The sequence below is a fragment of the Paroedura picta genome, chromosome 1, assembly GCF_049243985.1.
Source record: "Paroedura picta isolate Pp20150507F chromosome 1, Ppicta_v3.0, whole genome shotgun sequence".
Lineage (NCBI taxonomy): Eukaryota > Metazoa > Chordata > Lepidosauria > Squamata > Gekkonidae > Paroedura > Paroedura picta.
Genome location: NC_135369.1, coordinates 121,751,607 through 122,011,514, shown reverse-complemented (window position 1 = coordinate 122,011,514; position 259,908 = coordinate 121,751,607). Strand labels below are relative to the sequence as shown.

Genomic DNA, 259,908 nt, shown 5'->3' with positions numbered 1-259,908 from the left:
GTGCCATGAAAAGGGACGGGGCAGGGGTGGGAAGAAGGGGGGGGGAAGGTTCTGTTGGGCAAGAAGCAAGTATCGATGGGTGGGTAAGAATGGGGTGGCTGGCTGGGTGGGAAAGCAGTGGCGGTGGTGAGTGGCAATGGGATGGCTTGGAAGATCGGCCGGGGAAGAAGGGGGAGGGGAAGTGGCAGTGGTGGTGCTGCTTCGCCCGGCTGCTCCAGACAGCCACGGGTGAGGGGTGGGCTGCGCCGCCTTCTCCCAGCCAGCGGAGCGGCCTCGTCGTACACGCCGGCCGGGAGAAGGCTCAAGAAAGCCTCGGGGGGCGGGTGGGCCTGGCCGAATTCTCCCAGCCGGAGGAGCGGCCTCGCCACGTCATACACGCGGCGAGGCCGCTCCACCGGCCGGGAGAAGGCTCAAGAGAGCCTCGGGGGGTGGGTGGGCCTGGCCGCCTTCTCCCGGCTGCGCCACCGGCTGGGAGGAGGCTCCAGAGAGCCTCGGGGGGTGCGTGGGCCTGGCCGCCTTCTCCTAAGCAACTGAGTTGCAGAAGCCTCCATGGCTCAGCTGTTTAGATCAGGTTGAGATGTATCAACCACAGATAAACCTTACAAAAAGGTTGCTGTCTTTCTGCCTGCTGTAGCTGCAAAAAAGTTGTCCTCAGTTATTATCATTTTAGAAGTACCCAATGGCTATCAATATATGAATGATAAAAAAACTCTTGAACCCCATCATTATCCACCTCTCTCTCAGACTGAGGCAATTAGACATTCATAACAGAGAATTATGCAGAGATCTAGGCAACCTTCTCTGTGTGATTATATTTGGCAATCATGGAGTTAATCTTACAAAATTAATTAATGTATGGACCCACAGTTACAGCTGTTTTGTGTTACAGGAGTGGGCCCCAGTATAATGTCTGAGAATGGCAAGGCCACCTTAGAATTCTCTGGTACTTCTGAGGAACAATGCTTGAAGTGTATCTATGCAAAGGAAGTTTCACTGCAGTAACAGCCAGGGTAATCATTCAAATGTCATCATGGTTATATATGCAACAGGAAGTCATAACAATAATAACTTTAATCTTGTTCCACTCAGTCTTGTTCCACTGATGGAGCTAAAACAGTTTTTCAGGGCCAGCAAAAAGGAGTTCTTCCACCAGGCCTTTGGTTGAGACCAGATATAACCAACAACATCTGCAGGGCCCCTGCTCCCTCCCTCCCAGAAATCCATCAATGTGTTCTGCTCCTGGACCTGTTGTACTGTTACCATTGTTACAATTATCAGTTCATAGTATTAATGTTATGTTTATCTATATGTTATGGATTGTTTCTTGTATTGTTTTCTATGTATGCAAACCATGCCCTTCTATGATTTACATTTAATTGTCTAATTTTAATTAATGTAATTTGAAGATGTTGAATATGAACAATTATATTTGCTCTAGATGTGGGGATAGATCCTTAAGTCTATGTAGCAGAGTTTGCTTAGTAAACATTGATCAGATGCTTGTTTCCACAATTAATAATTCAGCCTATAAAAAGATAGATATTTAAAACAACGCTGCATGGATTTAAAATGGTCCTTTGCTTTACATTGTTCCTGGGCAGTATACCTAGCCTAGAAGAATCTCTTATATCTATGGCCTTGTTAGTAAAAGTTGCTAAATTCTAAGATATTACTTGTTTGGTTAAAAGTGGTTAGGGTATCTATTTTCTCATCAATTTTCTGCAATGTATCAGCAATCAAATATGTTATTTTATTTATTATTTATTGTATGCAGTGCGTATAATATAGCCAGGAGATCCAACAATTGTAGGATGATCTGGCAGCCAGAAAAGATGTTTAGAGGTGGTTTGCCATTGCCTACCTCTGCACTATGACCCTAGCTTTCCTTGGAGGTCTTCCATCCAAATACTAACCAGGGCTGACTCTACTTAGCATCCAAATCTGCTGAAATTGGGTTTGCCTAGACTATCCAAGTACAATAATCAAGTATGTCTATGAAGCTAATATATTTAAAATAGAGGTATCCACATTAGCTTCCTGAAAAAGTTCAGCTTGTTCACAAAATCCATCTGAAGGGGGCATATCATTAATGTGGGCCAGAATCCATAGGATTATGGTCTCCTACCAGATAGCTTTCTTCTTGCATAACTAGAGGATCTCCGCTCGCTCCGAGAAAAAAAAAATGGCGATCACTTCACTGGAAGATCAGAGGAGAGAGCCAGGGGGAGGGACTTTGCAGAAACCGCAACAATGGTAATGCACAGAACTTTTCCGCTAGTGTTGCAGATTGGTTGCAAGAGTGTAGCGCTTTCCGGAGGGTGAATCCACGTTTTGGGATTTCCCTGAAAGCGCTACAATGAAGTGCTTTTTGCGGATCGGTTTCAGGAGTGTGGCGGATTGTCTACGACGTTGTGCATAACTGCATTTTTGTAGCGATTTCAATTTGCCACACTCCTGCTACAAAGAATCTATGCGGAATGGCCCTTGGTTCTAGTCTTGCTTTAAATTTTTTAAAGTGAGTTTTTACAATAGATTCTCTGATGCTAATATTTTAAAAAACTATTTGCAAAGCCTGATGATATAGCAGGGAGGGCAAGAAACTATCATGGGATTATCGTTTTCAATTTGGTAATGATGACTTTAATATGTATCTATGCTTTCAGAAACACAAGTTCAATACAGCTAGTGTGGTATAGTGTTTAGAATGTTGCCTTGGGGTCTGGGAGATCCAGGTATGAATTTCCACTCTGTCATTGAAGCTTGCTCGATTACCTGGGTAACTTCACATGCTCTTAGCCTAACTTACTCCAGAAGGTTGTTGTGAGGGTAAAATAGAGAGGAAAATATGTAAGCCACTTTGGGTCCCCATTAGAAATAAAGGTGGGAAATATTATTTACTTCAAATAAATAGAACAAATGTAATAAGAACTTTCTATTTTCGGGGAATTACTTTTTGCGCATGTCTCATGGAAAATCGATGTTTATATGTCTTGATAGAATGTGATTGATGGTAGAATGTGATAGCTTACTATTCTAAGATCTGTGCTCTGATGCTATGTGTATGTGTGGTAACGATATATTTTCCATATCTGAATGCATGGGAAAGCAATAGTATAAAAAAGCAAAGGGAATGACATAATCTATTTGACAAAGCATATTTGTTACTAAACAACAACATAAAAGCAGTTCCCCTCACCTGGGAATAGAGCACAGTAAGGCAATGCAGCTGACAAAACACACTGTCAACACCACCGATAAGAAACCTCTGAGCAGGATGTGCCACACGAAGATGTGCAAAAACATCAAGAATCGTAACACTGTATAGGAAACAAAACAGGAAGCATGTCCTGAATGACCACAAAGCAGGCCCTAGACAGGTTGCCCTGCTGAATTGAGGAAGAAGGGAGCAATCTGCTCAGGGTGAATGTTAAATTTGAATGTTATCAGTGACAAAATTCTGCCCAAGATGGGCCATGGGAGATTTATGTTGACATCCTTCACTATCTGTTACTCATCATACAGGCATGAAGGGTATTGGTAAAAGGACAGAAAGTTCTTCTGTAACTTTTCTGTAGCAAGGGAACACATGTGTTAGACCAAAGATGAGCAATCCTTGGGGTCTCTGGCCTGAAGAACACAGAGGAATTTCAGAGATGATCTCAGAACTTTAGTTAAACTATCGTATACAGTATGTAATGAGTACACCTCACTTTCTCAGTGTGACTGTTCTCTGTTTCGGACTCCAAAATAAACTTTACTAGTCAATTACTGTTAAATCCTGTGTGTTCAGATGACAAAATACTGGGACATTATACTCCTATTTACATAGATGAATACCATGTTGAGAACTGGCCTAGTTTGATAATAGATTTGTTTTTTAAAAGCAATTTTAAGATTACATGTATAGACAGAATAAAATGTGAGTCCAGTGGCACCTTTAAGATCAACAAAGTCTGATTCTGGGTATAAACGTTTGTACGCATGCGTGGATCTGTATGTATCTGAAGAAGTGGGCAGTTACACAAAAGTTTATACCCAGAATGAACTTCATTCGCCTTAAAGGTGCTGCTGGACTCACAGTTTGTTCTATTGCTTCAGACCAACTCAGCTGTCCACGTGAATGTATAGACAGCTATTCCATAACCTTCTGAAGAGGAACCTAGCTCACAAAGATGTTAGACAAATTCATGATGAATAAATATATCAATGACTATTCCTACTGTGGCAGCCTAATGGAATCAGGGATCAAGTACCATTACTATAGACAGAACAAATTTGTAACACATCATGAGTCATGAAAGACACATTTCTACTTCATTTCTGAAATGATATCAGTTAAGTATGCTACGATACTGGGCTCGCAACAATGGCTCCCTGTTCTAATAGTGTAATTGCATCCATCTCTATTCAAGGGCCCTGAATGGAACTTCCATTTAAAGAGACAGCATAGTTCCGAGAGTGCTAAGAGAAAAGCCACAGTGGGGTGACCATCACTATCATGCTTTCCTTATGAACTTCAAGAACATTTATCTATTTTCTGTTTTAGAATGAATAATCAGCTGTTGGAGAAACTGGATCCAGCAAAACAATTTTAACATTATTTACTCTTAGATTCATTGAGCTTTATACTGTAATCTAGATAGTAATCAGCATTTTTCTAGTTTGCTATTCCTTTAGATCTGTGTAATTTGCAATGCAGCAAACTATGATATTACTGACGCTCAAATTTCAGTCTGCTTGGTTATGACTTTCTCTCCATGATGTTCTTATTATTTATTAGCTAATGTACCTTTGCACTGCTGGCCATTATGGCCTAAACGGATCCAAGGCATGCCAAGCAAGGATGCAGAGGGGAATCTCTCCTTAACCCACTATGCACAGAATATAGTGTTTCCAGACTCCCAGTGGCGGTTGGGGTTCCCCACTGCCAGATACCCCTCTCTACCACTAATCAGCGGCTGGTAGCGGGGACTTACCCCCCCCCCCAAAAGGGATGAACACTTGGCATTTTGGTGATGTGCATATGTGACTTTAATGTGACCTTGAAGTGTGGTAGAGATGTCAGGTGATGTTCTGAAATAGTTGATATATGTTTTATGTTTTTTTTTGTTTATATGCAGCTGCTCCTTTAAGACTGAACCATGTGGCAATCTGGAAAAATGGGGATGGTAGTTAAAGATGACAGCAGACTTCAATACTGCAGTGAATTTGTTTCTGAAAGAATTTTAGTTCATGTTTGGTTTGTTTTTAAGAAATTAAAAAACCCACATTTTGTACTCATCCTGCCATTCCCCCTGAGTGGCATGTAATGCAAAAAGCTTTTTCTCATGATGAACTACTAGAGATAAATAGCACATCATAAGGAGGAAGCAATTTAGGTGCATGGCTATTTGCTAATGTACATTCTCTATTTGTCCCGTTTCCCTCAATTACTAGCATATTTCCTTGTAGTCATCTAATTTTTTTCTAATTTGAGCTTTTCTTTATCCATTGGCTTTTGGGAAATTAAAGAATGGAGCATGGCAAAATTACTGTTCAGTAAATCTTCCTGGATCAGGTTATTGCTATAGTTCATTGTTTGTAGTGACATAGCCAAAGTACTTTTGAAAGATCAACCTGCCAGTTCATTGGCTTTATTCTGCTGGAAGATGAGTTTATCTTCTTGGCTTCTGTGCAGTCCCACATGGAACTGTCCTTCTGGAAGCCTACCATAGAGAGGAGTAAGCTTAAACAACTTGAAATCAGCTCCCAAGAGTGTTCCCTCTCCCCACACAGAGAGGGTGAGTTTTCCACCCAAAAGTCATATGATGTGTGAGGGACAAGCACTCTCCCCTCAGTTCTGTTTTTGCTACCACTTGAAGAGAACTACTCAGTCAGCTGGGAGATAAAATTACCTCAGGTACTACATTGTTTCAGAAGATGTCTATTCCCCACCCTGTCTCCTCCCTTTGTCTTGAATACTGTGGATAAATATATTGGCCCACAATGGCCCTCTTCAAAAAAAATGTATGTGGGGCAAAGATGGCCCAGGAGGATGACCATCAGTCCTGCCTGCTTTGCCTGGAAGAAGGCAAAAATACCTCCTCTTGTGTGGCTTGCTACCCGCTGGTGCCTGTTAGAGAAGGAGGGGAAAACATTTAAAAGCAGTCTTCTGGGAGAAGGCCCTGAAGGTCACTGAACCAAGAAAGGCTCTTCCTTCAGAATCCAAGGCCCCATCAGTGAGCTCAGTGCTAGCTTTTGTTAAACCTATAAAACGGGATGATTCCACCTTGGCTAGGACTGCCTTTGAACCATCCACCAAGAAAAGAAAAGACCTGAGCCTTTTGTAATGCACCAACTGCCTCAAAGGCCAGGCAACTTCGAGTCATGGGGCAGAGCAAAACAACATGCACCCTAAACTGTTTCTGGGTGCTCAGGCTGACTAACACCAACATATAAGTCTGACTCCAGAGTTGAATGACTCTTGACTCTAATATTTTTACTAGAGTCATCTTTACTGGTATGATTTCCGCAGTCCATCAAGCTGGAGAAAAGGACAATCCTAAGAACTATCAACACATGAATTTGTTGCAAGTCTTAGGTAAGATATATGCAGCATTTTTGTTTAGTAGACTTACGACTTTGATGGCCAATTCTAAGGGCATTGGCCCAGAACAGGTGGCAGTATCCCACTTGATTACTAAGTATTCCAATTTGAGGAAGGGCTTTTACATGTAAACTTCAGAGACCTTTCCTATGCATTTGATTCCAAATCTAGTAGTCATCTATCAGCTAAACTGAAGCAAACGGCAATGGACAAGAGATTTTAGTGGTTGATTAAAAATCTCAGTACTGATTCTACTGCCCAATAATGAGGGCCACTTAACTACTTCCATTCCCATCACCTGGGGGTTTGACAGAGGTGCCTTTTAGCATCATCTTTATTTACTTTGTATTTGTCTGTTTTGCCAGGATTTTTTTAACTGATCCTTTTTTATATTCGCCATTTATATACTGGACTAGGAAAAGAGCCCATTGTAATCCAAATACAATGGGCGCTAGAATGGGAAGGACAGAGCAGCAGGCAGGAAGGGAGTGAACATTACCGGAGCCGTCGTTGAGGGCGGGCGGAGGCGGCGGCAGGGCATCCTCGGCTGGCTGGCTGGCGGCGGCGGCGGCGGCTGTCTGGCGGGGGCGGCGGGGGCGGTGGCTGGCTGGCAGCGGCGGCAGCGGCTGGCTGGCGGTGGCGGTGGCTGGCTGGCGGCGGAGGCTGGCTGGCGGCGGCCATTTTCGGAGGTCCGTCGGAAGAACGGACGGGAGCCCCCAGCAGCCGCCCAGCGTGCGGCTGCTGGGGACTCAGTAGCCGGCGGCCTGATGTGGCGGGAGGCGCTTTGCACAGCGCGGCTCGCAGTTGCTCCGGCAAGGAATCGGAGGGACCAATCGGCAGGTGCTGCGCACCTGCCAATTGGTCCCTCCGATAGTCTGTCCGGGGGAAGGGGCCAATCGGCACCTTTCCTCATCCCAGACACAGCCCGCCTTCCAAGGGCTTACTGTTTTATTTAGTCCATGGCGCCCGCGGCGCCACGGGCGGTGTACAGATGTTTCAGTCCCTTTTTATTTTATGCAGACAACTCAGCTTTACTTTCCCAACCTTGGGTCAGTCTTCTTTGGGCTTTGAAAAATGTCTATACTTATTGTTTGCATGATGGATACCTATTAAACCTATTAATTTTTCTAAAATGGAAATTATTAAGTTTGCCTCAAAAAACAGACATGGATAGTTAATGGGTGTAAGGTTTAGCAAATTTCCTCTTTCAGATGTCTGGATATTTTATTTCATTCTACCTTGTCCTGGAGATGTTATAACCACAGAGAAGTTTATAGCTACTACAAAGATAATTTTGTAATTCTTTTTTAATGGGCTACATTGTATTCCAGGTGCTATTAGAGTGTTTAACTCAATGATGGTTTCACAACTTTTTAATGATATCCCTATATGGATTTCTGTTGTAGACGATTCTATAAATATAATACAGTCCTCGTTCCTTTGAGCAATCAGAAGGCATCCTTGGTGTATTTCATTGGCAGGCCTTCATTATAAATTTGGTTTTGGTTTTATAGAAGCTTATGCCTGGGTATCTGACTTTAATTTCTGGTTCCATCTATTTTTGAGGCTCCTGAGGATAGTTTGCTAAGTCTAACATTCAGAAACTCTTATAAGGCTCTCTGGCTCCACCTTTTTGAACAGAAATTATATCTTGTAACTCTTAAGATGGAAAATCTTTTTTTTCTCTATAAATCAATGCAGGAACATGTGGCCAAACTGATTTATGCCAGAGATAAGAGCTATACACATTTTGATATTTGGAAGATATATTCTCCACTTGTCTTGGGCCTTTCATCTAAGGATAAACACCCTTATTTCAATTTCTTAGTTAGCTCAAAGTTATGTAAGAGCTTTATGCATTTATGATTCAACTGCCCCTTTTAATGGTATTAGTTATCTGGTAAGCATCCCTTTTTCAGATCACTTATGTCCCTGCCCTCTCCAGTCAGTGGACTTTCTTGTACATATTCTTCTGTAATATCCTTTTGTACTCCAGTTTAGGCTAAAATGCATTATGCCATGCCTTGACAAATAGACTATGCTTCCTCTAGCAACATTAGAGCAAAAGGTTCAATTCCTCTTCACAGATTCTGATTCCCAGTGTACTTATTTTGTTGTTCAATTCTAGAGGCTGCAGAGAAGTGTCAAAGGGAGGTATTTTTCATCATGAGTTTTATTTCAGTGTTGGGTTTTCTTGCTTAAGATCATGATATAAGAATTGGGGGATGGGGAGAAGAAGAAGACAGTCGGTCAGAGTGGACTATATTGACCTTGGAAGACCAATGGTATGACTCAGCATAAGGCAGCTTCATGTGTTTATGTGTTCATAGAACTAGCCACAGCAGCCCTTGCTTAAGAATTCAGTTTTCAGAATTAAGGAAATATATTTTGTTTCCAATAATGTTTTTAGAATTGTATCATTCAGCAATGGATAAGATGATATTACAGGCTACTTGTATGAATAGACATTACCATATTATTTTGATGCTCAAAATAATGGTTGACCCATGGTAAACTAAGGATGTACAAACACCCTCTGCAACTGTAGTGGGGGCAGAGTTGGTGGGAGTGATCTTGGAGTATGTGTGTTCCTGAATAGTAAAAAGTAGCATTTTAAAATTAAAAGAGTAATAACACAAGAAGCTCACTGGATAATAATGGAAGGAGAAGATAGGAAAAAAGGAAGACTCAACATATAGACTCAATAAAGAAGCTATGGCCTTCAGTCTGTAAGATCTGATCAAGGCTGTTAATGATAGGATGTTGTGGAGGTAATTAGTTCATAGGATTGCTACAAGTTAAGTTAGAAGCAACTTGATGGCAGTTAGCACACATATAATAATCCCAAAAGTCTTGGTTAGATTTTTAAATGGAATAGTCTTTTTTTTTACAATTACATTTAGTCTGTCAGATTTGTAAATTAAATTTGATCTTTCACCATTTAATGTGAAAGAATGAATGGATTCCAGGTTGCTTTAAAAATCCAGAATTTTACTTTATCATAAGAGTGACCTCTAGTGTATAGTTCTCAGTGTGTATGCTATAGTATTCATTGTCAGAAATAAAAGGAAATGCTATTGTTTCTTGGGGAAGCTGAAGGTCAACCAAATGGTCTTGCATTTTGAACTTCAACAAGGATAAGTAGAACCAAAATATTCCCTCCAGTTATTTGCTGTTTACATTATAGTAGGCTGCATGTGTTCATATACAAGAAATTGGACTAGAATCCATCAGCAATTTCCCCACTACCTGGTACCTGATTCCTCAGGGTGTATTCTTAAATACTTCCATCATCTCAGAAGGATAGCCATATAGAATCTTATATGTACCTCATGAAATGTCCTGTATCTCTTCGCTGGCAGGTCTTTTATCCTCCTTTAATCATATGTTAATAGGAGGGGGGAAACATAACAGCTTGCAGGCACAGCTGAAAGTTAGCCAGCCAGAAGCCTCAACTGAAGGGCTACACCACCTGCTCACCATTTCTCTTAAGCATCCTGGACTCCAGGAGGAAAACATCCAACTGTTCTCCTTCCCGAACAAACATATTGAGGAGGAATAAGAAAAGGTGTAGTTCTGCAAGCAGGACTACAACTACAGAAGATTTGCAAAGATCACCTATGACTGATCAATATTGAATATGCCAATGAAATTAAAATATTCTTGGTCAGGTAGTCTGGTCATGAAGTTCCCAGCAATCAGTAAGAATGAGGGTAAAGACTCACTGCTGAAGGACTTTTTGCACACATGGCTATGAAGAGTATTTGGGCAGCTGGCTTACTGAAAGCTAGCCATGCACACAGAGGATCTTATTCTACATACTGATCTATAGAAAAAAAATAAGGAGAGAGGGCTTCATTTGGCCAGCTCGCCTCCTTCCAGGCTGTGGGGTGCAGCGTGGCCCTTTGCCCGCCCGCCGCTGAGGCGGCTGCTCCCAAGAACCATGCCTGCCAGCGCCGCCCTGCGGCCTGGCACCCACACGCCACGGAGTCTCCGACTCGATAGAGCCCTTCCTGCCTGTGGAGCCACACCACCCTCTGCCCGCCCGCCCGCGTACCAGGCCCTCGATGCCAGTACCACACTCCCTGGCCGCTCCCTTCCGCACGCACGCCCACGTTCCTGGTGGCCAGGCCACCAACGACCTCCTAGCCGCCAACACTGGTGTCACCTCCAGTACATCCCCCCCACTAGCCCACTCTACCTGCCGCTGCCTGCTAGCGCCCATTGCACTGCTGAATGCAATAGGCTTTTCGGCTAGTGAAGACATATTTTGAACCACCAAGTGATTATGAACTTTGGCAATAGTACTGCACATAATCCTGATGAGATTTGACAGGGTAGATACAGCTGACATAGGCCAGGAATATAAGTGACAGCAATATTGACTAAGAGAACTAGAGACCTGGGGGGGTTATAATTGTAAGCTATGAGGAAAGTTTAATGTAAACTAGAAATAAGAAGATAAATGTATTGACCAAGGATGCTAACGTCAGTGAGGGCAAGAAGATAAACTCTTCCTTACTATTTTAGTCCAAAGGAGGGGTCTGCTTTGCTCTTTCCCCTTGCTTTCCTAAATTTATAACGTTTTATGGATGGACAATTCTGATAAAATCTCTTAAATAATCTTTCCCGCAGATCCAGGATGATCTCTTGCTTGTGGCATATTGCTTATCTTATTACAAAATTGTCTGGTTATCTAGTTTGATATTAGGAAGAAACCATGGCCTCAAAGGGATTGAACTGTAATGGAAGAGATCAAACTGTAAGGTGCATGCACATGATAGCTTATACCCCAACTTTGTTGGTCTTAAGAGGTGCCACTGAACTCAAACTTTGCTCTGTTGACCACATCAAATGCGTCTGACAGATCTAATAACATGAGAAGGGCTGACCCACCTCAGTCCAGCTGGCACTGGAGATCATCTGTCTCCACCCCATGGCCAGGACAGAAGCCAGACATATGGATCCAGGGCTGAAGTTTCCTCCCAAAATGCTAGGAGCTGGTCTGTGGTGGCTCTCAGAAGAGGGCAAACCACTGCCACCTTGAGTTGCTGAGGGAATTCTCCTGATATAAGGGAGAGATTTACAATCTCCCTCAGGGGATCACCTATCTGCAGGTCGCACCCCAGCAATTTGTCCACTTAGGAAGAAGAGAGCTGCCTGAAGCCATCAAACCTAATCCCCCGTAATGGCAACTTCTTGCAGGACAATGTATTTCCTATGAATGGTGTCAAAGTGCACCAAATTTAGATTAGCTTCACAATTAGTATTCTGAATGTTCAAACAGGAGAAGCATCATTATCCAAATTATGTCTTGAAAAGGGCCCTTCACATGGGGGCAAACTGGAAATGAACATTTAAACATTTAAATGGAAAGCAATTTTGTTTTGCTATTTTCTTTATTTCCATGTGTGATGTTGAAGTAAAAGTGTTCCTTGAGCTTTACCCTAATTTTCTTTTCCCTCTTTAATCCAACTGTGAAATCATAAAACTTACTGTTTATGCCAATGCTTTGTCACCATGGAGACAGTAATGATGTCATGCATTTATTCTCCAGAGATGGCCTCCCTTGCTGCAAAACAAACAGGAACGAGGCCTTTTGAATCAGAAATTTCTATTAAAACAGTTTGCCTTTTCATTCTTCATCAGTAGCAGGATCCTTGATGCGAACTCCATTTTGATTATTTAATGTTGTTTTTACGCTTTACCTTTATTTCACTCTTAATACTCATTTGTCCTATTTGATACCCCATCCCTCTTAATAACATATCATTACTGGCAGTCAAACAGCTATGTTCTTGCATATTTTTTCTGACATTATTATGCTAGTTTTATCACATTCTGAAAGCAGCTCATCCTTAGTCTGTGGCTAGAAGGGCCAAAGTCTAAGAGACATTGAAGATCAACAGATCTGATCACCCTTCTCTTTATTTTTCTTTTTTAACAGCAACCCTGGGAGGCATTGCATTACATTAGGATTCTGGAACTGAGCACTATTTTACTGACATATTTACTTCCATGAAATGCTTTTACTTACTCTAGTAAGGAATATATTCCAATTCTGTTTTCATAATAGGGGGCAAATACCATTCTGATTTATATCACAAAATGTAGCTTTCACGTGGTAGTGCAGCATGGGAGTGAAAAGGAGCTCTAGATTTAGAGGGATCATATTCCTGCACATGGTTTCTGATTTCCCTACACCTTTTATACTTTTAAAATATTTTTTCAGAACTTCCCCAATTTATTTATCTCTATGGAACAACAGTGTTCCTTGAGTAATTGCCGTGTTTTTACCTTGGTCCTGCCAAGCACTGACTTCCTTGAGTAATATTCCTATTCACACATTCTACCTCTTTAGGTTGAATGATAGTGACACACTGATCTCCCTGTGTGTTGTTAAGTAACACATTACAGTCAGAGGTATGCTAAACTTTCTTACTTGTGTCCAGTTCAATAAATGGGAGTCTTAAAAAAAAATAGCCCCAAGCTGTAATCCAATACCTCATTTTGTTTTTTTGGACTCCACTTTTTATTATCCAAATAAGAAGAGTTGGTTTTTATACAGTGCTTTTCATTGCCCAAAGGAGTCTTAAAGTGGCTTACAACCGCCTACCCCTTCTTCTTCCCAGTCCACAGACATCGTGTGAGGCAAGTAAGGCTGAGAGAGTTCTGAGAGAACTGTGACTGGCCCAAGGTCACCCAGCTGGCTGCAGGTGAAGGGGTAGGGAATTAAACCCAGTTCTTCAGATTAGAGGCTGCTGCTCTTAACCACTATCCCAAACTGGCTCTCATTTCATGTGGCAGACAAAAAAGCCACTTCTGTTGAAGCATGCATAGCTAGTAAGTTACAGTATATACTTGCATATAAGCCGAGTTTTCCAGCACTGTTTTTAGCACTTAAAAGATCTCCTTGGCTTATACGTGGGTAATTGATTAACAGCCTGCCCCCAGCCAGCCAATCACAGCATTGCACCTGCAACCTGAACTCTTTGCAAGTCAGCTAGTGGCCTCCAGTTAACCTTTGCCCTTCTGCAAAGATCTTTAAAACTAACCTCTTTGCAAGTGAGCTAATTGCTTCCAGCTAACCATTACCTTCTGCAAATATCTTGAAAGCTTACTCTGGCAGCTTGTAGGACATCAATGATTTGACTGAGGGATTCTGATATTTTCTTCCCCTTCTTTTCCTAATCACTTCTTCCAAACTATTATTTTGGTTTCTGGGGTTAGGGTGGGGTGGGTTTTGGTGGTGCTTTGGGATTTTCTGTTTTTTCAGTGTTTCTTCTTTTATCTGAGGGGCAGCATTGTTTGCCTTTTCTTCTTAGGGTTGTGTTTCTTTTAAAAGTTGATTTTTACAGTTCCTTCTTTCAGTGTTTTGTTCTGTGGGGCACTGTAGCCCCCAGATTGGTAGCTGTTTTACTTCTTGTAGTAGGTTGCCAACTTTGGGTACTATTGTTCTGCTCCGGTTTGCTGTCCTGGGAGGCACTATTTGGTTCTTCTGTCAGAGATGTTCTCACAGAGCAGTTCTGTCAGTGCTCTCTCAGGGTGTCTGGCATCAAGAGAGGAAGGGAAGACAATTGTAAGCCACTTTGAGACTCCTTTGGTTAGTGAAAAGTGGGGTACAAAAACCAGCAGCTATTCATCTTCTTGACTTTTCTGTATTTGTTGGGAGGGAGGCTGGATGGGGAAGCCTGTGATGATTGAACATGGATTAAGCTTTTAGGCCACCCTGTACATTTACCAGTAGCCTGCTGCATTTCCCACCCTCGGCTTATATGCGAATCAGTAAGTTTGCCCAGATTTTGTGGTAAAATTAAGCACCTCGGCTTATATGTGGGTCGGCTTATATGCAAGTATATACGGTATTTAATATTTCACACTGTTGTTTTCAGGTGTGGTATATGTAAACTGAAATCTCATAGCTGATCTCATAAACTACCTGGACTTGAGCAATGGCTATTACAGGTTTAAGATTGTTGTCCTATAGCTTTAAAGCTGCATTCTATAGCTAAGAGATTTTGCAAAAAAGAAACCATAGGTGGCAAGCCTGTGCCCAATATGCATGCCTAAGTCCACCTCCTTGCCTTTCCTAATTTTGACAGCTGAAACAGAAAGAAAATGCTTTTATGCCCAGCTTCCAGTCTCCATTTCCATGGAAACAGAGAGCTTGATTATCCATTCACTCACATGGGTGTAAATGAATAGCATTTCCATCATAGTAGTAGACGGATGTGTATCTGTGAAAGACTAAAGCATAAAGAGAACAAGGCTTTCTGTCTTTTATCTTGATTTTAACAGTGAGCACACACATCTCACATAGTTGCAGTGTTCTAATATTTGACACCAGCAGGTGGGCAGAGACAAAGGATGTGGACATTTGTAAATGGAAGGCTAAAATACATATCCAAATATAGCAACTGATGTGCTTTTTGATTAAAGCTTTGGAACAGACTCTCCACTGCATCAGCTGCAAAGGCAATAGGGCTCAGGATAGGGAAAATTGCCCAGTGCAACGATTTCTCTGAAAACGACATGAAAACCTGATGAGCATGTCCAGGGCAAAACTCCTGCAAAACTCCTCCTTTCAGGTATTGGAATCTGGTTGCCTTACAGGAGCATTCCGTCAGAGCTATACAGATGACTATTGAGAAGTGATTTGTTTCCTGCAAGGACACCGTAGTTTCTGTTCAGAGTAAAAACTTATCTCACGTCATTGTTAGGGCTGCCAGATATTGTTTGGAAAAACACTGGGCACACCAAGGCTGGGGTCTTCCTCCCAGCCCCAAAGAGCATGAAGTCACTGTCTGTAAAAAGGGGGAAAGGGCTCAACTGTTGTTATCATCCTGGTGTCTCTATTGTCTCCAAAACATTCAAGGCACCTCTTTTGTTGACAATTGCAACTCTTGGGCAGGTCAACTTGGGATCCTTCTTAATAAGGTCTAGTGAATAAGGTTTTCTCCCTGGAAAATGCTCTTGGTATTGTGTTGCAGGTCAGGATAGTTTTAACTAATTTAGGGCATATGAAGTACAGTAATCGGCTGCTTGCTTGAGCTGCAGTCATAAAGCAACATTACTGCTGTATGAAACACAGGGAGCAAAAGCCTGCCAGGCATTTTATGGTTTGGTTCAGCTTGTAGCTCTTGGCAGAGAGAGGGAGAGAGATATTAGTTCAGCCATATTTTGAAGTGTAGATACTACTCTTTTGATTTGCACTGAAATGGAGAAAAAAAATATATGGAAATGCTGATCTCTTTCAAAGAGTTATTAATAATAGAGTTGGCAATACCAGGCTGGGAAATCCCAGGAGATATGGGGGTCAAGCCTGAGGAGAGTAGGGTTGAAGAGGGGAGGGAGTTCAGCATAGACAGGATGCCACAGAATCCGTTCTCCAGAGCTGCTATCTCTTCCAGGGGAACTGATCTCAATAGAGCTCACTCTCCAATTCCATCCTTTAAAACTGGTTTGGGAGAGTACTTTGGGATTGCTATGTTTCCCAGATCTGACATCTTCCTTTCACTTCCAACTGTGACTTATTTATTTCTGATGCGGTCAGTAGTGCCCCATGGATACCAGCTCTCTCTGAGACCAGCGTACCACCTCATGGATTGCCAGACTGAAATTTGAAAAATGAGGACAATCTGATAAGTGGGTACCTGAACCTTTTCTGAAATAAGGGAGGTGGCTTTACAATAAGAAATCAGGAAGCAACAAACACCCAGCAACCCTAACTTGGAGTGTCAGCCTCAGAAGAAAAATTTGCTTGAAAGATTTTAGGAGGGGCTGGTTCTCTGTGAGGGATTCCAAATGTGAATATGCGTGTCAATGTGAGTGTGCTGAGGAGAGCAGGTTTCCAGAGGAGACAGAAGAGACTTTGTGCACGGTGCTGGCTCTGACACAGCTCTGCCTATTCACTGGCTTTCCGTTGTATCTTCACAGGAATATGCATTGCCTCCTCATCACCACCATCCTTATCATTTTTTATACTCAACAGGTAAGTTTTCTGGAAAGATTTCCTAGCCATGATAAAGGCTGAGGTTTTTATTTCTGCTCAGTTAGTGACATTTTCTCTAGGAAATAGATTGAGAAATAGTATGGAGTTGTAGGAGAAGCTGTATTGCTGCGTTTGCAACTTTAATTCCCTTGACTGAATTCTTACGAAGTGCAGCATTTTATAAACTCTTAGAAACCTTTCCTGGGACGAGGCTTGAAAGATTTCTGTGGAAATCTTTTTGTAAAAAGAGCACACAACGAATTCTCCTCTCACACAAGTAAACATCTTTCCCCCCCCCTCTCTTAGTTTCCTGCTCTGGTGCAGTAGCACAACCTACAAAAGAATTTGGCTTTAGAAAACTGCTTTCAGTTGTGTTTATTAAATCTACTTGGACAATCAAAATGCATCCCATAGCAATGGGCTTATTAAGACAATCTCCACCCTCATTTCAGAATCAATTATTTTTTTCCCTTTCTCGCTATGAACCTTTTAAGGCATATTAAATATTCTACCCCTTTCCTCTAGAAACAACAACAGCATATGTTGCTATTAGCTTACTTCAGAATTATTTTACTTAATATACTATATGCTTGAAATGATTGCTAGACAATGGCTCTATTTTTATGAAATCCCCAGATGAGTATGAGCATTTTGCCAATGTGCCTCGTGATTACCTTTTTCCTTCTATTTTTAATTCTGCACGGAGGAATGACAAGACTGTGGAAGGACTGTGTCATGTGGGTGAATTTTTAAAAAGAGATGAGGAAAGCAAAAATTAGGGGGGGGGACTTGGCTTGTAAACAGATAAGTTGAATACTTCTTTCTGTTGTGAAATGATGGACCTCTAAAGATTTCTAAGGGAAACTAATAAATAGATTAGGTCAAACAACTATGACCTAAGAAATATTTTTAGATTTTTAAAAGCTTACAAACCTAATTCATTCTTTAGCTAGTTTTTCACTGTGCATATTTTAGATTCAAAAACAATGTCTTCCAAACTTTGGCATGATTGAATTAGTATTTATTGCACAATGTTGTGGTATATGTATACAGGTAAGTGATTTAGTCACATAGTCTATGGGCAAAAATTAGATCTCAAGATTCTAGTGGAACACTGGCCAATTTCTTAGATCCTGCTGGCCCTGGGCCCCACCGGGTGCCCTACCTCAGGATATGTTTACTCCTGCCCTGAAGTCAGCAGGAGAAAACAAAGGGGAGGTGAGCACAAGTATGCTGTGATCACGCTTATACAGAAGTGACTCTCCCAACACTCTACCAATCTCTATAGCCTTTACCACAGAGATTAGGGCAGGGGTAGTCAAACTGCGGCCCTCCAGATGTCCATGGACTACAATTCCCAGGAGCCCCTGCCAGCATTCGCTGGCAGGGGCTCCTGGGAATTGTAGTCCATGGACATCTGGAGGGCCGCAGTTTGACTACCCCTGGATTAGGGGGTTCCTAGAATATTGTAGAGAGGGGCTCTCTCTGATGTCACAATGTCTACAACACTTTCCCTTCTTCAGCTCAGAGAAGTGGCAATTTTTCAAAAGCTGCTTTCACAAGGTTTTTTTGCCTTTTCTGCATGGAATTTAATGAGAGCTTCCAGGTAACATCAGGCTCATGGTGAACTCAACACCTCCTGGGTTTCCCCCTTTTGAACCAAATCAAATGGCAACCTCATTTGATTCAGCTCAAACAAGGAACTGAGGAGGGGCTGGGGAGGGGGCGGCAAACATCCTTGGTGACACTCCACCAGCAATTAATATAGGAAAGGGGGAATTGAGCTGAACAGGGTGTGGTGCAAGGGCCAGGTATGTCAATGCTGTTCTTCCCCACTCCCATAGCACTTGCCGCCACCACCTCTGTGACAGGGACATGTTTTCATGTGGAAGCAGCCCAAGTACAGACATGAAGTTGGCTTGAAGTTGCTTCCGTTCATAGAATCAGCTTTTGGTGTGCCAGGAAAGTTTAAACCTACCCCTTTGTGCTGGAAAGCAGGGCCAAGGCATCCCGTTCTGTTCCACTTGCACCACTTCTGCCTTGAAATGGTTTTCACAAAGGAGGAGGCTGATGCCTGGTGTATCCGTGGCTGCCACAGAAATATCAGTTGGAGGCAGAGGACACATCTCCTTGGCTTGGTGGTGGACCTGAATGCCTGAACTTATGACAGGGCTGCAGCTGACAGGATTGGGCTGAAGGAGAAAACACTGTGGATCTGTCACACTTAATCATCTTTGGAGGCTTTGTAGGCAAGAGGGAAATACATTTTAACAATCAAATAACAACAACCTTTTAATATACCCAGTTTCCAGCTGTGTAGTGATGCTAGAGGTGAGATAATTTTTGGAAAAGTTCAAAAATGGTTTTCTGATTGTGGGCCTTCGTTTTTAAACAAAATTTTCAGTCTCAGGACATTTCTTTTTAGAAAGTAATCACTGCAAAAAAAAAAAAGAATGAGAATGGGAAAAATGTTTTGTTGTACTGTACAGTGTTGTAGCCTGTAAGGATCCTTTGCGATGACCTCTTAATAACAATTTAAAAGATCTTTTAAAAAGCCTCTCTGCTTTTGTTTAAGCTTTCCAGCTCTCAGATAAGCCCACCTATATGAAAGCTTTGTTGCAGGTCACCTGGCTCCAGGCAGCAACAAGGAAAGTCTGCAAACAAATCTGCAAGAAACAGTGAGGTTCATCAGCGCAAAGAGATATGCCACTGGCCCTGCAGATGCCCACATGTGCCATCCTGCATCCCTGGGGTGAGCCTGGTGAAGGATGGCTGTGGATGCTGCAAGATGTGTGCCAAGCAGTCAGGAGAGACCTGTAATGAAGCTGAAGTCTGTGACCCACACAAAGGCCTTTATTGCGACTATTCTGCAGATAAGCCTAGGTATGAAGCAGGAGTGTGTGCATGTAAGTCCTTCCTTTTTGCTTTCTGTGTGTGTGTTTAGATCAGAATTAAAGTGCGGTTTGCATAGAGAACAGTGCTATCCCATGAGTTGCATGGCTGAGTCACACTCCTGTTTTCTTCTGACAGAGGCTTAAAAGAAGAAAAAAAACCTCCAGACAAGTTGGATCTCTATCTAGAGTAAAAGAACGACCTTTAAAAACTTTCAAAGCTTATTCTTAGTAGTGTCTGACACCTTGGAAAGTATAGCCTGCTTAAACCCATTGGTTTTCTAACTGTGGGTTGCCAGGTAGGAGACAGGGAGGAGGAAGAGGGACAGCTGGGAGAGGAGACTATGGGAGGATGGACAGCAAATGTGAGGGCCGTTCCGCACATCCTTCTGTAGTGTGTTCTAAATGTTGCTCGGCAGTGCTGTACATTTATAAGCATGAGAAAATGAAATATCAGCTTTTTCACTGTTAACATGTGAGATTCCTGTGGTTTATGTTGTGGGAAGAGTTTCATGGAGTTCCATTACAAGAGGGTCCCAAAATGTACAGTAAGCTTAGAAGAGGATCCTGCTTCTAAACGTTTGACCACAACTCTACAGTGATTGATAACCCAGGCATTTAAAGAGAGATAACACTGTCTTTTTTTTTAAGTAGCCTTTCAGAAAAGAGTAAATAAAATAACCACTAAAATATTTGAGATTGCTAGAATTGTCCCAGCTCAGTACAAAACCATGGCTCACTTCAGTTATGGTAAATAACCAAAAAGGGAACCAAAGACCAACTTGACAGGACAAGTTAGGAACCTAAAGGCTGAAATGCAATTTTTTAAAATTTAAAATTCAAATATTTATTATAATTATGTGCACATAATGAAAGTTAAAAATATTGATAAAATCTCACTTGTATATACTGTGTAGTACAGCAAGAACAGAATTAACATTAACACATGGAACATATAAGCACCAAAAACCAGACATGCGTCACTTCCTCATGGGTCTTCCTCAGTGGTCAAATAAGTTTAAATGCACTTGTACAGTACCGAAAAATATAATGTTAGGGCTTGCTAGGTGTTAAAAAAAATCTAGAAAGTGAAGAATGCTCATGTTTCTGCTTAACACATGAGAATGCACTTTGAATGAAGAGTTGGGCAACACAGAGTGGTGGCTTTTGAACAGTATTTCCCAATGTGGGCTCAATATTAGACATTCTTATATACAATACATATTAATTGGAGCATGATTTTCTGTTTGTGTGTCAATGGTACTATTGGACCTGTATTTGTCCCAAAGTCAGCACCCAAACAATGTGCTGTGCTGCAGGGTAGAAGGAAATCTGGACGTTTGTGCTAAGAGAGCAGAAGGAGTAACAATAAACCAGTTACAGATCAGTGGTAGGTGAACTACTCTGAGTGGCAGCAGCACTCTGGGGATTCAACCAATGCAGTGTTTTTTCCTCAATACCTGCAGGTCTTTAAATGGAGATGCTAGGGGCCAAACCTGCAATGTTCTGCATTGTAAAATAGCAATCCCCAACCTGTGGGCTGCGGACGCCTTCTCCCCCCCCCCGGCCCTTTACAATACACTTTGTGTGTCATTGTCTCCCATCACTCCCAGATGGGACTATCTCGTTGCAGAGAAACAAGCTCAGGGTTCCCATTGATTTGTCATTGTCATGAGTTAAAATTTCCATGAAAATAAAATGTTCCTTCTGTTCATTCTTGTGGCATGTCTGTATCTTATTTTGAAGGGATGTTTAAACATTACCATAGCGATCAGAGAGCGTTAGGACAGTGGTTAAGAGTAGAGGAGTAAACTACCCCCCCCAGGCCTCAGTAAAATTGTCAAGCGTTGAGTGGTCCCCGGTGATAAAAAGGTTGGAGACCCGTGTTGTAAAAGATGTGCTCTTATCACTGAACCACGCCTACTCCTCTTATAGTTGCCATAGCTTTATTTATTTCATTTATTTAAAACATTCTTATGCTGCCTTTCTATGCAATCAGAGTTCCAAGGTGGCAAATATGAAAACATTTGAACAATTTAACATTTAAAATGATAAAACAATGCAATAAAACATATAAAAAACAATACAAGAACCAGGGAAGAGAGCCTGTAATAGTTATTGGAGTTATATTGAACGAAGCAAAAAAAAAAAAAAAGCCTTTATCTGCCAACAGAAGATACTGAGAGAGGGTGACAGACCAATCTCCCTGGGGTGGGGGTGGGAGTTCCAAAGTTTAGGTGTGACAATCTAAAGAGCCCCTTCTTGGATTGTCACCCATTTAGCCCCAGTTGGTGGGGGCAACTGAAGCAGGGCCTCTGAAGATGAAAGGAATACATGGATAAATTCACCTGGAAGAAAGTAGTTCTTAAAGTATGTTAGTTCCAGGCTGTACAGGGTTTTAAAGGTTAATATTAGCACCTTTAATTGAGCCTGGAAGCAAATTGGAAGCCAACATAGATGGAAGTAATACGGCCCCTACAAGCCATTCCCATCAATGCTTTGGCCACGGCATTCTGTAACAACTGTAGCTTCTGGACAGTCTTCACCGGCGGCTTGTACAATCTAGATGCTTATCAGGGCATGCATCATGCTGGCTAGATCTTTTTTTTCCATGAAGAGCTGCAGCTGACTCAGCAACCAAAGCCATCCCTGACCACTGCTGCCGCCCGTTTATCCAACAGGAGGCCAGATCCAGGTGCACCCCAAGCTATAAGCCTGCAGTTTTGGGGGAATGCATCCTATCCAGAACAGGGACAACCCATTTGTTGGGTCAGGCCTTCCTCACTTCTAGCAGCACTTTTGTTTTGTTACTACAATCTAAAAAAAATTGCAAGCAGAGATAATTCTTAATGCTTATCAACACAAAAGATTTAGATGGTCTGCAAACTGAAGAACAAGGATACAACTGTGTTGTCAGACCTGCATCACAGTAGCATTTCCAGACATCCTACAGAAATAACTTTTAATGCCTGTAACTGATGATCTAAATGGGATAGCCTACATATAGTTTTTTAGTGTTTTAATGTTTTTATTGTTTGAGTAATGTAGGCTGAAATCCCAGGGTTATTACTGTTGTAAACAGCTTGTTTTCACTGTTCCAGATATGATTGCAGTGGGCTGTGAGCTCAGTGGTGTGCACTATATCAATGGCCAAGCCTTCCAGCCCACTCCCCTATATAAGTGTCTGTGTGTCAATGGTGCAATTGGATGTACGCCTGTATTCATCCCCAAATCAGCACCCAATGAATGTGCTGTGCTGAAGGGTGGAAAGAAATCTGGACATTCCAAATGTACACCAAGAGAGAAGGAGCAACAATCAACAGGTTACAGATTAATGTCAGGTGTGCAAAACTGATCACCTATTTTATATGTATTTTTTATATATTTTATATGTATATATTTTTTCGGAAGCAGTTCTGTGATTTAAAAGAGAGGAATTAGCATTTTTATGAAAAAGAATCAGAACCTCATTTGGTCAGATGTAATCGACAACAGCTCTTCTCCCAAGTAGATTTTAGTGTATGTAATTACATACATACACTAAGTGCATGCATACATTTCTGGGCAACCATCTGTCAGCACCCCTGGAAAACCTGGCCACATGTCTGGGGGCCATGGCAGATTGGCTTGAGTAGAGTTGGCTGAAGTTGAATCCAGCCAAGATGGAGGTCTTCTGGCTGGCCCAACACATCAAGAAATGGGTGATACAGCTCCCAGTTCTTAATGAGGTACAACTAACACCAGTGCCCACTGTCAGGAGTTTGGGCATGATTTTGGACTCCTCTATCACTGAAGCCCAAATCACGAAAACAGTCTACCTGGCATTTTTCCATCTGCGCCAGGTAAGGCAGCTGGCACCTTATCTCTTGGAGCTGGACCTAGCCAGAGTGATCAATTCTAGATTAGACTTTTACAACTCGCTCTATGCAGGGCTGCCCTTGAGTCTGCTCTGGAAACTCCAACTGGTCAAAATGCAGCAGTACAAGTCCTGACAGGGAAGAGTGTATATAACACCAGTAATCGCTCGGCTGCATTGGTTCCATCTTGGAGACTGAATCAAGTTCAAGGTCCTGGTTTTAACCTTTAAAGCCCTAAACAGTCTGGGGCCAGGGTACTTATGGGACCACCTTCTCACCTATAATCCCCCATGAGCACTACGGTCTTCAGCCCAACATTTGCTCAGAGTCCCCAGCCAAATAGAGGTGAAGTTGGCCTTGACCAGGGCCTTTTTGGCCCTTGTCCCAGCTTAGTGGAATGAGCTCCCAAGAGAGATCAGGGCCCTGCAGAACCTAAATAAGTTCTGCAGGGCCTGCAAGATAGAGATGTTCCACCAGGCTCATGGGCGAGGCCTAAAATAACATCCACCAATAAAGGCTGGCCTCACTGCTGGAGGAGGAGTGAGTTGGAAGATCGGCTCCTTACCAAACCCCTTGTCTGGGGAAATTTTAGCTGGGGTATCAAAAAAATTATAAACTTTAGATTTTTAATTGTATGTTTTAAATGTTGTTACCCACCCTGAGTGATGTATAAGGATGGGAATTAAATTTTATTATTATAGAGTATTATCATACCAATAGTTGGTTTTCTAAAATTACCTTTTACCCTGGCTTTTTCTAATAGACCAGGGTTTATTTTTGTTTTTAGCTTTTAAGCCTCCCAGATTTTCAAACTACATTATTAGTATATCAAAAGAAAATCAAACAAACTTGAAACCCCAAACAGGATGGGCTGCAATGCAGACTGTTTAAGAAAGTAATGGCAGCTTTTGTCAAAGAAACTGGGCAGCCTTTTTGATGTTACTTTGTAAAATAAAACCAAACACCAATACCCTAAAAAAACCCTTGAAGGTTATAAATGGGTAATACTTCAAATAAGACATGTAACAATAGGAAAAGATAAGAAGAGACAGGATTCAATGAAAGTGTAGACTGATTTTACAAAAATGTTGAGAGCTTCCAAAATAAGCAGTTAATTATTCATATGCAATTAATGCATGGTTGACATAATGTATCACAGTGGAGAGTTAAAATTCAGGTTTTTCACACTCTTGCCAAATGCCAGCTTTAATATTTTGCTGCCTTCTTTGCTTTCCTCATGCACTCTTCCTACTTACAACATTCCTATTTTAATGCAGATCTTATTTTATATGCTATTAATATAAAATATATTTTTTAAAAACAACTTTGTAACTTTCCTTTATTTATTTCAGATCTGTGCCAGGCTTTTAAATTTGCTTCCTGCACTGCGATTTTTAAGCTGCTGCTTACTTCCCAGGTACCCTTATGTTTCTGGCCCTGTCCCCTAAGCTGTTTCAAATACAATCAGTCACTTTTTAGAATGTCAGAAGATTTCAAATCCTGTCTGTCATCCTTCTAAACCTTCACCAGGATTTGCTATATGTAGTCTGTAAAAGCAGGATTAAAGAAACCCAAACGTATAGGGAACTAAATCCACAGTACATGTATTCTGGTAATTGCAAGACTAGATGCCCTTAATCCATTTTATACAGGTACTTCAATAGTCTAGCTTGGCTATATTATAAGAAGTCTTCAGGGTTAAGTTTTCTTTTTGTTGCAAAGCTGAGACTGAGTCATGACAACCAAAAACAGCTTTGCCAAATGTAAACTGCTTAGTATTAGGGAAATGCATGGGCAAATTCAACATTTGATAGGATTTGAGCCTGAACAAATCCATTTGCCAGTTTTGCAACAAATCCAGGAAAGCCCAAGAGGAGAACCTGCAATACTTAATTATTATGTACCATGTTTTATTTTTAGTTGGCTTACTATTGAATTATACCTGGGGATAAATTCTGGTACATTAAAACTTAGGGTGAGGTGCCATGTTTCTGTCTCCTAGCTTTCAGAAACCGTCCCCTTGTTCTGAAGAAGAAATGCCTGGTACAGGCTACTCCATGGACACCTTGCTCTCGAACCTGTGGTATTGGTATATCTGATAGAGTGACCAATGAAAACAGCAAATGTGAAATGAGGAAGGAAAAGAGACTGTGCTATATTCAACCGTGCCATACAACATTTCCAAACATACTAAAGGTAAATAGTAGTGCAGGATATCATTTAATTTTCTGACAGAACTTGGGGTTTTCAAGGAACCAGTATATGGATGTGGACACAAAAGTGCTTTGCTATCAGATCATGGGAACATGAACGGGTGGTATTATTACTGCGTTGAAAGGATTGAAGCAGCAGCATTTATTCCAGATTCAGGTGCCATAAACTGAATGGCCAAGTGCCACATCCTCATCCTTGTCTCAAACTAAGGGCCAGCCATTCAGGTATCAGAGGTGCTGGAATGTAACTAGTGTTAGGTCTGAGCTGCAGAAGTATTTCCCATTCTGGTGTGGGGTGTAGCTGGGGGTCACCAGAGTCTTGAAAACAGAAGAATACGGAACAGATTTGTGGAGTTACTTAATCTACTCAAGAGCCAACAAGCTGGAAACAGCAAACTTGTTTACTATAATAGCACCTAAATGTCTCTGCAGTTTAATTATTTAGAGTAATAAAATTTGTATATTAAAACAGAGATTTTATTCCTTTATATTTTAAGATTCCTAAAGGAAAAATATGCCAGCCTACATTTCAACTTCCCAGAGCTGAGAAATTGGTTTTTTCTGGATGCACAAGTAAACAGAGATACAAGCCTACCTTTTGTGGCATGTGCCTGGATAACAGATGTTGCATACCCAGCAGGTCTACAATGATTACCGTGCAGTTTGACTGCTCCAAGGAAGGGTCTTTCAAGTGGAAGATGATGTGGATCACATCTTGTGTTTGTCAGAAGACATGCAAGGACCCAAGAGATGTATTTTCTGATCTCAAGCTTTTATAAAGGTGTAATATGCAAGGGAAGGTAGTCAAACGTTCATTTAAAAGTATCCCTAAAGCACAGTGAATGGCAATGGCTGAAATCACAAGTGCTGAATACACTTCATCTTTATTGCTGCCATTTACAACTTACAAAAGCACACTAGTGGCAAGATCCTATGTTTAAGACAGGACTAATGAGTCCAAACATAAATAATTTATGTACACAGATCCTTAAACAAGAATGCGTGTCAAAGTATTTCTAAAATTTTCAAATGTAAAGGCAAGGTGTGTGTAGAAAAGGGGCAAAGGAATCCCCAGGTAAAAGTGGTAACTGCAAAACAGCACCCCCCCAACAACAAAACCCTATTTCAAACTGTATCTGTGTAACGTGCTAAAGGCTATTGGAACATGGGATTTTGTGCTCTTTTATAGATCCTGGCTTCAATCCAGTTCTAGTTACATGCAAACACAATCCAGGTAAATTGTTTCAACTGTATTCCTAAGAGTGTGTATACAATCAAAATTTCAAAGCAACAAGGTATACAATATATATAATGACTACAATCAGAAACAGAACTATCACCCTATACCATCGATTGCAGAAGAGAGGTGGTTAGAACCTCTCCCTGTGCTCATTTTAGTATTTGCATGAAGTTTTGTGTTATGAGAAAGCACTCAGCTGTGGTATGCATCATTCCACCACCTCTTTTAGCTTCCTAAGTTGATACCACCTGAAAAATAGAACCCCTAAGTCTCCATAACCTTAGTATTATCATTGCAGACAAGTTATGCTATTAAAAAAACCTAATTATTTTATTTGGGGTGTATGATAAAATCCTTCCAGTTTCTAAAGGGCTCCTCCTCATGCTCCCTTCTTCAGCCCAGGGGTGATTGTCTTAAGAAGCAATTCAAATTCAACCCGCTCTCCCCCAAAAAATCCAGGAGCAATGATGACACTATGTGTATACGTACTCAAAAGTAGGTCTTTTGTTACATGAGACTTGCAAAGGACTGAAGACCTGTAGAGAGGTTCCAATGCAGCACGGCTGGCTCACAGCAGGCTTCTGCGATGTTATGAAGCCTCTCTTCACAAGGAACAGTGCTTAGAAGAGGCGAAGGTGGCATGTGAAAGAGCCCCATCTAGTTCCTGGGCTACTATCACGGCGCTATAGAAATCATTATCTAAACAAGTCAAAATACTTGAGTGTACTAAGTGCTAGTATGTGATGATGTGAGAACACGGAGGCACGTTTCAACACACATTGGAAAGTGCATGCCAACGAAAGCGATTCACTGAGAACAGGCTGCATCATCATTTGGTTTATAAATCTTTGGCCAGTGTATATAGTCTGATTTATGCCAGCAGTTTACAGTCCAAGAAGTAAAACGTATACATCAGTTTTTATTCATCCCTTTCATTTCCTCAGCTGAACTGGTGTGATTTATAGAAATAAAAATAAGCACCTGGCCATTTATTAAGATCCGTAAAGCATGACTGTGTATATCAGTGACCAGTGTCATTACTGTAAAGTATTTTGACACCTATGAAACCAGCCATTCATTTACATTTGGCTTGATTCTCACTCTTACCTTGTTCTCTTCAATTAAAGATCGAAGCAGCTTTGTAGCTTTGCAATATGTGATGCACTTTTCCTTTTCTGTAACCCAACAATTTAATGCACAATTTATCACCTGGAGTGCCAACCCTTGATTGGTGTAAAATTTTAAGTAAAAGAAATTTTATAGATACTTGAAGTTGGTTTAATGACATATATTTGAATTTTAGCTATATATATATATAGTGGATATAGTTGCATATAGTTATAACTACTGCTAGTATTATTTGTATCTTGGCAAATTGCAGTTTGTGTTTGAAATAAGTGATGACTGGTTATGTAGGCAACAAGTTTCAGACTGCCAGATTATGTTTTTTCTATATATTTTATTTTGAAAATAGAATTGTAAATAAACATCTGAGAAGTATTTACAACTATAGTGAAAATAACTCAATTAAAAATTGATATATACAGAGGTATCTCTGATGTGATGTCTAAGAAACACATTATAGTACAGTACTTAAAGCACACTGCAAGAGGATTCTACTCTATCCTTCTATTCCCATTAAGTACATCCTCCAGCTGCTGTACAATTGGACAAATAGATCACCCAAACTGAACATTTCAATTGTCCCTTAAGAATGGTATTCTAAGCCACTGTGTGAGGCCATCTGTTACTTTACTTCATCCGGAATGGGCTGTAAGTTCTTAAGTTTCTCCCAATGAAATCAGTGTGTTAACAGTGCTTAACGTTTTGGCTGACACTTGTATAGTTAGCAGATTTCTTAAGTCTTAATGTTCTCCCCCTTCATTGTTACATAGCTATCTTCAGTCTTGGTGGATCAACTGCAGGTCCACAGTTCACAGCATCCAGCTGATTATAGTCTTCTATTAAATCTGACAAAGACGAAAGGGCTTCAGAGAAACAGCTCTGCTCCATTCCATCAATGTGTAGGTAATGGTGAAGATGAGCCTGTAACAATAAATGAATGAAATGAATGCAATGGATCCAGACTAAATTCCCCACCAGCAGAATGGAATTTTTCTGCAGGCTTCCACCCCACAACGCCATAAAATGCAGCTTCTTGGAGATAGAGGATACTGAAAAAGTAAATGAGATGGTCTCCAGTGGGAAGGGAGAAATTGGAAATTCCAAATTAGTCTTAATCCAGCCCATTTTTTTAAAGTATAAATTTATTTATTTATTTATTTCTGTTTCTATACCACCCATTTCTTTGCCGCTCTGGGCAGTTTACATTGAACATTATATAATACAACTTACATGGAACAATATATAGACTGTAACATCAACTTTCAAATAAGGCATCAAAACATTGCAAAACCACATTATAATATAAAATAAGATTAAAAAAAACACTAATCAATTAGTCTTCCAACACTGAGAACCTAACATGGCAAATAACATAGGAAATGTCAATTTTTAAAACTTTCAATCTATCACTCTCATCCATGCAGCTGTGTGCCCTCAAGGGGAGGCCAACAGGGCATAATGGAGCCTTGTTGCCATTCTTCCTCTCTTGTACAGTGTATGCACTCAGCTGACCATTACTCAGAACAGTGCTCTATATAATGTCTTCTGGAGGCAGAGTGAGGAACACTGAGGGGAAGATAGCAGTTGCATTGAGTATTTGGCACTAGTTATTTCCTAATATCTATAATACAAGCACAACAGAATTAATAAAAACACTGCTTAAGATGTCATTACTTTTCATCCTGGGGCATACCTTTTTCTTGTATAGCCTTATGAATCTCTCCTTGAGCTCTATAAAAGTAGGTTTCACACATGTATTATTTGCTAGGGCCAACAACGAGTGAGAATGGCCCACAGGAGGTACTGAACATAAGCCAGTTTTCCAGCCTTCTTGATTCCAGGAGACAAAGTTAAGTGCAGGTTTCAACCTAGAAGCAGCAAATACAGGGTAATAAAATGAGCTTCACACCATACCAATATTGATATTGTATTTGCCTACATATTTACATAATTTCAGCAATGCAAAACCCATTATATTTGTGCACACTTCATTTTTCCAAGTCTAAATTTAACACTTAGTGTTACTCAACCGTCTGCTTGGCTTCAGGGTATTTAACAAAAGAAACATACTTAGGAATTACACATGTATATATTTTTCAGGAGCCTCTTGTGGCGCAGAGTGGAAAGGCAGCCGTCTGAAAGCTTTGCCCATGAGGCTGGGGGTTCAATCCCAGCAGCCGGCTTAAGGTTGACTCAGCCTTCCATCCTTCCGAGGTCGGTAAAATGAGTACCCAGCTTCCTGCTGGGGGGTAAACGGTAATGACTGGGGAAGGCACTGGCAAACCACCCCGTATTGAGTCTGCCATGAAAACGCTGGAGAGCGTCACCCCAAGGGTCAGATATGACTCGGTGCTTGCACAGGGGATACCTTTACCTTTATATTTTTCAGAAGGTCATGGCAGGTACTACGTAGGCATCCAGTAAACCAAGCAATCACATTGAGAGTATGTGGTCAAAGTATCGCAGTATTCATAAACAAGGGGTTTCATGTACACTTGCCTTCTAAAGTTCTTAATTTAAAACATTTCATATAGACTAATTCTCTACCCAGAAAATCCGTAACTAGATTATTTAACTTGCTAGGATTACTTAGGATAATATCCTTAGATATTATCCAGTACAGATGTGTGTGTGTGTATATATGGGAATAGCGACTATGGAAATGCTCAGCATGAGCAGAAATCCCTCCCCTAGTATATATTTTATGCAAACCTTTCTATGTTCCTGCGAAGATCTGAAATATGTACATTTCCTCTGACCAGAAGAGCACAAGCAAGGTACAAGCAGTGCTTTGGGTCAGCTCTTATCAGTTGGTGATCTTTACTAAAAGCATCTGAAAACATTTGGTCCAGCCTAAAAGAAAGAAAAAGTACCATGCTTAACATTTAAAAATAGAACACTATTATGAATATTTGAAAAATTGACAGATGGCAAAGGGCAAAATACTGGTTGTACAATTCATTAAAGCTACCTACCTTCGAGTGGGTATGCTAATGTCAGCCAACGTATACAGAGGAGTTAAACTGGAAACCAGGTAATGAAGTCGAGGAAAGGGGACCAAATTCATGGTGATTTCATTAAGGTCCATGTTAAGTGAACCTTCAAACCTAGCAGAGCTGAAAATGACACACAGGTGAAGACAAGAGTTCTATGTATTGTTTGCTAATGAAGAGTTTTTTATCTTTTGAAAAGGCATACAAGTATACCGTTAGTAACTCATGCAACACTCATTTATGGTAACTGATCTACCACGTTTTGCTGATCATCCAACATCAGTGCAACAGTGGGTCCCTACTTGAAGGCATATCAGAACATTCCTTGTGCTATGAGCTTTGCTTATTCAGTTGAGCGGCAAGCAGAGCTGTTGAGTAACAAGTTTCTATTTTAGCAGGGGAACAAATCAAGCCCCCTCCACCCACAGATTGCCAGTGCCTGTCTAGACACCTGACAATATCTCACAAAGAAAAGGACCTTTTTCAAACAGAATGAGAGCAAATGTACTAAGTCAGGAAAGAGAAGGCTGACTGACTTTTGGAAGCTGGCTCTGCCAAATGGAAGGAATCAAAACACAAACTCAGATGTCTCATGGTGTGCAAATGGTACCCAGGAAGGTATATGGACCATATACTTTGTGACTTAGGCCATCTAGAGATGCAATCAGAAAATGTACTCTCTCAACTATGGAAGCTGATGCCAGACAACTGCACAGTAGCTCTGTTTGGCTTGACACTTCTCTGGGGACAGTTGGAAATGCATTACATAGAAAGATTCATAAATGTTCCAACTGAACCCAAAGTCTATGCCTTCTGCTAAAGACCAGCAGCTGGATACAAGCAGGGAGTGGCTGGGGAACTATTAAGAGTCCAAGGAAGAACCACATATTCCTAGACCTTTCAGCATTTATACCATTTAAATTTTTCCTTCAACATTTAAATCTTGCCTTTCTTCTAAGACTCACGGTAGCTCACACAGGCAACAAGCTGCAATAACCATTTAAAATAACAATTTAGCAGGGTTAAAACAATACTGACAAAAACTATAATAAAGCCTTTACAATACTACCTTCTCAACACTTATTTCATTCTCCTCAAAAAGGGTTCAGAAATAAAATGCCTTTACAGGCACTGTGAACTGGGCATGGAAGCAGAGCAGTTGTTGAAGCACTGAAGTTACAGCACCATGTAAAGCTAGATCAGTACAATCCATGTGGGGAGCCCATTTACAAACAACTTGTAATTGAAAGAAGGTACTTTGAACAACAACACTAGTCTGTTTCTCTGTTAACAAGCGTAGGTCCAAAAGCATACAAGGTTTTTAAAAATCTTAATACTACTAAAGCTACACAAATCTGGGTTTACATTTATTTCAAAAATAGTATTGAAACTATACATTATTGTTTTATTTATTTTGACATAAGGAGGGATCCTGGTTCAATGGTGCACTGCCAGCCTTGGGGGCTGATTCAGCATAAGGCACCATTTGTGTGTATATTCAGCATGTGCCCCGCTCAAATTACATAATTTAAATTTAAAATTCCTATAGCATTTTAAAGTGTCCTTCAGTGCACAACTTTGCAAGCAGTGCTAAGAATACATTTGTGCTTTTGAAGATAAAAGGATGATTAGTGTATCATTTACAACTTATGATTAAAATTCTCAAAAGCTCACCTTGTTAAGTTCAACAGTAAGTTGGCGACAATATTGTTCATAGCATCAAAGGGTTTCTCCTTGGTAGTTTTCACTCTACAAGAAGTTACCAAGCTAGGTTGCTTTATGGTTGATCCTAGCTTTCCACATTTGGTCATTTGGTCGATTTTACTAACTATGTCAAATAAAGACTTTGGAAGAAAACATAAAATAAAAAGTTTATAAGAAATGCAAAATTAGCTTAATTTTTTTGTAATCTGTAGCTTCAGGAAAAACTGAGATAAAACTGAGTACACGAAACGTATGCCTGTGTTACAGTTGCCAGCTAGAATGGAGAAAATATCCCGTCATTTTAACAGAGGCTTAATTTTATTTATTGGGTATTTACCTGCACATCACATCACAAAAAGCTTCAACAGCCCATCACACATTAAATCTCTATTAAATAGACAAAGGATTTTTCTCTGGGCCAGTTGGCAACCCTACCACTTTTGCTCATTTCTTGCAGAGATTTCCTCTAGGCATAACTTATACATGTTCTAATAGAAATACATAGCTTTCCTTGAGGAATCTTGTTCTAGGCAGATACTGATTCTTTGCCAACTAATGTTTGCTTATGGGTACATTTATCAGGTGCAAATGAAAATTAAAATGGAGTATTTTGTGGCCATATCAGTGCATAATGTAGTTTTACTGCGCTAGATTCTTGTAATGTCACAGATGGAGAATTAAATACAGTTCTAAATGGCTAGGCTTCAACAGTCCAATGCTGGAGACATGGGCTCTAGTTTCATTACAAATCCATGTCTTCTGTCCTAAATAAATGCACAAACTTTCAAATTGTCTGTATACAGGCATCATCTAAGACTGCTAGCTCTGGTTAGGGAAATACCTAGAGATTTTGGGAGTGGAACCTGAGGAGGGATCAAAGCAGGGTATAGTGCCATTTTGTCCATCCTCCAAAGCAGCCATTTTCTCCAGGGAAACTGATCTTGATTGTCTGGAAATCAACTGTAATAGTGAGAGGCCTCCAGTCGAGCACCGTCACACTCTCCCTCCCACTCAGTCTAAGACTGTTTGCTTTTGGATATCAGGATCCTGGCTTCAAACAAAATGCAGGCTATTGCTGAAAATGTAACATTAAAACAAAGGAAGTGATGATAGCATCCCCACAGTCCTCTTTCCCATTCACTTTCGATACCGCTAACTTCTGTTGATAAAGTCTGCAGGCCATGTTACTCCACCCCCCCCCCTGCAGAAAATGTTCAGATTAAAAGTGAGGGGATTTCCTCCACGCTTCAATTTAACATGACCAAACAAGGTTTTGTGATGCCACGTTACAAGACCTCAGCCACCGTTTTGAGAATTGCTTAGCAACCCCATAAACATGCAATCCACCACAGCAAAAGGAAGAGGAAACACTGCCACTGGATAAATGAGGCAGACTGAGCAAGACAGGAGGGAATGAAAGAGGATGGAGGCAGTACTAGGAAGGCTGAGAGAGGCACGGCAAGGCAGGTGATTTCAGTAGGGCTTTTGACAAGGTTCCCCATGATGTTCTGATGGGTAAACTGAAAGACTGTAGACTGGATTTTCAGATGGTTAGGTGGATAGGAAACTGGCTAGAAAACCGTACCCAAATAGTGGTTGTCTATAGTATTTTAACAAAATGGAGGAAGGAAGATGAGCAGGAGAGTGCCACAGGGCTCGATACTGGGTCTGGTAAGGTAAAGGTAAAGGTATCCCCTGTGCAAGCACCGAGTCATGTCTGACCCTTGGGGTGACGCCCTCTAGCGTTTTCATGGCAGACTCAATATGGGGTGGTTTGCCAGTGCCTTCCCCAGTCATTACCGTTTACCCTCCAGCAAGCTGGGTACTCATTTTACCGACCTCGGAAGGATGGAAGGCTGAGTCAACCTTGAGCCGGCTGCTGGGATTGAACTCCCAACCTCATGGGCAAAGATTTCAGGCGGCTGCCTTACCACTCTGCGCCACAAGAGGCTCTTACTGGGTCTGGTACTTTTCAACATTTTTATCAATTATCTGGATGAAGGGGTGGGGAGACTCCTCGTTAAATTTGCAAAAGACACGAAATTGGGAGTAGCGAACTCCCCTGAAGATATAAAGTTCAATGAGATCTGAACATGCTGGAAAAGTGGGCAAATGAGAAACATGCATACTAGATGGGAGATACACACTTCTGGGTAGCAGTATGTATTAACGTGATCTTGGGGTACTTGGGGACTGGAAGCTAAATATGAGCAGATAGTGTGATGCAACAGTAAGGAAGGCAAATGTAATCTTGGGCTGTATCAACAGGCATCACATCAACATCACAAGATGTCATAGTCCCACCGTATACACCTGGAGTACTGTGACCAGTTCTGGAGGCCTCACTTCAAAAAGGATGTGGACAACATTGAGAGGGTTCAGAGGAGAGCGACGAGGATCATCTGGAGCCTAGGGGCCAAGCCCTATGAGGAAAGGCTGAGGAACTTGGGAATGTTCAGCCTGGAGATGAAGAGGCTGAGAGGAAACATGATTGCTGTCTTTAAGTTTTTGAAAAGCTGCCAGAGAGCAGGGAATCATAGAATCATAGAATCATAGAGTTGGAAGGGGCCATACAGGCCATCTAGTCCAACCCCCTGCTCAACGCAGGATTAGCCCTAAGCATCCTAAAGCATCCAAGAAAAGTGTGTATCCAACCTTTGTTTGAAGACTTCCAGTGAGGGGGCACTCACCACCTCCTTAGGCAGCCTATTCCACTGCTGAACGACTCTGACTGAGAAAAACTTTTTCCTGATATCTAGCCTATATCGTTGTACTTGAAGTTTAAACCCATTACTGCGTGTCCTTTCCTCTGCAGCCAGCAGAAACAGCATCCTGCCCTCCTCCAAGTGACAACCTTTCAAATACTTAAAGAGGGCTATCATGTCCCCTCTCAACCTCCTTTTCTCCAGGCTGAACATTCCCAAGTCCCTCAACCTATCTTCATAGTGCTTGGTCCCTTGGCCCCAGATCATCTTCGTCGCTCTCCTCTGTACCCTTTCAATTTTATCGATGTCCTTCTTGAAGTGAGGCCTCCAGAACTGCACACAGTACTCCAGGTGTGGTCTGACCAGTGCCGTATACAATGGGACTATGACATCTTGTGATTTTGATGTGATGCCTCTGTTGATACAGCCCAAAATGGCATTTGCCTTTTTTACCGCTGCATCACACTGCCTGCTCATGTTTAGTTTACAATCCACAAGTACCCCAAGGTCTCGTTCACACACAGTGCTACCTAGAAGCGTATCCCCCATCCAGTAGGCATGCTTTTCATTTTTCTGACCCAGATGCAGAACTTTACACTTATCTTTATTAAATTGCATCTTGTTCTCATTTGCCCATTTTTCCATTGTGTTCAGATCTCGTTGAACTCTGTCTCTATCTTCCGGAGTATTTGCCAGTCCTCCCAATTTGGTGTCATCTGCAAACTTGAGTAGTCCCTCCACCCCCTCATCTAGATCATTAATAAATATGTTAAAAAGTACCGGGCCGAGCACCGAATCCTGAGGTACCCCGCTACTCACCTCTCTCCAGTCTGATGAAACACCATTGACAACAACTCTTTGAGTGCGGTTCTCTAACCAATTCCCTATCCACCTAACGATCTGAAAATCCAGATTGCAGTCCTTCAACTTATCCATCAGAACATCATGGGGAACCTTGTCAAAAGCTTTACTAAAATCCAAGTAAATGACATCAACCAAATTTCCCCGATCCAGCAAACCTGTTACTTGGTCAAAAAAGGAAACTAGGTTGGTCTGGCAGGACCTGTTGGAGACAAATCCATGCTGACTTCCTTGGATCACCAAATTGTCCTCCAGATGTTTGCAGATCGCTCCCTTTAATATCTGCTCCATTATCTTCCCCACAACAGAGGTCAGACTCACTGGTCTGTAGTTTCCCGGGTCATCCTTCCTCCCTTTTTTGAAGATCGGAATAACGTTTGCTCTTTTCCAGTCCTCCGGGACATCTCCAGTCCTTAAAGAGGTTCCGAAGATGATGGACAAGGGCTGTGCAAGTTCTCTGGAAAGTTCTTTGAGTACTCTCGGGTGCATTTCATCTGGACCAGGGGATTTGAACTCATCCAGTGCAGCTAAATGCCTCTCGACCACCTCTCTATCCATGTTAACCTGCCACCCAGACACTATCCTTTGGCTACAGCCATCTCTAGATGTGCCTAAACACTTAGACCTGTGGGAAAAAACAGATTTAAAATAGGCACTAAGCCTTTCTGCTTTCTTTGCATCTTTCGTTAGAGTTTGTCCATCCGCACCCAACAGCGGGCCTATTGCCTCCTTTACTTTACGTTTGCTCCTCACGTAACTGAAAAATCTTTTCTTGTTACAATGGGCTTCCCTGGCCAATCTTAGCTCACTCTCAGCTTTGGCCTTTCTGATGATTAATCTACAGTGCCTAGTAACCTGTAGGTACTCTTCTTTAGAGCTCTGTCCTTCCCTCCATTTCCTGAACATTTTCCTTTTCTTTCTTAGTTCCTCTTGAAGTTCTCTGTTCATCCAAATAGGCTTCTTAGAGCTCCTGCAGTGTTTTCGTATTTCTGGAATAGTCATTGATTGAGCATGCAATAGCTCTTGTTTGAGTAGCGCCCACCCTTCACATGCTCCCTTCCCTTCCAGCATTCTCATCCATGGTATGACACTCATCATGTCTCTGAGTTTATTAAAGTTTGCCCTACGAAAATCCAACATCCGCGTCTGGCTACAAGCTTCCTTGGCTCCCCATCTCAAAAGGAATTCTATGAGGACATGGTCACTTCCCCCTAGGGTCCCCACCTCCTTCACCTCATCCACCAACTCTTGCCTGTTGGTCAGTATTAAGTCCAGTATGGCTGAACCTCTTGTGCGTTCATCTACCATTTGATAAATGAAATTGTCAGCCAGGCAGGTCAGAAACTTGCATGACTGAGGACGCTTCGCAGAGTTTGTTTCCCAGCACACATCTGGGAAATTGAAGTCACCCATGATGACAAGGTCCTGCCGTTTGGATATTTTCTCAAGCTGCTCACAAAGTGCAGCATCCACATCCTCTCGTTGGTCAGGCGGTCGGTAGCAGACACCAACCACCACACTGTTTGTTCCTGTTGGCAGCAGGTAATGGGTAATGTGGTAATGGGTTTAAACTATATAGAGAATGATATTGGCTAGACATCAGGAACATTTTTTTTTTCACAGAGTAGTTCAGCCGTGGAATTGACCGCCTAAGGAAGTGGTGAGCTCCCCTCACTGACAGCAGCAGTTGGACAGATACTTATTCTGGATGCTTTAAGCTGATCCTGCATTGAGCAGGGAGTTGGACTAGATGTATGGCCCCTTCTAACTCTATGATTCTATGAATAAGTGAGCCAGGCAAGTGTCAGTAGAGTCAGAAGGGAGGAGATGGGACAGGCAGATGAGCAAGGCTGTGAGGACAGAGGCAGCATGAGAGGAGTATGCTGCTGGGCAGGTGGGTGGGGGCAAGCAAGCAAGATAAGCAGTGGTAGGGGCAGGAAGGGAAGATGCAATGCATGCACATGAAAAAGTTAGGCATAGGCTGTGATAGAGGCAGACAGGAAGGACAGATAGCAGGAGGAGTAGGATGAGATGATGGGAGGGCAAAGGAAAGAAAGAAGCTGCAGGAGAAAGTAGGACCGGCAGGAGGGTGGGTGGGATTTCCCCTCCTCATGGTTTCCTTAAGGGTCCTCTGCCTGTATTTGCTTTGTAACATGCAAATGAAATGTTGAATACAGATTCTTACTTCATTTTCAATAGGCAATACACAGTCTGCATGCTCACTGAGCTCTTTCATAGCCAAGACGCTGTTATAGGGAGAAGTAATGACATCATCCTCTTTTGAAGGATAAACTGAAGTAACAAATCTATATACTTCTGGAAATTCCTCCTCAAGCACACTCAGTAAAAATGTACCGAGACCAGATCCTGTTCCTAGACTCAAAGAAAAACAAAAAGACCCAATGATTTAGTGTAGACCCAAAGACCCAGTGTATTTATGTAATTGTATATTGTAAATAAGGTATATTTATGATTAATTTTTAATCCTGCTTTTCCAGGCATGTTACACTTAATAATAAAAAATAACTACAAGTGTAGACTAGATCTGCCATGGTGGATTTTATAAGGAATCATGAGACTGAAGTGCGTAACAAATTTTTATCAGTGTTCACAATTGGAGCTGCCTGATGCTGTAGTGGAAAGTGCCATCAAATTGCAGCCGACTCACAGCAACCTCATGAGATTTTCAAGGCAAGGGATGTTCAGAGGTAGTTGCCATTGCCTGCCTCTGTGTAGTGACCCTGGACTTCTTCGGTGGTCTCCCATCCAAGTATCAACCTGGGCCCTCCCTGCTTAAATTTTAGTCCAAAGGAATGTAAATAAGATTTGTTTGTAAGTAGGTGGATGGAAGTAGCAATGTAACACAGGTTTTTTTATTTTTTTTTTGTTACAAGCTATTTCTCTGTCTCTCCTTCCTCAGACCACAAAAGCCTGAATGGGAAAGAGCACTGTGTTGGGCAAGAGAAACTTAGCCCTACCTTACACTCCTACATTATGTACAAGCAACTGGGGAAAGACCTTCTGCTGACCTTTGAAGGCACTTGTAAGCAGCAAGACGTAGCTATTCACAGCAGAAGACATGGAAGTAGAACAGGGTCAGTGGGAAACACAATGACTTGCAACCAAGTCTAGTCATGCTGTGTAGAACCCTAAACAGTAAACATTTAGAAAGATATAGCCTAGGGGGTGGTGGATATTGCATAAAGAATGGAAAAAAATAAACAGTTGATTTGTACTAGAAACAGCACTGCTGTGAGTATTCTTTGTAAAGTCTATTAGACATTTCTGGGCTTTAATTTATTCCTTAATCCTTTCTTCATAAGAATATTTTTGATTATACTCAAAATCTTTCTAAGCTTACTTGCTTCATTTCTCCTCTTCTTTTTGCTGGGCTGGATCAATACTTACCTCCTCCCATGGAATGAATGACAAAAAAACATTGCAGACAGTCACAATGCTCTGCAGTCTTCCTCAGCTTTTCTACGATACGCTCTCGGTACTGGCATCCGTATATTTTGTGACCCACAGCCCTAAAAACAAGGTATTTTTAATATACTATTTTTCAGTTTCAGCTCTCACAATCTGAGCCTATGCACAGAAGCTGTAGTGTCCATCAAGTCCCTTTATTCCTTCAGAAGGGCTCTTTTTGCTACTGAAACAACTGCTGTTTAAAAAGCTGTCGGCACTGTCTTGCAGTGTGGGGGTACATTTGTTGCTTTTCAGGAAAAAATTCTCACTGTGAATTAGTTCTGATGGTAAGACTTCCACTGATTAGTTCCATGAATGCATGGGACACTTTCCCCTGCCATACCCAGGAAGGAGGAAGCATTGCATATACACAAAGGGTTAACTTGTTGGCTTGAATGCAACACAATTTAAGTTTTTAAAAGGTGTTTAATTAGGTGTTTACAAGATTAATCAGAGGCATATTGAAAAAGGTTGCATTTTAAAGAACGTAAGGAAAAAAATGCTATTTTTAATTTTTTTAATGCTATCTATCTTCAGTTTGTTGCCATAGTATATATAGTACAAATAGGAACCAGTTTTGGAATGCACACTTATTCCTCCTCTTCCCTTAGGACAATTGCTATACTTTATATTTGAAAGTTAGGAAACATAAAATCTCTTTTAGCTCTCCCTTTCTCGTTCTAATAAAAAATACGGCAACATTTTGATTATTGGACGCTTTGGTACATCTTATGTTGGCTGTCTCTCTTTGTATATATTTGTACATTTTTAAAATAATGGATTTTTGCTTCGTAGCATGAATCATGGCTTTGCACTTACATGAACACGGAAGTAATTATATTAGTTCAAAATAATTATCTCTTTCCTTACGGTAAAAAAGGTAAAGGTATCCCCTGTGCGAGCACTGGGTCATGTCTGACCCTTGGGGTGACGCCCTCTAGCATTTTCATGGCAGACTCAATACGAGGTGGTTTGCCAGTGCTTTCCCCAGTCATTATCATTTACCCCCCAGCAAGCTGGGTACTCATTTTACCAACCTCGGAAGGATGGAAGGCTGAGTCAACCTTGAGCCAGCTGCTGGGATCGAACTCCGAGCCTCATGGTCAGAGCTTCAGACAGCATGTTGCTGCCTTACCACTCTGCGCCAGAAGAGGCTTTCTTGAGCAGGGGGTTGGACTAGATGGCCTGTATGGCCCCTTCCAACTCTATGATTCTATGATTCCTTACGATAGATAACATATAATGTTTAATGCACACCACAGTAAAAGAACTGCATGTAGAACAACTTCAGACTTTTTTTTAATATCTAATTTAGGACTGAATTATGCTTTGTGTGACTATATATGCTGGGAAGGAAAGAGTGGAAACACTCTCCAAAGTGAGAGCAACAACAGGTCCCCACTCAGACATCCTCTCCATGGTCTGAACTAGTCTGTCCTCTTTAAGGGCCTTAGCTAAATTCCGTTCCTATTATATTGTTTAAGAATACTTAAATTGTATCATTTAGATTATTGTTTTTGTTGTATTTATGTTATATATTAATTCATTCCATGTATCCCCCATGTTGTATGTAAACCACCCTGAGCTATATGGAAGGGCGGTATAGAAATAAAATAAATAAAATAAATAAAATAAATAAAATAAATAAAATAAATAAAATAAATAAAATAAATAAAATAAATGTAATTTACCTTTATCCACTAAGCCTTTATTAAGGGGTTAGGACATTTCCCCCAGGCTTGTTGGCAACCTTATTTGTGAAAGTATTTGCCATATTCCAAAGAATGACTCTCCATGCAAACACAGGTTGTGAGAAACCAGATTTATATGTACATGGGGCTTGTGTATAAAGACTGCACTTCCAAATTCTCACACAAGCAAAGGGAAGTAGATGTAATGTGTCCCAGTTAATAACCAGAGGATAATAGTTAGTTGCTGAATTTAATATAACAAAATTACTTCCTCTTGCACGCTTTCTCGAGTTTTGCTGCCTGGAACTGCTTAACTATATTCTTAAAGGGGGGCATTAATTTTGATCTGGTTTAGTTTGAATCTTTCTTTCCTTTGATCATTACACTGAAGAGCATTTGTTAAAACTTGGCCATCTGCTTCTCCTGTTCCATTCAGTCAGCTGTTCATATCCCTAAGATCACCATTCGAAAAAAAAGAAGAACTCCAGGAACAGAAAATTTTTTAAACAGTAACATGATACATGGAATTAGATAACTTTTTATAAATGAAGAGAAATAGTAGATATGACATGATTCTTTGTTTTCAAAGCTTTCCTCATGGTACAAAAACTAAAAGCTGATTTAGAAAGTACAAAAGGCAAAAATGAAAGAGTTCTTTTAACGTACATCTAATTAGTAGAAGAATATTATGTATGAAGATCTTTATAAAACAGAATTCATTCTCACCAGTTGTTTCCTGAGCCAGAAACATCTGTGATCAGCTGCTTGCTATCAAAGACATCTCTCAATGGCCCTTGAAGAATTTCATTTACTACACCCTCTTCCATGTCAATCAGCAGAGCCTTAACACAAAAATAAAAGATAAGTTAGAGTGACCTCCCAACATGCATTTAAAATGTTTGTGTAAAGGTTAACACAGCTGAGAAAGATAAGGGTGTGCTTTAATTTTAACACTGTTTGGCTGCAGTTCTGTAATTACAGTGAATACCTGATCCCACTTAACTCAATGGGCTTATGTGTGTGTGTTCTACGTACACAGAGTTTCACTTTAAAGGTGGGTGCATCTGCACATGCCAAAAGAATGTTCATGCTGAGCTATCCCCTCACTGAAGTGACTGGCAAGATGGTTGGTGATACGTGTTTTAGAGTTTCTGGAATCACTGCCCTTGACCTGGGTCAGGACCTGATTCAATTGTGTGAGCACTCAGTTGTGTGCATTGAGCCCTATTTAAAGTATGGTGTAGTAAAGAAAGTGCAGTATTAGGCCTTGGGATGATACTGACTGGGTGAGCAATGCCCAGACATTCTCTTTCATTGTAACTAACCCAACAGAGCTATTATGGGGCAAAGCAAAGGAGAGAAGAACAATTATGCCACCTTGAGCTCCTTGGAGAAAGACAGGATAAAAATGTAATAAATTAATAATCACATGGATTAGCTTTTCAGCAGAGAGGAAGGAATTAAATCCACTCCATCTACATCCCCCTCCCCCCAACAGATGACTGATGCTATTACTGATTTTCTATGTTGAAAACATACAGTTCTAGCAACCAGATTTAGAACAAACATATATATGCTAGATGGATCAAGGAATTTATCTGCAAAAAATGGCTGATAAACAGTTTTGGACTTTTGTAACTTGATTATCTTTTTTATGGTACCCGCTAATTAAAATATACATCTTTGGACATTGTTGTCTGCTGCTTTCACCATATGTCTCCTAGAACATATGAAAGATGATTTTCTTGACCACAAAAGCAAAGTATATATTAATAAATATCCATTAATTAGCAAAGCACAAAGCCCTGTCTTTAGATATGATGTTATAAATGGTTTTTAATCTTTTCATGTAAATGGATGGGAAAATCAAACTGGAGTATTCACTTGAAACACTCAAAGTGTGTTGTATCAATTCTTATTCTGATGACTCAAATCTACAGAAATTGTATTTATTGCACTGCAAGGTATTGTCCTCTCCCTTTCTGAAGATGGATACAGAGATCAAGCTGGTATTTAAATGTGACACACATAACAGATCCCCAAACATGTGTATTAGATTTCATTCTGATAGCTTAGTGCTGAGCAGGGCAACAACATTACAAGCAAATTGAATATTGAATAGGTGAGCTGAACCAAAGGCCACTTCACTCAGTGAATGGTTTCCCTAAATTAATAGATGGTCTGCAATTAAAATGCACTCCACAGTACAACAGCCTTACATTCTTTTCCCATGAATATAATTTTCAGTTGGAGAATAATTCTAAATATAATATTTGAAAGGCATTTCACAGGTATTAGAAGTATTTTTTAAAAGCAATATAGCCTTACACGTGCTTTTAAGGAACAAATCTTCCCTCTGGAAATATCTGCACCATCACCATCTGATCTAGAAAAATCAGAAATCCAATAAACAAATAAAACCTGCAGAAGGACCACACAGATTTTGCCACAAATCCAGAAATGTTTCACTAATACAACGTACAAAAGAGAAAGAAAGAGCCTGAGGATCCCCCCAAGCTTTCTCCTGTATAGGGTAAATAATGGGTTGGCTACTGCATCTGAAGCATGTCTAAACTGTTCTTTCTTAGTGCATAGAATTTTGGCCAGTGAAATTCTTCTTGGCCTGGAGTTAAATTGATGGGAAAACATCACTCACAAACTGTACACTGTCGTAAGAGTGGGACATTAAAATATGCACCACTATTTGACTTCCAGAGATATTTCAGCTTGACTTTCAGAGATATTTCAGATATTTCAGCTAAGAAAAGCTTAAGTACTGATGGCCCATATAATCTGTTCCACATCTGTTCCACTTAATATTTCTGGGAAAGCCTTGGAGGAGGAGCGTGTCTCATGGCTTTTGCCATTCAGCACTTAACACCCACTCAGGGCAGCTGTCTTACCCCTGAGTGCCTCCTCCTCCAACCGGCTTGCCAGTCTGTCCAGTGGCCAGCCAACCGCCTTCCATCACCCAACCCCCGACTACCCCCTCCTCCTTCCACTTCTGGGGTCTAGAGGCTGCAGATCCCTGCCCTGTGAGAGCTGACCCTGCCGGTGAGTTCCCTAACAAGCTGTTTGCAGCCTTTCCAAGTCCTGGGGGGGGGGGGGAGGCTGTCCACAGAGTTCTTCCACCCCCCCATCTAGCACCCATTGTATTCCTGAAAGCTATGGGCTTGGCCCCTAGTCATGTAATATGGAGCTAAAATGCACAAGGGCTTGAGAATAACTGGTGTTTGTCCAATGCAACATGACAAGTTATGGTACTACACCAAGGCAGTATAATACTTAGGATGTTGTACTAGAGCAGTAATTTAACATGGCACAGCTGTATTGCACAAGGTTCTGCAAAAAGTCAGAGTAGGAACCAGCCACTGGGTGGAAACTGGTGGGAGTCAATGGGTAATATAGTGATGGAGTGATGTCTCACCCCTGTAGAAATCACTGGAAGCTCTATGTTAAAACCATTGCGTTTTTGGAATTTCCTAGATAGGAATGACACCAATCCCATGTTTTCCCGGGAAGTCAGTGATTCTTTCCCCATTGTTTTTCTCCTGTTGGTCAGAGGAGTGGTAGTGGGAAACAGGTGCCAGGTGCACAGGATCCCACACTCCCTTAGGAAACTGGAAGCCCAGTTAAGACTGGAGGATGAATGACAGGTTTGGTGTAGGCCAGTGGCAGCACTCTGTACAAAATTACACAATACAGGTGGACTTGTACAGGCAGAGAAATACTGCAGTGTTAGTCCAACTGGGAATGAAGACCTTGGGTGGGGTAAACAAGGAATCAAACACAGTGCCATCAAGTGACCTTTCTAGCAAATACCTAGGGTTGCCCGTTAACTTGTAATAGCAGGAGACTGCCTGGTGGTGCTCATTGTCCCTTTGCAATTATTCATAGCCTTCCACGTTTTTGTTTAACATTTCTCCATGTACTTTCCTTATCTTCAAATGACTGTATCTTCATTGTTATAAAGGACAGATTTATGTATGTATGTATGTATTATGTATGTACTAGTAATCAAGCCCGCTGTAATTAAAATACAGTGGGCGCTAGGCAAGGGAGCCCCCGGTAGTTGCGTGCAGCGCGCAGCGCGGCTGCCGGGGGCTCCCTTGGCCGGCGGCCTGATGCGGCGGGAAGCGCTTTGCGCCTCCGACGCATCAGGCCGCCGGCAAGGGAGCAACTGTGAGCTGTGCGGAGCGTGGCTCACAGTTGCTTCCTTGTCGGCAGGGCGGGAATCGGCCGGGCCAATCGTCTGTCCGGAGGAAGGGGCCAATTGGCACCCTTCCTCATCCCGGACAGAGCCCGCCCTAACTCCTCCCACTAAGCCTTTACGGCTTTATTTAGTCCGCGGCGCCTTATGTATGTATGTATGTATGTTTAGATTTATTTCCCAATGTTCTAGGCCAAGGCTAGCTCATAGCGGGTTATTGTCAGAATCAAAGAACATAAGTACATTCCAAATAAAATCATAAAACCCCAGATTACAATAAACTTATTGTAATTTGTAGTAGGACAATAGCTCCTTTTGATAGCTGTTATAAAAATAATGTAAGAAGGTTTAATTTATTTTTATTGCACATAATACATAGGACAAATTATCTTTGCTTGTTAATTATGTTTACTATTTTTCATTCAGACTTGTCACTGAAGAAATTTATTTCTGAAAATGTTTATAGAACCGGGGAAAGCTCAGGCAAATCCTCTGTTTGTTTACCAGAATTAAAAGAAAACAAATTCTAATGGTACAGCTTTATGTTCCAGTTTTTTCTTATTAGTGTACATTTTCTACTGCACAGTCTTTGGTTGTGTATCTTTAATTAAAACAGGAAGTGACATCTTGACACTCCATGAATTTTTCTATAGAGATTTTGAAATGCCTGGAGTGTTATGACATCACATTCTGTTTCAAAAATGACTTCCAGAAAATCTCCACCCCCTTCCATGCTCTTGGGGATTGTCAGCCAAGGACTTGCATCCCTAGAAACAGCATACTGCCAGATGTCTGTTTAGCCTGGTACAGTGGACAAAGGTCTACACTAGCCAGTGAAACTCTGAGACTGTGCTGGGTGAAAGCTACTTCAAAGCAATGAACACCAAGCCACAGTCAAGACAGGTTAGACACAAAACTGACAATGCTATTCCATTTACTGATGAGGCAACAGGCTGGAATTGAGATGCACCACAGACACACCATACATTTTCAAACTGCAAGGGGTGGAGTTAGAAAAAAGATAGTAAAAAGGATGCACGATGAACAAAAAAATCAAAATAAGTCCCTATTGGGTGGTCTTTATTTATTTATTTCAATTTCAATTTCAATATCATGCCTTTCCCTTTGGCTCAAGGCAGTTAAAACTAACAATAAAAAATTATATATTAAAATAAAATACCTCCCCCTCCCAAAAGATGTTCATACCCCATCAAATGCTTTATTAAACAAAAAAGCCTTGCAACACCTCCGGAAGATCTCCCGTTAGGTCTTAAATGGCACAGCATAAGACGTCAAGTAGCTGTTCTAGTGCAAAAGCTGGTAAAACAGCAGCATTCCCAATTGTTTTTAAAATAAATTATTTTAAAATTATTTTAAAGTGTTCAGAAGAGTAAACTTACCTGGTGTCCACATTCCTAAAGAAACTGCACAATGCTTCATCGTAAATTCCTTTCTAAAAAAGAAACCTTCTTTAAGTAGAAATTGAATTGCAACAATTCAGAAATTCTTCACACTCATACTTCTAGATGATTAAGTCATTTAACTATTAGATAATATATCCCCTATATATCTCCCAAAGACCATCATTATAACCCAGTGCCGAATATATAATGTAATGTTTTTGAGTGTTGATATTCTTCCATTTTCCCCCATGTGCAGAGCAATTTGTTTCACAGGGTTGCCAGCTTCCTGGGCAACAACCCCAAAAGCCCTGTCCCTTTAATATATTATTTACTTCAACCCAATAGGACGTTATTTAACAGGATGTTATTCACATTTACTCACTAAGCCTTTAAGGGGGCAGGGCATTTTCCTCAGGCTCGCTGGCAACCTGTCGCTGGCAGACAGAGGGTAGCAATAGGAGAGAGATTATCTAGCCGTCACCAGCTCACATGTGGAGTCCCACAAGGAGCAGTGCTCTCTCCTATCCTATTTAATATCTTCATGCGCCCTCTTGCTCAGCAGGTGCGGAGGTTTGGGCTGGGTTGCCACCAATACGCAGATGACACCCAGCTCTTCCTCCTGATGGATGACTGCCCTGACTCCCCCCCAGAATCTTTAGCCAGATGCCTGGAAGCAGTGACAAAATGGATCAAGCAGAGTCGTCTGAAGCTCAATCCTGCAAAGACGGAGGTCCTGTGTTTGGGGGAGGAATGGACCATGGGAGGAAGCGTACCTGCCCATCCTGGATGGTGTGCAGCTCCTAGCGACTCACTCCGCCAGGAACCTGGGCGTGATCCTGGATGCTTCCCTTACAATGGAAGCCCAGGTCACGAAAGTAGCATGGCTGGCATTTTACCACCTCCTAGCCTCAGTGATCCATGCGATGGTCACCTCCAGACTGGACTTCTGCAACTCGCTCTACGCAGGTCTACCCTTATCCTTGATCCGGAAACTACAACTGGTGCAGAATGCCGCGGCCAGGATTCTCACTAAGACATCATGGACATCACATATCCGGCCCGGTACTTCAAGAACTTAGTTGGCTCCCAGTTGAATTCCGGATTAAGCTTAAGGTTTTGGTAATCACCTTTAAGGCCATTCGCGGTCTGGGCCCAGTGTATCTGAGAGATCACCTCCCTGCCTGTACCCCCAGAAGAGCTCTACGCTCCGCCACCTCCAACTGGCTACGGATCCCTGGCCCTAAAGAGGCACGTCAGGCCTCAACAAGGGCCAGAGCCTTCTCGGTCCTAGCCCCCACCTAGTGGAATGAGCTGCCCGAAGAGATCAGGGCCCTACCGGAACTTCCACAATTCCACAGGGCCTGCAAAAAGGAGCTCTTCCACCAGGCATTTGGTGGGGCCAACTGAGCCATAACACCTACAGGTGCCCCCCAGACTGAGGGAACAAACCGACTGAGGGATTGTCAAGTTATTGTTGAAGTGCCGTTCTAATTGTTCCAGTTGATATTTTGTTGTTATTGTTATATTGATTTTTGATATTGATTTTGATAGTGTTCTATGTGAATGTTCAGAAATGTTTTATGTAAACCGCCCAGAGCCGTAGGGAAGGGCGGTATAAAAATAAAAATATAAATAAATAAATAAACCTTATCTGTGAAGGGATCTGCCCTGTTGTTGATAGGGGGGGGGGGTTATGGCTAAAATTAGCTTTATATTTACATGTTCCCCACCCCCTTTGCAGTTCTGGCACTGCCTTGACATAACTCAGTGAATAGTCCTAAATTGGTCAACTCTGAAGCAAGTCCTGTTTTATTTGCTAGAACTCCCAGGAACTTGCTCTTAGGATTGGAATCTGACTGTTTTCAGTTTGCCATCGTAGGTGAACAAGCAACTGTGATTTGTTTGCCCTCTGACTGCAAACCGAGCTGCTAACTGAACATGAAGGAGAGTGGAAGAAAGTCCAGTCTATTTAACAGAGGCCTAATAGGATATTATTCACCAGATGATGTTATTTACTTTGATACAATAAAAGTCTTCATTTCCCTATTTCTACAGTTAGTAAAGTCTCTTTAAAGGGGGAGGGTATTTTTTATTATGGCCTGGTGGCAACCGTAACTGCAATTATTTTCAACCATGCATCACAATCCTGGTTTGGAGGGCAGGCACAAAACAAACCTGGTTTTGGATGCAATGGCAAGCTACGATTTGTGCAAATTAGGAACTGAACTGGAGAAGTGCATTACTACAAGGCATATTTCCATAGTGCCAAATCTATTTTTTTCTGGATGAGTTCATGCTTTGATGTGCAACAGGGATCAAATCCCCATTGAAAACAACAAATCCACCATCACTGAATGGTGTAAAGTTTACATATAACCAAGCAATGGCAATAACTTCATGCACATTAATTTCTATGTCATGCAACAAAACACAATGATGCAAAATAATAGATAAGCTTTGGGCTGGGGGCCCAGTCAACTTTTCCATTCACTGCTAGCCAATTCTCCTTCCACATGGCTTTTGTCCATGCAAATCCCATGACTCCAAACATAAGCTTTTTTGTACAAGCTGTTAGAGCCAATCAGTGTTTCTGCTGGTGAAAAAGGGAGGAAGGACCCTTTGCCCTTTGAGAATTGCTGAGAGATGCTACAGTAAAATCATTTCTTAGCCCCACCGCATCCACAAGTGTCTATATGTAATAGTCCATTTACATTACAAAAAAACCCAGAAACTGACACAAGAGCTGAAATTAGACAACTATTCAAATAGCTAAGGAGAAAATCCAGATTGTTAGAAACAGAAGCTAATTATTTTAATCACATTAGAACACTATTCCAGGGATGCCAGCCTCCAGGCGAGATCTGATGGTCCCCTGGAATGACAGCTCATCTCCACAGGACAGAGAAAACAGATGCTTTGGAGGTTGGACTCTATGGCAGGGGACCCCACAGAACCCCCCCTTCCCCAAGCACCATCCCCAAAACGGGCAGGGGAGAGCAACTCTACTATGGAATAGTATTGTGATAAGGAGAAACTATGACAAACTGGAGCTGGGAAGAGCTGCGAGGCCTCACTGTGGCTACCTAGAAGATTACAGCTATTGCCTACAAGGCAAGGGGGAACAAATCCTTAATTTAAAAAAAATTATAGAAAAAAAGAGTCAAACGTATTGGAAAACATTAATCGGGCTTCGCCAATTCGCAATCTCCAATATTCTCTTATCTAATACAAATCACGAGGCTACTTATTCATGTGGAAACACCAATGGTCTTGAAATTCATCAGAACAAATCCCTTAAAGAGAAACTGTCCGCGTACAGATTCAAATGGGTAGCCGTGTTGGTCTCAAGTAGCACAATCAAATCAGAGTCCAGGAGCACCTTTAAGACCAACAAAGATGTATTCAGCGCGTGAGCTTTCGAGTGCAATAAGAGCTTCGCCCTCTCTTCTGCAAATGGGACCATCCTATTGTAGAACAATAACGGCAGGGAAAGAGAGGGCTATGTTTGGCGCTACACTCAAACCCACGGAGTGTGAGGCAGCCGCTCTCGTTCCCTCCTCGAGGGCAGCAACGCTAAGACCCGCAGGGAAACACCCGCCGCAAACGCCCCCAAAGACACCGACGCCCCTCAAGCGAAAGACACGCGGGGAACAGCGCCCCCCCCCCTCCCGGCCCCGGCGGAGCGCCCTATTGCGCGCGCGCAGGCTGACGTCGCCGAGAAAGGGTGGGGCTCATTACCTTGTTGACGGCCGCATGTTCCCGCAGCGCCAGATCCCAGAAACGGCAGCCGACCTGGTTCCCGCACTGGCCCACTGCAGAGACAGAGAGGGGGAGAGGGCGGTCAAGCAGCCGCAGAGAGGAAGCGGCAAAGGGAAGGGAAGAAGGGCTGGAAGCCTCGCGCGCTCACCCTGCACCACCACCGACTGTGTCATGGCTGCCGCGCTCGGGGCCCGTTGCTAAGGCGGCTCCTGCCGGCAAGGCTGCTGGGAGCGGCGGCCCCGCCTCCGTAGGGCGCGTTCAGCATCACGGCCGGCCGGCTAGCCGGCGGGAGGGGGCGCCTGGGGTTTGCTCCCGACGCGGGTTAAGGCGCGCGTGAAATGCCCCTGCTCCTGCCTAGTGGAGAGGAGCGGCATTTTTGTTCAGAGCGCATGAGGATCTCCGCCGTCTCCGGATCTTCAGCGCTCCCCTTTTCCCTTCCCCTGGCAGGTGGCAGAGAAATTAGGCGCCATCGGTAAATGAAGCAGGATCCCCCTCCAGTAGGCATCACTTTGCACTCATGTTGATCATCGTTTGTCATTTTGTTAGTCATCTCCACTTGAAACAACTCGATCTGCAACTTCATTTCACTTTTCACATTGATTTAGAGTATATATGAGTATGTTAAGCATCACTGGTCCCAGTACCTATCTTTGGGGAGCCCAACTGTTTTCTTCTCTCAAATATGAAAAATGCTAATTTATTCCTACCCTCTGCTGCTTGTTCTTTTTGTAGAATGGTAATGATAGTAGGAATAAACTGGCAGCTTATGAGGTGCAGTAAATACCTGTAAAATTGAGGACACTTAAAACAGTTTGCCAACATTTAGAAAAAGACTTGGTTCTTATATGCTGCTTTTCTCTACCAGAAGGAGTCTCAAAGTGGCTTACAGTTGCCTTTCCTGTGCTGCACGAGCTGGGGACAGGACTCACTGCTGGCCTGCTGCTGTGTCTCAGCATAGCCAGTGTTGCAAGCTTGGAAGGAGGTGCTGTTCCATTTGGCCAGTGTCACAAGCAAACAAAACCACATGAAGCAGGTTGCTGGACTCCCCTCACTGGATATTTACTTGATAAACTCTTGGTTACTGTTGTATAGTGCAGTGGTTCGCAACCTGAAAAAGGCTGGGGGGGAGGGCGATCCGTGCGCCGTGCATATGCGGCAGCCCCTGTGCAAACATGCATGCATGCGCGTTTGCGCCTGGTGGGGCCGCAAATACGCACGTGTGGCAGTTTCATGCGCAGACCTGCCGCACATGCGCATTTGTGCCCCTTGTGGAGCTGCCCTCCTTGCTTGCTGCACTCTCTCTCTAGAATCTGGCCCTTAAAGTGTTACTCACTGGACCTCACATAACCCCTCCTGCTAATTATCTGCCCCCACCTATTGGTACAGGGCTTGTTGGCTTCTTAGTCTGTGGAGTCTGCCCTCTGGCCCCAGTTGGTGTCTTGACATGGGTCTAGCATGGTACCACCTCCCTCAGGAGGTAGTCACTGTCACTGTACTCTGACAAGGTTGTCTAAGATTCATCACAGTAGCTTTAGTTTTTAAAAGATGTGTGATGCACCATTTCTATAATATGGAGCAAATGCAAAGCAATATTCTCATGAACTTGTTTTGACTGTTAAGGGAAAACGCATAAAGTTAATGATATATTGAAGCATTTGGCTTGGATCTGAAGATGGCATATTGTTAACGTTGGAATAGACAACATCCATTGTACAAAGAAGAGAAGAAGACACTTTAGGGGGTAGTAAAAAGACAATTAGGATAGTGAGGTCATTAGCACCTTCTCTCCTTTTAAGTGTCATTCCTTGTCTCCAAACTGGTACTCTTAGAACAATTTCCTCCTTGAAAGTTCCATATTTACTGTCTCAGCTAGATATGTATTTAGGATCTTATTTCTGTTTCTGTTATTATCAGGTATATTAGTTCATTGATAAACCTTTATCTACACTTCAATCCAGTTGTGCACTGTTGTGTTATTTTCTCTGGCTTCACTTGGCACAGCAGCAGTTCTGTCGGATGAAATCATGTTTCTATCTGCAGAGGAGAGGACAGGGAAATTTTTACTAATTTTCTTCTGCTGGAGAATCCCAGTTGACTCCCCCTGCTGTTTCTTTAGATCCACTGATCAATGGGAGCACAACTTTGGGTGGCACAGAAGGCTTCAGTGACGGGAGGATTAGTGCCATTTAGGAACCAGTGCTTTGTATTTCCTGGGTAGAGCTCATGCATTTTGAAGGTTCTGTATTTTGTAATCACCCAATATAATATGAACTTAGTTTATTATACTTCGTTCACGCATGCTCAAGGCGGCCAATGAAATCAAAACAATTACAACGGATCTTTTAAAAAAGTGTGTGTGTGTGTGTGTGTGTGTGTGTGTGTGTGGGCACAGCCATCTTGTATTTTTCAAATTTTGATGTGAGTTGTTATTCTGAGAATGATTTGATATTGATTCCTGCTCACTGCTGTGGTGGGCTTACATTCAACGACCTTTAGCTTTGCAGCAGAATTTCATTTTTTCCTATGTGTGAAGTATGTTGGTTGCTTGGCATACCAATGGGTTAGAAGTGAGGGCAGAGTTGTTCAGTGGCTGCTGATGTTACAAAAACACTGATTCTTTGTATCATCAGCAGGAAAATAGTAATATTTCTTATTTAGTTCCTGGAATGAGAGAATTTGTATAATTCTTATTATAGAAGTGAAAATTTTCAGTTTTACTTGGGAACTTAATTACATGACAAGGTGTTGTCCATACAGTAAATGTCAAGAAATAAATTCTGAATACTTTTGATTAGTTTTGCAGTCTGCAATTAGCTGTAGTGTACAATTACTGAGTAGGGTTGTAAAAAAAAAAACCCAAAACAAAACAATTTTGGGGGGGCTTAGGTGCATTTGACCAGAAAAAGAATTGGTATTTCTCAATATTCCTGAATCCCAATACTGGTATGGTATTGAGATTTGGGATTTTTCAGGATTTCTATTTTTTTACTCCATTATACCCTATTGGGACCATTTTGGGACCATTATACTCAATTGGTTATCTAAGGGATTTGTTTTTTGAGATAAAGGCATCAGATTTGCAGCATAGCTGTTGGTGCCCCTCCTCAGATCTCAAAGTACAGAGGCACAAATCCAAGCTCTGTACAAGAAAATGGGAAGGGAACACAGAGAAACAAGAGTGAAGGAAAAAACCCTCTTGAAACTAGCAAGATTGGGTTGAAAATGGCAAGAGCAGCAGGGAAGTCCACAGAAACCTCCAGACACAGAAACAAAAAGAAGAAAAAATATTCCTGGAAGATCTCAAATATATCTGGGATTTTTTCAGGACACCTCCCCCCCCCCCGATTTTTTTTTTTTTATCCTGTTTCTCCTCGGGATGTTAAAATGTAACTGAAAACTACCAATAAGTTATTGTTTGGGTATATTTGTGGCTTGGTTGTCTCAAAATACACACTCCTATTGCATAGAGCAACATTAATATTTTAACAAAAAACATTAAAATCTGTTCAAAACCAAACAGGATTACATTAACCAAGGAACAGTTATGTAAATGTGCAGTGCTATGGATGAAGCATGGACACCATTGTATTCTTCTTGTACTTACCGTATTTGCCGGCGTATAAGACGACTGGGCGTATAAGACGACCCCCCAACATTTCCACTCAAAATATAGTTTGTTACATTACATTACAGTACTATGGGCCACTATGGGCAGCTATGTCTATCCCAACTGAAGTGCACCCGGCGTATAGGACGACCCCCTCACTTGGAGGCATGTTTTTCAGGGGGGGAAAGTAGTTTTATACGCCAGCAAATACTGTATACTGACCTTGAGCTGCCAGAAGTTGTTTACCTGTTACTATCTTTTCTCTACTTACTTTTAATCCTGAGGGTAGGAAGTGTATAGATGACTGCCAAGCTTACCCCTGTGCTTGCTGGTAACAGCAGAAAGAAAACCTGTCTGTATATAGGAATAGATTCGAAGAGACAACCATAACCTTTCATGCTACAAATAAAGTTTTCAAAGAATGATTAACTCTTTTATGTCTGTATGCAGAAATCTTTGGATTCTGCAGAGTTTTGAGAATTGGAGGTCGTATAAATAGGCGGGTGTGTTCCTAAGTCTCCTAAATGTGAGGCAGAAGTTTAGAAGGTGAAGCAAATTTACAGATTCAGCTGGATTTTTGTTAAAAAAAACAAGACACCATCAAGAGGTTTGTGTTCACAAATATGCTAACATGCATATGGAAGCACATAATAAAAGCTATTGTAATTTTGGGAGTAGAAAACTCTGCTTTATCTTGTTTAAAAAGGCCTGGTGGAGGATTAGTACATGCAGTGTCTGGCCTAATCTTCAGTGGTTGATGAGATGCACATGGCTTGTACAAAGTATCCATTACCTTAGCCTAGGATTCATTCCGCACATCTGCCAATATTGCTGGATGTCCACAGAAGCTCAAACCGCTACAATTTGTAGTGGAATTTTGACATTTCACACAGTGCAAATTGTAGTGCAATATTCATGTACCCATAGTGCTTTTTTGGTAACGCACATGTTTCTGGTCATGCAGGAACTGCAAACAAGGCGCTCTAAATTTGTGGCGCATCTGCCTGCCTCAGCCCATCATTCAAACTGAAGAGCCAATCAAACAAATCACGCTCGTGGCTCCGAAATGCCCCTTTCGCTTTAAATTTTATTTTAAAAAAATCCGAAAACACATGTGGCAACGAATATGTGTTAATTCATTGCTTCTTTGCTTCACACAGAACTGTATTTCATTGTAATTTCCCCCCAAAAATGGCTTTTTACACAAGGCTAAAACGGGGGCTAAAAAAGCACGCTGTAGGAGCTTTCACAGTTCCTCCATCCACGCTAATTAATACAGCCTGTTGGCAGACATGCATGTAATTGTTGACACACATCTCCAAGAAAACAAACATACAATGCATGTTAGTGCAGGCAAGGCAACATTCGGGCACATGGTGAGTAAGGGACTCTGTGACGTTATGATGCTCACAGTGAAAGTTTAAAGTTTAAAACCTGTCGAATGAAAAGTGTGCTCGCTTGTTTGTTGCTTTATATGATTTGTAGGGGGAAAAAGGCATTCCAGTCTCCCGGAAGCTTGCAGGCGGGAGTGGAGGAGGGACCTGATTTGTCAGTTTTTAATTTGTCCATCAGTCATAGACCCTTCTTTCTTGTCATCTCTATCCAACTCAGGTCTTTCTACAACTCTCCCGACATAGATGGAGTGGGCAGGCACTACCCATCTTCCATAGTAATGATAGAGGCAAAAAATGTATCCAGCTTCTCTGCCATTTCCCTGTCATCATCCTTTAATAATCCTTTCACCTCTTGGTCATCCAAGGGTCCTACTGACTCCCAGGATGGTTTTCTGCTTCTAATGTATTTGAAGAAATGTTTATTATTGGTCTTTTTTTTTTTTGCAGTATGTTCCTCATAGTCCCTGTATGATCTCTGACTTGCATTTTATTTGCCAAAGCCTGTACTCCCTTTTACTTATGTTATTTGGACTAGCCTTCCACTACTTAAGGGAATCCTCCTTACCTTTTACTGCATTACTTTATTTGTTAATCATGCGGGCCTTTTAAAATACCTATTTGTACCTTTCCTAACCTGTACTATACATTGTAGTTTCAAAGAAGTTCTAAGTAGTTCCTGACAGAGCAGTTTCTCAATGGAACAGGCTTCCTTGGGAGGTGGCTGGTTCTCCATCTTTGGGAATTTTTAAACAGAGGCTAGATAGCCATCTGACGGAGAGGTTGATTCTGTGAAGGCTCAAGGGGGTGGCAGGTTACAGTGGATGAGCAATAGGGTTGTGAGTGTCCTGCATAGTGCAGGGGGTTGGACTAGATCAGTGGTCCTCAACCCCCAGTCTGGAGACCAGTACCGGTCCATAGATCAGTCGGAACTGGGCCGCGGCTCCTCCTCATCGTCCTCCCTGGCTGCTGCCTCAGGGGCTGCCCTGCCACTCTGCCACCGGCTCACCTTTGCTGCTCTCCAGTGGCCGCCATGGCTGTGGCTCCCCCTCAGCGTGGTACTGCGCAGCTGCTGCTGGCAGCGCCTCTCAGTGGGCAGCAGGAAGTCAGGGGTGCTGGCGGGAAAGCAAGTGGAGCAGCTCAGGGGGCAGCAATGTCCCTCAGCAAAAGACTACCCCCCCGGGCCTTAGTAAAATTGTCAAGCGTTGACCAGTCCCCGGTGATATAAAGGTTGGGGACCACTGGACTAGATGACTCATGAGGTGCCCTCCAACTCTATGATTCTATGAAATAGTTTCCAAGCTTTCTGAAGGAATTTGACACCTCCTTACTTTCCCTTTTAGTTTCTTCTATACAAGTCGCCTTATTTGAGAGAAGTGACCGCTTCTAAAGTTAAATGTATTTGTGTTGGTCTTTTTGAGCAACTTTCTATTTACATAAATGCTCAACTTAATAGCATTATGGTCAGTGTTCCTAACTGGTGTTAGCATGTTTACATCTTTCATCAGGTCTTGAGCATTACTTAGGACCAAGTCCAGGACTGCTTTCTCCCTGGTAAGTTCTACTCCATGGCACAGTCATTGAGAGTACCTAGAAGCCCAATCTCTTTCTTCTGACTTGAACATATATTGACCCAATCATTGTGTGGATCATTGATATCACCTATTATGACACAATTATTTTGTCTAGTTGCTTAATTCTTTTACTGTTTTTAAATCATCCTCTTTTTTCTGATCTAGTGGGTGATAACAAACTCTCAAAGTTAAGGTTCTTTGTGGCCTGCTTTTTACACCATGCTGTAACTTTTTTTTACAAGTCATCATTTTGTTTCTGGCTGTGCTCCATGAGCTGTTGTTTTGTGAATCTGTGAAAGGTAGAGACCCCAGCTGCTGTTGACTTTCTCCTCTAGCCTACTCCTAGGTCCAGCTTGTCACCTGAGCCTGCCAGACCCTGATGTTGCTGCTTGGGCATATCCAGGCAAGGCCTCACCCTTGTTCCCTTCCTTACAGCCTCTGGATGGGCAGTCTGCTTTAGCAGTCTCTAGGTGAGGCTAGTCCCTGCACGTGTCTCTTCTGACACAGACGGAGATTTGGCCTTCATTCCCAACAATCATGTGTTGGATGTAGTGTGTTAAGATAGGTTGTAAAATGTTGAAAATGATTGTCTACTAAAAATACAAATTTTGAAACAGTAGTTTCGGATAAAATTTTATACCTGAACTTCATTTATAATGATAATTTATTTCTCCTGAAGTGAAAAGCTTAGCATCCAGGGTAGAATTTTGTAATTTAAATGGATTGCTAAAACAGTAACATATGCACAAATAATAAGCTTATCTTTGTTTATAACAAGGAACAGTTCATTACACTTGTCAGTTGTGGAAACACATAAGTGGCTCAATCGCTTCAAAAGAAAATAGAATAAAACTAATTCCAATTTCTTTGTGATAACTGCGTTCCATCATCTAAATGAATAAAGAATATAAAAACCAAATAAAGAGACTGCCAAGACAATTGTTTGTGAAGCATGTCAATTATGTAGTTTATTCTGAAAGGTATATTAGCAGATGTATTTGGGACAAATGTTGGACTTGATCTAGTAGCCTTGTGGGCACAGCAAGTGTGCACAAAGGTTTCCAGTACGTCTTAACAGAAACTGATCCCAGTCCTTTCCTCGTGCATCTGGACGCATGCATGCGCTGTGCTGTGAGACATTAAGGAAAATGGGAGGTCTGTTTGAACTCCTACTTGCCAAGTCTTGCAAGCTATTTGGGCTTTAAGTATGAGTGCCGTATATACTCGCATATAAGCTGAGCCGCATATAAGCCGAGGCACCTGATTTTACCACAAAATCTGGGCAAATTTATTGACCCTCATATAAGCCAAGGGTGGGAAGTGGTCCATCACCACAGGCTCTCCCATCCAGCCTCCCCCAGAACAAATACAGAAAAGTCAAGAGGATGAATAGCTGTTGAGTTTTGTACCCCACTTTCACACAAAAGAAACCAAAAGAATTGGAAGAAGTGATTAAGAAGAGGAAGAAGTGAAGGCAAAAGAAAAAAAAAGATAAGAGTCCCTCAGTTAAACCATTGATGTTCTACATACAAGCTGTCAGAGCAACGATTGCCTGGCTGCACCAGGCTTTTATTTCCATTACCGTATATACCTGTGTATAAGCCGAGGAGGGCTTTTTCAATGTGAAAAAAGGTGCTGAAAAACTAGGCTTATATGCGAGTATATAGGGTAATTGGCTTTGGGTATGGAGGGCAGTTGAATGGGGATATTGGGAGCTTCCTTATGCAGATGCTGCACTCCTGGTGCCAGTAGGTTCATGGCCAAGATCTACTGGGAATCTACAGCAGATGGAATTAAAATATTTATGTTAAGCCTTTTTACTTGATTTGTTGGTCACATGTAACCAATCTATCCAAGATTAGTTTGGGAAAGTGACCCATCTTTGAAGTGTAGCTGTTGTGACTCAAGACAAACAAAAGGTACTTGAAGCCTCCCGCTGCTGTTCTAGACAGTCAGAGCCTCAGAGCTCTGCCTTGTGCATATCCTGTTCTGAGGAACATTTTCTTTGGCGCTGATTCCTGAGGTCAGATTCACTCATGACACAACAGCTGCAGTCCTATGTCAAGTTAGGCATATTGATTTCATTGGGTTCAGCACACAACAGTATAGGTAAACATAATCCCTTACAACAGAGAGAGCTTCCACATACCTCAGGAACTTAGTGCAGTGCAGAAAACAACATATATATTTATGGTAGAATACACATTCCCAGTAGTGATTATAAGCATACTGCTTTAGCAAGGACATATACTAAGCAATAAACTTTCATTTTCTTGATATTAAATACATCATCTTCTGCTTCCCCCCTTCAGTGCTGTACAGACCACTGCAGCTCTTCAACTTCTCAGGTGGCAGGACACATGTTGATGCTCACAGCACCACTGACCAAAGCTGCCTTACTGAAGCTCACTGGCCTTTCATCAATCGCAAAGTTACGGATGCATCCAGTGAAGGAATTGCGTGTAGTCAGGCTGAAGGTCAGGAGAGACTCTGCAATAAAGTAAAAAAGAAAGTAGCCATAAATAGTTTAAAAATCAAATAGCTACATGCACCAATGATTATTAAAGATGGTGATACAAAAAAGGGGCAATTGACTGAAACATGATTTTAAAAAAATACAGCTATGTGGCCAGAATTTATTTTACTTTTAACTTCAATAAAATTTCTGAAATCAATTGCTGAATAACTGTTAGAAACATTTCTATTAAACTGAAGTGTTAATGATTATTGACTCATTTTGAATTTAAATATTTTACAACAATGCATAATCCTTTTCATGAACTAGTTTGGTCATATGTATTTAATTCACTGATTAATTCAGTGAGCCACCCTGAGTCCCCAGAGATAGGGTGGCAAATATGGCAACAAGAATAATAAAGAAAATATGAAGTGACACAAAAATTCAAAAAGTCTTGATCCATAAGTCTCCTGCCCCTTTAGGCAGACAGCAGGCTGTGTGGTTCCTTACAGGGCTTCAGTAGAGGTTTCCCCCCCCCCCTTCCTCAGCCATCCAACCTCTGCATTAAATGTCCTGTGATGCAGCTGGCCTTTCTGTACACAACTAAGACTCTCCTGTGTTTCATGTGAAAGCATTCAAAGCGATCCCACCACAGACCTGACACCAAGATTACTTCCAGAATGGACAGGAAGTGCAGCCTTATGGGTACTTCCAGTGATGTGCAGAAGAGCTTATGCTTGCAATGAATGATCTGCATTTTGCTGCTTGCCTACTGTAGCTGCACTGTGGTACAGGTGTGGCTATGGCATGACAAAGATAGGAAAGGTTATGCTGGAACTCTGCTCTGTGTTGTGCTCTCTGCACATAGAGGAAAACGGATCCTTTTTTGTCTTGTATGAACTGGATTATGACAGAAATAAAAGTCAGAAAGGGACGTTATGGCATATGTTGTTTTATATTAATGTGCAACAACAAACCATGTTTCGGGTGTGAAAAGGAATTTTGTATTCAGTATAGTTAACTTACTAACTCAGTGATTACATTTCAAGCATATGAAACTGTTGAACATGAGAAATAAATGTAGTAATTTAGATCCACTGTTTCAGCATGTAAGTAACTATCATACCTACAACCTGCTGCATTGAAAGCCAACCGTGAAGGGTTTCCATGTTTTGTATTCAATGTTTAGAGAATTGTTCCACTGTGAAAGTTTAGCTTCAGTAAAATAATGACAGAATTTTAACTGGAAACCATGCTGAGTGAATGAAGAATTTTTATTTTATAGAAAACATGCATTTAAGAAAATTTACCTGGCACTCCTCCAATGAAAACAGGCTCCCTGTGGTCAACTGCTTTTGGATTTAATGGTCCTACAACATGGTTCACTTCAGAATCTACATCCAACTGGACTACATTAGAATCCTTAATAACTGTCATGCAAAACAAAAGATACAGAGCAAATATGGATTGCTGTTCTTCTTTTTGTTGCACATGAAATATACATTATTTCAGAAATAGACTTGAAAACTCCCCCAAACTGAAAAGATTGGTTCCATCTCCATGACCTGGACCTGCTCTCCCATAGTTGGATAACTGGGCATGTGCCTATACATGCAAGGCCAGAGTTCAAGCATCATTCCAGCCATCCTAACAAACAGCCAGCATTGGATTAGATCAGAGATGGTCAAACTGTGGCTCTCCAGATTACTATGAGCCTCTGTCCATGGCAATTGTAGTTCATAGACATCTGGAGAGCCATAGTTTGACTACCCCTGGGCTAGATAGATAATATAACCATGTGCTGATTTGAAACACATGGTTGTTACCCTCAGAGACATTTAAAGCAGTTCCTTGCTAAGTCTGGAAGGAGAAGTCCCTGATTTTTGTTGTGCTCCTAAATCTTTGACTTGAAAGCTCCAAGTTATTATACCAATCAACAATAAACGGAGATGTCAGATATTTTAGAATTCTTTTATATTTTTAATATATAGCTCATACTGTATCTCCATAGCCACACTTAAAAATTCAATGCTGTGCAGTGGTTGGAGCATCAGACTACGATTGGGGAGATCTGTGTTCAACACCTCACTCACTTGAAAAGCCCAATGGGTGAACTTTGGCCAGTCAACATCCCTTAGCCCTCTTAGGATATCTTTTTCCAGGATAAAATGGGGAATTTGTTTGTGCTATGCAGAAATCCCTGGAGAGTGGACGGGAGCTAGTTTGATGTAGAGGTTAGGAGTGCGGACTTCTAATCTGGTGAGCCAGGTTTGATTCTGCACTCCTCCACATGCAACCAGCTGGGTGACCTTGGGCTCGCCACAGCACTGATAAAGCTGTTCTGACCGAGCAGTAATATCAGGTCTCTCTCAGCCTCACCTACCTCACAGGGTGTTTGTTATGGGGAGAGGAAAGGGAAGGTGACTGTAAGCCGCTTTGAGACTCCTTCGGGTAGAGAAAAGCAGCATATAAGAACCAACTCTTCTTCATAAGAAAGGTCTTTTGTCATTTCCTTTAAATATGCTTTTAATACACGACTAGAGGTAAAGTCCGTTGCTCCCATGAAGGTGATGGGCACTCGCACGCACGCTTGCACTGTGGTCTTCCTGGGTCCTGGCCTTCCTATCCCCGCTCGATCTTGAGATCTAGCATAGTGTAGTGGTTAAAGAGTGCAGAATCTAACTTGAGAACCAGGCTTGATTCCCCACTCCTCCTCATGTACAGCCAACTGGGTTGCCAATCTTCAGGAGATCTTCAGAAATTACTGAGCTTCAAACATCAGTTCTGGTGGAGAAAACAATGGCTTTGGAGGGTGACCGGTCCTGCTTCCCAGTGAGCAAGAGGGGAATGGAACAACCTTGCCGGTGAGTAGGAGGGCTGCTCCAGAGAGTGGTGGCTCAACTGGCGTCATCCACACACTATCTGGGTATTATTGGGGCTAAAGATTATTGCAATATATATTTTAAATTGTCTATAAACTGCTATGGTGAAAAGACGGGGGATAGAAATTACTAAAATGAATACATAAATGAACTAAATCCCATAAAGACATATTAAGAAATGCGCCATGCCAACAGGGATGTTAAGACATTGCTGAATAACTACAAGAACACCAGATATTTTATTCAATGGTGACACAGTATTTAACAAATACGTTGGGATTTTGTTATCTTTTTACATTTTGAACTGGTATACATTTTGACTTGTATAATTTTTCAAGTTTCTTTTTTAATATATTCACCAGAGATTTCAAGCGCCTGGTCGAAAGAACAAGGCAGAATTATAGAATAAACAAAATAAAAGCCCTTAAGATATGTTAATATATTGTCACATGTTAAAATGTACAGTAAATGTAATTAGTTTCCACTTTGTGTCAACTTCAATCTGTATAACTGTCCTTTCTGGTTAAAGTAAAAGTTCTTAATTATATGCAGTGAAGCTTAGCTCTTGTACGAGACTTGTGATCTAGCAGCTTTGCATAGTTAATAAGGCAATGGCATAGATGACAAAACTTAACTGAAGAAATAAATATTTAGGAGTAAGTAATGGTAATAAACCATTGTCAACATATAATATGCCTTCTTTTCATCATGGCAGGCTGCACTCAAGCTGGAGCTAAACTTTACATTAAATAAACATCTGCCTCTGAATATGGCTACTGATTATTTAATTTTCCCTCTTATAACAATAATTATAATTATAATGTGTCTTGGCATCACAGTATTATTTTCTCTCTCCACCCCAAACCTGTCCAAAAATTCAAACAATAACTGTAAGAGCATGGAAATGCACAGTGCTGTGTCATCAAGATATGAAATATAATAAACTCACTGATATGAAATATAATAAACTCATTAAATGTTTTTGGTGAGTTGGTGGGGAATGTCATTTTAAAAGTCAACAGGAGCCCAACTAAGCTTGGAACTGTGACATGGGACAGAATGAGAAGCTCTTGTCTACCTTCCCCCGATTTTCCTCAGCTGAAATGGGCCCAGCAGGGAGTTATTTGTATAACTTTGGAGCTGCCTTCAAAGTTATGAAAATTATTCCCTGCCAGTGCTGTTTAGGAAAAGTGGCATATAAGAACCAACTCTTCTTCTTTTCTTATTATTTTCCTCTTCTTCATTGTTCAAGTAAACACGTACAATCAAAATTAAAAGGTCTAAAATGTAATAAACACCCAAATAATAAAGGAAGGAGACAGTATATGGTGAGGTCAGGAAATGCCATAATTCATTGGGTTTTAATTAACTTACCTGCAATTCTGTGCCATCTACCATCACAGAGATTCTGTTTTGGTGTAACTGAAGTTGAAAAGTCTTTGATTCCATTGTTCAGTTTCACAATTACCTGGCAAACCAATTTACATGTTAATGTTTTAGAAATTAAATTTTGCTTCAAAGCATTTAGCCCACCGTAAAAAGCAAAATGCAACATTAAAAGTTTAAATAGTATTTCCATCATCAAAACGGTTATATTGATGTATATTACTTTACAGTGTATATTACTTTATCACCCTTAATAAAATAATATATGAAGCCTAACCAGACAGAATAGAGTGTTGTTGGTTGATAAAAAATTCAATCAAAATTTGTGGAATCTTATCTGTTTTGTAGTCCACTTTAAGGAAAATAATATGGCTTTTGGGTGCTCTTCATCCTGGAAAACAGATCTCTTTAGCAAGAAGAACTTTTTAACCAGCATTTTCAGAATTTTGTCTGTACACTCCAGTCATGAGAAGGAGCATCAGGGCCCATTTATTTGTTTATTGCTAGTATTCACTTTTAATCATTTATAATTCTGTACATACAGAATAAATGAAAAAATGTATTCCAACAAGAAAGAAAAAGAAAATCATAAAGAATAGAATAATCTGCAAAGATTTATAAATGTATATTATCACTTATTTTTTCATTATAAGGTTTTCTACATGCATCAGTCTTTTGAACATCACTCCTTTGAGTTCTTTGATAATTTGCTGATTTTTGAGTCCAGGAGCACCCTAGAGACCAATGCAGTTTCCAAGAGTATAAAGTTTTGTAAATCAAAGCTTATTTTGTGAGGTGATCTTGTTAATCATGAGGTAATTGTGTTAATTGTGTCAACAAAATAACACACCAGATTTTATTAAACCATTCATTTATAGAAGAGGATTTTGTCTTGCTCCAATTTGCTACTATTACCGTCTTAGTGGCATTGAATAAATTAAAATTTTTTAAAGTAGAACCATATCAGCAGGTTCTACATGGCATTTCAAGTATCCTAGAAAGATTATTTTGGGTTCTAGGAGTATGTACCTAACATTTCACTAACAAACAGCACCATGGTTCTTTAAAACATTTGTATCTTAGAGTGTATAAAGTATTAAATTTATCACCAAGGTCCATTATGCATGGCCGCTGAAACGGCGATTTCGGGTCACATGGAAAACGCGGAGGGGGAAGAAGCAAAGCAAACCGCTTATGAATGGGACGGGACGCAACGGCGGCAAAACCCAGAGTAACCGATTATGCACGCGGCGACCCCAGTGCCGCTTCTGGTTGCGCCCCGGTCACCTGGAAGCTGCGATTTCTTCCACGTTTCGCTAGGAGTTGGAGTGTACGCTACTCCCCTATCCTTTCCTCTTCACCTCTTTGATAATTGGGGGAGGGATGGGATTTTTAGCCGTCATATTAGTAGATTGATGTTTTAATGGGAATTTTAATGGGATTAGTTGTCGTGACCCGCCTTGAGCCTATCGGGAGAGGCGGGAAATAAATCTAATAATAATAATAATAATAATAACGCGGCTTTTTCGGCGGCATGCACTGAATCTGCGGCCGGTTGCAGCCTGCACCATGCGTTATCGGTGATTTTAGTCACCGTCATTCCACCCCGAATGTGCGCTATTCCCCCCGTGCATAATGGGTCCAAATGAGCTATATCTCAAACAATTATCCTGCAAAATACTGTATATAAATGTGATATAGTCACTACTTATTTGAGCACTTATGAAACCCTGATGAAGATTCCAAAGGTGATTTTATTCTCTTAGCCCACCATATTATCTCAACAACATATCTATGAGATGTCTGATCTAAATAACTGCTAGAGTGGGGGAATAGTCCCAGTATTTTCAGAATAAATTTTCATTAGATGGGGCCTTTTAAATAGTGGTATAATTGTGAAGCTATTCACCACAAAAGCTTCCCTAGTTCCAGATTTACAGTCTTTGGGTTGCTAGGTGAACAAGCTTTTTCTCTGAGCTTTTTAAAGAATTCCCCTTCCTTGTGGAATTTTATCTGCAGTCTTGCTTTTATACCACTGCTGCTCTTAAAGATGTTATTTGTTTTATGTGACTTTATTTTTGTGGATTTAGGATCATTATCTTGATTTTAATCTGAAACACATAATTGTTTTTGTCTACAGATTTTTTAATTTTATTATTGTATCTTATTTTATTACTTACTATGTTTTAAGCTGCTTCATAGACATGGATAGGAAAAGGTAGAATATATTAAATAGAAACCTGTCCTTTGTGGAACAGATTGTGCTAATTTTCAGTCCAAAGGAACAAATAAGTGAAATGGACAGTTAGTCTGGTGGGCAGATTCTGCATCTAATATGTGTTTTGTAGGTGTCCACCTTGAGTATTTTCTCTAGCCTATAATGCCCTTTGAAAGTTTTAATAATTTTAAATGCATTTTTAATAAAAAGAAACGTGTTTAGGTTAACCATTACAGTGAAAATGTATAAACCCAGCAAACTGACAACCTTTGTATATAATGTGTAAAGCTAGTTAATGGCTTAGCTCTTGCTGAAACTATCATGGCAATAGGATTTCGGTTCATAGAGAACAGTTTTCTTGCCTCCCCACCTCTTGTTTTAGCTTGAAATGCTGGGGACTCCCAAAAACAGCATGGCAAGGGAACTTTTGTGAGAGGGGAGAATTGGTGCAAAACTTCTTTTGCACATGCAGATCTGTTTGATAGGATCCAAGTAAATGTATATTTAAGTTCAAGGTCTTGGTATTAAACTTTAGGGCCCATCGCGGTCTGGGCCCTAAATACCCGAGGGACCGCATACCCCCCTATGCCCCCTGCAGAGTGCTGTCTCAGTTCCACAGGGCCTGTAAGATGAAGTTCTTCCACCAGGTTTTTGGTCGAGGCTAGGCTTGGAAGATCTCTGGGTTCCCCTCTCACTCCCTTATTGAATGATATTCCATCTCAGATACTTGCATACTCCTATCTACTTGCAGCATGGGGTCTGGTGCCCACCAAGGAAAAAAATGATTAAGGGCCGATTCTCTGCTGCTGTTCCTGCCTTGTTTGTTCTTCTGTACTGTTGGGGTTTTAATTGGGGAATTACAACTATTTTAGAGTATGTTGTATTTTTCCCTGTTAAAATGTAACCTGCAGCAATGGCCTATAAGTCGAAATATAAATAAATTTAAAAAATAAATTGTCTTATACTGAATTGTCTTATACTGAAGAGCCTCTTGTGGCGCAGAGTGGTAAGGCAGCCGTCTGAAAGCTTTGCCCATGAGGCTGGGAGTTCAATCCCAGCAGCCGGCTCAAGGTTGACTCAGCCTTCCATCCTTCCGAGGTCGGTAAAATGAGGACACAGCTTGCTGGGGGGTAAACGGTAATGACTGGGGAAGGCACTGGCAAACCACCCTGTATTGAGTCTGCAATGAAAACGCTAGAGGGCGTCACCCCAAGGGTCAGACATGACCCGGTGCTTGCACAGGGGATACCTTTACCTTTATACTGAATGAATATTGGGGAGGTATCATGCAAACAAACTGTAGTAATATAATTTCAGATCTGTTGAATATGTTAGCATGGACCTCTGTGTAAAAAAAGGTTAATACACTTCGGATGAAACAGCACAGTATCAGAAAAAATATTAGTCTTTTAAGGTGTTACTGGACTCTTGGTCTTTTATAGAAACACAGCAATAATTACTTACAGAGGCTGAGCCACTTAGAGCAGCTCCTGCCCTGTCTCTGCCTGCTTGTGCATGAGAAGTTATTGGCACCGACCCTTCCTTTTCGTAGGACTCCTTCCATGAACAGGAGCTGGACTTGTAGAAGAGCTGTTCAACTTAACATTCAAGCATAAGAAATCTACTGGATTGGCTTCTTAGTTAAACTGCCTCAATGATTCTTGTAAAAGCCCCATAAGCAGATAAGTAGCTCCTTTTCCCATATATGTAATGCAGATGGAGCTGAGGCTGCAAAATATACATTTTCCCTAAAGGCCACACAGGAAGATTTTGGCTAAAGTAGAATTTGAGCTGGGGCAGTCAGATCATACTGTTACCTCCCCTATGCAGTGTTCAGCTCAAATATTTGAAGCACTCTTTTAAAATTAAAAATAGATTAGCAAACTCTAGTATAGTATATAAGAAACTTCTTAGAAAACCTTTCTTTTCTGAGGCCATACACTTCCACTTAAGAAAAAGTTCCCTCATGCTTTTCTGAAACAGGCCTCAATAGACTTCTGATATTTCACATGATAAAAAATGATCAACTTGATCTGTGTGAACAACCCCCCCCCCCCCATATGACCATCTGTCATGGTTACCAATTACTAATGCTTTCATAAGGTAGCAGCATGAAAATGTCAGCATTCTTTGCTTTCATCTCAACATGAAAATGTTATAGAGCTTAGAAATGAAGAACTTTGATGTACAGTCCTGAAACTGAGGAAATGCAATTATTGATATATTTTGCCTTTTGTGATGAAATGGGGCTACTTAAAAGAACATTGATATTAAATGTGAATTTGGTTTGTATACAACATGCTTAAAAGAATGCAGAACTCTTGATTTGGAAGTAAAAGAGATAAGAGTATGAAAGTCCTTTGTCATACCTGCCCTTGCTTCATATGTATGTTCAGAAACTCCCTGTTTACACTGTGTGCATGCATTAGGATTCCTGAACTACTTCGAGGACGAATTTCAAAAACAACTTCAAAGTCCAGTCCCAAGGTGAAAGATTCATCTGTATGGAAGAGAACGTTCTTAATTAAACAATAGTTATGAAGTTAATAACTTGTTCTGAAACAAAAAATTACAGTTTATATTTCTGTCGATTTCATCTTGGAATGTGAGTCTTCAGTTCTAGTCGTCTTACTCAAAGGGTGCCTGTTTCTGTAATAGGGATGGGCATGAACCATGTAATGAGCCAAAATTTGGTCCAGTTCTAACAGGTTTGTGGGAGGAGCCTTCACTGGATATTATCTTGGATTTTTCTCTAGTTTGATTCAGGTTTCCCTCTGTCTTTCAGTTGTTAAACCATTTCAGCCTAACATCTGGGTGCGCTTCTCTGCTCTTGGGTTGAAATGGCCAGTGGCTATTTTAACTGGTCCCTTCCCAGTGGGGGAAGCAAAAGGGCTGGCTAAAATGGCTGTTGGCCATTTCAACCTGGGAACAGAGGAGTGTGTCTGGGTGTTAGGCTGAAATGGTTGCCAGCCATTTCATTGACCTGTTTCATTTCCCTTTAATTCGAAGTGGCAGGGAGCAAAATAATTGCTTAAATGGCTGCCAGTCATTTAATCCTAACATCTTTGCGATTCTGCCCATCACCTGTAAGGTTTATACTGTCTGTTTTGCTCTTATGGCACACCAAGCCCACTGGGGAGGACGCGCCAATGCCTGCCTCCTGCCAGAGCAAATGAGCAGCCAGACCTTCTCTCTGGTTTGCCTGCCATGGCTGGTAGCTCAACTGTTATATGATGAGTTTTGCCTCAAGTTGACTCCTGGGAGCAAGGAAGGAGAAAGAGAGAGAATGGCATTCCTTTTAAGAAAAGAAGCAGAAGGTTCACTTCCCAGCTGAACATGGCTCCACCTCCTGAGGGCATTGTTTTCTTTGTTTTAAAAAATACTCTCACACACATAAGCAACATTTATCAGTATTGGCAGACTTATTCCTCTCCTTCAAAAAACAAAAACAAATAGACAAGATGGGAAACCTAAGCAATTGTGAATCTTGTACACAGATGAAGAGGGGAGAACCACTAACATTTTGCAAAAATCGCTATCAGAGAGTAAATGCAGCATGAAAAATCCCTATTTCCTATTTCAAAAGCACATCCTGTGTGAAACTGACCACTAAGGAGAGACAAACCATGGCACAATTCCTCCAACCCAGTGCTGTGACACTATCCAGTTTTCCTCAGTAGTATGCAGAACAGATACTTTGCAATTACCAAGAGAAAGTCAGAGAAAGAAAAGTGTGGAGTGCAGTCACAGATTTTGAATTAACGCAATACCAATTTCAATTGAATGATACTTGAAAGTAAGCTCTGAGTGTAGTAAGGCCAATATGAAAGAGTATGTACAAAGAAAAAGGAATTCCTAATTTTTTCCACTGTAGCTACTATCACAGGAGAGCCACCATGATTTTGTATATACCTTTCCTCATCAATATTAGGCCAAAATGAGGTTTTATCTGGTTGGAGACACAGTTTGATCATTTGGCCTGTTTGCTAGACAAGATTTTTTTTCCAGCTGCAGCTACACAATCTGCTATTTTTGCTGCTATGGGTAAAAGTAATTTCTAGGATTCTGTTAGCAGTTTAGGATTACAAATGAAATGTGTTCAAAGGAATTACTAAAATAGATTCTTGTTTTGTTTTTCATACTTCCAATCGACAAATAATATCAATATTGGGCATTATTTGCTAAAATGGTCACAGTACACATTACCAAGAATAATATATCCTCCTTCAGAAGAAAAATATGTTCCTTCTTCTGATGGTCCTTCAAAGCAAGGAGTTACACTAAATGTCTGTGAAGGAGACATGACTGGCCTTCCATTGAGCTGTAAACTGCCAAGACAACCACTGAAACTATAGACTGAGTTAATCTGAAAAAACAAAAATAAAATTGAGATTACGTTTCAGGACTGAGAAAGACACAAATCCTTTGGTCCTTCCATGCTCATCAACTTTAAAATTGGTTATAAATAATATGAAAGTATCATACAAGAGCATAAGGACGGTCTAATAATTAAACCAAACAGAGAGAAACAGACCTATCCAATGGCAATACAATAAATATATTCATAAACGAAAGAAAAGTGTCCTTTTTTGTAGTTTTCCTTATTGCTTTATTCTCTAGAACTTCTGTCAAAACAGAATCCAGGTAATATCCGTTTTCAGTGATATTCTTTCACCAGTGACAAGTCCTCTGAGTCTTCAGTATATTTATCAATTTTATAAGTATTGAGAATTTAAACCTTATATATAATAATAGTATAATACTGGCCACAGGCTCACATAGGTATGGGGATACCGGTCTGTACTGACACTGTTGCATAACGCTGTACTTAGTGTCAAAATGCCTAGCTAATAGTCAGTTCAATTTTATGCAAAGTTACACCCTTCGATGTCCATTCACTCCAGTGGTCTTAGAAGGGAATATATCTGCTTAGGAGTTACTTAAAATTATGTTCAGGGGATTCATACTTCTGCCACAGCTTGCAAATAGCAGTCATCCAGAATATATCAATAGATTCAAATGCAGTGTGTATTCTTTCTAGTTGCCAGGGCCTTCTCAGAGATGCAGAGATGCTTTGTAAAATGGCTATAGGTTTGCAAGCTTGAGGAATTAATATTCACTGCATGGCAGAATCCGAAGGTGTTCAAATCCTTTTATTATTTACCTGCTTTCATTCAGTGTTTTGTAAAGGGCCCTAAGCTGGGGTGGTGGGTGGAGGCAAGGTTGTCTGGTAATATCTAGATCTTGTTTAGATCTTGTGAGGTAGTCTCAAAAGTTCTTATTTGTCATTCTCCAAAGTGCACTAAAAAAAAAAAACTGAATTGTCTGCATCTGATTAAATGATTACATTAATTTTTATTACCCCTTAATAAATACTGCACATTTTATCAATTCACCTGGATATTTTTGGCAGCTTTTCCTGGTGCCACACCCCCTACATAAAAGGGTGTAGTGACTTGCCACGCATTGTCAAAAGAAGGAAGATTTTCTTCTAATGTTCGAAGACCATCAATTACCAAACGACCAGTATTTGTTTCCCGAATGAACATCACCTTGCAAGAAAAAAAGCAAAATGCTTAATGTAAAGAGACTAGGAAATTTGTAATTATACAAAAATAAATTTGAATAGAACATTGTGGGATTTATTTGGTAACTCTGAAGTCTTCCTTCTGGGATAACTCTTCCTCCACTTGCTTAAATGCAAAAGGCTCCTGATCAAACATTTCATTTTATATTCTACCCTCAAACAACAGAGTGGAATGTATCTTAGCTTCTTATACATTCATGCAATAGTTTTGGGAAAACTTTCATAGGATGGGAATCTTAGAGTTCAACCCTAAACAGAGTTATACCCTTCTAAGCCCACTGACCTCTGTGTTTAGGATTGCACTGCTGGTCATACTTCTGTTTGCCACATTTGAATTTTCAGGCTTATGCCATTTTTCTTTTGCTCGAGATAATCTTAAATTTTCAACAATGCTATTGCATGAAAAGAAAATCTGTAGTTGCACATTGGATATTTCATAGGTTGAATGTGAAATATCTGGGGAAAGGCAATCTATAACGAGGTCCTATGTGAGTGAAAGAGCACATTTGAATCCCTGATTGGTTGGACACCAGTTCTAAGACTTCCTAGTTCCAGGTTGCAAGATTTCCCTCCCAAGATTTATTTTTTAAAAGGTTTAAATTGACTGTGCTCCAGAATCCACACTTCTCACAGAAGATTTGTCTCATTCTGTGAGAGGCTGCTGCTGGCCCAGCTCCCCCACCCACCCACTCCTTTAGGAAGAGCAGCCTTGTGCTCAAGTGCAGATGCATTTCTGTTTCAAGTGTGTGTAGGGGGGGGGGAGGGAGGGAGCATAAAGACTCATGTTCAAATCAATTTCAGTTCATCAGGATCAACAGCAGGAAAAAAAAAGTCCATGCAGAATTAGCCTAAATCTAATCAGAAAAGACTGCTGGAAGGAAGGAAAGAAGAGGGAAAAAATCAACAGTTCTCGTTCCATCCCATAATTTTGACTTAGGGTAATCCAACAGCCTAACCCTTTTCTTTGTTGGAAAGGCAATTTTCTAAACTATAAGTTTTCTTTTCTAGACTTACATTGTGCCACTGGTCATCATTGTACTTATCTTGGCTCCTAATTCTTAATTTTCGGTGGCCACTATTAAACATAAAAACTAGACGTCCATGGGCAATAAAAAGGGCCATAAAATTTTCCTCTTCTTGATCAGAGACATAGAAAATCATTCCATGAGAGGAGTGAGTCTTCAGACTAATGGAGAACTGAGATCTGTCAAATAAAAATTGCATTTTATTTTAATGAGCACCAATGAATATTTTCATACAAAATAAAACAAAAAATCCATATGGCATAAAAAGAAAAAGACTGATGTAAAAAATTACTCTGTTTAGAAGTGCATTTTCTACCTTATATTTATAAAATGTTGAATATGTTTAAAAGTGTTTTGCACTAGAAGTATTTGCACACTATACCTTTTGCTGAAATCCTTTGGTAAGTAATCAAATTCTTGCCGGCTGTTTGCTGTTCCCCCAAATAAATACACATGTTCTTTTGCCTTTGGTGTATTTGAGAAGCGGCAGTGTGGGTCTGCTTGAGTTCCCAGATCTTGATCTATTTCTTTCATGCCAGCTGGAAACTGTGAGTGTTCTTCATTGTCTTTTCCAACCTTAATACAAAGAAAGCCATAAAGAATGGCTGCAATTTGTGTTGCTGTTAAAATATGGACACAATTCCTCTGCTTTACAGATGATTGGGGCAGAACTGTGGTTAAACATACATGTCAGCAGTCATATCTAGTCTGGACCCCCATCCCCCCACCAAGCAGGTGAAATAAATATCTCAGTCTTCTGGTTTAGCAGCATAGCAAACAAATACAAAGGCAGGAAGTATCCTTTGAAAACAGGGCTGCAGTATAATACAATGCACTCTTATAAAAAAAAACCATCAGGGTAGCCAGCCTCCAGTTGGACCTGGAAAACCCCTGGAATTACAACTGATCCACAGACAACAGAGATCAGTTCTCATGAAGAAATTGGCTACTCTGAACAGTGGACTCTATGGTATTATACCTTGTTGAGATACACCCCTTCACAAACTCTGCCCTCACCAAGGCTTCTCTACAAAATTTCCAAACCCAGGTAACCCTAATAATCTATTATATTCTTTATTTTATGTATTCTTTTGCTCTTACTGCATTTGTTTCAACTTTTTTGATTCTGCTTTTGTTTGCATTGTTCACAACATATATCTGATACTTCTTTTGTATTGTTTCTGATTTTTCTTATCACAGTCACATTGCATTGTTTGTTGGGTGAATCATACTATGTGATTGCATTGCTTTATACTGTGTAATCTGCCTTGAATCTCAATGAGAAAGGTGAGCTAGCAATAAAGTAAATAAATACATGTACCTTTTATAAACTATATATATTAATCAGCCTTCAGTTTTTTTTTACTGAATGCCAATCAGGAAAAGATCAGGTTCCTTAAGGCTTACAAAGAATATCTAAACTTAACATTTGGAGCGCAGGAGGAAGAATTATTCAGGATGGTCATGGAATCTTTAATGAAAATTCATCACACCTGCCTAATTTGATTGGATGTTGATTAGAAATATTGCTTCTTTTCTGTATGGTTTATGGATTGTCTCGGGGGAAATGATACATGCATGATTAATTATTTGTGTAGTTTCAAAACAGCTAACCAGCTATACAGTAAGCAGTCTACCATTTTTGGATGCTATAAGGACTACCCATGAATTCTGCTATACTACAGATATTACTTATCTGATTACATGTGATTATTTTAATGCATTTGATATATTTGACTAACTCTTTTATTGTGGCTTCCTTTGGATTTGTATGAATTTTTTCTTTTCTTGTGTAAAAGGGCAACTGGAGGAGATTCAACAGGACATCCATAAAGGGATACTTGGACCTTCTCAGAGTAACGCTGGAAGTCTTCCACTTCGACATCTCGATCCAATCTGTATTTTTAAAATAGGAACAATACTATTACCAACTGCCAGCTATGATTTGGCAAAGAGAGAGTTTTATTCTTCCTTTAAAAAGAGCACCTTAAAAATTAAAATAAGTCTTATCTATAAGATACGCATGTGCCATATACATACATTACAGGAGAAAATTATGTATGGTAACATGACATCATTGTTTTTCCTTGGCCGACAACAATAAAATATTATTGCAGATACAGTCCACCTCTGCTGGGCCAGGATCTGTGTTATTATGATACAAATTAAGATCCCAATTCTGTTCCAAGGTATAAAGCTGACAAAAAGCTGTGGGCATGATCCTTGATGCCTCCCTCCCAAGCCAAATTACTAGTGACCTATTTGGCACCAGAACATTTATCCACAATGATTCACGTGATGGTCAACTCACTCTCCACAGGCCTACCCTTAACCTTGGTCTGGAAACTACAGCGGGACCAGAATGAAGTGGCCAGGGTCCTCACAGTAACTACATGGAGGTCCCACATTCAGTCCATTCTCTAACAGCTGCACTGGTTACCAGTCTAATTCTGGATCAGGCTTAATGTTCTGGTAACCACCTTTAAGGCCATACATGATCTGGGCCCAGTGAACCTGAGGGACTGCCTCTCTGCCTATACCCCTCAAAGAGCTTTATGGTTCACCCCCTCCAACTGGCTGGTGATCCCTGGCCCCAAGGAAGCTTGCTTGGCCTCAACCAGGGCCAGAGCTTTCTCTGTCCTGGTCCCCACCTGGTGGAATGAGCTCCCGGAAATCAGTGCCCTAAAGGAACTAGAACAATTCTGCAGGCCCTGCAAAGGAGAGCTCTTCTTCCAGGCAACATCCACTGAGTCCCGAAGCCTCCCTCCCATGATTCAAATGCCCTGAACTAACTAACCATGGTTCTGTTGAGGTTATTAACCATGCTGAGGTTATTAATTAATGTTCTTTCGGTTTATTGCTGTTATTATCACTATTACACCTTGTGAGTACATTCATTACATTCTTCAGCCCCATCCCATTCCAAAGGTGGTGATTACCAACAGATTTAAATATACCTATAGAAACAATAACTATCAGGATATCGGCTTGATACTATGACTTTACATGGGGCACACAGAATCATCAAACAATAAAATGTCAAAAGGTGACAGATTTTTAAAAAGTGTATTTGAAGAAGTACTCCAAATTACACAGTTTGAGTACAGCATACTCTTTTGTTAGATTTCCTTAAAACTTTTGCACCATATGCAACACATAATGCCCTTTAAAACATCTGCAAAAAGAGTACCCAGTGGGATGTCAATAACAACACAGAAAGCAAACAGGTTGTTCTTAAAATGCATTTCATTGCTTAGATGTTCACTGATACAACAGTATACCCAGAACTGATGTGCCAGCTGTATCACAGTTACTATTTAAAAAGATATATCAACTTCAATTAAAATCAAAAGACTTTTTTTTTTGCTTATGGGATCAGGTTGTACTTGTGCCATCACTGAAATTAGACCCAGTCCAAGACTGTTGCACTATTATTATTGTGGGCAGATTCCACAAAGGGAAGGGTGGGACTGGTCACCACATATCCTATTGCCAAGCCACTCTCTGATGATGCCAACCTTCAATCACTTCCCATCCCCCTTCCTTCTGTGGTGTTGGTGCATTCCTGCCCTCTTGCACCTTGGAATTCCCCCTTCCCTGTGGAGCAGCATTGTAAAGCTTACCTTGGCCCCTTCCCTGTACTAGATGCGAGCCCACGTGGACACCCCCATAGCCACTCCCACATTTTCCCTAATGAGCTGGACCAAAGGAGATTTTCCTGTCGCTGCTCAAAGGAGAAAATTGAGTCATGCTAATACTCTCTGAAACAGCAGGGGGTCCTGCTGTCCATACAGAGGAAAATCCGTGTGTGAAGCAGCTCATTTTGTTTTCCTTCTTTTCTTGGGTCTTAAATGGCACCTTGCACAGACTGTTAGGTTTCCTGAGTCTCTATGTGAAAGATGAACTCTCACTGCTGACAGGTAGTTCAGTAGGATACTATGCTCAATATTATCAAAGGCCATGAGAGCTCTAGCAGAACTGTTTGCTTATTATTTATTATCAAGATTTTTACTTGGCCTTTTTGGCCTCCAAGGTGACTAACAGCTAAAAATATAATGGATAACTGCTTTAGGTGGAGTGGTGCAAACTTGTCTTTGCAACTGCAGCTGTAATCACTGTTTATTGGTATGCTCATCAGCTAAAACCATGGCAGAAACTCAAACTAGAGGATTTTCTTTTTGAAAAGTCCGGCTAACCAGTTGTTTTGCTCCACTGAAGTGGCTAACGAGACAAAGTACATTTTCAGAAATCAATGAGACGGTGTTTCCATCTCATTAATTCATATTGCATAGTCGGTAGTTTGATCTGACTAACTGAAATGTAAACTGATCTATGTAAATGACAGTGCAATCCTAAACAAATCATTATAAACCCACTGAGATCAATTAGAAGGATACAAATGGAAACCTGCAAGGAGTTACAGGAGGCATCTCATTTTCCCAACCTCCACTATTGCCTCTTTTTCTTCCCTGAAAGCTCTTATAGCTTGTCCCCTTTTCCTGTTTCCTCCTCTCCTTTTAGGGTCACCAGTGCCCAGGCAGGGTGTCGAGATCTGGAATTTCAACAGAACTCCCTACTACAGAAATCAGTTCTCCCATTAGGGCTGCCATCTCCAGTTTGGGAAATTCCTGGAGACTTGGGGTAATGCCTTGGGGCAGTGAAGTTAGGGGAGGAAAGTGACTTCAGCAGGGTATAATGCCATACAGTACACCCTGAAAATCAAGCATTTACTCCAGGGAAACTGAACTGTCATCTGGAGAGCAGTTCTAATTCCAGATGATCTCCAGCTCCCACTTGGAGGTTATCAACCCTAGTTCCCCTGGAGAAAATGCCTGCTTCGGAAGATACCATCTATGGCATTATGCCCCTCAGAAGTCCCTTCCCTCTTCAAATCCCAACCTGCCCAGGCTCTCCCCCTGTCATTCTCTAGGAAATTGCTAAACTGAATTTGGCAACTCTCCTTCCTACCCAACAGCCAAACTATTCTTATCATCCCGTCTAAGCTCTCTTTCTCCCCCACTCAGCAGCCTCCACCTAGGAAAATTGTGGTCCAGGCCCACTTGCATGGTAGGAATCGTCACCGACTGTGGAGGTGGCACCTTACGCCTGTATTCTCCTCCCTCCATTATTTTCTCTTTCCCTCCTCCTGACAACCTTCATATCCTGTTCCCTTTCTTTTCCTCATTCTCTGCTTCTCAGTCATTAAAAAACTTCCTCCCATCTTCAGCTATATTATTTACTAGCTTCAAAGCCCGTTCCTAAGAATGGGCCTTGAAAGGGCCCCCTCCCCTGGCCCCTGGCCAGGCAGCTTAAAGTGGCTTTGGGCTGCAGCTCGCAGCCAGATCAAGTGGGGCAGGCGGGGGCTGGGCAGCTCGTTATCAGGGCTGGGACAGAGCTCCTTAGGAGGCAGTCAGCAGGCCAGGAGGCCCTCATTTGCAAGCCCTCCAGCACGACCCTTTGCCCGGGGCCCTCCCCCCTTACCTGCTGCTGGCTCCAGGTACTGAGGCGTCTGAGAGCAAAGAAGCTAGAGTCCGGGGACAGAGGGCGGGAGCTGCAGGGGCAGGGCCTATCAGGGCAAAGCTGGCTGCACCCTGATTGGCTCTATTCCAACTTGGACAGTCGGACATGTCCCACCCCCAGGCTGTTTCATAAATATATAGAGGAACAACAATGGATAAGGATATACTTCATTTCTCTACAGTGAGGACCAAAACAGATGACATTATTCTCCTCCTTTCCTTTAATCTGCCTATCAACTCTGTGAGGTATATGCCTGGTCCAAAATCACCCCATGAGCTTCCACAGCAAGATGGGGATTTGAACCTGGGTCTCTCAGACTGTACTCTGAAGCTCTAACTGCCACACCACACTGATTTCATAGGATAGCTACTGTTGAACCACAGCAAGCAGCCAGACCTAGTTGAGCTGTGAAAGCTGGATGATATCAAGCTTCCAGAGGTTGCTTCCAGGCCTAGGTGGGTTGCCAACCTCAGGTGGGACCTGGAGATCTCCCAGAATTACAACTGAAATCAAGATGCAGAGATCTGTCCCCCTGGAGAAAATAACTGCTTTGGAATTCTGTGACATAATATCTTGCTGAGGCCTCTCCCTTCCTCAGTCTCCCTCTCCCAAATCTCCAAGAATGACACAATCTGGATCTGGCAACCCTAGCCAGACCTCCCCCCAAGACCAAAATAGGCCCAAGAAGGGCCCTCCCCCTCCCTTTACCTTTTATTCACATGGACCCAATTCAGATATTGTGGTTGCTTAGCATCAGCCACTGAGCAAATCTGTTAAAGCTTCAGGAGTTCTTTTTATTATTTTAGGCTATTTAAACTCCCAGATACATTTTCCTGCAAACTTAGGGCACTTTTCAAGTTTGTAGATAGATCTGTCTTGCTCACTCACAGCTCCAGTAGCCAGATTTAAGTAACCAAAGATTTGGCTTTGCTATTCAAATATAATATACTTCTTTTTAAGATGGCATTGAATCCTGCACCCAGTCAGGAACTAAACTAGCAGCCCAGCCCAGAAAGTTGAGCCTGTTACACCTTGGCTAATGAAAAAGGACACATATGAGTTGAAATGCACATACCTTGTTAAATAGGCATTGCTTATACAGCCAGTAAAGTTAGCAAATTCAGTACTGATGGGAGAACCACCAAAGTAGAACTTCTTGGGGCTCACAGGCTTTTCCTCTGTTTTGTCTTCTGCTGAATTCTGTGTGCTCTGCTTTTTTCCATCAACCAAAAGCTCAAGCCTGCAGGGAAAAAACTATGTTTTTTTTTACAGCCTTAACAGTGTTTCTGCAATGCTGAAGTTTGATGAGCAAGTCACTAGGTGGCACCATTAACAAGGAGTGTCTTCTGAAATAATGCTGTAAGCATATCTGTAAATCCCAGTATCCATCAACCGCATTTTATAGAAGGTACATGAAATGGGAGACATCTTATTGAACTACTATCATATTTCAGGGAGAAAGTAAGAAAGGAAGAGCCCTGCTGGATCAGACCGCTGGTCCATCTATTCCAGTGTTCTGCTCACACAATGACCAACAAGCTGCTTCTAGGAAGTCCACAAGCAGGATGACTGAAACAGCACCCTCCTGCCCGTGCTCCCCAGTAACTGATGCAAAGAGACATACTGCTTCTGGTAGTAGAGTGGGTAGATATTTGTCACGACTAGTAGCCAAGGATAGCCCTGAATTTGTTCACTCCCCTTTTAAAACTTCCAAAGTTGGTGACCATCACCATTACTTATGCCAGCAAATATCAGTGTGTGAAGAAGTGGTACCTTTTTTCTGTCCTGACTCTCCCCCTCTTCACCTTCAATGACTGACACCAGGTTCTAGTATTATTAGGGGAAAACCTTCTCCCTCTCCACTCTCTTCACTCCTTGTATAATTTCTTCACCTTTTGCAGCTCTACAATATACTTTTTCAGGTGTGGTGTCCAGCACTGTACACAATATTCCAAGTGTGGTTTCATTATGGATTTATATCAGGGAAAGTATGATGATGCCAGTTTTAAGGTTTTGGTTCTTACCTTCAAGGCCATATGAGATCTGGGCCCAGTGTACCTGAGAGACCGTCTCTCTGCCTATACCCCGCAAAGAGCATTACGCTGGTTGGTGATCCCTGGCCCCAAAGAAGTGTGTCAGTCCTCAACAAGGGCCAGAGCTTTTTCTGTTCTGGCCCCCACCTGGTGGAACGAGCTCCCTGAAGAGATCAGGGCCCTAGCTGAACTCCCACAATGTTGCAGGGCCTGCAAAAGGGAGCCCTTCCACCAGGCATTCGCCTGACCAAGCCCAATAATATCCACAAGTCCACCTCAGACATCCGCTCCTTGGCCTGAACCAGTCTGACCTCTGTGGGGGCCTTATCTAAGTTGCCATTCTATTATATTGTTGTTGATCAAAACCATTAAAATTGTCTTGGTTTAGAACCACTGTTGGATTATTGTTGATGTTACTTTTGATTATATTATATGTTTAGGTTGTTTCATGTATCATCCCATGACATTATATGTAAACTACCCTGAGCTTTATGGGAGTGCGGTATAAAAATCTAATTAATAAATAATTATGGTTAGTATAAAATGTGCCTTTTTTCATAGCAGCTGTACACTGGGTTAATATTTCTGCAGAGCTATGCACTACCACCCCGAGATCTCTTTCTTGGTATATTGCTGCCAAGTCAGATCTCATCAGTATGTATGTTGAGCCAGGATTTTTGCCCCAATAGGCATTACAGTTGCTCACACTAAATTTCATTTGCCATTTTATTGCCCATCCCCCCAGTTTTGAGACATCCTTTTAGAGTTCTGTGCAATCTGTTTTTGCTTTCACCACCCTATATAATTTGGCCACCTCATTGTTAGGTTGTTGTTAGGTGCGAAGTTGTGTCCGACCCATCGCGACCCCATTGGCCACCTCATTACTCTCCCTTAATTCAGAGCCATTTACAAACAAGTTGAAAAAACACCAATCCGAATAAAAATCCCTAAGGAGTCATATCATGTATTAATATGCCTGGCTGAAAAGGCATGAAGGGGCTGTGTGACGTGTCATCCCACCCTCATATTCATTTGTACACAGCCACTGAGCTGCACCTTTTTTGGTAGGTGGTGGAAGTGGTTGTACCTAATATTTTGACAGGTGTGATGGTATACATTGATGCTGTGATGAAAGGATGGGATTGTTAATGTGCTACGGAAAATCCAAAATTAGCCCTACACGGTGGTCAAGTGTCCTACTAGTTTTTATCTCTCAGAAAATCTGACATGCTGACTTCCTTGAAGTAGAGCTTACTCTGGAAAAAGGAGCACGGCTTTTTGGTTTCCAAGCAACAACTAGAATAATGAACTACAAATGTAATAAGATGTTGGACATAATAAAAAACACTGAACCCATTACCTTTCTGTTGAGACAGATGTAATGACAAAATGGGATTTCCCATCATTATAAGCTCTGTTTGCTGCCTGAACTTTGACTCCCTTTACATTTAAAACAACAGCTCCTTTATCCATGGAAATGGAGAACATGTCTGACTGAAAAACACAGAAAACACAGTATTGGGCCCAAATGGCAGCAAAAGAAAATGCTGTGAAGACTTTTGTAATATTTTTGTTTACTTTAATTAATCAGTGAGCAACATATATTTCCACACAGGTTAGACTTTTTTTTTACTTGCTGTAAAAAGCAGATTATACATTCTTCTTGGAAAACATGTTAGCCATGCAATACAAACTCCTCATATATACCTATGTTTTTCTCTCGATAGTTATTCAGAAAGTTATTCAGAAATCACTATTGTATTAAAAAAATACCCACGGTATGGAGATTAGACACAAGTGCTTTTTGGAAGAGAAAGACTTTCATAGGGCTGAGTCTTCATTGCAGTTTGGCCAGAGCCATGGAATACCCTATCCCAAAGAGGTTTGTAGGTGCTTTTCTTTGTCTGCTTTTCACAATTAATCCAAAATTTATTTTTAAGGCATGTGGCTGCCAATCTGTGAAATGCTGTTCTACATTTATTTTTATTGATGATTAACTATTACAAATGTTTTCCTTTTAACTGTTTTATGTGCTTTGTATGTTGCATTATGCTTCAGAATGCTGGGAAACAGATGCGTTAAATTAATAAAAGGGGATAAGGATCACAGGTATACTAGGGGTATTTCTTCTTTAAAAACTTGTTTCTCCAAAATGCATTTCAAACTCTGAAGCGGGAGGTTGTATGATATACCAGATTTTTGAATGCCAATTGCCCAAACCTATCCAGTCTCTGCTTATCTATTTTTATTCCACCGAAGGATCAAAACTGCTATATTTACTATGTGAGGCATGAAAACAGCCTCATCCAAGGCAGATAGTTCAGTGTGAAAGTATTTTCTATATTTTCATCTGAATGTGTAGATTTTTTTTATCTTGGATCATTACAGGCTTAATCCTTTGAACCATGTTCAGTAACAGTGCTTGCAGAACAATCAAATACCTTTTAAATGGTTATACCTGTTCCCTGTTTGCACCATAGAAATAAAATATAAAACCAATGTGCCCTGAAGACTCTGTTCCAGTTAGCCATACATTGTCCCCTACAATGCTCCTGTAGTGGACACTAGGTTTGCGGTCATCATCTGGGAATTTTTTATCATTTTGTAGGAAAGGGTCACGTTTCTTAAAAGAAGGAATTATTTAGTTGTTTGGGAACACCCAAAGGGAGGCTGAAGAAGAGGTGGGGCCAAATCCAATCCATATAAAGCAGATACTGCAACAGTCTAGAGAAGGTGCAATGTGCCCTGATCCAGGAATTTGATAGGCAGCATCCAGAGGAGAGATAGAAATCAGATGGTATAACCCCATTGTGAAGCTTGGGGAAGTGTGCATGTGCATATAGATGGCCATACAGTTGTGGAAGAACAGGCTTCAGGGTCATCGGGGGCATGTCATGTTGGCTCATCTCATTTTTCTTAGGTATGACCTGAGTAATCAACATTTCCTCCTCTTTAGCACCAAGAATCCCAAACCAGAACTGGATACAATACAGCTTGGTTTTTCAGTACATAGCATTTTCATTGTGTCTTCTTCAGTCAGTAGAAGTTAAATACTGTAGCTCTAGTATATAGGAAGCAGGCTATGCTTAATTCCCACAAATCCATCACACAAGGCAAATGTGACCAAGCCACTTTGGAAGGTCAAAGGCTTTCAGGAATGATTTGGATGTGGTGTGGCAGGTTACAATGGAAAGGGGGGGAGGGGGAAATCAGAAATTGTAGGTTCTCTTTGTGCAAACTGAAATACCTTGTGCTCATGAAAACAGCCTCTTGGAGCCCAACCATTAAAACTTGTTCAACTTATTTTACAATAAATAATTTTTATTAAAAGTAGAAAACTATACTTACTCCTTCAGCACAATAGAATAACAATCCATTGGGCTGTAATGTTCTGAAATTAAATCCTCCTTCAAATGCATGAAAGGGTGAAATTTTTTGACTAGACGAGATATAGCTCTGTCCATTGAAATATGCTTTGCGGGACATCTATATACCAAGTAAACAAGGAAGAGTTACAGGTGTAACAAAATGTTGAATATAACCAAATATTTGTTTGTATCATTCTGGCTGAATTAGTTTTCATGTTCCAAAAGATCCACTACCGGCATGTGATAGTGGTGATGTAAACCTTCCCTCATGGTATACTTCTTGAGAACCTGAAATCCTAATTCCCCAAGCACTGGTGCTGTGCAATAGTTATTCTTTTAACTGAAATACAATATAATACAGAGTAGAACATGCTTGGACCATCTGTGTAATCATATATTAGGAATAAGTCTGGACTTTTTAATCTGCTTTACTTTTTCCTATCAATGTACAAAGTGGCATCTCAGCTAAGAGATACCATGGTCCAAACCACAGGAACCTGGGACACTTTCCCAATGCCATCACACAGCAGAATATTTAAGTATACAGTGACCACATCTGGGCAGAAAAGTGGAGTTGCAGCAGCAGATAGTATCCCCAGCCTATGCCCATTCATCTGTAAGTGCAAAGAGCACCTATGCATGTAAAAGAGCTTACAGCAGCTCATGCTAGAAGATTTTATCATAATTAATCTCAAATGCTCCTTATTTGTTATACTTTTGTATACTGGGAAAGGGGGAACATAAACTCTGCCCTGTGCTATTTCCTCAAACCTGAAATGGCCCTGGCAGGCTGCTTTAAGCCTTGATAGAGGGGAAAGAGGACAATAGCCCTCCCCACCCCCATGGATTTAAATCAGCCCTGAGGACCAATTCTCACTGGGCAAATGCCATGGGGAAGAAGAAGAGAATACTTTCTTTGCATTATAGTCCTAAAAAAGATTCTCCCCATGTTGCTGTTCTTTAAAGGCAAATGGCACATTAGTCACAGCTCTCTGGAGTCACATATGATTTGGCCCAAACTGAATCAGCTGCAGGAGTTTGTGGGGGAAGAAGTAGCTTGGAAGATCAAATGCACCCCAGGGCCTTGCTCTATAATCATATCGCACTGTATTTTTCTATTACTTTTAAATCCCAGCCTTGTGCTTTTTCCACTGTGGCTCCCGTATTGTGGAAAGGCCAGCTCAAGGAGGTCAGGAAAGCTCCCACACTCCCAGCCTTATAGAATCATGGAGTCGGAGGTATCCATAGAGGCCATCTAGTCCAACCCCCTGCTCAATGTAGGATCAGCCTAAAGCATCCAGGATGAGCATCTTTCTGCAAACTTGAAAGAATTGAACTATTCAGGAGGGCTTTTCTGTACAGGTAAGAGAGCTGCACTGCGCAAAATGGTTTTACAAACTTGCTTGGATAAATTATTAAGGACTGTAGTCTATACTGTGTTTAACCTACTGTACATATAAGTTCTATAGTGCTTAATGTGTCATGTGAATACTTATGCTATGGCTTCAGTTCTTTCTGGGGGTTCCAGACCTAAAATCCTAATGCATTGGTTATTGACTATCCCATTTAGTGATTGCACTGCTCACTAGCTTCCTGTGAGAAAGGCAGACTATAAATAACTGATATAAATAACTGAATAAAATGGTGGCTCCACTGCCAACAGTGAGATTTGGCCCCTAGATCCTTAGAAAACATTTTTACTACTGAATTCTGTGAGACTGAAATTATACTATATGGGAAAATTTGGTTCACATACTTATGCTTAGTTTGTAGTTTGCTTTGTGATTTATCTGTTTCTGCCTTAAAATGTTTTGATGCTTGAAACTTAGGGTTTCTGGATTACCACTGGAGGTGGGTAATCTCCTATCCCAATTTCCCCCCATCACTTGGGCAGCTTGCAGGAGAAAAATAACTTAAAAATATCCAGTGGCAATAGCATGATGTCATTTCTGGGGAAAACCCAGAACCGATGGCTCTCTAGGTATCACTGGAAGCCCTATAGTTTACTATAAAGTTTCTAGTGATTCCTAGAGATGCATGACATCACTTCAGTGGGGAGGGTCCCTGGAAGTGAAGTCACAATGTTGTTGATTGTGATCCCCATGTCCACACACTCCTGGACTACTGCCAGTTGCCAGACTATGTCTTGTGATTGTTTTGGGGCTGTCCAATTGCTTGAAAATGCTGAAATGGAAATATCTGCTGTTTGACATCATGCCTTTTGCCTTTCAGACTATTTTACCTGAAGAACACAACAGTGCAAATAAAAGATGGAGAGCAGAAACCTCTTCCATGCCTTAGCTAAAGTATGACCTGTGAAGAGATCAAGCCTGGAAATATTTACTAAACTGTCAGTGAGAACTGTTCTGATGAATGTTTACTGTAGAAGGCTTACCATGTTTCTTTTTAATTCAGACTTTTTACAGTCAGTAACATAACAAGTACAATTTCCTTGTCATTTCCTATTTCTACATCTAAGACACTGAAGTCAGACATAATGGCAAACCTTGGTCTGTCATTACAGGAATGAACTTTGGGAAGCCCTCATTATCACATGATTCACTCCCATTCCCTCCTCCCATCATACACAACTCAGAAATTGAAGACTTCCTCATTCCCTGTAAAACATTTATGGAGTGCATGTACCTGAGAATGTGTGAAGCTGATTCCCTCAGTGATGGACTATGGTTTGTTGTTATGTCTGAATACTATTTAGATAAGAAAACATTTCCTCTCAGAATCTTTCCCCACTCTGTAAAGATCACAAATTGTTGAAAAGAAATTGCTTTGGTCTTGGCTTAAATTGAGAAAAATCTTATGTAGCCCAGAGTAACCTGAAGTCAGGGCTTGAAACCTAAGCAGGGTCAGCCATAGTCAGACCACTAATAGAGTAACTATGCAGAAGAAGGCAATGTCAAACTATGCTCATTTTTTGCCTTGAAAACCAAATGAAGTGACACTCCATGGAATTGCCATAAATCAATTGTGACTTGACAGCACTTTATTATTAAAGGGAGCAATAATCAAAATGTGGGCATTTTGGAATCTGGTTAATAATAATCTTTCTGTGGTGTCTAATATGTCAATGTATTGCTCCTGGGACCTGAGAAAAATACCATTTATATGCTAATAGCAAAATTGGCCAAATCTGAGGATACTTTAATCTGGTGACTGGAGCTCTGCATGAGCAAGGCAGTTCTTTCTACAAACCTGAAACAGCTCCAAGTGTGCAGAACAATGTGAAATTTGGGAAAAAATTCCTTGTGTTTAAAAAAAAATCCAAAAGATAAAAGGAGTGTCTGTAGCTTTAAGAAATGAATTCCCTCAGCGGCTGTCTCTAGGCAACCACAGCATTCCAGGATGAGTTTCTATGAGTAAAAAGGCTGGGGGAGGGGTAAGGTCTTTTCCAGGGCTGTTTTCGTTGCTGGCTCCAGGTTGGGAAATTCCTGGAGTTTTTGGGGTGGAGTCTGGAGAGGGCAGGGCTTGGGAGATGAATGAGGGGCCCCAGCAAGATATGATGCTACCAGGGGCAAAGCCCGATATTTCCAGGAATACAATGGGTGCTAGAGTGTGGGGGTAGTAAAAGTAAGTCAGGAGTTGTTGATTCTGGAAGGGCATGTGGATGCATGAATGTGTCGTTTGGGTTGTGGTTGTGTGGCTGGGCATGAGGGTGTATGATTGCAGAGGGTTGTGGCATGGACTGGCACTCAGGAGAATTTTAGAACAATGGGCTCTAGAGCTTGACAGTGGGAAGAGGAAGGGGAGGGGTTGCCTAGTCTTTAACAGCATGGGGTTAAATGTGTGTGTTGTGGGGTGTGTGTGTGGTGGTATGGTGATAAATGAAGGTGTGCGAGTGGAGAGATGGATATCAAGAAGCTGTGGTTTGGAATGTTCATTGAGTGTGGGAGAAGACTGGCCTTTGGGAATTGTGGCATAGTGGTTACAGATTAGCTTTCCAGAGCCATGTCTTCAGATATGTGAAGGGAAAATCAGACTGGAGACTCTTCTTAGGGGAAGATTACATGGCAGCTAATTCCTTCTCGTTCTGCGTCATTTCCCTTCCTGTGTGAATTAGGCCACAGACACCGAAATGTCCCCCTGCTCTAATACGCATGGGGTAGTCACAGTACACAGGTGTTCACCCTCCTCCTTTTGTCTCCATTTTTTTTACTTTTGATAAAATGTTATGTGCCCACATGCTTTTTTCACTGTTGCACCTAAGAAGAAGAGCAGTATTTTTGTACCCAAATATTTACTACCCAAAGTGGTTTACAAACACCTTTTTCCTTCCTCTCTCCAAAACAGACAACCTGTAAGGGATGTGGGGCTTATGAGAGGTCTAAGAGAACTGGGAATGGTCCACAGTCACCCAGCAGGCCTCAGATATCTCAAAGCAGTTTCCAATTGCCTTCCCTTCCTCTCCCCATAACTGATTCCCTGTGAGGGAGGTGGAGCCAAGAGAACACTAGCTCATGGTTTGGTGTGGGTTTAATGTCTCCCTTTGAAGCTGGCAACACTAAGATGAGGTATCTCTGTGCACAGCAGTCTTGACCCTAGTCATACCTAGGTAGTGTGGAATTCCAGAACATGAACCTATACCAATCTGGCAACCATACCTCCTTTCTGCAATGTTTTCTTGACCTGAAATAAGTCAGGGGTTGCTAGGTGGCTGTAGGGGCATTACACACTTTTGAGGCCCCACTTCCAAACTTCAAGGAATATGTTCAGACCAAGGACAGCCAACCTCCAGATGGGGTCTGGAGATCTCCTGGAATTGCTGCTCATCTCCAGACTATAAAGTTTGGCTTCCCAGGCAAAAAAATGGCTGCTTTGGAGGGGTGACTCTGTAGCATTGTACCCCACTGAGGTTTAGGGATTCCAGTCTTCAGGTGGGGTTTGAGAATCCCCTGGAAGTACAGCTCATTCAGGCAGTTAGGCTGAAGGGAATGCTCTCCCCACTCATATGCTTCCATTCAAAAGGAATGCATGTGGCCTAACTGCTTAGCTAACCCCTTAGATAACAGTCTGTTGCTTGGCTGGTGATGCCTGCCCTTCTGAAGCCTGAGGCCTACTGCTGGTAAAAGCAATTCCTGTTGTCCACAAGGCCAAATCATTGCCTAATAAAAGTGGATCACCTAGTTCCTCCCAAAGCATCACTGTCTAGTTTCCTGTAAAGCTAACTCCACTTGAAATTTTGGGCCTTTGATTTCATAGGACCTTCCTGGCAAATACTGATTTTTATTTACCAGGCCAAGCTTGAAAAAAGTCACTCCAGTTCCCATGTCTCTCCAGCCATTTACTTGTTCCCCATTTACAGTTTTAGGCTGTAAATGTTCTTTATTTAGATCTTCCTGCACTTTCCAGACTCGCAGGACTGATGCTGGTCTGTCTAACTGTCTGTGCCCCAAAATACACAGTTGCTGTCAAGGGCTGGCCAAAGCCCATAGCCCAGGAGGGACACACCCACACCACTCCACCCCAGCCCCAGTTTGTGAGCCTCTGCCTTCGGCTCTAGATCACTGCCCATCTCTAGATTATAATGATCAGTTCTATAGGCAAAATGGCAACTTTGGAGTGTGGACTCTGAGGCATTGTACCATCTTAAGGTCCTCCTCCAAACGTCCAGGAATATTTCCATCCCAGGGGTAGCCAACCTCCAGGTAGATCTTGGAATGCTCCTGGAATTACAACTCATATCCAGATTATAAAGATCAACTTCCCAGGCAAAAATGACTGCTTTGGAGGGCGGACTCTGAGGCATTGTACCATTTTGAAGTCCCACCGCCACACCTCCAGGAATATTTCCATCCCAGGGGTAGCCAATCACTCTGAGAGAACATGGACTGTCCCAAGGTCACCCAGCTGGGAATCAAACCCAGCTCTCCAAGTTAGAGGCCACTGTTCTTTAAATGTTACCATATGATCTGCATGTCTCTACTAGGCTTAGCTGCTTGCTATAGAAAAATATTAAAAGAGAAGACTTTTATGTGGGTTAAGTACTTACAAGTGATTCCTCTGGACAGCCATAGCCAATTCCTAGAGTTCCTTGCTCTTCCAACAAGTTGAAGTCTTTCTTTTGGAACTGGAAACCTTTCATACAACCTCTAAAGCTTGTACTGACAGCCAGGTGTGAACTGACGCCACTGTAAATATATGACATTTGTTCAGAGGTACAAACCAACACCCTTATAACAATACACATCATTAATCCCCTTTAGGATAATAGAGAACTAAGAAGGGAGAGAAAGTGGCAGCTCCTGAACATCTAAATAGTAATGTTCATTATTCAGGTTCCATTGAGATCAGTGGGACTCAAGTACTTTGCACAGAAAGATGAGCTTGTATGGTTTCTAATATAGTACAGCAGGAGTTGGACATTCATATAACAGATTTCCCTGTAGTTTTTCTGCCCCAGTTCCTCTGTAGTAGCCATCCCCTTACCTCTGAGCCACAAGGGTTTTGTCAGTTTTTTTTTTTAAGTGGCAAATGAATATCATTATATCAATAGACTGTTATTAGAAATGTTTTACTAGGACCATTTCTACATGGAAGGGTACAATGTGAGGATTGTAAATCTTGCGTTTGCAGTCCTCCTCACAGGGAGACCCCTCCTGCATTTTTCCTCTGCCCCGTCGCGGCTTTTTGCCTCCTGATGAGGCTGCAAGGGAAAACAACTGAACTTCTCCCTCCGTTCCTTGGCTTGTCATTCACATCAAGCCACCAATCACAGCACAGCCGTTCTCCCCCCCCAGCCCTGAAATTAAATTTTTTTTTTAAAAAGGCATTTCCATGTTGCTGTGTGGTAATGCCACAACACAGATGCATTTTTAATAAAGATCAACACTGCCACATTGCTATGGAGAAACTCCAGAACGATATAGCATTCTCCCTCCCTTTGAGATTCCTGTTCTTTGGGACTTTATTTCTGCCTGAGTGGATTTATGAGATTCTGAACATGGTCCCTGGAGCCCAAAAAGACATTTTGTGTTAATGGTTGGCTTCAGAACAAGGTGCTCAGACCCCTGTATGATTGGGAGAAGGATGCCCCCCCCTTGTAGGAATACTTTGTTTTTTTAAAACATTGTTTTTTTAAAACATGTTTAACGTAGCAGCGTGGATGCCAGCAACTTACTTCAATGTAAAACAGATATTTAACTTGAATGGTTAATTGAATCAGGTTTACAAACCAACCTGGATTTCAGAATCTCTGTAGGAGCTCCTCCAATGTAGACATCAGTAAATGGCATATTTTTCTTCTCATTTTCCATGGTTTTTACATGTCTCCTGTCTACTACCAAAATCATTTTTTTGGAATTATGGTATATGACAGATATCTGAAACAACAATTTTAAAGTAAGAACCATGGTACTGAGCTAAATATAATTGTATTTCATAACTTTTCTTCAGAAATTTGTATAACATGAGAAAAAGCATTTATTTATTGTCCACAGTTTATTGGCATTTATTTTCAGGAATATCTATATATATTCATTTCACCAAGGGTGTCTCCAATGAAATGATTAAAAGTGCTAATATTTTAAAACATTTATAAAATTGATCTGTGTATGTGACACAATGAACTAGTTGTGAAGTCTAATCTTTGCCTATTTCATTTAATTTGGCAATAATTATTAAAAATGCAGAATTGCAAGTTATTACCACACTCAAAACTATGACATACCCTGGACTCAACAAGGACATAAGTTTTTTAACTCACTAAGCATGCTAACCTCATTTAACTCATGCATCCACATTCCTCACAATTTTTTTTATTTGGGACAACGTGACTGTAAGGTGATGGTAGTGACATGTAATGGAATTATGAGTTTAACTCCTTGGTCTTGGGATGAGATAGCTGCCAGCGCAGCAATTCACTTGCAAGAATGTTTCACACTTGTATGGAGACAGATGGGGCCAGAAGCAAATGATGGGGTGGGAGCTGTTGATCACTGACATAGACAGTTTTATTTCTCCTATGTTTTTTGTAAACTACAACTGAATTCGAGGGGACTGATTGGCTGTTTTGGCAAAGAATTATCATATGACTGTATTTGGATGTGTGACACAGTTTACTAATTTAACAGAATTAATTTTTGCTTTATGTTCAGCAGTGGAATAGGCTGCCTAAGGAGGTGGTGAGCTCCCCCTCACTGGGAGTCTTCAAGCAAAGGTTGGATACACACTTTTCTTGGATGCTTTAGGATGCTTAGGGCTAATCCTGCGTTGAGCAGGGGGTTGGACTAGATGGCCTGTATGGCCCCTTCCAACTCTATGATTCTATGATTCTATGATTCTATGATTCCCACAGTCACGATGGTAGTTCATAGTCTGAGGAAGAGTGCTTGTACTCAAAAGCTCATGCCTTGAATAAATCTTTGTTGATCTTAAAGGTGCTACTGGATTCTGATTTATTATTAAAAATGTATTTGGTTGTAAACTTCTTTTTCATTGTAAATCAAAGCTGATCATTTTAGGAGACCTTTAAAGAGAGAAGATTATAAGGATATCTGTGAAAATTTAATTAGAATGGCATGTGGACTTATTGAATTAAATATCTTATTATTACTTCCATTTTTACCTCATGGAATTTTGCGTCATTAATTTGAGCCTTTTTCAAAGTGTCTTCTAGAATCACTGAGCCATTGTTGAAGCCAAAGTCGTACTGTAGATACAGGTATCCATTCTGCATCTCTAGGCTGAAGAACATACTCTGCACAAGATAATAGAAAGATTTTACAACATGGATTTCTTTCATAAATTTTACAAAAGAAAATGTTTGTCAGGATGAACTTATTGGTTGTTTTTTAAATGTCTAGTAGCAACATATCTGTTCTTTGATATAGCTTAAAAAATTGTCCGTGGGAAAGGGAAACATAATTTGCAGAGGACCAGACAACTAAGCAGTGAAGTTTTTCCGAATCCCAAGTTGTGCCCTATGTATGTAGGACTGCTTTGTTTTATATATGAAAAGATTATTTTATATGTACTAGTTGTCATGGAGTGAATCAGAATCACACAGCTGGGAGACCAGAAACAGCCACCCAGTTCAGCCCTCTACCTTGCTGGGGTCTTAAAAATTACACACTCCTTGACAGGTGAGGTAAAGTGAAGACACATCTTGTCCATTTCTAGAAGAGCAGCTGTTGATATGGTATAAAAACTTTCTGATCTCCATGCAGAACTCCCAAACAGAAAAATCTTTAAGTAGCTATCAAAGTAAGCTAGCATATAGTCTGAGAACTCTGGATAGCTCAGGCTAGACTGATTTTGTCAGCTCTTGGAAACCAAGCAGGGTGGGTCCCTGGTTAGTACTTGGATAGGAGACCACCAAGAAAAGGTTGCTATGCAGAGTTGTTTCAGAGCAGATATTCTGTAACTGGAAAATGAACAAGGAGGTTAGGATATCTATTTACTTACTCCATTAACCATCAGGAGGAGAAGTCCATTATCTGTTGGCGTTCGAACTTCTATATCAAAACGAGTTACCAGACTGAATTTTCCTCTTTTCTCAATGTTTTTCACCAAAGCATAGCCAGAACCATCGAAGAAATAGTTTATGGCTCGACTCTGAGTGAAGGCCAACTTATCCCTAGTATGATGAAGAAGAGAGGCAACCAAAATTCAGTTACTGAATCAGAAGGCCTATGTGCTCTGTCCTAGAGAGAGAATTTCTAGAAGCAACACTTAGAAGAAGCAATAATAAAATCAAGAATATATTTTGCCAGAGGAGTAGTCATGTTAGTCTGTTGTAGCAAAACAACAACAGTACCTTAAAAATCCACCCAAAAGGAATATAGAAATTTACTTCCAGTGACATTCACACAGCTTGTGTAATATTACACTTGGTATTATCTGAATGTTATGCTGTATGAATTTGTAAGTATCTGAATTTGGGGAGGCTATAATACTATGATAATTTGTATATTGGTGGTTCCTGGCCCCAAGGAAGTACGTATGGCCTTAACCAGGGCCGGGATGTTCTCAGTCCTTGCCCCCTTTGGTGGAATTAGCTCCCATAGGAGATCTGGGACTTGATGGAGCTGGCTCAATTCTGCAGGGCCTATTTCACGAAATTAGGATACTGATTTGCTGGTTGAGTGATGAGATGAGACATTTCTTAGAAAAGAGTTGAAAGCTGTTTTGATGTGGAAAAATCCACGGGTTTGGCCCCTCAAACAGATGCCCCAGGGAATGCGCCAGTAGATGGAGAACATGGGTGGCCTTGGAGGATGAGCAGCGGCAGCCGCTGGCAAGGCCCAGAGCCAAGCCCTGTTTGCTGTGTTACCACTACTTGTCCTCTGAGGCTGCCCATGCCCTCAGCAGAGTGTGGACAGCCTCAGCGAATGAGCAGCGGCGGCTAACATGGCTCAGCTCTGGGCCTTGCCAGCCGCTGCTGCTGCCCATCCTTTGAGGCCACCTCATCTTCAGGAGAGTGCGGGCAGCCTTGAAGAACAAGGGGCAGTGGTGAATGGGGCTCAGCACTGGGCCTTGCCAGCTGCTGCAACTGCTTATCCTCTGAGGCCACCCCTGACCTCAGGAGAACATGGGCAGCTTTGAAGAACAAGCAACGGTGGCGGTGGCAGGTGAGCCCCAGAACTGAGCCCTATTCACAACACTGCTGCTGCTTGTTCTCCAAGGCTTCCCCTGCCCTCAGGAGAGCACAGGCAGCCTCAAAAAAAAAACAGAGGCATCTGGTGAGCCCCAGAGCTGAGCCCCATTTACCGCACTGCCCCCTGTCTTCCAGGGCCGCCCCTGCCCTCAGGAGAGTGCAGACAGGTGGCAGAGGCAACAACAGGGGCAGCGTAGTGGGTGGAGCCTGGCGCACAGATTCTCCAGCTGCCACTCTGGCCATTATGTGGGATGTTTCCACATGTGGCAGAGAATCCTGTTGCCGACAGTTTTATATTCAAATTCAGGACACTTCACGATAACAAGGCTTGCTAAGAATGCCAAGCCTGGGGCTCATATAGGCATCCTCCCACTTCCAGCAACAATTACTCAGTTTGCCCACCAAAACACTTTCCCACAGAATTTCCCAAAACACTTTCCCACAGGCATTAATCTATAAAGAGAGAATATATCTAACTGCTACCAAGCAATTGAGAACTTTTGGCTCTAGTCATAGTCTACAGATAGTGCGGCAAGGACAGAACTTCACCAAACAATCTGGGAACAGATGGACGGGGGGGAAGATGGTTCTGCAGACCAGAAGCCTTTCCAAGTCATGGAGACTATGCTTTGGGGCTACATGATAGCCTGCAAGACGGAGCTCTTCCATGAAGCTTTTGGTTTGGGCCAGTGAGTTGTTAACATCTAAGGGGCCCCCTACGGAAACACCCCAAATTGAAAGAAGACACAGATCTGAAGAGTGTTCTAGAAGTTTGGTGAAAATTGTCAGATGTAGATGCGCTTTTCAATTAATTATATTTTAATTATTTTTAAATTAGTTACTCTGTTTAATTATTTATTGTTGCATGGAATATGATGTTGTACACTGCCCTGAGCCAGCTTGATGGGAGGGTGCTATATAAATTGAACAATTAAATAAATATTAAGTTTTGTGCAGGAAAATGTGGTAACTAGTGTACAGGGCATTTTGAACGAGTGTGTTAATCATACTATGGACCAGGATTTATGCAGTTTCTCTTCATGTTAATTAAACTTTCTAAGCTCAGAGTAAGGACCAGTGTGAGGGAGGAAGAATTAGGTCATTCCTATCTGTTACCTGTTGGGAAGGCTGTTCTGGCTTAGCATGCATTAAAGATAAGACTGTCAACTAAACAAGCCAATGGCATGGCTATAAACTGCTACTGCAACAAGGGCAACAAGTACTTTCAATGCCTTTCTCCACACAGGTACTAGATCCATTCTTGCTCAACGGTCAGAGTCACATATATGAATGTGAAAAGTCATAATAAACAAGATAAGTCTATTTTATTGCACTTAGCATGATAATACAATCCCTCCTACCTGGCACAAGGTACTGATTTGGTGATATTGTAGATATTTTTGAAATTATACAAACTGATGACATCATCATTTAGCGTGGCAAGCTCCAAGCAGCCAGTGAAGCCTGGAAGATCCAAGCTAGGGGGAAGCTGTGGAGAAAAGGAAGCCAATGAAATGTCATTGTCACTAAAGTCAATGTCACTAAAGTCAAAGTCACAATCTGAGCCACATCTGCAAAACTGGGTTTCCAGGCTAGCCTTGGGATACTCCTTTCCATGCAGCAGCTCCATCTCTGAGCACATAACCATAATAATGTCATTACTTTGTCTGTGATCTCAGTTGCTGATTCTTTCTGCATCATTTGCAAATTCTTTTAAGGCTCACCATAGCTCTGCCCCAAATATGTCTCTTTATCTATTTTTATTCTTCTTGCTTTCTTTACACTACGCACACTTGCTGTTAGTTCCCCTTTCTCATTATATTGCCTTCATGTCTGTGGGACACTTTCCCTCATGCCTGAAACAGTTTCCTTCTCAGTCTGTCATGGTTCTTTCTACCTTCTGTGAATTTCTGCTCATCTGTTTCTTTTATGAAATATTTTCTGAATTCTGTGCTGTCTTTTTGCCAGGTAATTTCCTCAACTCCTCACAATCTGGCTATTCCATTTATTAAATTTTCCTCCATCCTTGTCTTGCTTACAGTTCTTTGAGCCTGGTCTGATCCAGTGAAAGTTACATGCCCAGAGCTGGACTAATTGATGAAGTTTCAGTGCTTGCTAATTCCCTTTCTCTACCTAATGGGTAATCAGCGTTTTGCCAGGGAAACAAAAGGAATTACTTGTTAGGTGGCAATATTGTTGCCAACCGTCAGGTGGATTTCCCAAAATTACTAGTAATCAGACTATGGAGGTAAGTTCCTCTGGAGAAATGGCTCCTTTGGAGAGTATGTTCCATGTCATCAGTGGAACAGGCTTCATCAGGGGTGGTGAGTAGTCCTCCTTTGGAAGTTTTTAAGCAGAGGCTAGATAGTCATCTGACAGAAATGCTGATTTTATGAACATAGGCATATTGTGAGTGGGTGGGCAGGAAGGGATGTGCCAGTGTTTGTCTCTTGTGGCCCTTCCTTGCATAACCAGGGAATTGCTGATCACCATTGTGAGATGGTAGGTGAATTTTCTCCAGGCCAGGCTGGATTCTGGTGATTTTTTTTGGGGGGGAGGGATCATTTGGGCATGAAATTGGGGTCACCGTGGGTGGGCAGGTAGTTGTGAGTTCCTGCATTGTGCAGGGGGTTGGACTAGATGACCCTGGCAGTCCCTTCCAACTGTATGATTCTATGATTCTGTTATACTTCACTGAGTTCTCTCCCCTCCCCAAATCCAATCTTCCCCAGGCTTTGCCCCCAAATGTCCAGCAATTTTCTACCCTGTAAGTAGCAAAGATGAATATTTCCCTAGCAATACAATCAAACCAGCTTTAAATTAGGGGTGGGGGTAGATCTGAGTGAAGACAATTTCCATTGGCTCCAGCATGCATTATCTGGAAGAAGGGAACAAAGCATTATCTTCCAGTAAGGCCCATTGGTATGGAGAAGGATAAAGGAAGGCACAAAAGCTGGACCCCACTCTATCAAGTACTTATCCCAGCATGAAACGGAAGTTTACCCTGGAAGCCTCTGTGACATCAGAGAGGCTTCTGAGGTAAGTCTCTCATTCTTGGTGCAAAAGTATCTGTATCAGGCTGTAGCCTTGGCAGATGCCCCACTGCCCCACCAGTACTTGCTGCTATTCCTGACTAAACCCTTTTATTTATTTATTTAGATTTATATATCACCCTCCCTTATGGTTCAGGGTGGCTTTGCAATTATTGCATGTTATATCAACATACAGAAAACACATTTCTGCATTCCCTTTATCACAGCATTTTTGATCAACCTGAAGTAAGTTTAAACCAATGTAATAGTTGTCTATTATAGTCCTCTTCACAGAGTTCATTTCTAAATATGTTTGGATAATCAAGGCTAGAAAAAAAGAGTTGTCTGTATTAAAGCCAGGGCTACATCAGAACAGTTATTTTCCCTACCTTGAAGTTTGGAGGCACTCCTCCAACATAGAAAACTGTATTTTTTGGCTCCAGATCCAACAATGAGTCATCACCAGGGAACTCTCCTTTTTTAATGAATTTTTCCTCAGCAGTGCTGCTGGGACTTGGGACAGTCAGAAACACTTTCCCATGCTTTCCGATCCTATTGAACGACAGCAGGATTAAAATAAAACAGAACTAATCAGGATCCATGGTCATAACTTCAGCTGAATTACTAAATACAAAAGATTAAAGAAACAATTTCTAAGAGAAAGTAATATTTTAAAGACTTTATCTTACATGCCCCCCCCCCGATAACTCTAGTCTTTGTAAGGAACAACTAAACTATAGAATCAAATAAATGTTCCTTCTCTCTGAAAAGAAAAGCTGTTCCATAGGCTTGATAAATTAGGGCCAAACTGGACATGACAGGTCATTCCACATGTATTTAATCACACATTGGTATTATAAAAGGGAGGATTTTGAATAATTTCATAAAAATAAAGATAGAGGATTTGTGGATACATTTTTAATAAAAATATGATGAATATGATGGGCTACAGCTTGCTCCCCCATATTTGCCTGAGACATTTTTATTCCTGCTGGGTTCACTTCTGGTGTTCAACAGAGACTGGGATAAAAAGGCTGTAAACAACAAAGCACAGAAAGGCAAAGCAAAGAAGAGGGAAGAATAGACCCTTCACTTTGTGTTTTCTATGAGAATGGTTAAACTTGTAAGTACATGAGGATCCTCATATCTTTCATTTGGTTTTTAGGCTACAATAATAACTCTAGAGCTCAGTTCACTGTCTGAGATGTTTTACAACATTCTACAAAAAGGGGAAAAAATCTCATTTCACCATTGTTGTTGTTGTTAGGTGCGAAGTCATGTCCGACCCATCACGACCCCATGGACAATGATCCTCCAGGCCTTCCTGTCCTCTACTATTCCCCAGAGTCCATTTAAGTTTGCACCTACTGCTTCAGTGACTCCATCCAGCCACCTCATTCTCTGTTGTCCCCTTCTTCTTTTGCCCTCGATCGCTCCCAGCATTAGGCTCTTCTCCAGGGAGTCTTTCCTTCTCATGAGGTGGCCAAAGTATTTGAGTTTCATCTTCAGGATCTGGCCTTCTAAGGAGCAGTCAGGGCTGATCTCCTCTAGGACTGACCGGTTTGTTCACCTTGCAGTCCAAGGGACTCGCAAGAGTCTTCTCCAGCACCAGAGTTCAAAAGCCTCAATTCTTTGACGCTCAGCCTTCCTTATGGTCCAACTTTCGCAGCCATACATTGCAACTGGGAAGACCATAGCCTTGACTAAACACACTTTTGTTGGCAGGGTGATGTCTCTGCTTTTTAGGATGCTGTCTAGATTTGCCATAGCTTTCCTCCCCAGGAGCAAGCGTCTTTTAATTTCTTTGCTGCAGTCCCCATCTGCAGTGATCTTGGAACCCAGGAAAATAAAATCTGTCACTATCTCCATTTCTTCCATTTCACCATATGAGGTACCTAACAACACACCAGGTACTCTACTGCATCTGTGCATGTCAAGGGATGATGGGTAGTGGTGAAGAAGCTTTCAAGTAATGGTAGGGTTACTGGGGAGGCAGCTTGAAAATCAATATGATCAGTCCTAGTAACCTCCATTTCAGATTTCTTTTTGCGATGGATTTTAATAACATGTTAACATTTATCAAGTTGCTAACATATGTAGTGATCAGAGAAAGGAACAGACAGTTTTATCCTCATGGGTGATCTCTGACTTAAACCAGATCCCTGCTCCCCTTATATATAAACAGAGTGAATTTCCTGGCTCTTGATGGAATCTAATTAACAACTTTGACTTCTGTCAGGAACCTGAACTTAATTCTGGATTCCCTCCTGTCTGTGGAAGCCTAGATCACAAATGTTGTCCACCAGGCTTTTTACCATCTCTACCAGAGTGGCAGCTGGCATCTGAATTAGCCACTGTGATCCGTGCAATGGCCACCTCTAAACTAGACTTTTGCAACTCACTGTATGGAGAGTTACCCCTGAGGTTACTCCAGAAACTTCGCCTGTTCCAGAATGTGGCTGTCTGGGTCCTCACAGGGACCCCGTGGAAAGCACACATTTGACCTGTGCTCCTCAAGCTGCACTGGATCCAGAAAGTAGACCAGATTATATTCAAGGTGTTTGTTTACCTTTAAAGCCCTAAAAGGTTCTGGCACCTTCATATCTGTAAGACTTCCTCCCCCATTACATCCCCCCATGAAATCAAGATTCCTGAAATGGTCAAGCTGATCTTAACCAGGGCCAGGGCTTTTTCTGCCTCAGCCTGATGGAATGCTTTACTGAATGAGATCAGTTCTTCAGGGCCTGTAGGAAAGAGCTGTTCTGTCAGGCCTACGTTTGAATCCAAGAAATAACATCAAAATTCTGGCCTCCTTCCTTAAAGCTTACTTACTTAAATCTACAATTTAACATCTACTACCAATGATATGAAATCCCTATATGTGCCCTTTTTCACCGCATGTCTGAAACTGTGAAACTTGCTTTTAAAGTTAAAATATTTTAGGATGATTTTATTGATTTTATGTAATTTATAACTTCTCCTCCAGGGAAGGGCAGTATACAAGTGAAAAAATGAATAAATAAAAAATAAAGATAACTAGGGGAAACAATTACCTCACCATTTTGCTTAAAACATTTGATTAACATCTTTAACCACAATGCAATGTCAAAAAAAATATCCATTGTGTCTCCTTCTAACTTTACTTAGCCAATCTGATTTGTAAGAAATGGAGCAAATATTGGGTACATTACCTCTCTATTTTAACATGGCTGAAGTAAGCAGGCCAAGTGCTGACAGGCTTGGAGTCCAAAGGTATCTCAACATCATTACCACCCAAATTGTAAATGTATACCAAGTTATCATTTTTAATCGCAAGGCCCAGATAGTTTTTAGCCTGAAGAGGAAATACACAATAAACAATCTTCAGTGGTTAAATATATTAAAGAAAAAACAATTAAAAGAAACTGAACAGTGAATAATTAACATACGACTTAGATGTAATCCTTAAGCTTTATGGACAGTAAAGAGAAGAAGAAATGGATGAATGGAGAAGTAAAATCTAGATGGAAAGGAAAAGTCAAGAACGGCAGTATCCAATGCCAGCCTGGGAGCTGGCAGCAACCCATGAAAGGACACAAAGGCCCATTCTGCTTGGCGGTGGCCACACTGCTTTGCCAACAGTGTGTAGCTGCAAAGCTAGAAGTTGCATGCAATCCTACCTTCCTGCAAAGTAAAAAAAATTGTCCTCGTCTACCCTGGGGCACATTGCGAAGCATTGCAAAGCTGATGGAGGCATTTTTTTGTCCCTTCGTTTTTTGTCCCCACCGTAGGGCAGGGAGTCCCTGTCCATATGGACTGTCCATACAGCGTGACAGGCCCTGTTGGCCCCTGCAGCAACTAAAGGAATGCAGATTATCCTGTGTTCCCTTAGGCCGGGCCAACTGAGGGCCTGATCTACAGCAGGCCCATGAGGGGGGCATGCCCAGTGGCAGATTATTATCCCTGCTCCCATATGACCATCTTCTTGGCCTTTTCTGCCCATGTGGAATTATTTTTTTTTCACTCGGGGGGAGCGTGGCAACGATGAAACGGCAGCTCAAACACCACCTACTAGCTAGATGGGTCTCCTGCTAGCTAGATTGGTCTCTCCGTTGCAACGAATCAACGCAGATTCGTTGCAATGTGTGTGTGTTTTTTTTAAAAAACCTTCCTTAAAGGGAAAGGGGCTTTTCGGGACCATGATAATGGCCGCCCATTGGCTGCACGTTTGATTGACGGCCAGGGGTGGGACAAAGCTCAGCAATATCGCTTCCTGGCTAGCAATTTTTGCTGAGACCGGAAACCTGTGGGAAATGATAGAAACGCAACTGGATTCCACTACAAAGGCAGGTATGCATAACGACGAATTCCACTATTTAAAATGGTGTTTTTTCGTTCCGAAACCAATTCTCTACATAGATCCTGGTGCGGAATTGCCCCCAGTGTTCCCATTAGAGTCCATAAGCACTAATGTTATTACTGCAGCAGGGCTTTTTTGTGGCATGCATAGCATCTTTTTGCTGAAATCCTGTATTTACAGCATTACCAAAGAGAAACAGCCTTTTGCTCAACTTTTATGAAACAAAGTTGTCAGATTGTAAACAAAAAAAAGTGGCATGATGTTTCCATCTTGTCATTTCTTTTCTGATTGTTGAAACTTTCCATGCCTTTTGCTTTCCCAACTAAGCATCTATTGTACAGCAGATGAAAACACAGACTTCTTCATATATAACTGTGAATGTGCAGTCTATTGCTATATGAAAGATGGTATGGACTGGAGCATAATCATGTATTTACTTTCAGAGATCTAATATTTGCTTTCAGAAAGGGCAATTTCCAATCTCCTTTAATAATCAGTAGAGACTTTTCTTCTCTTCCCCTACTGGGATGATCTAACTTAGCATTTATTCCACAAATCAAATGTTGATAGGGAAAAGCTCTCTTTTAGGGAATAATCAAGGACATTAATTGACTCACTGAATGATAAATACACTTATCTCAGGATCTTTATTCAAATTCCAGGGAGTCCATATCTTTCAAGAGGGGCATGCCTCCATCTTTTAAGAACCACTACCATAGCATAAATTTCTGGGTACTATAGTATATACTATAATATGAAGAACCCACTGAAAACCATGCTATGAACAGTATGCCCTATTAGATATTTCCACACCACCCTTTGCATAAAAATAAATTGTTCAGCAAACAAGTACTTGACATTGTTTTAAATAGAATACATCTAGCTTTAACCTTGACTATTACCTGGAACATGTGGGCTTTAAAATCAGACCCAGGTTAACAGAAAACTGGGAGGAATTCTAAATGAGGAATGTCTGGGTGTACTGTGTCTACTGTTCCTAAGCAAGCAGCTAATGAAAGAAGAAATGTGACACATGTCACATATTTGGAGCTTTTGGGCCCACCCTGGAAACACCTGTACTACATTCACTCTAAACTTACCTTACCACTCCAAGGATAATGATCTCCAGAAAAAAAAATCAGTTTTTCAAGTTTGTACATGATGGTGACTGATGCTAACACTCCCCCATGTCATTAATAAACCACCCTAGAGCAATTTCACACTTAAAATATTTCCTTTTGAATTAATGTGATAAGATGAGATATTAATATTCATGCTGTTTTTTTTTTTTAAATAGAGGCCTTATAAATGCAGGGAGCAAAAAGGAGAAAGACTGATGGCTGATGCAGTATTCAAGTGGTTGAAATGCACAGCTGTCATTTCAGGTGAGACTCACTGATTGAGAGAGTTAGCATCTTTTTATATTACATTGTGCTTCACCAGAAAGGCATCTGATTTTATATTTCTTGACAACCAGTTCCACCTTGTTTTGGAATACGATCCAATAAACAAGTTATATTCTCTTTTAAAGTTTCATTCAGTGATTGTTCTCAAGAATTTCTTGAAAATACAATGAGGCTGTTATAGTCAATATGTAAATAAGCACTCTGAATCTTGAAGATCTTTGAGCTGGAGGTTTTGATATCTACATGGCTAAGAAATCAATGATGATTAAACCTTGAAAGCTAACTCTAGAAATTACTTCATTACATTTAAAGTTGGTGGAGAGGTGATTGGAATTGTGATTATATCAAGGAAGCTCAGCATTGCTGTGCATTGACACAGTTTGGTATTTAAACTGCATATACAGTGGAGAAAACAGTAAAAAAAGAAGGATCAATTATTATTACAGGATATTTGAAACGGGATCATCTCTTCTACAAAACAAACAATTTAGTATGAAATTACCAGTTTTGTTTAGTAAATTGGGTTGAAAAAACCTGCCATTTGTAAAATGACAATTATTTCCAAAAGTGTATTTCTATGAGCACGGTTGCTAGCTCCTAGTTGGGAAATTCCTGGAAATCTGGAGGGTGGAACCTAGGGAGGGTGGTTTGGGGAAGGGAGGAACTTGTGGAATTTAATGCCATGGATTCCATACTCCAAAGCAGCCATTTTCTTCAGGGAACTGATCTGTTACCCAGAGATCAGTTGTAATCCCAATCCCAGGAGATCTCCAGCTACTAACTGGAGGCTGGCAATCCTATCTATGCACAAAATCAAATAAACTATTTTCTTACATTTTTACTTCCCAAATACAGAATAAACATGTCCTGTGGTGCTGTCCGCTCTGGATTGTCGTTTTGAAGCATAATGTATAAACTCAAGGATGTAAAAGCCTTTAAGTCTTCCATATTTGTTTGTGGATTGACTTCAACAGCTGATTGACCTTCAAATGACATTGAAACTTGCACCTGAGGATGACACAGGTAACGCTAGATGTTATGCTCATCTCTGTAGAGAACAATCAGCAGTAATTTGCAGAGAACACAGGCAACAGTTACCCATAGTAATAGCAATGACTGAACTTCTATTGAACATGTTTGGTCATATTCTCCTAGGCCTGTTCAAACTGTGACCCAAGAAGCCAAACACAGCCTGCCCACAATGTATGTTGGGCTGCTAGACACTATTGTTGCCTGTACCAGACTGCAAAATACAAATTATTGTGCTGTGAAATACTGTACAAGGTAGACAAGCTGCTTTTATCTTGATGGGTCATATATTGTTCATGCATGATGTAGTTTGTAAAGGAGATTAATAAAACTGTAATCTAATTTGCACTTCACTTTTATCCAGTTCCTAAGGGATTAAATATGCCAACCACCACCAAAACAAAAGGAAGATGCAAAATCTTTTAAAAATTGAGCATATAATGCTAAGTACCCTGCACCTTTCATTCTTTCTTTCATTTATGCACTCTACTGACTTGTTTGTTCTTTACTCATTTTTATGAATCTCCCTGCTATATGTAAACATTAGCAGAAAATCAGGGTCATTCTGCATTTAAGATGCAGCTGTGTGTCTAGAGTCCAGTTCCTGGGATTCTCCAATTAGAAAGGCACTTCTTAATTTCACCTATTAGAAATATTGCCTAAATGTAGCTATTAAAATGACACGATAACAGTGAAGTTCTAAACAGTTACCCCCTTGGGAATCAACTGAATCCAACAGTGGGATAGCTCTGTTTAGGATAGCACTGTAGGCTACCTGTTACAACCCTGTGAAATTCTCATGTAGCACCTTTACCTTGTTTGCTACACTCCTTGTCTGTGCAATGAGCTCCCTGATCCTCCGAATGCTGGCTGAGATGTTGTTTGCTGGCCACTTCTGCTCCACTGTATGTAGCTTATCCAGGAGTTGTGGGACAACTTCTGTGAGAGTCTTCACTATAATGGAAAAAGAAAGAGGGTGAGTGGGCTGTTTGGCATCAACATTGCAGACAAAATAACAATGATACCATTTTGACACAAGATATCATTTTGATTTCCGAGACATACATTTAAGAGAATATTCTCTGTAATCTTTAGGGAAGAGGCAGGGTTAACTGAGAAGCATTATTAATTGTACAGTTCATTCAAAAATTTAGCCACTCCATTTGTTTATTAGATTTGTTAATGGGTAGGTTAGGTTCTGCCTCTCCCTAAGAGTGACCAGTGGGAGCTGATGGAATGCTAGTGAGAGTCAGTAGAAAACAGTAGTTGGGGAGGTGAGTGTGTGTTTGGCTGAGTAAAGCTGTGGAGGAGAACTACTTAAAGCTAACTGGAATAAGTCAGTTTGTAACAAAAAATCCCAATACTGGAATTGGAAAACAGTTCAAAAGTTGAAAAGAAACATTATAACATCTACATGTCTTTCTAAAGTGCTATGTTCAAATCATAAATAAAAGTTAACTCCTTGTTTGTTTAACTCTGTGGTCTGGTGGTCTTAGGAAAGAAACACACATACACAACCTCTTGGACTATACATATTTTGAGGTTTGAATAGATGTTGGAAGTATGTGAATGGAACAGTGTCTGAGTCTTCAACCCCAATAACACTCTGTGCAGTGTTTGAGTGAGGGAAAACTATTAGAGGGGACTGAGTTATTCTATTGTATACTGTCTCTGAGACAGAGGACCTGAGAGATGGAATGTCTATGGCTCACTCTATATTTTTTAAAAAGCAAGAAGCCTAGCCATGAGTGACAACCATCACCTATGTGTAACCCTGAATCTGAAAGAGAGAGAGGTTGTAAAGGTGAGTATGTGCATGAGAAAAAGGGTGTCAAAATTGTATTAGTAATTTTATCCTACAGCGTCTAGCCATTTAAAAAATGGCTCACTAACTATAAAAAACCTAACAATAAAATGGAGACTATACAAATAATGTAAGTTGCTTAGGGTCTCCATTAGTGAAAAAGCAGATGTTCTTGGGTTAGATAGGTTGCTAGTAGCTTTACCTGGTATAAATGAAAAAACTCCTAGAATGTCTCTATAGAAACCACCATGTACAAGTCACTTTAAGCTTTTTGGAAGAAGATCGCCTTAATGATCTGTGCCTCTATGGGAAGGGAGTCATCGAAGATCATCCCCAAGTTCCGGATGGAGTGTGCTGTCATCCATCAGTTAAAAGAATTAATGACTGACCCTAGGAAGATTGATTCCTATGATTGTGAGACTAAATGGAGGATTGGCCACACGGATCAGGGAGCTGTAGCAAGGAGTGGGAAGGTGCTGAATTTGACTTTCTTGCCTGTTTGGTCTGTGATGTGATAATATTGGAAGAAAGAGTAAGAGCTTTTACTTCTCCAGAGCAGCCCCCCCCCCAGCCCTCCTCCTCTGCTGCCAACAGGATGTTTTAACTATGTGTAGAATGGTACCAGCTAGATATCAGGAAAAAATTTCTCACAGAGCAGTTCAGCAGTGGAATCAACTGCCTAAGGAGGTGGTGAGCTCCCCCTCACTGACAGTCTTCAAGACGTGGCTGGACAGATACTTATCATGGATGATTTAGGCTGATCCTGCACTAAGCAGGGGGCTGAACTAGATAGCCTGTATGGCCCCTTCCATCACTATGATTATGTGATCTTTCCCCCCATTGCAGGCTCCCCACTCAACTATTTCTATTAAAATGGCTGAAAAATCACCAGCAAGATTATAGCAATCTGAATAGAATGGTGAACCGTAGAATATAACAAAGTCAGCAGTTACACTGGAGAATGGTACATCCATTGCAAAACATAATTTTAGTAACATTAGCTGTAACTTTAAAAAAAACGTTTATTGACAGAACTTCCATAAATGTGTGTTGACAAAGCCATATAAAGACTATCAGACTCTGAGCTGACAAGACAGTAAAACTGAATCTTAACTTTTAGATACTCTAAAATTTAAAACAATGGCAGCTAGTGAATCGAGGATAGTGCAAGGCAGAGACTTCACATTTTGCTGAGTCTTTAGGCAGAGTATTGAGAATGGGTGATGGGGGCACAAAAGGGTGCTACAGAGGACAATTACAAAATGGCTGCCATGGGAGCCAATCACAAAACTTTAGACAGTTTGTAAGCTAAGCTTCTTTCTGTGCCGAAGGTAAGATGTTTTTGAATGATATTTCCTGAAGACACAAAAGTAATACCTGTGGGTTCTTCTCAAAAACTTCCTGCTCCAGGGAGTTGGAATAATGAAATGCAGGACAGGATTTATGCTTTGAGAACAAGCAAGCAGGCATTGCAAAACTGTTCGTCAGTAACATTGTGCCGATGAATGTCTTGTTGGTGATCATTTGTGTGGGTAGCCATGTTGGTCTGAAGCTGGGGAAAACTGAGGGCCATTCCGCGCGACTTTAATATAGCACTCGTCTTACATTTTGTTTTCGCCACTAAAACTGCATTCCGCATAACGTCGTGAGCAATCTGCAACACTCCTGCAACACTAGCGCCAAAATCGCTTTGTTGTAGCGATTTTCAGGGAATCGGGAAAAGTGGATTCACCCTCAGAAAATCGCTACACTCTTGCCAACAACCTGCAACACTTCGAAAAAGATATGTGCGTTCTCAATGTAGTGGTTGTAGCAAAGTCCCTCCCCCTGGCTCTCTCCTCCGAACTTCCGGCAAAGCGATCGCCATTTTCCCCCCCTCGGAGTGGGGAAAGCAACGAACCAATGAGGCTTCATTCACCCAGCAAGGCTTTTCTGGCTACAGTCCCTCCACAGAAGTGCTTTAAAGCTCCCCTAAGTCCCCAAGCACAACACAGCCCTCTGTTCAGCACTGCCTGTAATTTCGGCTACAGATCGCGCCCAGGGGGGGGGATTTTTTTTTCTACTTGAGGAGCATGTAAACGATTAATCGCCAGCTCCTACGCCAGCAAAAAGGTCTGTCCAATGCAACAATCGAACACAGATTCATTGCAACGTGTGTGTGTGTTTTCTTTTAAACCTGTGCTTAAGGGGAAAGGGGCTTTTCGGGAGCATGATAACAATCGCCCATTGGCTGTTCCATTTGATTGACGGCCAGGGGCGGGAACAAGAACAGAAAAAAATTGCTTCCTTTCTAGCGATTCCTGCGAGACCGGAAACCTGTGGGGAAGAATGAAACGCTACTGAATTCCACTACAAATGAAGGTATGCGGAACGCCGAGATTCCACTATTTAAAATAGCGTTTCCGCTTTGTGAAAGCAATTGGCAACATTGGTCCTTGTGCGGAATGGCCCTGGGTTTGTTACTGAATAGATGCCCAACAAAGAACCAAATCAAACCCTGGCTCCCTAGTATACATGGTGTGCAAAGACATGTTTATCACAAATATGTACACTAAACCCATCTTGTCCTAAAAAAGCAAATATATGAAGCAACCATGTAAGGGCTAAAAACCTATATATTTATGGTTCATATGACTCATATACTGTCCCTCTACCAGTTGTGGTACTATATCGGTATTGATGCTATTACAGTAGCCTCACAAGACTCTGCATTTCAATGGTTTGGCACTATACTAACACTATTTCAATGATTTGATACTACCAGCACTATACCTGTATCCCTTGTTGTAGTTGTGGCATGTTCATAAGCTGCTGATTCAGGTTCAAAATTATGTAAATCTTGGGACCACTTGGTCACATTCTCAGCCATTGGATTAGTAGTATGGGTTACTACCATAGCAGTATTAAGGGTTTCATCAGTAACAACTTTCAACTGGTTCAAACGTTGCCTTGCATTACCTATAAAAACAATAGAGATGACTTTTAATAAACCAACTGTGGTGAGAGACAAAATTCTCTGTGGTAAGGAAATAATGAAAAATGAAAAATAAAAGCAAACAACGATTTAATTGTATGCTTGGTTACTTGGAAGCAAGCCATGTAAGTTCAGTGGTGCCCATTCCTACACGTGGAGCTGTAGTTCATTAGATATGCATGAGATTAAGTTATAACTGGTTTTTTGAGATGTGGGCTTTTGCAGGAAATATCTTGCCTCATCAAATGCATGAATTGAACTATTAGGATAACTAAATGCAATCTTTATTTGAGGTTCTAGAAAAGCAGACAATTTTTAAAAAGATAAAATCTAATGTCACAGGAATATAAAACCCCCTGTCAAGAAAATGGTTCAATTTGGGCACACACTGGTATCTTCCTGGGTGTACTAATGAGACACATATTGAATATTCAAGTATGATAGAAACTATCCAGAGTTTAAGATGGTAAGGATGTTATAAACCATTTTGTTACTCACTCTGAGCTATCCAGGAAGGAGGGGGGGAATACAAAATAAAGTTTATTATTATTTATACTTATTAAAAAAGTATACTGGAGTGTATTTGATTTGGTCTCTTTCTTTCAATATGCTGATCCTGAAGATATGCTTCAAATAATGACACACAGAATAGCACTGGCCCAGCAGCATTTTGGATCAGGCAAATGGGATAGTTGTAAGCTACTACACAACATGTATGTTCTAGTCCTACCTTGATACTAAATAGTTACATATGGGGGATCCATCAAAATGTGGGATAAATGATTTTCAGTATAGTACATAAGTTATCTGTGGTTTTGCCCCATAATCATCTGTGTACATACACTGCCAAGATCATCATATTACAATATTATTTTTAAAAAATGAAACATAGGAAGAAAATGGAGTAAAATAAAGATAGACATTGAATTCCAATTTAGCAGTAATCAAATAGGATTGAATTTTAATCTTGCTTGGCACAATCACTAAAATCTATTATATACATTTCTTCTTTAATCAGTTTTATAAGATTAAATTTTCTAGCATTTATCTCTTGACCTTGCTCTGACATCTGGACTTTTGTAATGATTTTCAGCAAACGGGTTTTAAAATCATTTTTCCTCGCAAGAGTTCCATTAACACGCCAACCTGCATCTGCAACAGTAAGATAATCTGCAAACCACAGAAAATAAAGTATAAGAATCAATTTTTATCACATGTACTTTAAAGACTGACAATACAGTCCTAAATCATAAATAGATACACATGTCTAAGGGCACTGAGTCAGTGGAAAAAGGAAACCAGGACCACAAAGAATGAGGTGGTTAGACAGTTGAAATAAACACCAGCCAGAACATTATACAACTAAACGAAGTGGTGCAAGATTGGAAATCGTGATGACATTTGAGCCTAATATCACCAAGAGTCAGACTTGACTGAATGGCTAACATCATCATCAAGGCCAGTGAAGTAAATGAGCTCAGATGGGTGTCTCTCCTTAGGATGACACTGTAAATCTAGCAGAGGCATCAGTACTTCTTTTACTATAGTATTTCAACTGGGAGACACTAATTAGGGATGGGCATGTACTTGCAAAATGCAGTTCAGTTCAATTTCTGATGTAACCAATTTGTGAACCATAAATCATCACAAAATTTTAGCAGCCAAATGAACCAGTTTGGTTTGTGATGCAGTAGAATGCCTGCCCTGGCATGCTAGAGATACCAAACTCACAGGGGAATCATACTGCCCTCCAAGTTTGGTAAGAATTGAATTTACAGGGTCCAAGTTATGGCTCTCCAAAGAAGGTGTCTCAGGGAAGTTGCAAAGGACTTCCCCCAGATACTCTTCTATATACCCTCCAAGTTATGTTGCCTTGAAGTTTGGTAAACATTTGGATTGAGTGGAGACTGTCTGCCTGGCAATGTATCCCTTCAAGAACCACCATGAATAGCTCGAAAGTTTGTGCCAGTGAATCTGCCATGAACTTCAATTCACAAACCACAAACCAGCCAAAATTCATCACAAACTTTGGTTCATAAACTGGTTTGTGCCCATCCCTAATGTTTAATGTCATATTAATTACATTTATATTAAATGTAATTTTTCATTTATATTCCACCCTTTCCTTAGCAGTGGTTATATATGTATTAACTGATTTTTTGGAGGTTGAATTTGTACATTGTTTCCTAGCCAGTGATGAAAATTTCCTTCAGTTAAATTTTGCAGAACCTTATTTGTCATATGATGTCTCTTTAAAAAGGTTACTAACTAGTAAACATTGGCAACAGAAGCCAATGCATTTCCATTACATATAAAAACAGCACAGATGTGAAAAAACATGATTAAGTTTTACTTATGACTGGTTAAAAGCAGTAAACCTAACTTTTTATATTTCAGAACACAAAAATACAAACATGGTATAAATCATTAGATAGATAGATAGATAGATAGATAGATAGATAGATACCATATCATAGATAGATGATTTATACCATATGTGTGTGTGTGTGTGTGTGTGTGTGTGTGTGTGTGTGTATATATATATATATATATATATATATATATATATATATAAAGGTAAAGGTAAAGGTATCCCCTGTGCAAGCACCGAGTCATGTCTGACCCTTGGGGTGACGCCCTCCAGCGTTTTCTTGGCAGACTCAATACGGGGTGGTTTGCCAGTGCCTTCCCCAGTCATTACCATTTACCCCCCAGCAAGCTGGGTACTCATTTTACCGACCTCGGAAGGATGGAAGGCTGAGTCAACCTTGAGCCGGCTGCTGGGATTGAACTCCCAACCTTATGGGCAGACAGCTTCAGACAGCATATCGCTGCCTTACCACTCTGCGCCACAAGAGGCTCATATATATATATATATATATATATATATATATATATATATATATATATATATATATATATATATATATATATATATATATATATATATATATATATATATATATATATATATATATATATATATATATATATATATATATATAGGTAAAGGCATCCCCTGTGCAAGCACTGGGTCATGTCTGACCTCCAGCGTTTTCATGGCAGGCTCAATACGGGGTGGTTTGCCAGTGCCTTCCCCAGTCATTACCGTTTACCCCCGGCAAGCTGGGTACTCATTTTACCGACCTCAGAAGGATGGAAGGCTGAGTCGACCTTCAGCCAGCTGCTGGGATTGAACTCCCAGCCTCATGGGCAGAGCTTCAGACTGCATGTCTGCTGCCTTCCACCCTGTGGAACAAGAGGCTCTGTATGTATGTGTGTGTGTGTGTGTGTGTGTATATATGTATATATATATATCAGTAATGATACAAACTTTTGCTTCTTTTGATACCAGAGATGCAAAATAGATAATGTAATATATTTGTATTCAACCAGTTTCCATTGGAGTTGCGATATTCAAACTTTTGAATTACAAAATTCTTGGTGAGAAATAGTGGTTAATTCTGTTGCTTCAATATTTTTCTTCTTCATGTACTGCTATAGTTCCAAAGGAGTGTTTGAAAATGAATTAAGCAGAAAGATTATGTTTACTGGCATATGCTGTCTGTTGCTGTTCTCTGACTTGATTGAGAAGTCTTTTGCTTTCCTCTTTATGGTAAGTGATTTGAGTGTCAATTCCAACCACAGCCTACAAATTCATTTAGGAAAAAGCAAAAATAAGTCTTTATCAAAATAGGTCATTTCTGACATTTGGTTTCTATGAGGCAACCGGCATGATCTAGTGGCCCTTCACTTGTGCAGGAGAACTGACAAGTAGAAACAGGTTTCCTATGTGCAAGTAGCTCCACACATGCATTGCACTGCAAACAGGCTCCAGGAGTAAAATGACTGTATCTATAAAATGCAAAAATGTTCATGGATGGGTGTTCATGGCACTAAGCTCAGTACTTATGAGACACAGGACAGGATTGGCAAAGCTGCAAACATGCCAGAAAACGGGAGGGAGAGTTGTGGGGGCCTACTTAAAGGAGCTTTATTTCCTCCATGCAGCCATTTGCCATGTGCTGCTGACCCACTCCACTTCCTGGGATATATTGTGGGACTAGACAGTTGCTTCAGGATGTTTTTTGGGTGGGAGATTCCTATTAGGCTGTCTGAGGGTGTTTTATGCCTCTTTCACAGTGTCCCTATGGGATGTGTATAAATAAGGCTGGTTACTGACAGGTTAGGCCATAGCTGGAATAGGACAGGTTATTCAGGACAGGCAGGGAGAACTGGCAAACTCCCAGAAAGAGAATTCCTTAATGCTGAGTGGCACCGTCCCAAAGTTGGAAGTGACTTACAGCACATCAAGGGAGGGAGATGAATCTTAGCACCCATTGACATATTCTACATGCAAGTAAGGTTGATGTAATTGCTGGCCAGGTTTGGATTTGCCCAAATAATGGCAGCCAGAGTATTGGTTCCTAGCATAGCCTTTCCCTTCAGATAATAGATTATGATATAAATCAACTATTTCAACAAACTACTTAAACCCATGCTTGTTTGTCTCATACTCTTATTTATGAGCAGGTGCCAGGGACAATGTTGAGGGGGAGGGGAAATCACAAAGAACAATTCACCAGGGAAGGTACATAAAATATATAGCTTCCAGTTCAGTCAATTGAGCAATGATTTGCAGCAGAGTAGTAGTTTCTTGAATGCATGCAGTATGTTATGTGCATAGCTTAATCAAAAGAAATGCAGTGCAGAAAGGGAATTTAACTTGCTTTCAGACATCACAGCTAGATAGTACCTGACAGGGCTGTACAAAGCACTGTTTGAAAGTCAATATGCAAACTCCACTGAAATAAATGAGAGCTGACAGGAACTATGGATTCTGTATTTCCACTGATGGCAGGAGATCTTCCACTACTGCCTGCCACCGCTTAGCTGAGTAGTGAGAGGAAAACAGCTGGTGAAATGGGGTGGGGGGAATGGTTGGTGTCCCTGCTGTGATAATGAAACTTCCCTGGAAGTGTTGTCATTACACCGGGTGATGCTCTAGTATTTGCCCAAAACTCTACAGGTGAATGACAGAACGTTACCTCAGACTAATTATGTTATTGCTTCTGGGTCATGCCAGAAGTGACATCACTGCACAAGGGATGCTGACTCACCCCCCCCCCCCCACACACACACCTTAATGTAAGTTCATCTCCTGCCAGTTGCCAGGTTAACCAGTCTTTGGGCCGATTGTAGGGGATTTTTCACATGGGAGCATTTTTTAAGAAGTGTCACTGGATCCCAAAGAGACACATATCATCACAGATGATTAGAAAGAAGCTACGTATTTTGTGAGACAGATGGACAGACAAGTAGGAGAAGGTGAGCATAAGAAAGTTGTTTTTAAACATCACTTTCCATCAATTGTTTTACCTCTTCTGAGATAAATTCATAAGCAATGCATGGTAGGAATTTTTGGTGCAGAAAAGTATGAGAGGAAAATGCTAAACAGTTTTGCTTCCCCCTCTTTATATTTCAGACCCATGTCAGGAATCAGTACCCCCACTGCAAACTTTGAGATGATAATCTATATGCCAAATGTAGTGTGTGTTCCCCTAATTTAAGATATATAATGGTGTTACTTACATCATTTACTCTCTCAGTTGTGTTTAGGGCCAAAACTGATGCTTCAGTGGCCTTTTTAATATAATTAATGATGTTTTCATGAACACTGGAAGCATTTAATGCTTTTTGTACTAATCCATTTGTATCAACACCATGCAAAGCCCTGTGAGAAAGAAAGAAAGAAACATAATTATTTACATTTAGTAAAAGTACATATTTGCTAGAGTTGAAACAACAACCTACACCAAGTGAGGGGCAGTATAGAAGTTGAATGGATAAAATAAATAAATACATAAATATATTGTAACTGAGATGTTAGGATAATGTAAACCCATGTGATGGGACTTCCTTAATAATTAAAAAAAATAAATACCATGAATCAATTGTACATATCATTACACAGTGATTGTCCTAGCAGCCATGCAAAGAGTTCAGCTCAACTGTAGATAAGATAGTAGCAGAAGTGCAGATCAGATGTAATGATGATAACAAAGTTTAATTGTGCAGCTGATATTCAGCCTGATCATGAGCAGTGCATGATATGAATACATATTAAGTTTACGGACTTCAGACTAGGAGCATACAAGTCCTCATTCCAGGCTTCATTTCCGCTATGAACATAGGCAAGCCAATTCCTAACTCTGCCTTTGTCCCATCTATAGTACTTGGAAAGTAGACATATACAGTTGTAAGAATTACAGATATAATAGATGAGCACTGTACCTAAGCACTAACTCATAATAATTACCGTGATATTTTGCTTGCCTCCTAATCAATCTTAAAATTAGTATTTGATCAAAGTGAAGTTCCTTAAGGTCCCATTGACTTTCTTAATCTTGATTGACTGAGTTCAAAGTAAAGTGTGTGACCTTGCTGGATTTCATCACAGTTTGAGTTAGTTGAAATTACCTCTCCAGTTCATCAGCAAGACTCTGAAGCTTCTGTGCATGCTCCATGGCTGTCTGTACCATGTCATCATCAAACCGTGATAGGTTGGCCAATTTGTCCTGGAGGTGTATTTTAGCTCCATCAATTTCTGCATAGAACCCTGAAGTATTCTGCCCAAGCAAGAAGAGTACAATAATATTAATAACAATAGCATTTTACAAACTATTAGTATTATTTCAGGAGCCTCTTGTGGTGCAGAGTGGTAAGGCAACATACATGTAGTCTGAAGCTCTGCCCATGAGGCTGGGAGTTCAATCCCAGCAGCCGGCTCAAGGTTGACTCAGCCTTCCATCCTTCCGAGGTGGGTAAAATGAGTACCCAGCTTGCTGGGGGGTAAACGGTAATGACTGGGGAAGGCACTGGCAAGCCACCCCGTATTGAGTCTGCCAAGAAAACGCTAGAGAGCGTCACCCCAAGGGTCAGACATGACCCGGTGCTTGCAGAGGGGATACCTTTACCTTTACCTATTTTTAGTATTAGTTCAAAGGGAGGTAGATAAAAGAAAATCATGAAAAATATTCATGTTTAGTTCTCTCTTGTATGGTAAACCTGTGCCTGCCATATTCAAAACCCTTCCTGAATATAGAAAACTAGCATACAATGGAGGAAGTGGGACTGGACGTACTAATTGTCTAAGTAAACGAAATTTTTGTATGGAGAATCATTGAAGCCCATGAACCCCTACAAGCAATGCAAACAACCTAGACAACATGCCAGCAAGGTCCAAATTATATATTTGGAAGGGGGAGTTAGGTTGGGGCTTCCTGGTCTTGCTTTCCCTCCAGCCACACAGCAGCTGATGGGAAAGGAATTTTAAAGTCTCCAGGAACCCAATTCTGCTTAGAACTGTGGAGTGCAGTGGGGGGGGGGGGTTCCCTGGATTCTGTTTCTCAGATGTCCCCAGCAGAGTTTGCATAACTTTTGCAGCTTTACATGCAGTTCCAAATTTATACAAATAACTCCCTAGGAAAGCTGTTCTGGCTTGTGCAGCTGCAGGTGAAATTAGTCAGTTCCAGGGAACCTTAAAATGACTGTCCCCAAAATGTAACATGCAGTTTGGTTCTGAGAACCAGGTCTTACTTGGATGAAATATCAGTTCTCTAAATCAGTGGTCCCCAACCTTTTTATCACCGGGGACCACTCAACGCCTTTTAGTGAGGCCCGGTGAGGGGGGGGGGTAGTTTACTCCTCTACTCTCAACCACTGCCCTAACGCTCTCTGATCGCTATGGTAATGTTTAAACATCCCTTCAAAATAAGATACAGACACGCCACAACAATGAACATAAGGAACATTTTATTTTCATGGAAATTTTAACTCATGACAATGAGAATCAATGGGAACCCTGAGCTTGTTTCTCTGCAACGAGATGTCCCATCTGGGAGTGATGGGAGACAATGACACCCGAAGGGCCAGGGGGGATGAAGTAAAGGGCCGGGGGGGGGGGAGAGAAGGCATCCTTCGGGGCCCACCTCCAATTAGTTGAAGGACCACATGTGGTCCGTGGCCCACAGGTTGGGGATCACTACTCTAAATTCTTTAAGAATGAGCAGAGGGCATATTACTGTTGTTTCCTAGTCATACAACACTTTTTCAGGCAGTGATTGCCCCTTCCACTGCAGACTCCCATTTGAGGCTAGTTCTGTTCCCGAAGACTGTTGGCTCTGCCTTAGGAAGGCATTTTAACATTTTTTTTTTATGTTGGAGATATTTCTCCAGTCAAGGTAATGGTTCTGTTATAACTCTCAATTTTAAGTACAGCTGTGTCTCAGTGGTATAGCATTTCCCTGTTAGCTAGTGATCTCTAATTCTTACATCTGTTTAAAACGATCATAATATAAATTTCACTTGGGACCTTACCTTTATTCCCTCACCCACTTCGAAATTGATTTGATGATGTACATTTAAAATATCTCTGGCTATCAGCAGAGTATTGTTGACATTGTTAATTTGTTCAGCCACTATTTCCTGTAGCTTCTGTGAGAGAAATTAAAATCAGGTTTCAGAATCATTAGACCCATCTGAATAATTCAAAGCAACAAATGGAACAAAGTTTCATTCTTGTGAATTATTACATCAATTGCCTTAATCCAAGTATTGAGACAGATAAATATATTGCTGGCTGTCAGAATGAGGCTGCCCCTTAACATTTTCTCACCCCAAACCATCCCCTGGCTTGATACAGTAGGTCAACTGCTGGAATATTTAAAGGCTTTTCATCTATTACCTCAAAAGCTGTGGATTCTAGACTGCAAGGAATTGAGCCATTACCCAAACTCCTGATTTCAAAACCATTTCAGCTTCCCTAAATGTGTATCGGTAATGACTGGGGAAGGCACTGGCCAACCACCCCGTATTGAGTCTGCCATGAAAACGCTAGAGGGCGTCACCCCAAGGGTCAGACATGACTCGGTGCTTGCACAGGGGATACCTTTACCTTTACCTTTAAATGTGTATCTAATTTTGTGCCTGAGCCTGCCCCCCCAACTTTGCAGTTAGTCAGCTGAACCCCTGAATTCCATCCATACACCCTTAGTCTTTTATCCCTCCCTTGGATCTCCAAATCCATGGGTTGTTTCAGTGTTGTATTCTCTTTCCACCACAAGAATTCCCTGCCCAGGGTCAGCTTTTCCTTCTTTTGCCCTTGGATCACAGTACACCATAGTCTTCTTCACAGGAAAGAAAAGGTATAATTTTACTTTCTCTTTTAATTCCCTTTGGATTCCTCACTTGCACCATTAGCAACAATTAAGGACAGCACACTTGGGTTATGCTTTTGCTTCCCCTTTCCCTTCCACTTAATTTTTCTAGAATTATATTGTGTTAGAGCATAAAGATTTTCTTATCTGAGATTCTCTCTTTCATTTTTCTAAGGCTTGTTTTAGGAAGGGATCATTGTATACAACTGTCAAGAACAGTCCCAAATAATTATCCCTTATGCTTTATTTTTCTAAGGGTATTATACTAGAAAGGGATCCATTTATATAACACAGCACAGACCAGAATTATTACGCTCAAGCATATTTGTGGTTCTGCATGTCAGGACTGGCCAGACATGAGAACTGATTTGGTCACCACTGACCTCCTGTCATCTAACTCATAGATACAAAGAAGCAAAAGATAATGAGAAAAAATCCTTACCCTCACCTTTTCAGTATGGCAGAGTTATTTTAGGAATTGGTGAAGGAGGGAAGAGAGTTCTGTCTACCATTAGGTGCCCAATCCTGCTTCCCATTCATCAAATAACCCTCAGTATATATACACACGTACATATACATACAATTTATTGGACTTGAAATGATTTTTTAAAGACAGATCCCAAGAAAATACCAGAAGAATTTAGTACATGTGCAATCCCTATGATAGGACAGATAGTAATTATGATCAAATAACTGCCCCAGGATCTACAGAACTGAGTCTCACCTTTCTCCTCTATAGCGGGGGTCATCAACCCCCGGTCTGCTGCCCGGTGCCAAACCGCAAAGGCCTTGGTACCGGGCCGCCAGCGGCCGCATCTGCCTGTCCCCCCCCCCCCCCCCGCAGTGAGAAGCTCACCAGGCCGTGAGCAAAGCGCAACTGTGCATGCGCATTTGCACGCAGCTGCTGTGCATCTGCCGCGCATCTGCGGTGCCCGGGGCACTGGCTCTCCCCCACCCCCGGAGGCGGTCCTCAACCGCAAAAAAGTTGGGGGACTGCTGCTCTATAGAATTGAGTCTTGCCTTTCTCATCTTCTATTTGGTATAATTGTGCTCTTAAACAAAGGCATCTGAAGCAAAATATTATTCCACAATGCATATGTGATGAACTTTAAGATTTAACCTTAAAATATGTGAAAAGCTTTAAGCTGGAGAATTTTAATATTCTTTTATTGTGCAGGTTTTAGTATCAGTGAATGGCTGGAAAAAAAAATATTGACCTGAAGGTACACACCATTTAAGAATACAGGAAAATCATGGGAAGATATCTTTCTGTTGCATAGTTAGGTGTGATGATAGGTTGGTAGCAAAGTTTACCTAAAATAAATACAATATGTTGCATCTTTTCTCACATCCTTTTTTATTTAATCCTTTTTTATTTAATCATTCAATAATTCAACTAAAGGAAAACTGTTTCTCACACATTCTGAAAAATCATTCTGCTTGTACCTCATTTTCTTGTAAGATCTTGGTGCTTTCCTTAGTTTTATTTTCTGATTTTCTGATGTAATCGACAGCTTGGTCCAGGGCTTCCTGCACATCTGTCAGCTTGATGTTATATTCTTCAAGTTGGTCCAATATGATAGGAATGAGAGACCTGGTTTCATTATGCATCTGCTGCAGTTTTGCAGCCCCTCCTAGCACTGAGACAATGGTCAGACAAAGCTGATGAGTCTTTGTAAATTGACTTCTTAATGTTAGCAGCATGTACTGTAAACCTAGCAATATTTTCCTCCCAGAGACAATCAAAAGAGTCAGAGCAGTGCCACTCAACATTTCTGAGCCTGTGACATGGTGAATGCATCTACAAAATGGCTGCCATTGGAGGTTGAGTCAGCCAGAAAATGGGTCCCACTGTTTATCTTCAGATACACAGTGAAGTTCCTTGTGCTGGGGTGGCAGCTGCTGCCAAAAGAACATTTAAAAAATGTACAGCTAAACAAATCTCCAATGGCCAGTCAGAAGACATGCTGGACAAAAGCCCCACCTAGCCCTGCCTACTTGGTGGGTACCAGAATATATGCCACTGGGCATCATGGGACCCACAGGCACCATATTGGAGACTCCTGAGGTAGAGTTGGTAGAAACCATTTCATTATGACACTAATATGTGACCTGGTGTAATTTCATTACCAAACTAAGCAATTTGGAGGTTTAAATTTTCCCTGGCTTAGTTTTCTTCTTTTTAAATAGAAAATCACCTTTCTGAGTCATCTCACACACTATCTGGAAGTAAAACTTCTGAGTATATGGGAGCAATGTTCAGTAGTGGTTACTTGACTAGCATAATCTTATGATGCTTACAAGTGTAAATATCTGTTTAAGTTGTTAAAATAGATCTTAGACCAAAAGGGAGCACATAGTTCTGCCCTCAGAAATTTGAGCTTAAACCCAGGACTCCACACCTTGATTTCCCATGCCAGATTTCTTATCTTTTTGTGAGAAGGATAACTCACATTTTTGTGCTGCATCAGACTCCTCATCTGCAAGGAGTCTTTGAGTGGTAAATGGCTTGTGAAGTCTCAAGTCCTTCAGCATCTCTTCTGCGGCCTTACGCTTCTGAATGGTGTCCTCAGGGCTCAGATGGTGCACCACATGATAATACCTGGCCTCTCTGTCAAGTTCTGTGGAGGGCAGGAAGTAATGCATTCACTCCTAAGTGGCTTTGTGACATGATATCATCATAATGTCTATGTTTTACCTTATTGTTTGGGTTTGTTAGTAAGGAAGAAGCAAAAAACTCATACCTAAATAGCTGCTGAGTAAACAGTGAACAAGATGCAAACAGCAGACAAAAGAGAGAGGGAGGGAGAGAGAGACAGAGAGCTTTTCCCAGTGAATATCTGGATCCTATTAAATTTCTAATTTAGTACTGAACATCTGGCATACCCTTCATTAAAATGCACATGTTCTGTCTTTAAAACTGTAATATATGAATGACCAGGAGTGGCTTACATGGGGCTCCCAGACCCTCTCTGTCCAGGGAATTGAGAAACTTTAGCAATGTAACAGCATCAATACAACACTCATTATCTGTGATCTTTTCTACATGCAGGATTTACTGCATCTCAGAGCTTGCCTGGTCGTGGGGCTAATTCCTGCTTCCTAACGCTATTGGACATGTCTTAGGGCTGGCACAAATCAGGCCGTCAGTTTGCCATGGCAAGGGAATGTGGAAAAACTAGTGTTCCCTTTTTTTGCCATGGAACTAATGAGTGCGTATATTGGGGCTGTGCCATCAGGAAGCAGAAAATCCGGCCATCCCCAATCAAGCTTTCCCCACCAACCAACCCCTGAGCATCATTTCCGTCCTCCTCGCATCATAACCCCCCCCCCTTTATCCCCCACCCCCAAGCACTTGTGGCCTGGCTTCTCCCCACCCTTGCCTGGATTAGCTAGAGTAAGCAGCACTGCAGGGAACAATTAAATTTTTTTTGTTAGAGTCTTTCTTCCTCATTGGAGCTATACTGCAGAACCAGGGGACATTTTATAACTGGTTATCAGCTCCACTGAAAGGCTCTGACCAGAGTAGCGCTGCGGAGTCAAGGGAAGCATTAAATCTTTTTAAATAAGATGTTATTGTGTTGTTACACAAGGTTGTTGTGCAAACAAATGGTTGGAGGGGAGAGTCATGGGTGTTGTGGAGGGTGTATTGTATATCAGCAATGAGGTCTGTCTTGAACTGAACAGCACAATCTTTATTCTTCAAACACCAACTCACAGCAACTGGCAACTAAGACTGGTTCACTCTATCCATATGTAGGTTAGTTTCCCACCTGTTTTTTCTGTATGTGGGAACCATCCATTTCCAGAGTTAACCCATTAATAACCAATCAACAATACATAACACCCCTCTCCCCTTTTCAAAAAGCCCTTTAAATACTGTGGTCTGGTTTTGATCCTTTGTGAACAGCATAATTCTACTATAGACTGAGCTTCAGAACGTTCTAATGAGGTTGAGCCTTTATCTCCACTTCCTGGACGGTCTATATGTTCTGTGCTGCAGGGTACTGGGACATCAACCATCTGTTCTGCTAAATGAGGAGTACTGTTAGGAGAAGGTGTTCCACCGCTCCCAACACAAGGGTCATGACCACAGTAGGCACTTGCCATCACATTCGATCGACATTTCTCCTACAGACCCCGCCCTCTGGAGTCACTGCCCTGTAAGAACAGGACCTGTAGCCTCAGTTACCTCAGCTGGAAGCCACCTGGGGCCCACCCCATAATTCCTGATATACACCATAACAGCCATTGTAAACATTTATGGCCACCCCTGCTCCCCCTTCCGGGCTCCACAGAACTCTTCTGCCCAATCCAGATGTAACTGTTCCAAAAACGTAATCAACTGCCAGTGCATCAATAGTTTGGTGGGACTCCTCCCTGCTGCCACACTAGCTGTAACATACTGAGCTAGCAAGAAACTGGCCAACTGCTGACTCCAATTCCCCTCCCCAATTCTTGACAAGGATTCCTTCATGGACCTCACCATTCATTCTACCTGGCCATTAGAGGATGGATGGAAGGGGGTGGATGTTACATGGCAGATCATTCCCTTTTCCAGGAAGGACTTAAATGTGGCAGAGGTGAACTTAAGGCCATTGTTGGACACCAGACATCGGGTAGACCGTGCGTCGCAAATAACCTGTGCAACACCTGAATCACCACCCGTGATGTCATAGCATCTCATGCCATTTTGACACGGCATCAAGAACAATCAGAAACATTTTACCTCGGTAGGGGCCCATGAAGTCAATACGTAAACATAACCAGGGCCACACTGGTATACCGGTGCCTGTGGGACCAAAGGGTGTGACTCCGGGCACTGCCCACACTGTAAGACCCAAGCTTCAATTTTGGAATCCATTTTTGGACAATTCTTGGCTGTTAATGGCTGGAACTCATTCCCCAATAGACCCAGAGGTCATGAACGGACAGCCATACACATAGTCATGGAACTTCTTGACCAAGTCTACACTGGCAAGTACCTCCCAGTCAATTTGAACATAGTTCCACTTGGTGGCCATCAGTATTCTGGAATTATAAGCGATTGGCATCTCTCTACTATCTGCCAGTTTATGAATGAAGACAGCTCCAATACCCAATGTCCATATGAGATTGAAATGTTTGCATGTTTGGACAATACTGACTATCTACATGGATGTGCTTGAGAATCTTTTTCTGCTTCTTGCTACAGCTGACTGCAGTTGTGTCCATACAAATGTTACATGGGAGACTCACAGTGCCATCCTAAGCAGAGGTACATCTTTCTAAGCCCATTGATTTAAAAGGACTTAGAAGGGTATAATTATGCTTAGGATGGCACAGTGGATACATTGGTTCAAGTCAGGAAACTTCATTCTACAGATTTCTATAAAACTGGTCAGAGCAATTTTGCCTCAAATCTGCAGTGCGTATGGCTGGGTTCCTTCTCTCAGCATTAAAAATAAATCATTTACAGTCTTCTCCAGCATGCCAAAATAAATGTAAAGGGACTAAAGGAGAAGGAAGGTCATGGAGAGAAAATGTACTTGCTTGTCCCAAGGACTAATGCTTATCCTTAGATAGATAGTACAGTGGGTAAAGAATTGTCATTGAATAAAGTGTTGTGTTAACCCTGACTCTGCTAAAATAACTAATAATAAATGTAACAAATCATCTGCTAATGGTGGATGGTAAGTAGTAAAACAATCATATCTAGTTCTTCAATCTTAAAAATGAAAATGTTTTAACTTGAAAGCTCAAATTAGGCCCTTAAGCACTAAATTGAATATGCACAATGATGCTGTGCCATTTCACAGTGCCATTTTTGACATTAAGATGAACCAGCAGAAATAAGAATTTACCTTGTCCATTATCTATCATATTTTCAAGTGTCCGTACAAGACTACTAGCACGTTCAATGGTCGCCATGGTTTCCTTCTGTACCAGGAGGTCATTGCTTGATTCTTGATTTCTCTATGAATAAACCATGTAAGCATGATATTAGTTTTCTTAAAATATATATCCACTGGCGTGTGTCAGTTGATTTAGTGTAAATATAACTTTTGCTTCTGGCTTATGAGTGTAGGAAAGTCTATGGCGCATATAAATGATATTTGACAAGGCTGGAGGAAAAAAGCTGCCTATGATTAGGTGGCTGATATTTGCGGTGTGGGATATTAAAATCTGATCAGCATTCTGATGCTATTTGATGCAATCATCTATCACACACCCACAGCTCTCATAGTTCATCTGCTGAAATTCAAACTAACCAGCACCTAAAAGATATTGTTATTACAAATCTGCCACATTGTTCTACACAATTTCATAAAGTAAAGATTCAAAACCTGCTTTCCCCTCCTATCCAATTGTAGCTAATGATGCCCAGGAAAGAGAAAGTTATGATGAAGTTGTGTCATATGACATAACTGATAAGAAGGATTCAGGGAGAACTCAACAACTAGATGCCTTTTGGGCAGTTATCTTGTTTAAGAACATCTAGCTTTGCCTCTATGAGCAATCAAGACATTAATTATGTTTCTAACTAGTCTAAAAGGACCTCTTGTGGCGCAGAGTGGTAAGGCAGCCGTCTGAAAGCTTTGCCCATAAGGCTGGGAGTTCAATCCCAGCAGCCGGCTCAAGGTTGACTCAGCCTTCCATCCTTCCGAGGTCGGTAAAATGAGTACCCAGCTTGCTGGGGGGTAAACGGTCATGACTGGGGAAGGCACTGGCAAACCACCCCGTATTGAGTCTGCCATGAAAATGCTAGAGGGCGTCACCCCAAGGGTCAGATATGACTCGGTGCTTGCACAGGGGATACCTTTACCTTTACCTTTAACTAGTCTAATGGGCTTTACAAAAAAGGATATTTGGAAGCTGGCAGAGGTACTGCATATGTTCCCACTCCATAAGTCCAAACACATTTGGGCAGAATGTCAGTTGGGACCAATTTGAAAAATAGCTACTTAAAAACATTGAGAAAATCCTCGCTCTTCCCTTCCTTGCTGCCAAATGTCTTTTCTTGGTGTCAGTGACTCAATTAATACATTGTGCAAAAGAAGGTTTGATTAAGTTAACCATGGTAAGTGTGATTATCTGAACTATACTGGGGGCACCTTGATGCTTTAGGGATTTAGAATCCCCGAGTCAGAACGTGGCTAAATAATTTTAAAGACGCTTTAGAGATAACTCCTGATAAAAGGGAAGACTTCCAGCTGTTAAGAGACCCATGTAGCAAATCAAAAAGTAGATTTGCTAAGCTGCAGTTAAGAACTGAACAGATCCAGTTCTGCTTAAGCTTTTCTCTCACTAGTATACAGGGTACTATATTTGTTTTAGACAAGATGTAGTCAGAACATTTGTGCAAGGCGATGGTGTAACTGCACTGCTGACCTCTCCATCAAAAGCGATTCAACAGTAAAAATGGACCCTCTGGGCAATGGGAGCACAGAGCAATCCAGGGAGAGAAAAGAGATGAAGACACCATGCCAAGAAACCAAGTTTGGTCCTTCACCCTTAAACCAAGGTGCAAGGCTTCCTCCATACCATCCTTGAAAACACTAGATGTGCTCTCTGTCTCTGAGGCTGGCTACCTTGTAGCTTTAGCTGGTACTCTAAAATCCCATAGGTGAGATAATATGGCATGTTTTGTATGCTTTTACTTTGCAGCAATCCCCAGAGACGTTTTACAGAGCTTTGTACCAGGATGCTTCCTTGGAAAAACTCGGAAAAAGAGAAATCACAACCAAACCTTTTCATCAAGTGTGTTGATTTCTTTAAGAAGCTCAGTCATTTCTCTCTCGGCATTATCAGTCTGGCTTGTCCACAGAGCAGACTGATTATCCTTCTCTGACAACTTATCCTGCCATTGTAAAACAAAAAACAAAGCCTCTTCAGTTCACTTGAAAATCAGTTACTTTAAAATGCAAATTTTAAGGAGCATGAACAGAGGAATACAGTAACAAAGCACTTAGGGAACATCATTGAGACAAAAAGCTGGAAAGGACCTCATGGGGTAGCTAATCCAGCCACTGCTAGCCCAGCTCTACGTTCCCATTAACAGATGAACTGAACAAAACTGCATACATCCCCTGGGAATCATTACTATTGTCTAAACTTAACATGGCCTTTAGGGGTTTGTTTTCTCTTTCCATACCACACATTTCTCCCTGCATACCTCTTTGCATGCCATTCCACAGAAAAAATGTCACCAGGATTGCTTTCTGCTGGCATCATGCATGGAAGAAATGGAAGAAGCCTTCAGTATTTAGATGCAGCATCCCCCATTGCCCATCTGCAGTTCTTTCAAAGAAAAGCAGTGCACACACAGAAATAAGCCCAAATGGACACATGAATGTAACCTAACTCTAAAATTAAGTCAAGTCCAGTTTCCTTAATCTAAACTTACTATCTTTTTAGACAGGGGATACTCTTCTTCTCTGCAGCATTGTTGAGCATGCAGAGCAGTTAGCAAGTCCATGGCAGGACCGGGCATTGGAGGCAGATCTCCTGGACCTAACTCACTACCTGACATTTAATCAGCCAGTACACTGGGGGGGGGGGAGCTCACATTCACCAGAGTCGGTAAATAAATAAAAATAAAATAAAGTTGAGCAGACCTGGCCCCAGCTGGCACTGGGATGGAAGACAATTAATTTCACCAGAGCATAGAGATGGAAGGGACCTCCAGGAGCCATCTAGTCCAAACCACTACAGCTCTGCAACTGTAGGGACCAAAGGTCCTGGGGAGGTGGGCAATGCCACTGGCCTCACTATTAGTAGTGAAGATGGCAGGGAGATGATGGGCACTGCGTGGATCCTGAAGTTCCCTTATATTGCTCTGCCTGCAGGGGCAGTTCTGGCTAGCATTGTGGCAGTGACGGTTCAGGTTGGTCCAGCAGACTGCAGCAGAAAAAACCTGCCCTCCCCCATTTGGGCAGGGCTATGGGCCCATGGGCAGATCATCTGCTTGGCATGCACCAGATCCCAAGTCATCCCTAGCATCTCCAGAAATAGGCAGGAATTGAAGTGCAAGAACCCAGCTTGGTGAACAGTCACTGGCTGATCAGTGATAATGATTTTTATGGACCAAGGGTCTGTTTCAGTACATGGCAGCATTATGGGGGAAGGGCCCATGGACCAGGGCTGTTTTATGACTGGGGGGGGGGGGCTGGCATCTCACTTGGGCTGTCAAAGACTTTTCCCCTTGTTTACTGGGAGTCCAGTGACCAGTCTGAGTAGGCACAGCTGGCTGATGGCTGAGAGCCCAGTCCAGGGGATGTCAGCTTCAAGCCCTTCCCCTTTTGGTGATCCATAGACACGTGGGAAGTCCCTGGCCTGAGCTCTGGTTTTCAAGTTAAGGCAGGCCAGGCTGGAGCTGACAGGTGAGAGTGTCCATTGTAGAATGGGACCAGAGTGTGCCTCCTGCCTGTGGAGGCTGGCAGCTACTTTGGGACGTGAACTCTCCCCCACTTGGCAATTAGGGGTACTAATTGAGCCAAGTGGGGTTATGTCTCCTGGAGTGCTTCTTTTTAGGAATGCACAAGTCCATGGTTCCATCACCAGCAGCATAAGTAGGACAGACCAGGCATGGTTGTAAGGTCAGACCCCTGCCTAAACCCCAAGAGGAGCCCTTCAGCAGGGGGAGAGCCTCAGTTCAGAGACAGGGAGAGGTACTACCATTGGCTTCCCAGTGAGGCATACACATGGCACCTCATCTTCAGGCGAGTCCTCTTGAGGCTATCAGGGGTCTGTGCCTACAAGGCAGGGTGGTATAGGCATGGAGGGTGAGTTGGCCTGGGATTATTTCTCTGGTGGCAAAAATGTTGGACTAGGGAATTCATGGAAGATACATGGCACTACGGAGTGGCACATCCTGGAAAAACATGGGCACTGCAGCCACTAGCTCAGGAGCCCTGCTCTGGCTGGTTTGGTCAGGCAGCATTACTTCACGTGGCAAAAATGGCTAGTCCCATAGCCTGGCAACTGGAGTCTCAACCCCTGGGAGTGGTATGTTTCACATCCCCCTTCCATTTACGGGCACTGGTATTGCAATGCACATTGGGACTTGGCTGCAGGGACACAGGGCTTTTGGAGACGTCATTAATTGGATGACCTATTTTATAACTCAGCATGCTGTCTGGGAACATTGCATACTCTGCCTTGAGTAATTATGGCAGCTTGCAGGTAGCAAGCCAAGCATAAAATTCGGAAACATAGAAACAAATGAACAGAGCAGCAACAATAAGGCTGTGGTGCAATGGGGTCGTGTTATACCCTCATGCACAGTGGTTGCCTTGGGGAAGGCATTCAGTGCACAGTAAGCCCATCCCAAGTTTGGGTGGCTGGCCGCCTCTGGGAAGTGGCATTATGTGAGATTTTTCCATGTATAGCTGTGATATGGCGAAGATGCATTTGCAAATCAGGACTTTGGTTGTAGTGCGACAATAGGTGGCCATTCGCCCAAGAGACAGAACAGACTGTGCGAGATGGTGAGATGCACTGGTGGTTTAGGAAGACCCAGAAGGGTCCAAGCACCCAGAGCAGGCCAAGGGGGCATGCACCACTTCAGTCACCTGTCTAGCAGGGGGGCGTGGTGTGCTGTGCTTGGGGGATGCATGGTCACATTGTGGGTTTCTAACACAGATCAGAAGAGGTGATAAAGGTTCATTCTGCCATGGTTCCCAGCCTTATCACAAATGTCATTCAGGGGAATTGTATGGGTCATATGCTTGCTGCCTTCTGGCTGCCTCTCAGGAACATTAGGAGGGCTTCCCACAGTAGACCATAGGTCTGGGGCTGGTGTTCAACAGCTCAAAATACGGTTGGGAGTCTGATTTCAGTTTTTTCCTCTGAATTGTTCCAGGATGGATGTTCGTGGTGCTGCCAGTGCTGGTCAGTGCTGGTCAAGGGGCAGGGTATTGTGTACTGGAGGAGCTGGGGAGGCTGCAAGCTCATGCACTGACATCTACCTGGGACTTGGAGACCACATTCACACCGCCTGGCTGGATTTTGCAGCAAAAAGTAGCTCACATTTCAGGACACCAGGATGAGGGAGGCTTCCTGTGTCAGTGCCCTGTCAGTGATCGAATGCACTTGGCTGCAGAATTCTCATATTTAGCAGACCTGAAGGTTCTGCGGCAGGTCCTTCTGGGACTCAGAACACTGGTCCAAATGATTTAACACTGCATATGTGGTGTGCTTGGCCTCCAGTAGGAATTTTCCTTTGTGCTGATATGTGGTCATGCTGCAAGATAGACAGGGAGTATTCGCCTGGGTTTAAGGAATGGCACCCATGGTAAATGAATGGCGCATCTCAGCATGAAGGCTCTCAGTGCCGAGGCTTTGGTACAGGGAACAGAGGACAGGTAAGTGATAAGCCTCCAGGGGTTGAAGTAGCACTACTCTGCCCCATGCTGATGAGAGGAAGAAGGCTGACATGGAACCCCTTTCCTCCACTCCAGATGTGCAAGGGCTGACCAAGGTTCAACAGTGGTGGGTGGCAACAAACCTACATGTTCAGTAATCTGGTAATTTAAAACATCTGTGTGAACTATTAGTGATAAAACAAAAGCAAAAAGATAAGCAAATGGAATGACCTGTACCTTGAGGGTGAAAGCAGTGGAGTTCATATCATGCAGGTGTTTGTGAGCAGCAACCCCAGTGGAAATGCTCAGCAGAACGTCTTTGCTTTCTTCAGTGGATTGAACTGCCAAACTGATATCATCAGTCAAATCCCAAATGCATTTGTCACAGCCTGGAATTAAATTAAATTGTGGTCATTTGTTTCTCAATCTTGTGGGGTCAACCAACTAGGGCTCATAATCATATTAAAAACAGTAAAACTCTTTTCAAAATAAAAATGTAAGTTTCTACTAGTTTTCCTAGTTGTTAAGATAAATATGAAATTAAGATTGCTTTCATTTGGAGATTTGGTAAACTGACTGGAATGTTTTATTTAAACAACCACATAATATTGTCCCCTAGTTGTCCACTTTCTGTTCTCCCTCCTACTTTGCTTTGTTACAGGTTGTTTCTGCACTTACTTTGTTTTTTCAATTGTGGATCCTGCTGAATTCAGATCAATTTGAACTCGGGTCTTCCTTTATCCCCCCCCCCCAATTGAAACAGAAACTGTTCTGTATTTGATTAGCAAAGCTCAGAGCAGGGAGGGGAGCCAAGAGCAACAGGAGCCACTTTTTTTCTTGAATACTGGGGGGTGGGGGTGGGGGGATAGGACTGGAGACAGCAGAAGAGGGGGAATAAATCCAAGAGGCAAGTCTCTGCTGAGAGAAGTTAGGGCTTCTGGAGTGCAGTCACTTTAAGACAAGCCTTGTAACCGTGATCCAAGAAGTCTTTGAATTGATGCCTTGACTAATCAGAGAAGACTGCTTTGCTACGTCAGGATTGGAGGCACGAGGTAGGAAGTTAATTTGCAAAAAACAGAGATCTGCACATTTACTGATGCCAATTTTTTGAATATCAAGGGTTATATCCATTTCTGGATATTGTGGGGGAAAGGTAGTGTCACTCCAAATCAATCATGCAGATGGAAGATTTAAAGCATCCAAAATCAAAATGGAAATCGAATTCGGTGTAGACAACAGGGATTTATTTGGACTGGGAATGGGTAAAAAGCTCTGTGCAGACTACACTACAGTCTGTCTGTCTGTCTGTCTGTCTGTCTGTCTCATTGTATTTATAGGCACAGCTGGCTTGTGGCAGCTAACATCCCAGTTCTGGATACTAGTTTAAAATCAACAAACATAATATATTAAAGCGATAAGAATTACCCTCATTCCACCTCTCACTCCCCAACTAATTCCCCAACTACTAACACCTGATAAAAGGAGTTGTTAGATGTATGGAATATGGGGGGCCTCAGAGGAGGAGGGATGGCCTCAGCATGGCCTCAACCAACAGCCTGCTGGAAGAGCTCTATCTTACAGACCCTGCAGAACTGCCTTAATTCCTGCAAGGCCCATAACTCCTCCAGGAGCTCATTCCATCAGGCAGGGGCTAGGGTCATTTTTTTTCCAACTCTCTTCTTGAAAAGGTTGTGGTCAAATCACTTTTGTGCACCATGTTGATGGAACATAAGAATGTTTGAAGGTCCCCCACACATTGGTACCTCAGCTTCCTTGGCAGCCATTTCCACTCCACAGTACCTGAGGGTATGTTTTTTTTTTGGGGGGGGGGTTAAAAATTGAAAATTACTGGATCTCCAAGGGCAATAGTATTTTAATGATCTATTGCCATTATCAACTCTGGAGGGGCCAAGAGAGCTGAGAAAAAGAAGTACAGTCAAAACTGTCATGGGCTATTTTATCATGCCATTACCCTCCCACACGCACATGTGCCGACTCTCTCCAATCTCACTTAAACCAAGAAAAAATAGAAAGAAGGAAAGGTGCTGACCCAACATGGCAGCAGGTGGGGGAGTTTGTTATTTTGTGACTTTGGAATTGTAATGCGATCAGACATTATTTTTTAATACTAGAGCACATCTAATGTTTTCAGGGATGGCATGGAGGGAGTCTTGCACCCATGGCCGTTCCTCTCTTTGCTCCTGCTCTGGTTTGAGGGTGAAGAACCAAACTTGGTTTCTTGAAATGGTGTCTTCATCTCTTTTCTCTCCCAAGATTGCTCTGTGCCCCCATTGGCCAGATGGTCCATTATTACCACTAAATTGCTTTCAATGGAAAGGTCAGTTCAGTTACACCACTGCCTTGCACAACTGTTCTTACTGCATCTTGTCTAAAGCAAATATAGTATCCCGTATACTTGTGAAGGAAAAGTTTAAGCACAACTGGCTCTTTTCAATTCTTACCTGCAGCTTAGCAAATCTACTTTTTGATACATATGATACGATAACATTTATTGTATACAGCCAAAGGCCATTACAAAGCACAATTAAAACAATATGGTACAAATACAAATAAAACAATATTTCTCTCCAATATTGCCTACATAAAATTGTAAACATGGGCTACTGAGTTATAATAAGAGGGGGAAAATGGTGTATCAAGGTGGAGACTCCTGTAAAAATGCTTTGGCTTGGATCTTCCTGGCAGCCAGAACTCCACCAGAGTGTTCTGGACCTGTTGTGCCATTGCACGGTTGCACTGTTGTACTGTTATTGTTATTCTGTTTACTATACCGTTATACTGTTACAACCACTGTTATTACTGTATGATTATTAATGAAGACTCTTTCATGTATTGTTTATAAGTTTAATGTAAACCGCCCTGAGCCTCCGGGGAGGGCGGTATAGAAATATAATAAATAAATAAATAATAAATAAAAGTGCCACCCTATATGAGATATAGGGGTTGACATCTGATAACAGATAGTAAGGTGACCAGATTGTCCCACTTTTGGAGGGACATCTTGGGGTACCTGGCAAATTGTACTTATGTTGAAATTTTAAAATATATATATTACAATACTATTTTTGCGTTCTATACATTCTATGAAACTTTTTGTTGCTCCATATAAACAAATTTTTATGTCCTCTACAGATGGATTTCCACACATACATAGGGTGTATATGTGGGTATTTGGAGATATTACCCAGATACATAGGTCTCTTAACAGCTGGGAGTCTTTCTTTTTATCAGCAGTAAACTCTGAGGGTCTGAGTCAAGCCAGGCCTGGGGCCATCTCAGACTGGGCCTGATTCTTTGTGAAAGTGGGAATTAGCCCCAGATGCAAACAGTAATCATAGCCTAAGGGATACAAGATCATGGCTACTGTGTATGATTTTATTGAGTCTGTTTCTGCCAGATCTCTAGTGCAAGCAGAAATTTTGTGCTGGATCTAGCCCACTGGCTGCAAAAGAATAACTGTTCAAGTTGTTAAACAGTGATTTCATAGATAAAATAATTGGTTTCATTTTTGGTTGTCAGGCTTGGCATGCATTTATTTTTAAGTTTCTTCTTGTGTGTTTTGTTATTTGGTGACAGTTAAGGTAAAGGTAAAGGTATCCCCTGTGCAAGCACCGAGTCATGTCTGACCCTTGGGGTGACGCCCTCTAGCGTTTTCATGGCAGACTCAATACGGGGTGGTTTGCCAGTGCCTTCCCCAGTCATGACCGTTTACAGTTAGGTATACATTATACATACAGAAAAAAGGCTTCTTATTTATAATGTACTTATTGATTTCTAAAATGAAATCATAGTTAAAAAGAGGGGTATACTGTGGTAGGGATCTACCCCTCTGCTCAACTTAGCACAGAGTCTTCCTGTGGAAGTTCTTCATTCTACCCTGTAAAGGTTTCCTCTGTATTTAGAGTAGCAGAGGATCCATCCCATGATTTTGAATTTCCTCTCTATATTCCTAAATATATTTTGTGATTGCATCATCAAGAATAATTGCAAGGAAACTACAGTCTTAAAAGAATGTCTTATTTAATATTCCTTACACATCCTACTACTTGGAAAGGGTTCCAAATCCAATCCTTAGTTAATCCAGTCTCAAGCGAAGCCCTGGATTTGGCTTTCAGTACTGATTACATTGACTACTCCTTGTTCTGACCTAAGCACCAATAGATGTATTATGTAGCTTGTTCTAAATTTATCAATATTGTCAATTAAAGTGTCTGTCTCACTGTGTGAATAGAATTGAGGTTTTGTCTAAGGGTTGTTCAAAGGCAACAAAATGCTCTGGCATTTGATTGCATGTTTTTGTCACATGACAAAGATGGACAAGTTATAAAAAGGCTGCCATGAAGTTTTTACTTCCTGTCTCTCGGCTTCAGTTTGGAAACAAACGAGGGCCCAAATTTGAGAGCAAAAAGATGGGAAAGGGGGCAAAGGATCCCAATGCAGAGCTCGAAAGTGGTCCAGGGAGGGATCCTGAACTTTAAAAACAGGAATCATCATGAAATTGTGGATGGGTGAATCTTCAGTGCAGAAACGGTCTGAGCTTTCCCATGAGGCTGTTTTTCAGTGGGTCCTGTGGATCCAAGGTGGTTTGAGAAACCATGGAGAAATGATAAGGAGTACATGGAAAGACAACAAATGGACCATGAGGAAATTCAGAAGTTGGGAGTAAAACAGCTACGATTTGTCCCTCAGATGATGAGAAAACCTCAGAGTGGGCTGGACAAGGAGGAGTTGAAGTCTTCCCTTTACTCCTGACCTAAACTGGCTGTCCTGGCTGTAATGTTGTACCCATCTACCAAATGTCATTGTGGCCTCTTTGATATATGTTCAATACTGGCAGGACAGGGTAATTTTTTCTGCGAGTGGGGGGTTTAGAGGAAAAACGTACAGTCCCCAGTTCTATTCCTCAGTTTATGCCCTACAAGAAAAAGGTGCTCAGTGATGGGATGCTAGCACTGGAGGATGGTGGTAATTTAGCAAGTATAATTGCGTCCTTACTGATAACTGGACAATCTGTGCCTGGAGGAGGCATCGGTGGTTCTGCTAGGCATTGCCCTGTTCGTCTGTCACAAGGTCCTCCTCCACACTTGCATGCTAGGAAAAAAGAGAAAGAGAGAGGGTTACAATCATTATTTAAAACTTGGAACCGGTGGCTCAAGAGTCAGCTTCTGTCTCCTTCTCTGATTAGGCTCTTTTTGACTCATTTCCATTTCTCTCTCCTCTTCCTTAAGTTTCATTCAGCTACCATCCATTTTGGTTCCTTTCTCCTCATTTTTGCCTAATTTCTCTCCTTGGGGTCCTCCACATGGGTTATCAGCCCTGAGTTCAATCTCTTTGGTAAGTAGATTTCCCTCCTCAGTTTCTCTATAGCGGTGGAAGGCCCTGGCACCGGGCCGCGGCTCCCTCTCCCCGCCCCCCCACAGTAAGAAACTCCCCAGACCGCAAGCAAATCGGAGTCAAAAGCAGCCGATTAGCTTGCGGCCCAGCAAGCTTCATTTTTTGGGGGGGAGAGGGAAGCAGGGCCACGCATGCATGTTTGCACCATGCGCGGCCGCAAACACGCATGCGCAGCAGTTTCATGCATGCGTGGAAGTGCCACACATGCACGTTTGCGGTCACACATGGCGCAAATGTGCATTTGCAGACCTACTGTGCATGTGTGGCTGTGCGATCGCCCTACCCACTACCGCAGGTCCACAGCCTTAGAAAGGTTGCGGATCACTGCTCTATAGCATTGTGGTGCATTTGTGTGCCTCCAGGGATTTCCCCAGTTTTACTCTGAAATTTTGGAAAACTGAGTACTGCTGTGTGGGTGGTAATAGGGTCACCAGCCCCCTCCCACTGGTAGAAGATGTGGGGTGTAAGTTTGCCAGATCGAGGTTGGGGAACTCATGGAGATTTGGTGATGGCGTCAGGGAGGGGCAGGGACCAGATTGGGGTACAATGCCATAGAATCCACCCTTCAAAGCATCACCTTTAACTGAGGGAACTGATCTCTGTAGTCTGGAGATGAGGTATAATTATACGGGATCTCCAAGTCTCCCCTAGAGGTGGGCATCTCTAGTGTGTAAATGTGGATATTCTGACCATTTTCTTTGACAGGATTCCCTGGCAGCCATTTTCTTCCCCTGGTGCCTGGCGGCTTAAACGCACACACACGTAATCAAATATTGTTATGCTGATGACAAATTAATAAGAATGTATGCATTATGTACTCTGAAGAGAGCCAGTTTGGTGTAGTGGTTAGGAGTGCGGACTTCTAATCTGGCATGCCGGGTTCGATTCTGCACTCCCCCACATGCAGTCATCTGGGTGACCTTGGGCTCGTCACGGCACTGATAAAACTGTTCTGACCGAGCAGTGATATCAGGGCTCTCTCAGCCTCACCCACCCCACAGGGTGTCGGTTGTGGGGAGAGGAATGGGAAGGCGACTGTAAGCCGCTTTGAGCCTCCTTCGGGTAGGGAAAAGCGGCATATAAGAACCAACTCTTCTTCTTCTGAATGGACAGATTTCATTAAAAATAATAATAGCACTGCATCCTGGAGTTGGGCAAATAGCTAGGATTGCTACCTGAGTTGGGAAATTCCTGAAGATTTGGTGGGAGGGTAGAGGAAGGAGTTTAGCTGGAATGTGATCTCATTGAGTCCACCCTCCCTCTGAAATTGCCATTTTCTCTGTAATCTGGGGATCAGTTGTAATGCCTGGAGAACTCCAATCACCATCAGGTGGTTGCTAACCCTACAAGATAATGTGTGTGGAATGGCCTGAACTACTTGAATATATGAGTTTCTTCTTAGCTTTCAGATTGCTGAAATATAGTAGCATCCCCAAAATATCTGTTCCACTTAATATTTCTGGTAAGGCCTAGGAGGAGGAGTGTGTCTCATGGCTTAAGTGCCAGCACTTAACACCCACTCAGAGTGGCTGCCCCACCGCTGAGTGCCTCTTCCTTCAACTATCCCCCACCCCCTTCTCCTTCCACTTCCCTCTGAGGCTTGGAGGCCACAGATCCCTGCCATGTAAGAGCTGCCACTGCCAGTGAGTTCCCTAACAGCTGCCTGCAGCCTTTCTAGGGCCTGGGGGGAGGGAAAGGCCATCCACAGAGTTTTTCCACCCCCTCCCCCAATCTAGCGCCCACTGTATTCCTGAATGTAATGGGCTTTGCCCCAAGTATTTAAATAATTATTTTATTTTAGTATAAGAGAATAACATGGCTACTTCTTTGCATTCTACTCTGTGACAAGAAGCATAGAGAAGCCACAGAAAATAAATGGTATTGCTAGTGAGAAATTGCTGTTAACACACACAACAAAATAAACAGTCCTGTTTAATCTGCATTGTTGAATAATTTAGTTATTTATTGCTTTGCAAATTAAGAGACAGTCTGTGCAATGCCTAAAACGTGCATTTTCAGAGCACATTAAAACCTTCTGGCTATTTTATCTTATCATGCTTCTAAAATTAGCTTCATTCCTGGGGTGATTTGTTCAAAGACTTACAGAGTATACATGATGAATGAAGCACTGAAAAGCAGACAGAAGCCTTTTATGGATTAGCAGAGTGAGCCTGCTAATCTGTTTTAGCTGCAATGACACAACAACTATCTTGTGCTGTTATAGCTAAAACAGGGAAGGTAGTGAGGTCCCTACCAGTTGTAATCCACCTATTAAGCAAAGTCCTGAAAAAGGATAGAGTCCACCCTCCAAAGCAGCCATTTTCTCCAGCACAACTGATCTTTGTCACCTGGAGATCAGCCGTGGCTTCACTTGGAAACTGGGAACCCTATATGGCCTGTTGGCTTTATCTAACAGGGTTTTAATGAGCCTCTTGTGGCGCAGAGTGGTAAGGCAGCCGCCTGAAAGCTTTGCTCATGAGGTTGGGAGTTCGATCCCAGCAGCTGGCTCAAGGTTGACTCAGCCTTCCATCCTTCCGAGGTCGGTAAAATGAGTACCCAGCTTGCTGCTGGGGGGTAAACGGTCATGACTGGGGAAGGCACTGGCAAAACCACCCCGTATTGAGTCTGCCATGAAAACGCTAGAGGGCGTCACCCCAAGGGTCAGACATGACTCGGTGCTTGCACAGGGGATACCTTTACCTTTACCTTTTTAACAGGGTTTTTATTAATTCACAAGAAAACAGTTGAAAACCATCACCAGTCCTGGCTATCTCACACTGCTACTTTTCCATACGAACACACTGACTATCTCTGGAAGAACAGTGCTTGTTACTACTATTTATATACTAGATATTCAACAAGAAGAAAAGCTGGTTTTTTATACCCTGCTCTGCACTACCCAAGAAGTCCCAAAGCTGCTTACAAACATCTTTCTCTTCCTCTCCCCACAACAGGCACTCTGTGAAATAAGGGAGGCTGAGAGAACTCCAATAGAACTGCTCTGCAAATAGCTCTAAGAGAACTGTGAATGGTCCAAGGTCACCCGGCTGCCTACATGTGGTGGAGTGGGGAACCAGACCTGGTTATGTTGCTTTTAACCACTACACCACGCTGGGTCTCAAGGAGGCCTATTTTGACTGAGGCATGCTGGATAAATAGTAACGCTCTGCCAGGTAAGTTACTCATTTTTACCATAGTAGAGTTTTCCAGTTACACTGATACTTATAATCATTTTTCAAAATATATTCATATATGCTGTGTTCATAACATATCCACTGAACCATGAGAGGATAAGCTGTGACTCATAATAATGCAAACAGCATACTTCTAGCAATGGTGAATAATTCTCTGGTCTAAAACTGCTGCATGAGCCTACCATATTTCCTCTCCCTGTGGAATATTAATATAGTAAGTACCTGTACAGTTTTTAGCAGTTCTAGCATCTCCATAATAACCAGGAGCACACAATTCACAATTAAATCCAGTGGTATTTCGTAAGCAATTGCGGCATTGGCCTGTCACATCATCACAATCCTCAAAGATCAAGTTAGGATCTGAATTGCCACTGCAGTCACATTTCTTACAAGAGCTGCCAATCACCAAGGGGTTTCCATAGTAACCCGGGGCACACCTGGAATGGAAAAAAAACCCAACAATAATTAGTAGCAACATCCTCCTGACCTTTTAGCCTAGTGACATTCTGCGTAACCAAGTAAAAACAACAACAAAACAGAAACTTAGAACAGATAATTTGAAAACTATTCTACTTCTACCTGTCGATGCTCTAGATAAAAACTGTATTGTGCAGTTCAGATCCATCTAGTAACATTTAAGTATTTTTTTTGTCTTTCTAACTATCACTAGTCTGAAATATATTGCTGTGGTAAGTGCATTCCCCATGACTTTAATTCTAATTGTCAATTTTCTCTGATGTTCCACAGGTGATGATTAAATATGTGCTTGAGATTCCCACACTTTGCCCCACCATTACAGGTGAAAGTCTAAAAGTATTTATGATAAGCAAAATCTGAATAACTGATTCACATTCTGTGTTTTCTTTATCATGTTACTCAGCAGAATGTAAACACCCATTTTCCTTGATGAAAGCAGCCTACATGATCAGCATAGCAATAAATGAGACAAGTGATACCTGTCACTAAAAAGGAAGATCTGATTTCCAGATATGGTTGTGGGGTATGGGTCACTAAGGTATTCTTGGTTGTACGTTTAGCTCTGGATTGGGAAATATTTTGGGGATGGAGCCAAAAGTAGGTGGGGTTTGGAACAGGGAGGGACCTCAGTGGAGTATGTAGTCCACCCCCCAAAGTAGACATTTTCTTCAGGGGAGCTGATTTCTGTCACATGGAGATGAACTGTAAAACTGGAGGATCCCCAGACCCACCTGGGGAATGGCATCCCTACACCTGCCTTGTTTTTGTAAGTCATTACTCAATAGCAGTAGGTAAAATCAGTGGCCACAAAAAATGAAAATCCAGTTGAAAATAAGTATGTGCCAGTTTAACTTTTCTTGATTATCAGATCACTTTTTCTCTGAATAATCTCTTCCCAATGTTTCTTCCCAATGTCTGTCACTGCATGAAGAGGGAGGAGAATGAAGGAAATATCGTCCCTCTCAGAAAATACTTTTTCCACTCTCCAAAATAATTGCTTTCTAATGCTTAATAAACATGTCATTTCCTTTACTGTTTAGGCATGCCTCAATTTAAAAGGGAGTTTTAAAAGGATGCTATAATAACAAAAAGTGAAATTGGGTTCAACTGGGATTATCGTAGAAGCCTCCTGACTGAGTAGGTATATTTATTTATTTAGTTCATTATTTATGCAGCTTCCCCATGAAAAACATCCTTAAGGCAGCTCGCAAAAAGAGAAAACAGACAGTTACAAAAGGAGCATAAAATCAACCAAAGACGCCTCAGATTTGGAGAGTTCCAAAGTCATTGTGGGCAGTGAGCCGATAGTTAAAAGCTGCCTGGGAATGGTTGTCAGGCAATGAGGAAATGCTCTTCTGGGCTGATCCTCCAGCTGCCTCTGTTTTTCTGCTTCAGCTGCAGGTGCTGAAAAATATCCTTCCCACAAGTAAATGAATGCCTATGTGTGTGGGTGGGGGGTAGGGGATAGCTACCCCAAGATATATTATTACTAGCCAATACCAAAGAGGCTACATAATCTCTGATGTCTCCACCACTGAAAACTCTTTTGTAAAAACGATTCTTCTTGTTCATGAAACAAAACAACAAAGAAATGTGCTTGCTTCTTTTGTTTGTCTTGGTATCGTTTGCACCTTAACTCAAGAACCATTGGTCACTGTGTAGAGCAGTGGTTCTCAACCGGGGGGGGGGGGGTTGAATTAGCCTTTCACAGGGGCCTCAGCAGGACGAGCAGCTTGGCTAGGGTAGATCAAGATAGAGAATTCGTCTGTCTGGAGCAGCGGAAAAGAGCGAGATTGGCATGGTAGGACAAGAGGCAGAACTGAACTGAGAAACCCCAGGGAAAAAAACCCAGTTTATATACAATCCTGAACAATGGATCTTCACGCCATTGGTCAGTTTCAGTTTAATTTCTGTGAAAGAGCACTTGTATAATTTTATGGTTGGGGGTCACCACAACACGAGAAACTGTATTAAAGGGTTGTGGCAATAGGAAGGTTGAGAACCTCTGGTGTAGAGGAAGGCAATGTATTCGTCTCTTGCCTTGAAAACTCAATAGAAACTGTTGTAACTGCAACTGGCTAGCAAAGGCAGCAGGTAAAAACGACACCATGTTATACTGAGTTTTCAAAAAGGCACAGTACACTGATAGTGAAATTGTTGAGTCCAGGTTCTCTAATCAATAGCCACACAAAGGCAGTGAAATATTTTTTAAATACAGCTTTATTTTGCCAGGGCCAAAGAACTATAGAAGTTGTGAGCACAGCTAGTAGATTATTGCTGTGTCTAAGAATGTGTTTCCACATTCTTCGGGTCTCTTTTACTGACAAGAAGCTGTGCTCAGCTGGCAAAAACCATTTCTGCAAATGCCTGTCCTTCTAACTCCTAAGGTACAGGAGTTCATTCCTAAGCAAGTAGAGCAAGCAGCACTATAAAATGGTCTGAAAAAATCAAAACAACATTTTAGAGGTTATTTAAAAACAACAACAACAAGCACAGCAAAAGAACAGATCCAGCTTCCAGCAAGGAAAATTTGATACCTCACAAAATAAGTGTCCTTGGCAGGTAAGCCCTGGTATGGCCAAGAGCAACCCAAGAGTATTTACAGTGACAGGGTAGCTTTCTGCTTTTGTTTTTGAAATGGATGGAATGTAGAATGGGGAAGCAAAGAGATAAGAGCATATCTGAACTCTGCATTTGACTGTCCTTACAGCCTGTGAAAATATACTATCATTAAAGAAACAATGTGAGCTATCATGCCCCACTTAATGTTACTAATAAATGATGGGATGCCTGCATCTTTTTTCTGCTGGCAACTAAGAGCACATCTGAAAGGAAGCTTTCCACATTCACAGTCTGGCATTGGCAGTGTAACCATAAAAAGAGCTATACCTTTCTAAACGTATTTCTTCAATGGATTATAGAAATGTAAATCTGTCTAGGATTGTATTGTTAGATGGAAGTTTTCTTGGCTCCAGCACAGACTTATACTTATCCATAATTCCTCTCCCTCCCTAACTCTAATGCAGTTGTACATAAATGCCATATGGACAATGCAAACTGCATATGCTGAATAAGCTCTTATAAATCTCCCCCTCTCCAACTGTGCATATAGGCAAGAAGAAACAGGCAATTTGAAATAGTTTACAGTATCATCCTGCCTCTCCTCCACACAATTTTCATCCTCAATAAATGCATGCTACAAGTCAAACCTATTTCTGACATCACCATTACATATTTTCAAAAAACCCACATGTGCTGGTTTTACTGTATTGGTTTTGTGTGGTTTTGTGCGGTTGTGTGGTTTGTGTGGTTTTGATCCCCCTTCAAGGATCGCTGCCTTGCCGTGGCAAGGGGGCTTGTGTAGTTCAGTAAAGCCGTGCAGGGCCACCCAAGACGGACAGATCATAGCAGAGAGTTCTGACAAAAAGGTGATCCACTGGAGAAGGAAATGGCAAACCACTCCAGTATCATTGCCATGAAAACCCTATGGACAGGTTCAAAAGGTTTATGTGGTTTAAATGTATTTATTTATTTAAAATATTTATACACCCCTCCCTCTGTTGCTCAAAGAAGTGGATTACATGAGAAAATACTTAGGGGCTTTCCGCACGCCTTCAAAATCGCACAATGGTTGCCAATTGAAAACGCTACTGATTTGCCATTATGCACAACGTCGTTGACAATCTGCCACACTCCTGATACCGATCCGCAAAAAGCGCTTCCTTGTAGCGCTTTCAGGGAAATCCCCAAAAGTGGATTCACCCTCTGGAAAGCGCTACACTCCTGCAACCAATCTGCAACACTAGCGGGAAAGTTCTGTGCGTTATCATTGTTGTGGTTTCTACAAAGTCCCTCCCCCTGGCTCTCTCCTCTGATCTTCCGGCGAAGCGATCGCCATTTTTTTTTCTCCGAGCGAGCGAAGTTCAACCCACCAGCAAGCCTGTTTAGAGGCTTCCCTGGCTTCAGTCCCTCCCCAGAGCTGTTTAGTCACTAAGCACAAACAATAGAGAAGCCCGTTTGCTGATGTATTTTCCCTTTATTTTTTACACTGTTTTCGGCCGAAAATCGGGCCCGTGAGGGGGGGGGGATTTTTTTTTCACTCGGGGGGAGCGTGGCAATGATGAAACGACAGCTCAAACACACCTGCCAGCTGATGGGTCTCTCCGTTGCAACGAATCAACACATATTCGTTGCAATGGGTGTTTTTTTTTTTTTTTTAAACCTTTCTTAAAGGGAAAGGGGCTGTTTGGGAGCATGCTAACGGCTGCCCATTGGCTGCTTGACGGCCAGGGGCAGAATGAGCTCGGCAATAGCGCTTCCTTTCTAGCGATTTTTGCTGAGACCGGAAGCTTGTGGGAAACGATAGAAACGCAACTGGATTCCACTACAAAGGCAGGTATGCATAATGACGAATTGCACTATTTTAAATGGCGATTTTTCATTCAGCAAACAATTTGCTACAAGGATCCCGGTGTGGAAAGCCCCTTAGCATTCTAGACTACACATTACATAGGGTTGACAGATCCCGACTGGCGGAGAATGGGGGGCTTACCAAGGGCAGGAGGGAGGCTCAGGTTTCATCACCAGTGAGGTGGCTATGTCACTTCCAGCATGTAAGAGAAATGATGTCATCACATTGCAATATTGCAGCAACAGTCTGGTATTTGGACAAAAACTCTATAATGAAAATGGTTTCTACCATAGAATTTTCACTTACATATCAGAGAGTCACCCAGATGTCGTTTGTGAGAGAACATCATTTCTTGTGCATGCTGGAAGTAATGTCACTGGCCGTGTTGCCTGGACCTTCTTCTCTCCTGATAAGTCCCCTGCAGGTCAGCTAATCAGCAGTGGAAGGCAGGGCCTAGTGGTAGGGTAACCCAGCCTCCGCTTGGGGGGGCTGGCAATCCAAATAGTACGATATGCTTTGTAGTTATTTATTTTATTACATCCAAAATAATGTGTAAAAAGGAGTGCTTCAATGAATATGGGTTTTTAAGATATTTAGTTACCTTTCATATTTATAAAATGGAGGCAATGATAATAGAATTTCATCATTTTCCTCATAGAGTATTTATGTATTTTTAGTACAAACCTTATAACACTACAAAAGGTGATCACAGGACAAGCTTTTAAATTGTTGTATTTTAATTCAAACAATGAATGAATGAATGGGAACAAAACAGGATGCAAAAAGAAATGTGACTCATTTTCCAGTCACCATTAAGAACATACATTCACTGAGATAATTTGAATAGTGTCAAGGTCTGTTTGTGTTTTTTAAGGAAAGCATTTGCTTTCTAGACCAATTTATAATGTTTAAAATAACCTTTAGGCAGTAGCAACCCTTTCCTGAATCCCTGTGAAAATTAGATTATTACTGGCAGCTGCCTGCTGGATAAAATACAGCATACAGAGATGGTAAATACAGAATACTTTCCATTAAGCTATAGTTAACTCAAATGTTATGAATAGTTCAAAGGATCTAAGTGTGTGAACACATGCAAATCCTGTGTACAGAAGAACATGAATTTTATATATTTTAAATATGTGCATTGCATGTGTATAGTTAATCATAATTTGTATCTCCAGAATTTATGATGGAGCACAGTTAGGATGAAACAAATTATTAATACCTGAGGAAAAGAAATATGGGGAAGCAGAAGAGAAGGAAGGTGAATGGCATAGGGTTTCTGCTCAGATAAAACTTGCACATTAAGAATTAATATATTTGAATAATGAAACTTGTTTGTTTTTTAGACTTCTAGTGGTAAAATGGTTATCAGATGGTATGATTTGTTTGGAAATAGAGCCATAAAGTCATACTGAAGCTACATGGATATGCAAGTGCTAATGCCAGCCTCTTTCCTGGCTGGTTTTGCCCCCATTTTCTTCTTCTTGCCATAGATTATGATGATACTAGCCTAAATGTTTATTTTTATCCTGCCCTTTCTCTAAAAAGCTCAATGTTCTTCCTCTTTCCATTTGACTCTCACAACAACCCTCTGAGGAGAGGTAGGCAGAGAGAGAGAGAGAGAGAGAGAGAGAGAGAGAGAAAGTAGCCAAATGACTCTTAGTGAGCTTTGTGGTTGAGTCGGGATTTTAATAAATTTCCTGCAGACTTAGTTCAATACACTAACCCACGCTTTTTCAACCAGGGTTTCGTGAAACTCTGGGGTTTCTTGATGAGTTTCATGAACGGGTGGAAGTTAATTAATTTTTAATATATTTTTAAATATATGGTCATGTCAAACTCCTCCTCCAATGGTCAGTGATAGGAGAGGAGGTGCCCTGGGTGGGCATGTACACAGCTATGCTTCCCAACCATGTTCTGCATGATAGAGCCAGTTCTGGGGTTTATTGAAAACTGAAGACTGAAAAATGTTTCAGGGGTTTCATGATAGTAAAAATGTTGAGAAATATTGTGCTAACCACCACACTACACTGGTTCATAGTTCTATTCCAACTGGCAACTCCTGCAGATATTAGAATGATAATTTAGTCTATACTGTACATAAAATATTTTTAACCTTATGCAAACTAATTTCAAAAGTTCTGCAATAGCTAGTCAGTAATGCAAATCAGCATTTTGCTTACCTTTCACAGTTTGGCCCAGCATAGTTTTCTTTGCACATACAGCGCACCACCCCTGTTTTTTTGTAACAGGAAACTGCAAAGCTAAAATTTAATTTAAAAGGCATTATCAGAGAAGATAGTTAACAACGTCAGTGGAATTAGACAAACACTAGTCAGAGATGCCTTAGGTTGATCTTGCATTGAGGAGAGAATTGAACTAGATGGCCTATATGATTCCTTCCAACTCTATGATTCCATATTTTGGGCATTCATCTGCTCCAAGCCTCCCCTGCCACTGCCAGTCAAGCAATCTTGGGGGAGAAGAGCTGGAGAGGATAGTGTCCCAGAAATTCTTTAAGCCCCAAGCCCAGCCCCTTTTAACCTGCCTTGTTATCACAGACAGAGATAGGGTTGCCAACCTTCAGATGGGGCCTGGAGACCTGGGATTAAAATTGATCTCCAATGTAGAAATCAGTTCTGTTGGAGAAATGGCTGCTTTGCAGAGTTGATTCTATGAAATTATAACCCACTGAGCTCCCTCTCCTCCCTTTCCCAAACCTTGCCATCCCCAGCTCTCCCTCCCCACTCAAATCTCCAAAATTTTCCCAAACCAGAGTTGGCAACCCTACAAGTAAACTGGCAGAGAGGGAAGAATTGGACATCTCATCCTCTGCTAGGTCTCACGAGTCCCTTTCTTATATGCCCTGAATAGAGTGGGGAAAGTATTTAATGAAATAAGGAGCGTACCCATCTAGATTCTTACTTTATATAGACCTTGTCCCATACAGTTTAGTCCTAAACAGTTACATGCTTCTAAGTACATTAAAGTCAATAGGCTAAAATGAGTATAACTCTGCTTAAGACAGTACTGTTTGTTTTTTAAGGTTGATACTCTTTATGAGTTATGATGGAATTTTAGCCAGTCATTTTGTAGTAAATACAATAAAAACATTGAATCTGGTCTGGGCATTATTTCTCCCACAAGAGAAAGGCACCAAAAGTTACGTTTTATCTTTTGTTTCTATCTGCATTTCCAGGAGAAAACTTTGCAGAATAAAAATGAGTGCATTTGTTTGCATTGTTTGGAGACATTTATAGAGTTGGTAAGAATTCAAAATGAAATTGTCATGAAAAACTATACCCACACATTGCCTCCTGAAAAACTATACTCACACATTGCCTTCTCAAACAATTTAATAAACTATTCCAACAGAGATTCAGCCCTGATGAAATCTGTTATGTTTGTTTTATATGAGTTAAGATTTCAACATCCTTCCAAGAATCCTCTCGTTAGAACTTAAAAAGGCAGGCCAAAAATCCTCCTAAACATTTTATAAAAGAGTTAGTTTTTAAAAAATTGGCCACAACATTTCTAGAGGATAAAAATCTTAAGCACATCTGCTAGAGTTTGGAGCAGCTGTTTTCCAGTTGTTCCAATACAAATGATAGGTTCTTTAATAGGAAGTTTTCTATAAGTTCCCAGGATATCAGATATGAAGACTGGCTAGCCCCCTCCCAAAAATCACTCAGTTGAATCCCAATGAATCTACTAACTCAGATATTTGAATACAATATTGGTTGAGTTTTATAAATCCCTTGTTGGCTATTCAAAGGGCTGGTTCCTTTGTTTTAGACTGGGATGGGAAACTTCATTTCTCTCACACTTTCAAGATATTAAATCAAATTCTGCTTTTATTATTCTAGCAATAACTTCATACTATAAAGGAAAGGGAAAAAATGAGACAAATAAAAATATCGTCCTCTTTTTAAATTCAGAGAAATGATTTGTGAACTATATTAGCACTGAGATAACTTATTCTATACTTTTGAGATAATGAAAAGAGATGCTGAAATATTAAATGCTCTATGAGCAGATTCATATTTACACAGCAATGTTTAGAACATATCTCAAAGAAAAACTTTTGTTTCTGAAGTGAGACACTTGGCACTTCTTGGAGTGTATCTGGAGAAGTCAGAGCTAAGGACACAAAGCCCTTAAAAAATTTAAATCCTGTTGTCCAGTTTTTGGTGAAAAGAAGGAAAAAAAACCTAGACCAGTATCCACTGGTGAACCAATGAACTACTGGGTTTCCCACCCCTACTGGGGGGGGGGGGTGGATACTGTTTCTCACCTTTAAAAGTTTTTGGGGTTTTGTTTAGGTTTCTTTTCAGGTTTGAATAGGGCAGCAATTGGGTAGTATTACAACCTGGACCTTTCTGCTGGCAAGGGTTAAGCTTAATGAGCTATAGATCCATATTATTCCATATATTTACATGAGCAGCCTTTAAATGCACCATGTCTATGAATCTGAATACCCTTACACTTGTTAGCATACCAAGTAAGTATTTTGTCTCACAACAAATGCTTGATAAACCATTTGAGCTAGCATCCTGAAGGGAACTGAAAAAAGAGGAGCAGATTTGGATTATGGGTTATAAATATATCAAATAATTATAATAAATAAATACATGCACAATTAAAATTGGCTATACAGTTTCCCATCATAATGCCCCCAAATGTAATATTAGTTTTGCTGAAGCTAGTATGGCTATAAGATGTTCAGGATGGTAAATAGTTTTGGAAGTACACATCTAACTACACTGAGAAGTGTACAAAAGGAACAGAAATGAAAAATGCTTTTTGTTTCACAATGGCCTTAAAACCTGGCTGACACAATGTATTTTTTGCAGGACCAGCAAAATGAATGGATTTACGGAAGATGCAAGTTGTAATAAATGTCTTAGTTGGAAGGGTAATTAATAATAGCACAACACCAGCAACTGACAACAAAAAACCCTCATAAGAACATGAAATACCCTTGTAAGTCTTCAGTTTAGCAGGCAAAAATAATTTATGGATTCAGCAGGATTTAGAAATATGGGAACCCACATTTTTATTTTGTATCCCATAAATGTTCAGAGGTTCAGAGATTCTCTGTTGCTATTGCCTGGAAATATAATTTGCTTTCACACTAGAGGGACTGTCTTTTTCCAGGAGAAAGATAATTTACTCTTTGCAGTGTGTTGAAGCACCATCTAGAATCCAAAATTTCATATAATGTTGGTAGATGTTCTATAGTTAAGCAACACTAAGTGCCTTTGGGAAAGAAGCAGAGTACTATTATACTGGATATTTTATATCTGTCTAATTATAGCATTTTAATCCTGCCCTGTTTCCAAAGAACTCAGAGTGACATACCTGGTTCTCCCTTCCATGTTTCCTCTATGTATGTATTGTGGAATATGTATGTATTGTGGAAACTGAAAATTACAGGAAAACTGCATAACTGTCATTGTGAAAATTAACATTTAGGTTTGAGGCATGGACATAAATATGGTCAAGCAAAGAAATTCTGAGTGACCAGAAGATTTGCAAACTAACTGTTTGGGATGTGAACATTCACCCTTTACTGCATAAAATTCCTGCTTCCACCATGTTCTTATTGTGGATTATTCCGCACTGTTTGTGAATATGTACAATGAGACACATCTCACTATGACTATTCATCACAATATGTATTCTGTGTTAGGACACCTGACCATTGGTCCACCTACTCTGATTGGCACTAGTGGCTTTTTCAGAAACTGAGGCAAAGAGCTTTGCCAGCTTTAGTACAAGTATTGATACTGGGGAGTGATCCTGAGGCTTTGTATGTTAAGTAAGAGCCATATTACTTAGCTAAATACTGAGAACCAGCTTGGTGTAGTGGTTAAGAGTGTGGATTTCTAATCTGGTGAGCCGGGTTTGATTCTGTGCTCCCCCACACGCAGCCAGCTGGGTGACCTTGGGCTCGCCACAGCACTGATAAAGCTGTTCTGACCAAGAAGTAATTTCAGGGCTCTCTCAGCCTCACCTACCTCACAGGGTGTCTGTTGTGGAGAGAGGAAAGTGAAGGGGATTGTAAGCCGCTTTGAGACTCCTTCTGGTAGAGAAAAGCAGCATATAAGAACCAACTTTTATTTTAAATTAAATGGAAAATTATCTTTCCAGACTGCACATTCTGAAGTAGGCCAACAAGTATAGCTATGCAATAGAGTTCACAACTCTGGGTTGATAAATTCCTGTAGATTTGCTGATGAAGCCCGAGGAAGGCCAAGTTTGAAGAGGGAACTTAGTGGGATATAATGTCGTTGACTCCCCCCTTCAAAACAGCCAGTTTCTCCAGGGAAACTGATCTTTGTTTTCTGGAAATCAGTTGTGTTATAGGAGATTTCTTCCCACTAGGGTTGCCAACATCTAGGTAGTAGCTGGAGATATCCTGGGATTGCAACTGATCTGCAGGTGATCAGTTCCTCTAAAGAAAATGGCTTCTTTGGAGGGTGGATGCTGTAGCATTATACCCTGCTAAGGTCCATCCCTTTCCCAATGCTACCATCTTCAGAATCCATTTCCAAAATCTCCAGGTAGTTCCCAACCCAAAGTTGTCAAATCTATTCCTAGCCCTCACCTGGAGGTTGGTAACCATACTGTGTGAGCAGGTAGAGAAAGGTGGGGGGGGGGGAGAGCCCATTGGGAATCAAGTTAACTGAAATTATACATCAGATCCCTAAATAAAAGCCCTATGACTATGCATGGCATCACAGTGATATTAGAATGATATTACTCCTTTGTTTAGATATACAGTAGCATTTCCTTTTGTTGGAATATGCAAGATCTGCAGAGTGCATAATTAAGCAGAATATAAAGGGTGTACTATATATTTAGCATAAATAGAATAGGAACTTCCTGAAAGTTTCCAAACGATCTCCTCTTGGTTCAGTGGGAGACTTCCTGCTCTTTGAACACAATTCCTACCTGCTTGCCTCCAGAACAGCAGTTATCAGAGTGAGTAACATTAGATGATTATATTCTATTTAGCTTACTTGGCAACCAATGGCAAGGGGCAGGGGCACGGTTGGCAGAAGGTAGGCAGCCCTGTAGTAACATCCCCAAAATAGCCATCTGGACAGTTTTCACAGTGATCTCCAGTTGTGTTTCTTTGGCAATCCTGCAATTAAAAAAAGGAGTGGAAAAATTAGGAGCTGCTTCTTAATTTAGACTTAGCAGAAATAATTTAGGCTTGGCAAGTGGAATGAAAAGACCTCATGCCACACAACCTTTCCAAACACTGACTAATATAACTGAAAGTGCTTCTAACGGGCAATGCATGGGAAATGAAGATATACGCGGCCTGGGTCCCGTCTACCTGCGGGACCGCTTGGTTGCTTATGCCCCCCGCAAGGCACTCTGCTCTGCAGGTATGAACTTACTGGTTGTCCTGGGCCCACGGGATGCCCGCCTGGCCTCGACCCGGGCCAGGGCCTTTTCAGTCCTGGCCCCAACCTGGTGGAATGAGCTCCCAGAAGAGCTAAGGGCCCTGCGGGATCTACCAACTTTCCGCAGGGCCTGTAAGACGGAGCTCTTCCGCCAGGCATATGGTTGAGGCCAGGGCAGCTCTCCCACTAATCCATCAGAGGATCCCCTCCAGTATTGAGATCTCTAACATCGAGATCATGGTTAGATCTATTGTATTGGTGCCACCCTTTTCTGAACATTATTCTCTCCACCAGGCTGAACTAAGATCAGAATTGTGACCACCGCCGTTATATGTTATATGTAACTTTTAATTGGGGTTTTTATGAGGATTTTATTGTGTTTTAACTATTTATGTTGTAAACCGCCCTGAGACCTATTGGGAGAAGGGCGGTCTAAAAAATTAAATAATAATAATAATAATAATAATAATAATAATAATAATAATAATAATAATAATAATAATAATAATAATAATATTTTGAGCAGCAGTTGTAGGCTGCCAGACTGTGTTGAAAATGCAGTCTACAAGACTCAGCTATCCCTGGAAGCATATACTGGAAGCTAGGGCAGGAACTTTGAGTACAATCTGTGCTTTTCCTTTAAGCAGCAGCATAGTTGGAATGTAGAGTTGTCCATCACTGGATGCACTTGAGATAAACCATTCCCTTACTTGGCACCTGCTTGGTGTCAGAATTACTTATTGATGCGCATGCTGACTAAAGAAGGAGGAGAGAGGGACATTCCTTGTAAGCTATGATTGACAGTTCAGGGAAAATTGCATGTTAGCAATGATTGAAAATTGCATGTTAGCAACATTGTACAAGAGGTAGCAACTAAAACCATTCCAAAGAAAAAGAAATGCAAGAAATCAAAATGGCTGTGAGGAAGCTTTACAAATAGCTAAGGAGAGAAGGGAAGTGAAAGGCAAGGGAGAAAGAGAAAGATACACCCAATTGAATGCAGAATTCCAGAGAAAAGCTAGAAGAGATAAGAATGCCTTCTTAAATGAACTGTGCAAACAAATAGAAGAAAACAATAGAATGGGGAGGACCAGAGATCTTTTCAAGAAAATTGGAGATATGAAGAGAACGTTTCATGCAAAGTTGGGTATGATAAGGGACCAAAATGGTAGGGACCTCACAGAAGCAGAAGAGATTAAACAAAGGTGGCAAAATTATACAGAACAACTATACAAGAGCGAGCTTAACATCCCTGATGACCACGGTGGGGTAGTTACTGACCTGGAGCCAGACATCCTGGAATGTGAAGTCAAATGGGCCTTAGGAAGTCTGAGCAACAATAAAGCTAGTGGTGGTGACAGCATTCCAGTTGAACTATTCAAAATCTTAAAGGACGATGCAGTAAAAGTGCTACACTCAATATGCCAGCAAATTTGGAAAACTCAACAATGGCCACAGGATTGGAAAAGGTCAGTTTACATTCCAATCCCAAAGAAGGGCAATGCCAAAGAATGTCCAAACTACCGCACCATTGCACTAATTTCTCATGCTAGCAAAGTTATGCTCAAAATCCTACAAGCTAGGCTCCAGCAATATGTGGACCAAGAACTTCCAGAAGTACAGGCAGGATTTCGAAGAGGCAGAGGAACTAGAGATCAAATTGCCAACATACGCTGGATCATGGAGAAAGCTAGGGAGTACCAGAAGAACATCTACTTCTGCTTCATTGACTATGCTAAAGCCTTTGATTGTGTGGAGCACAACAAATTGTGGCAAGTTCTTAAAGAGATGGGAATACCAGAGCATCTTATTTGTCTCTTGAGAAATTTATATGTAGGTCAAGAAGCAACAGTGAGAACTGAACATGGAATCACTGACTGGTTCAAAATTGAGAAAGGAGTTCGGCAAGGCTGTATACTGTCGCCTTGCCTATTTAACTTGTATGCAGAGCACATCATGAGAAATGCGGGATTAGAGGAGTCACAAATTGGGATCAAGATTGCAGGGAGAAATATCAACAACCTCAGATATGCAGATGATACCACTCTAATGGCAGAAAGCGAAGAGGAACTAAAGAGCCTGTTGATGCGGGTGAAGGAGGAGAGTGCAAAAGTTGGCTTGAAACTCAACATCAAGAAAACAAAGATCATGGCATCCGGCCCTCTCAATTCCTGGGAAATAGATGGGGAAGAAATGGAGATAGTGACAGATTTTATTTTCCTGGGCTCCAAGATCACTGCAGATGGGGACTGCAGCAAAGAAATTAAAAGACGCTTGCTCCTGGGGAGGAAAGCTATGGCAAATCTAGACAGCATCCTAAAAAGCAGAGACATCACCCTGCCAACAAAAGTGCGTTTAGTCAAGGCTATGGTCTTCCCAGTTGCAATGTATGGCTGCGAAAGTTGGACCATAAGGAAGGCCGAGCGTCAAAGAATTGAGGCTTTTGAACTCTGGTGCTGGAGAAGACTCTTGCGAGTCCCTTGGACTGCAAGGCGAACAAACCGGTCAGTCCTAGAGGAGATCAACCCTGACTGCTCTTTAGAAGGCCAGATCCTGAAGATGAAACTCAAATACTTTGGCCACCTCATGAGAAGGAAGGACTCCCTGGAAAAGAGCCTAATGCTGGGAGCGATCGAGGGCAAAAGAAGAAGGGGACGACAGAGAATGAGGTGGCTGGATGGAATCACTGAAGCAGTAGGTGCAAATTTAAATGGACTCCGGGGAATGGTAGAGGACAGGAAGGCCTGGAGGATCATTGTCCATGGGGTCGCGATGGGTCGGACACGACTTCGCACATAACAAATGATTGAAAACTTATGATTGCAATGATTGCAAACTTAAATGGACTCCGGGGAATGGTAGAGGACAGGAAGGCCTGGAGGATCATTGTCCATGGGGTCGCGATGGGTCGGACACGACTTCGCACATAACAACAACAAATGATTGAAAGGCTGCTGTTATTCACTTTATTCAAAAATCAAATATTCACGATTCCTGACAAACTTGGGAATCACAGATACAGAGTTATAGATCTCAGAAACTGAAAAAGAAGAAAATGAATTCAAGCAACCTCATGATTGTTTATATTTGTATAAACTCCTATGTGTGGCCTTTACTTTTTGCAATATGTGCAAAGTCTTTTAAAGGGCAAGGTGCATCCATTTTCTGCATTATTCTACCAACACCTAAAAAAAAGCAAAAGAGAAAAATCTGACTGGATGACAAAGGTTTGAATTTCCCTTCTGCCATGAAAGCTTGCTGGGTGACCCTGGGCCAGTCACATATTCTCAACCTAACTTACCTCAAAGGATTGTTGTGTGGATAAAGTGGGAAAGGGAAGACTATTGTAAGCCACTTGGGGTCCCCACTGGGAAGAAATGTGGGGTATAAACAAAGTAACTACCGAAATAGAAATTTCTGAAGAAGGGGTTTGGGGGTCATTCTTGTTGCTATGCAGGCCCCCTAAAGTTTTAAAATGTCACAGTTTGCCTGATATATTCACATGCATTTTCTTGCACCCAATTTTCTCTATTAGGTTTTCCTTTGAAAGATTTTGCTCATGGAAAAACTAACGTCCTTGTATTGTTTTCTATGTTTTATGTAAACCGCCCTGAGCCTCAGGGGAGGGCAGTATATAAATACAACAAACAAATAAATAAATACACACTTTCAAAGGAAACATCCATGTGTGCAAAGTAGATGCAGTGACTAACTGCAAGTTTAAAAGTAGGAGAATTTAAGCAACAGTATGGGTGGCTGGGAGGGAGCACTCAGAAGAAACTGGGGTATGTGGAGAAGTTACTGCATACCATTTTAGAGCCCACCTGTGTCATTAACAACTGAAGCTATGCTTGGAGCTTGCATTACTGGTGTTTTGTGACTAGCACTGTTCCAACCCTATTGTTCATTCTCTGTTTCTAGGCTGAATATAAATAGCTTTTTACAAATACACCATGATTTCTGTGCCATTTCCTCTGAAAGAAATCGAGTCTGGAATGATTGCCCAGAACATTTTAGCATGAAACATTTATAAATGATGAACCACTTGTGCTCTCTCTGGAACACACATGTATATTTTCTGCTGCATCATTGTTAAACACAGCACCTGTTTCTCTTTCAGCTTAGGGTAGAACTCAAGTTACTATAGCAGGGTAAAATTGCTGGTTGGCTAAATTTGGAATTTGCACAGAAGTCAGGTACCTTCAGATAATTTCTTAGTTGATAACGCAGCATATCAGAAATAATTTTCTTTCATGGGAGGCGATTGTTCTTATTCCAGATAAATGACATGTCAACAATTAACTAACTCAGCTCTAGTGAAGAACATAGACATCCGTACAAACACAGATCTGTTGAGTAAACTGCAGAAATTATTAAAATTGTAACCTTAAATTTCAAGGCCACCTTTCTGTGCTTACAAGAGGAAAAATGGGGAGGACTACTTCCAATTCAAAAGGCTGAGATAACATGTATATGTATATGCATATGTATACACACACACACACACACACACACACACCACCCTCCCTGGAGGTTCAGTCACATAAACCTGATTGGCAACTCTGGGTTGAGAAACTCCTGGAGATTTGGGTGTTGAACCTGTTTGGGGAGGGACAAGATCTCAGTGGGGAGTCCACCCTCCAAAGCAGCCATATACTCCAGGACAGCTGATCCTGTAGTTTGGAGACTAGTTGCAATTCCAGGATACCTCCAGGCCATAGGATCACAACCTCCAGGTAGTACCTGGAGATTTCCCACTATTACAATTGATCTCCAGATGACAAAGATCAGTTCTTCTGGAGGAAATGGCTGCTTTGGGAGGTGGCATTATGTCCCTCAGAGGTTCCTCCCCAAACAGTGCCCTCCCCAGTCCCCAGCTATTTCCCGACCCAGAGCTGGCAACCCTGCCATGGCAATCCTATCAGGACACAGCACATGAATGACCCTCTCAAGCTCTGCAAATCAGTTAACAAAAATGAACGTTAAAATCATTTGGGGGGGGGGGAATAAATTCCTATCTGTATTTAAACAGAAAGGTCAAATAAATGGAGGTCTTCAGTATTTGTTGGTCAGATCAAAACTGAGTGCAAATCATTCCTTCCCATATCCTACAGGTGAGTTATCAATGTGTCCAGCACAACTCATTAACAAACTTTTGTAGGTGAAATGATCTGTCTCTTTCTAACATTCATTAAACTTATAAGCAGCTGAAAGTGCTGACTATTTTCTTTGCCGGTAACATCTAATGTCCCATGTATTAAAAATAGATTGAGCAATGGTCTAATTTTAATTAAGAAATCCACCAATATTCTAATTGACTGTAGAAGACTTATGCTCAATAGGGACTTGTTCCTTGCTTGGAGGGGGGACATTACAATGTGGAGATCCTTAAATGTTTTTCATGATGGATCTGAGTTTTATATCTAAGGTTAATTTTAAAAAATAATGATATATACTTGATAATCTATTAGCTAGCAGGAGTGCAGCTTTTGGGCAAAAAGGAGACACGATATCAGAAGGATGGCTTTTAACATGGTCACAACCTTTAATAACAACAACAATGGAGGGCTGGCACAGCACAAGGGGGAGCCCACCCTAGCAGTCCACTGAGTGCTTGACCCTACCAGCTCCAGTGATGATTCAGATTCAGATTCAGAGAATCTTTATTGGCATAAAATTGCAAAGCATAAAATGAAAATTTCAAACAGTTTCAGATGTAAAATCTATCGTAAAAGATTTTCATTTAAAATTGCCAGTAAAAACTTTGCTACTTTTACAATAGTTGCTGTGTCCCTCACATTTAGTATCATTTTAATCCAGTGTTTTTCATTAACACAGCTGAATTTCAATTTCTTCAGATAATTAGCTAACGGGCGACGAAATACTTCAAACTTAGGACACACCAGAAGTATATGGTACAATGTGTCAGGGACACTACATCCATGTAAACAGTATCTTTCCTGAGGAGGGATCTTCAAAAATCTACCTCGGGTGACATTTGAGGGAAAGATGTTTAAGCAAGCTACTAGAAATGCTCTTATTAACTGGTGTGTTTCCAAAATTTGGAGATACATGGGCATGGATTTGTAAGATAAGGGAATATCCCAGAAGCGGGGAGAACATACACTGTTGTTAGAAGAGCCCAGAATTTGTGTATTCTAATCTTCTAGTTTCTGTGATATTAGCTTTAGTATTGTCCTTTCGTCTTGCATGCTAAGGGATGAGATGTCCAGACCCATAATTTGAAGGGTTTTTTTGACATTTTGCCCAGCCAGCTGAAAGAATAAGGGTCAATCAAAAGGTTAATTAACAAACTACCCATTTGAGCATGGAAATGAATTTTTAACCAGTATTTAAAGGACTAAAACCAAGGGCTTCTAGACTCTGTTGGCCAAGTTCTGCGACAAGTGTATGATTGGCCACACAGTTTGGGACTCCTAGCAGATTTCTGAAAAAGAAAGATTGGATGTTCTTTAATTTATTATTAAATGCATCCATCCATATTGGGATTCCAGAAAGTATCTGAGGAATTATTTTGGCATTGTAGATTTTAATGGCTGCTTGAAGGTTTTTGTTGCCTTTTTGATGATAAAACTTGGCTAAAAGGGACAACTGGCCTATTGCAGATTTGATTGTTTTTTCTCTACGGTTGGCCCAACTGTTATTATAAGTAAGGATTATGCCTAAATACTTGTAGTGATTGACCTGTTCTATATGTTTACCATTTATTATCCAGGGAAACTTATATTGTGTCTTTGCAAATACCATGATCTTCGTTTTTTCAAAGTTTATTTTTAGTTGATTGTCACTACAGTAATCTCCGAATGACCGGAGATAACGTATAAGGCCAACTCGAGTTCTAGATAAGATAACTGTGTCATCTGCGTATAAAAGAAGTGGAGTGGGTCTTTTGCCAAGAATGGGGGGATGACCATTAACTTTGTCAAAATAGAAGGGTACGTCACTTAAGAAAAGCTTGACCCTACCAGCTCCTGTGATGACCTAGGGTCTGCCTTAGTTCCCTGCTGGGAATGCAGGCCCTCACTTTTCCACTGGAGTTAGCCTACAGTGCGAAGCTGCATACAAAGGGGGGGGGGGGCAAAGGGTGCAAACCTCTCTGGCTGATCCCCAGGGCTGCTCAGCCAAACATGCATGAGCATCTTTCTCACTGGGTCAGCTTTTGCTTGCTTTGAGCCCCATACTCCAGGGAGTTCAGTCACCCCCCCCATCAAATGGGCTCCTTCTAATGTGAAAACCCATGGTTGTGACAAACATAACATGTAACCATAATCCAACTGTTAACTAACATAATGCAAAACCAACAATCCCAGCCATAAACTTTTACATTAAAGGGGCAGGTGGGTGTGAAACTGCTCCGGAGGCGGTCCCAGGCACCTCAGGCACCGGCCCCACTCAATGTGCATGCTTCCAGCATGTGGCATGCACGCTTGAGGGCTGCTGGGACAACTCTCTGCTGCCATCCCTCCGTGTCTTCAAAGGTGGCTGCGGTAAGTTATGGCCTCACAATATATTGATAGGATTTTGTGGCTCTTTTGATAAAATAATACATTTTAGATTGCTTCATACAGGCCTATTAGCAGTTACAATTTTAATTTGTATTGGTCCAACGCCAAGTATGTCATCTCTAAGCTGGGAAATATCTGGAGATGTTTAGCCAGGAGATGGTAAGGTTTGGGGGGGGGGCAGGGACCTCAGGAGGGAATAAGTCAAAGAGTCTCCCATCCAAAGTTGCTATATTCTCCAGGCTGCACTGATATCTGTGAAGATCTGTTGTAAATCCTGGAGATCTGCAGATATCATCCGAAGTGTGCGATGTCAACCCTATGCCAGGGCAGGCCATTTGCATGCAGACACCATGCTGAAGCCTGGTCATGAAGAACTTTCTAATGTGGGCACAAACAAGCAAGCACAGTAGTTTTGTACTTATGCGGACTGGCAGCACCATGTGGGAGTTGGAACTTGGTCTCTATGTAGTCTTTATGTAGTGATAGATTCATATCCATCTATTTGCAAAACCGTATATTTATGTTATTCACTCATTTCCCGTGATCTTCCAAAATATTAAGAATAATAATCCCTTTAGTATACCTTTAACCCAAATGGTTCATATAAACTCTGTGCAAAAAATGCATACATATGCAGTAAAGTAAATGTCAACTTTCCATCTGCTTAAAACAGAAACAGGCCTTGTATGCAGATGATGACACAGAGGCATAAAGGCAAGAACAGGGCTGATTCTGAATAATGAAGGTCACTACTGGTAGATGTATCTTTAAACCCAAGATACATCTTTAGCTCTGGTACTTGAGGACACTACTGCAAAAGCAGCAAAACATATCCTTCTCTTCTGATCCTGGGATTTTGGACCCTCACTGAGACCCTCATCTACACACCACAAATGCAGGCTCCTTGCTAGTTTATTGCTATGAATGCCACAGACAATCCTTTGTTCATATGTCTTCTTGCTACTAGCTAGAAATGATCAGTGTGTCCATGATCTCATGGAAGAAATGCAATGAAGAATCCCACCACCACCTCACTCTTAGATGTTGATGTTTTCTGAGCAGTGACAAGGGTGTCCTTGGGGATTTGGGAATTAAATTTGTAATTAACAGAAAAACTAAGGGACTAGAAATTATGGGATGTCTGTGAAGTTTAGAAATCCCATTTTGTGACCTGTACATATTCTATTAGGTCCTCCAAGTATCTTAAAGAGATAAGCAAAAGGCAACCATTGTAAAGGCAGAAGTATCCAGAGGACCCTTTAGATTCAGTAGGCAATCTAGCCTGGATAAAAATTCCTTCCTTTTCCTCTCTCCTAAATGGAAATCTTTGAACCATAAGGGCTGAATCATACAGTTTACAATACAATCTTGTGCAAATTTCCTCCAGTCTAAGGCCATTGATATTAATGGTCCTGAGCTGGATTAATTTTGCATTATTGTTAATTTAGGTGATATGAACATTTGGCCTCTGATGTTAATCTTTGATGACATCACTGTGACTAAATGGAAGGGTTTAGAGGCTTTGAATATGATCTGCAGGGTGGTAGTGGCAGCAATAACAGTGGGAGGCTCTGGCCTCTGTGCTTTGCTCCCAGGTCATTTGAGAACATATGTGGAAAACAGGATGCTGGATTAAAGGGAATTTTGATCTGATCCAGCAAAGTTGCTCTATATTCTTATATTTCATGATGCTGTAGACATACAAAATGAACATGCATGCATAAATTGGTAATTTTGTAGTTATCCTAATGAACTGGAGAAAGTGGGAAAAGGCAGAGATTCTGTTAGTGATCTGAATTTTCTTTCCAGATGTTGTTAAAATGCTGTTCAAAGAGTTTCTCTGCACTGAAAGTCATTTGTAGATTTAGTACCCAGGAAAGACTACTTACCAGACAAACTCCTGATCCATCAAGACATCTGTATGCATTGTTGTTGCAATTACAGGGAATGCATTCTCCTGAAAATGCTTGGAAAAAACCTTCCTGGCATTTCTGCAAGAAAAGTACAACATAAAGCATTGTAAAGATGATTATTAATTTTTTGCAAAGTCATTCTGGATATGTAACCTCATTGTGGAAGATATAATAAAGGGTAAGAAAGGGCTTAGAGATCAAGTTACATACCTGCTAAAAAGACCTGCATGAGAAAGTGGGAAAGAAACAGAAATGGACAAGACAGTGGCAAGAAAAACAGAAAGGAGAGAAAAATGAAATTCTCTCACTGATGTGGCAGTTATTGTTGGAATATGCAAAATCTGTAGTGAGCATGACTGAACAGCATGTGAGGATTATCCTACAGGAGACATTGGAGGAGATGTGTGGTTAGCATATTTAAATAGGAACTTCCTTGTATTTTTCACATAATCTCTTCCAGTGACGTGATTTGCTCAACTGAAGACTTTGTGCTCTTTTGAGTGCACTTCCTTCCAAATAACACAGTTTGACTGTTAGGACTCTCTCTGTCTTCGTTACAAAGTTGTTTCTCTTCGCAACAAAACTATTTACAGCTGTTGGTGCTTGGCTCCTCTTTTGCATATTTAAACTCTGCCAAAAGTTTTAAGGTAGCTTGGATGGGGGAGCGTTGTGCATATTGAAAACTAGTATCAGCTTCACAGTTCCATTGCTCTCAACAAGATAACAGCATTTCATAGACTGGGCATTTTATTTGATATAATGGAAACAATATGTAACCAGTGAAAACTATGAAATCCAATGTAGTCATTCAGAATGAGGCACTTATGTAATACTGAAGCACCTACCTCTGGTTTAAAAGTTAGCTGTCTTGATACTAAGTATTAAAATGTCGAATTGCTTCCTGCAGTGGATAAGATCAGAAGTGTACTGCTCATTCATTATGGCTTTATTTATAACTTACCTTTCTTGCTAAGTCTTAAGGCAGATATAAATGTACCAGACTGTTAATGGAAGGGAAATGTCAGATACAGAAAGCTGGCTTACTCAACTCAGATATCTTCTAATGTCCTTTGTTAGGACATTAATGCCATAGTAAAAAGATGCATCACCCAAGCATCTGGCTAATTGAGTGATCTGACCGACTTACTGTTCTCCTTGGAGCATAGAAAAATTATTGGAGTGTGTGAGTCTGGAATAAAATCAATTTGGCAAGCTGCACTTATGTAGTCTCTCTGTTGTTTGAACAATATTAACTGCCTCTCTGGTCACTGGCCTTTATCTGAACTTTGCAAACAGTAGGTGGGCTGAAATCTGGAGTCTCCATTTCGATACTTCTTTTAGGATTACAGCATGTGTTGGCTGCTGGAAGTCAATTGTTTTCCCAAACTTAAATTGGAGGGGCTCAGTTTAATTAATTTTACTAATCACAAAGGCAGAAACATATTTTATGCTGTTTAGACACCTGCATGGTGTTTCTCAAAACACTAAACATCTGGCTGGAACTCTGCAGAGCTGAAGTTAGTATGATTTAGCCATCCTTCAGAGATTTTGCTAAATCAGACTATGAATGGAATTATGTCCTCTTCCTCATTAATATGTCCTACAGCAACTATTTTAATGGCATAATGTAAAACTGAGAACTGAGCTTAAGAATAGGATATAAAAATGAAAGGAAAGGTCATGGTCAAAGCAAATGCAAAGCAAAACATAAAACAGCAAGTGTGGGACTGCAAGGTGTTTAAAAATATGTCGTCTTGTGTGGGCCAGCAGTACTCCACATCTGCACCCCCCCAGGGAGACAGAGTCTGGCCTGCCAGAACCCCACGTGAAGCATGGCAGAGGGTGACACCTGGCTGAGCTCTGCACAAGGTGAAACAGAGGGTGGTGCCCGGCTGAGCTTGCATGAGACAAGCAAGGCAAGATAGAGAAGAGAGCAGCATTCATGTGAGGTGAAAAAAAGGTGGTGACTAGCCAGGCCCTGTGCAATATGTGGGATCATCCCAGCCTGCTTGGCCAAGGTGAGGAAGGCAGTGCCTAGCCCACACAAGGCAAGGGGAACAGCGCCTGGCCTGCCTGAGACACAGAAAGCAGCACCTGGTCAACTGGTTAGGCAGTCTCAGGCAGACTGCCTCTTCTTCTCCTTTTCCCGCCTTTGGGGGCGGGGCTGGGGAAGGATGGGGAAGGGCCCTTCAACACAGTTCTTCACTCCGAGTCTCCCCTGCTCACAGGGTTGTTTAGAGGATAAAATGGAGTTGAAGAATGAAATAAGGTGCTTTCAGTTTCCATTGTGGAGAAAGGTGACCAATAAATGAAGTAAATAATAAAAGAATAAATATAGCTGAGGATGGAGGGGTCAGATAAAAGATTGATGGGTGGGTGCATGAGAGAAGGAAGCAGAGATGGTTGAGAATGTGGGGATTATCAGGTGGAAGGAAAGAAGAAATAATGTAGGGAAGTTAAGATAGGAAATGGGTGCCCTTTGCAAGTTTTTGCAACTGGCCCATAGTTTTCCTGGGTAGAGGGTGCCAGGCTAAGACAGGGTAGAAAACCTAAGATGGGAAGAATATAAAGGTATGGTGGATGGAAAGGACAAGAGTCAGGAAAGGGAGAGAGATGATGAGGGTTTTCAAGGAGGGGTAAGAAGGAGATAATGAGGGAGTGGGAAATTCACCCTGCAATTACACGCAGGTTCCCACTTATAAAAATTCTATTTTGGTTGTTTCTCTTCAAGTTTGAATGCTGGCAATGAATAACTAATAGCACTACAACCTAGCTCTTTTTCTGACAGGGATTAAGCTGAAAAGGCTAAATTGGGATTTTAAAAAGTATTAGTTTAAGGCACATCAGGATTCCTATTTATTTTGGTTGCAAAACACTAATCATAGAGTTGGAAGGGGCCATACAGCCCATGCAGTCCAACCCTCTGTTCAATGCAGGATCATGTGGTAATCCCTCAGGAATGAGAGCTCCTGGACGCTCCTGGTTGCTGTGGTGGAGGAGCAAGCCTGCAGCAGCAAGACACATCGCTCCAACGCACCCTTTGTGTGAGCCTCTGAAATGAGGCTCGCTGAGGTGTGCAGTGTGGCTGTCGGGCACGGGGGGGGGGGAGGCGTGAGTATCACTGATGCCGTTAAATGGAGCTGTGCACACACACTCAGCCTCTTTTCTCCCTGGCGCTGCAGTAGGAAGCTTCCCACCCTCCCACCCTATGCAGCATGCTTTGGGGGTTATTGTTAGCTTATGGTTTAACATTTGTCTGGGTTTTTTGAAATGTTTATCTTGTCACAGCTAGTGGTTTGGCATGGGAGGATCCTTTTGGGGGAGTCTGGTCTGCAAATCAGTCTCTCTCATTAAAGGGGTCTCCATAAGGGGAGGCGTGTATGCGAGCTGAGTGCCAACCCAGCTGGGAAGGCAGACTTGCATTGCCAGGTGATTTGGGGAACCAGGCAGAGGCTTATGCTCATTTGGTTCCTGATAAACCATTTTTCCAGGGGGGGGGTTTCTGATGGCAAGGGGTGCACATGCCAGGCTGATGCTATCTGGGACCATTGGCTATTTATGGTCTGCTGACCGCATTAGATGGATTCTTCCTCATGCCACACCAACACTCCTGTAGGAGTTGTAATAAAGCTGTGGCCTAATTTATTCCACAAGATACTTGTGTCATGTCTTTCTTCTGGGGGTATAACAGCGATTCCTGCGAGACTGGAAACCTGTGGGGAACGAATGAAATGCTACTGGATTCCACTACAAATGCAGGTATGCGGAACGCTGAGATTCCACTATTTAAAATAGTGTTTCCGCTTTGTGAAACCAATTGGCAACATTCATGTTCATGGCATCCCAACAGCACAATCCCTTGTGCTATGAAGAAGAGTTGGTTCTCATATGCCACTTTTCTCTACCAGAAGGGGTCTCAAAGCAGCTTACAGTTGCTTTCCCTTTCCTCTCCCCATAACAGACACCCTGTGAAGTAGGTGAGGCTGAGAGAGCCCTGATATTACTGCTCATACTATGACTAGCCCAAGGTCACCCAGCTGGCTGTATGTGGTGTGCGGGGAATCAAACCTGGCTCACCAGCTTAGAAGTCAGCATTCTTAACCACTACACCAAGCTGGCTCTCCCTGATTTATTTAGAGATTCCACTACCTGTCGACCAAAGTAACAACTTCTCAAATTGCAAGTACACAAATGCTGTTTTGCCAACACAACCACAAGGAGACACAGGCACTGTACATTCAGGAACAGAACTCCCTTGACTGCTCCTGCTGCCATTGCTATGTACAATTATATCTTATTCACTCCTTCTGGCTCATGACTTCCCATGACACTCTGCCACCTTCCCTTATCTGTCCTTCCAAGCGTTCCCGTGTGCCTGATTCAAGTAAGTGAAGTTGTCATTGTCTCCTTGCTCTGTGTATGGTTTGGCCGGGTCCTGTGCACATAGGCCTAATACAAAAGATAGTTTGATGGATCATATATTGAGAACCTCCATGTATAGGCATAGGCCTGTGTACAAATGATACTGTAATGATATAAGTTCCAGGTGCAGGGCACAGTCATGACCCCTTCCCTGCCATTTGTCCTTTTCTATCTAAAACAAATATTTGCACAAGCTATAGGCATGCTGCTTTCCCCCCTCAGTTTACCTTGTAGCATGGCATTAATTTGACCATTTCATTGTCCAATATATGCTGTACAACTTTGCCCAAACTGTTGGATAAATTCGAGACTTGCCAGAGATAAAGGCTGTGGGAATTTGAAGCAAGTATTGGCCTTTGTAAAGTTGTCTGTTTTGTGTGTTTAGACTTTTTGATATTGTGTTGTTATTGTTAACTCTGAAACATTACAATAGAAAGTTTAGAATCCAGTAGTACCTTAAAGCCCAATAATATTTCCAAGGTATAAACTTTTGAGAACCACCAGTCTTAATTGCTACACCAAACTGGCTCTCAGAGATTAGATAACTTCATGGAGGACAGGTCTATCCATCACTGTTAATCTTGGTGACAAAATGGAACCTCCATGTTCAAAGGCAGTAAACTTCTGAATACTAGTTCCAGGAGGCAACATAAGGGGAAGACCTCACCCTCCATCCCCTGTTGTTGTCTCTCCAGGGAAATTTGTTGGCCACTGGGTGAGACAGGATGCTGGACTAAACAGGCCATTGGTCTAATCCATCAAGGGTCTTCTTATGATGGTTGCAGTATTCTTCCAGCATTTTGCTTTTAGTTCTTCAATAATATTGTTTTTATTTTGGTGGTTGCTAGGGAATTATGTTAAAGATAAGTTGTTCCAGTTACAGAATGAGACTAATTTAATTTATTTCTTCTGCTCTCAGGGGCTGCTCTCACAGTGACCTCATACGCAATGAAGCACCTCAAGTCTTCGAAAGAAGTTGTGTGTGTGTGTGTTTGTGTGTGCTGTGTGTGAATCTCCTATAAAAGACAGGCACTGAAATTTGATCCACACAGCAATGACTTGTTACAGAACAATGGCAGTGAAGTGGCCTGTGTGCTGTTATGGTCTGCTAGTAATGGGAAGGCCCAATTATGTGAGGTCAAGCATTAACTCAGTCTTTACTTTCTCACAGGTCTATTTCTGGCAATTCACATTGTTATTTATGGGTTACCTTTCAGTGCTGCCTGTACTGAATGTTTTCCTTGTTGATGAAAGGGATCACAATGCCATTCAGCTCTGCAAACCTCCTGATTGCTGCTGACACAATGAAATGGATGCTGGTTGACTGACTCATCAGAGAGAAAGCCCTAATTTTTCCTTTGGGAACTTTTTATGAATCCGGTGCCTACTAACCTTCTTTTAGCCACTCCCCTTTTTGCTCTTAGAGAATTACTCTGGATTCCCTTCTGAAAACACAAATGTAAACAAATCAGTTCTTTATGCAGAAAGGCTGAACCACAACACGTGCATTGATAGTGCTGTCAATGATTACCGTTTTACAATCAGTGTGGGATGAAGGAACATGAAAAGTCTGCAGTGCTTGCAAACTCACTAGGGACAGTTGAGAAAGAGAGAAGAGCCCAGTGGCAATTGAGATATTCTTGCTGGAGGTAAGATTGAAGAGAAACTTCCAGTGCATTCCTAAAGTTTTCCTAAAAGTTTTCCTAAAAGGACCTAAACAAAGGGCTAGATTTGAGCCCAGTAGTGTCTAAGAGACACTATATTGAAAGTCAGATATCTGGGGATTCAAAGAAGCTTACATTGTTCTTTCCCCCACCATTTTATCATCACATCAGATCTGCAGATCAATTAATAACTGATATATATGGGCACTGGATTTATTACAGGCCCATAAAAACCATTGGAAGTGTCACCACTGCCTTCTAATACCCATTAAATCTAGAACTAATCCCCCCTCTACAATGAATTGACTAATTAATTTATATTGCTTTTCGGAAAGCTTGAGGCCATGCAAAGTGGGAAGAGCTTTTCTTCAAGTATTTAGTTAGTTCAATGGTGAGATATGTTTTAATGGTTGGCTTGAAAATATTACTTTGAATTACTTGTGGCTATCAGCTACTCCTGGCACACTCTAGTCTAGTGGCTTGGCTGAGAACTGGAGACAAATGTGAATGCAACCAGCATGAATTTTTTTTTTTTTAGAAGAATGAAACTTGGGATGTTCCTAGAGCATGCCATTTGATTTCGAGGAGGAAATTAGTGCATATGTCTGCCTGTGTTCTTCTCCATGTTTATTATGGTTATTATTAAAGTATGTAAAAGAGAAGCATCATATGTCTCTTTTCCCAAGAAATCTGAAACTGCAAAGGATGTTCCTGGCATTCTTACCATTCAGGAAACCAGGGAATGCAAAACAATAGCTTGCCTTTGCCCTGACCTGCATGGTCCAGGCTAAGCAGATCTTAGAAGCTAAGCAGGGTCACCCTGGTTAGTACTTAGATGGGAGACCACCAAGGAAGTCCAGGGCCGCTATTCAGAGAGAAGCAGTAGCAAACCACCTCTGAATGTCTCTTGCCTTGAAAACTCTATGGGGTTGCCATAAATTGGCTCTGGCTTGATGGGACTTCACTCACTCACTCAGGTTGCCTTTATTCGAATGAAGCGTGTTTGTGTGAGTTCTTCCTGTATCTTTTGTAATGCCTGCATCCTGATTATCAAATGTGTCACAATGACTACGTGCTTTTGAAGCAGAAGGGCGTTAATGTTGTGTTTAAAGCATAATGTCTTAACCGTTATGGTGGTCAAATCTAGTTGCACTTAATTTTGAAAGCCTCTTCTATTCCACATGGTTACACCCTCTCCCCACCCAACAGCAAAACAAAATACCATTCAGCAGCAGAGCCTGATTTGGAGATGGAGCTGATTCCAGTATAAACATTTCTCTGTGAGGCGTTCTTCAGGAAAGTGCACACTCATATTTTCCATATACAGTGGGAAAGACAAAGCCTTCGCTTAAAAGGCATTCTTTCCCACAAAGGCAAAAACACTGTTGCAGCCTCCGAGCTTTTGAGGATATAAAGCATTTCTGGCAGAACGCATCATCATAAAGCCGGTCCTCTATTTCAAGCCGGTCCTCTATGTCCATCCCCCATTCTCCTACCACATTTGGCACTGCTGAGAATCTCTTACCCCTGTTTTTTTAATGTGCATTTATTGATTTTTATATATATGAAGATTATAAGATACATACTTATTTATTCTTTATCTTCAGATGTTCTAATGAATATGTACTGCAGGGTGTTTTTGTTCACATTTCTTCAGAGGATATGGTGAATACACAATGACAGTTGGGCAGTTTGTATTTAATTAAACATCCTGTTCCCTGGATACCGAAACACTTGTATGTGAAAGAACAGAAACTACTTTTTAAAAGACAGACATCTGCAATCAATAGCATGTTTATGGTAATTACAGAGGCCCTGTGACTTGGCTGCTTTCAAATCAATACGCAGAATTTGAATCTCCTTGACATCCTTGTCTTATCCTTGTATTCCAAGTTACTCTTTGCCACCCACAATATTCAGACCCATCTGTCTCTAGTTCTTATGTTATGTCTTCATCCTCCTGCTTCCTTGTTGTAGAATAGTTTTGTAAGCATTAAAATATATTTCGCTTCTGGAAAACTTTCAAAAAGGAAAGAAAACGCTTGTCTATTTAGAAAATATTGCTCTACATTGTCCTTTTGGGGGATGTTGGCATTCCTGGGACATCAGCAGCTGTTGGAGCCACCTGCTCATTTGAACAGCTGCACTTTCAGATTGGGAACCAGCCACAACCACAGGTGTGTTTGCCACATCTGGAGATAGGTGGCAAAACCAAGTCAACCAATAAGCTGAGTAAAAGAATCATCATTTTGGTAACCAGAAGCAGCAGTAAGCTCCTCGTGCCTGGGGATGACATAGGTCTAGTTGCTAAGGTGATGGGGGAGGTGAGGAGGATCTGGAAGTGCCACAATTTAGATGGACAAGGAAGGAAGAGGGATAGGATTGCATGCTCAATGAGGGATTATTTAAGCTCTGCCCAGCTCAGGCTGAGGTGGTGTTCACTGTCAGTCCCTATCCAGCTCTAGGTCGGGAAATACCTGAAAATGTTTGGAGGTATAATGCCATAGACTCTACCCTCCAAAGTGGCCATTTGCTCCATCTGAACTGATCTCTGTCCTCTGGAGATCAGTTGTAATCTCTGGAGATCTTTAGACATCACCTGGAAGTTGCCAGTTGTGGGCCAGAAGAAGTGTCAGAGTGTGAAGCATGAGGAAGATCAGGATGCAGAAACCCTCTCCTTTCTGGGAACTGAGGTTTTTGGGAAAAGCTAGATGGGAAGTTTATGGAATCATTATCCCATGGACACACTCTTATCTAGGACAGCCAGAATCAGTCACATGACTAGTGCCTTGCTCTCCCTCAAACAGTGCAATCCTGAGAAGAGTTAATCCAGTCTAAGACTGCTGAAATCAATGAGTTTTGACTTCATTGGAGTAACCCTGGCATCAGCTACACTGTAAATTAACTTGCTGATGCTTCACTTTTGCTCTGAGTTCCCTTTGGTATATTCAGGTAGGTAGCCATGTTGGTCTGAAGCAGCAGAACAAAGTTTGAGTTCAGCAGCACCTTTAAGACTAAGTTTTACTCAATGTTTAAGCATTTGTTTACATGCACAGTTCTTCAGATACAATGAAATGGAAATTGGAATGGTTTCAGCATAGTTGCATGAAACCCAACCTCTCGAAGATGGATATGTCGGAACGGGTCTGACCGGGAAGCGTGCCTCCAAAATCTGAACAGTGTGCAACTTAAAACTGCACAGTCAGGAATTTGGGTGTGATCTTTGATACTTCCTTAACCACGGAAGCTCAGGTCATGAAAGTAGATCAACTAGCATGGGGGTAATGAAGTAGCCTTCAAGGCAAGTCATTTTGGGAGATTTCTTTTGGCAAGCATTCGGAAACCCCACTTGGCATGCACAGCCAGCCATGCTTTGTTTAAACTGCTTGGGGAACAAAGTGGGAATCAGTGTTAGCTGCTCTGGCTCCTGAGCAGGGTAGAGCAGGATGAGGGATGTGGTAGACACTGCTGCCCCCAGAATCCACTACCTGAGGTCACTGCTTCACTTTGCTTTGTTGTAGATCCATACCATAGCACATTCATGTTCTTGAAGAGTTCTAAATTGGATGGGGAATACTTTGCATGGTCTCGCAGACTTGGAACATTTTCTTCAGTCATATTGTTTTGCCAGCTAACATCATTTGTTTCCCATGATTTAACAGGTTTAAGGCTGGCTGCTTGTAAATCAGATTATTTTCACTAAAGCTTTGATGAGTATCATAAGTTGTATCTGCAATATAATTTTTTTCTACATAACATGATTTCCCAGAAGGAGAAAAATAACATCAGCAAAATTAATGTGAAATACTTACTGAACTTTTAATGTACCCATTAAGACAGTCAAAAAACTCATTGGTTTTGGCTACATAAAATTCCAGGGCTTTTCTCTATTCTGTAACTCCCTAGAATCTAAAAACTTGAATCATGAATCACTAGTATCATTATGAGGAAATCATGGCGTTCCCAATATAATTTCCCCCATGTCATGTTTATTCAAGAAAGGAAGTGACTTCTGGGGAGAATCAGCAGGATATCAAGCGTATTTAATGTTTCCCCCCACATATTTTTGTAAATGTCCCCTTCTGTGGTTGTCTTAAGAATATTTTCCCAGTCATTTTACAAAAATAGTAGTGAGGTTTATAATTACTAGATGTGCAGATTCTCCCAGATGAATGCCTCCACCCATGTATTTTCCATTATCCTATGGAGATAAAGTCTATTTTTTTCCTTAGTATTTGGGCTTCCTAAGAGTTATTCCAAAGATTCACACGTTATATGGATCTAGTTGCCATGTCTTCAGGTTTGACCCAAGTTTTCCAGGTTTTCATAAGGGGGTGCTTATTAAATTTGCAGATGATATTAAACTGGGAGGGGTAGCAAACACAGCAGAAGACAGAATCAGGGTACAGTATGATCCTGACAGGCTGGAGAACTGGGCTAAAATGAATTTCAGTCATGATAAATGTAAAGTTCTGCATTTAAGTAGGAAAAATCAAATGCATCATTATAGGACAGGGAGTCTTGTTTTGGCAGTAGTATGCACAAAAAGGATCTAGGGGTCTTAGTAGACCATACACTGAACATGAGTCAGCAGTGTGACTGGGACCCTTTATGTATGGCGGCAGCTACTCCGCGCTGTCTCAATGTCGTTGTGGTGGGGAAGGATGCCCCGCCATTCCCCATGAACGCACGGGGGTGGGGCATGCAGGGCTGCCCCAGCGTAGCACGCGCACACATGCTTTGCGCCAGGGCAGCGGGGTAAGTGGCAGTGGCCGGGGGGGGGGAGGTGGGGAGGGGCCAGGGGGAGTGGGGGAGCCGGGCCCCCTCCACACGCTCTGGTGGGGGCAGGGGGCCACCCTTGCCAGCTCCATGTCTCCACGGAGATTACAGGGGCATGCTGTGTCCCTACAAGGACACTGTAGGTTGGGGCTGGGTGGGCCCCTGCAAATGCCTGCAGTATCAGGAAGCCCTGGGCTAGGCTGGGCCCTGAACGGCGGCAACGGCGGGAATAATTGAGGATTTTCCCCAAAGCCCTGTCACTGCCACTTTGGGCATTCTGGCCCGTGCATAATGGGTCTCAGTGGCTAAAAAGGTAAATGGGATTTGGGGCTGTATCAAAAGAAGTATAATGTCCAGATTGCATGAGGTGATGGTACTGCTTTACTCTGCTCCAGTTAGACCTCTCTTAGAGTACTGTGTTCAATTTTGGGCACCACAATTGAAGAAGGATATAGACAAACTGGAGCACATCCAGAGGAGGGACAATGAAAATGGTGACAGGTTTGGAGACCAAGACATATGAGGAAAGGTTGAGAGAGCTCGATCTCTTTAGCCTGGAGAAAAGATGACTAGGAGGTGATATGATAGCCAACTTCAAGTACTTGTAGGGCAGTTACATAGAGGATGGTGCAAAGTTGTTTTCTGTTGCTCCGGAGAGTTGGACCAGAACCAAAGGGAAGGAATTAATTCAAAAGAATTTTTGGCTAAACATCCAGAAGAAATTCCTGACATAGCAATTCCTCAGTGGAACAGACTTCCTCAGGAGGTAGTGGGTTCTCCTTTCTTGGAAGTTCTTAAGCAGAGTCTAGACAGCCATCTCACAGAAATGCTGATTCTGTTAATTTAAGCAGATTATAGGTGACTGGACAGAAGAAATCGTGCCCATGCTTGGCTCTTGTGGCCCTTTGTTGCATGCCAGGGAGATGCTGATTGTCACTTTGGGGTTGGGAGGTGAATTTCCTCCAGATTGGCCAGGGATTCTAGGTCTTTTTTTTGGGGGGGAGGCATCATCTGGACATGGAATTGGGGTCACTGTGGGTGGGCAGGTAGTTATGAATTTCCTGCATTCTGCAGGGGGTTAGATTAGATGATCCTGGAGGACCCTTCCAATTCTATGATTCTATTTTCTCATACATCTCTGATGTTAAATGAGTAGTGGTAGGGAGATACAGCAGCAGCCATAATAGAAGTATTATTCTGTGAACCTATGCATGCATAATGATAGCAGATCTTGTCGCTGCTTCTTGTGCTGGGTTGGGCTGACATAATTTGAACAGCTTTGTTCCTTTAAAAAATAGTAAGAACGATTGCAATTGGAACAATTCTAAGACATCAACGAATGCTAATAGATATGCTCTCTGTCTGTCAACTTCAGATTAGGAAATATCTGGCAATCGGGAGTAGAGCCTGAGGAGGGCAGAGTTATGGGAGAGAAGAAACCTCAACAAGGCATAATGCCACAGTCCACCTTCCAAAGCAGCCATCCCCGACCTAGGAACTGACCTCTGTCATGTGGAGATTAGGTGTAATTCCGGAAGATCCCCATGTACCATCTGGAGACTGGCAACCCTATTCTCCTCTACAAGTTTTCTTCTTATCCTGAACAGGCTTATACTTTTAAAAGACTGAAAGTATGACATGTCCTAGCTAACAAAATTATACACGGTTTTAAAGTTATCATGTTTCAAATGTGTTGCTTAGGTCCAAAGAATTCGTAGGGAAAACTGGAGGCATTGATTAAATGCCACGACTGCTTGTGTGTGTTTGCACTATATAATGCTACGTTGTCCTAATGGCAGTCTACTTTGGAACATTCTGTGAGCTGATTATGTGGTTCTCATGAAACCCCTCTCTGTAAATCCTGGCACTGGTGAGCATGACTAATGCTCTGTGTCTGCTTGGAAGAGTAAGAGGCCCAAGTCAATATTTGGACTATGAAATAAATCAATGAGGATATTATAGGGAAGTTCACACTGATTTTGAGTAAAAATATATTCCATTAAATGACCTGCTTTATGAACTACGTGTACAGAGAAATATCTTAGCTGTATGCCTTGGAAAGACTGCATGGGTGTGGCCAGCTAGGGAAGTGACACCAAATAATGTAGCCACTCTCTGTGAACCAGCTATTTCTCTCTCTCTCTCTCTCTCTCTCTGTTGGGCCCCCTTTCTTTCTTTGCTAAGTAATTCAGAATAGAACAGTGTTTGCTTCCTTTGGTCCATGCAGAGATGCAGATGCACTCCCTACTTGCTGCCAAAGCCATGGTGCAGCAGAGGGAAGGCATGTGACCAGTGCCTGTGCAAAATGCTTTGGAGGCTGCAGCATTACAGTTCACACACTTATCATTCTTGCTTTTTTATTACTGCTTATTATCAGTGGCAGTGATGAGTTCTCCCAGAAAAGCCTGCATTTCATTTGAAGTACCCAGTGTGGAACATGGCTAACTGCTTCACAGACACGCGTTTAGCTTGCAAATACTTTAACAGGTCAAAATTTAATGTCCTTACCAGTGAATGTGGATATATCTTTGAGGCCTAGGATTGCCATCCTCAAGGTAATCCCCCAGAATTACAGGTGGTCTACAGATGACAGAGATTAGTTTCTCTTGGAAAAAATGGTTGCTTTGGAATTTGGTTTCTATGGCATTATACCCTGCTAGAGTCCCTCCATCCTCACCAGACCCTACCCCTCAAATCTCCATGAATGTCCTTACCTGGAGCTGACAACTTTAATGAGACAGCAGAAGGGAAGAACTTTTGCTAAAACATGCTGGGGAAAGAAAGACTCGACCATTTATTTGAAAGAACAGGCTATGATCATAATCCAACCTCATTCATATACTTTAATTTTCATAGATTTCAACAGGAGAGTTAAACATGTGCTTAATATTTCCTTAAAACATCAATGGGATCTAAATCTCAGGTGAAATTGTTCCTGGTATTTCTACTTTTCTGTGAAATGAAGAGCTTGTCTGCACTATGAGGTCATTTTGGCTCTATACCAACTTGAGTTTGACTTAGATTCTAGACAGCTTGTCATGACAGGGTGCTAAAATGTTTATGTAACACTCTAAGCTGGGGTTTCCTAGTCTGCACACAATAGATAATGCACTTCCAATGCCCTTTAGAAGTAGATTATTCTGTTCTGCACAGGAAACTCCAGCTGCTAAAGCACATTGAAAGTGCATTATCCTACGTGTGCAGACTAGGCCCTGGCAACCGGTGGATGACCAGTTTGGGAAATATACAGGGCAGCTGAGAGTGACAGTGTGACATCTCTTCCAAGAACACCCTTAAGTAATATCACACTTCTCTAGATGACATCTCTAGATATTATTGCAAACTCTATGGTAAAACCATTTTTGCCTCCGATTGCTCTTCCAGTTTTCATCAGAACTGACATCTGTCTTATCTAGGAATCACCAAAAACGCTGGTTTTACTACAGAGTTTTCAGTCATTCCTAGGGAGGCATGGCATCATGCCCTGGTTTCCTGGAAGTAATGTCACACCATTGCTAACAGCCATTTAAGTTTCCCCCCTTTTTTCCTGCTGGCTGTTGCAGTGCTGATTGCAGGAAATGGAAAACATTCAGCTTTAAACGCAGGTTCATCTGTGGTCAGAAATAATTTTAAGAATGATGAACATTTATCTGTCAGATATGACAGCATCAGTCATTCAAACATGTCATTATATGTGAGGTTGCTGTGCTAAAATTTCTCTCATTTTCTAGTTTTATTGCCAAGGTCCAACTCTCTTCTTTTCTAATGACCTTCATAGTCTCAGTTTGCATTACAGACACAGAATACTATTATTTTCCCTTATCATTATTTTTCTCTCTGAGTTACAATTTTTGATTTTAAAGTATAGTTCAGCTCAACAGCAACCAAATCCAAGCCAACAAGACTGAAGAATCCATGATGTCAATAAAGCAACTCTCAACAGAAAGCCTTCAGTCACCTCAGTATCATTGAATTTAATTTCATTATTTTCTGAAAACTGGAAATATATTCTGGGTCTTCCTTCAGGTGTTTCTCAGATAGCAGAAGCTACTTCTGAGTAAATGTGCATGGGCTTATTTTCATTAGGCTCTACCATGTCATTTCATGCAGATTTAAAGCAGGAAATATAAGCCATGACTCAATTATATCCCCCCAAGAAAAAACCCCACACACATTGTGTTGATAAGCCATGAAGATGCTCCAGTGAATGACAGCCACTTCTTCAAATATTAGAGCCTGATATAGAGCTTTGGAAGGGTTGTACTCTGCTTACAGAGCTTATGCATATCTGAGGTTTGCATTGCAATTCACACTGGTGGTGTGTGCAAACTGCACTTAGCTTCTCTTTGCATATACAGAGTGCACCTCTTTCTACAGACATAAAATGGGAATGCTCCTGAGGTGTCAGTGCTCTTTGTGCTTCCAAGGAATTGCTAGATGAGTTGAAAATGCTAAAAGAATTATATACTAATGATCTGAGAATACATGGGTATGCAGAATTGGCTTGTCACATCCCCACAACTTTCTCTTAAATGTGACAGCAGTGATTTGCAAATCAGATGGCCCTTGGCAGGTAGCACTAGTTGGTCAGGTCCCATGCCACAGTTTCATGTTGATATGGATGAGTCTTAATTCATTTCCACCTGAATGCATAATTACACTCACAAAATCCATCAAAAACTTCTTCTTCCTGGGGAAAATACAACAATCCCAAACCAAAAAACAACAACACTGTCTTTGGTAACCTTACTGGAAATATCAAGGCCTGCAAAATGTCAGTAAAAGGCTGTTCTGAAAGAGTGAACTGACAAACGGACTTAGCTGAAATAGTGCTCTTTGGATGGGCCTCTTTTGTTGTTCTTGCAAGAAATTCAAGTAAGCTAACATGATTTTGTAACACTGCTGTCTATTCAAAGCAAGCAGAAGCATATGTATATTTTGTAAGAAATGGAAGCATATTTTCTAGTGTTACTTGAAATGCCTTAAAATCCTCAAAATTCCACATTCACATGATTACATTAACTTTAACCATATAAAGACATTAAAATAACGGAACAAGGGGAAAAGAAACATACACAAAGGGAGAAAGGTCAACAGACAGAAGAGTTACTGTACCTCTGCAGAAGGCAACCAACTTCCAAAAGCTACAGTCTCTTGCTGCTCTCTGATAAGTGTGTCTTCTTGACTACCGACCGCTGAGCTACCTTCAATGTCAAAATGAAAAACATTTCCCTCTGTTGAGGCAAAGCTTAAGGAAAAATATTCCAGGAAGAAGAATAGAGGAAAAACCAGGGGCCAGGCCAAGATCAAAGCCATCTCCTCCCCTTACATCCAGCAGTGATCTTGCAGCTTCTTAGTACTTGTTTTTGCTTCTGCTTTAATCGACCTCCTCCCCACTAGCTTAGTGGCGCCGCAGTTATTATAACTTTCAGCTTTTCAGTTTCCAGATGTGCCACTTCTAAGGCAGTTTTGAAGCAGATCCTTATTAAAGGAGTGCCTTTGCACTCTCTCTCTCTCTCTCTCTCTCTCTCCCTCCCTCCCTCCCTCCCTTCCTCTCCTCTCTTGCTCGCTTTCTGAGCCTGTAGCTCCTCTTTCTCCCTAGAGGCTCCAGCTGAATAACATACAGATGGGCAGTGCTTAACCAGAGAGTGTCAAAATGCAGATTGTATTCCAGGAAAAGCACCACGAACTGCACAGCCACCTTATCTTCACTCCGTCAGGATATAGTCTGCCTCTGTATTCAGAGCTCTGGCTTCCTTCAAGGCTTCCTTATCATCACTCCCTTTTCACCTTTCCACTTAAGTCCCACCCACGCAAACTTAGGTCATGTTCAGATGAAAATCAGACTTTCCCACAACTGGAACCAAAGCCATCGGAGACAATCAACTGTCATAATGATATTTACCACCCTAAGTCACAGAAAATACTGGAGAAAACTTTATAAGCAGTCTCTGATCCAGGAGAACAGCAGGAAGATGAGAACCTCTGCACTCAAGAAGTGTCTTTTCTTTTAAGGAAGAAATCAAGTTCTCATGAATCTTGAGACCCTACTTTACAGAAACATATGCTTTTTAACACATTTAATTAGCTTGCCCAATTTTTCTCAGACCCACCTCTCATCATCATGTCTGTCAATGAAAAAAGAATATCATTCAGTACAGTTTGGGAAAGTGACGTCATTACACAAATGCATGAACTTTTATTTACAAAGGACATCTTGTTTTCCTGTTCAAGAGATGCTTTGTGAGATCCTTGAATCAAGGCTCTCAGTGTAGAGGAGGCTGCTGAGTATACCAGTTAGCGCAGATCCTGTATTTTTCTCACTAAAGTCTTTTGCAGATGTTGTTGGCATGGGTAATATTTCCAAGGCTGCTGAGTTTACCACCATTTTTGTGGTTCAAAACACCGGCAACTGCTTGCAGGAGGGGACTGGAAAGAGGGAACAAGCCCCCTCCCAGTTTGCCCTGGCCCCACCCCCAAAGGAGGGAAGCCCCAAAGGAAGACTGCCTGCCCAGCCTGTGGCCTGCCCTGGCCCTTCCCACCAAAAGGGGAGAGGGAGAGGCAGCCTACCTGCCCAGTTGAATGGATGCTGCATTTGCCCTGTGGGTTGTGTGAAGGCAACGGCAAGACACAGAAGGGTTGGTTGAGTACCACCTGACCCTTACTATGGTAGTGCCATTTGAATGCTGTGTAAGGGCTTGGGTGGACATTGGACAGGCACTGCTTTCCTCACATTACACAAGTTGTGTGAGGACTGAATGGGTACCATTTTCTCCCATGAAGGCCAAATGGCTGCAGTTTTCCCCTTGGCATACAAAGACTGGGGACAGCCCACCTGCAGGTGGGAGGAGCATTGGCTCACTGGGAAATGTCCTGGTAGACATAACGGCTTGTCTGTTCCTGACTACGTGGGTCTTTTTCTAACCAGTTCTTTCCACCTAAATTCTGTCCATTACAACAGAGTGGTACTAAGGACTGTCCTCTACCATTTCCTGGAATTGCTTTCTATAGGAGATATTTTCACCAGTTTGAAGCATAGAATCTCTAATAATAAGAAGAGGAGAAGAGTGGGTTCCTATATGCCGCGTTTCCCTATCTGAAGGAGGCTCAAAGCAGCTTACAGTCGCCTTGCCTTTCCTCTCCCCACAACAGATTAGAAGTCCACACTCCTAACCAGTACACCAAACTGGCTCTCTTTTTTTATAGGACAAATTGGAATCTTAATCTGCATCAACGTGTTACTTGGGAGGTATCAAAAGCATGGCAAAACCATAATTGTTACAATACTTAGACACACAGGGTTTTTCACCACCACTTCAGAATTTAGGCTGCTGACAGAGCGATTGCATTAAATCTTAATTTGTCCGGGTCACACTCCATGAATTTCTTGCATACTTCAATTGTGTCCTCCAAGAACGTGGCATCACTCGACTGGCCGTGATTTATTGGGAAAGGTTTCCACCCATCCAATTCATAGAGATTGCCCCCAATGTTTACTAACGCAATGAAGTGGAGATCTACTTTTTCGTCTATACTAGGTGCCTCAGTTTGACCTTCATGGGCACTGGACTCATGAGTAACTCAAATAGCTTCATAGGTTTCTAAATATTTGGCTCTCTCTTCAGGGCTCATGGAGACAGATTCATCCAGGAACTTTTTAAACGATGACTCCGCTTCAAAGTTAATCTTGTCCCTGTTGTTGGCAATGGCGTGTATAAGCCCAATGGTCCCGCAGGCATTGCTGATGGTTTGCTTCATGAACCAGACCGAGGGTTTGACGTCTTGTCCCTGAGATTTTATTCTCTCTTCTGTTCTGAAGGTTTCGTACTTTTCACTGACTGGAAACAGGAGTAGAACAGCGCAAACAGGCTTTGGCACCATGCTGAGGAGCTTCGGATCCATCCCGTACACATCTACGAATTGCCAACTGGGGTGTATCCCGAGCTGCCTGAGAAACTGATTCGTGACATCCGGGTTTGCTTCCAGGGGCAGCCAACGATGCGGGTCCATCTCGCCACTTCGGTGTCTGTAGCAAAAGAGCCACAAGAATGGCAGTGTCCTTGCACTATCAAGCGTCCAGTTTGGATGACCCTGCCTAACATATGGGTTCACTTTTTTGGCTTCTTGTAGCAGGGTTCAGAAGGACAATCAGGCAGATATTGCTAGATTTGCTAGTAGTTCTGTATCTTTCTCTCTACCTGCAGGCTCTGCCTTGAGAATCAAACTTTCTCTTACTTATGGTAGCCAAGTCTCTCACGAGATGATAGCTAGGTGCAGATGCTGACACTTCTTCCCACAGAACTGCACGTCTCATGACTTTTTGTTTTTGAGCAACTATGTAGATGTTTTTTGTGTACTACCATCTCTGGATCGGGAAATATCTGGAGATTTTGTGGGTGGAACTTGTGAAGAGGGCTCCTGAAGTTAGGGCTGTCAGCCTCTAGGTAGGGCCTGGAGACCTCCTAGAATTACAACTGACCTCTAGACCAAAGAAATCAGGTCCCATAGAGAAAGTAGTTGCTTTGGAGGGTGGACTCCAAACTTTGTATGGCATTGTACTCTACTGAGGTCACTGCCTAACTAATAAACTGGAAGTTATAACATCTGAAGTAAGGTTTGAAGTTCTAGCCAGAGAAGCTTGACAACAGAGGCAAGAAAAAATCCAGAGAGACACATGGAGTTGGCCAAAACAAGGAAGTCAGGCCTATAGTGTAAAACCTTAGGATCCAAGGCTGAGTACATTTTTGTCAAATCAAGTAGTCTTTGATATAGGAGTGGAGAAATAATGGGGGGGGGGGGAGTTTTGGATGTTCCTGAACATGGAGGAAGATGGGAAGGATTTGGTTACTATTAGAGAGATTTTTTTTCATTGGTTATGGATAAAAGCATTATTGAGCCATGGGAACTGTCTACACTGGGGAAAGATTTGGGAGTAGGGAGGATGTATATCAGCTAGAGTTTCCATGGGATAAAATTTGCACATAAGGGGCCAAAAAGCAATATATCAGAAGCAAACTAAATTACCTCAGAGATAAAGCACGTAGCCTGCAAAAATGAAAGGTTGCAGAAGCTTTGTGTGGTTTTTTCTTAACTTGGATTTGTTTTAGTAGTGTCTCCTTAGATTGTTTCTATTATGGGTTTTGCAGGATAAATAAATAAAAACAGAAATTTCAAGGTTCAGTAATCAGCATCTCCAGTCAAAGGATGCCAGGTAATATAACATTGGAGATCTTTCTTTGCCTAAAACTTTAGAGCATGACTGCCCATCAGAGAAGAAAATAAGGAGATAAGTAGTCCAACTTAGTATAAGGCAGGTTCATCCACTTCATGCATCCATCTCTTACACAGGCTAACTCCTGGCTAACAAAACTCAGAAGAGTTTTACTGCTCATTGCAACTCTATCACTAGAGTTATTAACTCTTTGGTCAATAGGAGAGAATGCCTGAAGCAAATTTGGCTGTTCTCTTTCTCTCTATAAGTTATTGTGATTGCTGCTGCATTTGTAGTCACATCATTGATCTGTTAGGCAGAGCTGTCTATGACATGCAAGACATTATGCAGCGTTGCCACCTGGTTTTTGATTTGGGGTTAGCTGCCCTGATTTTTCCCAAACTGCCTCTCCATGAATCAATCATGCATGTTGCAGAGAGAAAATTTAAAGCACCCCAAATTGAATTCAGTATAGACTGCAGGGATTCATTCGAACTGGGAGTGGGTAAAAAGCCCTGTGCTGACTATACCCTGGGCAGAGTCTGCACTTACTTTCTTTATTCCATTGTCAATCCTGTTGAATTCAGATCACTTTGAACTCGATTCTTCCTCCCCCCCCCCATTGAAACAGGAAAGTCTTCTGCACGTGGTTCAGAAGGGGGGAGGAAGCCAAGCCTCTTTCTTTCTTTTCTTGAAGGGCGGGGGGGGGGGGGGAAGGAGCCAAGCAGGGAGCCTCTTTCTTTTCTTGGAGGGGAGAGGATCAAAAAAGGCAGAGGAAGGAGGAAAAATCCAGGACTGACAGAAATTGAGAGAAATTAGGGGCTTCTCCTTTAAGGCAAGCGTGTCACATGACCAGGTGTAGCCTATCAGAGGTTCTCTACCACGGAGCTTTCTTTCCCAAATGGATATTCAGAATTAAAAGCAGTCTGAGATATCACACAATAAAGATAGGGTCACTCCGGATCAATCCTTCTTGCTGCAGAAGGAAATTTTAAATCGGCCAAAATCCAAATGGAAATCGCATTCTGTGTAGAGGGCAGGGACTGAATCGATCTGGGGTTGGAATAAAAGCTCTGTGCAGTTTACACCCTGGTCTCCTCCCCACATCTCAACTTGCTTTCTGTCCAAAGGCTTCCTGCAGGCTGACCCTCTCCCATCTGCTTCCATCAGGAGGTGGGAATTAGCCCCGCACACAAACAGGCAGTGATTGCGGCCAAATCCCTCATGTGGAAGAGGTCAGAGAGTCAGGAGGTACCTCAACAGATTCAAGTTTTTGGCCTAAACTAATGTAGAAACATTTGGGTGAGGAAATTCTATTCTGCACTGAGTCACAATGTATTTGCCATCATGGCTAGAGATGGATCAGACAGCAATGAATGCAGTGCCATAGTCAGACCATTGTGCCCTGAAGGCCTGACGATACAGTCGGAGGGCAGAGTTATGACTATCTGCAGAGACTTATGGATCCTGAAGGATTCTTGAAAGCTCTGCAGGACCCGAAGCCTCCCAGCAACTCACTAGATGAGATGGTCAAAGACTGGCACAGCCGGATGTCAGCTACTATTGATGGGACTGACCCCTGATGCCCTCTCCCCTCCCACTCTAAACCAGCTTCTTGGTATGTTGATGAGCTGCATAGTAAAAAACGAGAGCTGACATGGTTAGAGTGACATTGGAGGCAAACTTATGACCAAGCCACGAGACTATCTTATAGGACACTTATGAAAGCCTATAAGATGGCAGTGAGGAAAGTGAAATGTGAGTTCTGTGCTGCCTCCATTGCATCCACTAGCTCACACCAGGATCAATTATTAGGGTAATTCAGTCTCTTACTACAATGAAAGTTGCTCCATTAGTAGTCAAATCAGAGATTAGCTGCGAGGCTTTTGCAAACTATTTTGTGGATAACATTGCATCACTCTGCCATGACCTCCCTCCAACACTTAATATACTAAAGGAACTGGAGGCTCCTTGGCTGCCTTTGGAGGAGTGTTTTAACAGTTTCAGACGTCTTGTGCAGGCTGCTAGCTTCAATGAGGCCTATCATTCCTCTCCTTAGATCTCTGCCCCTCATGGCTTCTAAAACTAGGTGGTGAGAAGGTAGGAGGATTGCTCCAGGAGATAATAAACCTGTCTACTGGGACTTTCCCAAATGTTCTGAAAGAGGCAGTAGTTTGTCCTTGGTTGGAAAAACCATTGCTGGATGCCTGGGACCCAGCTATTTACTGCCACATCTTGCACCTCACATTTCTGGGTTTGGTGACGGAAAGGGCTGCTGTGGACCAACTGCTGGCATTCCTCTATGAAACATCAGTTTGGATCCATTCCATTTGGGCTTCCACCCTGGCAATGTGGTGGAGATGGCTCTGGTTGGATGATCTCCGGCAGCAGCTGGACCAAGGCATGTCAGCGCTGCTCGTGTAACTCGATCTAATTTCAGTGTTTGATATGATTGATCATCAGCGTCTGGCTTGCTGCCTCATCAAATGCAGGGATTTGGGGGGTTGCTCCCCAATGGGTCACCTCCTTTCTTTTCAGTTGAGGCCAGAGGCTCGCTATCAGGGAGGATCAATAGCTCCATCACCAACTCTCTTGTGGAATTCTGCAAGGGACGATCCTTTCCCCAACATTATGTAACATTGTAATGCACCCTCCCACCCAGCTAGTCTGGAGTTTTGGGCTTGGGTGCGACCAATATGCACCTATCACCTCTGTCTCCTGGTGGATGTTTGGCCAGATGTCCTTCTAGCTCACTGGTCTACCGATTTGATTTCAGGCAGTGGATGGGAATCCTTTTCTGTGCCTGTTGTTTTTTGCCCTATGACACATTAAATTTGGTAGTGGATATAGTTGTACATGCTTTCTGGGGGTACACAAATTCATGGCTGTTATCCATGGCAGCAAATGAGAAACTCCATAAAGGCAGCAAAACTGTGAATGCCAGAAACAGCTCATGATCTACAGCATCGAATACTGCAGTGAGATCTAACATCATGAGCAGTGCCATTCTGTCTTGGTCCAGCTGCCTCTGAAGGTCATCCACGAGGGTGACCAATGCCATTTCTACCCCACTGCCAAACTGGAAGCCAGGCTGAAATGGGTCCAGGATCAAAGCTTGTTTTAGGTTTGCTTGTTTGTGTACTAAATCAGATATATGGATGCAAACAGAAGCAAATATGTTACAGTGATTATTTATGGGATTGTGATGTGAATCTTATTGTGCAGATATGCTGTCTGCATTGGTCTCAAAACTGCGGTTGTACATTACTTGTCCCCAACTTTTTTGAGTCTGTGGGCACAGCTCTGAGTGGTGGGTGAAACCATAATATAGCTGCCATGGGAGGTGGAGATAACCACACTGAGGACGTCTGAGTATGGGGAAAAGAGGGGTAATTCAAGAACGATGTAATTAAAAATATGCTGGGAAAGAGTATGCGAGAATAAATTCCACACTCTGGTGGCAGCTGCCACTGAAATGTTATTTTAAAAATCTGCCTAACCAGCTGAATCTTTAATGGTCAGACAGAAACTCTGCTGAGTAAGAGACCCACCTGGCCACATCCAGGAAAGGAGTTGATGGTCCCATGGTGTCCACAGATACCAAGCTGGGCCACCCCCCCTCCCCCGCTAGAGCAGGACTGGCACAGGATGCGTATGTGGACATGGGATAACTGTGCAGAATAACCCAGTGAGGCCATGTGACCATGCCTAGTCCCCAGAGGATTTACCTGTGTGTTACTACAGACCTGGAGACCACTCCATATATCATTGCCTTCTTTCTCTCATAAATCTGGGTAAACATCATCATGTGAGATGTGACATCATTGCATCATATGTTAGTCTGAAGTTTAGGTATGGGGGAATGCAAGGCAATGTGCTGTTAGATCTCCACACAGGCCAGTATGCTCTCCCTGCTCCTCCTGAATGAGCATGACTGAATGTTGTGGGTCCAGAGGTCTAGGAATAGACCTGCTGCTTTTAGGGTTCCATCCAAATCTGTGGAAGACCAAATGCCCAGCACTGTCCTTCCCTTTTCTGAGCTTCTGCCTTGGGAAAGGACTGAAATTTGTCCTGCTTGAGATGTGCTATATGTGAGGGATTTTGATTGCCGTTTCACTTGTGCTGCACTGTCTGGCTGTAATTTATGTCATAAGTTGCCTTGGGTCCCACTTGGCAGGGTGAAAGCATTTTAAAACAAATGTCAGACACTGTGTTAAAGGGAAGAGGGGTGAAAGGCACAGAGCGGTGCCACAATGTTTCTTGTAAAGTCTAGTTAGGCCCCTGGGGATCTGCATCCAGTGTGGATAGTGCTGCTCAATGGCACTGGAAGCTCTAGGAAAGGGCAGGCTGCTGTTTATGGAGCACGGGTGGGACTTGTGCTGAGGATTCTGGAGATCGTGGGAGCTAAGAAGGGGAAAACGAAACCTGTCTGCTTTAATTGATTCATTGCTTGGGAGAACAAGCTTAGAAACTTTTGAAAACATCCATAGTGGGGCACCGGTTCATGATGGGGCTGCTTCACAAGTTTCCAGCCTTAGGCTAATTTAGTAGTTTGACAGCCTCAGTGACTGAACTGCAATGATCCTCCAGGAATGCTGCTCAGATGAAAGAGACACACATTTTTTTTTAAATGTTCATTTTGAATCTGTTCTAACTTTTCCATATAAGTGTGCATTGTGCAGGTACATATTTCTAAACACTCGTAGTTTCCAAAGCATTTTACGATCATGACTTCATGAGCATAACAACCCTGTTCTGAGGTAAGACTGTTTCTCAAATGATTCAGAGAAAGACAAACTGATTTATACACAGGCATAGCTCTGCCTAGGGTGGAATGCAAAACTCTATATTATAGGCTATATAGACAGGATTCCCTACTTGGTGTACCGGGAGGGCATTTTAACAGGGAAAGCAGCCAGTGAGAGAGGTAGAAGAGGAAAAGTGAAAAGGGAGAAAATATTAAGTCTCCCTTTCAACCACTGTTTGTCCCCTGGCTAGTCCTTCCCTCCCTGCCTTTAGATATTCACAGCCAAAACAGAGTTGGGAATCTTATGTCTGACGAAAAATATGTCATTCCATCCTCAAGAAGAAACTGGCACATTGAAAGGCAATGGGCAGCATAAAACATGACTGACTGCAGACAAAGTCATTTAAAAAATTTGTGAGGGCGTTGTGCTGTTTTGGCACTTGGAAATGCAGTGGCGGGTTCGGGTGGGGTGGGAGACAAAAGTATTGTACTTCAGGCCCTTGTGACTTTTAAAATGGCATTGTCAGCCTGGTGGTGGCCATGAGGATGCTATCATGTCTAGTTGGGTCCAGAGTGACATGCTGCTAAAGACAGGAGGAAAGCTCACAGTAAAACAGCTGTGAGGAAAAGTGGCTCATAAGCCATATTTCTGTCCATGTGGATGGTTGTAAAGTTCCACAACTATTCCAGGTCTCTGCATAATAAGGCTCTGCTTTCTCTTACTCTGGAGTTCTCCACTTCTTTCTGGGTATTTCCAATTCTACTTCCTAATCAGTTTCCCACTAAACAACTAGCACTTGAGCACTCCCTACCACAGTGCTAGTTAAAGGCTCCACCTCTTTATTATCTCCTGCTTCACACTTACCAGCTACTGCATGGACTAACATGAATGCTTACACTTTCTGGGAACAAAGTAATCTACAGCTGTACACTCCCCCTGCTCCTCCTGGAAAAGCATGACTGAATCAGGCATGTTGTGGGTCCAGAGATCAGGCTACAGCATTTAAATTATGCAAAAGTTTAATCAAATAATGAAAGCATACATGTGGTCTATTTACACAACAAACTGAATAAGGTTCAAAATCAAAAGCACTATAACTACAAATCCTTGTTTTCTGGTTTTTTACATTTCATATGAGATAGTTAGACTGGCTACTCATTCTTAAAGTGTTCAGAAATCACCCATACCCTTGGTTTTAGGTTGGGGTGCCTCCCTTTCCTTCAAGATGGCATTTATGGCTTAATTCTTTATGTTAACTGGATAGACCTTAAGAGCTGAGCAGAACCGATCTAAAATTGAAGAGATCTTTCTTTCCATGTCCAGAGATTTTATAACTAATTGTCTGATCCTTCCCTGGTGGGTTATTTTATTTCACTCCTCTCCAAATCCTGGGCATTTCTCCACACAGGCCAGCATCCCCAAGCAACAGGACACATTTGTAATGGAAGCTGAACACCCCCCCCCCCCGTGGCAGATATTATTGCTTTCCCCTTTCTATCAACACGGATCTGAGTAGAGCTTCTTCCTTCCTCTCCAAGTATTCATTCACACCTAGGGATGCTACAAATATATGATCTGCCAGTTCTGATACAAATACTGCTACAGGAAAGTGAGCTGCTTTCTCTTTCACCCAAATGTGGAAACTACCAAGCTGATTAAGGTCACAAGTTATCTAACACCAGTCAAGAGATTTCCTTTCCCAGACTAATTCTACTATTTAAGCCCCAGGGGGAAAAATCACAACTCTCCTAACTGCTTTTTTTGCTTCTGCCACTAGTAGAAGTAAAAAAAAAAATCTCCCCTAGAAATAGGACTTCCAACTACATGAATATAATACTGTAGCTCCTCTCTGTTTAATAGAGACTTAATGGGATTTTGTTTCCCATGTGATGTTATTTACTATTCCATGAAAAGCTTGAGTGACACATTTCCACTCATTAGGCCTCTATTAAAGGATTCAGACATTTTCCTCCATGCCTGTTGGGAGCCCTATAGAAACTAACTTTCTATTTAAATAATCTTTGCCAACTTGCAAATTGGTAAGATTGGCAACTGCCCATTCACATGAAATCTCTGTGGTGGCTCCCCCTTGTGGAACAGCATGTCTGAGGCAGTCAGGAAAGCCCATACACTGGTCATTCAGAAGAGTGAGAGAAACAGAAATGTCCATGAGACAATTTTCATGAAGGGATCAGAATTGCAGTATATTAAAACAGTCTAGGAGGGCACTCTTATAAGGGAACATGCTTATAATCTATTGCAATGTTTACTCTGTGTAACATCTGTCTTCCATGGCACTATATCTCTGTAAACTTTCTGCCTTGTCATGCTTTAATCAGTTTCCTGTTTGCAATGTATTCTAGTTCTAGTCCCATGGCAATGCACATCAGGTGATTTATACTGTCTGATTTTTAAAATATTTTGTAATCTGCCTTGAAACTCAGTAAAACAGTGTGTAAATGAAGTAAGTAAATAACTAAATTAGTGAGTAAGTAAACAAACAAACAAATAAATAAGAGGCAGTGTTGGCCACTAGGTTCTGGGAGAGCTGGGTTCAAATTGTCACTCTGCCATGGAAGCTTGCTGGGTGAGCTTGGACCAGTCACAACCAGTCAGACTAAGCTACCTCACAGGGTTATTGGGAGGATAAAATGGAGAACAATGTAAACTGCCTGGAGTCTCCATTGGGAAGAAAGGTGGGATACAAATTAAATAAATAAATATACAAATAAATAAACATATAACGATCTTTTTGATGTGGTTTATCAAACCACTTGCTTCTTTCCCAAATTCATATCAGCGTAGGACAAAGTCCTGGGATTCAAGCCTGTTTTAGCAACACACACATGATCTCACTTCATTTTCTTGTTAATATAGAACACAGAAGGCTTTTATGTAGGGTGCAGTAAGACACCAAACCAAACTACATGGACAATAAAAAAATACACAAATTATTTTCTATTTAATAGATGTTTTTCTATTATAGATCATTTTATCTATTATAGATATCAGATATTTATTATAAAAGGTAAAGGTATCCCCTGTGCAAGCACCGAGTCATGTCTGACCCTTGGGGTGACGCCCTCTAGCGTTTTCATGGCAGACTCAATAGGGGTGGTTTGCCAGTGCCTTCCCCAGTCATTACCGTTTACCTCCCAGCAAGCTGGGTACTCATTTTACCAACCTCGGAAGGATGTAAGGCTGAGTCAACCTTGAGCTGGCTGCTGGGATTGAACTCCCAGCCTCATGGGCAGAGCTTGAGACTGCATGTCTGTTGCCTTACCACTCTGTGCCACAAGAGGCTCTTAACGTAATTATCTATTATATCTTAATTATCTATTATAGATAATCTATTAAATTTATCTATTTAATACAGAATAGATAATGCACTCCTTCAAAGACAGAGGTCCTGTGGCTGGGCAGGAAGGGCCCAAGTGAGGAAGCACTCTTACCCACTTTGAATGGATTGCAGCTATCAATGGCCCACTCCTCCAGGAACCTGGGTGTGATTCTTGATGCCTGCCTCTCAATGGAGGCTCAGGTCATGACGGTAGCGTGGCTGGCATTCTACCATCTTTGTCAGGCCAAACTACTAGCACCCTACTTGGCTCCGGAACACCTAGGCCCATTCTGCACACATTGGATAATGCACTTTCAATGCACTTTAGAAGTAGATTATTCTGTTCTGCACAGGAAAATCTAGCTTCAAAAGAACTTTGAAACTGCATTATCCTATGTGTGCAGAATGGGCCCTAGCTACAGTGATCCATGTGACGGTCACCTCTAGGCTGGACTTCGGCAACTCACTCTATGCAGGCCTGCCCTTGACTTTCATCCAGAAACTGCAACTAGTCCAGAACGCAGCTGTCAAGGTCCACAGAAGACCTTGAATGGCCCACATTAAACCCATCCTCCAGCAGCTGCGCTGGCTTCCAGTTGAATTCCAGATCAGACTTAAGGTTCTGGTTATCACCTTTAAGGCCATACGCAGCCTGGGTCCAGTGTACCTGGGAGAGTGCCTCTCTGTTTACACCCCCCACTTCCAATTTCCTAGTGATCCCTGGCCCTAGGGAAGTTTGCTTGGCCTCAACCAGGGCCAAAGCTTTTTCCATCCTGGCCCCCACCTGGTGGAAAGAGCTTCTAGAAGAGATCAGAGGCCTGGCGGAACTTGAACAGTACTGCAGGGCCAGCAAAAGGGAGCTCCTCCACTAGGCATTTCATTGAGGTCGGCCCATGCCATCACTTCCCAAGGGCCCTCCTCCTGAGCCCCCTCCTATAGCACCCACTGTAGTTCTGCCCAACCCACTGGGCTATCAATATGAGTTAATTTAATGTTCCCCAAATATTTTCTCCTGTTTCATGTTGCTTGTTGTTTCACTTCATTCATTATTGTTAATCTAAGTTATCTGTATGATTTCTGTTCTGTTTTATGTGAACCACCCTGAGCCTCTGGGGAGAGTGGTATATAAATATAATAAATAAATAAATAAATAAATAAATAAATAAATAAATGAATGAATGAATGAATGAATGAATGAATGAATAATATATTAAAGTGCTGGTAAAGCAAGGGTGAAATGTTGGGCAAGATAGACAGCAAACCTAAACAGATCTACTTAGATGTGAGCCCCATTAATCAATATAATTTTACTCAGGAAAGTATTTTTAGGATGGCAGCCTAAAGAGATGATGAAATAAAGGTATGGAATAAATATGTCCCCTTTCCCTAAAACTAAACTTCCCTTTCTGTTATATAGTTATATCTACCCACCCCCCAAAAACTCTGCTCTACTTGTTTCTCCTTACCTGCAATTAGTCTTGGTCTGAAGAAAATGTCCTGACCTTCTAATAGAGGCTTAATATGCGAAAATGGCCATCTGAAGCTTTTGCTGGCATGGTGGTAAATAATCTCCCATTAAGCCTCAATTAAACAGAAAGGCATTTTTTTCATCCAGACTATTGCTATGCCAACCATATTTCCCATGTTTTTTTTCCATCTAGTAGCCTCTAAAGGAGTTCTACTCCTTCCTGAAAAGTTTGCTTTTTTACCGGTCAATGCTTGACAATTTTACTGAGGCCCAGGGGGGGGGGTAGTATTTTGCTGAGGGATGTTGGCGCCGCCACCTGAGCCCCTGCTTCCCTTGCTTTCCTGCCATCACCCCTGAGCCCCAGACATGGCGACCGCCGGAAAGCACCAAAGGTGAGCTGGCAGAGTGGCAGGGCAGCCCCCAAGGCAGCAGCTGGGGAGGAGGACAAGGAGGAGCAGCGGACCAGTACTGAATGATCCACGGACCGGTGCCGGATCCCGGACCAGGGGTTGGGTACCACTGCTCTAATTTATTCTGTTAGGATATGCAAGATCTGTAGCATGCATGAGTTAATAGCATATATCACAGTTCTGCAGGTCCTGCAAGGTGAAACCTATGCTGGAGACAAGTCCTGGACAAAAGAATATAGCTTAGAGGCCTCCCTCAGTAAGACAGCTCCCCCCCCTTCTGAAAAGAGAAAACTGATATTGATGTCATCAGCTACTTGGCTGTTTTTAACTGTTTTAACTGTTTTAATGCAATTCCCATCATTGCTGTCTTTCTCACCATTACTGACTATCCAATTACTCCTAGAATCTCACTTTCACTCTGCCTACCATTCTTCCTTGAGATACCACAAAGGGTGGCAAACAACATCTCCTTTTGTTCCTTAGCTTCCTTGATCACAGCATGTGGCTACAAGAATGGAATTAAAGGGCCGAAGGGGAGTGCATTTGTAAAGTGCATGCACTCTAAGTGCTTCTTTAAATGCTGTTCTTAGAAAAATGGTCAATTTCAAGAGGAAATATAACAGAAAGCTTTTAGTACTATTTTGGGGGAAAGGAAAAAGTACTTAGGAAAGTATTACAAATCAGAGAAAGTTCACAAAAAAGAGACATTCTCTCTCTCTCTCTGCTCAGACTTGTATTTAAGCCTTGTGAGGTTTCAAAGCATTGACCATTGTGTTCCAAAGTGAGTATGAAAAAAGAACAGAATAATAAAATAGGCCCCTGTAAGACCTCTGCCAGTGGGTTGGCCATTTATAAGAAACATAGAAGTACAACAAAATACTGAGCTCCTGAATCCTAGGAAAATGGTTTAGAAGATAATGGTGTTGCTAGAATCAATGTGCAGGCAACTGAAGATTGTGTGGGTGGATGATACACTTCGTTTCCCAAGTCAGTAATTGAGATGCTAGAAAAGCCTTGTAATTAATAGTACATTGGAATTTCAGTTCACAGCGAAGGTTCTCCAATACTGGGGATAATGGCCACCCCAGAAGTATACCCTGCCCTTACTTACTCTTAATGTCTAGCTTTCTTTTAAACAAAACCAAATAAACCCCCTACTAATCTGTAGCCCTTTTCATTGTGGAAATATATAAGAAATTCTGTTGAGTTTATCCCTGAAAATAAATATTAACCCAGAAAATAAAGAGGGTGGGGGGAGAAGCAAGGTGGTTAGAGGTGAGTAATATAACTCCTTTGAGACCAGGGTTGAGTCTGCATGGGGCTTTTTATCCACTCCCAGCCCGAATAAATCCCTCTATACTGAATTTGATTTCCATTTTTATTTTGGGCGCTTTACATTTTCCCTCTGCAACATGCATGATTGATTCGCGGTGACCATTCCTTTCCTCTGCTATATCTAGGAATGAATATAAGCCTCAATATTTGAAAAAAAATGCCACCAGTTAACTTACTGCTCCATATCTGCAATGCTGACATAGCAAAGCAGTCTTTCCTGATTGGCCAGGGTCTCAGTTCAAAGACATCCTGGTTCCTGGTTGCAAGGCTTCCCTGTTTTAAAGTGATTGTGCTCCAGAAGCCCACACTTCTCTCAGCAAAGATTTGCCTCATTCTCTGAGAGGCTGCTGCTGGCTTCGGAGTCAAAAGAGAAGAAATAAAGCATTATTGCCAGCTGGACTTCACACGATTTCACCCTCTTGCCAGTTCAGGAGTGGTAGTTTAGCTTCATCACGACCTTTCCCTTCCCCACTTTGAGCTTCCCCAATCAAGTGCAGAAGGTTTTCTGTTTCAATTGGGTGTGTGTGTGTGTGGAGGAAGGAGAAAGACCTGGGTTCAGATCAAATTGAACTCAGCAGGATCTACAATGGGGAAAAAAAGTAAGTGCAGAATCAGCCCAGATCTGTCTCAAAATCTTTTCTTTCTCATCTCTTTGTTGCTTTTGTGTTTCTTTCTTTTTTAATACGCACAGTGACAAACAAGAACACTGGACAGAAACGGAGATGTCATACTATTTTAAGGCTGGCTCTTCTTTGTGTTAGAAAAAAATGCCTCAGCCTTGGTAAACTATGATGGGGACAGGAACCAGGACTGCTAATTATCATATTCCCTAAATAAATGTTTAATAGTATTTTATAGGGAGTTATTATTTATTTCTGTGTCTTAAAGAACTTCAGGTAGCCATTGACATTAATTAAATATCCATTAAAGGGCCTGGTCATTTTTTTCCAGGACAGTTGGCAACCTGAGCAAAAATTAAAAAAAAAACATTAATCAGTAATTAAAAAAACATTAATCACAGGCCATCCTGCAAAGAATTAATGTCTCTTATCATATGCAGAATGTATGTTAGTGACCTATGAATAAACACCATTAACCCCTTGCCATCATTTCCCCACAAATATGGACTTTTTACTAAAGGTCTGAAGAAGCATAATGTGCAGGAAGCTTTAAACTCCAGAATCTCTTATTACATAAAAAGAAGTATTTTACTTAAAAAGTCCAAAGGGCTGAGGAGGTATATAAATATGACAATTACATTTTGGATTTATAATTTTGATGCAGTATCTCCTAGACGTCTTAACAAATTTGAATGGTCAATGTTTTTATAAATAATTACCTATTAGTTTCCAAGTAGGTTTTCTTAGTAGGGTTTCTTTAAGATTATTAATTAAAATACTGTTGTTTGTAAAAGCTGGAAGACATTAGCAACAGCAGTTTACCTAGTCATAGGAATTATTTCACTTATGACCATATTATATATTGAGGATGACAGCTCTGAGAAAAGGCTATCTCCTTACATTTGTTACCATTTTTATATTTTCTAGTTTTTAAAGAATATGTTTCCTGTTGTTTATACAACCTGTATATATTCATGGTAATTATAATGTTTTTCTACAACAGCTGGATCACTGTTTACTTTCTGATCATTAGTACAACTGCAAATGTTTTGGATTAATTCTTGTGCAAGGTAATTATTTATAGTGTTCTTTATATTAATTATGCATAGATATTTGATAATATTTAACTGTATCTAGTGAAGTTTTAAAGTTGTAATTGTAGTCATAAACAATAGGTTATCTTTTCCTCAGATTTATGTGGCAAAACAAAATCATTGAATGGGAAGTTTAGAAGTAACTGAAAAAGATTTTTTTTAAAAAAATGAGCAGTATGTGGGAACTCGTCTTACATAACCCTCATAGTTTTATACTTTCTCTGTATATTTAATGTATTACATGTTGTTTCCTTGGATTTGTGCATTTCTCACATGAAAATTATAGGTTAAGCAACAAGAAGAAGTTGGTTCTTATATGCTGCTTTTCTCTGCCAGAAGGAGTTTCAAAGTGGCTTACATTCGCCTTCCCTTTCCTCTCCCAATAACAGACACTCTGTGAGGTGGGTGAGGCTGAGACCCTGATATTACCGCTTAGTCAGAACAGCTTTATCAGTGCTGTGGCGAGCCCAAAGTCACCCAGCTGGCTGCCATGTGGGGGAGCAGGCAATCAAACCCCACGCTCCTAACCACTACACCAAGCTGGCTCTAAAGGATGAAGTTAACTATTTGGACCCTCTCCAGTCTGGGTTCAGGCCTGGATATGGAAGAAGAAGAGTTGTTTTTTTTTATACCCACTTTTCACTGCTTTAAATCATCTTACAACCACCTCCCCTTCCTTTCCCCATGAATTGGGATGAGAGAGTTCTGAGAAAGCAGTGAGTGGCCCAAGGTCACCCAGCTGGCTGCATGTGGAGGAGTGGGGAATCAAACCTGGTTCTTCCGATTACAGTCTACCTCTCAAAACCACTATACCACACAGACTCTGAAGCTGAAGTTGGTTGCTATATATTTCTTGGCAACTGTCAGGCTGTGGGGAGACTTATTGGCAGTGAGGGAAGCCTTGTTGGGCATTTCAGCAGTGTTGATGGCAACATCTACATGAAATGGCTGGGTGAAGTCATCTAGAACTCTGGACTGGGCTGTCACTCATATGCAGATAACATTTGCCTTTCTGTTGCATTTCCAGAAGGTACCAAGGATGCTGCAGAAACCTGAACCAGTGTCTGGAGGCAGGTTTGTGGTATACATGGGCTAAAAAACTTAATCTTAATCTTGACAAGATGGAAATGCTATTGGTGAGCAAAAATATTGATCTGTGTGTGACCAAGGGTGCCTTTTACCAGTTTTAACTGGTTAGCCAGCTTGGTTAGCCAGCTTCAGCCTTACCTTAGCCTCAGCAGCAATCTGACACTACCAACTCAAATATGGTCACTCTGGGATATGGCTTGGTAACATCTAGATTAGATCATGGTAAAGTTTAGGGCTGCCCTTAGAATGTGCTTGGAAACCTCAAGCAGAACAGAATTCTGCAACCAGGGTTCTGACTGGAATGGTCATATGGACCATATCACAGTCTTGGTCCTGCTTTGCTGGCTCCCATTTCCCCTCTCCCTGGCCCAATTCAAGGTGCTGTTTTTGACTATTAATGCCTTAGAAGGTCCATGGTGAGCATGTCTTAAGGATGACCAGGGCCTTTTCTGCACTCACATCCCCCTCCCCCCCCATTCTTGATCCTGCTGAATTCTAATCAATTTGAAGCCGGATCTTCCAACAGATCTGCAGCCTTCCCTTTTCCTGACCCAAAACAGGTCCCACTAAGTTCATGTCTTCTGCACTGTATGTGGTCCCAATTGCCAGTCCCCTGTCTCCTTCCCATTTGATGGGGGGAGCGGGGGTCACGTGAAGCTAGCATTGAAGGAGCACAAAGCTTTATTTCCTGCCTTTTGACTCACAAATCAGCCGTAGCAAGCCGGGGGAGGGGCAACTGGAACACAAAGCTACTTGTTTATTTTTATTCTTCTTCTGCCTTTGCAAGGGGGAGTGGTGATGGAACATCAGTGTAAGGAGAGGATGGGGGGGGGGGAAGAAACACCAAAATACAAATCTTAGCGGGGTGAACTTTTGGAGCACAGTCACTTAAAAATGATCCCAATAATGAGGGTGAAAATTAATTTGTGAGGGAATGGAAATCGGGAACCCCAGTTTTCCTGCAGTCTTTGAATTGTTTTAATTGATATTTCTCTGTTTTATATGTTTTATAAATTTATATATAATTTTGTTGTATATGTATGTGTTTTAACTAATTTGATGTATTTTATACTGTTCTGCTTTTAATTGTTGTGTCCCTTTGGCTGAAAGGTGGGTTATGAATCTTGTAAATAAATAAACAAACAAACAAACAAACAAATGAATGAATGAATAAATAAATAAAATCAACAAAGAACTTGTATAACTATAAGTAATTTCTCCCATGCATACTTGCTTGAATTAACTGCTGTACATATTAATTGCAGGAGAAAGGCAACAATCTGACACTACCAATTCAAATACATTTTACATTTAGCATACAGTTCATGTATGTATTTTTTATATTTTTACTCAGGTAAATAACCCTTTTCCTTCAAGTTACATACTGCACATTCACAAATGCCACATGATAAAGTTAGGGTTGCCAGCCATCAAAGGGGATATGTATGTGGGGGATTCATTAGGTGGCAGCATTATGTCACTTCCAGGAAAATCTTTCAAGTGAAAGCATGGTGCTCTAGGAATCACCAGAAGCTTTATGGCTAAACCATAGAGTTTCTGGCAATTCCTAGAGTGACATCACTACTTGGCTTTCTCTGGGCCATAGAGTTGTCATGCTTATGGCATTTTTACAATTTTTTCTCCCACCCAGCAGGTATTTGGCAAACCTAGATGCAGTACAGAGTGGCACTGTGGGGATGCCCTTATTAATATTGTTTGAGATGCCCTCTGGAGGGGGAGGTGCCATGCCTTCTCTCTGAGCCTTATCAGGGCTGCTTCAACAAAGTTAATCACCAGCTCTTAACAGTGTATTCCTTAAAATAAAACAGAGTGTTTGAGCTCTCAGAGCATCATAGCTAATATCTCTCAACCTTCTTGGAGTGCTCCTCTCTTGGACCATTTATACACTGGAGGTTTTAGGCCGGGCTGCAGGCTGGAGTTTTAGTCCTGGCAGGTTGCCCCACCTCTTCCTGCACCTACCTGGGGGAGCATTTGGCCCGGTGTGCCTCATCCGCCCCCAATTTGTGCTCCTGCATGGGAGCTGGGGCAGTGAAGTTCTCAGTGCATAAACGGTATTGGAGAAGACTAAAGGAGTTGAAGTGTGAACTGCAACTCCCTGTTCCAACATTGAAAACTTACAAAAATATGTGAAGTCCCTAACTCTATAGCTTCTAGATGTTTCCTTAACTTCTTTAACATCTAGGATTTTGCCAATTGGGCAGAAAACACCATGTTTCCTTACTTTATAGGTAAGCATTCTTAGCTTTTTTTTAGTATAGCAGTTTATCCCCACGCAATCCCATTGCCTGTTGGCTCTTCTGAATCAGGTAGCATAGTAATAAAAGAGGCATACTGCTAGTGCTCAATTCCCTTGTGGCTCCTCTTGCCTCATCCATGTAACTCAGTGTGACATCATCAGTAGGTTTGGTAATGGGCCAAGAGAAAAATGTCCTGTCCCTTTAAACGTAGACTTAATGTGTAAAAATAGGAACCTGACATTTTTCATTTCATAGGCCCGTTATGCACGGCCGCCAAAACGGCGATTTCGGGTCACATGGAAAACGCGGAGGGGGAAGAAGCGAAGCAAACCGCTTATGCACGGGACGGGACAAAATGGTGGCAAAACCCAGAGTAACCCATTATGCACCGCTTCTGGTTGCACCCTGGTCACCCAGAAGCTGCACTTTCTTCTGCTTTTCACTAACACGGCTTTTTCGGCGGCATGCACCGAATCTGCAGCCGGTTGCAGCCGGCGCCATGCGTTATTGGTGATTTTAGTTGCTGCCATTCCACCCCGAATGCGCACTATCCCCCCATGCATAATGGGCCATAGAGATAAATAATATCACTTGGTAACATTTTATTAAACTTCTATTAAAGGGACAGATCTTAATCTGTTTGGTATCTCAAGCAGTAACTACAAGTACTTGGCATATGTACACCATCTCCACCTTTCTGAACAAAGAAATATTATATCTAGAGCTTGATAAATTAAGTAGTATTATATGATGAATCTGGCAGAGGTAATAGGGGTGGCTACCACTGATCTCACTAGTCAAGTAACCTGACATGGATCCAGATGGATTCTTGAATGCTCTGTAGAAGCCAAAACCTCCTAGTGTCTCATTAGATTATTTGGTCGATTACTGGAATAGCCAGATGTTGGCTGCCATCTATGAGAGCTCTTCTGGATGTCTTCTGCTCCCCCACCTAAACCAATTTCTAGTATACTGGGGAACTGCATGAGAAAAAGTGGGAACTTAGATGACTAGAGTGAGTTTGGAGGAAGACTGTTGATGAGATAACGAGAACATCTCATAGGACGCCTATGAGAGCCTATGAGATGTTGGTGAGGGTAGCAAAGAGAGATTACTTTGCCACCTCCATTGGGTCTGCAAGGTTGCATCTGGCACAACTGTTTAGAGTAATTCAGTTGGTTACCATCCTTGAAGAAGGGCATTCAAATGTAAGGGAATTGGACATCAGGTGTGAGGTTTTTGCAAGCCATTTTGCAGATAAAATCTCGTCACTCTACTGTGACCCCCAAGAATTAATACAGAAAGGGAACTAGAGTCCCCTTGGCCACCTTTTGCGGTGACTTTTGATAGCTTCAGATTTCTGTCCCAAGATGACATGTACAGTTTGGTTGTTATGGTAATATTGGTGGTATAAAGTGTCACAAATAACAGCTGACACGTGGCAGCTATGTAGGATTTTCAAGGCAAGTGATGAATAGAAGTGATTTGCTTTTCCCTACTTCTGCATGGTAACCCTGAACTTCCCTGTTGGTGATCTGTCTAAATCCTAACTTGGGATAACCCTGCTTAGCTTCCTAGGTCTGGTGAGATCAGGCTAGCCTGGGCCATCCAGCTCAGGGTCTGCCTAGTATTACTTTTATTTAATTAAAGTTTGGGATTTATATTTAAACAGGGGATTTTGAATTTGCTTGCTGTATTAGCTCAAGATTTAGTCTAGCTGTTTGATTACAGCAGCACATCTAGATGCTATGAAAGTTTACAAGCAAGCGTGAAGGAGATGGCCATCTCTCATTGTTCCATTGAAGTGGTACAAGGTACATGGTCTCCAAACATGGAAACTTCTTTTAATTGTGATAGCCGAGCCACTGACAAATCTGTCTAATAGGATTATCTTATGTTGAAACCAAGGCCAGAACTCTTGACATCTGAATGGGCCCCCTTGACCTATCTTCCCCCATCATCTCATGCATGGCTGGCTATATATGATCTATCTGCTCCCAGTTTCAGTGATGGAGCACACTCTTTGTTTTAAGGGATATGATCTTAAATGTATACACTATATTTTAGTATGGAGTTTTAAAACTGCTGTCAGCTGAGACTGTTCCTAGAGAAAGGTGGCCTAAAAAGATAAACATATAAAATTATGTTTGTGAAATAGGTCCTAATGACAATCTAAAAGATAAATCAAAGTAGCAGTTCTATTTAAAACCCTACTTTCAACTCATCATATTACTAATGTTATTTCTCATGCTCGAAAAGGATCAAGAGCTGAATTTTAACATGGTTAGTATAACACATTGCCCCCTGTGCACTAGAACTGGTATGCCTTCAATAGCTTAGGCCAAGACGTGTGTGGGTTTTTGTTTTTTGCAGTGATGTCAAGTCACAACTGACTTAGGCCATAGTGTTTTGAAGGCAAGAGATGCTGAGAGATGGTTGATGATTACCTGCCTGTGCATAATGATCCTGGGCTCCTTCGGTAGTCTCCCATCCAAATACTAACCAGAGCCAAGCTTGCTTAGGTGCTACAATCTGACAAGATCAGACAAGCTTGGACTTGTTGTTGTTATGTGCGAAGTCATGTCCAACCCATCGCGACCCCATGGACAATGATCCTCCAGGCCTTCCTGTCCTCTACCATTCCCCGGAGTCCATTTAAGTTTGTACCTACTGCTTCAGTGACTCCATCCATCCACCTCATTCTCTGTCGTCCCCTTCTTCTTTTGCCCTCGATCGCTCCCAGCATTAGGCTCTTCTCCAGGGAGTCCTTCCTTCTCATGAGGTGGCCAAAGTATTTGAGTTTCATCTTCAGGATCTGGCCTTCTAAAGCTTGGACTATCAAGGCAAATATTAGGCATTAGAAAATAACATATTCTCCTCTTACTTCTCACCCTGTTGTTAAGTATGGCAGCACCCCTGCCTCACACATTGGAACCCTGTACTCCATAATTAGTAGTACAACACAACCATCTAGGCTTGGGAGCAAGCCAGACACAGGAACAGACTGAAACACACTGACAAGACACACTGCTAGGGCAGAATCCATCTTGGAAACCAGGACATGCCTTGGCTTGCCCTTTGCTACAGGTTGGAATTTCAGGTGCCTCTGGACTCTGATTAACCTCCCTCCCCACCCATAGTTTTGCTGATAATATGGTCTGGCCAGGGGCTCTTGGCCAATTTCTTTATCTTGCAACATTACTACTACTTGGCCCCTCTACCAGGGGAAATCTCTTCTCTAAGCCCTACAGCTAGACCCACTGAGACATGATGGCTCCCTTTTATTAGACCCATTAACACCTTTGTCTAAGGCCATCAAACAGCCATCTCCTGCTTGGGCCAGCAGTTGCTCAATACCAGGCTCAGTGGAAATTTCCAACTAGCCTCCTACCTGGCTTGCATCACATAGGCCAGCCCCCCAAACCCTATATAAACAGTGGCTTTAGCAAGCCCCTTTGTGTATTTTGGATATGGAATCCACTTGAATCACCCTGTAGGGTCCCCGTGCAGCTTGCTTTCTCTTGCCTATCATCTCTACAGGAAAGGTAATTATACTGGACCCTCTTTTCCCACCCTATTCTTCTCTATAAGACTGCTTGTTAGTATTAGATATATTTATGCTTTTATTATTTCCTTTCTATAATAAAGACTATTCTTATTATTTATATAATTTACCACTGTGTCTGCCTTGAGTTCTTATGGGTGTAATCAACCCCGTAAACAAAGGCGAATCAGTCCTTTAATGCTAGTTACCCAACCTCTCACATAATTTGGCTAATTTCCCCATGGCTCAAATACACGTGTTCTAGGACATGTGTAGGCACAATTCGGGTAACACTATCTTCATTTTTCTTTTTTGTATTGGTTTGTATTACTATTTGGTTTGGTGTTACTATGGGAAATGATGGAACTAGTGACCTGGAACAATTTAACTGGGTGCTATAAATACCACACTAGTATTTGGAGTTCTAGTATTTCTTAAATTATAAGCAAATAAATACATGTATGCTCATGTCCTGTGGTTTCTGCTTCCCTCCAAGAAGCACTATCTTATTGCTGTTCCCTATATGACAATACATTATCCCTGACATTCTTTGTACTTTGTATTCCTTATGCTTGTCATCTGGCCAATAAGACCCGACATGGTCCAGCTTAATTGAAGATCGTATTGCTGCTTCTCCCCGCTACGTCATTGTCGTATCTCATTTCCCTCATATGTTTTCTAACTGCAGCTCTCCAATTAATTGTATCTTTTGTCCCAGGCCAAATGAAGATGTCATTTTTAAAAAATCCGTGAGAATGGAAAGACACAGCTGCAGTTTGAGCAAGGCTTCTCAAAATGATGGCCTCAGGAGTACCCAAGGAAAGGAAGTAGAAACAATGATCAGACCACTGTAATGCATCTGTTTGTGATTGTACAAAATAAAAAAAAATAGAATTACAGAACTGGAAGAAACTAAATAGCTGGAAGGGATGACACTGATGTAGTTTGGCACATGCATGAATGGGCAAGGCCAGTTTTAGGGGTGAGGAAGCTGGGCAGCCACCCAGGGAACCAAGCTGCAGGGAGCACCAAGCTTGAGCATGGTTGCACACAGTCACTTCAGAGGGTGACTTTAGTTTGTCAGGTCTAAATAACAAATAGCTGTTAACTTAAACATTTGTTTACTTTAAAGAATGTTTTAATCTATTTTATTTCTTTTTACTCCCCCGCAAGAAAATAGTACCAAAAAAAGAAAGTAAAACAATCTATTTCTGTCTTATATACATGGCTTTTTATATGCAAGGACATGGAGATGAAGGGGTGTTTTGTGGGGTAGGAGTTGTGGTGGTGTGGTGGCCTGGTAGTGGTGACATGGGTGGGAAAAAAGTGTAGTGAGGAGCATTGGGTGGGAATGGTTGCTGGCTTTGAAGGGGCTGGGTGGCAGAGGGTGGTGGGGAGGGCTTTTGCAGAGAGGAGGACAGCAGGGCAGGGCAGCATGCAGCTGCCAAGGTGCCTGTCTTGGAGGCCTTGAAAGCATTTTGTTGGAGAAAGGGGTCTGGGGCCTGCCTGCATTAGCTGAGCTGCAGGTGAGCTTGGTTGGGGAAAGGTTGGGTGGGGGATGCAAATGGGAGTCAGGTTGGTTTCTACGAGGGTGGATGGAGAGGGGAGGAAGGCATTCCTCTCCCCATAACAGGCACCCTGTGAGGGAGGTGGGGCTGAGAGGGCTCTCCAGTTTAGAGGCCACCATTCCGTAACTGTTGGCAAGGGCTGGCAGGGGCTCATGGGAATGGTAGTTCATGAGCCACAGTTTGGCCACTCTAGAACAACCAGGAGGACACTGGGGCAAGGATGTACACTGTCATTTTAGGGTATCTTCAGGTCCCACCTGGAGACTGGCATCCCCAATTACAGTACCAGAGAGTGCACCCTTCAAAGCATCCATTTTCTCTAGAGGAATTGATCTCTTTAGTGTGGAGCTGTAATTCTAGGGGATCCCCAGGTACCACCTGGAGAATGGCATTCCCAATTATAGTACCAGAGAGTTCTCCCTTCAAAGCATGCATTTTCCTTTAGGGGAACTGATCCCTTTAGTCTAGAGCTGTAATGCTAGGGGATCCCCAGATCCCACTTGAAGACAGGCATCCATCATCCATTTTCTCTAGGGGAACTAATCTCCTTAGTCTGGAGCTGGGGCCCTTCCCTCTCCCTGGGGCCCTTCCCTCTCCCTTCCCTCCTGTCCCTCCCCTCTGTTTGTGGTTTAGGCCAGGGCTGTTGGGCTTTTCTTGGCCTGCGGTCATGCCTCAGAATTGGTGGGAGGTGTAATGGAGGCACGTGCTGGTGGCCTTCATGTCAGGCAGGTGGAAGGGACAGCTGATGGTCCAGTGGCCAGTGTGCCCGAGGGTCTGTAAGAGGGGGAAGGTGGCGGTTGGGGTGGTGGTGGGGCAGGTTCTCCCCCTCAGAGAAGACAGGCTGGCTTCCCTAAGCTCTGTAGGCAGGAGCCATTGCCTCAGGAGGGAGAAGCCAAAGAGCCCCCAGGCACCCCCTGGCAGCTCACCTCAGGAGACGTGTGAGGGGCCAGAGACTGTGAACAAGTGGCAGAATTGTGGGAAGATCGTTAGGAGCAGGAGTTCTAATCTGATTGGGCAGCCAGTGAGTGGATAACCAATCAGAGGCCTAAAGGTGCCAATGATGGACCTGATTGGCTCATAACCCTAAACACCAACTCCTCCCAGGATGCCTTACCGCTTTTATTTACACAGTCATGGTTTCAGATGAGTTCATATTCCCTGGTCTGGAGAACTCCGATTTTGCTTTCTCCACCCATCCGTATCCATTGTTGTTCTGCTATATATTTATGAAACAGCCTAGGGGGTGGGATGTGTTTGGCTGTCCAAGTTGGAATAGGGCCAATCAGGGTGCAGCCAGCTTTGCCCTGATTGGCCCTGCCCCTGCAGCTCCCGCCCTCTGTCCCTGGACTCTAGCCTCTTTGCTCTCAGACGCCTCAGTGCCTGGAGCCAGCAGCAGGTAAGGGGAGAGGCCCTGGGCAAAGGATCCTGCTGGAGGGCCTCCTAACGAGGGCCTGCTAGTCTGGGCCTGCTGACTGCTCATTAAGGACTGCTAAGGAGCTGACTAGCTGACTGCTAAGGAGCTCTGTCCCGGCCCTGCTAATGAGCTGCCCAGCCCCCACCCGCCCCACTTGATTTGGCTGCCAGGGGAGGGGACCCTTTCAAGGCCCGTTCTCAGGAACGGGCTTTGAAGCTAGTTATATTATAATTAGGGATATGCGTATTTCAGCAACAGTTGTTACCCGGATGAGAATGGCTCTCTACTGATCATTTGGCAAGACTGCTTCCACATGGTTATTTTGCTCTGCCTTGGCTTCTGAACTGGAGTGCTGTTTTCCTGTTTTCTATTTTTTTTTAAATGCATGACATCACCTATTGTTAGTTTCCCCTGTATTGCTCTGATCTTTTCCAAACTTGTTTGGCATGATTTTCTAGCACGCATTCAGTCCAAACATACTATCAGGATAGGAAGGAGAACATTTTTGAAGCTCTAACTCTCATTGTTAACGTTTTACTTGCTGTCTTCCCCTTACTGCCATTATTTTTCACAGTTTGACTGTGTGAATAAATAACTAGGCACCTGTTTCCAGTTTTTCCGTTTACTTGTAGGCCCTCCCTTTTTTGCAAATGTCTTGGAGTTGCTGACATGTAAAATATCCATACAGGTACAACATATTTGAGGGATAATCACCCTATGTTCTTCAGCTGAAAATAAAATGTCAGTCTAAAATGGAAAGCTGACTCTTGCAGACTCACAGTGCTTGAAATGGCTCATACACTCTATTGGAAAATGTAGATTCACAGTTTGAGCCTTAAACATCTTGTGCCCTCATCCTAGAAGTGAAAGTATGAGCGAATCTGGGATTCCAATTAAAAAAAGAGTATCATAGAACATTCCCCACATTTATAAATGCTCTGATTTAAACTGGTATAAAGTGTTAAGAGCAGTGTTCTGTCTCCTGATGTGCAAACAAAATTAAAATTGACCAGTGAGATGTACTGGCCAGTTCTATGCATTTTTTCTTACTGATTGAATGGGACTTATTCCAAGCAAGCATATGTAGGATTGCTATCTTAGTTCGATAACTTGAAAAAAATTGGCTACAGTCCTCAAAAACCTTTATTCATCTCCCAAATTAATATTTAAATGTAGACAGAATTTTAAAACTCACCTTGATGGGATTGTACACTCCATAATATGCAATTTCTGAAATAAGTTTAACAAAAACCTTTTCTTAGCGACTACCACTAACTTGGTAAATTGCTGATGGCAGCCAGGAAGTTCTTCACACTTCCCTTTAAAGATTATTCTTATAGACCGTTATGCACTGGAGGTTTCATGCCGGGCTGCAGGCTGGCGTTTTAGTCATGGCAGGTTGCCCCACTTCTTCATGCACCCACATGGGGGAGCATTTGGACTGGTGCACCTCAATTGCTCCCAATTTGTGCTCCTGCATAGGAGCTGGGGCAGTGAAGTTCCTAGTGCGTAAACGGTCACAGAGAGCTCCAAATGCTTTCTGTACCGTTCTTATTTTCTGCATTCCATGTTACCTAGTTGACAAGCACAAAATTAGCTGGGGGTGGATTTATATCCTGTCCTGCTGTGATAATTTTTTTTTGCTCTGCAGTCTGCAGGGCTCATGAGCTTGTCAGAATAAATGGGAATATTCAGATTGGATGGCACATTGGACTTCACATTTTTTCCTTCAAAGCATAGAGACATCTGAGTGTTTATAGCAGCTGTAGTGGATTTATGTTTCTTGTTACCATAGCAGCCAATGCTACACTGAGAGAAAGCCCCCTTGTTGTGTTAATAGTGAACTGGGTTTAGTAGCTAATACCAAATTAAGGGTTTTTGTTGTTGTTGTTAACAGACCAGGCTGTTGTATATCATATACTGTACAGCTGGCCATCTTGGGCCATTATAGAGTTCTTATTCTTCTAATACCTTAAATTTGTTTTGCTTTTCCTTTGCTGATTCTTTAGAAATGTTTTAAGTACAAGAGGCAACCCTATTTCTGTGAAATAGATGGATTTTTTTCTCCTCAGTCTTCAGAAAATTTTGCTAATGGAGAACTTAAAATTATTAATACAGTTAGCAGAATTGTTGGAAAAAATTCTGACTTTCACTTTACGAAAACAAGCATCAAAGTCCTTTTGTGACTTCCCCCCCGCAAATGCAGTGCAACATGGTTATAGGAACTGCCCTATCTAGTTTTCTACATAGCTTATATATTCTGCACATATTCTCAATAGAAAAGAATAAATATCTCCCATATTACCATTACTCTGTTAACAATAATATCGGCTTGAATTTTAATATCTTGAGTCATCTGTTTTGTTTACAAATTGGACAATAATATGTGCCTTTCTAGAAGCATCAAGAGATTAATAGTCTATGATCCTGCATTTGTATTGTCACATCTTCATATGATAACACAACTCTTTTAAAATAATATATTCTACTATATTTGGTATGGCAAGAGCCTGTTTTTTTTACTTCTCCCAAGATTGTTGCTTCCTGAAAGGGTTTGTTAAAAACTTGGGGCTAAGTGTAGATTTCCATGTACCCCCTGTTCAGGCTGGGATATGATGTTTTCTAATTTGACAACGATAAGGTCTTTTAAGTTATCACTGCTTCCATGTCTTTACCTATTGTGATTTAATCTTTCAGCTCCCATGTGGAGTACCACAAGGGGCAGTTCTCTCCCCCATGCTCTTCAACATCTTTATGCACCCTCTGGCCCAACTGGTCCAGAGTTTCGGGCTGGGATTGCAGCTTAACTTTCCCCTAAGGCAGTGGTCCCCAACCTTTTTATCACCGGGGACCACTCAACGCCAGGGACCACTCACCGGGGACCACTCAACGCCTTTTACTGAGGCCCGGTGGGGGGGGGTAGTTTACTCCTCTACTCTGAACCACTGCCCTAATGCTCTCTGATCGCTATGGTCATGTTTAAACATCCCTTCAAAATAAGATACAGACACGCCACAACAATGAACATAAGGAACATTTTATTTTCATGGAAATTTTAACTCATGACAATGACAAATCAATGGGAACCCTGAGCTTGTTTCTCTGCAACGAGATAGTCCCATCTGGGAGTGATGGGAGACAATGACACCCAAAGTGTGTTGTAAAGGGCCGGGGTGGGGGGGTGAAGGTGTCCTTCGGGGCCCACCTCCAATTAGTCGAAGGACCACATGTGGTCCGTGGCCCACAGGTTGGGGATCACTACCCTAAGGCACTGGGGGGTGGCGGTCAGCAGCCGCAAGCAGCAGTAATTGGTGGCGGCAGCAGGGCAGTAGTGGCGGGGCAGCAGTAGGCAGCACTGGCAGGCACCGGCGCCGGGGCAGCGACAGCAGGGGCAGCGACGGCTGGGCAGCAACCTGCAGCAGTGACCTGTGGTGGTAAGGCAGCAGTAGGAGCATTGGTAGGGCGGCAACCTGTGGTGGTGGGGCAGCAGTAAGCAGATGCTGGCGGCAGGGCGGGTCAGATGGTGGCTGCAGAACAATTGCAATGGCCACCTTCACACTGCCTGACCGTTGTCTGCATGCGCACCTGGGTGCTTACACTTGCATGCACATGCGCACGCTGGCACCGCCGACCCTGCTGCCACCGCAGTTGAGGTCACGGCAATGGAACGGTTGAGAACCGCCGCTTCAAGGCCATATGCAGTCTGGGTCCAGTGTACCTGAAGGACTATCTCTCTGCCTACACTCTATGCTTTACCATCTCCAACCAGCTAGTGATCCTTGGCCCTAAGGAAGTCCGCTTGACATCAACCAGGGCAAGAGCCTTTTCTGTCCTGGCCCTCACCTGATGGAATGAGCTCCCAGAGGAGATCAGGGCACTAACAGAACTAAAACAGTTCTGTGGGGCCTGCAAAAGGGAGCTCCTCCACCAGGAATTTGGTTGAGGTCAAACTAAACTAAATAATAGTTACTGGGCCCCTGAACCTCCCTCCCTGAACCCATGCAACAGATCAGACCAACCATGGGTCTGCTAGATTTTTCATTATGCTGAAATGTTATTTCCCTGTTTATTGTTGTTGTTACTGTTACCTTTCATTCATTATAATCAGTGAGTTTGATGCATTGTTTTGTTACGTTCGATGTGAATGGCCATGAACCTTATGGGAGGGCAGTATATAAATGCAATCAATCAACCAACCAATAGAAGGCAACATTGCTATGTTATTTTAACCATGTCTAAAGTATTTGACAAATACCCATTTACCCCTATGGTGATTAGTGATTTATCATACACCAGTTTTATTCATTTTCAAAATTTTCTCCCCAATCTGCCACATGTTGTTAACATTCCCATTCTATGTAGTTGAATGCTTTTTAATGTGGAACATCGACTGGCATGGTCCTCCAAACGGAAGTCAACGGATGTGGCATCCAAAGTTCCGCCCCCAGGGACTGCACCAGTGGATGGACCGTGACACTGGTACTAGAGGTGCAGGCAGCCTTGGGAGAATGGCAGGGCAGGGCTAGTCCAGCAATGCACGGTGCTGTGTATTGCTGGGCTGGCCCAGCCTCTGCTATGCCTCTGTGCCCTCAGGAGGGTGGAGGCAGCCTTGGGAGATTGCCTTGGGAGACAGCCTCCGCTATGCCTCTGAGACCACTCCCACCCTTTGGAGGGTGGAGGCAGCCTCAGGAGACTGGTGGTGGTGGCGGGGCCAGCCCAGCAACACACAGTGCTGTGTATTGCTGGGCTGGCCCAGCCTCTGCTATGCCTCTGTGCCCTCAGGAGGGTGGAGGCAGCCTTGGGAGATTGGCTAGCCCAGACTCCGCTATGCCTCTGAGGCTACCTCCACACTCTGGAGGGTAGAGACAGCCTTGGAGATAGGCAGGGGTGGGGCCAGCCCAGCAACACACAGCGCTGTGTGTTGCTGGACTGGCCCAGGCTCTGCTATGCCTCCAAAGCCGCCCGCACCCTCTGGAGAGCAGGGCCGGTCTTGAGAGACTGGCAGGGGCAGGCCCAACCGAGCCAGCAGATAAGGAGAGGAGGTTGGGGGGAGAGGGGGCAGGGAACAAGGATTCTTGCCCCTTATGTGGATGTTCCATATAAGGGGTAAGAATCTTTGTTGGTAGATTTTTTCAGCCTCTAGAAAGACCAGGGCCAACTCATCCTAAGAAATTCTAGCTCTGTTTGGTACATTCAATTGTTATACAGCTGACAAAAACTGATTGTTCTTCACAAAGCCTACAGATTCTTGACCAATGAATGCAGAAATAATATTATTTAATTTTTCAGCAGTAACAGAAGACCTTGTCATAAAATTCTGTTTTCATATTGAGATTAGTCTGTAGGAACTCAGCTGAAAAGGGTCTTTGCCTGGTTTCAAAATTACTTCCTTCCATGAAGATGGGTTTAAAAAATGATTTTGTTGTTTATAACTGATGTTAAAGGATCTTTGACCCCTTAGTATTGTAATAGGGGAAATTGTGTCTGTAAGAAAGGGTTCCATTGTCACTCCTTGGTTGTTAGCAAAACAAGAAATGAATGTAGCAACTTACCAAGCCTTTCATTACAGCTGACTTGTTTGCTGACATTTGGAAAAGTAGGTATGTTTTCCATCCATAGGATAAAAACATTGTTTCCCTATCCTAGTACCATGTGGTGCCAAGGATGGCACTAAAGACGTCCTTAATCCTTCTTCTTTCCTATTTGCCTGTGATACAAGCCGGTGGCCCAGCCATTGGGAAGGGACGTATGCTGTTTCTCTCTTGCAGTGCACCCAGGTAACTTCATTCTTTACTCCCAGGGCAACCAGAACAGATCCTGGCTAGCCTGGGTAGAGCTCAGCTGTTTCTTCCTTGCTATATCAGCAGTCTTTGTATAAGGTTCAGGCCACCTTTTTGGATGAGAAGGGGGCTAAGGGCAGAAGCTCATTTCTTGCTGAGGTATGCCTAGGTAATTGGTACCTTTCCACTCTATACTCTTGTGGAGTGTGGGAATGCAGATCTTGGAATGCAAAGCACTCTAGTTAAGGGTTACCAAGGGTCAACACAAATAAGAGTGTATCAGCTGCAGTTCACAGGTGTTTCTAATTAGCCTTTCTCATATACATTGCTTCAAGGCCTGATATCAGAATACAGTAATTGGCTTAGTGAAAAATCTGCAGTCAGTTCAGTAACTGGATGGGAGGGGGCAGCCAGGATGAAGTTGAATGAGCCAATGAATGAGCATTCTGATTGGATTCTAGAAACCATCTGATACTAAAGAGAAAAACTATAACTGGGACTCCCCTCAAGAGAGCTCTGGGTGGTACACAACATTATTCTCAGGAGAAAGCTGTGAGATATTGTAAGTTGAGACACAGGGGTGGTTCCATGGCTGAGTTTTCTTGCTTGAAGTCCAAGTAAGTAATGCTAGCTTTCTGCAATTATAATGGGGAGAGCCAAGGACAGGCAAAGGATCAATACAGGATGGAAGTTCTAGTGCATATAATGGGGTTCCTGAGATCCAGTGTACCAGAATATCCCCTTATTTTACATGCCTGATATATTAAAAGGGTACATAGCTATATAAACTATATTTTATTTGCAGGTGTTTTTTTTTAATATAATTTTATTATTTATTATTATATGAAGCATTTACAGAAAAATAAAGAGAGAAAAAAGCGACCAGCTGATATGGTTTGCCATCCTCTTTTAACATACATATTCAGTTCCCATCACATATTATTCCTAATCTAGAAGTTTTTACCATTTTTCTTAGCAAAGTGATTGTTAATACATATGAGAATATGATCTGTTATAAGAATATATTCTGTTATTATCTTAAATGATGTAAGGTCAGTCCCCTTCATGAATTGGCCCTGACCTAAGAGTTACTGCTGCCGTCTTGTTAATACCTATGAAGTATAGTTTGTCATCCTCTTTTAGCATACATATTGGCATACATATTCAGTTCCCATCACATATTGATCCTGATCTAGAAGTTATTACCATCTTTCTTAGCAGAATAGTTGTTGATACATATGAAAGTATAATCTATTATAAGAATATATTCTATTATTGTCTTAGATGATATAAAGTCAGTTCCCTTCATATATTGGTCCTGTCCTAAAAGTTACTGCTGCTGTCTTCCCCACAGGAAACCAGGAGAATACTCCACTGTTCAACACATCCTTCAGGTGGTCGCAGAAAATGAAATTGTGTTTTTTTCCATAGTAGAGTATTTCTGATTGTTCTTCTGTCAGGGCCAGAGAAGTCTCTTACTTGATTCTTGTTGTAGTCACCTTTAAGTAGGCTCTGTATACTTTATCAATCTGGATCTCTTCCTCTGGTCGCACAGAGATATCTCCTGATAGCTTCCTGGGTGCTGTCGCCTTTGAATAGACTCTTTTTATTTTGCTGATCCAAATCACTTCCTGCTCTAAATAGACTTCCAGGTTTTCGGTGCTTTCCTTCCTTAAATCTGTTTTCCCAAGTTCTTCCAAGGTGCTTTGGATTTTTACGTCCCTAGCTCTCTCCCCCTCCTGTTGATTAACTTCCAACTATTGAATTTTCATTTGATGTATTGTTAGCTGAGCTGTGTCCTCATCAGTTGCTCTCTCTAGACCGTCGGCTCCGTCCAAAAGCTCCCCCTTAGTCCCACGGATTTCCTTTTCCACCTTATTGACTGCTTTCAGTATCTTTGAGTTTCCTTCGCATAACAAATGGAAAAGCTGTGCCTTAGTTAATTTTTCCATAGTTCTAGGCAGTCACAAACTATAAACAGAAAGTCTCGTAAGGTCTCGCGGGAGCACGAGCGATCCCAAATTATCAGTTTGTCGATCTCCGTATCAAGTCAGCTTCCCCCACTGAACTCTCTCCAACAAAACTTTAAAGTCTCTCTTCTCTTAAGCACTCTCTTTGTTTGGTTAATGGGTATAATTAGCTGGGAGCCTCTCACTCGAAGAAAGAAGGAATTCACTTGTAAATTGGTTGAGGAGGGGGAGGGGAAGAGCTTGTGGGGAAAGAAAAGGAAAAGCCAGAAAATTTTCAATCCTTACTGTTGTAAACTTCGGCTCCTGTCAGTCTGGTAAAAGATGATCTGGGAAGAATGTAGGGTCAGCGGGTCGTTTCAGGCTTAGAGAGTTATTTACGACAAGGGTGCCATCATGACCTTGAGCACACGCCGCTGTTGATCCGGAGAGCTCGGTCTCCCTACCTCCCCACGGATCTGTAGGACCCTCAGGATGCCGTTCCCGGTTCCTGGGGTGACTGGCGAGCAGATTTGCGTATCTGCTCAGGTCAGCCAGGTGCGGTTGCTCCTGACCCTCAGCATGGCTTAAGAGCCGGACAGAAGCCCAGCTGTTACGGCGCCATCTTCAGTCGACTTCTGCAGGTGTTTTTTTTTTAAATGATACATTTTAGGGCATTCAAATTAATCAGTTAAGGGAAATGTGTGTGTTCAGTGTGCAAAGTATGATTGGGGAGCATAGTTGTGTACATGCCCACCTGGGAGCCCTCTCTTCCCAGCCCCTTCAGGCCCATCACTGGCAATTTTGGGATAGGAGATGAGTTGACATGATCATACATGGTCATATCAACCAATAAATGTTTAACAATTTTTTAAAAAATATATTAAAAATTAACTCCCACCCATTCAGGAAACCCTTCCAGGGCTTTCAAGAAACCCCTGGGTTTTATGAAATCCTGGTTAAGAAAGCCTGATCTAGTATGTCATTGAAAGAGGGAGACTAAATGTCTTATTCCAGATATCTAGTTTTCTACATGGAGGATTTTGTTTAATGTGGAGGAGCATTCAATGATGTTATACCCCCCTATACATATGTTATTTGTTGTGCTACAGATCACACATAGTTCTTCCACCAGAGTACATACCAAGACAGGCATGACTGCAGGAGGTCTATATTCTAATAGATGCCTTACAAGTAACTAATTTGCATTGTATTATTGGTGCTGAATAAGGAATGGTTTAATCTTTCCACTTTTGAAGTTTTGTTAACTGAAACCAAGGTCCCCATTACTATGTTTCTTGGAAAGGAAACAAGCCAGGCACTTTATTTTTGCCTGCCTTTTCCTTTTTCACAGCCTGTGTGGATGTTGGGAGAAGGGTGGCAGTAGTGCATTCAGTTAGGGAAACTGTAAGAGATCGTAAGGATTAAACACCTCCTTCTCTTTGCAGTGTGCCTCTGGTCTGAACTGTGGCAGCATATAGCGGTTTATTAACCTTTTGAAAACTTTCAGAGATCTGACCATGAATGTCCAAATGTCTTTTTTTTTGGTCTTTAGAAATTAGTTCACCCACAATATACAGACAGCAAACGTGATTTGAGGCTCAGTGACCACAGTGGCTGCCAGTGATTGGCAGCATCCCAACCTGCCAGTCATGAACACCATACCAACATGGTTGCTGAGGGCTTGGCCATTCATCAAGAAAGTTTTTGAAAATTTTACCCTTGGCCAATGGCCACAGGATGCTGACTAGACATGCTGGTTTTGTGCTGGCTCTGGGTCTTAGAAAAGGGCTTAGTAACTTTTTCAATTCTGTTTGTTATTTAAACAAGCAACAAATGGCTCTCTTGAGGCATTATTTAACATGTCCAAATTGGCACTATTCAGACATTGTTCTGTTCAGCCACAAAATCTGTAACTGGCTATCTATATTCCTGTTGTTGCTGATCAGTAGCATTCTGCAGTCATTGATGGGTCAGAAGACAAATGAGATGTCAACTGAAATAGTATTGCCAGCTAGTACCCAGCCCTATGAGACCCACCTTATCACAACAAGCAAGGTTGGAACTATGAAAGATACAGACAGATAAAACTGCTGTTCCACATACAGTATCCCTGCTGAACTTCCCTGAAATGTTGTGATTATTCATTTGGTGTTCAGTGTGACTATTTTGTTTGTTGGTTTCCCCTACCCTTCCACATAATATTTTCAAGTACAGGGTGTTGCTTTCTTACAGTTCCACACAGCAAAAATGGCTGCATTGAATTCATATCACTTTTGCATCCAGACACTGAGTCCCAGTGTTTGTTTTTCATACCATCCAATGCACAAAATGAGCATGGGTCAGAGGATCCTAGTTGCCAGGATAAAAATAAATATTATTGTCTGGCATCAAAAAGACATGTGTAGGGGCCTGACAAGTGTCAGGCAGAAGGGCAGACAACAAGCAAAATGTCACCACTGAAAAGTTCTGTCTCTGGTCACCACTTGCTGGTCACCCCTTGCTCTGGTCACCACTTGCTTCGTTTCTGATGGTAGGAGCACAGAGACCAGGATTTGCTAGGAGAATATTTACTGGAGGAACATATTATACTGGAGAAGACAATCCTAGGTTTCTGTTTTCCAGTTTTTACTGCCGTAAGGAGTGTTTGACTCCTGGTTTACAATCGCCTCCCCTTCCTTTCTGCACAAAAGACACCCTGTGCAGTAGAAGAAGAGTTGGTTTTTATATGCTTCTTTTCTCTACCAAAAAGAGTCTCAAAGCAGCTTACAATCACTTTCCCTTTCCTCTCCCCATAACATACACCTTGTGAAGTAGGTGAGGCTAACAGAGCCCTGAGATTACTGCTCGGTCAGAACAGCTTTATCATGGTCATGATGAGCTCAAGGTCACCTAGCTGGCTGCATGTGGAGGAGTCGGGAATCAAACCTGGCTTGCCAGTTTAGAAGGCATTGGTCTTAACCACTATACTAAGTTGGCTCTCTAGGTGAGGCTGAGAGACCTCTGAGAAAACTGTGATTGACCCAAAGTCACCCAACTGAATATCGACCAACTCTTCTTCTGAGGTATTTAGAGCTACAGTTGTGGCTGGCTTATCAGACAAGATAAACAGTGCTATACGCCATGGTGGAGACCTGAGCCTGCACTTGTAGGCCAGGATCCAGTAGCCCTCCCTAGGCCACTAGCAGCCACGAATGGCAAGGGTTGATCCTAGACATCCTAGACATGGTGTTTGTAGATTTTTGCTTGTGTTGTATTCTGTAATGTTTTAAATTTGTTTTATGAGTGGCAGCGCAGTTTAAATTCTATTAGTATGAATGATATTGTTTTTATTAATAGTATTACCATTATATAACAATTGTTTAATACTCATTTAATTTAGCACAGAATAGTTGAATTTTAAAGTAAATTTGTTCGTAACCTATCTGGATTTGTAGTTTCTTTTAAGACTTTTTCAAGTTAAGTACGTTATCCTTCACATGCATCACAAGGGATCAGAGAACACTGCAAAATACCTACACAAGCAGACTGAACCTTGAAAGATTATGGCTTATTCAAATTACAAAAAAGGTCAAGTGATCTAAGCAGAAAATATATTTGCAGAAAATAATGAAACTCTGAAATCAGTTTCTATATTCATTTGATTTCTGTCTCAAAATGAACAGCTGAAAGAAAAATGAAAGGCGAGGGTGTTTTGAAGTTTATGATTTAAAAGATTCTGGGGGAAGGGAAAATCTCAGGAAATCTGTGTCAGTTAATGGTATAAAAGAGTAGAAACTGAACAAGAGACAGAAATTCATCTCAGCCGAATGCCTGACAACACAAGACATTCCTTCCTCTTTCAGAAAAAGGTCAACAACACAGCAGACAAAAATTGCTATGGTCTGGAAGTTGCAGTCAAGGAAGGCATTCAGACTTGAAACAAGCAATTGTTAACTGCAGGGGTTATTAAGAACTGGAACCAGTTCTGGAAGGCTATTAATAAAGCCAATAAATTGTTAGTCATTTAATTTTAATTTTACTTTATAAGGTAGAGAATATCATTTGTCTTTTGAGTCTTAGTCACCAAAATGCTTTGGCTTGGCACTGCCAAAAACTAAACAGACTTGAGATCATAGAAACATAGCTCTAATTTGAATCTTACACAGATCTCAGTTCTTTTACAGCCAGTCTATTACAGTATAATCACAGGAGGAAGAAAGGAAGGAAAAGAATAATATGTGCTCTGGTCTTTAGCTTTTACCTTTTACCTGGAAGCATGTCTCAACCTACTCTACTTTAAATTATTGCTATAAGGATGGAATGGAGGATGGAATGGAGGAGTGTTTCCTTGAGCAAATTGGAATAACATGAGATAGAAAAGAATTGCCTGGCAGAACAGATTGGTGTCCCTCTAGTCCAGCCTTTCCTCACTTTTTTACCATTGAGAACCCCCTGAAACATTCTTTAGGCTTCGAGAACCCCCAGAAGTGGTGTGATTGTGTAGAATATTGTTGGGAAGCATAGCTGTGGGCATGCTCACCCATCATTGGCCATTTTAGGAGGGGTGGGTGGGTGGGCCGACATGACCATATTTGGTCGTATCACCCGATAAATGTTTAACAAATTAAAAAAAAACACCCACCCATTCCGGAAACCCTTCCAGGGCAGTCAAGAAAGCGCAGGGTTTCATGAAACCCTAGTTGAGAAAGGCTGCTCTAGTCCCTTGCTCTGTTTCTGACCATGCTGAGCTAGATGAGCATAATGGCATAATTATTTGAGCATAATGGCAATGGTATAATAGCAATGACCTTCTTTCATTTGTTCCCTGCCTGGGTTCTTGTGGCATATATATATTTGGTGAGAGACTCCAAGAAAAATAACAACGCTGCAGTTATCTATTGCAGGGAGAATAGCAGCGCAGCTGTTCTGTGCTGCGGTGTGCTTTGTGTATCTTGGCTTCTCTACGGAACAAAATCTGGGTGAACTATTGCCATTCCATCTACCTTATGCAAGCCTAATGCAAGTCTCCTCATTATCTGTTTATGAGCTGGGTTGCTTGTTTTGTCCAAGGCAATGTGTATAGTTTATGGCCTTGCTGCTCCCTGTACATCAGGGTTAAATTGGGAGAAGACCACACAGGAAGCAGCAGATGGACACTCCATACAATAGTGTTTACTGGTAATAAAGAGGAGGAAACAGGTAAGTAATTTGCTCATTTCTGAGCATGAGTACTCTGAAGTTCATTAGAGGCTTCCCAGATTGCTTGAGGAAGTGGTATCCACTGTATTGGGGCTTTGTAAGTGGTACTTATCCAAAGGCCTGGTGGTTACTGTGAAGTCATGGGGAAGAGTAAAACAGCTCATTTTGTGCATTGCTTGTGCAAGCTTTCCTTGGAGGGGAAACTGCATGAGATCTTTGCTACTGTGGTGTTTAGAGTTTCACTGTTCTGTAGTAGAGAAACTTAGTAACTGTCTCAAAAATGTGGCAGTGTAGAATATTTCTTACATCTTTTCAGGTCTCACCCTTTTTTCAAGGAGCTCAGCACAGCATATGTGTCATTCCTATTTTAACATCATAATAACCATATCTGATAAGTTAGAGTACTGGCTCTCAGGATTTGATGGGATTCAGCAGAAACTGACAGATAGCAAAGAAGTCTTAGGTAATGTCCTCTCGCAGTATGCATGGGAAGGCTGCTGCATGTTGTATCTATCTATTCCAGATCACATAGTGAAGAGAGAGTCATTTATTTAAATACAGCTTTCACCATGAACATGATTTCTTTTTTGCCCTCTCCACCGCCACCATCTTAAGCCTGGGGAGTTAATTCCAGTATCATCCCCCAGGTTGCAGTGACAAAGGATGTTCTGTCACTGTTATTTCTAACTGAAAGTTATTTTTAACTGATATGGTTTTAAATATCTGTAACAATTTGTGCTATTAATTTTTGGGCAAGGGGTAGGTGGGCAGAGACTGGGTAGGGACTGCCCAGCCAGGGGCAATCTGGAGCAATCGCTTCCAGTTTGCCTGTGGCTGCCATTGGGAGAGGAGGTACGTGGGGCTCCCAGGGGGAGGGAGGGAAAGAGTTCTCACCCTCACTCCGCTGCTGGCCCGCAAAGGCCTAGCTTAGCTTGCCCAATCCTCAGTGAGTTACACAAGCAGCCCCCAAGGCTTGGGCAGGCTGTGGCAGCCCTTTGCTGGCTGGGGGGAGGGAGGGCAGGTGGGCTGCCTGACATGGCCTACTGGCTTCAGGAGGCTGCACCAGGCCTTTCCCTTTGCAGGAGGGTGGGTGGGGGGAAAATTCCCTCTGCCACTCTGCCTGGCCCTGCAAAGCCCCAGTGAGGCTCGGAAGAGCTGCGCCAGGGCTTTGTGGGGCCATGGGATGGTAATGGTGGGGCAGCTGCTTGGGGGGAGGGGGAAGAGTTCCTGCTGCCACTGTGCCCAGCCCTGCCAAGCCCCAACAAGGCTCAGACAAACCATACCAGGGCTTTGCAGGGCTGTGGGGTGATAGTGGTGGGATGGCAGCTGGGGAGAAGAAGTTCCCGCCACCATTCTGCCTGGCCCCACAAAGCCCTGGAGAGGCTCAGAAGAGCTACACTAGGTCTTTTTGGGATCACAGGGGGTGGTGGCAGGACAGCTGCCAGGGGGAAGTTCCTGCCACCACTCTGCCCTGCCCTACCAAGCCCCGGCGTGGCCTTGATGAGCCGTGTGGGGCTTTGCGGGGATGTGGGTGGGTGGGTCTTGGCTGGGTCCACTATACGATTCATGAGATACGCCTTTTTAGAAGACCAATTCCAAAAGGCCAACAGAAAAGAATAACTTCTGGAAACTTCTTTGAAATCTGCTGAAACTTTATGTATATGGATGTATATATGTTGGTATTCTTCAGTGAATACTTGAAAAAGTACAAAAGTTCATGAGCTATATTATTCACAGTAACAGAACTCAGTAAAATGCGGCAGAGACTGACCACAGCCACTTGTTGATGCTGCGGAGGGGCTGGCTGCAGGCAGACCTGACTGCCTCGGCCATCTATGTGTGTGGTGCATATACGAAGCACACATGGCATCAAGGGTCAGGGCAGGACCCGCAGCACCTATCAAAGGTGCCATGTGCTCGGGTCCCAGCCTGTTCGCCCAGGATGCCACGAGAGCAGCTTCCCTTCCACCCACCCTATGTTGATGTGGAAACAGCCTTGTTCCAGTGACTGAGGTAGACGTTTCACAGGTTATATTTTGACACAGCTGTGGCTTTGCATGGGATGGAGCCTGTTGGCAGGGAGTCTGGTGTGCAATCCAACTCTCTGGGGTTCGGGGCCTCCATAAGAGGTGGCATGTAAACGAGTGCAGCTTACCTGGCGGGGAAGCCTGGGGATTGTTTGCCAGGTGGCCTTGGGTCAGCTAATGGAGGTTTACACTCCCTTTGGCTCCCCCACATTGGTTGCTTCCCTTAGCAGTGGATTTCAGTAGGCAAGGGGATCTGCACTCCCGGTGGGGAATTGTGCAGATCCCTAGCAAGCCTCTGGATTCTGTGGTGGTGTTGGTGCAGTCTGCTGACTGCTAGGTCAGGCTCCCTCTCCCATGCTGTGCCAACCCTCTCATGGGGAGGTAATAAAGCTGTGGCCTTATTTATACACAACATTGGTGTGTCACATCTTTTTCCAGCCCATAATGCCCTCCTGCAAGTCAAAATGCAAAGCAGGCTGCTATGGTTTGTACTGTTAAGTGCCTATTCGATTGTCCATTGTGTTCAATAAAATTTACAAGTTACACAGAAAAAAAAAAAAGAATGGAACCTAGCAACAACAACTAACAAGGGCCCTGCTCTGGCTCTGGTGCTACAGGCCCCACAAATCCTTAAAACGGGCCTGGTTGAGGGACAAACTACTAGAACATGGCTTTCAAACTCATTGTTAGCTTTTCCTTTATAAACTACTAGGACGATCTACTAGGGATGTGACTACTTCAGACATCTTCAAACAAACTTGAGGGAAACTACTAGGAGATAACTTTCAAACTCATTGTTAGCCTTGCCTTTCCAGTGTCAAGGTTAAGGAAGAACAGAGGATAATGACAATTGCAGACATTTCTAACCCCTTGAGGACTGGATGCTTTTCAAAACAAAGCTGTAAGAATGTTCTCCACTCTGGCTGATTGCCACTTAGATAGTTGTTCATCGCAGAGGCTTGCCTTTCTTCTAACTGCATAAGGGTGAAGTGATGAATGAAATCAGTTTTGGCTGTCTGCCTACTCAATAGGTATAGCTCGTTTAATTGCTTTTGTATGGGCAGGAAGCAACTGCAGTTGTTGCTGGCAATCTGGGTTAAGTACTGAAAAATATCTAAGACACAGAATACTGAGATGTTATTAATAGATACATTTGTGCCATTAAAGTACACTTTCACCCATCAAAGTGGCCTGAGGCCTTGCCCGCCAGTCAGCTAAAGGGCAGGAAAAGGTTTCTACAGACTGTTCAGAGCCTGTGGCCACAATCCAGCCACTTTAGGGAGTCTAACAGTGTTTGACATTTGATGACTGCTAACACTGACACCGGGTGAATTTAATTCAGATGACCATCAGGTATGGGCAAGAATCTCTCAGAAGAAATGGAGCAACCTTCATCATCATCATAATCAATAAAAGAGTAGGAAAAGCAGTCTTGGGATACAATCCCCAAAATGACAGAATGATCTCAAATCCAAGGCAAACCATTCAACATCACAGTAATCCAGGTCTATGCCCCAACAACTGCTGCTGAAGAGGATGAAGTTGACCAGTTCTATGTAGCCCTACAACACCTTCTAGAAGCAACGCCAAAAAATGATGTGCTTATCTTCATGGGGGATTGGAATGCTAAAGTAGGAAGCCAAAAGATAACCGGGATAACAGGCAAGTTTGGCCTTGGAGTACAAAATGAAGCAGGGCACAGGCTGGTAGAATTTTGTCAATAGAATACAATGGTCATAGCAAACACTCTTTTCCAACAACCCAAGAGACGACTCTACACATGGATAACACCAGACGGTCAACACAGAAATCAGATTGACTATGTGCTCTGCAGCCAAAGATGGAGAAGTTCTGTACAGTCAGTAAAAACAAGACCAGGAGCCGATTGTGGTTCAGATCATCATCTTCTTGTTGCAAAATTTAGGCTTAAATTGAAGAAAGTAGGAAAAAGCACTAGGCCACTCAGGTATGAACTAAATCATTCCCCTGATGAATATACAGTAGAAGTGACAAATAGATTTAAGGAATTGGATCTGATAGACAGGGTGCCTGAAGAACTATGGATGGGGGTTCACAACATTGTACAAGAGGTAGCAACTAAAACCATCCCAAAGAAAAAAAAAATGCAAGAAAGCAAAATGGCTGTCTGAGGAAGCTTTACAAATAGCTGAGGAGAGAAGGGAAAAGAAAGGCAAGGGAGAAGGAGAAAGATACACCCAATTGAATGCAGAATTCCAGAGAATAGCTAGAAGAGATAAGAATGCCTTCTTAAAGGAACAGTTCAAACAAAGAAGAAAACAATAGATTAGGGAGGACCAGAGATCTCTTCAAGAAAATTGGAGATATGAAGAGAATGTTTCATGCAAAGATGGGTATGATAAGGGACCAAAATGGTAGGGAACTCACAGAAGCAGAAGAGATTTTTAAAAGGTGGCAATATTATACAGAAAAACTATACAAGAGTAAGCTTAACATCCCTGATAACCATAATGGGGTAGTCACTGACCTGGAGCCAGACATCCTGGAATGTGAAGTCAAATGGGCCTTGGGAAGTCTGAGCAACAATAAAGCTAGTGGAAGTAACAGCATTCCAGTTGAACTATTCAAAATCTTAAAAAATGATGCAGTAAAAGTGCTTCACTCAATATGCCAGCAAATTTGGAAAACTCAACAGTGGCCACAAGATTGGAAAAGGTCAGTTTACATTCCAATCCCAAAGAAAGGCAATGCCAAAGAATGTTCAAACTACCACACCATTGCACTCATTTCTCATGCTAGCAAAGTTATGCTGAAAATCCTACAATATGTGGACCAAGAACTTCCAGAAGTACAGGCAGGATTTCGAAGAGACAGAGAAACTAGAGAACAAAATGCCAACATACACTGAATCATGGAGAAGGCTAGGGAGTTCCAGGAGAATATCTACTTCTGCGTCATTGACTATGCTAAAGTATTCCCAATTGCAATGTATGGCTGTGAAAGTTGGACCATAAGGAAGGCCGAGCGTCAAAGAATTGAGGCTTCAGATGACTCTTGCGAGTCCCTTGGACTGCAAGGCGAACAAACCGGTCAGTCCTAGAGGAGATCAGCCCTGACTGCTCCTTAGAAGGCCAGATCCCGAAGATGAAACTCAAATACTTTGGCCACCTCATGAGAAGGAAGGACTCCCTGGAGAAAAGCCTAATGCTGGGAGCAATTGAGGGCAAAAGAAGAAGGGGATGACAGAGAATGAGGTGGATGGAGTCACTGAAGCAGTAGGTGCAAACTTAAATGGACTCCGGGGAATGGTAGAGGACAGGAAGGCCTGGAGGATCATTGTCCATGGGGTCGCGATGGGTCGGACACAACTTCGCACCTAACAACAACAGCTGATACCTTTCTGCCATAATTACATTAAAAGCACCAGGGCTATTAAGAAAGATCTTAATGTTTAGCTTCAAATTTTGTACAGATTTAATGGGATAGTCATTTGGAAATCACCTTTTGTATTCAGGTTCATTATAAGAGGACAGGAAGCCCTGGAGGATCATTGTCCGTGCTGTCGCAATGGGTCGGTCAGAATTTCGCAACTAAGAAAAATAACACTGACAAGTAAGCACAGTTAAATGCAGCCAAGACTCACCTAAAGTGGCTGGATTGTGGCCATTTGACAGAGAGGCTGATTCTGTGAGGGTTCAAGGAGGTGGTAGGCTACAGTAGATGGGTTGTGAGTGTCCTGCATAGTGCAGGAGGCTGGACTAGATGACCCAGGAGTTCCCTTCCAACTCTATGATTCTATGATTTTTTGTTGATAATTGAGGATATTTAGTTTCTTCCTGCAAGTATTTCTACATCCTAAAAATATCATACAAACATCCTGGATTTATACTTTACTGCTAGAGAGCAGGAATTATATATACATATTTAAAAATGCTTATTTATTAAACCTGCACAAGTTAACTTTTAATGGCAAAGGGGAAAAAGATGAATGCATTCCACAAGTACACAAGGTTTCTGTGACAATGTTGTTTAAAAAGGAAAATATTTGATTTATCCACCACCCCCTGCTTGGAAAGATTAAAAAACAAAACAAGACAAAACCTCAAAGCTCAAAGTAGTTTGATGCTGGGTTAATAACAATAGCAGATTCTTCGGGCAGAGGAATCTGGATATGTTTGTTTCCACTATGGGAATATAAAGAACTTAAGGCCAACTATTTCCAGTGGTAGCAAAAGGAACACCTGGTATCCCACACCCCACCCATCATTGCAGAGAATGCATTCTGTAGAAAGTCCCAGAGCATGACTTCATTAGGTTTTAAAAGACAGCCCCAGGATGTGGTGACTTTTTTCACAGAGCCTTTCTGGATAATTTTGCACAATAAATGCACAGTTATACATTGTACTGTTACAGGTGTTCCAGATGTCTTCCCATGAGGTTGCTCTTTGGGTTGAAGAATGTAATCCCTTTAACAAACAATTAATGTGACTCATCCGCAATGCAGTAGAGTGCTAATATGACTGCTATGTGAAATATACTTATTTATTTGGAATTATTTTATACCACCTCTCCAAAGGTCTGCTCAAGGCATCTCACAAATAAAATAATACAATAAAATCACAAAAATAGCACAGAAATGTATTATTCAACCATAAAACTAGCATGAAACCCAGCCAGTGGGTAAAAACAACATATGCCCGAACAGTCTAAAAGCTAAACAGCAGCCTAAAGGATTTTCATGATACAGACAATTTTAAAAAGTAGTGCCAAGAAAACTTCAAGTAGGAGGGCATTTCAAAGGCGAGGTGCCACCATGAAAAAGCTCTGTCTTTGGTTAGCAGGTATCTAACCTCTTCAGGAGGATGCCTGACTGTAGTGCTTGTGAAGATCTTAAGTGCTTGGCTTACTAGTATGGGGGGAGCTAGGTCTTCAACTACCCCAGAATAAAGACAATTTGAACCTTTAAAGACTGAGGACTGGCACTTTGAACTGTGCCAGGAAATACATAGGAAGCCACCGTAGGTTTTTCAGCACAACAGTGATATGGTTCCTACAGGCAGTCCTTGACCGTACCACATTAGTGTGCTGCCACATTTGTGCCTGTTAGATAATGCCCGTGAGCTGAGCGATGACAAAGGGAACAGCATCAGCGATTTCTTAATGACTGCTTTTCTTTAGGTAGTAGGAATCATGGCCTCTAGCCCTTTTTGAATGTTTTTTTAAATCACATGGGAGTTTTGTGTTGGCTAATTTGCAGCCCAAGCCATTCATGCCTCATGCTAACTGGAATGGAATAAGTCTCCCAGGAGTTGCCTGGCAAAGCTTTACCTTTCCCAGTGTTTGTCCTTCAGATCATAATCAAGGAACTCACATCACTAATCAGTGTACCTTTGTAGCCTGTGGCAGGACTTATCAGTGCTACTGTTGCTAGTACCTAAATGAGCAGTTTGAGGCCAGCAACTGTTTCAGTACCTGCTTTTGGACTAGTTGACCAAAACCTTCACTTGAAACCTCCATGGTTTGTGCAGCTGCAGAGTCACATGACACATTTCCTCTTTAGATTTGCTTGTGGCCCGGTCACTTGGACCTCTGAAAGAGTGACATAATTGATATATATTTGCTTTAGGCAGTATTAAAACCTAGAGAAAGAAGAAAAGTAGGTTCTTATATGCCACTTGTCTCTACCAGGTCTCAAAGTGGCTTACAATTGCCTTCCCTTTCCTCTCCACAGGAGACACCCTTGAGATAGGTGAGGCTGAGAGAGATCCATCAGAACAGTACTATCTGGGCTGTGATGAGCCCAAGGTCACTCAGCTGGCTGCATGTAGAGGAGGAGTGGGGAATTAAGCCCAGCTCGCCAGATAAGAAATTGGCATTCCTAACAACTACACCACTTCCTACTTTATGGTCTGACTCCGGTATAGATGAAAGACGACTTCTCCTGATAGGAGTCCAGGCAGACCTTAAGATCTTCACTCCAATGTTTGCTCTCTCTCTCCAACCAGGACAAGGATGTGTTCTGAGGGCTCCCAACCTGGTGAAGTGGGTTGCCATTAGAAGTAGGGGCTGTGTCTCTTCTTATTAATTCAGTTTAAGCCTTTGTTATTTACCTGAGTTTTCTAGATTTGATTTTAATTTTTTTGTCTGGGGATACTTTGGTTGTTGTTTTAAAATGCCAGGTTCTGGTAGTATTTTGAACTGTTTAATTTGATTGTAAACTGGGTTGAGTAACAAGGATTAGTGACTATAGAAATATAGTAAATAAATGATTCAGAAGCCCCCTGGCTAAGGAGTGAGGGTGTAAGAGGAAAGTTTCTTCCTTATACTGTAGTTTTTTTTTTCTTTTTGGTGTTGGCTGAGGCTCTAGTTGGAATAAACAGATACCTAGAATAACTGGGTACATGGGCCACATATGGTTTACACAGCCTATTCAAGTATGTAAACTGGACAGCAGAGTCACTGCCACCCTCCAACATACACTCACCCTGGATATTCTTATCTGAAGTCTCTTCAAGCTCTTTAAACTGGTTTTGCCTGTTTTGGCTGTGCAATATATGAGTTTGGAGAGTATATCTCCAAATGTTTGGAGAGAATATCTGGAAGGGAAGTGGGAATCTATGTACCGTGAGTTTGTACTAGTATAATATGATTTGTAAAAATGGAGCAATGTGATTACTGATTATATTGATCATATTTATCACTTTCCGTTAATTAGGAGAAGTCACTGAGGAAAGGCTTAGTCCTTAAAAATTGCATAACTATCTAGATACCATTCTGGCTTGACCCTACTTTACCTACAAGAACCTTTGAATAAAAAAACATTAAACATTGCAAACTATTTAATCTGGAATGCTATTTGGTTGGTTTTCTTCTTCAGCTTTGACTTCAAAGATTGCTTCGTCTGCTCAGTTCTGGTTTGGCTGTGCAGGCAAAAGGATGGAGGAGGCTGACGTTACAAATTAATACGGAGTTATGAAATTCCAAGATTATAAATGCTTCATAACCTTTAAAATACCATCTGTATTTGAAATGGAAGGCATAATACATGATAAGTAATGTAGTTCTTTATTGTAATCAATGTGTGTGATGATCAGATTGGTGTAGTGGTTAGGACTTCTAATCTGGCATGCCGGGTTCGATTCTGCACTCCCCCACATGCAGCCAGCTGGGTGACCTTGGGCTCGCCACGGCACTGATAAAGCTGTTCTGACCGAGCAGTGATATCAGGGCTCTCTCAGCCTCACCCACCTCACAGGGTGTCTGTTGTGGGGAGAGGAAAGGGAAGGCAACTGTAAACCGCTTTGAGCCTCCTTCGGGTAGAGCAAAGCAGCATATAAGAACCAACTCTTCTTCATATTAATTTTCAGTAGTGTAGTCATGTACAGTGCTATACCCTTTTAAATCCATTGACATCACTGGGTTTAGTAGAGTATAACACTGTTCAGGATTCTTAGGTTCATTCTTCTTGCTCTATCCCAATGTAAGAAATGTGTCATGGGATTAATACAATGAAAAGGTTTTGCATGTTAAGTTTGGGGGCAGCTATCAATGCCAGGTCATTTCCAGCAGTATTTATAGAAATAATGTTTAAAAACCTTCATAACAGAATGGTGATTAATTAGATTAGATTTATTTAACAGCATCTCAGATCTAATTGACATCTTTGGATACTGCTGTGCGGATAAAAATTGAACAAAGTGGTCTGAAAGTAATCTAATAAACAGCTCTCTCAAACTGAAAATAATCAACCAGATAATACTGTAGGGAACAAAGTACATTTCAAATTGTCACTATTTGCCTTGAGAGAGAAAGAAATATATTCTATTGTTATAGAATTCTAAGAGATGATTGAATGCTGATGAGTGCTGCTACAGGAAAGGGAATAATGGGGCGGGGAGAACCACACAATGAAGTACCTCTTAAAATAGGTCAGACATTTTCAGTTTCCCGGAAACATCTGTAAAAAGGAGTACCTTCTCCTTTACAAATGATTCCGGACGATGCAGAACTGTTCAGGTTTTCCATAGACTCAACAGATAACTTTGAATTTTGAAGCACTAAGGTCAGCTTGCATATTCATTATCTCGTGCAGCATATCCCAGCTTGCTTTCCCTTAGATATTGTCTGGGATCCCATCCAAAATTTCTGTGGACAACATCAATCTGCATCTATGACCTCTCTATCCTGCCTTCCTACTGCAGTTCATAATGCCTCTCTGTGCTTCTTTTGGAGATAGGGACCCACCATGTATACATTGAAAGGAGTCTAAAACTTGCCATACTAAGCAGGAAAAAGTGAAAATTGCCTTGCTTTTGTTCATGCAAAAATAATGAACTGGGAGGGCTGGGTCCCAGTGAAGAAACAAATATAGAAAAATACAGACACACTGGGAAACCAATATGGTAATAAAATATCCAAATTGGACTTATATAGAGTTGTCTATCTTCAGTAATTCTTTTATTCTTATTTCACACAAGTCCTGATGCGTTTCAACTTACAGCTTTTTCAAGGGATGGTTCTTGGAAAATACAAAGGTAAAATTAGTGGCTGTTCAACATTGATATTAACAAATTAACAAGCAATGGTCAAGAATACATACTTTATATTTCAGGACCAACTTCAACTTATTAAGGAATCTCTTGATAGAGTAACTAAAACAGAAATACAATATTCAAATTATTCTGAAAACAGGAGTAAAGATATTTTACAATGATTGTAAACAATATAACAAGCTAATATTGTTATTCTATAGCATTACACTTACAAGTTCATACAATAGCTAAACTTAGCTTGTGGTGCTTCAGACGCACCTGAATCAGGGAGAGGAGAATGCTAAATACCCTCTCTATTTATCAACAGCTGGGATACTACAGAATCTTGAGCCAAATAATTGTAGTGATTATAGAAAGCAACGAAAATCTAACAAATTATTCAATCCTTTAGGTTCTAATGTTCCAATTTTAAAGATGGTACGAGTTTCCTCTTGTTCTAATAATTTATTATCTAGTTTCTTAAAGCATTCTATTTCAATTTTTTTGAAAACATAACAACATAATTCTTCCCATTTATGATTTTTAGTTATACAATGTTCCACAATAGGGGCAGAAAGGACACAATTTTTTAATCGGGATTTATGCTCGCTTAGGCATGTTCTTATGGCTCGAGTGCTTTTACCAATGTAAATTAAGGAACAAGGACATAAAATGAAATATAATACATGAGTACTGGCACAGTTGGAAAAACTATTATGTTTAAGATTAATATTGAAGGTAGAGAGGTGGAACTCAGAACCTTCAATGAAACTATTGCAGAAGGAACAAGAATCCCATTTAAAATGTCCCTTTGGCAAATGGGATTCCTTTACAACTGTGTAATAGTCTGTTCTGACTAGTAAGTCTTTAATATTTTTGTCCATTTGAAGGCAACTCTAGGTGCTGATTTAATTCCAGTCAAATCACTAACAACATTCCAATATTTAGTGATAATATAGGCTAAAGGTGAGTATTCCAGAACCCAGGTAAGTCTATTTTCATTGTTACGTGATTTGTCTCTAAATAGAGAATCCCTAGAGAGCCTCTTGTGGCGCAGAGTGGTAAGGCAGCCGTCTGAAAGCTTTGCCCATGAGGCTGGGAGTTCAATCCCAGCAGCCGGCTCAAGGTTGACTCAGCCTTCCATCCTCCCGAGGTCGGTAAAATGAGTACCCAGCTTGCTGGGGGGTAAACAGTAATGACTGGGGAAGGCACTGGCAAGCCACCCCATATTGAGTCTGCCATGAAAACGCTAGAGGGCGTCACCCCAAGGGTCAGACATGACTCGGTGCTTGCACAGGGGATACCTTTACCTTTACCTAGAGAATCCCTAGGAGTAGAAAGAGCTCTTTGAAAAAATTTTTGAATGACCTTATCTGGATAGCCACGATCTTTAAGATCTCTTTTCAGGCTGTTTGCAGCTGACATAAATTCTATTATTGAGGAACTATTCCTTCTGCATCTTAAAAATTGACCAAATGGAAGGTTCTTCTTGATGTGCTGGGGATGATAGGATTGTAAGAGCGTTACAATCTGTAGGTTTTCTAAACAAAGATACCTGTAGTCCACCTATATTATTGAAAGAGACTAACGTGTCTAAAAAAGAAACATTAATATTAATATATGTTCCCTCAAATTTGATAGAAGGGTTTAAGCTGTTCGTCCATTCAAAAAAATCCCGAAATACAAGCCTCATCATTAAACACAAGAAAGATGTCATCAAGATTATATTAGAGTGGTAGGGATTACTATCAGCATTCAAAAAGGTACTCTTTTCAAAGTGTGCCATATGTAGAATGGCTACAGTGGGCGCCACTGTGCTACTCATACTGATTCCATTAAGTTGTAAATAGAACTGGTCCTCAAACCTAAAGAAATTGAAATCAAAAATAACATAAAGTAGATCCATGAGCAAGTGTGTGGGAGGATCTAATTCTTCCCGAGGATTTAGAAGGTCTTGTAAAATTGTTCTTGCCTCATTTAGAGGAATGGAAGTATATAAAAATTTCACATCCAGTTTTGCCAACTGGTATGTTGAATCAACCTGAAGATTCTCAACTATAGAAATAAAGTGTTTGGTAACTTGCCATACTAAGCAGGAAATAGTGAAAATTGCCTTGCTTTTGTTCATGGTAATTTTAGACAGAAAACCATGACCTCACTGTCTGAGGGAAGGAAGAAAAGTAAAGGATGTTCAGAAGATGGGAAACTGACACTGAAAGATTCTAGTGAACAATGTCATAGGGATATAGCAAAAGAACAGTCTTCCAAATGGCTCTTCCCAAGTGTTTCTAAATATCATTGATAGTTCTGGAGAGACAGTGTAGTGGTTAGGAGTGCAGACTTCTAATCTGGCTTGCTTGGTTCGATTGTGCACTCCCCTGCATGCAGCCAGCTGGGTGACCTTGGGCTTGCCACAGCACTGATAAAACTGTTCTGACTGAGCAGTGATATCAGGGCTCTCTCAGTCTCACCCACCTCACAGGGTTTCTGTTGTGGGGAGAGGAAAGGGAAGGTGACTGTAAGCCACTTTGAGCCTCCTTTGGGTAGAGAAAAGCGGCATATGAGAACCAACTCTTCCTCCTCCTCCTTCTGTTAGAACAGTGATTCTAAATTTTGAATCCAATGCTGCCTAACAAATGTACAGAATTATCATCAAACTAGGGGCAAAGCCTGTTATATCCAAGAATACAGTGGGCGCTAGAGCTTGGCAGTGGGAAGAGGAAGTGGAGGAGTTACCCGGACTGTAAGGGCATGGGGTTGAATGTGTGTGTTGTGTGGGAGCTTGTGGTGGCAAATGAGGGCATGGGTGTGGAGATATGGGTGTGGTTTGGAATGTTTGTTGAGTGTGGGAGAGGAATGACCTTTGGGAATTGTGGCATAGTGGTTACAGATGAGCTTTCCAGAGCCATGTCTTCAGATATGTGAAGGGAAAATCAGACTGGAGACTCTTCTTAGGGGAAGATTACATGGCAACCAATTTCTCCCAGTTCTGCATCATTTCCCTTCTTGTGTGAAATAGGCTACAGACACTGAAATGCCCCTCTGCCCTAATACACATGGGATAGTCACAGTCCACAGTCCACCCTGTTCCTTCTTCTCCATTTTTTCACTATTGATAAAATGTTATGTGCCCACATGCTTCTTTTATGGTTCCTCCTTAGAAGAAGAAGGGATTTTTGTACCCTCTTGTTTACTACCCAAAGGAGTCTCAAAGCGGTTTACAAACACCTTTTCCCTTCGTCTCCCCACAATAGTCAACCTGTGAGGGATGTGAGGCTGTGAGAGATCTGAGAGAACTGGGAATGGGCCGTAGTGATCCAGCAGGCCTCAGGTGTCTCAAAGCATTTTCCAATTGTCTTCCTTACTCTCCCTATAGCAGACTCCCTATGAGGGAGGTGGGGTAGAGAGCCTCACATGGAAGCTGGCAACCCTAAGAGGAAAATTCTCTGTACAGCAGTCTTGACCATAGTAAAGTTTTTATACTGTTTTTTTATTTGCCAGGCCAAGGTTGAAAAAAGTCATACAGTTCCCATGTCTCTCCAGCCATTTACTTGTTCACTATTTTACAGTTTTAGGCTGTAAATATTTATTTAGATCTTCCTACATTTTCCAGACTCACAGGGCTGATGCTGCTCTGCCTGTCTGCACCCCAGAATACAAACAGTTGCTGGTAAGGGCTGGCCATAGCCCATAGCCCAGGAGGGACACCCCTGCACCACTCCCTCCCAAATGCAGGCAAAAATGGCTCCTTTGAAGGCTGGATGCTGAGGCATTCTACGATTTTGAAGGCCCACCAAAACCTCCAAGAATATTTTCAACCCAGGGATAGCCAACCCCCAGGTGGGGCCTGGAGAGCTCTTGGAATTACAGCTCACCTGCAGTGTATAAAGATCAGCTCCCCAGGCAGAAAGAGCTACTTTTGACAGGGTTGTGGTAGAGAAGAAACATTTAAGGTAAGCTAACCAGATTGTCCCACTTTTGGAGGGACATCTGGGGGTACTTGGCAAATTGTACTTATGTTGAAATTATAATTATATATATTACAATACTGTTTTGCATTCTATGCATTCTATGAAACTTTTTGTTGCTCCATACAGATCAAAATTTTAATCAAGAACTCCCCCCCCCCAGTCAACGGTGTCCTGCTTTACCAATGTTAAAATCTGGTCATCTTAATTTAAAGCCTCCCACACAGGTTGTTGCTGAATTGAAAGACTTGAGGCTTACTGCACAGAGTTGTTGTGCAGATGAAACAGGAGACAAAAGAACCTCTGCAACAGCATCCAGTTTTGTCTGCAAAATAACGCTGTGCAGTGGCCTCTAATCTGCAGAGAGATGCAAAGAAGAAAGACACATGGCTTGGCTGTTTCTAACCCCCGGCCAGAGCAGTATTTTAAGTGAGAAGGGGCTTTTCTGTGGCCTACCTGTCAGCCAACTGTTTGGTAGAAGGGGAAAGTCCCCCCCCCCTCAAAAGGAAGGCCCTGAGGCTCCCCTGCGTTGCTCTTGGAAACGCTTCCCTCCCCTCAGTCAGGGGCTGTCAGAGGCTCCTTCGCAGCAGGCCTGAAGGGGGGGGGAGGGGAGCACTCTGCAGCCTCCTGCCAGCTCTGTCAGGGTTCTGAGGCAATTTACATTTGGACATGACAGTTAGGACAGCTTTTGGGGTGAAAAGGGCTGGCACAGCCTGTCCAAGCCTCTGTTCTCATCCCCCTTGGCAGCCCTACTGACCTCCTCTCCCTTTGGTGGTCAGGAGCAGACTGGCAGCCATTTCTCCAGATCGCTACTTGCTGGGCTGGGTGGGCGGGCCCTGTTAGAACTTTGGCCATGTCAGAACTTTGGCTTTGTGACTTCCAATTGGCTGGAACTCTGGTCTGTCCTGGTGAGGCAGGAGGCTTGGCACCTTCCGATTGGCCTCTCCACTTGCCAGTCCGAGGCCAAGGGGCCAATCCGTGAGTTTTGATCACGGAGTCAGCCCACCCTAACCCCCCCTTACTTTTTTATTAAGATGGACAGATATCTTCAGGCCACAATTATAAGTCTCAGGGATGAAGAAAAATATGTTTTTTTAAAACTTAAGCAGGGAGGGGGGACTTACTGTTAGATACCTACATACTATGTGGAGGGATTTGGGATCTTATATCCTGGATAGGGTGAACAATATATATATTTCAAAAATTTTTATCTTGGGTTGTCAGAAGACATTGTAAGTCAGGGGAAGGGATTGTCTGGAATCCTAAATGTTCATAATTTATTCCCCATTTTTTTTTGCTGGAAGGCTTTATGGTCATGGTTAAGAACCACTGGGTTAGATTATGCCTGTCTGTTTCCCTAGCTCTATTTGTTACTAACTGCACATATTAGTGGGTTTCTCTATGTGAGTTATCCATTACCAATTGCATTGAACCACCTCCTTTGCCTCACTGATTGATGAGAATATCATAGCACATAGGCCATTGTGATAATTGTTTTTGTGTGTTGAAATTTAGAAAACCTACAAGCTGCCTTTCCAGTAACCTGCTTAAGGGGCTGACAACAAAATAAATAAAAACAATTTAACATCATATTACCAGATGCAAAGAGGGGTGAAGCATCTGGCTTTATAAGAATAAAATAATTTTATTAAGAAGAGAAATAAACTTTGCATAGAACACATTAAAAATTAAAATTTACTAAAATAATATATTATACGATACTAGATGATACTGGATAAAAGCCATAAGACCTCAGTCTCCTCGCAATTCCCATGGAATAGTAAAATCATTGAAAAAATCCAAATTCTGGGCCTTGATCCAATCCATCTAATAGAACTTGGCCTTAAAACAGCCAAAGCTTTTCGATATAGATTCTCAGGAGGAATTCTCAATTCTTCCTAGAATCTATAGCACTCTGAAAGGATGGTCTGGGTATACTCCAGCTCCGTATCTCACAAACATCTCAATAGCAAAATACCGTTGGGCCTTCTCAAGAGCACGTTTTAACTCATTCCCCTCAGTCACCCTTGAGGGCAGGTTTCTCAATCGTCCGCTGGAGCTAAGTTTATGCCCCTGTGATACTGCCCGACCTGAGACAATTTCACTTATCTTATTACTAGCAAGAAAGCCCATTGCAAGCAGGAATGCAATGGGCACTAGGACCCAGGGGACACTGGGAGGTGCAGATCTCTCTGTGTGTTTGTCTCGCTCTCCCTCTCGCTGCAGAAGGCCTAGCAGGTAATTATGAGGGAAGGAGGGCTGGTATGTAGTTTGGGGCATCTCTCTCTCTGTCTCTCTCTCTCTCTTCCTCCATCGCAGCAGGGGCCTCTCTCTCTGTGTCTCTGTCAGCAGCTTGGGGCAGCTCTGTCTGTGTCTCTCTGTGCCTCACTCACAGCACGAGGGATAGGATCCTGTGCGGTCTGGCAGGGCTTTGTGTGTCTCTCTTTGTTTCTGGCATGTCTGAGAGGAACGTGGCTAGCATCCAGAGAGGAAGGACAGGAGCTGTAGGGGCAGGGCCAATCAGGGTGCAGCCAGCATTGCTGGATGCACCCTGATTGGCCCTATTCCAACCTGGACAGCCGGACATGTTCCACCCCCAAGGCTGTTTCACAAATATATAGAGGAACCATGGATAAGGATATTTTGGGGGGGGGGATAAGGATATTTGGGGTCCCTTTTATGAAAGCATCCGAAAACATCTAATCCTACCTTTACTATCTAATTGCACTAGACATTCATCTTTGTACTCCCATAATAGTGACACTCTAGTTAAATTTTTGCTAAGGGATAAAGACCCTCTTATTTCTAACATGGTAGCAAAAATCCTTTACATTTCTACTAGAATAAGATCGAAAAGAATGTCCGAACAATAGTAATGGATGGATAAATGCCATCTTATCACTTGGGTTAATGTATTGTTCAAGACGACGCATTGATTCCTTGTCCCTGTAGTTAATTTCTTTGAGGTTTCTTCCCCCTTCTTCTTTACATCCCCCCCACAACAACATTATATTTGTTTCCAACAATGCATTGTTTTTAACATGGTTTTATTATCTTAATGTTTTCATGTAGCAATACTTTAAATTTTTTTTCATGACATCATATTTATTAACTTCTATAATTGATTGTTGCGGTTTCTGCAGATGTATTATTTATATGGGTCAACTGACTGAATAAACATACTGAATAATGAATACTTAAGATCTCAAAGATAGGGAGAACGTGTGCAGGTGTAAATTCTGTCACAGTACTTCACTGAAGGCAAAACAAGTTTTGCAATCAAATATTTCCTTTCCAACAGAAGTTTCTTAAATACACATGCTACAGATGTAAGAACAACAGCTTCAACCAAATGCAAATGCCTTCTGACCTCATAACAAAGTTCCACATCTCTCTCCAGGGTATACATCTCGCCGTTTTGCACAGCTGTGACCACTCACTCACAGGAAAATTGCCACACTAATCACTGCTTAGTCCTCTGGCTTCTGACACCCTCAGTCACCTTTCTGTACACTGTCCTCTCCCTCTCTCCTTGCTATTCTCACTACTTTCCCCTCACCATTGGCACTCCAGTCACCTCCCAACTTTGCTGCTGACCCTCTCAACCACCCCCCCCCTTTGGCATTCTACTCACCCAACATTCTTGTTAGTCTCTCCACCTACCTACCCCACCCCTGCTACTTCACTAACCCACCCATGTATACTGCTTTCTCTACCCCCCCCCCACCCTTGGGCTTTAACTCAGCCTCTACTCACTGCTCTCCTCCTCTATGTCATCACCCTCGGCACTTCACTAACCTTCCAGCCTTGCTGCTCTTCCTACTTACCCTCTGGTCTAGTATCCCCACCTACACCCCACCCGTGCTTATCTCCCCACCTAGTCCTCTACCCTAATTATTCCATAATTACTCCGCTCTCTTTTCTCCCCACCTCCCCCATCCTTGGAAATCTACTCACCTGTAAACCTTGCTGCTTTCCTTATATACCCCGTCACCCTTGCTGCTCTCCCTACCTACTCTCACCCTTGAGAGACAGCTTAGTGTAGTGGTTAACTGCAGTGGCCTTACAGGGTATCTGTTGTGGGGAGAGGATGGGTAGGCAAATATAAGCTGCTTTGAGACTCCTTCAGATAATAAAAAGAGGAGTACAAAAACAACTTCCTCTTCCTCCTCCTCCTTCTCTTCATTTCTGTTCACCCTCAACCATGGCACTTTACTCACACTTGATTTTCTTCCTACCTGCCTCCACCTTTGGTACTCTACTGTTCCCTTCCCTCACTGCTCTCCTTACCTCCCCTCAGCGTTGGCATTTCACTAATTCTTGCTTCTCTTTTTACTTATTTCCCCAACCTTGGAACTTCACTTAACATATCAACCAAAACCAGGTGAGCCTCCAGGACTTCTGACCTCCTCACTGTAAGTCCTCTTTGAGCTACTGCAATTGCTGAAGTCAGGCAGCCCCATGCAACTGCTGGCTTTCTCACTGGCCTTTTGGGACTGCTGGCCTGCTGACTGGTGAGCTTGCCCCCCCCCCCAAGACTGCCAGGGCTACTGCCACAACTCAAGTCCAGTGCCCCTCACTTACTGCCAGCCACCTTGCAAGCCTTCCTTCTTCCCAGTCACTGACACTACTGCCAACTCTGAACCAGGTGGCCCTCTATGCCTGCTGGCCACCTTGCTGGTGAGCCTGCCCCCGTGATTATTGCTACTGATATCAGGTGGGTATCCTTGGCTGCTGGACGTATAGAGACTGCTGGACTCCTTATCAGCCCTCCTCCCCAGCATGGCTGCTAGATTCCCTGCTCCCATTCCTCAACTTCCTTCACTGGCAGTGAAAGTAGGTGCATTGACTGTGCATGAGCAGGCAATGCTCTTGTTTCAGAGGGATTTAAACCTCTCCATTTCATTTTTTCAGATTTATTTTGCAAATCTGGGAGGTGGCCTCTCCATTTGTAGCAAAATCTGGTTTCTCTCAGTGTGAGCCCAATTTAGATATCTACAGATCTACTCACACTTGAGAATTAGATTAACAGAAGCAAACAGAAAATGTCTGACATACCATAATACATAAAATTAATTGCAAAAGCAGAAGACTCAGCTAATCTAAAGGGGAAGGATCATGATTAAATGAAGTTGGACACATTATATACCTTTAATGGCAGTGCCAATTGCCTTGGCTCTCATACTTAACAACGTTCTTATCATTGGAGTTGGCACAGCTGGAGTTGGCAACTATGCCGCATATAGATTACCTCACACAGTCTTGGTTCTGTTTGGTATAAAAAGATATTTCTACACAGCTATTACCAATCAGGAATATTTTGAAATTCGGAAAACCTTAAGAAAAACTATTTTCCTTGAACTAAAACATGCTCTACCAAAGGGTACGGAAGCATAAAAGAGCCCTCTGGTGCTCATTTCATTTATTGCTCTTCAGGAGAAGTCAGTTTGCATGCTGTTAACTGTGTCTACTGTGTGTCCTGAAAAGCTTATATCCCATAGTATGGAGGTTGCTGTGGAAAGCTACTACTATTTTTCCATGTGTCTATCTGAGACAAAGGGACGCTTCTTCACCTGTTTTACAGGCATATCCTGAGTCTTCATTAGAACCTGAAATACAGGAATTAAACATGGAGAGCTCTTCCCAATGCTTTGTCATTGTTTATTTTATGCAGAACATTTTGATCCCCTTCTTTTATTCTTTAAAAGAAACTGAACCAAAGACAAATTACAATGATAAGAAAAACAATGTAAATTCACAAACCATTTAAAACTCAGTAGAAATTAATTTCACTTTATTTACTTTATTGACAACCCAAGAGCCAGTTTGCTGTAGAGGTTAGGAGTGAGGACTTCTAATCTGGCATACTGGGTTCGATTTTGCACTCCCCCACAAGTAGCCAGCTGGGTGACCTTGGGCTCGCCACGGCACTGATAAAACTGTTCTGACTGAGCAGTGATATCAGGGCTCTCTCAGCCTCACCCACCTCACAGGATGTCTGCTGTGGGGAGAGGAAATGGAAGGTGACTGTAAGCCACTTTGAGCCTCCTTTGGGTAGAGAAAAGTGGCATATAAGAACCAACTCTTCTTAGAATCATAGAATCATAGAGTTGGAAGGGAAAACACAGGCCATCTAGTCCAACCCCCTGCTCAACACATGTTCAGTCCTAAGCATCCTAAAGCATCCAAGAAAAGTGTGTATCCAACCTTTGCTTGAAGACTGCCAGTGAGAGGGAGCTCACCACCTCCTTAGGCAGCCTATTCCACTGCTGAACTACTCTGACTGTGAAAATTTTTTTCCTGATATCTAGCCTATATCATTGTACTTGTGGTTTAAACCCATTACTGCGTGTCCTTTCCTCTGCAGCCAATGGGAACAGCATCCTGCCCTCCTCCAAATTACAATCTTTCAAATACTTAAAGAGGGCTATCATGTCAGCTCTCAACCTCCTTTTCTCCAGGCTGAACATTCCCTAGTCCCTCAACCTATCTTCATAGGGCTTGGTCCCTTGGCCCCAGATCATCCTCGTCACTCTCCTCTGTACCCTTTCAATTTTATCTACGTCCTTCTTGAAGTGAGGCCTCCAGAACTGCACACAGTACTCCAGGTGAGGTCTGACCAGTGCCATATACAATGGGACTATGACATCATGTGATTTTAATGTGATGCCCCTGTTGATACAATCCAAAATGGCATTTGCCTTTTTTACCGCTGCATCACACCGCCTGCTCACCTTAACATCGCCCGTGGCGCCGCGGGCGCCATGGACTAAATAAAAGGCTAAGGGGTTCTGGGGCGGGATGTGTCCATGATGTGGAAGGGTCCGGATTGGAGCTTTCCTCTGGACAGACAATCAGAGGGACCAATCGGCAGGTGCACAGCGCCTGCCGATTGGTCCCTCCGATTCCCAGCCCCAGCATCTGCGAGCCACGCCCAGCGCAGCTCGCAGTTGCTCCTTTGCCGCTGGCCTGACACGTCGGAGGCTCCCTGCCGGGGGCTCCCTGCCCTGCTGGCCTGACGCGTTGAAGGCTCCCTGCCGGGGGCTCCCTGCCCTGCTGGCCTGATGCGTCGAAGGCTCCCTGCCGGGGGCTCCCTGCCCTGCTGGCCTGACGCGTCGAAGGCTCCCTGCTGGGGGCTCCCTGCCCGGTGGCCTGACGTGGCGAGAGGCGCGAAGCGCCTCTCACCACGTCAGGCCACCGCCCGAGTGGGGGCTCCCTGCCAGGCAGCCTGACGTGGCGAGAGGCGCGAAGCACCTCTCGCCGCGTCAGGCCGCTGGGCAGGGAGCCCCCGCCAGCTGCGCTCCCCGCCAGAATGCTGCAGGAACGTCCACCGCTGTCCGGAGCGGCCTGTGCACCTGCCCAACATCCCGGCATTCTGCCCAGCCCAGGGAGAGCCTGCCTCTGCCACCCCAGAAGGCCTCTGCCAGCTGCGGACCCGCCCGGACCATCAGGTAAGCTGCCGCGGCCGGGGGGCCTCCTCTGTCCCTTCCCCTTGCCCCTTCTCACCTTTCAAGGCCCATTTTTAGAAATGGGCTTTGAAACTAGTGTTTAGTTTATAATCCACAAGTACCCCAAGGTCTCGTTCACACACAGTGTTACCTAGAAGCGTATCCCCCATCCAGTAGGCATGCTTTTCATTTTTCTGACCCAGATGCAGAACTTTACACTTATCTATTAAATTGCATCTTGTTCTCATTTGCCCATTTTTCCATTGTGTTCAGATTTTGAACTTTGTCTATCTTCTGGAGTATTTGCCAGTCCTGCCAATTTGGTGTCGTCTGCAAACTTGATAGTAGTCCTTCCACCCCCTCATCTAGATCATTAATAAATATGTTAAAAAGTACCGGACCGAGCACCGAGCCCTGAGGTACCCCGCTACTTATTTCCCTCCAGTCTGATGAAACACCATTGACAACAACTCTTTGAGTGCAGTTCTCTAACCAATTTCCTATCCACGTAACTATCTGAAAATCCAGATTGCAGTCCTTCAATTTATCCATCAGAACATCATGGGGAACCTTATCAAAAGCTTTACTAAAATCAAGTAAATGACATCAACTGAATTTCCACCATCCAGCAAACCTGTCACTTGGTCAAAAAAGGAAACCAGGTTGGTCTGACAGGACCTGTTGGAGACAAATCCATGCTGACTTCCTTGGATTACCAAATAGTCCTCCAGATGTTTGCAGATCGCTACCTTTAATATCTGCTCCATTATCATACCCACAACAGAGGTCAGATTCACTGGTCTATAGTTTCCCGGGTCATCCTTCTTCCCTTTTTTGAAGATCGGAATAACATTTGCTCTCTTCCAGTCCTCCAGGACATCTCCAGTCCTAAAAGAGGTTCCGAAGATGATGGACAAAGGTTCTGTAAGTTCTCTGGAAAGTTCTTTGAGCACTCTCGGGTGCATTTCATCCGGCCCAGGGGATTTGAACTCATCCAGTGCAGCTAAATGCCTCTCCACAACCTCTTTGTCCATGTCAACCTGCCACCCAGACACTATCTCTTGGCTACTGCCATCTCTAGATGTGCCTAAACCCTTTGACCTGTGGGTAAACCTTATCTCCAGTCCTTATCTCCTTATCTCCAGTCCTTTAAGAGATGATGGACAAGGGTTCTGCAAGTTCTCCGGAATGTTCTTTAAGTACTCTCGGGTGCATTTCATCGGGCCCAGGGGATCTGAACTCTTCTTCTTCTACTACTTAATTTATAGCTTATCTTTCTCATTGAGTCAAGGTGAATTATAGAATATAAAACAGAGAGTAACAGCACAGTAGAACTAGGAATATAGAACTGGACAGCAATACAAAGAAACAAAAGAATTGTTTAAGCCATGATATACCGCAATACTGAAAGTGGGCAAGAAAGGTAGAAGACAATGCAGTAAAAAGAAAGATTCAAATGGGTAGCCATGTTGGTATGTAGTAGCACAACAAAATTTGAACCCAATATTACCTTTAAACCAACAAAGGTTTATTCAACAAATGAGCTTTTGTGTGCATGCACACTTCCTCAGACAGTGGAATGGGAATCATAAGAATACAGGACCATTTCTGTACAAGGAATTTGCTCTGGACAGCCTCTCATTGCTTGCAGGTTTTAGTGCTGCATCCACATGATGGCAACAACCCAGAGCCCTCCAGTAGGTGGCACTATTTTTTGTCCAGTTTGCTCCACTATGAGGGAAGCCACAAAATCCTGATTTCCCTCTTCTTGTTACAGTGCAAATCAGGGCACAAACAGGGGAAAGCCTGTCTGGAGGGAGAAACACACGACAGTCTCGGTAATATTTTGCTCAACCTTGCTCCTGCCCTCCCCTCTCCATTTCCTGATTGAAAGTTTTTTACAGCTACAAGACCACATAGAGATGTGCCCTCACTTCAAATAAAATGTTGTGCATGGTAATATTGGGATTGGGCAGCTAAAACACGTTCCTGTTTGTGTTTTCTGGTGGTGGTGTATGAACAGGAAAAGCTAATAGGGAGAAAAGGAAATGGAGAAGGGCATCTGATGCAGCAGCTCTCTCCCTATTAGCTTGGCATCCATGTTCTTTGTTTTTAATCTTTATAGTTAACATACAGTCATTGGGGTCCAGTTACCATGGCCAGCCTATCACAAATCTACCCAAACATAAAGAGAAACCATTATACAAAGAACTCTGAAAAGGGATTCAAGGAAATGTTTTATTGTTGTGGCATGATCAGCAGAGAATCATAGAGTACTTCCACAAGTTTTTAAAATAAATGTTTTAATGTTGTGGTGTTTCCCCATAGCAACATAGAACTGTATTTTTTCTTTAAAAAAATAATTTTGGAACTTGGCGGGGGGGAATGGAGGTTTGAATTCCCAAAACAACTGCTGTGAAGAGATTGGTGGTTTGTGTTGATTGACAACCCAAGGAGCTATGGGAAAACTTTGGGTTACCCATGCTTCCTGCTTCTTGCCTCATTGGGAGACAAATTGTCATGACAAGACAGTGAGAAAACACGGGAGGAGTCTCCCATCAGGAAGCATGCAAACTCATGGTGTCCTACCATGAATTTGCAAGCAGGAGGCAGCACAAATTTTACACCTCCGTGTGGAATCAGTCCAGATATAAGGAGAAAGTCAATTAGTAGCAAATTAGTAAACAGCATAGAATCATACTTACTCATGAATACATATGAGCCTACTCTACGTTGTATCAGAAGGTCTAGTCTGATATTATCCATTTCCTGTGCCAGTAGCTCTTCGAGGTCTCAGGTAGAAGTCTCTCCTCACTCTGTGTGTCCCCCGCTCACTGTTAGACAACAGAACTTCAAAACAGATTGTCACTGAATTGACTCTAATTTTTAAGTGAGCATGATGAAATATTATATTACTAAACATTACAGAGCTGCACTTGGCTTATATGGAAAGCATTCAAAGTAATAAGCTGGATGCTGTCCTTGGTTTCAGTAAAAGCATGAATGATAGGATGCAGCAGAAGAAAAGACACAAAACACAATGACATTCAGTGAAATATTACTTTGTCACCATTGCCCTTTATATGTGCTTCCAAGGTTAGTTATTTCTCAAGGACATGAAGCTGTTGAAAGAGTGCAATTATATCAGCTGGTATTCAGAAACTAATAATCAAATATTCTGAGGGGGAGAATCTCTCACTATACCCATACAATGCTCAACAGCACCGAGTTCAAGGACAATTAGTCCTAGGTATATGTGCACAGGATCACAGTGCCAGTGGCAGCTCCAGTGTTTTGCCTTTGGAAGATTTCTGCTTCAGTTGCATCTCCTGTTAAGAGGCTCTCAGAGACCAGAATGGGCAAAGACTTCTGCATGAGAGTAGCTGCCATAGGGAAAGGATAATATAATGCAGGGTATTTGTTTAAAAAGAAGCAGCCATCTCTCCCTTGCATCAGCCCTAGTGACTTAAATAAATTCTACCATTATGATTTTCAATACCCCATTGCGGGAAGGTGAAGGTAAGTTGTTTTGAGACTCCTTCAGATGGAGAAAAGTGGAGTATATAAACCAACTCTTCTTCTGGCTCCGTGACTATATACATAATGAATACAAATGAATAAACATATGGTAGATCTTCTGAGCTGAAGGCTAGATTGCAGGAGCTGGTCTAGGTAATGTCTTGATTGTTCCTGCCCCCTCCCAGGGAAAGAAAGATGAATACCCACTAGATGGTACCCACTAGACCCAGTAGATAGAGGCAGTAGGTAGGAGAACATATTGTGGGATATGGTTAATGGATTGACCCACTGTGCCTCCTAGGGTTGAGACAGTGATTTCACTTGGTCAAGGAGAGTGAAGGGGTGGTGGTGAGAAAATGGCTGACAGATGCACAAACACTTAGCACTGGACAATGATAAAGTGAGTTTTCATAGTTGGCATTGTTTGGAGGTAAGAAAGGAGCTCAGACACCTGCATGGTTTTGCAAAACAGGCCTTACTGCAAGATCAATTTGACGAGTTCTGGACCCACCAGGGGGCCTGGATATAAGGTCTGTGTGGGGTGGCTGCGATCTTGATTTGTTTTCATGGATTGCTTTGTCTGAAGGATTCAGCCTTTTATATTGGGATTTAGCTAGTCCTACTGGTCCACCAAAACATCATTGCAGCTAGGGAACTTCCAACAGTAGTATTTTGTATTGTCTGATATATAGCAAGAAAATGGAAGAACTTTGCCAGGTTTGGCCTGCAGCCTCTTAAGTGCAGTTTTTACAGTGCGCTCTGCCCTTTCCAACCACCTATTTGCGGATGGATGGTATGGTACTGAAGTGGTATCTTAGATCACACTGATGGCCAGGAACCATTTGAATCCCTCATTACTGAATACAGGTGCATTGTTATAAGAGTGTGTGGAATTCCAAGGTTACTGACTGATTGACAGAGCTTTTCAATGGTAGCAGCTGAAATAGCCACTTCCAGCCATTTGGAGTGTGCTTCTCCCATAACTGGTAGTCCCTTTAAGCGAGAGGCCTCTATTTTAATGGGTTCTTATCATCACAGTTGGCACACAACTATCAGTAGGAAAACACAGACCCCAAAGGTTTATTAATATAAATATAAATTGGAAGGTATTACTGCACAACTTTCTACAAAAGCAAATTACAAACGGAATCAGATTTATGATACAGAATACAGAAGAGAAAGGAAGGAAGGATAGAGCAGCAAACATAAGAACGTAAGTTGAGCCCTGCTGGATCAAACCAATGGGCCATCTAGTCCAGTGTCCTGTCCACAATTTAATCACTCCCTGTGTTAAGTGCTTCTTTTTGTCTACCCTGAACCCAGTGATCATCAGTTTCAATTGCCAAAAGGACAGCAAGTGTAATGCATATTAGCCAGTCTAAATACTAAACCATTTATCACCACTGTGCCCTCCTTCTATCCTTCTAGTTTTAGCTCTTTCATAGCAAGCGAGCTGATGCCATTTTATAGCTACCTATTGAAAGATCCAGGAAGGTTGCAGATACAACCTTTGTAGGCTTGTGGGCCTCTCAATCCTCAGATTCCTGAGAATTTGGATAAGGGGAGGACAGCATGAAGACAGGTCTTTAGAGGTCTCAAGACTGTTGGTAGAGCATAAATATCCAAAGGGCGCAAAGCACAAAACTGCTTAAAAATCCATCCATCTATCCATCCACCCATTGATCCATTTTCTTGAATTTCTATACCTCCCTCTCATAAGATTCAGGGTGGTTTACAAAAAATGTTGTGGGTATACATCATAATCATAGTTACAGTAGTCATAACAGAGGTTCCAAAATTATAACAGATTCACTTTGAACAACAACTTTTAACATGAACCCCTAGGGAGGTTAGTTTGGTTCAGGTCATGGAGGGGGGTGTCTGGGGGGACCAGCAGATGTTGTTGGGTCGGTCAGCCTCAACCAGAAACCTTGAGGATCCATGCTTTGGAACCATGTTTTTGGCCTGTGGCCAAACCTTGAGGATTTACAAAAAAGCATGTGCCATATTTCAGTCCTATACACATCCTCCACACTCACCTCTTCCTTTCTAGCCAACCATTTTAATACCAGTTGATGAACTTCTGATAAAAATGGGTCTCTAGCACTCCAGATCCTTATTTATTATGCTGTAACAGGAGCAGATTCCAACTGGTGGTGTAAAAGGTCCACTTCTTATAGTTTAGGTGGGTCTTCAGGCTGGCCAGATAAACGTAGAAAACTCAGTCCTGTATTTGCAATAGCCTGACTTGGTTTATATAACATGGAATGCTGGTCAGCTGCACAAAGGTGAAGTCTAGAAGAGTTCTGTGGCAGCACAATCTTCAGTTCCTCAAACAATCCCAACTAGGGTTTATTTATTTGATTGATTGATTGATTTTTATACTGCCCTCCCAGTGGATCTGGTCAGTGTGATGTACAATATTATATGTAAAATATGGACATTTAAATAAGATAGAATATAGTTTGACAATTAATTTAAAACGATTAATACAAACAGGTTAAAAATATCAGCAGCAACTACTTATATTCAGAGCATTCTATAAACATTCTCCCAAAGGCCAGGCGATGGTCTGGGCCTTCTTGCATAGGCAAATAAGTAGATGGATAGGTAACTAGGGCCGTTAGGTAGATGTTAACTTTGGCCCCAACCAAAGGTCTGGTGGGAAAGCACTGTCTTGCAGGTATTGTGGGACTACATCAACTCCAGAAGGGCCTGAATTTGTTCTGGGAGCTCATTCCACCAGGTAGGGGCCAAGACAAAGACCTGGTCTTAAAAAAAATCATCCACCCTTCAGTGGCATCATGAAGTATGCAATAAAAAAGTTCAAGTCCTCACAAAAGTCAGCTGGGAAACGTCAAGAAGTTCCTTCTTGACCCTTTAGGGAAAAAAAGGCAACCCACAGTATCCCACACAAAAAGATAGGCGTATCAGCAGCACAAAGCACATGGCTGTGTAGGAGGGGAGTAGCATACTGTTGCCCTGCTCTTCTCCAACCCTCCCTTGAAAGGAAAGGGAACAGGGCACACATGTTTATAATGCAGAACACATAAAAATAAAACAGAAATAGAGGTATCTACATTTATCTCACTGGGGCTGTGTGTGTGCAAATTCAGAATAATTTCTGATGGCATGCACAGTGGAATACTTGGAAATAATAATTTTACAACATCCATTTAAATTCTGTTCAAAACCACCTTTTAAAAGATACTCTGCTGTTTTACTGACACATATCCAAATATGGCAATATTTCAAAGTTAGTATTTAGCAGCTATCTTATAAAACTGTCTTTATGAAATAGAAGCCATCCCTGTTTCATCACTACTGGTCTTTTCAGGTGAAATAAAATGGATTTTAATTTGCTTGCTTGAAGCAGCCATCCCTGTGTTGGGCAGGGATATGCAGACCTACAGAGAAATCATGGACAGAAGCAACTGAGCACCAGAAATGGAGGGAAATGGACGAGGCTAATGTGAAGAATTGAAATGAACATATTGCATCAGTCTTTTTTACAATCAAAGTACAAAATAATTCCCTGTGAAACATTAACCAATTAGCCATGAGAGCAAATAATATTATCAGACTTAATTATCGATCCATTAAAGACTCATAAGAATTAAAATGCTAAGAATAACATGAAATGCTAAGAATACATGAATCATAAACATACATGTATGCCTTTTCACAAAACAAAAGTTAGTGGGTTGTAGTTGTTCCAATGATTAAAATTTCATATTCAGCATTCTGGGATTTGTTTGGATTAAGACTATTACACATCAGGGCACTGCTGCTTTCTTCTCTTGTTCTTCTTCAAGTAATCTTATCAGATCATCTTATTTATTATTAATAGGTATCTCTATATAATGTACATTTTTAGTCAAAACAAAATTATATACAAAATATAGAATAAAAAATAAAATAGAATACAATACAAAATTAAAAAATCCCCCAGATTAAACAACCATGTGATATCTAAAATTAAAAATATTAGAAAATAATCAGCAATCTTAAAAAATTATAATCAAAATCAAGTAAAGTAGGAGGCTAGAGAAAGTTAAGAATATGGATCTTTCTAGAGAGACTTGGAAAAGTCACTGAAAAGGGGGGTGAGCAAAGATGCCCACAACTCTGTATGAAACTTGCAAGAACCCCTCTCCCCCCAAGTTGGACTGTTTCCAGAGTTTGGGAATCTCAGGGGCAGAAACATTGTTCATGCAGAATGTTACAAAATCTACTGAATTCTCCTGTATTTGGCAAAGTATTGAAACTGGTCAGAGACTGGTTGTATTGGTTGAACTTTTTCCTGATTTGTTAGGAATCTTATAAAATGTGATTCTCTCATTACCATTTCCTGTTTCTTTTCTGTCTTATGTCCACACAAAAATGGTATTGGTGATGCAAGGCAGTACAAAAGAGCTGCAGTATTTTGATTTTTATCTTGTTAGAGATAGAGTGCGGAATTCGGGTTTATAGATGATACCAAAATATTTAGCATGCTGAAAAGTCATAAGAGAACCCCAACAACAAATGAGGTTCTACGTAGGGGGAAAGGGATGCGCCCTGGAGGAAAATTCCCAAGCTTTCATAAAGTAAAACTGGCAGTGACTCAACAGGAAAGACATCTTGAATTTGTGGAGGTATTCCAATGAAATGTCAACTCAATGTGCAGTCATATAAAAAAAGAGAATGCAGATTCATTGTTGGGATATTAGAGAAGGGATCAAAGATAAAATGTATAATTCCATTCTATAATTATTATTTTTTTGCAGGGGGGAGGATATGTGTAGGTTTAAATCTCATTGCCCATGCATTTTCACTCCCAATTGCTTGGAACTTGGTTGGTTTGGTGCTGTAAGCTGCTTTTTCTTCTTGACCTAACCATGCTCTGTCTGGCAATGGAGTTAATCTGGCAAGAACTGAGGGCTGCAGCATGGCTTAAATGCGCTTGGACACCAGTGCTAGAACACAGAATGACCTGCCAGCCATGGTCCATTTCTACAAGTCCTCTCAAGGGTTATGGAGAAGCTTCTTCCCTGGCCATGTAGAAGGGAAGGAGATTTCTAGAATCTCTTCATCTTTCTATTGCATACTTATAATTGTGTATGATTTGCAACAGAATTCCTTATTGAAGTTAAATGAATTAGGGCAAAGCAGAACAACTGTGAATCCAGTGGTACATCATAGAAGAGCATGTCAAAGTTATGGTAAATGTTGGGATTGATGCTGCTGCATAGTTCCAGCCCTAATACTTTTTAGATCCCAATCTAGTGGTTAGAATCAGAAAGTTGTCCTCACACTATCAGAAGGGGTGTGGGAGTAAAACCGACAGTTTCTAGTTCTGTAGCATATGCTTCAATTAGTCATTTTCACTTACTCATCTCATAGTACACATTAGGTGAGGAAGAATTGAAGCTCAAATAAATGGATAATCTCTCTCTTTATTGTCCTACTAGAGGCAAAGCCCATTGCACCTAGGGAAACACCAGGCACTAGGATGCACACCTGTATTGTGGCCTTCCTGGGGGCTGGCTACATGTCAAAAGAGTAAATCATTGGAGGAAGGAAGACAGATAGACAGACAGACAGAATGCAATGGCCAAGTTGGGTCACGTGGGGCTGGCAGGCAGCCTTTACTCCTTCTCCTTCCCCCTACCAGACCCTTGAGTTCCCGTCTCCAAACCTCAAGAAACATTCCTAACCCAGGGATCTGATAGACATCTTCAAGTATTTAAATGACTGCCATATAGAGGATGGATCAGAGTTGTTCTCTCTTGCTCCGTAGGGACGGACCAGAACCAATGGGATGCAATTAATTCAAAACAAATTCTGTCTAAACATCCAGAAGAAGTTCCTGACAGAGCGGTTTCTCAGTGGAAAAGGTGGTAGGTTGTCCATCTTAAATTTTTAAACAGAGGCTGGATAGCCATCTGACGGAAAGGCTGATTCTGTGAAGGTTCAAGGGGGTGGCAGGTTTGTGTGGTTGAACAATAGGGTTGCGAATGTCCTGCATAGTGGTTGGACTAGATGACTAAGGAGGTCCCTTCCAACTCAATGATTCTATGATTCTATGATAGGGGTCACCAACCTCAAGGTGTGGCCAAGATATCTCCTGGAATTGGAGGCCATCTGCAGACTATAGAGATCAGCTCCTCATGGGAAAATGGGTGTTTTAGAGGGGGGGGGACTCTGTGGTACTGTGTTCCAGAGAGGTTGTGGGATGTGAATCTCCAGTTGGGACCTGGGGATTTGCTGGAACTGCAGGTCATTTCCAGGCAACAGAGATCAGTCCCCCTGGAGAAAAGGTCTGCTAGGGATGTGGGAACTCTCTGGCTTTGGATTCCATGGAAGGGCAGGGATGCCAGACTCCAGGTGGGAAACAAAGAGATATATTGTGTGGCAGTAATGGCTAATCACAATAAGCATCAAATAATGTATAAATGTGTCACAGTTTCCTCCTTCAATGAAAATATTTAATTGATAGCAAAATTTGCTTGGAGAACTGAAAACCTTTCAGTCTGTATGTTCTTCACTTCAGTTCAACAGCAAAGTAAATCAAAAACAGTTTTATGTTTCAAACAAACATGAAAACATTGGTTGGCAAAGAACTTACACTGGGTTTGTCAATTACTGCCTCTATGACAGCTTTTCTCAACATTGAGAAACCCCTACATTGAGAAACATTGAGAAATCCCTGAAAAATTATTCAGGCTTCAAGAAACCCTAGAAGTGGGATCTCCCAGCTGGAGGCTGGCATCCCTGCCACTGGTCAGTGCCACTTTGTGGTACTCCCCTCTACACACACACACACACACACACAAGCACACACACACACACAGAGAGAGAGAGAGAGAGAGAGAGAGAGAGAGAACACGAGAACACAGCAGGCAAAAATATTCCTTTCTTCTGAAATTGCAAACCTTATTAACCACACAATCACTTCTCCCTGTAGGAAATACCTGAGTGTCTGACTCCTTGGACTGTTCTGAGAAGCCATTGGCCAGAAGGTCCAAATTGAAAGGAAAAGAAGCCCATAGTAAATGAGCAAGTAAAAAACAAAACACTATCCTTCTTCAACAACTTCTTCTGCCTGTGCTCTATTTACATCTCTTCAAGTCAATGGCAATCTGTGTAGCTTACTGTAGTGGTAGAGCAGCAACTTCTAATGCGGTGAACAGGATTTGAGTCCATGCTCCTATATGTGCTAGGTGACCTTTGAGTAGTCACAGCCCTGTTAGAAACTGTTCTCACAGATCAGTTTCTCTCATAGCTCTCTCAGTCTCACCTACCTCACAGGGTGCCTTTTGTGGGGGGGGAAAGGGAATGCAATTGTAAGACACTTGGTGACTCCTTTGGCCAGTGAAAACCAACCCTTCTTCTACTGGGAAGTTGCTACTAGGAAACAGTGTCCCCATCCTCCACATGTCACCATCTACAGTTTCCACATCTTCCATACCATTGGTCTCACATTTGCTTTGTTGTGATCATCTTGGAAAGACTGTAGTTAAGACCAAGGTGGTATCCATATGGAAAGGGAAAGTCTACATCTTTCCAATCCCACCAACATCACCATCATTTTCCCTGCTGTAATTGCCTGTGATGGTTACCCCCAAAGCATTCCTACCTTCTCAGATTGCAAATTGCAAAACTCACATAACTTACTCATGAGTAAATATTCCCAGGGCAGAGGCTTTTCTTGAGCACTCTGGATCCTAGAGAGGGGGTATTTCTGGGCCTTTTGCAGCCCCCCACCTCCAGATGGCACACAGAGGTTGCCTCCGCCCCCCCCCCCCAGTGTCCTAAGAGTTGAAAGAGGCCAGAGGCCAGGGCAACTTAGTGGCAGCAGGGTATGCTCTTAGGCTGACTCTTCTTCCACTCAGCAAACTTCTGAAACTGGCTGGAAGTGGAGAGCTGACTCCTTATTAAGCCCTTCCTAGCAGAGGGCTGTCTCCTGATTGAATCTGAACTACCTGGGTAGGCCATTCCTTGATGAAGGCCAGTCAGGTAGTGGTTGAGCAGCCAGTTTGGATTTTATAAGATTTACTGATGACAGTATCTCCATTTGTAAATTCACAGTCATCTCTGTCCCTTACAGTCAGCTCTACTCTATAACACTTTGGACCCAAACAAATATGGCATGGCTGTCCATCTGTAACAGACAAATTCCAAGTGAATGGGCCTGAAATTTGGTTGAGAGCACTGTGGTGAGAGGGGTTGGTGGTGGGAGGGCATTCAACCCACATTTGGTCTCACTGGTCAAAACTACCCTTCCTGAGCTGTTTCCACATTAAAGAAAAATGTATTTAAAAACTCCCTTAAGCCACTAATATATGAGGAGTGTGCTTGTGTGTATCTATGTCTGGGGCAGTTTTGATCAGCAAACCTCTGCATGTTTCTCTCTCGGCTCTCCTTGTCACCCTAGTGCAAATTGCTACTCCATGTATTTTCAGTTTGTTTCTAACAAGTAATCAGAGATTCATGAACACCACATCTGTTTTGGCCCTTGGAGAGAATGACAACTGTAGCACACCCTGGAGATCCCAAATGCATCAGACTCCCTGGCTTGATCACAAACTGTATCCATCTGATCTCCTTTGGAATGGACTCTAAATTGCAACCATAAGTACCACGGTCTAAAACCTCAATAATTTGAGTAGCCAACTCACAGTTACGTGACTGGGAAATTAGAATGTTAAAAACAAGATGTGACACAATTTAAGTGAGAATAGTTTTGCTTTCAAAAATCCTGGAATCAAAAGCCAAGATAAAATTGAAACCAGGCTGAAAATTAGGCTTGGTTCCAGCATGATATTTTCCTTTGAAGACTGATCCAATGCTGCTTGGTTTACCCACAGTTACTCAGCACACCCAGATAGTACAGAGCTGGCACCCTGGCTGAAAAGAAGCATTCTCCTTCTTAATTTGTGGATGCAGTTATACCTTTGCACACTGAAAACACAATAAATACTGCTCTGGATGACAATGGCCCTCAATAATGGCTGATGTAATGAAATGGGGACAAATGTTTTTCCTCTGGGCTTAGAGCCAACTAGCTAATGCTGGGAGAACACATTCACACACCCACATGTACACACACAGGCACAGCCCTCTCTTTCTTTCCCACAGTGAAATCTTAAAAAATGAAAAACTCTGACATGTTTGTTGCGGCAACTAGGTAATCCTTCATTTCCTATACCCAAACAATGTTAATCAAACTGCATGAAGGGATGATTTCCCTTGAGATCCAATAGAGATAGTTTAAATGGTAATTAGAGTTGAACAGTACTCCAGCTCTTTGGTAAACTCCAGCTTTATTGGTTTCGCTGTTTTATGAGAGGAATCTCTGGGAATTGTGCAAGCTGCTTTCTTTGCAAAATAGGAGTGAACTGAGGAATGCCTTGTTGTGCCTGTCTCAAGCATCCACAAAGATGTGTTGTGCAATCCTCTGTGTGACTGCACCACTTCCAAAAATACTTTTATGAGGAAGTCAGATATAAAAAAAAATAGGGTGCATGTGTGTATGAGATGCGTTGAGCAGGGGGTTGGACTAGATGGCCTGTATGGCCCCTTCCAACTCTATGATTCTATGATTCTATGATTCTATGATTCTATGAGATGCGGGGATCAAATCAACACATATTAAGAGCATCTATCGTGATTTAACACATTAAACACAGAAATGTCACCAATATAAGATAACATATCTCATAAATGCATAGATTTATTAAATCACAAACTATATCAAAAGCTTGGTATGTTTTAGATTATCCAGCCTTTGATAACATAAATATTACATTTACACTGTAATTGTGAAAGTTATATTTACTTCGGCATCTGTGGCTGAGTTCATTCAGACTTTCACAGGGGAGTCCATTTTGATACAACATCGAGTGGCCTCAAGGAAATGACCTCTGTGTATCATGAACCTTTATGAATGTTCAAACTGGGTCAGATAAAAATGTGTGAGAAAAAGAGATCAGATTGCTGCTAATGCATATTTGCACTTTGTGTCCACTGGTTATGACTACAGTTTTTGGGTTTAGAAAATTGGCTTAGAAATTTGATGTGGAAAGGATAGAACCCAGGGAGAATTTTGCAGCACTTATATTGCTTATTACCTCATAAAGCCAGCTTGGTGTAGTGGTTAGGAGTGCGGACTTCTAATCTGGTGATCTAAGTTTGATTCCCTGCTCCTCCACATGCAGCCAGCTGGCTGACCTTGGGTTCGCCATAGCACTGATAAAGCTGTTCTGACAAGCAGTGATATCAGGGCTCTCTCAGCCTCACAAGATGTCTGTTGTGGGGAGAGGAAAGGGAAGGAGATTGTAAGCCACTCTGAGACTCCTTCTGGTAAAGCCACATATAAGAACCAGTCCTTCTCCTTCTCCTTCTCCTTCTCCTTCTCCTTCTCCTTCTCCTTCTCCTTCTCCTTCTTCTTCTTCTTCTCCTCCTCCTCCTCCTCCTCCTCCTCCTCCTCCTCCTCCTCCTCCTCCTTCTCCTTCTCCTTCTCCTTCTCCTCCTCTTCCTCCTCTCTTCGTCTTCTTCGTCATTGTCTAGTTTGGTGTAGCGATTAGGAGTGCAGTTTGTTGTAGTGGTTGGGCTCGCCACGGCACTGATGAAAATGTTCTGACCGAGCAGTGATATCAGGGCTCTCTCAGCCTCACCCACCTCACAGGGTGTCTGTTGTGGGGGGAGGAAAGGGAAGGCGACTGTAAGCCGCTTTGAGCCTTCTTTGGATAGAGAAAAGCAGCATATAAGAACCCTCTTCTTCTTCTTCGCTCCACATCACCAGAGGCCTCCAGCAAGGACTAATTTGGAAATGATGGAATGTGACTCTGATCTGTGGAACCCTGAGTCCACACCGGGCAGCCGCGTCACCAAGGCTTTGGTTGCAGAGGCAGCTTCTCTCCCTTTCCCCACTCAACAACAGTCAATCATTGTCAAGACAGAGGCCACACAACACCAGGAGACTCCCACTTCCTCCCTGTCTGTAATAACAAGGGAGGGATGCAGTCAGAATCAACAAGATTGATCATATTGTAGGAATACTGATTGTTGAATGTTATGGTATCTCTTTTGTATTGGCTGCAAGGGAGATCCAGAGCAGGAGATTGTTTCCATTTCAAAGTTATGATCATTGGAATTGAGTGGATGTGCTTTAAATTAAACACAAGGCTCGTTTATTTTATTTCAAATAATTACTTTTATCCTGAAAGTAAACTAGGGATGTAATCATGATAATTATAATTAAATTAAGTAAGTATAACTGGAGTAATCTGAACCTTCATTGTTGAAGTTGTTCCTTTTGGACTTTGCCACCCAGTTTCCTTCTGTTACATGACAAAGGGCTGTAATCCTCTTTCAGACCCCCTCCACAACCTGTATTGAAAGCCAAGATACAGGAGACAGGCATTCCGCTTTCTGATCCCTACTATGCAGTCTGTTCAGTGCTGGAAGGAAAATAGCTCCATTTCTTTCAGGACAAAAAAAGAAAAATGTGTATTTTGTCTAGTAGCAAGAGATATTCTGCTCACACATTATTATGATGAATTCATCTAGGTTCCATGATGCCATATTTATAATACTCCACATAGTTGCAAAGGTGAAGCGGTATCAGTCTGCTGTAAGGAGACCTCCCAGCTTGTGGAAAGGAGGGCAAGGGATGATGTGATAGCTGTGTTTAATTACCTAAAAGGCAGACATGTTGAAGAAGAAGAAGAATTGGTTCTTATATGCCGTTTTTCTCTACCAGGAGTCTCAAAGTGGCTTACAGTCGCCTTCCCATTCCTCTCCCCACAACAGACACCCTGTGAGGTAGGTGAGGCTGAGAGAGCCCTGATATTGCTGCTCGTCAGAATAGCTTTATCAATGCTGTGAGCTGAATGTCACCCAACTGGCTGGCTGCACATGGAGGAGCAGGAACTCAAATCCAGCTTGTCAGATTAGAAGCCTTTTCTCTTAACCATTACACTAAGAAGGGGCCAACTTGTTTACTGCAGCTTTTGTAAAAGACTAAAAACAATGGGCTCAAATTATGGGAAAGGAGATTCCACTTAAATATTAGAAAGCATTTTCTGACTATGAAGGTTGTTCATAGATGGAATATGCTGCCTTGGAGAATGGTGGAGTCTCCTTCTTTGGAAGTTTTTTAAAGGAGATTGGATGAACACCTGTCAGGAATGTGTTTTTTTTTTAAATTCTTGAGAAGGTGGCAGGTTGGACTGGATGGTTCTCTGTGGTCTCTTCTAGAGGTGGGCACAAACCTGGAAAATGGAAGTTTGTTGAATTTATGGGGGGGGCACGGGTCTGGGGGATGTCATGAACCTTGAATGCCAAACTTGCATGGACCCCCCTGTGTTCACAAACCTTTGTGTTTGATTGTGTTTGATAACTGTTTAGCTATTTCCTATACATGCTATACATGTGAAATTCACTGTGGAGCCCCTTGATTGTATCAATTCTGCAGACATTCCCATTCCCCAGTTCTCCAGAAAGAGCATAATCAACTGCTGCTCTTTGGGCAGTGCAAGGAATCACTCATCTTTGGAGTCTGGATAAAGACTGTGAGTCTATGATGATAACTTTTTGCACCCTCACCTGACACACAACACAAATTGGAACTTTTGGGTCTGTTGTTGGGGGAGATACTTAACATCAGGGGTTGCCTTCTCTTCTGATGGCAGGCTGGTCTCCACTGGGATGGGTCTCTATGTCATAATAGATGGGGTGGGTCTCCTCATTCCACAATGCCCACCCCTCGTGCACATCCTATACCTCATTCAAGCTGGACCCCACATTTGCACCCTACCATCCATCTTGTTGGGAGAAGAACAGAAGAACCTTCAGCTGACAGGAGAGAGAGAGCAGTCACTCACCAACTGTAAAATCAGACCTGGCTGATAGGTACATGTTGGCATGAGATCTATAAATCTGGGGGGTGTGTGTGTGTTAAACACACTAGGGCTCTTCTTATCAGTCACAAACCACCCCTAGGGAGAAAGCAACAAAGGGATGCCTCAAGTGTCATTGAATGTAAAAAAAAAGGGAAAACCCCAAGGTAAAGGAAAACCAAAAAGCGCAGTTACTCAGGTAAATGACCCTGGAAAGGTGGAGGAGGAGAAGAAGAAGAAGAGTTGGTTCTTATATGCCGCTTTTCCCTACCCGAAGGAGGCTCAAAGGGGCTTACAGTCACCTTCCCATTCCTCTCCCCACAACAGACACTATGTGGGGTGGGTGAGGCTGAGAGAGCCCTGATATCACTGCCCGGTCAGAACAGTTTTATCAGTGCCGTGGCAAGCCCAAGGTCACCCAGCTGGCTGCATGTGGGGGAGTGCAGAATCGAACCTGGCATGCGAGATTAGAAGTCCGCACTCCTAACCACTACACCAAACTGGCTCTCTTGGTGGGGAAAGTGGCAAACTAGATCCTTTCCCAAATGCCTCCCAAATTACTACTGACACCTATGACTGGACTGGCTGTTGGACTACAGAATGTTCAAAGGGGCAATGAGCATGCAGATAGAAAGGAAGGAGTACTGTGGAATGGATGTAATCCAAAGGCAATTGAATAAAGGTATTATATTGGATTTTGTGATACCAAGAAGCAGCAGATTCATGGTTTCTGTGTTGTTCTCTGTTGGTATGAGATGATAACTTATTGTGAGTCTTGGCTGAACCAATACAAAAATCCTTAGGATCCATGCTTTGAAACCATGGATTTCCATCATGGCAACAGCACAAAGCAATGGATTCATGCTTCTCATATTGAAATATGAGGCAAAGTTGTGTTTTGGTGATGCAACACAAAAGTTCTGAGGATCTATGAGGATACCATGGATCAAATCTTAGCACTACAGCAGAGCCACTGAGATGTGTGTTTTGAGATTTATGTGGTGCTAAAAGTGTCCATACCCATAGCCATAAAATAGATGATCTTATGGTGAGTTTGAGGTGAATAGATACAAAAAATGGGAGGGAATAATGAAACCTCCTCACAGATCCATGCTTTGGAATCATGTTTTTGGCCTGTGGCATGGCCAAGAAGGCATGGATTGATGATTTTTGTCATGTACACTATGGGCATTGATATAATCGATGATATTACATTGAGTGTGGGATGGCTGGATGCAAAAGCCCTGAGGATTTACAAAAAAAGCATGTGCCATATTTCAGTCCTGTATCCATTTAAAAGGTGCAGAAATTTCATAGCAGGATCATACTTATAGCAATAGAATGTATGTACTATAGTATTATAGCCCACAATCCCTTTCCTTTTTCAAAAGCATCTTTCTGAAACATTTTATTCCAGAAGTTACAAATATGTGATACTCATATAACTAAAACCTAAAAGGTAAATGAAACCAGAACTAAATGAAAAAACAAAAACAAAACAAAACATAACAAAACACTGAATCCTGCATTGAACCGGGAGTTGGACTAGATGACCTGCATGGCCTCTTCCATCTTTATGATTCTGTGCATGAAGAAGAGAAAAGGACAGCAACAACAAAAAAATGCAGTTCTACTCCATACTATAAGGTTAGGGATAAAACCGTATACAGAAAAAAGATAAACAATTTATTATCAGAGTTCGAAGTGTTTAAAAAACTATAAAAGAATATATTATACATTGGGCATACACAAAGCACCTCAGTGTGGACACCACAAACACCAAAAAGTTCAGACCTAGAAGAAGAAGAAGAAGAAGAAGAAGAAGAGTTGGTTCTTATATGCCGCTTTTCCCTACCCGAAGGAGGCTCAAAGCGGCTTACAGTCGCCTTCCCATTCCTCTCCCCACAACAGACACCCTGTGGGGTGGGTGAGGCTGAGAGAGCCCTGATATCACTGCTCGGTCAGAACAATTTTATCAGTGCCGTGGCGAGCCCAAGGTCACCCAGCTGGATGCATGTGGGGGAGCGCAGAATCGAACCCGGCTCGCCAGATTAGAAGTCCGCACTCCTAACCACTACACCAAATGCATTTCACTCATACTGATCTTCATCAGAGGTCTATATACAGATCCCCCCACCCCAATTTTAAAATAGGGGCTAAATTCTTATTTAATCTGTTCTGGCTGGTTTTGGTCCTGCAATATATTCTTATTGATTGTTATGTGCCAGCTAGCATATATTTCTTTTTCTCCCCTGGGTATTAGAAAATCTTGCTGTGTGTTTATTTGCAAAAAGATACTAAGTTGAAAATTGTGGGGGTGGGAATACTGTATGACTATGTGTATCTATATGTTGAAGATCTGGTAAAGGTCAGCAGGATCAAAACATGTTAGGTCTGAACTTGTTGGTGTTAGTGGTGTCCACATGGAGATGCTTTCTGTGTGCCCAGTAGAGAATAAAATATTCTTTCATGTTTTTCAAATACTTGGAGTTTTGATAATAATTTGTTTATATTGTTCTATATATGGTTTTATTCCTAACCTTTGTGGTTCTCACCTGTGTTCCTGATTGATGATGATGATGATGTTATCTGTTTAGTCGTGTCCTACCCTCGGCGATTCTATAAGAAAGTCATTGCCATGTGCCCCTATCTCTGTTTTTCAGATTAGGTTTTATGTTTTTTGCTACTTCATAGTACCACTGCATGAGACTATAAATTTGGTGGTATCCAAGAAGACACATTGCCTTCAGTAAACACACTTCCACTAATGCCATGGAGCATTTCTGATTAACATAAGCAACAGCAGAATTAGTCATCAACCAACAAAACGCCTGAACATCTAGCAATTGGCCAATGGCAACACAACTCACATGGGATAGCTATGTTGGAATGAGGTAGCATAGCACACATACTTACACACACACACAATGCAGATGTCATAAGAATAAATAATGGCAATGGAAACTAGAGGTGTACAAGGCTATTCAGGTCTATTAGACCAAAAAAAATGTGGTTCTTGAACAAAGATATCAATTCTAGTAGAATATTTGGATACAGGATTTTTCAGAAATCCCAGGATTTTTCAGATATCCTGAATTGTTTGTTCATGTCAAAGATACCTAAACAGAAAAACTCTAAGAAAAAAAGCGGTGGCAAAGCCACATGCAGCCCTTGAGAGGATCAGCTGGGATCACAGGAGCTGAGAGGTCTTGCCACCCCAGCTGACTGGTATAGCTGAATATGCTTGAATAAAGTCAAAAAAATTCAGCTTGTGCCTAGCTGACACATTGCCTTGCACTCTGTGGATCACAAACTATGGAGACTTGATCTAGAACGCATCTCTTGAGCCACAACTTCAGAACTTCCAGAGGGGTCTGAAAGATTATTATCCAGTGTATTCCTTACATTGCTGAGAGACAGGCATTGTTATAATCCTATGCCCAGTTAATATCAGAGATGTTGCAGCAAACCATTTGTGGAGCAAATCTGAAACATTAAAAAAAAAATGGCCTACATTATGTGCAGACTTCCCCCCAAGATTTAAGTGGTTGAAAAGGCTTGTGTTGTACTGTGAAGATATGATTTAAGAACTACACTACTTTTTACAAGGTCTTTTTGGTGTAGATTAAAATGATAGCCTCTATAAATCCATTGTTTACAAGATAGAGTTCATGTAAAAAATGCAGATGATCTGTTCAGTGTCAATGGGAGGGAATAATGAAATTTTATTGTGTATATCTACATCATTGTATTTGGTGAATCATATGCATCTACTCCGAACAGAATGTTAACCCTCTATGAAACAGAATACGAGTAACACTAGCTGACTCCTATATAGAAATTACTTTAAAATATGGGAACTGCAGGCTTCTAAGGGTTCAGTTTGAAACTGTAATTTGCCAAGAGACACAGCAGATGGCAGTATATAACATCCGTTCATAGTCTTATCTGTTTTGTTCCCGAAGATAATTGATGAAAACCAGCTACACATCAGTGGGCATTCAGTGCTTTCCCTTGTGAAATAGCAAAGGAGAAGCCTTGCATGAAACAGAGGGCTTTCAAAAAATATTTAGCAAATCAGGAATGCTAAATCAGCAAAAAAGATGACCCCTGATTTGATGCTTTCTGTCATAGCGTGTTGGAACAGTGGGATACATGCTTTGGGATGCTACCACTGGACTTCTGGAGCTGATTAAAAAAGATTTCTCAGTATCTCCATGTTTTTAATCTTGTCCACAGCTAGGAATGGAAAACAATAATAATAACAGTAACAATAACTTATAAATACTTGCATAGCATGAAAAATTGTTTGGTGCATTAGCTGTAAAACCCTGTAAAAAGTAATCTGTATTTTAAGCCCATGTTGCTGATATGGAGAGGCATCTTAGGCAGAGGAGGGGGCCATAGCTTGGCTGAAGCTACAGCTCCCTCCACCTGGTCAGCCTGGGCTCAAGGGCTTATTTTTATTTATATTTTGACTGTTGATTTATAGATGGCCCCTCTCTACAGAAATTCTTGGCTCTCAGCTCAGCCATTGTGCAATTCGGCAGTCTCACAGTATCTGACACTGCTAGCATTTTACATATTTAAGGTCGCCATTATAACCCATGCCAGAGACACATAAACAACGTTAACCTTTTAGATCAGTAAATGAACTTGTGGAGTATTCATGAGAAAATAAATCTGGCTTGCCCTTACATCCAGGGAGTTAATTCCACAATTTGAAAGTCTTGAATGAAATGACATTTCCATCCACACCTTTTTGTTGAAGCCATAAGGAGTCTAGCCCTGTGCTTAAAAATGCAATTAGGAGTAATTAGATGATTTTCTGTTAAGACTCCTCATAGTATTCCTCTGGCAATAGCCTCTGATTGGCTGTAATTAATTTCTTAGGAATAATCTTGCATTGGTCCCTTCCATTCTGCATACTTATTGCTATGCTGGAACAAATTCTGATACCTTGCTAACTTAGGTCAACCCTGCAGCCACTCAAAGAAAATAATATAATATCCTTCTCTCACTATGCACAGCTACACTTAATCTTGGCACATGTTAGATTACATCTAGAATATTGACTGCAAGCCAAGGTTCTCCTGTATTTCATATTGAAACGGGATAAGAGCTGCTTTCTCCTATATAAACTGACTCTTACAGGTTGCCTGTGGAGTTTATGTATCTAGGTTATCCATGGAGACCGCCGTGGATGTTAGATGTGAACACTGCAGATTAAAAGGGAATGGCACATATGTAGAGAACTATTAACTTACAGGAAAGTTCATAAACTAAATGCCTGGAGTACTCATACAAAGGATTTCGATGTCTCTACACTAATGAGCAGAGTATGGGAAACAAGCATGAAGAACTATAAATTATAATTAAGAAAGGGGACTATGGGGTGGCCAAACAATGGCTCTCCCGATGTCCATGGAATTGCACTCCATGTATATCTGGAGAGACACAGCCCAGCCACCCCTGGTATACCACAAGGCCCTGACCACGAAAGCTTCAGTAACTTCAGCCCCTAAGCTTCCAAAGCAGGAGATGTGAAGAGAGAGCGACCTCTGAACAAGTGCAAAGTGCCTTCCCAGCAACCTCTGGGAATCCAAAGGGGGAGGGCCCACAGGTACCTGAGACACCCCCCTCCACGGCCATTGTTTTTCCCCTTGTTGTGCGCCCCTTCCAGCATCCCGTCCTGGGCTGTCCCATCATTCCCCCAGGCCCATCCGCGGCCTCCTCACCCTCCCAAGGCCCCCGTCTCGTGTTGCCCCGTGCTCCCTGCTGACATGGCTCAGACGACCCTGCTCAAGCTGCCTCCACTC

General features: G+C 42.0%; 4 protein-coding genes and 1 long non-coding RNA gene across 7 annotated transcripts; 2 read left to right on the top strand and 3 right to left on the bottom strand.

The window, feature by feature from the left end:
• Nucleotides 1-16,365: 16,365 nt before the first annotated feature.
• On the top strand, nucleotides 16,366-28,256 carry CCN6 (cellular communication network factor 6). The gene is made up of 5 exons (XM_077301739.1): nucleotides 16,366-16,577; nucleotides 19,189-19,483; nucleotides 22,570-22,809; nucleotides 25,328-25,521; nucleotides 26,036-28,256. Exons 1-5 carry the CDS (start codon nucleotides 16,527-16,529, stop codon nucleotides 26,315-26,317), a joined length of 1,062 nt encoding a protein of 353 aa, XP_077157854.1. The 5' UTR covers nucleotides 16,366-16,526; the 3' UTR covers nucleotides 26,318-28,256.
• On the bottom strand, nucleotides 28,218-50,994 carry TUBE1 (tubulin epsilon 1). 3 transcript variants are annotated; one of them, XM_077301707.1, is made up of 12 exons: nucleotides 50,846-50,994; nucleotides 50,677-50,750; nucleotides 46,936-46,988; nucleotides 43,654-43,711; nucleotides 42,052-42,167; nucleotides 39,575-39,696; nucleotides 38,352-38,539; nucleotides 32,571-32,740; nucleotides 30,879-31,019; nucleotides 30,616-30,756; nucleotides 29,597-29,771; nucleotides 28,218-28,824 (listed from the first exon to the last, which is right to left on the bottom strand). In XM_077301707.1, the coding sequence occupies exons 1-12, from the start codon at nucleotides 50,868-50,870 to the stop codon at nucleotides 28,666-28,668; spliced, it is 1,422 nt and encodes a 473-aa protein (XP_077157822.1). In that variant the 5' UTR covers nucleotides 50,871-50,994; the 3' UTR covers nucleotides 28,218-28,665. The 3 variants fall into 3 exon arrangements, with proteins under 3 accessions (XP_077157822.1, XP_077157831.1, XP_077157840.1); XM_077301716.1 differs by having other exon boundaries at nucleotides 43,654-43,706; nucleotides 50,846-50,992; XM_077301725.1 differs by lacking the exons at nucleotides 43,654-43,711; nucleotides 50,846-50,994 and having other exon boundaries at nucleotides 50,677-50,753.
• Nucleotides 50,995-59,456: 8,462 nt separating this feature from the next.
• LAMA4 (laminin subunit alpha 4) lies at nucleotides 59,457-176,574 on the bottom strand. The gene is made up of 38 exons (XM_077301695.1): nucleotides 175,840-176,574; nucleotides 159,836-159,937; nucleotides 150,028-150,152; nucleotides 145,186-145,266; nucleotides 138,334-138,548; nucleotides 134,519-134,614; nucleotides 129,740-129,891; nucleotides 125,887-125,997; nucleotides 124,001-124,112; nucleotides 120,611-120,778; nucleotides 119,604-119,797; nucleotides 117,319-117,435; nucleotides 115,420-115,568; nucleotides 114,532-114,673; nucleotides 112,492-112,588; nucleotides 109,996-110,109; nucleotides 108,738-108,923; nucleotides 104,976-105,115; nucleotides 103,967-104,140; nucleotides 100,579-100,721; nucleotides 97,777-97,939; nucleotides 95,717-95,844; nucleotides 93,164-93,335; nucleotides 92,325-92,456; nucleotides 90,938-91,080; nucleotides 89,751-89,889; nucleotides 83,727-83,864; nucleotides 81,739-81,872; nucleotides 79,421-79,585; nucleotides 74,568-74,721; nucleotides 73,208-73,401; nucleotides 72,815-73,004; nucleotides 71,610-71,765; nucleotides 70,420-70,579; nucleotides 68,583-68,713; nucleotides 63,984-64,077; nucleotides 61,038-61,157; nucleotides 59,457-59,759 (listed from the first exon to the last, which is right to left on the bottom strand). Exons 1-38 carry the CDS (start codon nucleotides 176,038-176,040, stop codon nucleotides 59,614-59,616), a joined length of 5,478 nt encoding a protein of 1,825 aa, XP_077157810.1. The 5' UTR covers nucleotides 176,041-176,574; the 3' UTR covers nucleotides 59,457-59,613.
• Nucleotides 137,961-140,127, top strand: LOC143819780 (uncharacterized). Its single transcript, XR_013225086.1, has 3 exons — nucleotides 137,961-138,090; nucleotides 138,859-138,910; nucleotides 139,629-140,127. It is a non-coding gene; the product is annotated as an uncharacterized LOC143819780 (long non-coding RNA).
• A 1,458-nt stretch (nucleotides 176,575-178,032) lies between the features above and the next one.
• LOC143842157 (ubiquitin carboxyl-terminal hydrolase isozyme L3-like) lies at nucleotides 178,033-178,791 on the bottom strand. The gene is given in 1 exon segment (XM_077346995.1): nucleotides 178,033-178,791. A coding segment is annotated over 1 exon segment (687 nt). The 5' UTR covers nucleotides 178,735-178,791; the 3' UTR covers nucleotides 178,033-178,047.
• Between the last annotated feature and the right edge of the window lie 81,117 nt (nucleotides 178,792-259,908).

Coding starts and splice junctions, on each gene's coding strand:
- CCN6 (XM_077301739.1), top strand. CDS start 16,527: ATGCATTGCCTCCTCATCACCACCATCCTTATCATTTTTTATACTCAA. Junction 16,578..19,188: donor TCATTTTTTATACTCAACAG/GTAAGTTTTCTG, acceptor CCTATATGAAAG/CTTTGTTGCAGGTCACCTGG. Junction 19,484..22,569: donor TGAAGCAGGAGTGTGTGCAT/GTAAGTCCTTCC, acceptor TCACTGTTCCAG/ATATGATTGCAGTGGGCTGT.
- TUBE1 (XM_077301707.1), bottom strand. CDS start 50,870: ATGACACAGTCGGTGGTGGTGCAGG. Junction 39,697..42,051: donor TCTGGCTCAGGAAACAACTG/GTGAGAATGAAT, acceptor CCTTGTTTTTAG/GGCTGTGGGTCACAAAATAT. Junction 29,772..30,615: donor CTTCGCAGGAACATAGAAAG/GTTTGCATAAAA, acceptor TGCTGCTTCTAG/GTTGAAACCTGCACTTAACT.
- LAMA4 (XM_077301695.1), bottom strand. CDS start 176,040: ATGGCTTTGATCTTGGCCTGGCCCCTGGTTTTTCCTCTATTCTTCTTC. Junction 105,116..108,737: donor AACTACAACAAGGGATACAG/GTATAGTGCTGG, acceptor TTTCCATTATAG/TGAAGACTCTCACAGAAGTT. Junction 59,760..61,037: donor TTTCATTGGAGGAGTGCCAG/GTAAATTTTCTT, acceptor ACTTTATTGCAG/AGTCTCTCCTGACCTTCAGC.